The sequence below is a fragment of the Desmodus rotundus genome, chromosome 1 (assembly GCF_022682495.2).
Source record: "Desmodus rotundus isolate HL8 chromosome 1, HLdesRot8A.1, whole genome shotgun sequence".
NCBI classification, from domain to species: domain Eukaryota; kingdom Metazoa; phylum Chordata; class Mammalia; order Chiroptera; family Phyllostomidae; genus Desmodus; species Desmodus rotundus.
The window spans coordinates 110,111,456-110,367,743 of NC_071387.1; the positions used below are offsets into that span (position 1 = coordinate 110,111,456).

Genomic DNA, 256,288 nt, shown 5'->3' on the forward strand with positions numbered 1-256,288 from the left:
TGACAGCTTGGAAAGGGTGCCGAGTTTGGGTTTGTAACTTCGTGGCTATCAAACTGCTGTAGAAAGGAGAGGACGCAGAACGGGAAATGTTAAAAGGCTCCTAATTAGGGAAAGTGTCTTACCAATTTGAATTCGCGCAACACCGCAGTTTCCAGACTCCAATCGGAGTTGTGAGAGCTCAGATTCCTCCCACCACAGAAAAGATGCAGACCCTCCCACACAGCCCTTTGCCACAGGGCTGGACTCCTGCACTGGGATGTGACTCACGGAAGCAGGGAAAACAAGCTCTGGAGACTTACAGAGCTTTTCAGAGGTGATCTTTAGAGAAATGATACCTGTGTAGAGACTGAATATGTCATTCACTTTTTAAAAAGAAAGGGGAAAAAATCAGAATCCTATGAAAATGTCTTTAATTTTCACCTTCTGGAAATACATTTTTCATTTTCATTTCCATGATACAAAAATGTAGTATCTCTAACAATGATGTATATGACACAACTCTACTGAAGCAGATCCACGAAATTCTGTCGCTGTTGTGACCTGCTTAAACAAAGGGCTAGCGCATGTAGCTTTAGGTCATGATTTCACACACGCGCACATACACGCACACAGGCCACCTTGCTCCCAGACAGCCACAGAGACCACCACGCTAACACACTGACGAGTGAACACAGCGTACATGTAAAAACGGAAATTAACTTTTTTACTTGTCCTGGAGCAAGAAACTCACATCTTAGGAAAAATAACTCTAAATAAATATGCCCCAAGGCCAAGGCATATGGTAAGCTCCTTTATCGGTAGGGATTTTCCTACTGGAAAAATAAGCTTGAAGGCTTCATATTTTCAGGCAGCTAAGGTGGGAAGCAGAGAGACATAACCAATTTCTCCACTAGGAGACGGCAACTATGGGCTGCGGCTGCCCTGGAATCTGAGCATGAGGAGATGAAACCTCTTGAAGCAGGAAGGAGTTCAAGCCCAAACTCATGATCACAGCACCCAAGAATGTCAGCTCTTTTTGCATATTTCATAGCCGAACCCCCCCCATCCCCCCCGCCCCCAAATCAGGTGGATTCCTAAACACACTAATTCATGACAGGAAGGGTTCACATGAGCAAAAAATAACTGGTTAATCATGGACACCTTCATGACAGCTTTTAGAATTGTGCTGAGTGTCAGCAGACAGTTTACATTAAAAAGGAAAGAAGAAAACCACAGCCACAAAAATAAAAGCTAAGTTTTTTTCAGGAGACACACTTGTTTTCAAACCCCTCCCATAAAACACATTAAATACAGTATGGCTTCCAAACGTGCCGGCTGGGGTCTTTCTCAGCAACAGCACCCGTGATTTGTTTCATTCCGGTCTTGGTCACCACGTGTCAGGAACTTCAAAGAGCTTGGCAGAGCTGTCCGAGATGCTTCCTAGTGGGAAAGGGCAACACAAGATGAGCAAAGAGGGAGAGCAGCACCTGGAGGAGAACGGAATGACCAGCTCAGGGCAGGACAGCAGCACAGCCATAACAGGAAAAAGTCCACAGACAGGTCTTGTCCATGGAGGGTCTTGTCCATGGAGTGCAGTGTCCAGCAAGCAGAGTGACACCAGAGACACATCGCAGGTAGGACTGATGAGGTGCCTCCCTCCCGCCTTGGCTGCCTCTGTTTGTTTTACTGGCATTAACATGCGTGCAGATGCTTACCATACTTTCTGGTGGCACACACACACGCCAAATTCTTTGCTGGCCACCATGCCAGGCACTTGCTCTTCAGAAAGGTCCCACACAATGGTATAAATATCTACATTTCACAGATGCAAGAAGTTCAGAGAGGCTACACGAGCACCAATGTGCACGCTGAGTGAACAGGAACTAAGTAGGAAAAGGTGTGTTCATACGGAAAGTGTAGCAGACTGGGCACTCCGGCACTGCCGGTGTCATGCCTTATTTAAGCCATAACTGAAGGGCTGGCAGGAAAAATGGGCAGAGCCAACCCCAGCTGCTAACACTCCAAGATTTCAAAAGGAAAGAGGTCTTTGATGATGCCTAGCATGGAGAGTAACTCTTAAAAAGAGATGGGACTCAGTGTCCCCAAAGAAAGAAACTGCTCAGCTGAGACTGACCACTGTCAATGACAGGAATGCCTAAAGGTAACAGGATCTAAACACCTAAAATAACACCGGAATTTCAGCTAAAAAGAGAAGTCTCACTTCTGATCACTTATTGAGAGAAAATCCAGAGACACAGGATGAGCAGACCGGGAGAGGGGCACTTTGCAGTTTCCATCATTGCTGACCATGCAAGTCTTGGGACCTCGATAAAGACTGCAGGACTTCTCCTGGGAAGTGAAGATGGACTGGAGGCGAGCCATGTGAAAGAGAGTCACACGATATAGTAATAAAAGGAGTACAGACTGGAAAACAAAACAAAGCACCAACACTCCCCTTCCCAGAACCACTAAATACAGCGGATGGTCCATGATAAGAATAACCAGCCTGACCTTCTGGCTCACACATTCAAGCAGTACCTATTGGAAGGGAAGAAAATAAACCGCTGATAAGGGCATTTTTGTAATTCACATATCAAAGGAATAGCAGCCCCTTGGCCATTATAAAGGTAAAGGCCACAAAGCCAAATATGGGGAACTAAAATAAAGTAGCCAAGAGGGGAAAAAAGATAAACGGCTAAAGCAACTGCACTGCCATTAGATGGAGGGGAGTGTGTGTTAATTGGAGGGGAATACAGGCACGCCACCATATACACAGGAAGTGACTCTGCGAAGAGCGAGTGAGAAATAATGGAAAAAGCTTTGGACTTGGGCGTGTCTGGCGTGACCATTTCGTTGCCAAGGTGCCTTTGGACAACTCTCATAGCCTCATCTATAAGGTGGACTAGCTACTACTTTATGTCACATGGGACTTCTGAGATACAGTAAAGTCACTGGCACAGAGCAAGTTCTTCATGCACATTAGGTCCCTTCTCCTTATCAATAAGGTGGCCTAACATTGAACACGGTGTTCCACAGGAAGCCGACAACCTGCACTCAAAGAAATGCCAATTTTCACTGCCTATAACATGCAGCTGCTGAGCAAGAATGCACATAGGGGAACCGGAACTTCAGGAGCCCTCTAAAGGACACCCAGACAAGAGGGGAGCTGGAGGCCACTGGCAGTGTTCTTCCCAGCACTTCCCACAAAGGGAACCCTGTACACTGCCCAAGCACCAGTCTCAAAGCGAGTGGATAAGGAGCAATGGTTTACAGTGAACTCATTTGCACAGCCCTGTTTTACTACAGTGCAAAATATTATTCAGGAACATTTTTTCTTTTTAAAAAGATTGTATGTTTATTTATTTACTTTTAGGGAGAGGGGGAGGGAGAAAGAGAGGGGGAGAAACATCAATGTGTGGTTGCCTCTCACGTGGCCCCCAGCTGGGGACCTGGCCCACAACCCAGGCATGTGCCCTGACTAGGAATTGAACAGGTGACCCTTTGGTTCACAGCCCATGATCAATCCACTGAGCTACACCAACCTGACCACATTTTTTCTTTTTAAAATAGATACTTAAGGACATCTACCTCTGGCTATGATGGACCCCAATCCATACCTTGCATCACATACAAAGATTAACTCACAATGGATCGTACACCTAAATGTAAAACCTGAAACCATAAAACGTCTAGAAGAAAACATAGGAGAAAATCTTTGCAATCTTGAGTCCGACAAAGATTTCTTAAATATGACACCAAAGGCATAATACATGAAAAATATTGATAAATTGGGTTCCATTAAACTTCTACTACTTGAAAAATACTGCTAAGAGATTGAAAAGATGGGTATTAGACTTATTGGGGTGATCACTTTGTAAGTTATACAAATGTCTAATGACTATGTTGTATACCTGAAACCAATATAATATTGTGTCAGCTTTAACTGGAAAAAAATTTTTAAATGTGGAATAAAAGAACTCTGTAAAGTACACAGAAGACATGGTGGGGGGGAGAATGAAAAGAAAAGCAAAGTTTGGAATATTTTGTAAAACATCCAAAAGAGCTTGTATCCAAAATATATAAAGAACTCTAAAAACTCAAGAAGAAATCAAACAACCCAGTGCGGGGAAATGGGCGAAGGAAATGAATAGACGTTTCACTAAAGGAGGGATGTGGATGGCAAATAATCACATAAAGAGATACTTAACATCAATTAGACATTAGGGAAAGTCAAATCAAAGCAACATTGAGATACCAGAACGTACCCATTAGAATTGCTAGAAAGGACAATACCAATACTTGTCAATGCTCAGAGCTACTGGAACCCTCCTTCCCTGCTGGTAGGAATGCAAATGGTGCAGCTACTTTGGAAAACAGTACACGAGTTTCTTATGAAGGTAAAAATACACTTGCCGCATGACCCAGCAATTCCACTCCTAGGTATTCACTCAAAAGAAATGAAAATTTAGTTCATTCAAAAGCCTATACCTAAATGTTTACAGCAGCTTGATTCTTAGTAGCTGAAAACTGGTAACAATCTAAATGCCAACTGGCAATATGGATAAATAATCAGCAATATGTCCATAATGCAGAATATTATTGGAAGCAGTAAGATGGAATGAACCACAAATACATACAACAACATAAATGAATCTCAAATTCATTATACTAAATGAAGGACTCAAAGGTTACCTACTGTATGATTCCATTTATATGATATTCTGAAAAAACATCATATAAAGTGATAAGAAAGCTTATCAGTGGTTGCCAGGATCTAGGGGTGGGGGTAGAAACTGACTACAAAGGAGTATGAGAGAGTCTTCTGGAATGATGGAACTGGTCTATATCTCAATTACAGTCCTTGTTAAGTGAGTTTTCAAAAAGCATCAAATTGTACATCTAAAAGTGATGACTTCTATTGTACAAAAATTGTACCTTAACAAAGCTGACCTGCAAAAGGTATTAGGAATGTTATTTTAAAAATCCAACAAAATCTGCCCTGGCCGGTGGCTCCATTGGTTGGAGCGTTGTCCTGTGCACGGAAACGGCTGTGGGTTCAATACCCAGTCAGGGTGCATACGGGAGGCAACTAATAGATGTTTCTCTCTCTCTCTCTCTCAAGTCAATTAAAAAAACATATCCTTGGGTGATTGAAATTGTTTTTTTAAATCCAACAAAATTTTAATGTAAAACATTATGCTGATAGTTAAAATTATTTAGCCAAGAGCCCTAGCCAGGTGGCTCAGTTGGTTGGAGTGTCATCCCATACACCAAAAGGTTGCAGGTTCGATCCCTGGTCAGGGTGCATGCTGGTGGGGGAGAGGGTGGGGAGCCAACTGATGTTTCTCTCTCTCCCCCTTCCTCTCTCTCTCTCAAATCAATAAACATAATCCTTGGGTGAGGGTTTTTATAAAAATTATTTGGCCAAGAGTTTTTTGGGGTTTTTTAATGGACAAAAACAGGGTACTAAACTACATAGAGCATGATGCCAGCAATGTATAAAAACGACAGGCAGAGTAAAACACATTAACAGAGTAGCAAGTAACTTCCTATTTTTCTTCACTTTACAGATTTTCATAGTGAACACATTATTTTTATGAACCAAAACAACAAAAGAAATTAAAAAGTGGTCAACACAGGAGGTGATTGCTTCCTCTTATCTTTCCACCAACTACAGCGGAGAAGAAGGAACTCTAAAAGGTAAGACATCTCTTCCCTCAGGTGAATCCAAAACAGAATCTAAAAACTACACAGTACATTGGAAACACGCTATGTGGTATCATTTTTCCAGAGTGGAAATCTGCATTCAGAAGGATCCCTCGGGGTGCCATGTGAACTTTTTAACTAGGAAAGGCTCCAAAGGGCCTGGTGACAGGGTGGTTTCCCACGCCCAGCAGGCAGAGCTGCCCCTGGATGGCTTATAGGGGCCCCAGAGGGTTGCCAGGAGGGCTCGAATGTGCTGAGCAAGCTGCCCCACAGCACAGCACAGCACAGCACAGCACAGCACAGCACACACCCCGTTTGCCACATTTAGTCTGGAAACCACATTTTAACTGAGTAATTACAAAGCTCCTTGGGAGGTCACTGGACTTTCCCAGCCAGATAGCTCCGATGACCAACAGCAACAACTGTGGATCTGGTTTCTGACTCTGAGGAGACCTGTAATAGCATGAGGAGGTTGCTGCTCTAAGTAGATTCTAAATTTTTATAATGATTAGTCAAGACTCCGATACAACTCACAGTTCTTGGCAAACAATTAAAGGTCTAATGTGTTGTGTTTTAAATGCAAGGGGGAGGAAGACTTGGAGCAATGTCTCTATTATATAACAAGATACTCAACAGGAACAGTCAATGTCTCTTGGTGTTCCTCCACGGCCGCTGTCTAACAAGGTGCCAATGGAACCTCCAGCCACTGGACTGTCCATCAGCATTCTGAGAGTAGCCAGTCTGCTCAGCGTCAGGCCACTCCTCTTGGCCCCGCAGGTGAGGCTGGGTTTCTCCAGGCCCTGGGGACACTATTCACTTAGTCATAAGAACAAGTGTGCTATGGAAGCCCACCTATTAAACACTGCCTGGGGAACACTTCCCAGAGACAGTTTATTCCAGCATAAATGGCATAGAAAATTGTATTCCTTTATGTGCCAACTGAGAATGTATCTTGAATTCCTCAGAGGAAAAGTAGACAGTACTACCAACCTACACTAATCATAATAAATAGAAAGGGGGGCGTATACATTTGCTTCTTGAAGACAGGATAGAAACAACAAAGCCTAAGAGAAAAATATTTACTAAGTGTATAATATGTACATAAAACAGGAGCTTCAAAGGAGAGTGGTCTCTTGGATTTTTATCACATGACTTCATCATTTGAAAGTCGAGGGTGGTAACTGTTTCTGATCCAGAACAGCTGCCAGAAACACTCACCTTTGTACATAAAGAGTCCTTTGCTTCCTCTAAACCTCACACATTGCAGAGTGTGCAACGTGCGGGCCCTGGACCAGACAGCACCCCACTCTACCCCCAGCTATATTTGACTTTGCCAGTTTATAACTCTTTGAGCCTTGGTTTCCTATAGAAATTGATTATGTATGCCTTATCGGGTTTTTATAAGGATTAAACAAGGTAACTAAGGACATTCTAGCACAATGTCTGGTATTATTATTTAAACTTAAATGGTAATTTGGGTCATTTTGTTATCTAGAAAGGGATCTAATACCCAACTCTTCAGGTACCCTAGATATTTAAATGTATAACTAAGAAAAATGGTACTATTTTGTGTGGGGTTTACTGAGCCTCCTCTGTCCCAGGATTGTCACGGTATATGACATTCTGTCGTTTTCCTTTTCGCTACTTCCTCCTTGGAAAAGAGAAAATTCCCTAGAGATGAAGCACCACCTTTTATGTTTTTTCATGCCTTCACTGACAGTGCTGGGCACCCAACACACCTCTGTGAATCCCTGAGTACCTGTCAAGATACTCTCCCCAGTAGAAGAGCCCAGACTTGACACCTTAACCTGTCTCCGTAAGACAGACTGTCCATGCCATACCAAATACTCCAACACAGTTGCAGCCAACACCCAGACTAGGCCCTCGCAGCTCCTGGAGCATGAGAGTGGATGGAACACAGACCCTTCACGGGGGCTGGCCTTTGTACCCTCAGTATTACAGGACTTTATTAAAGTAACTGGGCAGTCAAAGTTGACTGTTTCAAAGCTCCAGTACCTGATCACTTGACCTACATCCTGCTAATACTATTAGGACTCAACACAACAAACCAACTGAAAAGGGTCCATCACTTCTGCCTGGGCACTGCTGGAAGGTCTTACTCGGGGAGCGGTGCTCCAAAAGAAAGCTCAATTCTCTCAAGTTCTCTAGTTCAATTAAAAGTTGTCAAGATGTTTCTCTCCTTTTTAGCAGCACTGACAATGAAGTACAAAATCTATCATTTTTTTTAGCTCACATCTTGTAGCAGTGACAGCTTTACTGTCAATGGGAGAGGGGGAAAAAACCTATTTTAATGATGGTATTATAAATTCAAAACCCCAAATAACTCATATAAAGTTTTCACTTAAAATGATGGAAGTTATAAAAGGAGCTAATCTATTAATGCAGTCTATTATTAGGTATTTTAATTTTAATACCTTTAAGATATGCTGAGATAGAAGGAAAAAACTCAAATCTTGTCCCTGACTAGTAACAGATAAGCTGAAAAATTCAAAAGAGAATGAGATATGAAGGAAAGAATGCTCAGGGTGATCTCTAAAAGTTATACTAACATTTAATATTTAACATGTGAGCAGGTAGAATTGGCAGGGGTAACAAGGTGTCACAGATGAAGACTCGGTATGTTACAGATTAAAAACTTCTCCAATACTTATTTTAAGGAAAGAAAGGGAGGCAAGTAAAAGGAGATCTACCGAGTCAAAGAGACAGCTCAAATATACAATCCAGGTTTCAAATAACAGTTTAAAGTTTTCATTTAAGTTAGGTCTGAGCATACTGTACAAAAAGCTTACGTGACATTTTGCTGCTTTTTTGATTTCATTATCAATGAGATGCAGAAAACTCCCTACAGTTATACTGGACCACATGCAAAAAAAAGGAATTAACTGAAACACAAGTTCCTAGCTTGGGTATGAGTCAAGTCCCACTGCTTTACTACCTTCAACTTGATCACTGGTTCCGCTGAGCATGGCAACTGTCATGATGTAAGAGGTACAGGGAAGGAACAATGGCGGCTAGGTTGGTGCCTCTCTTATCCAGAGCAGATAATACATAACTGTGCTTATAAGCACCGGCTTTCTTATAGGACAGAATCAAGGGCTCCAGGACCTTGGGCAAGTCAGATAATCCTTCAGGTCTCTGTTTTATTAATTGTAAATGGGCCCATGGTGACTACTTCAGATATCCAAATGAAAGAATTTCTGACTTCTGGCCAAGATGGAGGTATAGGTAGATACACCATGCCTCCTCGCACAACCAAGTGAAGGACAACAAAAAATTTAAAAACAAAAAACAACCAGAACTTCCAGAAAATCAAACTGTATAGAAGTCCGACAACCAAGGAGTTAAAGAAGAAACATTCATCCAGACCGGTAGGAGGGGCGGAGATGGGCAGCTGGGGTGGAGAGGACTCATGGCAAGTGGGCTGCTGGTGAACCGGGAGAGGTGGTGGCTGGCGGAGAGGGCGGTCCCACATTTGCATGTGGATAAATTGGGAGGAACAACTGGGGAGCAAGATAGACCACGCAGCCCAGGGTTCTAGTGCAGGGAAAATAAAGCCTCAAAACCTCTGACTAAAAAACCTGTGGGGGTTACAGCAGAAGAAGAAACTCCCAGCCTCACAGGAGAGTTCATTGGGAGAGACCCGCAGGGTCCTAGAATATACACAAATCCACCCACCCAGAAATCAGCACCAGAAGGGCCTAATTTGCTTGTGGGTAGTGGAGGAAGTGACTGAAAGTCTGCCAGAGAGCTGAGCAAGTGGCATTGCTCCCTCTCAGACCCACCCCCCCATACAGCACCACAACGCAGCCCTGTGGGTTGCCCTGCCCTGATGAATACCTAAGGCTCCGCCCCTTACCACATAACAGGCCTACACAGACAAAACAATATACCTCAAATGAAAGAAGAGATCAAAGCTCCAGAAAAAAATACAACTAAGAGACGAAGAGATAGCCAACCTATCTGATGCACAGTTCAAAACACCAGTAATCAGGATGCTCACAAAAATGGTTGAGTATGGTTGCAAAATAGAGGGAAAAGTGAAAGCTATGAAAAGTGAATTAAAGGAAAATGCACAGGGAACCAACAGTGATGGGAAGAAAACTGGGACTCAGATCATCAGTTTGGAGCAGAAGGAAGAAATAAACATTCAACTGGAACAGAATGAAGAAACCAAGAATTTGAAAAAATGAGGAGAAGCTTAGGAACCTCTGGGACAACTTTAAACATTTCAATGTACAGATCATAGGGGTGCCAGAAGAAGAGGAAGAGCAAGAAGTTGAACACTTATTTGAAAAAATAATGGAGAACTTCCCTAATCTGGCAAAGGAAATAGACTTCCAGGAAATCCAGGAAGCTCAGAGAACCCCAACGAAGTTGGACTCAAAGAAGCACACACCAAAGCACATCATAATTACACTACCCAGGATGAACGATAAAGAGAGAATCTTAAAAGTCAAGAGAAAAGGAAACAGTCACCTACAAAGCAGTTCCCATAAGACTATCAGCTGATTTTTCAAAAGAAACTTTACAAGCAAGAAGGAGTTGGAAAGAAGTATTCCAGGTCATGAAAGGCAAGAACCTACATCCAAGATTACTCTATCTAGCAAAGCTATCATTTAGAATGGAAGAGCAGATAAAGTGCTTCCCAGATAAGGTCAAGTTAAAGGAGTTCATCATCACCAAGACTTTATTATATGAAATGGTAAAGTGATTTACCTAAGGAAAAGAAGATCAAAAACTATGAACAGTAAAATGACAACAAACACAACTATTAACAACTGAATCTAAAAAACAAAAAAAAGCAAAAACAAACTAAGCAAACAACTAGAACAGGAACAGAATCACAGAAATGGAGATCACATGGAGGGTTTTCAGCAGGGAGGGGGAGAATGGGGAAAAGGGAATGGGGAATAAGAAGCATAAATGGTAGGTACAAAATAGACAGGGGGAGGTTAAGAATAGTATAGGAAATGGAGAAGCCAAAGAACTTATATGTAGGACCCATGGACATGAACTAAGGGGGGGTGAAAGGCGGAGGGGAATAAAGGGGTGAAAATGGAACAAGTGTAACAGCATAATCAATAAAATACATTTAAAAAAGAATTTCTGTTAAGCATTAGATATCCATGCAGACCCGTGGCGAACAGTCAGCAGCCGTCATTACTGTCACCTTGACTGCTGCCTCACCAGGTTATGGCCGCATGTGACAGGCATGCCCCTCCCTCCCTTGCTCTCCAGCCCTGTATAGAGCCTGGTACGAAGGGCTGGGTTAGGCCATGGACCTTCTAGAGCATAAATGGGTGACAGAGAGGACGTGTGTTTCGGCTTCAGGTGGGCTGGGCTCACCTCTGGGTCTGCTGCTTACTAGTAGCTACATGGACCTGCATGTGTTTCTCCACCTCCCTGAGCCCAGATACCTGAATCACTAAAACAAGGGCAGTAATTCCCTACATCTGGGCTGTTGTGAGAATGAAGTTAAATAAGGAGAGAAAAAGACTCCTATGACAGCATCCAGCACATAGTAAGCTCTCAACATGTGCTAATTTCCTGTTTCCTTTGCTCCTTATATAATTCTGCTTATGAGAGAAATCCAGGCTGCCTGGGTTTTGGGGGGAACAGTGAAAACTGCTCCTGAAAATAGCATGTGTAGGAGTAGGCCTCTGTGCAAACTTAAATGTACATTTAAAATACAGAGGCTACTTTAAACACATCAGCAAACCCTCTAAACCATGGAGAAGGCAGAGAAGGTACCAAATGGACTAACCATCGAGCCCCCACCACCATCCCACCCTAATTCCCCTTCTCTGTTGAGAGCCATGGCTTTAAGGGGTTCCTCAAATTACTTAAACTGGTCCTAACAACATCTGGTCCTGTGGAACAAGATATGGGCCTTGCCACCAACGGAAGCCCTGCTGTAATTTCTCCCACAAAATATGAGTTTCTGGAGCACTGAAGAGTGCACAACTCTAGAACTTTAGAAAGAGCCGATACAAACCTGCTGGAGAATGGTCCTTCTTCATTCTTTTAAATTTCTTAGTCTTTTTCCTTCTCTCCAAGGGAGATTCTGCACAGGACTCTGTCTGCTTGAGTTCAAGGTCAGATATCTCTTCCGATACTCTGGCCTCCGAGCCAGTGTCTGCTTGATTGGGACTCAGACTTCTCTTTCTTACTGTGCTGGCAGCTGTAAGACTGAAATGCAAACAGTGAAACAACATGAAAGGTGTTCACAGTAACAGGAAGACCAGCTTACAAAAATATTTTAATATTGTTAATCCATTAACACTTAACTAGCAATAAAAAATATGGCAGTTGCTGCCTCTATGTGCAAGTTAAGACCTTATTATGAACTGAAGTCTAAAAGTTTACCCATGACAAGCTTATTCAGAAGAAGGTTCTGCATTATGCTTGTGTAGAGCTATATACAAATCTAAGCTGTTTTTAGTGCTTAAAGAACAAATGTTTAAAGAAAATCCCTGGTCTCTATTTTAGCAGAGCTACCGTAAGAAAACAATGGTCTTGATGACATTACATCAGAAGCTGGCACTGTTACCTTCATGACTACCTCACGGCCACACAGCAGGACATGAGGAGCCCCGACTCGGTTCTCACGCTGCTCATGCACCGAACACTCGTCCAGGGTGTACCCTGCCTTCCTCATTCTCTCCTATTCCGCAAGGTGTTAAATGTATCATCAAACCTGGCTTCGTTTTTAAAGCTTTACAGGATTTGACATGTTGAATTAAATCAGATTATATGTCCCAATTTTTCCTGAATAAAATATGTTCCCTGAAATATAAACTTATAAAAAGAGATCACATGACCAGTATGAATCCTGTCTCTTCTAAATGGGTCTTACAAATAGAGTTTTTATTACAGCCCCCCAGTTACAAAAAGCTTAAAAAAAATCAACTCATTCCACTTTCAACATTCTTCTACCTAAGCCTTCCCTAGGAAATGAATATTTTTCAATGTGACATGTAAAAAAAAACAAAACCAAAAATCTCTGGTTACTAAATTATGTAGTATTCTGGTCAAGACTGTATAACCTGAATGTAATCATGAAGAAATATCACCCAAACCCAAATGAAAATATCTTACTGAAAAAAAGTGTGTGGCAGGACTGGTGTTCTTCAAAAACCCCATAAAGAAGACTAAAGAGACATGAAAGCTACATGGAACATATTATAGCGACTGAATCTTATCCTGGAGGTGGAAAAGCTATAAAGATAATATTAGATCAAATAATACAACAGATATGAACAGTAGATTAAATATTAGATCAATGTTAAATTGCCAAGGTTGATAACTGTACTGTAGTTATATTACAGAATATCCTTATTTAGAATATTTGGGGATTAAGGACCATGACGTATTAAACTTCTTCTCAAAATGGTTTGGAAAAAAGTAATAGTGTTGGTGGAGGGGTGGGCGTGGGCAGGGAGGAGGAGAGAGAAAAGTGAAAGGGAGGGAGAGAACGCAATACAGAGTGGGTGCACAGAGTAAGCCTCCACTTAACGATGTCTATAGGTTCTATGACTTTAAGCAAACTGACTTTAAGTATGCATTACACTTAATGAATCCAATTTTACCATAGGCTAACCGATATAAACAGAAGTTAAGTTCCTATGGCCTCTCATCAACGTTATAATGAAACAACATTGAAAGAAATGATGAGGACCTGCTATATACAGATAGAGAGAGGGAGGGGGAAAGAAGGAAGAAAGCTTGTGTATAGAAAGCAGAAAACAAATGGAGCAAAATGTTAACAACAGGTGAACCTGGACAAAGTGTGTGTGTGAGTGTATGCTGTCTTTATAATATTGTTAGATAGGACAAGGGTCTCAAGGTCTGGGCAGTTCTAAATGTTATTCTTGCTAAATGTTAAAATGTAGCACAGTATTTTGCAGCTGCAGCAATAAATAGGATGAACTTCAGAGGAACTCAGCCAGGTAAGTGTAGTAAACTGAAAGGAAGAACTGACCAAATAGTGTATATAGATACTTCCTTCAAAGCCTTCTTTCAAAGACCCAGGGCCTTTAATATGAACCCCTCATTCCTTTACTTGCTGTAAGTAAATAAAACCACCTTGTGACAACCACATCTCGAATACAGCACCCAAAGCAGTGAACTCCTTGAGCTCAGTAACAATATTTGCGTGACTTTTTTGAAATTTGAAATTATTTTCAAATTAAAAGTAAAAAGACTTTATTGAGAAACATGATGTATAACAAATAAGGAAAAGTAAATTTCATTGAATATGTTCTGATACCTACTATGACACCATCTAGGACTGAAGTGTGTGTGTTTATACATAACTAATAAATATATTGTCAACCTATTAAAACAAGGAAGAGAATGCATTGACCATTATAACTGAATGCCTATCCAGCCACCCTGGCTCACACCCTTGAAGCCAGCCACCTGTCCCTGAGTCCTACTCCTTCAGAGAAATGCACCCCTCATTGATCAGTATTCTACCAACTTAGCAAGTGTGTCCCCTGGGCCGCCTCCAACAGCCTCCAGTCCTGCCCATTTTATTTCTATCTACCACCAGTCCAGCTCTTTCCTCACCCACTGTTACTGTGGGCCCTCCCTATCATGCCCCAGCCTCAAAACAGGATCCTAATTGGCTCATCTCTCCCTCTCCTCTTCTTTCCAGTCTCCCTTCCCTTAAAAGCCATTCCTTCCAATGTTGCCAAACTTCTTCCAAAGCAGAAATTTCATCAAGATGTTCCTAGCTCAAAAACTTCTATGGCTCTCCACCACAAAACTAAATTTAAACTGCCTGGCATACCATCCAGGAGTCGCTGTCCTCTGGGTCTCAACCTGCTTTTCTAGCCTTATCTTCCGCCAGGCAGTCGAGTCGAAAAGAAAGTATGCATTACACTTAATGAATCCCATTACATGTGCTTTCGCATATATCCTCCATCCCTTCAGAGAGCTTATCAGTCTCCATACACCCTGTATCCCCCATTTCAATGTTGCTGTTTGTGCCAGGACCCTACTGCTCATTCTTCCTGCTCAAATACCACTAGCCTTGAGAATGCTCCCCAGCTCCTCTGCCTGGTGTTCCTCTCCTTTCCTGCTCCCCGTAACACTTGGTTTGTCTGTCTCAGGGGGCATTTTAGTCATCCATCATTATTTATAATAAATAAAAATGGGGAACAGTGCAGGTGTCCAACAGGAGAATGGATAGACAAACTGTGGTACATAGATACAACAAAATACAAGGCAGCAATAGCAGTAAGAACTACTGATATTTGTAAAAACATAGATGAATCTCAAAAACATTCTAAGTGAATAAAGCCTTAATGGAAAAGAGTGTGTATTTCATAGTTCATTTATATGAAATTCCAGAAATGCTTAAACTAATGTATGGGAAAAATCTCGGAAGACTGACGGGGTCGGGGAGGGGCATTAAATAGAGCTTGACTGAGGGAACACAAGGGACCATTTTCCGAGGTCATGTTAATGTTATTTCTTTATAGGAGTATGCTTTTGTCAAATGTTAGGTGGATATGCTCTAAACATGGGATTCTTTAATTTTAGCATTAATTGTCAAATAATGACTCTATAGGCAATTGCTGGAACACAGCGTTTTTATCTTAGCCATAGGTTACTGTGGTATTTTTGCCCAGCAAGGCCCATGAATCTGTAAGTTTCCTCTACACAAACATCTGGAGAGTCTACAATGCTTTAGAGACTATGCTACAATACAATCTTGCCTCTGGAAGGGTCTTGTTTATATATACCTTTTAAGATTACAAAGCATTTTCATAAACATTTTCTGTTATTTTGGAATGTATTTCTTAGTTCCTAATCTATAGTTTGTACTCTCAAATAAGAATCCTTTCTAGGAAACGCTATTATTTATGGGACATCCTGCCTGAGAAAGCCTTCAGATGTGTCTGAAATGAATACATTTCATGTTTGCATACGTGGACAATGGAAAAGATACCCACTAAAAAGGGCCACTGGTGGCTAACTGGGATCAAATTTAAAAAAACAAAGCCTAGCAGCTATTTCTGCACAGAGGCCTTTCACGCAAAATGCACTTCACTGAAAAGCCTGTAGTGAACTGCCGGCCCGCACTGTGTTTCTGCCATCTGAGCCAGCCCTTATAAATGAGTTCCTGGAATCCTATTTCAACCAACAGGACTGAGGCTTTCCCCACCAATCAAAACAACACGGCTGTATCTCCATCAACATCTTCACTGACCAACAAATTCTGACCAATCAGGAAAGTATCTTTTTGGACCAATCAAACTGCCAAGATTTCAAGTCCTCATCTGTATAAGGACAGACCAATCAGTGCCCAAGGGGACAGGCGACTTCTGTCTGTATAATCCACCTACCTCCCCTCTGGCTCTGAAAGTCCACTTTCCCTTTCCACTGACGACTGTTTCCCCACAGCTGTGCTGTTTGAGCTGTTTCGCACTGAATAAAGTTTCCTTTTTCACTGCACCCCAAATTGGGGATTCCTGTTTTGTTGAATTGGCACCAGTGGCCATGGGTTAACAATATGTATTTATATATGTATGTACTATGCACACCAACATAAAATCTCAACTATCATTCTCTAATAAAAAGAAAAGCTGTATTATATCGTATATAGCTTAAGTGTTTTACATCAAAAAGTTTTTATTAGCCCTGGCTGGTGTGGCTCAGTGGACTAAGTGCCGGCCTAAGAACCAAAGGGTCGCTGGTTCGATTCCCAGACAGGGCACATGCCTGTGTTGCAGGACAGGCCCCCCATATGGGGCACATGAGAGGCAACCACATATTGATGCTTCTCTCCTTCTCTTTCTCCCTTCCTTACCCTCTCTCTAAAAATAACTAAATAAAATCTTTTAAAAATAGTTTTTGTTATACATTGAAAACCAGATATATGAAGTGCTACTACCTTTAAAGCTTTAAATATTTTTTTTTTATCCTCACCCAAGAACATTTTTTCATTGCTTTTAGAGACAAAAGAAGGGGGAGAGGGAGGGAGACACATTGATGTGAGAAAGAAACATCGATTGGCTACCTTTTCATACATGTCCCAACTGCAGAACAAACCCACATCCTGGACATGTGCTGTCCATGGAATCAGATCCATGACCCTTCAGTCTACAGGGCAATGCTCCAACCAACTGAGCAACACCGGTCAGGGCTAAAATTTTACCGTATTTTGCAGTGTACAATGTGCTCCCACATATAATGTGCACCCACGTATTTGACCCAAACTTTTCAGGAAGAAAATCTTTCATTTTAGTTTTTTAACTCAATTTTTTATTTATATTTAGATACTTGTTTTTTATATTATAAAGGAATTTTGGCATTTCTTTTTTTAACATATTACGGTACAATAAATTTTACGTAGCAAATAATTACAAAACCAGAGTTACACTTCCAATGTATAATGTGCATCCTTATTTTTCCCACAAAAATTTGGGCAGAAAGTACGCATTATACATGGCACAACATTTATACACTTTAAAGATACAGTTGTCTATGGGGGTGTCTATGTATTATGTATGGACATTCTCTCTCTTGTGCATGAGAGAGAGAGAGAGAGAGGATACTCCTATATGGATTGATTTCAAAGGTCAAAAGTCAAAATGAGATCAGGCAAAACCAACCTCCCATTAGTCTTGAGCTCATTTTGTATGCAAAATTATAATGCATGAAGTAAGCCATTTTATTAGGAATATGAAGAACACATTTAAATCTACTGAAGTGGTGACTAATTAAAAAATAAAATGTGTCAGACACAATTTGGTATGTCAAAACTGAACATTAAACCTTGATTAGTATTTATACAGGGAATGCAAATGATAAGCCATCCTGGTTATAATGAGAATTTGGTCAAACTTAGAATTTTGCTGTAAGATATTATTAACAAAGCAGAAACTACATACAACTTCTGCAAAACTCGCCATTAACTTCTTCCTTTTAGTAGAAAAACTGTGCTAATAGAAAGGTCACATTCACAGTCTCCTTCTGTAAACCACAAAAATATGGCTGCTCCATGAAACTTCTCCCCTCTATTTTAAATTAGAGTATTATTTGCAAGCAATGAAGTTCACATATTTTAAGTGTACAGTTTGGTTAATCTGAGGAATTGTACATAACCATGTTATGCACTACAACAATCAAGACACAGAACAGTTCTCTTTCTCTAAAAAGATTCCTGGGGGCCCTGGCTGGATGGATCAGTTGGCTGGAGTATCATCCCATGCACCAAAAGGATGAGGGTTCAATTCCCAGGCAGGTCACATGGTTTAATTGCTGGTTGGGGCACATATGGGAGGCATGAAAACATTTCCTTGGGTGAGGATTAAAAAAAAAGTATTAAAAGAAGATTCCTTGCGCTACTTTGTGCTCAATCCTTTTCCTAGCAAGTATAAAGCTGCTTGAGATCCCTATCATTCTGCTTTTTCTAGGAGTTCATATGAATGAAATCATACAGACTTAGCCTTTCGTGTTTGACTCTCACTTAGCATAATACTCTGAGAACTAGCCACTAGCTAGAAGTATTAGTATTTCATTTCTTTGATTACCAAGTAGTAGTATTCTTTCATAGTATACCTATACCACAATTCACTTACCAGCTGATGGACATTTAGTCTCCTTCCAATTTTTTGCTATTAAAAGTAGTAATACTATGAACTTTCATGAAAAACCTTTTCTGAGTTGTTTTTTAAACCATGGAAAAATACACAAAACATAAAATTTATTATCTGAACCATTTTTAAGTGTAGAGTTAAGCGCTATTAAATACATTTATATTGTTGTGGAACCATGACCACCATCCACCTCTAGAACTCTTTTCATCTTGCAAAACTTAAACTCTATGGGCATCAAAATATAACTCCTCATTCCCCTCCCTCAACTCTGGCAACCACCATTCTACTTTCTGTCTCTATGGTTCTGACTATTCTAGGCATCTCATATAAATGGAATCATACAGTATGTCTTTTTTGACTGATTTATTTCCTTAACATAATGTCAAGCAAGGTTCATCCATGTTTCATGTGTCAGATTTTCCTTCCTTTTTAGGGCTGAATAATATTCCACTGTATGGATACACCACATTTTGCTGATACATTCATCCATCTGTCAATGTACATGGGTTGCTTCCACATTTTAGCTACTATGAATAATGCTATGAGCATGAATGTACAAATACCTATGGGGAGAAAGAAATTTTCTACACTTCTAGGTTCTTCCAGCTAGTCTAATAATGTGTTGACAAGAGACAGATCAACAGGAAAAAAATAAGCAAATGTACATATGGGAACCCCACAAACGAGAGTCAGAGACCCCACATACATGAGAGGTTCACATACCTCTCATGAAGTACATATAGCATGAAGTGAAGTTTCTCCTTTGCTGTCTTCTGAAAGTTTTATAATCTTAGCTTTTACATTTAGGTTTTTGATCCAGTTTAGGTTAATTTTTATATACAGTGTTAGGCAAGGGTCTGACTTCATTCTTTTGCATGTGGGTATCCAGATAATCCAATTTATTGAAATGACTGTCCTTTCCCCATTGAATGGTCTTGGCACCTTGTTAAAAATCTTCTGACCACATATGTAGATTTATTTCTCTCAATTCTAGTCCATTGGTCCACATTATGTGTTTGGATTACCACAGCTTTGTAGTAAGTTTTGAAATCAGAAAGTGCTAGTCCCCTCAACTGTGTCTTTTCAAAGTTGTTTGGGCTATTTGGGGTCCCTTGAGATTCCATGTTAATTTTAGGATGGATTTTTGTACTTCTGTAAAAAACGTCATTGGGATTTTGATAGAAATTACACAGACTGCTGATCACTTTGGCCAATACTGACATCTTAATATTGTCTCAAATTCATGAACATGAAATTTCTTTTCATTTAAGTCTCTTATTTCTTTCAGCAATGCTTTGTATATGGTAGAAGAGAGCCATTTCTCTCTTTTTTCTTCTTCTTACAAGGGTGTGAATCCCATGATGAGGCCCCCATCATCACGACCTCATCTAACTCTACTTCTCAAAGGCCCTATCTCCTAATATTATCACATTGGGGGTTAAGACTTCAACGTATGAATTTGAGGGGAGAGGAAGAGAGGCAGTTCAGTGCACAACATAAGGTCACTAAGATTTTCCCCCTATCTTTTCTTCTACAAGCATTACAGTTTTAATTCTCACATTTAGGTTTACAAGTCATTTGAAGTTTGCTAAGAGTGGAAGTTCATTTTTTGCATACCATTATCCAATTGTTTTAGCACTATTTGTTAACAAAACTAACCCATGCCTACTGGATCGCCGGCACCATTGTCAGAAAATTTTAATTTTCCAAAGTCCCAATAGTTATTAATCTTCAGGATATGAGAATAAGAAATGCAAATTCCCAACCCATAAATTATTCTGTATATTTTAATAGTACTTTATTAAGTCTTTTAAAATAATAATGGACCCTGGCTGGTGTGGCTCAGTGGATTGAGTGCTACCAGCCTGCGAATCAAAGGGTCCCCAGTTTGGTTCCCAGTCTGGGGCACATGGCTGGGTTTCGCGCCAGGTCCCCAGTAGGGGGCACACAAGAGGCAACCACACATGGGTTTTTCTCTCCCTCTCTTCTCTCTCCCTTTCCCTCTCTAAAAATAAATGAATAAAATCTTTCAAAATAAATAAAATAAATAATAATGGGTTATCATAAAACAGTGAATCACTTTTCTGTGTTAGGGTTATACTAAAATTTTCAGAGGGTAGTTTGGTAAAACAAGATATAATAATAAATGCATGGGTTATCATTATGAACCAATATACTGTGACAAAATTATATACTTCAATAAATAATCTCTACCTGATATAGGCATTTAGTAATAGGAAAATTAAAAGACTAAAACATTAGCCCAAAGGGATGCCCAATTAATATCATTTAAACACTGAAAGATGCCACAAATACTTACTATTTAAAAGTTATTGTTAAATGAGATTTTAAAACACACAAACATTAATTGCTAACATTTGTCCTATGAAAAATATTCCAGGTGTAGAAGTTTCTTTCATGTTGTGCTGATTTTGTTCAAATTGTTCTACGTATGTCCAAAGCTAATACAAACTGGGTATTAGTCTACATATTGTTTCATATAAACTCATTTCCTGTTTTTAGAAATGAAAATATTTTGTCTGCTTACCTTGATTTTGGTTTTGTTGTTAAAATTGATACTGCTTGCCCTAATTCAGATTTTAGATCAGCTGATTTCACACTGGAGTATTCCACAATGATATTTACAACTGGTCTTTGCGTTTCTTCTGCAAACACGTTTACAAAGAACAGTTGCTTACAGCAAATATTTAAACACTGAAACACAATTGGATTCTACTGAAAGATAACATAACATTCCAATATCCTAGCAAGGCAAAGAGAATCATGTTTCAAAATTGCCAATTTATGGACAGCATGAAAAACTTAATATTTCTTGAAACAACATTGCAGAATTTTTTTTGAATAGAATTTTGAAAACAGTATTTTAATAAAATAAGAGTTTAGTCAATCATTTTACAATTTTTTAACTTTAATCTTTATTGTATTTTTCTCCATTATCATCCAGTCCCCTTATACCTGCTTCCCCCCAGCAATCACCACACTGTTGTCCATGTCCATGAGTCCTTCTTCCTTTCTGCTCAATCCCTTCACCCCCTAACTCTCCCCAGCCAGCTGTCATCCTGCTCTCCATCTATGAAGACTCAAGATTTATTCAAATATACTAATGTGTATATATTCATTAATATATTTTTATTAGTAAGAATGACTCACTGTTAACAGATAGGGCCACAAACACACACTTATAACACAGCAACAGTGGCAAGTAAGAATGACTAACTAACTAAATCATGGCTCCTTCTCTTCTACATGCTCTTGTCCTGGTTTCAGAAATGTTACCTTAACCTTTGATATTGACTCCACTCTGGTTTTCAATTTCATGTCAGTAGATTCATTTGAATTAGTAATGCATATGTTGATGGCTGAACTTTAATTCCCAGATTTTTTCCCTTTATCCTAATTTCTCAAATGATTATTCCCATGATTTGGAGTAACATACCAATGTCCCTGAAAATTCCAGGAAAGAATTCCTGCCTGAAAACGCTATTGGAAATCAACTGACCACATGTTTGGTTTTATTTCTGGACTATTTTGTTTCGTTATCTATTTGCCTTTCTTTATGGCCACACCACACTGTCTTTATTCCTGTAGCTTTAGAGTAAGTCTTAAAGATACAGTTATATCCTTTAGTTGGCTGGGAGGTTCATGCTGCTGGATAACATAATAGCAGCCTTTCATTTTAAAGGGCTGCCCAGTTAAAAAAATTCTCTCCTTTGAGACTTGTATAGGACCATTTGAAGCTGAACATGTGTTTTCATTCCCATTTTATAGACAAGAACGTTCATCCTCAGACAAGTGACTTCCCCTGGGTCATGTAGCTGGTTAAGTAAATCTGAGATCATCCTCCAAGTCCAGGGCTCTTTGCAGAGCTTCCCTCCCACCTCCATCTTCCCAGAAAGGGAGCCCCTCAGAAAGGCTTTCCCTGACCTCTGAGGAGCCCAAGCAGCCCCTCCCTGTAGCATTCATCCTCTGTTTTTTGTTTCCCTCCTACTACTCATCTCCACCAGTTCTTTTTTAATTCTCTTCCTCTGCCACTAGAATGTTAAATTCTGGAAGAGCAGGATCTCACATTCCTTTTTGACCACAGGGTTCTCAGCACCTGGCACATGGCCTTACACAGTACATCCTCTGCAATCAAGGTTTATTGAAGGGATGACATAAGTGAATACTTCCCCCACAAAGCAACAGGGCAAGTGACAAACACCAAATTGCTTATTTTGGTCTTTAATTATATATAATATTAACATGGTTTACATTTTAGTATCTAGTCAACTTCCCCAGTCTGTCTGGATAATACCACATTCCCTACCAGAGGTAACTAAGGGAAAGAGGGAATGTCCCACTGTGCAAACTAACTCACAAAGTAAAATGAACTGGAAAAATCTGGGGAAGTGGGAGCTAGAAAATGCATTTTCATTGTTTTCACAAACTCTCATTCTGAATTCAAATTCCACGAGCATGACTGCTTCTGTGTTTTTGGGCCTGATCTGAGTGAATGAGTTGAGAATATTGGATAGCCTATGCCTTAGAGATTGCTGATAACAATGATTCTTATCTCTAATAAGAAATTTGATTTCAAAGAGCAAAATAAACATTAAGTAAGCTATGTCTGTTTGAGAGCTATTCAGTAATAAAGAACATCTTTTGGGGAATGGGAGTACATGGTGTCAGGGGCAGAATTTTATATATGTGAGTATGTGCTCCATCCTAGGTATAAAGTTGATTTGCAAATATGAGATTGGCCTAAATGAGAGAAACACTGGTTCTGGGTTACAAAGAATCAATGGCATTCAATTAGAAACACTTTTTATAAAAACTTGGTTTGAATATACTAAATAATCCCCTATTGCTAACTCCTTTTAATCAACATAAAAAAGATTGATAACAAACATGACAGAAATTAATACTAATTCCTAAATAAAGAACTTATACTCAATATATAATTAATTGGAGATGAATATAGAACATCTGAAGTTTTCAGAAGCTAGGATAAATTTTATTTTGCACCAAAATTTACCCTTGATTCTTCTGAAAGCATTTGCTAACAAAACCAGTAATCTAATCAAAGTTATAGGAGGAAAATAGATATCAACTCCCTCCCATACCAAAAGTCCAACTACTTCAGAAAAATAAATTTCTTTAAAATTTTTTCCAGAAAATTAAACATAACCAATTGAACACATATTTGTCTGTAGAGAGATATAAATATCTTCACAAAATCACAGAGAACAGAAGAGGCAGCATCAGAGAATGGGATGTTAGCTCACTTTGGAGATGACAAGTAGGGAGAAGACAGCCAAAGAACTTTGCATAGAGGAAGCAGAAATCTAAATGCTGTGTAAAAGGCTGAAAAGAACAAGTACCAGATTCCTGAAACAAGCAGATAGTAAGGACTGGCGCTATATCAACAGGGAGAAAGGCTGGACTGAGATCCCGACCTCATCCCTGGGAAACCAGGGCACTGGCATTCCTCCAGGCCAACAGGAGTTAGGCACCAGGTCTAGTACTGGACACTGGGAGTGAGTGGGCAACAAGAACTAGTGGGGAAAGCAGCATCCCTCACATACTGAGAAGTGAGGCCTCCAGCTTTCTTCTGCCAATCAGGACCCAAAGCACCAGCAGCTGTCAGGCTTATCTCCCTCAAGTTGCAAATCACAAAATTTATCTATAAGAAATAGGAATCCTTACAGCCATTATCACACTTAATACTGAATACTTTTCTCCTAAAATCACAAACAAGACACAGATGTTGATTCTCACTACATGTTTTCAACACTGTTCTAGAGGCCATAACCAATGCAATAAGGCAAGAGAAAGAAATAAAATTCATATGGTCCTTTGGACCGGGAGAAATACAATTACCTTTATTTGCAATGTGTTTGTCTAAACAGAAAATACCAACTAGTGTACAAAAAGTTATTAGAACTAATAAAAGAATTTAGTACGATACAAGGATATAAGGTCAAAATATACAAATCAGTTGTATTTCTTTATATTACCAATGAACAACTGAAAACTGAATTTAAAAATATATGACTTACAAAAATCTCCCATCACCAGAGCAAGTTCAGCCACTAGGCTCCTTAAGCACAGTTCCAGGAACATATGAAACACTTAAAAATGTTATTGGTTCAAAAAAATGTTATTGGTTTCAAAATACAGAAAAATGTGAAAAATATTTATATAGAATTAGATGTTTATAAAACAAAAATATGACTTACAATAGCATCAAAAAGCAAAATACTTAGGGACAACTCTAATAAAGTGTATATAAAAATTTATACGTTGAAAACTACAATGTATCGATGACAGAAATCAAAGAAAACCTAAATAAGTAAAAAGATATACCATGGTAATGGACTGGAAGAAGCAAGATATTTAAGATGTTAATTCTTCCTGAAATATCTATAGATTCAACATAATCTCAATCAAAGTCCTAGTAAGCTTTTTGTAGAAATAACAAACTGACTCTAAACTTTTTGTAGAAAAATGAAGGACTTAGAATAAATATATTTTTAAAAAAGATGAATAAGATGAAGGATTTACTATCTGATTTCAAGACTTATTATAAATATAACAATCTGGACAGTGGGATACTGGTGAAAGAATAGACAATTAGATCAATGGAACAGAATAGAGTCCAGAAATTCTACACACACACATCCAATTGGTTTTTGACAAAGGAGTCAAGATAATTCGGCAGAGAAAAGAAGAGTCTTCAAATAATGGTGCTCAACAAATGGACAGCTACATGCAAAAAATGAACTTGTACCCATGCCTCACACTGTATATAAAAATCAATTCAAAATAGATCAAATACCTAAACATAAAACAAAAAACTATACACCTTACAGAAAAAAAAGAGAAAATCTTTGTGACTCTAGTTCAGGCAACAATTTCTTATAGATCACAAAAAGCATAGGCCATAAAGAAAAGCATAAGCCTCAGAGAAAAGATGTAATTACAAAGTCAGCTTCTCACCTCATCACTCCACAGAGATGAACCATCAAGATCTGCCTCCACATCCAGAGTTCTCACACCTTTTTAGTTCATTCTTAAATAATACACAGCCAAACACAGCCAAATATTTGAAGAAAGCCTTCCACATGAGAGACAAAATCCGAAACAGACCAATATACAGACAGAAAAAAACTCTGAAGAAACAGAAACAATGTACCGAATGAAAAAAAAACTTAAAAAGTTACAGGCGTCCCTGCTTTGCACATATTACAGGACTGCAAAAATGACTGGGCAACCTCCATATTTGCAGGTCAATGGATAGACAGAAAAATCAAGCAGTAGCAATAAGTATATTACTACTTGGAAAAATAGGTAAATATCAAAAGGAAGTTGAAAGTGACTGACTCTGAGGGACAAGTTGGGAGTAGAAGGGGACTGCTGCTTTTCGTTATAAATGTTTTTATATTATTTAGCCTTTAAAAACGATAATCACGTATTTCATTAGAAATATTTTCAAAGAAAAAAATACCAAGAACTTCAGTAATATCCACTGCTAACATATGAAAAGCAACCATACCAATAAATCATTACTTGACTGGTTGTGCTAAACACTCACCCCTTGTTATTAATTGGCTCTGTGACCTTAAGTGAGACACAGCTTCTCAGACCATCCAGTTCTCCTATGTAAGGTCACAAAGGGTGGACTGAGTCCCTCCAAGACCCTTCCAGCAAGTATATGGTTTTATCAGTTAACATTTTTGCTCACACAATTATAGGTGCTACCATTCTTTAAAAGAATAAATCTGCATTTCTTGAACAATGTCTTTAGTTTCACTTCCATTCATCTGAATTAGTGTGGTATTATTATATTCCAAGATTAGCATTTGCAAGTAGAAATGACACATAATTATTTAAACAACAACAAAATTTATATTATTACTATCTTAATCCTACATGTTTTTGAAGACATCTCATCTCTTCGGAAATTGCCATTTTTGGTTGTTGCTATTTTTCTTATAAACCCACTAAACATAACCTGAGAAGGGAAAAAAAAAACATAATGTCAACTGATCAGGCTCAAAGTTGGAAGTAAACTACTGTTTCACAAGTGATGTCAAAGGAAGGAGGTAGGTGGGGTTTTCATACACATGGAAGGTACCAACTCTTCCCCTCTGCTTGGGCACTCACCTTTATATGATGCCCACTGTAGTGAAATAATTTTAGCTAGTAAAGAGAAAGAAACTGGGGGGTGAAAGAAGAGGATAAAAAGAAAGCTATCGACCTTATGGAGAATGCTACTCTAAATTCTAATAGTTTAATTATATTCATTAATTTAGCCATCCTAAATCATACATTTAGTCAAATTAATGATGAGATGACATCATTAGCACTAACAATTTGACTTGTTGAATCAACAGGGTTAAGATGGCTTTACCAGAAGAGAACAAGGCTCTCCCTGATAGGCTGCTCATGAAATAAATGAAGAATGTCATTTCAGCTTCTTCAGAACAGAGGACCACCTACCACAAGATGTTCTCTTACGAAGAAACTCCACACTTCTTATATCCTGGTTGGAGGAGATCCTTGCGGGAATTATTTGTGATTATAGCAAACTAGAAACTAATACTTTCCAAGAATTTAGAATCATTAATTTAAGGTGATAAACTAATGTACCTCCTGGTCCTTCCCAGGAATTTCCCAATTCTTCATATTAAATAGATGATAGCAGATATAATACTCAGAAAATAGTGGTCTGAATACTGATTTCCATAGTATCATATGGGATTCATTTGCTTTTAAAGTTATTTTCCCTTAAAAAAATGTGGTACGGCATGCGTGAAGTCTTCAGCTGAGATATTTGAAGGCATCCACCATCAACCTACTCCCACCTTCACATGGCTCTTTCAGTCTAAACAGAAGGTAAGACAGTAAGATAGGGTAGATACTGGTGTGATTATGAAGAGAATGTCATTCCTTTCTGTCTTACCTTTAGCAAAGCAATTAAAAGTATTCCTGGCATGACCCAATAGTGTTCAAAAGGAAAAAGCAGTCTGCATGGCATTCTCCAGTAACAAACTGAAAAGGAAGGTCCATTCCTGGTGTACTATGGGTTCTCTTGTTCATTCATTCGTTTGCATCTTTTTTGAAGTGAACACAAGGCATCATTTGTTAGGTGCTGGAATACTAAGACAAATAACAATAATCCTCAACTTTATTCCAGGTGGCATGGAAGACACTCAGATATTTCTGGTAGTGGAGAGGGATTGATCACATATGGGTATCTGAGGGAGCAGGCATTCTGGAAAGACCATGAATGGGATGTGGAGTGAGAGAGATGAGGGCTTGATTCTGAGTTCTGTCATTTATTGGTGTTGTGACTCAGGGTAAGTTCCTTTACTTCTGTGAGTCTCAGTCTCAATTATAAAGTAGGTTATTGTGAGGATCAAATAAGAAAATACAAAACAGAAATGTTATAGTGCTTGACATGTGGTAAACAGTAAATGCCAGTGCCTTCTCGGTTTCTTCTCTATTCTATGTCGGGCAAAGGGGGAAGGTCCATGTTTTTAGAGATGATGTTGATGGGTTTTCAGAGGCAGGGTCCAAATCTTTGAAAAGCATCAGGAAACGAGGAGAGAAAGAGAGAAGAAAGAGTGGAAAGAAGATGTAAACAACATGAGGAGGTGGTACAGCATGGTCCTGGTGGCTGGGAGGGTTAAATATTCCAGCAGCCTCTCCAGTGGGTAGGCTAATTCGTGGGTGTCCAGAACCACCCCAAATGCCCTACTCTGTTGGAAATGTATACAAGGTTACTAGAAGACACAGTTCCATTTTTTCCCAACATTTTATTATGAGAACTTCAAAAATACAGAAAAGTATGAAGAACTGTACAATAAACATCAATTTAGCCATTACTTAAGATTCTGTAATTAGTTCTATTTTGGGAATAGAGATTTGAAAACATACAACATATTTTAGCTCTTTTTCATTTGGAAAAAAGGGGTATAAAAGGGAGAAGCTCTAGAATGTTCCCTTGTGGTAAGCATTTGACTTCTGCTCTCCCAGCAATGCAGTTGAATGAAATGAAATCTTTGCTTCAGAGATTCTTGAATGGACAAAAGGAAGCACCTAAAATCTGTAGACAGAATTTAAACATGGAGCCACCTATCAGCACAATGACAAACTTCTGTACTGGGCCATAGTAGTCATTCATCCTTATACCCGACCTCCCCCAAGTAAACACAAACATGCTGTAGCTTCTGCTGCCTTATAACGTACTGAGTGGGGTATAAGCGTCAAAAAAGGACTGCCAGAAAAATGCTAAGGATTTCTATACCTGGCAATTAAAATACAGGGTTTACACATTTCATACTTTATTTCAGCTAAAAGTACTACAAACAATACAGGAATAATTTTAACTGCACATGATCTGGGCAACTCAAATAGGAAATTTGTTTTGTGTTTGGTTAATAGATATGGAAAAGATAGCATTTCACTTCCCTATCACCTACGTGTGTTGAGGGCAATTTCAATTGTTAGCCCCATTTAAAAAAATTATACTGTTATATGAAGATAAGTATAAACAACAAAACGCATTATTAGAATCACAGATGGTAATTACTTTTAATTATGGTTATTCAAATAAATAACATGAAGATATGGAAAGAAAACACTACTTTTCAAATATTACTGCTATTATGGAACATGAAAGTATTGCAAAACATCAAAAGTCAGATTAAACTGAGCTTTCAATTATTTAAAATAAAATCTTGAGCTGACATACTGCTTTAAAGTGGGAGTGAAAGCAGGTTTTCTATGCCAAATTCTAAATTTCTACATACAGAAACTTTTAAGTGGAAATGATGAATTTTCTTGGAGATGAGGACTAATTCCTTTCCTATTTTTAAGTTTAATGAAAGCTAAGTCATTACTAAAATTTTCTAAATTTTAATAAAATAATTATGGATTTTTAAAGGTCAACTATAGAAATCTTAGAGATTGAACTCTTTTTTAAAAATACATATAATTTCAAATAAATATAATTGTTCTGTTTGCACAGCTGTGCTTTTGTCCGTTTCTGTAGCGCTGACACTTCATACTCTAGATCTCTTAAAGCAGACCTTCATCTAAGAATTAATTGGTGTGGCTGCCAGACATGCTATATCCCATACAGTAAGTGAGGGGGGAAAAAGGCCAGATTTTAAGCATTTCCAATCACTTTATCTACCTTTCATATTTTACCTGCAGAATTTTTACATCCATGGAAGTATTTTAATAAAGGATAAAACAGATAAGTAATAACTAAAAATTATAAATTCACCAACTATTTTTCTTAGTAATTTGTAATTTCCTGCTGAAATTTTAAAATAATTCTAGGTCAACATCCTCCTCATTCCCAATAACCATAAGAAAGGCTTCAAATGAACTCCTATAAAACACTGCATTCTAGATTGCCCTAATTTTGTAAAAAATGTAATGTGGGGAAATACACATAACATAAAATTTACCTTCTTAACCATTTTTAAGTGTACAGTTCAGTAGTGTTATGTGACCAATCTGCAGTGCAGAACTCTTCATCTTACAAAACAGAAACTCTACACCTATTAAATACTAACTCCCATCCCTCTCCATGTGCCCTCCCCAACCCCAGCTGAAGGCAGACACCATTCCACTTTCTGTCTCTGTGAATTTGACTATACTAGGTACCTCAGTCATAACAACAGAATCATACAGTATTTGTCTTTTTGTGACTAGCTTATTTCACTTAGCATTATATCCTCAAGGTTCATCCATGTTGTAGCATGTCAAAATTTCCTTCCTTTCTTAAGTTGAATAATATTCTACACCCGTGAATATTCAACCTCTTTTATCTCATGGCACACATAAACTAGTTACTAAAATTCTGCAGCACACCGAAAAGCACCTGTGACACACTGGTTGAAAATTACTGTTCTATACCACATTTTGTTTATCTAAGTTGTCTGCATTTTTAAAAATATTATTCTCAGGAATATAGCAGAAATATCTTCTTTGAAAAAACTAGGTGTCCTGACCTATTGGTCAAGAGAAGTCAAAGGAAGTAGACGAGTTAGTTCATCAGTTCACTTTCCCTGACACTGGCCAGGCAGACCGGACAATATTTAGAAGGGGTATTTGTTAGAGTTGTTTCTACATCTCAACTTTAAAAATCTCCCAGGCTTTATGCCTTAGGAACATTCCATGGTAAAACCAATTTGCCTGATACTTTAAAATTCTGTGTTTTACACTAATCAGACACTATTTTTATGTTGACTGTTTATTTGAATGTCTTAAATACTGCCTTCAGGACAGACCGGCCTTTCTTTCAATTGTCAGATGTTAAGGTGGAAAGGAGCTGAATAAGGGAAGACTGAATGGATGGCCATGGTTTTTTTTTTTTAAATCAGTCAGAACGGATTTCAAAGGTTTCTACTACCTTTCTAGTCTGAAATTAACAAAGTCCTTAAAATACGATTAGGGCTAGGAAAAATCAGCAAAGAGGAGAAGGTAGGGGACCAGCAGGAAAGACCTGTGTCACCAGTCCTATGATCAGGAACAAGCCACTTCCTTTTGAGTTTTTTAGAAAATTTTATTTAAAACAGTGTAATAGGACTAACAATGCTACGTTAGTCCCCTTAGATTTCTTCCTCAGTCCCCTGTGAGGATAGAGAACCATTATCCTTCTCATAATGGCATTTCATAATCTTAACATGGTTCCTACTGCCCCTTGCCTCCAGCTACTATTCCAGACTGAACGGACTCAGTATGTCCCCTTCCTTTCACCACCAAGTCATTTTCCTCTGGACTTGCTGTGTTTCCTCTATTGAAAAGCAACTGATCAGCCCTGGCTGATGTGGCTCAGTGGATTGAGTGCCAACCTGTGAACCAAAGGGTAGCTGGTTCCATTCCCAGCCCGGGCACATGCCTGGGTTGTGGGCCAGGTCCCCGGTGGGGGGCATGTGAGAGGCAACCACACATTGATGTTTCTCTTCTCTTTCTCCCTCCTTTCCCCTCTCTCTAAAAATAAAGAAATAAAATCTTTTTTTTTTTTTTTAAAGCAACCAATCAATCCATCAAAGACCAAGACTGGATTCTAAGGGGGTAACCACTGATGAGCACACTAGAAGGATGACACTTCAATATTTTTTACATTGGCTTATATATCCCAGGGTCATTTCTGTCTATTTTTTAAAAAAACTAATAGTTTTACATTGATAATCCGTGGGACTAGATGTCTAAATCCTTTCCCCAAAGAAGTAAGGTTGAAATTCAGTTTTAAACTTAGGGCTTCTTCAGTTTGGTGTGTGTGTGTGAAACACAATTTATTAAAATGAGAGAGCATCTCTCTCAAATATGCACACTCACAGATGTATATGTGCCATGTTCCTAAGAGGCAACTTAATACACTGGATTATGGATCCACGACACCTGTAAGTTAGAATCATGTGTAACTTTAGCTAAATTATTCAGCTTCCCTGAGACTCAATTTTCTCATATATAAATCAGGAACATCACTAAGGGTTACATTGAGTTATTACACAGATCTTTTAAAAATGATGTAAAGCACCTAGCACAGTGCCTGGAATGCCTGGAATGAAGAGTTTGCTTAGTGAATATGAGCATTCTCTCTTGTTTTTCTTATTTATCTGTAGGTATTCCAAAAGCATGCTGTGAGTCAGTGAGCTTTACACTTTATACTGATGGGTCAGAGAACGAGATAAGAAAAGGTGAAAGAAGGTGATTCAACTGAACTAGAGCACTGGTCACGAACTGATCTTTCACAAAGCATCTGCCTTTACAATATTCATGAATTTCACTCCAAGGTGGATCATTTAAACTAGGATTAAACACCCAGGTAAGGAGGCTGAAGAACACTAAAGCCATTTGCAATGGAAAGAACACATTTTAACAGAAGCAGAATAAGAGGGACTCCCAAGATATACGGTAAATTAAAAAAGGAAGGTAGAGAAAAGTATGTGTGGTCCATTACCACTACCTAAGAAAAAGTAGCGAGTATATACATGTAGTTGTTTACATATTTGTAAAAATGGAAAGATAGACTAAAAACTAGCAACACTGGTCACCGCAAGGGAGGGAGAAAAGAGTTGGAGAGCAGGGAGACAAGCTTGGTACAATAGATTTCACTGTGGAACCATATAAATGTTTTACATAATTATAGAGCAAAATTGAATTTTTAAAAGTAATCTGCAAAAATAAAAATAAAGCAAACCTAAATGTTTACTAAGTTGGTAGCTTAACCACACAAAGAATAATTAATTACTTCAACTGACTTTAAGATAAGGTAATTTGATTGCTAAACTCTGGCCACATATACTGTAGGGAGAAAAACTGCTACAATACATAAAATTATTTTCAACAATTATATTACTAGTAATGACACTAATATAGTTATTCTGAAACTAATATAAGGGTGGGGCAAAAGTAGATTTACTGTTGTATGTGAAACAGTTTATTCTTATATTATTACTTATTAAATATTGTATTATTTTCCATGTTCACAACTGTAAACCTACTTTTGCCCCACCCTGTACATAGTAGGATAAAGCAAATACATTAATTTACTCTCATTAGAAATCAGAATTTTCAGCAAAGAAAACAGGGAAACAAAATTTTTAAAATGTTAGGTAAGTCCTACACTCTAACTGGAATTTGAAATATCAGTAAAAACTTATTTGAAAAAAAAAAAGGAACACAGAAAAGACTGCTAGCTCTTTACAGTTAAAAAGACTAAAACAACAAAGAAGCCAGTATCAATCAACATCCTTAGAGCCCAGATTATGGTACTTTTTTTTTAAAGTATATTTTATTGAGCCCTGGCAGGTGTGGCTCAGTGGACTGAGCAAAGGCCTGCGAACCAAAGGGTTGCTAGTTCAATTCCCAGTCAGGGCACACGCCTGGGTTGCAGGCCAGGTCCCCAGTAGGGGGTGCGTGAGAGGCAACCACACACTGATGTTTCTCTCCCTCTCTTTCTCCTTCCTGTCCCCTCTAAAAATAAATAAATATTTGTTAAAAGTATATTTTGACTATGCTATTACAGTTGTCCCATTTTTTCTCCCCTTTATACCCCTCTACCCTGCACCCCCCTCCCTCTAGCATTCCTCCACCTTTAGTTCATGACCAAAGAACATATAAGTACTTCGGCTTCTCCATTTTCTATACTATTCTTAACCTCCCCCTGTCTATTTTGTACCTACCATTTATGCTTCTTATTCCCTGTACCTTTTCTCCCATTCTCCCCCCTTCCCCTCCCCACTGATAACCCTCCATGTGATCTCCATTTCTGTGATTCTGTTCCTGTTCTAGTTGTTTGCCTAGTTTGTCTTTGTTTTTTCCTTAGGTTCGTTTGTTGATAGTTGTGAGTTTGTTGTCCATTTACTGTTCATAGTTTTGATCTTCTTTTTCTTAGATAAGCCCCTTTAACATTTCATATAATAAGGGCTTGGTGATGATGAACTCCTTTAGCTTTACCTTATCTGAGAATCACTTTATCTGCCCTTCCGTTCTAAATGATAGCTTTGCTAGATACAGTAATCTTGGATGTAGGTCCTTGCCTTTCATGACTTTGAATACTTCTTTCCAGCCTCTTCTTCCCTGCAAGGTTTCTTTTGAGAAATCAGCTGATAGTCTTGGGGGAACTCCTTTATAGGTAACTGTCTCCTTTTCTCTTGGCTTTTAAAATTTTCTCCTTATCTTTCATCCTGGGTAGTGTAATTATGATGTGTCTTGGTATGTTCCTCCTTGGGTCCAACTTCTTTGGGACTCTCTGAGCTTCCTGGACTTGCATGTCTATTTCCTTCACCAGATTGGCGAAGTTTTCCTTCACTATTCTCTCAAATAAGTTTTCAATGCTTGCTCTTCCTATTCTCCTTCTGGTATCCCTAGGATTCAGATGCTGGAATGTTTAACGTTGTCCTGAAGGTTCCTAAGCCTCTCCTCATTTTTTTGGTTGCTTGTTTCTTCATTCTGTTCCAGTTGAAGGTTTACATCTTCTCTCTGGTCTAAAGCATTGATTTGAGTCCTGGTTTTCTTCCCTTCCCTGATGGTTTCCTGTATATTTTTCTTTATTTCACTTTGTATAGCCCTTCACTTCTTCCTTTATTTTGCACCTGTACTCAATCATTTCTGTGAGCATCCTGATTACCAGTATTTTAAATTCTGCATCTGATAGGTTGGCTATCTCCTTGTCACTTAATTATTTTTCTGGAGTTTTGATCTGTTCTTTCATTTGGGCTGTATTTCTTTGTCTCGGTGCACCTGTTACGTTGTAAGGGGCAGAGCCTTAGGTATTCACCAGAGTGGGGCAACTCACTTCACTGTGATGTAGGGGTCAGAGAGGGAACAATGCCACTTGCTTGGCTCTAGCCCCGCTTTCAAGAGACTGGCAGTTTCTCCTGCCACCACAACCACCACACGTTTTTACAGCCAGAGGTTCTAAGGCCTTATGTTGCCCTCGCTGGAAACCTGGGTTGCGTGGTCTGTCTCACTCCCCAGTTGTTCCTTTCAGTTTATCCACATGCTAATAAGAGGCTTTCCTGGTGGGCCAACTGCTGCAGCCACCACCTTGCCATGTGTCCTCTCTGCCCAGACTGCCTGTCTTGGCTCCTCCTATCAGTCTGGATGAATGTTCCTTCTTTAACTCCTTGGTTGTCGGACTTCCATACAGTTCAATTTTCTGAAGTTGTGGTTGCTTTTTGTTTTTAAATTGGTTGTTGTCCTTCTTTTGGTTGTGCAAGGAAGCAAAGTGTAATCTACCTATGCCTCCATCTTGGCTGGAACTCCACATATGGTTTCTAAATACCTTTTCTCATCAAAAGGAACAGGGCTGCTGGAGAAATAGTGATTCTAAATATGCAAGTGGGGACCCCCCAAACCCTGGCATTTATTTATAAAAAACTGTATATTTATTCTTATCTGTTTAAATTTTGGTCACTTTCCATTTGTACTTTCCAAAAGTACTCTCCATTTGATGCAATATACCTACCAAGATGTTTTTCTCCCAATGCTCAAAATAGTTTTTAAAATAGCGGATTTTGATGCCTTTTAAAAAGTGCTTCTGCCATTTTTTGTTTCACCTCTTCTACATCAGCAAAATGTTTCCCTTTGAGGACTTTTTTCATCAGAGGCAACAAAAAGAGAGTCCCTCGGGGTGAGATCAGGTGAATAGGGAGGGTGAGTCACAGGGGTCATGCCGTTTTTGGTCAAAAACTGCTAAACATTCAGTGTGGTGTGTGCAGGTGCACTCGTAAATCCCCCAATATGAAATGGGCAAATGCATTGAAAGAGTCCCCAAAAATATTAACCGAAGCCCAATGCTGCCTCTCACAACAATGCCAGATGGTACACTGATATAGATGGGCTCACCTAGAGTGGGAAGCCTGTACTACAAGGGGCCCATCCTCCTGGTTAATTCTAATTTTTTGGAGGGTCCCCCCTCATAAGGTAGGAAATGTATAAGAGTCTGGAATATCTTCTTAAATATACCAGAAGTCAAAGAAGCTATTAAAGACCACTGGGATGGGCCTGGCTGGAGTGACTCAGTGGACTGAGTGCCGGCCCATGAACCAAAGGGTTGTTGGTTCGACTCCCAATCAGCACATACCTGGGTTGGGGGCTAGGTTCCCAAGTGGGAGGTGCATGAGAGGCAACCACACACTAATGTTTCTCTCCCTCTCTTTTTCTCTCCTTTCCCCTTCTCTCTAAAAATAAGTAAATAAAATCTTAAAAAAAAAAAAAAAGATACTGGAATGGTATCAGGATTCTCAAGGGGCAACTCAAAATGGTTCCCATTGGTCATAAACAAGATAATTAGAGCATTAAAAAGAATAGCAACTATAATATATGAAAATATATAAAATATATTAAAAAACATGATTAAAAATAAATAAAATAAACCTGACTGCTTACCCTTGGAAGGTACTAGCATGGAAACCAATGCATTTACTCTGAAAACTGGCTTTTAAAGGGTGTATTAGGGCCCTGACTGATGTGGCACAGTTGGGTGGGTGTCATCCTGTGAAGTGAAAGGTCAATTCCTAGTCAGGGCACATGCCTGGGTTTCAGGTTTGGTCCCTGATCACAGTGCATCTGAGAGGCAACTGATTGATGTTTCTCTCCCATTCTCTCTCTCTCCTTTCCCCTCTCTCAAAAAAAGTAATTTTTTTTTAAAGAGGTGTGTTAGAGGTAGAGATTAAAGAATTTATTCTGCTTTTTCTAGATGAACTATAGTGTAGCACCAGATAACCAAATAGATAATGAGAAGAAATTTTATATTTTAAATAAAAGCATTGGAGATTATAAGAAGGAAAAAACTTTAATATTTTCATTTTGCAACTCTTAATGAAATAATGAATCTAGCACTGATCATTAATGGCTACTAAAACCATCTGGTGAAATCTGATAGGGAACTTCATATTGGATGGACCAGAACAGCAACATTTTCAACCCACTTGATCAATCTTATCACAAGAAGAGAGACAAGTAGACAATTTATGCCACACCATGTGATACAATAAGAAAACACATAAAACCTTCTGTGAAATATTCTCTTTAAAAAAATTATTAATTTTAGAGGGGGGGGGAGAGGGGAGAGAGAAAAAGAGAGAGAGAGAAACATCAATTTGCTGTTCCACTTATTCATGCATTCATTGGTTGATTCTTGTGTATGCCCTGACCAGGGACTGAACCCGCAACCCTGGCATATAGGGATGACACTCTAACCAACTGAGCTTACCGTCCAGGGCCTGAAATATTCTTGTCATTAGTATAGTCCTGAATCAAGTTTATAGATCTATCAACCAGTTAATTACAAACACAGCGGTCAGGGAACATGTTAAACAACCTTAAAAGAATGTTCCAGAACATGGGAAATTCTACAGAGGAAACAACTTGGTTTCTGAAATATACTGCAGAGGTCTGTGGGGGTAGGGGTGGGGAAAAGAATCCAAAGAGAGAGGGAACTCATAGACTAAGAAGAGATATGAGACGTCAATTAAATATAATATGTGAACTTGTTTGCCAACTAGAAGTCAAAATTTAAAAAAATTTGTGAGCAGGAAATCTGAACACTGGATCTCTTAAGAAATTATTAATTTTTTATGGTAGAAGTGTTAGAGCTTTGTTTAAAATTGGCTGCTCATCTTTTGGATACATATATATAGACTATGGTTGAAATGATATGCTGTCTATGATTCGTTTCAAAATTATCTGAAGGGGGGGTACTAATGAAATAAAACTGTGACTTGTGACAGCTAGATGGGAGTTTTGTTATATTCTCTACTTTTGTACACTTTCACAATTTTTCCTGTAATGAAAAGTTTTGGTATTCTTTTAAATAGAAATTCAAAAGGCCTCTCTTCTGCTTCCTAGGATATCACTTTTAAATGAAAAGATACAAGCTCTTAGACATTTTCTCAGGTGTGTGGTGATTACAGTCCAGACAACAGTCCCCTATATGGCATGTGCCTAGATGCAATCAACCTGTTTGAGTCCTTTCTTGCCTTGACGACAGGGCTATCCCAGACCTGGAAAAGAACATGGCTCTTTAGATCACCCTGGTGTCAAATCCAACTCTTGGTCAGGAACTGTTTTATAGTCCTGAGCCTCTATGAAATGGGGATAACTTTACCTCCCCCTCATCTGGTCCAGGAGCTTAGGAAACTGACACTTGAGTATTTATTAGTTTATTAATTCACCCAACATCTGAGTACGTACATGGGATCAGACTCTAGGTTAGGTGCTAGAGATATAAAGACATGGAAAACATGGCACCTGCCTTGAAGTGAAACAGGAAAGTAAATCAATGACTATAGTGCTAATGTATTTAAAGGTCTAGAAGTATACGATATGTTTGGATCTAGAATTCTATATTCAGTAACATTATCAATTAGGAAGGTGAAATAGAGGCATTAAAAAAAAGAAAAAATACACCACTCAGAAAAGAAAATGACTTCTCTCAAAAAAAGTCTCACAAAAAAAGGCTGAGAAATTTGGAAGATTCGCCTTTGGATGGCAAAGTTTTGATGACATAGAAATACATTTTCTTCTCTGTAGGCCCCACCTATGCACCCTTTTTTTTTTAGTATATTATTGTATACTAATATACTAACTGTGTATTACACAATCATAATAATATACATGCTATATACATGCTGCCATCTCTTAGAATCAACCTCTCCAGAAAGCACAGCAACAAAGATACAAAAAAAGTAGTAAGCAGTATAAATAACCTAACTAACCAAAGTGAGAAGGGGACAGAGAGAGGTGGAAGGTACTACACGTGCTTAATTTTTCATCTTTTATAGAAGTGATCAAGATATATGGGTCAAAGTCGGTGAGACATTATTTAAAGGTAGAGTGAACCACCAAAAGAAATTAATAAAGTAGCTGTAACTGGCAAGAAAAACTGAGAATGCGGAACGAAGATTTCCCCCTCTTCATTTTATGTTCTCTTATACCATGCAAAGGTTTTTTAAAATGTGTGCATTTATCACTTTAATGGTTTAAAGTGTCTTGGGAAACACTTTGCCTGCTAAAATATAGGTAACCCACAAGCTCTACATTGAATTTGCTAACTCTGCCCAAATACAAGAAAGATCCTGAGGTCAGAAGACTAGATAACTTTTACAGTCCTTTCTAGAAGCTAAGGGTCTATCCAAAGGAATATGCAAATTGTAGTTGTCATTCAGTTAAGATAAAGACATAGATGGAAAGTCTGTTCCTAAGCTATGAAGCCAACAAGAATGAAACAACAGAAAATTTCCCCAGAAAAAGGCAGCTGAGAACCAGAAACAGAAAAGCAGTTAAAGCTGAATGGAGATTTCTGCAATGGAGCCAAAAGTAAGAAAGAAGAAACAAGAGATGGCAAACACAGAGTTTCAGAGTATACTTCTTACTGTCAAGAGGTAGCTGCCCCACCAGGATGAGGGGCTGGTTGCTCAGGCTGTAAAAATGCATTCATGGTTTGGGGGGCCTCGGGGGGAGTGGGGTGGGTCTCTGAATGTGTGAGGTAAACACTCTCAATACCTGAAACAGTTAAGCAATTAATGTATAAATCAAGGACCAACACACAGAGGACAAAAAGGGCTCAATACAAGTTTTTTCTACCACAGGCTAGTGGTTTCTAACCATGTTTTGAAGTCATGGGGAGAAGGAGCATCTAAGAAATTCTAGTATACACATAGTAGGTAGGAATTAAAAGGCTGTCTGTACCCACTGAAAGTGACAATAATTTTTTCTTACTTGATGTGCTGACTTTATTATTTAGTGTAGTTTTTAAAAAAAATTTTCTTGAAGTTTTCCAAAGGTAAACACTGAAAACAACTAACCATTTTTTAAAAAATCCCTAGTGGGTATATTTGAAGATTTTATTTACTTATTTTTAGAGAGAGGGGAAGGGAGGGAGAAGGTGAGGGAAAGAGACATTGATGCGTGAGAGCTACATCAACTGGCTGATGTGTGAGATACATTGACTGGTTGCCTCTCTAACCAAACTGGGGACCTGGCCTGCAACCCAGGCATGTGCCCTGGCCTTGAATTGAACCGGCAATGATTTGGTTCGCTCACTGGTGCTCAAGCCACTGAGCCACACTAGCCAGGGCTATATGGTATATAGTATTAAAAAGCTTTAAATGCTTTTTATTAGAAAAGAAGAAGTGTAATAAAATCAATGAGTTAAGTTCCCATATTAAAAAGCTAGACAAAGAATAACAAACCCAAAATAAGCAAAATAAATAATAAGAGTATAAATAAATGAAAAAATAAGACACAAAAAAAATAGGCAAGAAACAATAAAATTTGTTCTTTGAAAGAATTAATTGATAATCACCCAGCTAGGAAAAAATAAATGAAACACAAATTACAAATATCAGGAATTTTTAAAGGGACATAGTTTTAGATCCTACAGATACTGAAATTATAATAAGGGAATATTCTGAGCTAATAATTTTATGCTAATGAATTTGACAACTTAAATTAAATGAAATATTCCTTGAAAAAGACAAATTCCTAAAAGTCATACAAAAAGAAAGACAACATCTAAACAGCCCATATCTACGAAAGAAACTGAGTTCATAATGAACAACCATTCCACAGAGAAACTATGTCCAGACGCCTTCACTGGTAAACTCTACCAAAAATTTAAGAAAAAACCCTATATACATTGTTTCAGAAAATAGCAGAAGAAAAACTTCCTAACTAGTTTTTATGAAGTCAGCATAATCCTGATACAAAAACTTCACAGAAATATAAAATTACAATCTAATATTGCTCATAAATAAAGACATAAAAATACTTAATAAAATATTAGCAAATCAAATCTGGAAACATGTAAGAAGGATAACACATCATGACCAAGTGGATTTCTTCCAGGAATGCAAATTTGATTGAGCATTTAAAACCAATCAATGTAATTCAAAATAATGACAAAGTAAAGGACAAAAACCATATGATAATTTTAAAAGATATAAAAAGAGCCTCTGAAAATATTCAACATCCATTCATGATACAAACTCTTAGCAAACTAGAAATAGAAGAGAATTTCCTCAGCCTAAACAAGAACTTGAATGGACAACCCTAAAATCATTACTTCACAGGGAAACACTGAACTTCCTCTCTGATACTGGAGACAGGGCAGGGATATCCCCTCTTTCCATTTCTATTTAACAACAGACCAGAGGTGCTAGTCAGCGCAATAAGGCAAGAAAAAGAAATAAGAGACATAAGTATTGGAAAAATAAAACTTTTGTTACTAGCACACCAAGATGATTGAGTACATTAAAGCCCTGTGGAATATTAAAAAAAAACAACCAACAACTATCAGAATATTCAAATTTTAAAAGGTTGCAGGATACAATATCAATATACAACAATTAATTATATTCTATATAGAAGCAGCAAACAATTTGAAAATGAGGGAATTATTTAAAGAAACTTCCGTTTATAATAGCATCAACAATATAAAATATTTAGAAGAATATTAATGTGACATTTAAGACCTCTACAGCAAAACCTACAAAACAAGTCTAGTGGAGAAACAGACAAGATGATCCTAAAATTTATTTGGAATACAAAGAATCTAGAGGAGCCAGAACAATCTGAAAAAGAAAAACAATGTTGGAGGGTTTATGTTACCTAATTTTAAGTCTTACAATTAAGTCACAGAAATAAGAAAGCATTGTACTGTCATAATAGACATAAAAATGAATGAAATAGAGGAGTTCAGAAACAGACCTAGATACACAGTCAATTTATTTTAGACAACAGTGCCAAGTTAATCCAATAAGAAAAGAAAAATCTTCTGAACAAATACTGCTAGAACTGGGCATCTATATATAGAAAATTAACACTGGCTTCAATGTCATTCCACATACAAAATTAATTTGACATAGAGCATAAGGTAAATATAAAAGCTGAAACTATAATCCTTCTAGAATAATACAGATAAGAAAATCATTGCAACCTTGGAGTATACAAAGTGGGACAGGACATCATCAAATTATAAATATTTGCTCATCAAAAGGCACTGCTAATAAAATGAACTGGCAACACAAACTCAAAAAAATATATTTGCAACACATATATCTGACAAAAGATGTGTATCCAGAATACATAAAAGAGCTTTTCAGTAAAAACAGTAAAATGACGAACAACCCAATTAGAAAATGGGGAAGAGACTTAGATATCCACCTCAGGAGAAGATAACTGAAAGCCCAATAAGCACCCAAGCAGGTGATTGACATCATTAGTCACGGGGGAAATATAAATTAAAACTGTAAGGCAATACCATCTTATATCCTCTAGATTGGCTAGAATAAAAAACACTAACAGCACTGAATGTGGGCAAGGATATGGAGCAACTGCAACTTTCACACAGTACTGGTGGAGTATAAAATGGTACATCCAGTTTGGAGAACTGTTTGGTTGTTCTTATAAAGTTTAACATACACCTAACCTAAGAACCAACATCCCTAGTCGTAGGTATTTACTTAAGAGAGGTGAAAACATATGCCCATAGATGTTTTTTAATGAAATGATCACAGCAGCCTTATTTATAATACTCCCAAACTGGAACTAACCCAAATGTCCACCAACAGAACAGGTAAATGTATATTCCTATAGTGAAATACTATTAAACAATAAAAAATAGTGAACTGCTGATGCACAGAATATCAGGGATGAATTTCAAAAACATTTTAAGCAAATGAAGCCAAACACAATACCACATGATTCCACTTTTTACAAATTCCAAGAATAAAAATTTACCTATAGCAGCGATTTTCAACTGATGTACCACAAGCTTTTTTAAAACATGTAATACCTGACTACTTAGTCAGGGTCACTGACCTCTTGTCCCTTTGATTATCAAATAAAATAATGACAACAGCCAACACAACAACAGCCATCCAGTGTGAATGAATCAAACTATACCTATTTTTTTGTCAGATTGGCAAAAAATATATTTATTGGTGTGATGCAGAATTTTAGCAATTAGTTTATGTGTGCCATGAGATGAAAAAGGTTGAAAATCGCTGATCTATAGTGACAGAAATTAGAAGCAGTCGCTTAGGGCAGCGGGCTGCTTAAAAGGGGAGTACAAGGAAACTTTTGAGGGAGATAAAAACATTCTATATCTTTCTTAGGGTGGTAGTTAAATGGATATATATAACTGTAAAACTCTTTGCACTAAACATTTTAAATCTGTACATTTTATTGTATGTTATTTATACCTCAATTTTTAAAATCCCTATAAAACCATTTAAAAAGTATGAAGAGCAATACAAAACATTAACTGTGACTGCTTCTGGATAGTGGGATTCCAGCTAACTTTTTCTTCTGCTAATTCACACCTTTATAAACTTCACAATTTTCTACAATGAACTTCTCCCACCCTTGTTCTCTAATCCTATGTTTTGTAGTTTCATGAATATGCCAAAATGTTACCAGTATTTAAATTCTGACCCTGGCTAGTGTGGAACAGTGGACTGTGTGCCAGCCTGCGAATCAAGGGGTTGTTAGTTCAATTCCCAATGCCTGCGTTGTGGGCCAGGTCCCTGGTAGGGGGCATGCAAGAGACAACTACACATTGATGTTTCTCTCCCTCTCTTCTCTCTCTTTCCTTCTCTAAAAATAAATTTAAAAAAAACTTAAAGAAATAAATTCTGAAAGTAGGATTATGAAAATCATTAAGGGAGGTATTTGTCAAGTTCTCTTTCTTTATTAGGTATGTGGTGCAGATCCCTATGCAGGACCTGAAAGGAATTCAGAAGCTCAGGCAGAGGCAACGTGGCAGGCTGAGAAGAGAAAGGGATCAGAATTCAACCCTGAACCTGGCTCTCTCACCAAAACTGATGGGCAGTCATGAAGCCTCTGTTTTCTCACCTGTAAAATGGGAATAAGATGTATCCTGTCTGCCTCAGGAGGGCTTTGTGAGTGTTAAGTGAACCAGCTGTGGTTGCTAAAGCACAGAAGGAATTAAGGTAGTAGTAACTTCTGATATTATGGGAAAAGTTTTTAAAAAGCCTTTCTCAAAAGTCAAATTTATTACTTACAATCCTGTAGGAAGCAACAAGAACAGATATTGCTAGAACAACTCTGCCCTTTTAAATCAATAGCCAAGGATTCTTACCTATTGGTGCGGTAATAGTGATTCTGCAGAGCACAGGATATGCACTGATTGTTTAACCGCTTTCTCTCAACCTCCTTCCAACTATCTTCTGGCCACTTTCTCTTGATCTGCTTCTCCTCGTGTTTTTTCCCCACATATTCAGCATACGTCTGAATCCGATAGCTTTCTGCGTATTTGCTGGTATTGACAGCTACAAGGAAAAGAAAAAATCCTTATGAAAGAGTCTGACCTAGCCCCAGAGATGGCGCTAAGGTAGTCAAAGGAGCTCAGCGTTCAGGTTTGAGCTCACACACAGGTTCTGCCACTAGAAGCCAGGTGGCCTTGGCAATGCTCCATAGACCCTCCAAGTCTGAGTTCCTCATCTGGAGAAAAGAGAGAGTCACTGCTCCCCAGTCTCCTCATAGTGTGAAAGTGCTCTGAAAACTGTAAAGAACTGTCATGCAGTTAAGTAAAATAATTTTTTAAATATTTGCAGGTACCATTACTGCTTGAAAATTGTTCATTTTCAGAATAAGAAAATGAAAACAACAATGAATCAAAACCACTAAGGGAAAACTGTAAATACTCATTTATTTTGTTAAAAATAAAAATGGCAATAAAAGCAATCTTCACTGTCAAATGCTGAAGGTCTACCTGTGTCCAGTGTTTTGCATATATGATGTCTAATCTTCACAATACACTTGCAAGGGAGGAACTGTTTTTGCTGATGAGAAAGCAGGGGCACTAAAGTCAGGTGACTTACCATAGACCTCACCATAAGGAAGTGGTAGTGATGGGATGCAAAACCAGGCTGTGACCCTAAGGCCAGGGGCTGCTCTGCACCTTACTTTAGACTCTGCAAATTCAAGAGATCCCCGTAATACCTAAGACATGCCTCTTCTCCTTCCACTTTTAAAGACTGCTAATTCTCTGTAATGTGTCTCTGGCTAGCAGGAGAACTTGAAAGCTGGATGGAGCTTATTCCCTCCATGGTGTTAATGCTTGACTAAGGCCAGGTCGGTTTTGTTGCAATCCCTTGCTGCCTCCTCCTCAGAGGCTGTGGGATGGAAAATGCTGGGAGCGTGGGAGTGAGGACCCATGGAAGGCCTACTGGTGGATGGGCGCCCGTTTCCTGGTTCTGGTTCATGCAATATGAGCATATACTCTCCTAGCCCCATTATCACTGCCAACAGTTATTACCACACTGGTAGTGAGACAGTAAGAGTCTGGTCATGCTGACTTGGTACCTGGCCAGCTTCAAAAGCACAATGACACTTGACACAGAATCTATAGGCCCACTCCTAGCAAAGTTCTTGGTACAGAATAGTTCTCAATAAATATTATGTGAATGGGTGCAGGCAGAATGCAGCAAATGATGATAAGCCTGCAGTCTTCGAGAACATCAGAACTGGACAAGGGACTCCAGTTATATTAGGCCCCTTACATCAGAGGGAAAAACAACAGTGTGAGAGGCAGATGCTCCACAGAGCCAACACCTGATACTTAATCTTCACTCCAAGTGGACCAGATTTGCTTAAAACTTGTCAGCACAACAGTGGATTACAGAATGTGGTGTGCTAAATGTTTAGTTACTTAAAAGAGCAAAATAAAACTACAGAAAAAGAAAAAAAGACCCAATTTTTTAAAAACCCACAAATTTTACTAAGAAGTTTGCCATACATTTCAAACATTCACTTGAGTTAAAGAGAAACAAAAACAAAAGAAAAAAAAGCATGAGAGTATTAAGGAACTTTCGTATTATATGGTCTCCCATACCAGGGTAAGTTATTGGTATGTGAGCTCTGACTCACTCACAAGCAGATAAACAGAGGCATCAAGTTCTGGAGACGTTCTACTGACCAAAGTCACTCACGTCAGAGAACCACAGAAGCAGGATCCTTTCTTGAAAACCTTATTCCTGAGACAGTTATTTTTTCTGCTTTCAGTGGGCCACATTTCTGACTTCTCCCCTCATTTATCTAAACACCTAACAATTTCCATAGTAACAAACATTATCCATCTATCCTTCCATCCACTAACTGCTCACTCAGTGTCTGCCCAGGGACAACACTAGGTATTTGGTAAAACAAGACAGTCTCCACCCTCTTAAGCTCACCCTATCGCACGCAAGCTTTATGTAGAGTTGATTTCCCTGTATGCTTTAGACTGCCTACAAAAACAGGATAACCTACCAACATGATACAAAATGAGAACCCATGGATTCTATCATCATTATTCCATACTGACTTTTGGTAAATGAGCACTTCCTGGAGTTTCCTCTTTAAGTTTCATTTCTTTACCGGGCAGGTTCATTCTGCAAGCATGCTTAAAAGGCATGACATCTGCAATAACCCCTCTCCCAAATCTAATTTGGACTATCAAATAAAAGAGTAGGCCTGAGTCAATATTCCCCACAAAAACAAAGGTGATATAACTGGATCACAAAGGAGCCAAGATGATCTATTTAAGTGTCCAATTGTTTCCAATAATTCCACTCTCAGTCCCATGAACAAATGTTACAAACAACTCCCTAACCAAGGAGGGGGAATTTATTTGAGCACATTTAGAATTAGGATCCCTTTAAAGGGGAAACAAATAACAATCCACTTTTCACTGCTGGCCTTCACATGGCAATAATTTACCAGCATTCCTTCAAGTCCCAGCAGCTTTGCAGCTCTCCGCCTTTAATCTAGAAGCCAAGCTCTGGCTCAAAGCCAACCCTCTAATGGATGAATCAGCAAAATGAATTGGCTGTCAGCTGTGTCCTCCAGTGATTCTAGCTCGCCTGTCAGAAGCAGCATGTAGTTGGCTGCTTGGCAACACTAACCTTTTCCAAAATTGTCAGGGAAATGATTCAAGGCCATCTTTTGGTTGTGACACTTGGTTAGGTCACTAGGGAACCAAACACACTGAGAGTCCTCCCTTTTTCCTTGTAGGTGAATGAGAGCAGTTCCTCCCACACAATAGTCTCATCCACTCATGGCTTCACTGTGCTGGGTCCGCTGTCTCTAGACACTCTGCACACATTATAGCACTTAATCTTCACAACAACTGCATAAGGAAGGGGAAGTTCCAGTCATCAAACAGATAAAGGGACAGAGCACCAGGGAAGCTAAGCAACTTGCCTAAGGTCTTGTAGGAGCACAATAAAGCTGGTTTGGAAACAAGATGGGTTTTTCTCTTTTTTAATGTAACACTGCCACATGTCTGTCATATATTTGTGTGTATTTATGTTTTTATTTAGATGCACAATTATCTCATGAAATGATTCCTTTACTAGGAGTTTTTAAAAACTGCTTAAAATGTTTAGGTTTTTTTTTCTAAAAATTAATAAGCACTTTCCATTACTGTCAAGCTAAGTTTCTCCAACTAAGTTGATAGATACCTTACGTTTAAGGGCAAAAAGACTTAACATAAGGGTACAGATTCCTTCCTAAATCAATCTATAGATTTAATGCAATTGCAGTAAAAAAAAAATCCAACATTTTAATAGGACATTGAAAAAAGTTAAATGAAATTAAAAACAAATCTGAACAAAAACCAGAGCAGCGGTAGCCAGGGACAGAGTGGGGAGGTCAACTACAAAGGAGATGAGGCAATTTGGGGGTGATGGAACTGCCCTATACATTGAATGTGGTGGAGATCACATTTGTTGAAACATAGAACTGTTCAACAAATACAGTAATTTTACTGTATATAAATTATACCTCAGTTAGAATTGGAAAGGTTGGTTCCAAAATTTAAATGAAAAAACAAATGAGCCCACAATAGCCCAGATATTTCTTAAGAAGAAAAGGGGGTGGAGGGACTTACCTGGGTAGCCGAATAAGCTTAAGGTAAAGTGCAAGTAATTAATACAGTGTGGTATGGTGCAAAGACAAACAAACTGATCAGTGGTACAAAGGAACCTAGAAACAGACTTACGCATCTGTCAAAGTTTGATTTTCGACAGAGACATCCTAACAAAGTGTGTGGAAAAGGAAAAGTTGGAAAAATTGTTTATCCATAGGAAAAAATGAAATTGAATTCTTACACCCTGCCAAAAAATCAACTCCAGATGGGTGAAGAACTTAAATGTCAAAAATAAACTTTGAAAACTTGAAAAGAAAATATAAGTAAATATCTTTCTGAACTTGAAGTAGGAAAGAATTTATGAAGATACAAAAAGTGTTAAGCATAAAAAAGATCAATAACTTTGGCTATGTTAATAGAAAAGCTTTTGTCATCAGAAGACACTCTGAAGAGAATGAAGACAATCTACAAACTGGGAGAAGTTCTGTGTAATACATGCAACTGATGGAGAATGGGCACCAGAATACATGAGAACACATACAAATCAGTCAGCAAACACCCACAGAAAAATGGGCAAAAGACAGGAAAAGTATGCCTAGTCATTCCACAGAACAAGCAGCATGTAACGACAATAATTATATAAAGAGCTGCTCAACGTCAGGCAATAAGGTAACATTTTGTAGATCTGTAGAGGAAGAGGTGGGGGGGCAAGAATCATGCTGTTGGGGAGAAAGAAAGAATTAATAAACAAAAAACTAAAAAAATGATCCACACAACTTTCAGGAAAGTGGCTGCCCCTGGTGGGGAATGAGGAGGGTGGGATGGGGGAGGAACAACAGGTAGGTGTAATTTATTAGCAATATTTTAGATTTTTGGTTGAGTGGTGGTTTCATAGATGTTCATTACATTTTAGCCAAACCAATTGTTTAGGTTTTCTGTTGTCTTCCTGTCCAGCTACCATTTCCAATACATACTGCCAAAGTACGAAGGTCTGTAAGACCAGGTTACAGTTAACTTTGGTTTGTGTGTCTTCTGTGATAAGGAGATGCCCCTGAATGGCCTAGGTAGTGCAAATGAGCACTGACACTGACCTGCCAGTCTTCTCAAACCTTTCCCAGGACATCAGTACAGCCTGTTATCAGATGATAAGATCACTTTATTGTAGCAACTGCTGGAAGGGGTGTGAGGGAGCATTTAGGAAATTGAAGGACACACCATTATTAGTCCTGCATTTTTTTACCATGGCTATCCTCAGCCAATATCATGTTCTCAATTTTGAAGGGAATTACCTATATTCTTATTAATCCAATGTTTACAAGAAAGAGAAATATTTATTAAATACTTACATTGCAAGGCACAGAAAATCGTGTAAGCATTATCCTGATTTTATATTAATAGATAAGGAAACTGAGGCTCAGAAGGAGTGACTAGCCCAAGGTCCCAAAGATTACAAGTGTTTAGGCTGGGATGCAAACCAAAGCCTACATTCTTCTCATGATACCACGTGCACTGGAAGGGGCCCAGATCGTGCCATTTGAAGTTAACACTGGCATACACACTTGGGTGCAAGATGGTCAGAGCCTGTCCATCTCTCCACACAACAGTAATAAAAGGACTCTGTGTGATACCTGGTATATTAACCCACCACCAGCAGTGACATATGCCAGAGCAGCTTTGCAGACCCAAAACCTACTCCCTGTATGTCAACATGGGTTTTCACACTCAAAGGTGCCTGCTTCAGACCCCCATGAAGCTGGCCTCCTCACTTCTCCGACAGCCTCTGGCCCGGCCCTGCACTACCACACTGCCATTCTAGGTTTCCACCCCATGCCAGCTGATACCAAATGTTCTGTGTTTGCTTATTTATTTAACTGTGAACATAATGGATAAAAATGTTTTCTTATGTTCCATATAATTTTGATTTTCAACAGAGGGACCACTTTTCTACTTTTATCAAATAGGAAATGGAGGAGCAAACTTTAAATCTTTAAAGAAAGGAGCTAAGACAAAACAAAACAAAACCATGCAACCTTTGTGCTCATTTTGAACATTTTCCTATGTTCAAAAACCTGATCCGGGATGTATTTCCCCTCAACCCATCAAAGGGTCTCAGCAGACACTGAAGTGCAGACAGGAATGTGGTCTAATGAGCATGATGAAATACAGCAATTTCCAGTGTGCCAATAAGCAAAAATGGGCAGGCCAGCCAGAATAAAAGACCCTCTGTTTTACCCTCTGCAGGTCCATCCTTTCCCTGCTGACAACATCCACTCTCTTCTGGAGAAGCCTTAAGAGTCTTCAAGATAAAGTCCCAACCTGCAGGTGCACCATGCAGCGCCCTCAGTCACCACTAGCCCTGCGTGTCTCTCTCACCTCAGCTCTTACTCTTTCCCCACATTTACCCAACAGGGCCAGATGCCCTTTCAGGAAGGGGACCGCACTTTATTCACCTTTGTAGTGCCTGGGCTCTATCACGGTACACTGGTGGGAACTTAATCCAAGATTATAGAAGGAAAGGAGGGAAAAACACAGGTTTTGTATCTGTTGGCAGCCTGGTCCTACTCAAGAGAAAAAAGCCAGGATACATACGCACAAAATTTTCAGTTAAATATCCCACGGTGAAGCCTGGATCTAGTGGATGAAGAGCCCTGGACTTGGAACAAGAGGAGGTGTCTCTGACGCTGAAGAGCCAGTTCCCTTGCACAGTAATAGTCCCTACACAGTAATGAGACCAATGGACTTGTCTCAGGCACAAGGTGAGGACCACAGCATGTGATTCCTTGTCCTTGCTATTCCTTCATACAGTGGGTACTTCTCCAACAAATGGTAATTTTTTTTCTTTTTTAAGTACTGAGCCTGAATGAGTGAAAACTAATGCAACAAGATTCAAGCTCTGTAAGGGGGATAGATGGAAACAATGAAGTAAGAGGCAGAGGAGACTTGATCCGTTCGTCCCTGCTTTTCCAACGTCTCCACCATAGCGCCTGATTCTGAGGGGGCACCCCGAAAAAGAAATGAATAAAGGGAAAGGAAGCAGTCTCAGGCACCCATGCTTTCAAAGATGTGAAGTGCAGAGCATGATGGCAAGAGCAGATAAGTGTTTACAGACACCTTCCACATACCCCACTTCACTGGTTTCTTACCACGGTGAAGGTGGGTGTTACTGACAAGGCTGCAAGAAAACTCAGCTGGCACCCAGAGAGATGTGGCAGAGAAGGGGAGAGTGTAATCCTAGTTCTGTCACCTACAAGTCACGCCTGTGACTCTGTGATCTCTCCACATCATGTCCCTCAACTAAAGAAAGGAAGGCACTCATTTTGGTCACTGTCCCACACCTCATTTCACCTCACAGTTCTCTAACTAAGGCCAAAGAAGTGGCAAAGAAAACACTCTTTATAAACTGGATGGACAAAGGCTGATATATAGATATAGTGACATTTACATGAAGCCTATAATATAAAAAAAGAGAGGTAACAAAGTCAGGTGGGAAAACCACAGGTTCAGAGGCCACAAAGGCCTGGGTTCAAATCCTGCCCAAATCTTAACTTGCCTGAGGCAAATCATCTGCGTGCTTGGGCTTCTGTTTCTTTATCCATAAAATGATCTTGTTCACCTATCCGATAAGACTATTAGGCAGAGAAGTGAGTATGTACACAAAGCTTCTAGCGTGAGGCCTAGCACATAGCAGGTGCCTAATTAATGAGGCTACTGCTGTTAAATTACAAAACATTCTTCTAACAAAAAGAACTATGCACAAGCCAATATAAGATGTTCTACAGGAACACAAATCCAGTGAGCTATAACGCATCACACCTTGGGGTGCTAGAAGTGAGGAGGCCTGACATACTTGAGTCTGCAACAGCTCGTGGAATACAACTATCATTTAGAATAAAGATGCAATCTAGCAAACTCTCTCCTATGCAAAAATGTGGAAAGAACATGGAAAATATAGAAACCAATATATCAACCACACTCAGCAAGTATAAAATCAGAACCTGAACTAAAATTTTTGAAAACTGTACTGAGATCAAAATTAATCAATTAATTTCCACTAAGTCTACTGGCAACACAACAGTCTCCTTTTAAAATAGTCACCACCATTCATTTATTTAACAAACACTAGTCCTAGGTACTGTGCTGGGTATAGGGGTATGGCAGAAGGGAAGAGACATTCCCTACCCTGAAGAAGCCCACATCCAGAGGCAGAGGAAAGGAAAGGAACAGACTGGCAAGGGAATACCAAGTAGGCAAGAATAAGGTGAGAAACAACAATTTCTAGCATGAAGAAGGCTGGAGAGAAGAAGAGACAATAAATACGAACTATTAAGTGTGACGGAAGAGGCTGGTATTTAAGTTCTAAATTCCCACAGCCTACCAAAACTGCCTTAGCATTGAATGAATGCTGTCATTGAGGAACATTGCCTCCATTAACCAGACTCGTGGTGATGTTTTTTCATGGTTACTAGCTGAAAGCCAATTAAAAACAAATGAAGCTGCCATTCATTGAATATTTACTATATATCAAGAACTATGCTAAACTGCTAAACAAATGTAGTTAGTTCTCACTTGTTCATCTATCCATCCGTTTATTAATAGACACTGATGTATTAAATTTTCATTTGTTCACTTATTAATCTATTCATTCATTCATGAACAAACAAACGATCTGCTAAGACTAGGCAACTGGGGCTGTGAGGGTGAGTCAGAGACACAGTCCTTGTGTTCCGCAGGGAGAGAGAGACAGCGCACTGAGCTCCGCATGTGTGCTGAGCATTAGAAAAGGAGAAGCGCTCTGGGGTTTCTAGTGGGTAGCTGATCAAGCCTAGGACACAGGGACCATTTCCCCAAAGAAATGACATTCGTGTCTTTGCTGAGACTTGCAGGTTGGGAGAGTAGACAGTGTTAAAATTATTGAGAGTTGGGATTCATGAGGTAGGCAAAAGGAACATGATATGATTGATCTCTGAGTGAGGAAGCACAGTCTTGATTGAGGAACTGCAAAAAGACCTTAATGGTGGAGCCCTAAAGAGGGAGCGAGCGGAGAGGAGCTCACGGTGAAGCTAGAGCGATAGACACAGCACAGAGGGTCTTTGGCCATGCCAAGTGCAGCAGGAGCCCCCACAGGAGGAGATGTGATCTGATGTTCGCTTCTACAAGATCACTGTGGGTGGGGTGGGGAGCAAGGACAAGAATTGGAATGGAGAAAGCACAGAGTAAGAAAAGAATTCCTAACGGAAGCAGGAACACGGACATTGAATCATCACGTAGATGGGGAAGAGCAGGCGTGGGGGCCTGGGAAGCTGCAGGCTGAAAAGGAGAGGGACTAGCTAGATAGAGAGGGCAGTGCTAGGGAGCTCAAGAAGGAAGAACGTCAATGGACTTAGTGACTGGGTAAGAGGAAAGGGTCTGGTGGAGCTATAGTACAGAGGACACTGGGGCTCAGTGCTGTGCAGGGAGCTTACACAGCAGGCTGAGAGTAAGAGGAAACCACAGCAACGGGGATGCATGCAGATCACTTGAATTTGTGAAAGGAGAAAAACAATCAGAAGCCAAGACGAATTGGGATCTCAGGAGTTCTTCTGAAAAGATGGAAGGGATCCAGGTTTTCGTGCAGTTGGAAAAAAGTCACTGGGTAAGCCCAGAGGTGAGGAATAGATATCGCAAGGCCACAGGGAGTAAATGTGTGGGATCCACTTGTGAGAGAAGGGAGGAGTAGGTGCAGAGCTTTGAGAATCTGTGGGTAGGAAGCTGTGCCTGGAAGTTGGCTGTTTCCTGAGTGGAGGGGTAGGTCTTCCTGAGCTCCAGGGCTGGAGATTAGAGAAGAGAGAAAAGCCTATGGGCTAGTTACTGTGATGACCCTGCCAGAGAGAGTGGCCTTCTTTGCAGAGAGTTATCAGTCTGTCCTTTTCTTCTCAGATCAACCACTCGAGGTGGGCAGTAGCTCCACTTTTACAGATATGAAAATAGGCTGAGAGGTTGCGTACCTGTGGAGGGACAAAGTAACTAATTGGCAGAGCTGAATTTGAGTCCAGATCTCCCTGACTACGGTTTTGATAACTATTTTAACCTACCCCTCAATGCTGTCAACGGAGCAGCTGCTCTAAACCCAAGTCAAACAAAATGTTTTAACAAGTGGTGAAATAGCTCCTTAAAAGATGGGGTAGTGATGTGCAGAAAGTAAGAAGAAACTTTATGATGGACTCACAGAGGAGCAGATGGAGTTCCAAAAAAGTTTAGAATTGAGAGTTGAGAGAGAAAGAGAGAACCTTCTTCTTCTTTTTTTTAAAGATGAAACATACAACTTAAAATAGGAGTTGGAAAGCAATTCCATACTTAACAGTCTTGACGAACTTGACAGACAGCTGAAAGACCTAAGCAATTTACAACATTCTTCACACTTCACGGGAGAAAATTAAGATTGATGTCTCAACTACACAGGAATAGTTTAAAGTAAAAATCAAAGATCTCCTAGACTGTACAAAATGGCAGATCCTAAAAGTCCAGAACACTGAATAATATCTTCTCTAGGGAAGTACAAGTTTTTTAGACTACTTAATAACAGTATCTTTAAGGCTTATGTACATATCACAAAGGAGTACAAATAAATAATAATCATGGTTTACAAAGAAGTTACCATGCACCAGATGTTATATTGGCTCTAATCCTAATATATTACCCTATATTCTCTAATGTCCTAATATGTTAATCTCAACATATTTTCTTTAATCTCTAACCTTACCTATACAAAACAGCCCTGTTTTGAGTATGAATTTGAACAGATAGAGCCCCAGACAGGTAAGTCACTTGCCTGCTGTTACCGTGTTTGATGGTGGTAAAGGGCCAAATTTAACCCATCGCTGACACAACTTACTCCCCACCCCACATGATTGTCTTTTACACTCAAATGGCAGCATAGTGTGCAGTAGGTTTTAAATTGCAACAGTATCACCAAATAATACCTACCTTTACTACACCCAACCCACTCTGATGTTTTCTATTCTGTTTCTTTCTCCTTTCTTTTTTTAAACTGGTGTCAACCAGCACTGATTTCCTGACCCACTAATGGGCCCTGACCCAAAGTCTGAAACACACCACAGCTCACTGACACCCCCTTTCAAAATGGCATTTCTAGGCCACAATGTGCTTTGTGTTCCAAAAGGTTAATCAACAAAAGAACTTTTAGGATACAATCTATTCACCAACCAGAGCTCACATGTAACTGAACTGCTGGCTAGAGATAGTAGCTGGGTCTATAGTTAGAATTAAGTAGGTTCTTTAATCTGGACTAGTTCTTGTAACAATGCTTTGGATGCCAGACACAAATGCACACCAGATATACATGTATACCACATACACCAATACTTTTTGACTACTTAACCCTGACAGTTTATGGAGCTGTTTATGAAGCATTTAATCTGCCACAATATTAATGCTGTTGTAGTAAGACATAACTGAATCATCACTTCTCCATTTCCCATAACCAGGCCTGCAAAAAGCCTGACAGGGCAGCACATTTTCAGACTGAAAAGGTTTCAGTAGTTGAGAAGCTTGAAGTCTGTTTATAAGCCAACCAGAAATAGGAGATGCTGTGCTGAAGTATTTACACTTTCATTAAATGTCTCACTGTGGATGTTTTGATGTGGTTTTCATTTGATCAAAGAGTTTATTTACAGCTCCTGACTCAGCTTATTCATTAACCAGCTGAAACCCCTGAGGAAAGGAAGGGACCTGGAGAGAAAATGAGAAGGAGAGGCCCTTATCAGTGAGGCAGGGCTGAGCTATCTCACCTTCAAGATGAGTCATTACCCCTGGGAAGGAGGGTATCAGTCACCAAAAAACGACCTCTCCCAACCTAGCAAGGCAGGAGTCACAGAAATCATGTGTAAATTCCATGTAAATGGGACAACTCAGCCTGTGCGTTCCTTTAACTATTGCTTGTCACACCATGAGTCTGGAACCAGTCAGTGCTCTCACGAAGGCACCATGGTGTTACCCTATGAACAAGAGCCCTCTTCCTAGCCCTGCCTTTCATCTCTTCCCTACTCCTCACCCCTGCAATCCATCTCCAGATGTGGAACATTCTGAATCTACATCAAATGTCGACACACCTTTTCAGTGTCTCTAGGACACTGCACATATGACCCGTCACCACCAAAAAGGTTTGGAAAAATACTGACACAACCTTATTTAATACTTAGGCCAGCTGTCTCCATGCCTTCATGATGCCCTCATGGGCGCTGTGCCTGCCTTTCATAGAGAGTAAATAGGTTAATAACAAAAGGAACGAAATCTGCTTTTCAGACTATAGGTTGCCTTGGGACAACGAAATGTATTTGTTATAATTGGCAATGTTTGACTTTAGAAAAGAAGTATACAGAAAATCACACACCTTTTCAAAGGGAAATAAAGAACAACAGTTAGTCTTATTTTCCACATCCATTTACTCTTTGCCTTTGCTGAGACGATGTGTCCAACAACTGATTTATTTCACTGATGGGTTCCATCTGTAGACTGCACACTAAAACCCTAAGGATTATCAAACGTCGCAAAAGGAGAGCACAAAACTGAACAAGAATTATTTTTTATTTGAAAGTCTCATCTTGGCATTTAACACAGCCATTCTACTTGCACTATCTTTCTCCTTTTAAACTACCAAATCACATCCCTGTAGACTTCATGATTTTAGGAAAACTGTATCACCTCTTTATTTTCTTCACCTGTTATGGGAGGCCGCTGCTACAGAGAGTGTTCAGGTCTGACATGGGCACTCTAACGTGTCAAAGCAGCTTAAGCAAGTGCAGCGACATTTCTCTAGAGTCAAACACATGTACACACACACACAGAGGAACTGAAGAAGGAAAGAAGAAAAAGGGAGAGAGGAAAAGCAGGACAGGGAGAGGAAGGGGGCATGGAGAAGCATGCCAGCGTGAGAGTCAGGGAAAGCAGTTTTTCCCATTTGATGAGTAAGTGCTTCTAGAAAGTGGCAACTCCCCAAATTCAGAGAACTAACACGTTCTTCACCATTCATGCGCATTTAATGAACCTGTGAAATTTTTTGCCAGCAGAATAAGGAAAAAAAATTTTTAGTGATGCTGACATTGTCTAGCTTTCCTATTTCAAGTTGTTAATATCTCTAAGATGTTATAGTCATCTTGTTTTCTACACCATAAGATAAAAATAATGTAGATCTTTCTGCCTATTTGTACAATGCAAGATCAACTGGTTAGATAAAAAAGTCAAGTCTTATATTTGAAAACATTTACATGAAATTAATACAATGGAAAGTATTGTAAAATTGCTACATAAAAAATTTTGGAATAGTTTATAACATTTTACTTTAAAATTCACAATGGTGCAAGGGTTTTCCACAATCTTGATGTACTCAACGCAGATTAGGAAATTGAAAAACAACTTTGAAAGTCATGTATCTATACAGTGGTACACAGAATGCTCATAAACGAAGCATTTGTGGATTTAAAAATGTACTCTCGGACTTCCGGCCAAGATGGAGGCATAGATAGACACACTGTGCCTCCTTGCACACCCAAAAGAAGGGCAACAACAATTTAAAAACAAAAAACAACCAGAACCGACAGAAAATCGAACTGTATGGAAGTCCAACAACCAAGGAGATAAAGAAGAAACATTCATCCAGACTGGTAAGAGGGGCGGAGATGGGCAGACAGGTGGAGAGGACTCCCAGCAAGGCAGGGGCTGGCGGACCCAGCGAGGTGGCGGATTGTGGAGCGGGGTGGGCAAAGCTACAGCTGGCCAGCGAGGCAGCAGCCGGTGGACCAGCGGCGACAGACCGTGCAACCCAGAGTTCCAGCGTGGGGAAATAAAGCCTCAAATCACTGATTGAAAACACCTGTGGGAGTTGAGGCGGCAGCAGGAGAAACTCCCAGCCTCACAGGAGAGTTCGTTGGAGAGACCCACAGGGTCCTAGAACGTACACAAACCCACCCACTCGGGAATCAGCACTAAAGGGGCCTAATTTTGATTGTGGGTAGCAGAGGGAGTGACTAAAAACCGGCAGAGAGCAGAGCAAGCGCCATTGCCCCCTCTCAGCCCCTCCCCCACATACAGTGTCACAGTGTAGCCACAAGCGGTACCCCACCCTGGTGAATACCTAAGGCTCCTCCCCCCCTTTACATAACAGGCACCCTAAGACCCCCCCCCCAAAAAAAGGCCCAAATGAAAGAACAGATCAAAGCTCCAGGAAAAATACAACTAAGCAATGAAGAGATAGCCAACTTATCAGATGCACAGTTCAAAACACTGGTATTCAGGATGCTCACAGAATTGGTTGAATTTGATCACAAATTAGATGAAAAACAGAAGGCTATGCTAAGAGAAACAATGGAAAATGTATAGGGAACCAATAGTGATGAGAAGGAAACTGGAACTCAGATCAATGGTGTGGACCAGAAGGAAGAAACAAACATCCAACCAGAACAGAATGAGCAAACAAGAATTCAAAAAAATGAGGAGAGGCTTAGGAACCTCCAGGACATCTTGAAACGTTCCAACAACAGAATTATAGGGGTACAAGAAGGAGAAGAGGAAGAGCAAAAAATTGAAACTTATTTGAACAAATAATGAAGGAGAACTTCCCCAATCTGGCAAAGGAAATAGACTTCCAGGAAGTCCAGGAAGCTCAGAGAGTCCCAAAGAAGCTGGACCCAAGGAGCAAAACACCAAGGCACATCATAATTACATTACCCAAGATGAAAGATAAGGAGAGAATCTTAGAAGCAGCAAGAGAAAAGGAGACAGTTACCTACAAAGGAGTTCCCATAAGACTGTCAGCTGCTTTCTCAAAAGAGACCTTACAGGCAAGAAGGGGCTGGCAAGAAGTATTCCAAGTCATGAAAGGCCAGGACCTACATCCAAGATTACTCTATCCAGCAAGGTTTTCATTTAGAATGGAAGGGCAGATAAAATGCTTCTCAGATAAGGTAAAGTTAAAGGAGTTCATCATCACCAAGCCCTTATTATATGAAATGTTAAAGGGATTTATCTAAGAAAAAGAAGATAAAAAATATGAACAGTAAGATGACAGCAAGTGCACAGTTATTAACAACCACACCTAAAACAAAAAACAAAAGCAAACTAAGCAAACAACTAGAACAGGTACAGAACCACAGAAATGGAGATCACATGGAGAGTTATCAACAGGGGAGTGGGAGGGGGAGGGAGGGGGAAAAGGTACAGAGAATAAGTAGCATAAATGGTAGGTGGAAAATAGACAGGGGGAGGGTAAGAATAGTATAGGAAATGTAGAAGCCAAAGAACTTATATGTATGACCCATGGACATGAACTATAGGGGGAGGGAATGTAGGAGGGAGGTGGTGGGCAGGATGGAGTGGAGTGAAGGGTGGGAAATGGGACAACTGTAATAGCATAATCAATAAAATATATTAAAAAATAAAAATAAATGTACTCTCTCCCTTTATTTTTCCCTAAAAATGTTATCATCGTTTAAATTATAACCCAAGGTCCCACATCGAATGCCTCTAACATAAGTAAAGTCTCATTTTAGAGCATGTAAAATCAAGTGTGTTTGTCTAATGAATGAATTTACTTACCCTGACTTTGCATGTTATTATGCTATGATTTTAATGAAAAAAAATCTGAGAATGTCACAGCAACTTCCCCAGGTCCCAGGTGTAAAGCCCCACAAACCACGTTTTTCCAGTGAACTCACAGACAGTGTTCCCATGCCCTGTGCCAGGTTAGGGCAACAGTCAGAGGTCTTCACCAACAGGAAAAGAACAAGCCAGGCTTGCTTCAAAACTCACAACTGGATCCTTCTGTCAAGACCAAATCAATGGCAAGGAAGTGCATGCTATAGACTCTGCTGCTACATAACAGACTCTGAAAAAATCCCCAGGCTTGAATCACAAATGAAATAATTTTGACTAATAAAAAAAGAATATATTTTTAGTAACTAATACCCATCTTGTTTTGGGACCCAAGTGTCCAGCCTCTACCTTTAAGTAATATACAAATGAGAACAGAAGAGATAGCAAATGTTAAAATGCAGGCAGAGGCATGAAAAGTCAAGTCACCCAGCCAGTGGAACCAAGTTTATCTCCTACCCCACCCTGTGTGGTCAGCCAAGAGCTGATAGAGGGCCTTTTGGTAAAGTATGTAGAAAAAAGCCCCAGGACTCTCAGGTTGCCAGGCAACACGCCACAATTTTATTAAAGGAGTAGCAGCGAGAATCCTGGCTGGCTGCAATTCTGTGTCACATGTTTTCTCCCAGGCTCACAGCTGGTCGCCTACCCTTGCACAGCCTCTCCCCGCTAATATGCTCCTGGGGGACTGCATGAAGAAGCAGCTACCTGAAAGTAGCCTGAAAATCAAGAACAAGGAGCAATACACAAGCCAACTGGGGCTTGTTCTTTTTCCAACTCAAGCCAGAGGGCAGACGGAATTCGTGGCTGTGGGAGGAAGGGAGGGAGGGAGGGGGGAGGGGGGAAGGAAGGGAGGAAGGAAGGAAATTAGTTTTGACTACTTCATGATTTAAATAAGCATTGATTTAAAGGATTTAAATAAACATTGTATGAGCAGAATGGCACAGCAGGATGAGTGCCCTCAGGGGTGAGGCAGTTCTTTCTGCCCTGGATCTACCACTTCAGCTCTCTGGCCAACTGCTTTCTTATCCTTAAGCTGAGGTGCTTTCCGCAGCTGATTTCAGAGAAAGCACCAAGCACTATGGAGGAGCAACAGAGTTGGGCAGAGGGGTGGGGAGACTAAAGGAGAAAACTGTTTATTCAAAATTACCCTTGAAAATTCCCTTTCGAGGCACCTCCAACACGTCCCTCCAGTGTTGGAACATACTGCTGTTTCTTCTCTTTCACACCAGAGGAAGAAGAGCATGTTACTGAACACAAATGCATGTGAGAACACAGTTTCCCACCAGTGGGGTACTCGGTACATGCAGAAGGAGATCACTTGGACATCTTCTTTCACTGAGTGAAGTAACAAGCAAAACCAGTCCACTAAAAAAATAATTTTCCAAAATGAGTAAATTTGAATTCACACTTTGAATCAAACTTTTATGATGCAACTCTAGTTGGAACCTAGTGAATACTGGGGGAAGGGGCAAAAGCAGGCTTACAGTTGTGAGTATATGAAACAGAGTTTATTCTTGCATTATTACTTATTAATTATTATATTACTTATTTCTATTACAACTGTAAACCTACTACTGCCCACCCCTTTATATAATCTGCCTTTGTGCCTGTCCTCTGATCACACATACCCAAGCTGGGTCTTTGAAGACAAAGAATGTATATTAGTCCATTTTATATCACCAGTGATATTTCCCCAAGAGAGAATATGTAACAGCTATTTCTCTCTGCTTCCGAACAGCCCTGTGCTTGCAATTACTACAAGCCACTGAGTAACTATGGCTTAACTTCCTGGAGCATAGATTTTTACTGGCCATAAGGGAGGAAAAGTTAAATAATTAATCTGGTAATTTAAAACATTTTAATATTAAAATAAAATGGATGTATTATTGAAAATTTTTTAAATTTGCAAGAGTGGTTTAAAAGACAGCAGAGAAATTCCAACCCTTACTCCCCTCCTTTGTCTCTCTCCCCAGTGCCCACGCCCACGCCCACCCCCCTTGAGCATTCCTATCTGCTCTCCTTTGGTGTTAGGATGCTTAGTGAAAGTTTAGGAATAACCTCCTCCCCCGGACACAAACAAACCTCCTGATGTTCAAGAGCAGGGAAAGAGCTAAATAATTATGCTATCCCTATTCATTAAAAATTACATTTTTCATGGGATAAGTATAATATACCTCCCACAGAGGCCCTTAGTAATACATATTAGCTGAATGAATGATCAAGTCTCCTTCCTGATAAAGTGAGAACATCGGAAGAAACCCCCACCTTCTCTTCCTGACAGCAAAGTGGTGTAATGTCCACATAGACTAGTTTACACAAGATCAATTGTACTCTAGATTCACAAATGACACAGAGCTGTTAGCAGCTCTTTAGGATTGGAGGCAATCCTAGAGAGAGCTGACTGGTGTGAGAAAGAGGTAATGCAGTACCTACTTTTCCAGCAAAGGTAATGGACAGTAGAAAATATGGACATATCATGTGTAAGTGAGCAAAGATGAGGGCAGCCTAAGCTGGGCACGTGTGGTCTCACAGTTAAATAAATCTGTCTGGAAGGAGTTATAGCCTGCATACCTGTAGACACAATGGGAAGGTAAGAATCCTGTCCTTTAAGCTCACATCCTGGCCCTCATTCACTTGACAAGTATGTCTTGTCCTAGTTGAAGTGGTCCCCTTGCATTCGTCAGTCAGCTTACCTACTAAAAAAGTCTGGACCAGGGACTGCGTAAATTTTGAGCACCAGAGCCAGTTGAACTAGAGCTGCAGTTATTGGTTCCCGAGATTACACGCCATGTAGTCCACACTGCCAATGCCATAGGCTCTGCTAGCCTCACTGTAAAGAGGAGAAACCTGAAATCTGTTGAAAGATTTGCCCAAAGTCTTGTAGCTGGTAGAAGGAGAGTAGCTGGTATTTGAACTCAAAGCATTTCAGTCCCTCTAGCCACCTAAGAAAATCATGTCAAGGCCACTACCATGCACTGGCCACCTACTCTGGTACCTATTCTCCGAAGCAGGGAACACAGGGCCCTGGTGTCAGTTCTTTCTGTCTGCCTTCGTCAGCAGACAGGTCTACTGCCTGCCAATGAATGTTCTACATACATGAGAAGGGGCTTAGGCATGCTCATATCCTTTGACCTAGTCATTTATTTTAGGAAAACAGTCTATGAACCCAATCTGAAATGAGGACTAATTTTTAGTGCACAAGATTTTTGAAGATCAAAAATACATACACATATACATACATACACACATATACATTTGAAAAACCACAAACAAACATCCTAAATGTTTAAGAGCACGGGGGGGATAGCTAAATAATTATGCTATTCATATTCGTTAAAAATTATGCTTTTCAATGGGATAACAACCAAACAATAAATAATCAATAAATTCTCTGGGTGGTGATTTGGACAAAAGTAACCTGACTGCCTAACTCACCTGTTACACCATTGATTAATTCAACAAGTCACCTACTGTGATCACCTACTATGTGTATCAGGTACTATTTTAGGCACTGAAAATATGTTCAGACTAAAAATCTTTGTCCTCCACAGGGGTGGTGGAATGGGCAGACATCTGTCATAGTGTCACCAATAAAATAAATAAGTAAATAAATAAATAAATCTTTGTCCTTCTAGATGGTGGTTATATGGGTGTGTTCATTTTGAATAATTCATTAAGCAATACATTTATAATACCTGCACCATCCTATATGGACATTAAACCTCAACTTAAAAGTTAAAAAAAAAAAAAGCTTGACTTCATGGAGTTTACATTCCAATAGTGGAATACAGACACTACATAAAAAAAGTAAAATACATTGTGTACATATAGTGCTATAGAGAAAAAGAAAAGCAGGGAGTGCTGAGATGGGAGTTACAATTTCAACTGAAGTGGGCAGGGAGAGCCTACTGACAGTGTTGCCAAATACAAACAAAGGACTCCTAGTAAAGGGGAATTTCAGACAAGCAAGAAATTTTTAGTGTACGCATATTTCATACAATATTGGGAACCTATAATTGCATAAAGTATAAAAGGATAAATTCATAGTTGTTACTATGGAACAATGTAACATTTTGATGTAGGTAAATAGACTCTATTTAAAGAAGTGCAAAATAAGTGGAGACAGATAGTTGCATAATACAAAGCCCAGAATGATCTCTCATGCTTCAGTTTCTTCTGCAAAATGAAGGGGTGAAATGGTACCTAGGTTTGGTATGAAGATTTCAGAACAGCATCTAATATCTAATGACTAACAGCTCACTAAATGTAACAATGAATAATAATCATAAGAGTGTACTTACCAATCAATTAAGAAAAGCATGTAATTCATAAGATACAATTAAACTTCAAAATAATTCTAGTGCCTGCTTTAACCACATACAAACTGAAATTTGAAAGACATCCTTGCACAAGTACTACCCATAGAGTACTAATTTATTACAGAAGGGGAAAGCTGCAGTGGTGAAATCTGAGGCCACCATTTAACTAAATCAGCACACGAAACACCTGTAGCAATGGAACAAACTGACATCACAGGCCTCTGGACAGAATACACTGAGAACACATCACCTACGTAGTACTCCTGCCACAAATGTTTAATCTGAATCTTATCATGAGACAGACAAATCCAAGTTGAAAGACACTGCAAAACAACTGGTCTCAACTCTTCAAACGATGTCAAAGTTATGAAAAACAAACACAGACTGGGGAACTATCCCAGATTAAAGAAGACTAAAGAGCTACAATGACTAAATGCAATATGTGATTTTGACTGGATCTTGGATCACAAAATAAAAATAAAAAACTGTAAGAGATATTATTGGGACATTTGGGGAAATTGGATTACAGCCTGAATATTAGACCGTATCAATATCACAAATTTCCTAAAATAAAAATATATATAAACATTCATATGCCACGTGTGTGTATGTGCAGAGCAAAGGGGAGATAAAGCAAATATGACAAAATGTTGCCATCTTATCAACAGGTTTGAAAGTTTTCAAAATAAAAAGTTGGGAAAAATAGCAAAAATAAAACAAAATGCATGAAGTCCAATTGCAAAAAGAAAAAAATACATTCTCAGTAATCAAACAACTGCTAATAAGAATGGTTTTAAAAAGAAAAATACCTAACATTGGATGGATTATAAATTGATTATCACATGTATACAGGGCAATCTGGCAATAGATGAGAAATTTTTATTTTTAAACTTCTTTTAATCAATTCTCTGAATCTACTGTGTAATTAACAGAGATCAAGTAAAATTCCAGAGACATAATTTTGCACTTGGAGTTCCTTGTGTCACACAAAATTCTTGTGCCCCGAGATGTTTGAGAGTATTATTTACAGCATTAAAGATAAAAGAAAACACCCTAAAAAATCTGTAAGACTGCTTTTGAGTAAATTATGGTACATTGACTTGATGGCTTATTTAACTAATGCAGCCAGTTAAAATGTTTTCATAGTTTAAATAACAAGAAAATTTCTCACACCTGTTAATGAGAAAAGCAAAACCTGAAGTGCTATATATATTATAATTATACCCACATAAAGAGGCAAAAGACAGGAAGAAAATATACCAGAATGTTACCATGAATATTTCTAAGTGATTATTTTTTATTCCATTGGAGTGTTGTGTGTTTGAGTGTGTTCCTCCTCAATTTTCTGTAATGAGCATGTAATTTGTTCTGTTTTTTGAAATGCTTTTTAAAAATAAAAGACAAAAAACTGGCATTTTTAGACTCAGAATATAGTGAATTTTTTTGTTATTGTAGTTAACCAATGAAGATGATCTGAAAGCCAAGTGCAGGGAACACAGGTTCATATTCCCACAGTACTGTCCTCTGTAATAACTAGAAGAGAGTAGCATTTAAAAGGAAAGTTTGCTGACTGTGGTATAGCAAAGTTTTTAAAAATTAGAGGAAGACTGAGTTATGAATACATTTATGGCTTAATAATAATCCACAACCTTCGAACCAACTTGAATATGTTTACACATATTATTATTAATACACCAAAATGTTATACTCAAAAGGATTGATTCAATGCCAGCAAGGACCAAATAAATTTTCTTGGAAAAGGAGCAATCTCAATTTTTTGCTTAATTAACTTGTTGTCTGGCTATAGCTAAACCTCAAAAATCCTAACCTAGACAGAACAAAATTCCACAATTCATTTTATTTATAGCTATGAGATTAAGAAATCAGTGTTATCACAAACTGAATGAAAATCCTTAATGTCTTTTCTGACATATGCAATTAATATCTTAAGCCAACAACTGCTAATGTTTGATAGAATTTTAAAGTTATTCTTGGAAGTAAATCCAAATCTATTGGTCTGAAAATAACAATCAGAAGGCAAAACTTTAAAAAGGTGAATTTTCTAAAACATAAGCTAAATTGTAAATAAACAGAATTTTTCTATTATGCAAATAATTATGTAAATTTATCCTGAGAAATAGAATAATTATGTAAAATTATCCTGAGAAATAAAATAAACCACTTGGGGGTTTTTGCCTGCTAAGACTCACTTCTCCAGAAAGCCAACTCCACTAAGAAAGGAACATTTCCTACAAAGCTACAAGCTGCCAAAGATGTAAACGGTGTGTCAACCTGTTTGACTTTACTGATCTACCCCGGATATGGTGTCAGGCAAGGACACCGTGGCAGGGACAGGCACTCTGCACTTTGGGAATATCATCATTCAGCTGGCCCTGCTCACAAGAAAGAACAAACTTACTGAATTGAGGGTGGAAAGAAGGGGAAGAAAATGCTTTATTCAACAAATGTGATTTTACTGTATGATTATTTAGGAACTTTTGCTTTGGCTATAAATAAAGAAACTATTTTTAATTGTTGTCACAAATGGTAAAGCAGTGCAATTACCAGTCCATTTTCTTCTTAAAAGGGATATTTGGGGGATAAAAATTTTACACCCTAAACCCCACCCATCCCACAAGAGATATATTAAATGGATATCAAACTATAAACTCTTATCATCATTACTACGATTTAAAACCCACAAAGATGAAGCTCTAACACTTGGTCAAATATCACCAATATGTAAGAGCACCTGAAAGAATTTTTATTTGTAATATTAACTCTAATACCTAGTGTTATGGCAAAATGTATTGAAACAAATTATAGAGATCTTTTTTAATAGCTAGAGTGGGAATAAAAAGCCTACAGAAGCGACTGTTTCAGGTAGAAACCTGCTTCATATGAACAAGTGCATTTTCCAATCCTTGGGGAGCCTTATACATATTTTTCTATTCTTTAAGGAATAAACATTTTATCATAAAATTTCGTTAGTAAAGGAGGAATATGGTTAAGTGTTCTTGTTCCTTCTGGTCCCTAAGAAATGGATTGCACAATTCACTAGAGTTAAGATATACAACTTATCATGCTAACATATTCCTAATAGTTTTTCAGGGGAGAGTTCTAAATCCTCACCTAGAACCAACCAACAAACAATAAACTTCCCAACAAAAAAATGGCAAACACAACTGCTGGAAACACTCGTATTCAGAAGATTCCCAGAGTGTTGCTACAGGCACATTTCAAGAATCTCTGCAGCCCCAGACTCTTTCCCCGGAGGACAGAACACACGGTAGAGGGTTGGGGGAATAGGTTCACTGTTAGGAAAAGGAAAACATCAGGGCTATTTCCACAGCATGCGGTAATGAGTTTCAAACCAAACAAATTTCAACAAAAAACTGCAGAGTAAAACAAACTGCTCTCCTAAAGCTGTAAACTGCCATACAGGGCAATTCTTTTATCAATACATATACAATAGCCAACTTAATCAGTACCATATTTTTCTATCATTTTCACAACTTCTAGAAAAAATATAAATGCTAGGAGAGCTATTTACTTAGGCATAGTTAAGTGCCTATATAGAACCACAAATCATGCAGGCATTTATAAAAACTCATTTTTTAAAAAATCAGAAGGAAGAAAGATTAACCTGTATGGTTTGAAGAAGAGGAGGAAGACTGTCAGGTCCTTCAGAGCAAAACAAACAAAAATCCTGCTTAGTTAAAAGGACAAATAAAAACCCCAAATCTTAAACTGGACTTAGTTTCTTAATCTATCATTCTGCCTTTTCAAAGACCACACCAGATCGCTGCATTTTAAGCCCAGGTCTCCAATGACAACCGCAGGAGCACAGACCAGCACACCATCCTGTGACGTGGTGTTTGGACTTTGCTGTGTAGACAGTGTTTATTATCTGGCCAAGCTTGCCTTTCTGTTACGCAAAACCAAGACAAGAGAAGAAAAGAAATCTATACAGATTGCAGAAAATGTAGAAAAGAAGTGAGCCATGGAGGACAAAAAAATATTCACCAATGTCAAAAGTCGTGAATGCCACCCAACCTGGGGTTGCTCAATAAAGGTCACTTCTAAACCATTTCCCCTTTTACAAAGTCCCAAGAAGCCACAAAAATTAAGATCACAAGTTCTTACTCTTTAATCTATTCTTCTAATCTTCTTGCTTATCTCTAATCTATACAAGTATTTCCTTTAAATAGTATATTAGTCTTCCCTTATTTAAAAAACATTAAACAAAATTACAAATTCACTGCTGGCTCAAACCCTAAAGCCCAAAGCTTGCTTATCACCAATGAGTTGACACAGGGTGATGAGTCCAAGGTTCTATTATCTTTTAAAGGTCAAGGATGAGATAACTTGGCCTGTTCTAGGGACACAGTCTATATCCCAGCACCCTTAACACACTGCTCAGAAATACATGCTGTTGTTCACAAAAGAGAGGGAAAGAGAATCTGGACATATTAACACAAATCTATTCCAACTGCTAGGAAAACCCCAAGCCACAACCTATTTGATGGTTCATTAAAAAAAAGTTTTGTTTACTTGGAAAGCATTCAAACAGTACACAAATTCCAACACTACTCAGAGAGGGCATCTAATAATACATCACACAAAACATAAGCTTGAATTAATGCACTAAAATCATGACAAAAATATGAGACTGAGATATCTTTGGCTCTCCTCTCCCTCCTGAATGATTAAGTTGAACAGATTGAAGTTGAGATCCATGTACCTAAATGGTTAGATGCATCAAAAAAGTAATTCTGAATAACCTTTAGGGTCTAAAAAGAAGTGATTTTCTTTTCTCACTCTAGAAGACGTAAGTTAAAAAGCCATTGATTATATATAAAACCCAGTAAGACAAATTATTTTATCTTCTGTTCAGTGGATAAGAGCTACCACTTGGTTGAGAAATTCCTAAGTGCCAGGTCCACGTTAAGTGTTGTACTAATAATCACCTCATTCACCCTGGGAGGCCAATGACAAAGAAACTACTGCTAGTGGGGCCTCTGTAAGGAAGAGGCTCATGGACTTGCTACAGATGGATGGGCATAGTACTATCTCAGCTTTGTTTTGAAACCTAGGCCCAGAAAGCCTGGATATGTAACCGGCAAACATCACACAGCTCCTAAGACCAGGCCCCAGAAATCAAAGTGAGGCCTATGGAACTCCAAAAAGGCCTGCTCTGTCCACTCTGCAGTAGCCTCTGATACTTTTTAAAATTCATACACAACTATAAAACTTGACCTTTCCAAGTGAAACTAGCAATAAAACTGGTCATCTTTTACATGTTAAAAGTTTTTTTCTTTCTTTTAAAAAATGTTACAATGAAAATAAATGCTTCTCTTCCTGGAGCACTTTAAAAATATTTTCAGAACACCAGCAAATAAAGTATACTATTACAAACAAAAATATTACAGCACTGTGATCTTGTTAATATATAACACAAATATGAAGTATTTATTACACACTATTATATTCATTTTATCTGAGGTCTCTAAAAATTGCTACAAGGGAACCATTGGTAGGCCATGAGAAATGGATTCCATCAGTACTCACTATAGTTCTGTGCTTGCATGTCTTGTTAAATTCTGTATTTATCATACATATTATAATTTGCTATGCTATGTGAGTTGTGACCCAACCTATGTGGCTGTGACTGGCACTACTTTTTAGATAATTCAGTAAGAGCAAAATGTGTAACTTGGCCTAAAAGCTCTGCCTGACATGGCTGGACATGGCTGGCCCTGCCTGGCTTCCCCACTCTCCTCTCTCCCTTAGAGCACTGGCCTTCTTCCAATCTGTTCAACTGAACTTGTCAGTCTTGCTCCCTCTTGCCACTGAGCCTTTGAAAAAGGTACTCCATCTTTCTGCAAAACTTCCCACATTGCCACAAAGCTCACACTTACAATTCTTTCACTTCTTAGCTCAAAACTCTTTCACAGAGACACCTACCCTGACTACCCTAGACAAGCTGTTTCCCCTGTTGCGCCTTCTCATACAGCACCTCCCACACTTTGACTAATTTCTGTCTCTCCCACTGGACTACAAACTCCCTGAGGGCAAGGCTCCTGTTGCTCAACACTGTATCCTCAGCACCTAGCTCAGAGCCCAGCACATACACATTGACTCAACAAACCACTGTGCATCTACTGCATGTCAGGAACTGTTCTAGGCACCAGGGAGACATCCTGAACCTTAGATTCTAATAAGGGAAACAGACATGGGAGTAAGGATATGAAAATGGAAAAAGAATCAAACATTTACAGTGCTTTTGAGAACAATAAGGCAAGAGTGAGGATGGGGAGGAAAGAATTGCGTTTTTGTTTGGTGGTGGTGGTGGTGGTGATGGACTTTAATATATTTTTTTAATTTTTAATTTAAAAAATGTTTTTTTTTACTGAATTTATTGGGGTGAAATTGTTTAATTAAATTATATGGGTTTCAGGTGTACAACCATTATATAGGTTTCAGTGTGTTCACCACCCAAAGTCAAGTCTCTTCCCAACACCATTTATCCCCTGACCCCTGTTTATTGCTGGTAATCACCATACTGTTGTCTTTCTGCATGAGGGTTGTTTTTTTTCCCCGTTTCGCTTAATCCCTTTACCTTTTTCACTCAGTACCCCCAACTATTATGGGTCTATTTGTTTGTTAGTTTATTTTGTTCATTATGTTCATGAAATTCCACAATGAGTGAAATCGTATTTATCTTTCTCTGACTGGCTATTTCACTTAGCATAATGCTCTCCAGGTCCATTGATGCTGTCACCGAGGGTAAGATTTCCTTCTTTTTTACAGCCAAATGGTATTCCCATGTGTAAGCTTACCACAGCTTTTTTATCCACTCATCTACTGATGGATACTTGGGCTGCTTCCAAATCTTAGCTATTGTAAATAAAGCTGCAATGATCATAGGGGTGCAGATATTCTCTCAAATTACTCTTAAATGAAGTGGTATACCAGACAAAGAAATTTTGAACAAAGATGGGACAGAGGTGAGGTACAGGAGTGTAACTCACCAAATATTTGGGGAATGATGATTCCAAGTGGAGGAAGTAGCCAGAGGAAAGCCCTGCAAAGGGAGGGTGCGTGGAACAAGCAGTTCCCACATAGTGGGCACTCAATAATGATGTTTTGAATAGATGAGATGGCACAGAAAAGCTACATAATAAGATCAAGCTGCTAATTATCACAGATGCCAAGGTGAAGCTAAGTGTTCTTCACATAATTTCTCTGTTGGTAATAATACACCATGTGGTCCATGGAACAAAAATCTTTACATATGCCCCAAATCAACACTTACCTGTTCCTCATTGTTCCCCCCCAGCCCTAACCAAAATTGCCCTGGTCATTGTGCTTGTCAAATTCCAAAATATATACTTGTTCCTGTCCCTCAATGTTCAGCCATAAGCATTTCATACATAGCTTGAACCTATATATCTGAAGATGCTAAATTCCTTTTTAAAACATTGTCACCAACATAAACATAAAATGGCTTTACCCACCTCAGGTATGTTTCACTGCAGTTAAATCACTGAGACTGACAACTGAGTTCAAATATATGTACATGAAAATATTTTATTGCCAATTTAATGTCTTTTCAAAGGTTTTAATAGTAAAAAGAAAATATAGCCAAAATGAGAAACAGAAGAGGATTTTTTCCCACCCCCATAGGAAGGTATTATAAAGAAGCAGCAGAAAAATTACCTGCATGGCCAATGAAAGCATGCCACGAAGACATGCCTACAATAAAGATGAAAACAGCATTTTACATTTTGAAATTAACTAGAAGAATTTAAGGGAATAGTATAATATATGAGAAAAAATCAGAATTAGAAGAACTCAGAAACAGTACTAAACAGTATGTATTTTTTTACATTATGTATTTATGTACATTATGTATTTTACTAAAAAAATTAGGTAACAGTACTAAAAAAAATACATTAGAACTAAAGAAAAAAAATTAGGTATCAAAGAAAGCATGTTACAAATGAAGACCAAATTAGAAAGTACATAAGAATAAATAAATGTAGTATGCCTTAAGACACAGAGAAGATAAAAAGGAAAATTTTAGAGCCAAAAGAAATAGATTAAATAAATGATTAGAAAGTGATACAGAAGATAGGCAAAGAAGATTCAAATAGATAAAATAGAAGTTCTCAGAGACAAAAACAAAAGCAATGAAATAGAACAGTGATGAAAATTATAATACAAGACACCTTTGCTGAAATAACCAACGAAAGAAAAAAGAAAAAAGACTTGATATTGTACACTGAAAAAACATACCATAAACCTAGGAAAACTGGCCCAGAACCATTAGCCTGAAGATATATTCTACTAAAGCTAGTGTATTTTAAAGCAAAAAATCTTTTCTTGATTGTTGTCGCACCAATAGGAGGTTTTATTGAGAAATGAACTTTTAAACAACACCTAGGAAAAAACAACTTTGGTATCTCAAATCAGAGCATTGCAATGGTTGAATAAGCTGTACTTAGACTAGCTCTTACTTGATTCATGAGTCTCTTCTACAACATTCCCAAGAAGTGGTCGTTTAAACTTTTGTTTGAATATCTCCAGTTATAGGAAAACATTACTTATAATAGCAGCATATTCCATTGCTGGGCAGCCATAACTGTTAAACAGTTCTTAATATTGAGCAAAAGGCTGTCTTCTTATGCGTTCTAATTTCCTGTGTGGAGGCAAAGAATGAATCTGGAATTTCGTCCATTTAGCAGCCTTTTGATTATCTACAAACATTTGGTACGGGCTCCTTGGATCGACTTTTCTTCAGGTGGTACACCTCAGTTCCTTCAAACACTTCTCATATTTCTTTAACTTAAGCTAAAGACACAATCCAACAACTGTAATTGAATAACAATTAAAAAAAAGAAAAATAAATGTTTAAAAGTTCAAAAAATAAATAAATAAAAAGAAGTAACTTAAAAAAAAAAAAAAAGACACAATCCAGGCAACTTTGCATGGTGAGCCTGACCTTGATGCTGGCAAGTCAGGCAGCTTTGGGCTAAAATTCTGGCTGTGCCACTTCTGGCCCTTTGTCTGGCCTTTGGTGAGTTTCTGAGTCTCAGTTTGCTCCTTTGTAAAACAGTGATAATCATGACTTATATAATTTCAGTGAGATGATATATGTAATGTGTATACAAAATACCTGGCACCGAATGCATATAAAGAAAAATAACGTCCAAAAGATTACTGGAGGAGAAAAAAAAATCAGATTTCCCTAACACTATGAGAGAGGCACTTCAAGTGAGAAGAAAATGGAACAGCTTATTGAAAATACGCAAAGAGGGCTTCTCAACTAAGGATTCCATACTGACTTCTGGCCAAGATGGAGGCAGAGGTAAACACATGTTGCCTCCTAGTGCAACCACAGAAAGAATTACAACTGGACCTCAAAACAAAAAATACCCAGAACCATCAGAAAATCGAGCAGTACGGAAGTCCCACAACCAAGGAGTTAGAGAAGCCGCATTCATCCAGACAAGCAGGAGAGGCAGAGACATGGGGACAGGCAGTGGTGGAATGGGCAGTTACACATTCAAGTGTGGTTGATAAAAATCCTTGGGAGTGAGTGATCCCAGCCCCAGGACAGAACGCAGAGCCCAGGATTCCCAGCACCAGGAAGATAAATCTCTATAACTTCTGGCTGGGGCAGTGGGAGAAACTGCCAGATTTTCAGGAGACTTTGCTTAAAGGGCCCACACGGACCTAGAAAATATACAGACCCAGCTCCTCTGGGATTCAGCACCAGGGCAACAGCTAGAAGGGCACCAGTCACATACAGGGAGTAAGTGAAGTGACTGGGAACAGGGTGAGTGCCAGGGAAACCTCCAGAAGCTAGGCAGTGCCATTGTCCCCTATCTGAGCTCCCCCAACCCCACCCCGGCCACACATAGAACTAAGAGCAGTGAAGTGGGTTGCCCCACCCTGGCCAGTACCTAAAGCTCCACGTCATACATTTATAGGTGCCTTTCTACAGTAGGCCATGCTTCTAAGACATGGAGTCAAAGCAGCTCTACACAATATATAGAAACAAACACAGGGAGGCTGCCAAATTGAGGAGACAAAGAAATACAGCCCAAATGAATGAACAGACCAAAGCTCCAGAAACAACACAACTAATCAATGAAGAGATAGCCAACCTATCAGATGCAGAGTTCAAAACACTGGTAATCCGAATGCTCACAGAATTGATTGAGTATGGGCGCCAAATAGAGGAAAAAGTGAAGGCTATGAAAAGTGAAACAAAGAAAAATTTACAGGGAACCAACAGTGACAGGAAGGAAGCTGGGACTCAAATCAACTACTTGCAGCAGAAGGAAGAAATAAACATTTAACCAGAACAGAATGATGAAACAATAATTCAAAAAAAATGAGGAGAGGTTTAGGAACCTCCAGGACATCTTTAAACGTTCCAATATTGGAATCATAGGGATGCCAGAAGGAGAAGAAGAAGAGCAAGAAATTGCAAACTTATTAGAAAACACGATACAGGAGAATTTCCCAAATCCGGCAAAGGAAATAGACTTCCAGGAAGTCCAGAAAGCTCAGAGAGTCCCAAAGAAGTTGGACCCAAGGAAGCACACACCAAGGTACATCACTATTACATTACCCAAGACTAAAGATAAGGAAAAAATCTTGAAAACAGCAAGAGAAAAGGAGACAGTTACCTACAAAGGAGTTCCCATAAGACTTCAGCTGATTTCTCAAAAGAGACCTTACAGGCAAGAAGGGGCCAGGACAAAGTATTACAAGTCATGAAAGGCAAGGACCTACATCCAAGATTACTCTATCCAGCAAAGCTATCATTTAGAATGGAAGGGCAGATGAAGTGCTTCCCAGATAAGGTAAAGCTAAAGGAGTTCATCATCACCAAGTCCTTATTATATGAATGTTAAAGGGACTTATCTAAGAAAAAGAAGATCAAAAACATGAACAGAAAATGACAACAAACTCACAACTATTAACAACCAAACCTAAAAAAAAAAAAGCCAAAAAAAACCCGAACTAAGCAAATAACTAGAACAGGAACAGATTCACAGAAATGGAAATCACATGGAGGGTTATCAGCGGGGAGCAGTGGGGGAGAGAATGGGGGAGAGAAAGTCCTTCCCAGACACAAGGTTAAGCTAATGGAGTTCATCATCACCAAGCCATTATTACCTGAAATGTTAAAGGGATTTATTTAAGAAAGAGAAGAAGATCAAAACTATGAACATTAAAATGGCAACAAATTCACAGCTATCAACAAATGAATCTAAAAAAACAAACTAAGCGAACAAGCAGAACAAACAGAATCACAGATATGGAGGTCATTTGGAGGGTTATCAGCTGGGAGGGGGGAGGGACGGAAGAGGTGAAAACGTGCAGGGATTAAAAAGCATAATTGGTAGGTACAAAATAGACAGGGGGATGTTAAGAATAGTAAATGGAGAAGCCAAAGAACTTATATGTACAACCCATGGACATGAACTAAATGGGGTGGACTGCTGGAGGGAATGGAGAGTATTGGGCAGAGGGAGGCAAAGAGGGGGAAATCGAACTACTGTAATACCATAATCAATTAAATATATTTTAAAAATAAAAATGGAATACACAAGGAAAGGATATTTCAACCAATGTTCTTTTACATAACAATATATATCTAGCTAAATTGACTTTCAAGTATAAAGGCTATAGAAAACTAAAATGTAACAATTCCAGGTGCATTTTCCCATACTTCCTACAAAATGTACTAGAGAATAAGCTTTGGACAACCAAACTAACTGAAGAAACATCATGATAGGTACTGAGAGTGGGCATTATATGCATATGAATTTACCTCTAAAACACACACTAAACGATGGTTATTGGAAATAAAGTAAGGTGTTTGGCTCTGATAATGTAGAGACGGTAGAGTTACTTAAAAAAGAAAAGGAGAATGGGAGGGTATACAAGAGGAGGAGAATAATAATGCTGCCTTCCTTATCATTAGTAACGATGAGTAAAAGTATTTCTTCAAGTAAGATGCAGAGGAGATGGGAGGCAGGGGAACTAAGATTATTAGCTAATTTTAGTAGGGAACCAATAGACAATTACTAAATATAGGTAAGATTAAACATTATATAATGTTAGTTGTGGTAGACTATAAAATGGCCAAAAATTTTTCCTTCTTTCTATGCACAACCTTTGCAATGCAACTCTTCCACTCTCCCCATCAAAAAGTGCACTGTATTTACTGCTCCCCTTGAATCTAAGGTTGGCATGTGACCTGCTTTGGCCAAAACATAATGCTAACAGAGGGAATTAATGGACAATGAAAAAAGTGGGTTATTAACTAAAGTGTTACATAATGGCATTAGAATATAGTAGCCCTTAGAACAATAATGTAAGTTGCTCTTTAAAATATCCCACAAAACAATAAACAAAAACAAAATCATACTAAGTAATGGGGGGAGAGAATAAATAAAACAAACCATACAGAGAAAGATTATTCACCTAAAAGACTCATGTACATACATATGTAATATAAAACAATGACAGAACTGAGGACAGATGTATCGGTTATATGAATAAATTTAAATGGGCTCAAATTCACCTAATAAAAGAAAATTTCAGACTGGCTAGCAAAGCAGAACCCAACATTATGCTATACTACTGATAGGGAACTTAAGAGTTGGAAAATTTTAGTTTAAGGTAAATACTTATAAGCCTAGCAAGTAATGTATATGTTAAAGCTTTTGTTTCAGAAAGTACAGGTATGGCCCATCCTGGCCCCTGGGAAAACAGCCAATCTCCTGGGGCACTGCTAAAGATTACCGCCTGGGGACACGTGAATGCATTGAGACCACTGTGTTTCAGGGAGGGGCACAGGACAACCTGCCCCTGGAAACAGCTAACCGCCCAGGACAGGAATGTTGCAGTTTCTTCTACCTAGCCCTCCCTGAATTTCAAAAACCCTCACAGTACCTTGTTTATTCCCTGCTATAAAAACCTTGGCCTGGGAACAAAAGACAAGATGGTCTATTAGGGTATGAACCGGCCATCTTCTCAGATAGCCGGCCATCTGAATAAAGTGCCCATAAAGATTCAATCACTATCATTGTTTATTTGGTTTGGTAGTGACAGGCAGCCCGAACTCCGGTGTCTTTTCCAGTTTCACTACTATTGTGGTACTACTGAGAAGTAATCTGGATCTCGTGAAATTAAAAAACAAAGTGAAATGGCATGGATGGAACTGGAGAGCATTATGCTAAGTGAAATAAGCCAGGAGGTGAGGGACAAATACCATATGGTCTCACCTTTAACTGGAACATAATCAACAAAAGAAAAAAGCAAACAAAATATAACCAGAGACATTGAAATTAAGAACATTGTAACAATAGCCACAGGGGAGTGGGGAGGGGATAGTGGGGACAGGGGTCTATAGGAGCTACTATAAAGGACATAAGGACAAAATCAAGGGGGAGGGTAGAGGTAGGGGAGGGAGGTGGGACTGGCTGGGGTGAGGTGGAGGGAAGGAGAGAAAATGCAGACAATTGTAACTGAATAAAAATAAATAAATAAATTTAAAAAATAAAAATTTAAATTAAAAAATTAAAAAAACAAAGTGAAAAAAGTAAATATGGTAGATTATAATTTATCTAAGAAATAAAAAATATATGTACACATATCAGTTTATATTAAGAAAAAGAAGCAATGGAGGGATAGAGCACAAATTTTTAATTGTTCCTTAAAAGGGAAGGGAGAGAACAGGGTAGAGGAGATGGGGATAAAATCCAGACTTTTCTAAATATAGTATACCTTGTTTTTTAACTTTGGAACCATGACCAAGTGTTAACTAATGACAAAACAATTATAATTTTAAAAGCAATCCCTAAGAACTGAAAATCAAAGAAAACAAACCTAAATGTAGCCAGCTGGGGTATAAACCCACAGAGAGGGAACTAATTGAAAAGGCTTTATAAAACAGCAATCAGAACGTATGTCCCTCAAGAGGGATACACTTAAACAAACAAAAAAAACCTGCAAAAAGTCTTACATTGTTCTCAATTATCATATTGGTGGCGACTGCATTGGTTTCATTATTCTGAGACAGCTAGATGCATATCATGGGATAAAGCAAATGAATAACTATATATTCGATTTCTACCATTCCTGGTATCGTTAAGAACCAGGATTCCTGGTATGAGAGAAAGAAGATACTTGTATAGTGTATGTAAGATAGAAGAGGTTAAGTAGAAACTGTAGCCCTGATATTGAATCAGAAATACCAGTTTGAATACATGATGTATTTTTATCTGAAAGGAAGAAGGGAGAGAGGGGGAGGGGTAGAAAAAGAAAATTTTCTTAGCTCTGTCTGCTGTAAAGGCTCAGAAACAAAGACCAACCCAGTACACTGCCACTCCAGCACCCAGGCTGTGGTCTTGAAATACCACTTTCCATGAAAAGTAACCAGAGCTCCTTGGATAAGTGCTGATTTGGGGTCTGGGGCAGAACATATATAAGATGAGCCTGGAACATCCTGTCCTATCACAGGGGAAGTCAAAAGAATCGAGCAACAAAGAGAGGCTGGGACAACTGGATCATTAGTAAGAGTCAAAACTGCAACTATGAATTCATAATGATCCTAAAACAAAATAACTGGTCCCTACTGAAGAATTCTAGTAAGTCAACTCACTTTTTAAAAAAGCAGTAAGTGAAGGGAAAGAATCAAATCTATATTCTGTTCTTTCTATAACAATTGCAAACCCCAGATAAGCGAGTTTTTCTTTATAGATGTATTTCAACAAATGAAAGAAAAAGGGATGTTAGAATTACAATGCCACAATATTGCAACCTCTAATGAAATAATGGATATAGATTAAACAGGAGGAAGGGAGAATATATGAAACAACCCAAGGGGACTAAAACCAGTAAAATCAGGGCTGCAGGAAACTCTACAGGACAAATGACCCTGTTTCTTCCACAAATGAAAGAAAGAGTGGAAGACCTATAGAATAAGAGACATATTAGACATTTCAATAATCACAATATGTGGTAGTCCTTACATGGATCTTTGACTCAAAACAGAAAAATAAAAACTCGCAACCCTTGAGATAACTGGAAATTTTAATAGTAAGTGAATATTTGATGATGATAATAAAGACTTATTTTTAAAGAACAAGAATTATGTTGTTGCTTTGTTTTAAAAAAAAATCTGTCTTTGAGAGAGACACACTGAAATATTTACCAATGAGTATTATGTGGTATCTAGAATACGCTTCAAAATAAAACAAAAAGGGATAGAGTGTGAGTTGGTAGAGATCAAACAGGATTGGCCATGATAATGGTTGAATGGGGACGGGGTGAGTACACAGAGGATTCCTTATATTCTTCTGTCCTCTGGGGTATCTAAAAAGTTTTCCGTAATAAAAAATTCAACCAAACCAACAACCAAGCCAAAGGGGACTTTCCCCTTTCCTTGCCCACATCACTCCAAGTTTTCTACAGTTCAAGACTCACCATCATATTCACCTCTCTGGTGACTATGCCACAATGTGTTACCTACCCTTTGGTATTCTAATCCAATTCCCCAAATAACTTATCTAAGGTAAAAGATCTGTCAGAACCTCATTTTTACTTTCACTGCTTTTTCAACTCTACCAAACTGCTCTAACACCACACTCTGGCAAACCTAAATATTTGTGTTTCTTTTTCATATGAAAAACAGAGTAAAATAGGGCATGTAACATACAGTAGACTAATCTTTAATTCTTCCCACAGAATAATTAAAATGAGGCCTAAGACATCTCGACCAGAATTTGGCTCCCTTGTAAGGATTAGGAGTTCAAGTAAAAAATGGAGTGAACATATCCCCAAACCGTTCTCTGAAAGCGAACCAGGGCTGCCAAAAAACTCAGCAACTGCAGGTCCTGTCCCCACAGTCCTCCAGCATGGCACATGTCCAACACATAGTAAAGTCTGGGCAGAGTCCCCTGTCAGTAAATGAGTACACAAAACCAGTGAACATCACTTCACACTAAAAAACAAATTGTGCTGTTTTCCATTTGGAATATTCGTTAAATATTACAAAGGAGTAAGTCAAAGGTAAAAGTGGTCCAGCAGGTACAAACCAGAAAAGTCCTACACCAACAGTCCAGAAAAATCTTTAACCACAGACATCAAGAAACAGATAGTACTGGGTGCAGGTGAGGAGGAGGACTGAGCTAATGTAGAAACACAGAGCCTCCTTCCACTGTTTTTTTAACGAATAGCTGAGCTTAAAGGAAGGAAAAAGAACTCCTCAGGTGTCAGAAATAAGAGAGAACTTAAAGGCAGGCATTCAGAGCAAGAGAGGGCTGGGACAGCCGAAGGGAAGAGGGTGTTATAAGACCCGAGTGTAGGCCCCAACATCCAGAAGCCACACAGAGACCCAGACATAGTTTCAGGCCTGTGGGAGGGAGGAACTGAACATGAGTATAAAACTGGACACATACCAGAGTTACTCTATCAGAGAGGACTAAATTAAGAATTCATAGCCCTGGCTGTTGTGGCTCAGTGGATTGAACACTGGCTTGCAGACTGAAAGGTCACTGGTTCGATTTCCAGTCAGGATTGGGAATTGAACATGCCTGGATTGCAGGCTAGGTCCCCAGATGGAGCATGCAAGAGAATCAATTGATGCTTCTCTTGCACATCAATGTTCCTCTCCCTCTCTCTCTCCCTCCTTTCCCCCCTCTCTAAAAATAAATAAATAAAATATTTTTTAAAAAATTAAAAACTCATAAACAGGTCCTGAGACTTGGCAACACCATGTGTACCTGCAGAAGCACTTAGGTGAGAAGAGTATGTAAGAGAAATCACATCTCACACCTGCTCCACAAGTGGGTGTTAAGAAAAAAAAAATAAGCATGGTAAATTAACCAAATTCACCATTTCAAAGACAGAGGTTCTCAGACTAAAGAAAAGCAAACTGGAATCTTTATGCTATTCACAGACACATCTAAAGCAACTAGAAAGGTTGAAAGTAAAAGGATGAAAACAGTTATTTGAGATAACTACTAACCAAAAAAGGAAAAACTTGATATAATTTATATCAAAGAAAGCTGAGTTCAGAACATAAAAACAAAATAGTAAACTAATTAGAACAATAGCATTAATTAAACTATCCAAAGCAAAAGCCGACAGAATTACAAGGAAAAGCCAACAATTTCAAAACCAATGGAGGAGTTTAAAAAATATATATTCCAATTATAAACTTATAAATCAACCAAACAAATATAATTAGTAAATAAAGATTAACAAACTGGACCTAAAGATTGATCTACTGGACATGTGGAACCCTATACCACTTCACAATTAAAAAATTATATTCATATTTTCCTTCCAAATACACTCAGAATATTTTAAAAAACCGACTAGGTCATAAAGCAAGACTCAATGAACACCATAGTGGGGACCAGGGTGTAAATTAGAACAATCTCCACTTTCTGCCCCATTTCTCTGATCACAGACAGAGAAGTCAATCCTCCCACTAACCTAAAGAGAGTATTGTATTTATCCAGAGAGAGAACTGATGTAGGAAAAGCTAAACAGTTATACGGAACAAGGAATGATTATGACACTTACTGTCACCGAGTAGCTAACTAATCCCATGAAAAAAACACAAAACCTCTTTACACTGTGTCACATCACCCTGGAGTGATGCAAAGATTGGGGAGTAAAAGGAGTAAGTCATTTATGGGAGAGGGAAAACTAGAAATAACCTAAGTAGTTCGTTTTCACAGGCTGATAACCTGTGCATTTTATTAAAATTCTATTTTTTTCTTAGCCTAAGACACTTAAAACCTTTCGTTAGCTGCTGTTTTACCTAATTATAAATTCTTTGTTTTGCTTTTCCCTATCAGTAAGCTCTCCAAGAAGAGTTAAGGCCTGAAAGCAAACAGTATATTATCATCCCTTGGTCCATCACTGGCAGTTTGGATAATCAAGATGCATTACCAGGTATACTTTCCTGTCCAAACATGAATTATGAAAAAAGATCTTTACTCCTAAGGGCAGCTCCTAAGGGTAGTGTTGTTCACTACAGCTGCTAAACTGCAGCATTAAGAGTATTCGATTTATCAAGATAAGAAGACAAAGATCAACCTCTCATATAATCACTTTTTATAATGCTTGCAAGCATTTAAAAGCGGGGAAGAACTATGAGGGGCAAGTTCCCTTTACTCAAATTAGAAATCTAATGATAATTTAGAGGAAAGTCTTTAAATTTACTTAAAACACTTTATTGAAAACATTTGATCTTCACTTATATGTAATTTCCCAAACATTATTCAGTTAAAATGTCTCAGTCTGTAAATGTTTCTGCAATATTAAAACTGAGTATCAACTGCTTGTAAAAATTTCTCCAAGGAGTTAACATCAACAAAACATAGCCCTCGGTGCCATTCAGACCCTGCCCTGTGGTTTTTCTGTGGATCTTTCCTCATTCAGATAGATACATTAAATCTTTCTATTACCAGATATCATGGCAGTATTTTACACACACACACATACACACACAGAGACAGATCTAAAATGAAACTTTTACTTCATTTGTACATCAAAATAAATCTCCCCTTTAAATATAATAGCACAATATCTGTAATGGGAAGGAAGATCTAATTTCATGAGAAAGGAGAAAAAGAAAAATTTAAACAATGATGGATTTTTAAACTAGTCTGTGATATTTTCCAGAACAAATAGTACTAATAAAAAAAACTGGGGTTAAATAATGTATTTCCTTGTTTCTGCTTATCTGAAGTTATCCAGAATATTTAGATAATTATGGAATTTCAGTTTGAAGATGTCTGAGAAAAACCTCCAGATTAAGTTCCTATGCCACTCTTACTAAATGTCACTCTCTACAGATGAGGAAGTAAGCACACCAAATGGTAAAGGCTGTTCTCTGCCAAGAAATAAAACAGATGACTCCTCCCATCTGAAAGATAAGGATATGTCTGGGAAACGCAGGAAGCCTGGTTAAAAGTTGTCCAAGACTTGTCAGTTTCAGTCAGTACTTAACACTGATTCAGTCTCGTCAATGCAGCGGTCACCACAGGGACAACCTCTCTGAGACAGGAAGGTGGGGCACCCAATCATTCTCAGACTGAGTGAGGTAGGGTGCACAAACACCCCATTCCAATGACAGTCAATGTGGCTGTGACTGTGGAATAAGCTTCCAAGTGGATGAGTGAAGGCAGTGACATGCCAGCTGTGGGATCTGTTGGAGCACAGCACAGTCCCCATTCACATGGCCACCATAGTCATTGCAGCCTCTCTTCATTATCACCCACATGCCAAATGACAGGTCAGAGCTGGCCAGTGAATCCAAGACTTTGATTAGCTCAAGCCACCTAAAAGCAACACTATCCTTAACTGTAAACTCCACTAGGAAAAGGTGATACTGTGTTATATGCACAGAGGTGAAAAGAAAGATTGCATAATGGGACATGGAGTATTCTCACTTTAATTTCAACCAAATTTGCTACATGTTACTTTTTCCAAATACCTGCCAAAAGAATTAAGTGACTCTTCCACTGCTTTTAATCCTTTCCCATCTCAGGCTCCTTCTTTTCTAAAGGGGCCAATGTGCTAGTTAAAACATGGCTGAAGCGAAGAGGCTGGCAAGGTAATCCACACATCCCTGATTTTCTCACCACAAAATGGAAAAGTTAAGGTGGAAATCCACAATAAGAGGATTCATCAGCAGAAATATGATATCAAGAAAAATAAAAAATAAAGATATCACCTTCAATTAAAGTCAAATTCAACAGTTGTAAGAATTCTAGGTACAGAAGACATGTTTAACATACAACGTAACTTAACCTTAATCCTTCAGCTATACAACTATGATAAGAAAAAATTACCAAAACCACAATAAACTGAGGATATGGCTCATTGTCCTCATCACACCAAATGAAGATCCTAAGTCTCCATCCACCTAATCACCCAGCACTTGGAGTCATCTCAGGGGGGGCCAGTTAGCATCTGAGCAGCCTGCTAGGCCAGAAGAGGCTGTCACCCTGCAACGAGCCCATTTTATAGTAGTGTTTCTATTAGGCGCAACTCTCCTGAACTCAGCGATAGGGACCTCTCCATAGAAAACAAAAAGTAAGCGGCTCAGAAAATCTTTTCCCTAAGGTCTCTGGGTCAAATACCCTGGAGGAGAAAGGAACAAAGAGCCAAGTCTCAAATCTCATTATTCCTGGTAGTTATGGTCTATCAAGTGTCCACAAACACTGAGCCATTCATTGCTTCTAGGGGAAAACCAAGGTTAGGTTCCTACAAGCCCTTCGACACAATATTTTTGTAAACCATCAATACATACTCTTGCTTTATGTGTGCTTCTGGTTAAAGATACCTTATTTAATATACATTGCTGACTCACTAATACTGAACTCACCAACAGCAGCCCTATGACCCTCCCTGAATGAAGCTTATATAACACTAATATTTTCTCTGTAAGTCATATCATGGTCTTCTTTTGCTTTGACACTATACTTGGGGGCCATGTTTAACAGCAAAATCACCAAGAAAATGCACAAAAATGTGGAAAACGCAGCACTAAAGACTGTGAAAAGAACACTTGTTTACAGCATGACAGCTGCAACAAGCAGGCCAAGTGTCGCCTTGTTCCCACCTCAGCTGGGGAACCTGTGCACTGGGAGACTCAAAAATGCCACCATTCTTCACAAATCCACGAATGACTGCAACAGCTCCATAAGTAGTGATTTTGAGGTTACAAAAAATTTTAATGAGTAGGTGAGTACACAAACACAGAATCTATGCATAATAAGATCTGACTGTACTTTCAAGACCATTCCCAAACCAGCTTCCTACCCTGAGTCTGAGAATAAACCCATAGATATATCTTACTGCAATCTTACAAACTTCTCTGCATCTGGAGAACCCTTCTGTTATTTAAGAACCTACTCAAAAGCTAACCTCTGTATCAGAAAGTTGCTCCAGTAACTCCTTGAGTAGGCTCTGTGGGAGACCCCTGACCACAATGATAAGAGATCAATTAGAATGGCAGCCAGCTGTAGGAAGCCATGGGAAAGAAAAGACAACAACTAAGAATCACTGAGGCAATAATTTTGGTCTTTTGTTCACAAGGTACAAGAGAAGATTTTAACTGCAGGTCACTTACAACAACAAACGTGGCCCCACCTGAGGGACATGTCATTCTGAAAGCTGAGCAAATACTGAGAGCTTTATACTTAGTCTCCATGATGCAGCAATGCATACTTTCTGTAAAATCATTTTGGTAATATAATGTCTAGGTTTCTGGATGTGGGTGAGATGGGGCAGAAGTGAACATTTACTGAGCGGCTAGTGCCTGGCACTGTGTTGAGAACATTACCTTTATTACCCAGATCAATTCATCCCAGGCCTGAGAAGTAGAATTTCTCACCTTCATTTCACAGCTGAAGGCTCAAAGAGGTTAAGTCAAGCACTCAAGGTCACTCAACCAATTTTACTCCAAGTCCATCATACCATCTGGGTTTCTTTCCAGCGGTAAAATAAATGAAGAGATTGCTTGGGTATTTCAACTACTGAAGTATTCAGTTAAGCATTGAAATAAGTATAGTATTTCTTATAAACTTAATGCATGACTTTTCCTCTAGGTATTCAGATCTTTCTCAAAAGGAGAAAAAATGTTTTCTCTGCCTAAGGAAACTTCTCTCATCCATCTCCAAACCAAATCAGAAAAGTCTGCACACAGATCAAACAGCACCTAGCAGCCATCTTCCTCCCCTGCCTCCTGTAACAGTGTCACTTTACCCTGAGTGCAAAGGTTGCGCTGGGAAAACACCTAACCAAGGCCCCTGTGCCTGGTTTCTCTAGTCCCTTACTTTGTAAGTTTGACACTATGAAAGTTCCATATTGCCCCTCTGATCCCATTCTGCATGAGGTGGTACACTGTAAACACCGCATGCTAAATGTGTCCACTTGATTTAGCATGAATAAACATTTAGATGACAAGTTTTATTAGAAGGAATAGTGGATTGGTCTCCAGCACAACAGCACCATCTTCTGGTTGGTGAAATGGAATTAAGACAGAAAGTCACATCTGGAGTTAAAAAGCACTTCAACAGTTCATAACCCAGAACGGTACCAAACTAGGAAATTAGTTACCACAAACTCTGAACAATGTCAGTATTAAGTAAACACCCTTACAGACCAATTATGGACTAGAAAAAAAATTAAGGGTAGGTCACTACTGGTCATCATTCCACTTTTGCAAAAACTATAGCCTCTCACCTCTCCTATTCTGCAGAACCCATTATGCCTTACGAAAGAAATTTCTTATCCTGTAATCAGAGTCACATCCATCCCTACCTGGGTGAACAAAAAGGCTCTCTACTGCTCACACACAAAGTCGAAATTTGATGCGGACAGTGATTGCTATCAAGGCCCTCAGAGTCTGGATTCTTCCCCATATCTCCCACTAGTACTGGATAGCAGTTAGGGAGCATCATCCTCTCTTACAGATCCTAACAAATTGATGAACAGATAGAAGAGCTAATGATGTCTTCGCATCACCTTTATGTTCCTCCAAAGTACAGGCCTCAGGTAGATTGTGTTGAAACAGACCTTGGGCCTGAGGTTCAAATGGTATTTTCTACTTAGCTGCTGCCACCATCTAATGAAATCCAGACCAAGAGACCTAACAGCTGCAAGGAGACTCTAAACTATTTCCAAATCTCAGCTGCCAGAACAGTCCCCAGCAGCTGGTTTCCAGGCCTGCATTCTTCAATGCAGTGGCCTTACCCACTGGTCAGAAAGGCCCTTGGATGTCAGCCTCTTCCTGATTTTACTCATCAGATATGCCATTTGTCCTTTCATGAGGAGGACCAAGCAAGGGGGATAGAGTGGGGTCAGACACTTTAACCACAATATTCTTTTCTCGGTGAGAACCAAGATGTCTCCTCCTGGCCAATGGAGATGTAAGGGTGAAGAAACAAGCATTCTTCCTAGATGCTGTCCATGTGAATCCCCAGCCCCAGAATGGTCTAGAGAGAGGAAGCACCTGAGGATCAAGATCTTAGGGCTACTTTTGATTCCTCCCCTACCACAGTGCTTTGCACACAGAAAAGTCTCCTAAACCATCTGAGTGCAAACTTTTTTGACCATGACCTACATCAATACATTCTTATTACAATCCAGTACACATACATGTATTATCTGCATGTACAGATTTGTACCTGAACAAAAGTTACATTTAAAAAAAAAGAAAACACCTCTCTACCTTTATTATATGGCATTCACTCTGAACTTTTCTATCTTTTATAAAAATGCTGGTCACCCTCACTAAAACAATTTCACAACCCACAGAGAGAGTGTGACCCACAGTCTGACAAACACTGTTGTAAACATCCACTTTCATTCCAATCTCTGCTTGCTGGCACGATCCTCTCTATTCTCTGCTCGCCCAAATCAGCCCTCCATCAAGGGCCAAATCAAGGTCTCTCCTCAAAGCCATTACCAATTTGTGGCCAGCATGTCCCAAACACCAAGGATGTAAAAATGACTACGACCAGTCCCTACTTTGAGAAGCCAAGTCTGCTGGGTGGGACAGATTAACGTTTTATGATACGTTTTAGCACAGTCATCTCCTCTTTCTCTGATCACAAAAATATATGCCATCTGTACTCATCTGTTCATTTATCCGTGCATTCATTTGTTCATTCACTTACTCCCCACCTTGACTTGTTCCAGTACCATTTATGTAAACAACATTTAAATGTTTATCAAAAAATTAATCCACCAAATAGACTTTCTTGATCATCTTCTTCTTCTTTTTTACAGTATTGTTTGTCAAGGGATAATTTTCATGACCTCTAAATTAGGAACTAAAGTGCACTGTCACTGACTCTTGGTAGCCTACGGCCCATTTATTATTCTGTGCAGCATTTATATGTATGGCAGGTTCCCAGATAAATTCAATCTGGCCTCAGTCTCTTAGAGAAGACTATGAACTAGAGACTAAATGCAAAGGCCAACCTTCTAGATATTTAAAAATAAATGGAACCTGCTTGAATATTTTGACTCTGCTACAATGCCACCATACACTCATGGACAAGTGCCATTGAGCAGACCACTTCTGACAATAAGCAGGCTTTCCCATAGCAGCTCCCTGTTTGGTTGGCAAGTTTGGCACTCAATACATGGAAATTCTCTTAAGAGCCCCAAACTTTTAAAAGAAACAAACTTAGGCAATATTTTATTTTAAAATTTAATTTTTAAAAATACCCCAAATCAACACTGTAGCAAGGTCTGTACAAAGGATACAATTCCAACTCCTATTTTTAATGCATAAATTCCATATCTGCACCTTCTAACTTCCCCCCAGCCACTCCACCACATGTACCCCCTGTTCCAGTCACACCAAAGGAACGTGCTAGTTCCACTCTTTGCCAAAGCTTTCTCAGCCTTCCTCTACTAGGCTAAGTCCAACTCATTATTTGAGGCATCACCTAACTCCAGGAAGCCTTCCCTGCTACCCTTTACGGCATCTCCGTACCAGTCTGAGCTGGTCCTCCCTCCCCTAGCATATGCTGATGCGCTAGTCCTCCGGCTGCATTGCTAGACCATGAATTCCTTGAGTGCAGAGACTATTACTTCAACTCTACTCCCCATCAAATTTAGTCCCTCAATTCTTCAACAGGAGATAGGCAAATGTTTATACAAAGGATAACACTGCAGTTTCAAATGAAAACCATCTTTTAAAAAGCCTTGCAAATACCTTCATAGTTACTCTCTGCTGTTACTATTAAAAAAAAACAAACCTGAATGTAAAAACATAAGGTATATAGTGTGAAGTCAATAAGGAATAAAAGGCTTACAGTTCATCTGAAAATATAATTACAAAATTCCACACTTAAATATGATCCTATCCATGCTATCAGGTGATTCAAACTTATTTGGGGAATTAACAATTACTAAAATCAGTAGATATCTAAAAGTAGTACTTTTCTTGCTACATAATATGCTAAAATAATTTATTTCACTTCTCTTTAAATTGTCTATATAACAACAATAAAGGATTTGAGGTGGGGGGAATCTGTTTCAAAGTTTTATTTGAATGTGTGGGTGACTTTACCATGTTCCTTTTCCCAATACTGTAGCAATCTGTTCCTCGGCCTTTGACACTATTTGAAAAAGGGTGTCTATGAAGTTCCCCACATTGCTACAATTCACATGCAGAAAGGATAAAACGGCATTCCCACTAGTTGGACAGTATAACTACCCTGGCTGGTGTGGATCAGTGGATTAAGTGAACCAAAGGGTTGCCGGTTGGATTCCTAGTCGAGGGCACATGCCTGGGTTGTGGGCCAGGTCCCCAGAAGGCAACACAACAGGCACAAAAGACAACCACACATTGATGTTTCTCTCCCTCTCTTTCTCCTTCCCTTCCCCTCTCAGAAAATAAATAAATAAAATCTTTTTTAAAAAAAGCTTTATTACTAAACAATTATTTTAAGCTATACTTGCTTTTTATAATCAGACAACTTAAAAAATACTCATTAATACCCAGATATATTAACATGGGATATAAAACTCAAGGTAAAACCTGGTCTGAAGTGCTAGGACCACCACCACCATCGATTATACGTCACTTCATGCTCCAGTGGTCTAGCATTTTCTGGAACTTTTGCTAAACGTAAGGAAGTGACATTCACCCTAATACTGAAGTGATGTTTGGACTTTTTTCCAGGATAAATGAGAAGAGATAGGTTGCAAAAATACTCAACAGCAGAAATATCATAAACATCCCATCAAAAATGTTTCATATTCATTTTTTCAGAGTAGCAGAATTTTTTTAATTTACTTTATTTTTATTTTAGAGAGATGGGAAGGGAGGGAGAAAGAGAGAGGGAGAGAAACATCAATGTGAGGAAGAAACATCAACTGGTTGCCTCCTGCAAGCACCGTGACCAAGGATGGAGCTGGGAACCCAGGCATTTGCCCTGACCAGGAATTAAATAGGTGACCTTTCGGTTTGCAGAACAATGCCTAGCAACCTGAGCCATACCAGCCAGGGCCAGAATAGCAGATTTAACTCCAAAGATGAAGAAGGAAAAATCAAAGAAATGAATTCCATAAATATGATTAGAAAAAGGAATTCCATAAATGTGATGATTAGAAAAAGGATACAGTTATAAAATAACTATAGTCAGCTATATGAAAAGACTACTCTGCCAGCTAAGAAATTCAAAAGCCAGATGTTTCCCTTTGCTGTGTGCCTGTGCATATAAAAAAGCAAGGATTACTTTTTCACTCTTAAATTTAAATATTTTAGTACCTGTTCACAATGGGGAAAAAGATCAGAAAACAGAAAAAAATTAAAATCTACCTCTTTTTCTCTCACCCCAAGAGATTCATTGGTAACATTTTTAGTAACACAATATTCTAAATTAACCACTTAAGTGCCCCCAAATCACTTCACATTTATTTCCAATTTGCTAAAAACAAATTTATTTGATCTTCAAAAATAGTAATGTTTAGTCAGCAAAAATCACATATGAGAAAACAATGTATAGATGTAAAGAGTAATACAGTTAACCTACTTAATCAATTAGTTCATTACTTTGGCTAACAAAACAGTAAAAATGACATCTGAAGCCTCAGGAATAATAGACACACAGTGTTAATGCTGAATTCTCAAACTCAGTCTCTCAGTGGCCTGAGAACAACCAGGAATTAATATCACTGCTTTAAATTTCCGATTACCACTCTCACCCTAAAATCTTTATTGAGAGCTGACTATGTCAGTGGTACTAAACCAGACACATGTACCTGCTTTCAAAAGTATTCTGTATAACCTTTAAAAAGTATGCAAGATAAAAACAAGAACAACAATTAAGCACACAACTAAATTCGCAGATACATAAAACTACCTGTGCAAATGAAGAGACACACTATATGCCTGGTCTTAAAGACTGAGTATGTCTAAATAAAGCTGTCAAGGGAATTAATCTGTTAAAATGTCAGTCAAAAATCCCAAAGGGCTTTTCAAGTGACACTAATAAAATGATTCTAAAGCTCAATCAGAAGAATAAATAAAAGCTTGAGAAAAATGAGTTGAGTCCTAAAAATGGTTTAAATTAAGTGTCCAAAAAGGAATTGGTTAAATAAATGGTAACACACTCATGTGATGAAATGCTGTTCAGCTAAACACACACGAAAGAAATGTACAGGAAGAGTGTATTACATAAATAAAGTACTGTTAGGTTAGAAAAACAAACTGTAAAATGATATGCATAGGATATTATTGATGAAGTACATACTTAAATATTATGTACAACTAAAAGGTAAATCAAATATTATTGCAATTATCTTTACTAACAAAGAGAGAGGACTAGACAATGTTTCATTTTTTCTTTGCAGCTTAAAATTATTCTAGTAACAAAAATAAATGATTGTTTAATATAAGAGAAAAAATGAGTTCTCTTTAGATTTTTTTAAAGATCATTATGGACCTAGTAATTTCACTTCTTTAGAATTTATTTTTAGAAATAATCAGATACAAAGACTAAGATACAAAAACACTCATTAAAGAATTAATTTCAAATAGTAAATATCTGGATATAACTTAAACATCCAAAAGAGATATAGTTATATATGCTATGTGCATGTGTATAATATAATATAATGCATTCACTTAAAGAAAACATGTTTAGAGAAATTTGTAATGGGAAATGCTCATGGCATTATATTAACTAAGTATCTACAAAAACATACTTAAAGTCAGACCCCAACTTATATTTAAAATGTTATGAAAATACCCCTAGCCAGTGTGGCTCAGGTGGTTGGAGCATCATGCCACAGACCAAGGAGTCACAGGTTCAATTCCTGGTCAAAGCACAGCCATAGGTTACATGTTCAGTCCTAGGTCAGGGTGCAAACGAGAGGCAACGGATTGATGTTTCTTTCTCACATCGATGTTTCTCTCCCCTCCCTTTCCTTCCCTTCCCCTCTCTCTAAGCACTTCCTCAGGTGAGGATTAAAAAAAATGTTATGAAATACCTCCTAAACAAAGTAAAACTGAAAGGAAATACTAATCAAAATATTACTAGTGTTCATGTCTAGGTTGCAAGATCATGGGTGAATTGTTTTCTTACTTGTATTTTCAAATATTTTTCACATTTTTAACAGTTTATTTCTAAAATTGGGGACAGGACAGTGCAACAAAGTATTTTTTTTTTTTTACAAATGATGCTACAACTAAATTTGATAGACTTACTGAGTATCCTGATAATACATCACAAAGCAAACATTCTTACATCAGGTAAAATGGCCCCTAAAACACAAAAATCAAACCCAATGCTTTGGGCTAGAAACAATTTAACAGAACATGAAAATTCAGCCTCTAGAGCACAAACACTACATTTCTTTCTCCAGGTTACGTTCTGTCACAGGACTCATGTTCTCACTGTTGCATTAACACTGGAAATTAAAATAAGAACTTGGGCCTTGGCTGGTGTGGCTCAGTGGATTGAGCACCGGCCTGCAAACCAGAGGGTCACTGGTTTGATTTCCACTCAGGGCACATGCCTGGGTTGTGGGCCAGGTCCCCAGTATGGGCCACACAAGAGGCAACCACATATTGATAATGTTTCTCTACCTCTCTTTCTCCCTCCCTTCAACTATAAAATCTTAAAAAAAAAAAAAACTTGGGATGCCTTATTTGTGGTCGGAAAGTTTTTTATCCTATTTTCATACCAGCTAATGCACTAAAAATATATATATATATATATATATGTATACATATATATGTACATACATATACACACCCATATTTTATATATACATATAAAAATGCCCTGAATATGTATACATATATATTTTACATATACATAGTATGTATATATAAATATATATGCATGTATATTTTTTACATATACATAAATATGTGTGTGTGTATACACACACACTAATTAGGTAGAGTGCTTATTGTTACACTCTTAAATAAATCTGCCTGATAGAGATTTCATAAGAGAGATGTATAAATTGCTAATTCTCAAGATTAAATGCCTAGGGAAATTAAGAAAACATGAAGATTCTTAATAAACATTATTTAAAATTTCCACTGTGCTTTTCATAGATTGAGTGAGAGGGAAAAAAAAAAACCAATCAGTTGCTCTCAAAAGTTTTCAAATCAGAAAATATCTAAACAAAACATATAGATATTCACTCTTTTCACTAATAAAGATTTTTATCAAATTTGATGTACTCAGTAAGCTACTAATGTAAAAATCTTGCTTAAATATAAGAAATACATGATTTCCAGGATCCAGTATTTGTGGCATAAAAATAGTATCATTTAAACCACAAGATAAGTAAGTTATCAGACCCTTCCCTCTAAAACAAGCTTATTTTAAAAAGTCATGTCATAGTTAAGCTCATTTGTCTATACTGCTATACTTACATTTCAAGATAACTATTAAAAACCTAAATAGAGTTTAATACTAAGAAAATTAACATGCAAAGAAAAAAATCAACCTTTCCACTGATAACAGCTAATATAATAAACTTTGTGGGGGGGAAATGAAAGAAAACAAAACCATAATCATCTGAGGTTCTCTGGAAGACGAACAGAAATAGTTTTTGGAGAGGAGTCAAAATTTGGAGGAAGCAAACTGGCAGAGAGTGAATTTCCTGATGTGTGTGCGTGTGTGTGTCTCAGAGAGAGGGGTGGGGGGAAAAGGAGGAGAGAGAGAGGGAGAAAGTGCCCTAAAGGGAAACTGTAGTTAAAGGAGCATAGGCCAACTAAAACTGATAGAAAATCCTGCTTTCTTGTAGGAAAACCAGAGAAAGAAGCATGGGGCAACCAGTGGCAATAGAGAATAAGGGAGGAATCCTGGAAGAGAGGAAATCGGAAAATAAGAACCCCAAATTTGGTGTATAAACTCAGCCAAGATCCCTGGCTGACCCTTACCATGCATGTGCAGACTAAAAGCAGTGGAGGCTAAGATCTCAGCCACTGCCTACCATAAGCATGAAAGAGTTGTAGTTTGAATTTACCTAAGTTAATTGTCTGCTAAAACTAAAACAAAAATATCAACACCCTTGTGAGGAATATAAGTGATTTCAGAGTCTATATAAAAGAACATTCACAATGTCTGTGGAAAAATCCCAAATTACTCAACATATGAATAGATAAAAAATGTGACCCATTCTTAAGGAAAAGCTTATCAATAGGCATCAACACCTAGATAACACAGATGTTAGAATTATTAGATAAAGTCCTTAAATAAGCTATTCCACTTTGCCAAATGAGGTAAAGGAACAGTATTCGAAATACAAGATAGGATATTTCAACAGAGAAACAGAAAGATTTTAAAAGCTGAATGAAAATACAGAACTGAAAAATAAAATATATGAAATTAGAAATTCACTGGGTGGGCTTAATAATGATTACAGAGGAAACATTCAATGAGCCTAGAGATCAACAGAAATTATCCAATCTGAAGAACAATAAAGAAAGGTAGAAAAAAATGAACAGAGCATCAGGAACCAATGCAACAATATCAAAATGGTTCCTATATATAGATCATTATAATCCCAGAAGGAGAATTAAGAGAATATAGAACAGAAAAAGTATTCAAATAATATCTAAAACTTCCCAAATCTGGTGGAAGACATACGTTTACATAGTCAAGAAGCTTAGTCAACCCCAGTAGGATAATCCATGCCTAAGTACATCAATGTCAAACTGCTAAAAAAAACAATGGTAAAGAGAAAATCTTGAAAATAGCCAGAGAAAAGCAACCCACTACATGTAAAGGGCAACAATGATTCAAATGACTGTAGACTTCTCATTAGAAACCATTGAAGCCAAAAGACAGAACATCTTTAAAATGCTGAAAGAAAATCCCAGAATTTTACATCCAGCTAAAATATGCTATAAAAATGAAGGCAAAATAAAGACATTTTAAGGTAATAGAAAATTAATAGAATCACTAGTGTGATAAGAAATACTGAAGGATGTTCTTCAGGCTTAAGTGAAGTGATACCCAAAGAAAATCTGGATCTTCAGGAATGATGACATTTGAAGCGGTAAATATCTGGGTAAATAAAAAAGAATTCATCCTCTTAAATACAGGATCTAAATTTCTTAAAATACATATGACTGCTTAAAGCAAAATTACGCCATCAATTATGGGATTTATTATGAATACAGATGTAACACATATGCCAGCTATAGCATGAAAGACAAGGGGATTGGAGTAAATGGACCTATATGGATATAAGGTTTCTATATTCTACGTTAAGTGGTACAGTATGAACTCTAAGCAGACTGTGAAAACTTATGGACACGTTCAAATTTCTAAAGCAACCACTAAAAAATAATGCGAAGAGGTAGCACTAAAAAGTCAATAGACAAAATGAAAAGTTGTTTAATAATTCAAAAGAAGACAGGAAAGGGGGAAACAAAGGAACAAATGGAGGTATTGGGGACCACTTTGCATGGTATCAGAGACTGCAGCCGTGCACAAGCAAGGCCTTGAAAGAGGCCTGTAAGTCTCCACCAGAACGCCAGGAATGCAGATGGCAGGCATGACCCAATACTAATACCACCAAGGGTTCCTGTCAGAAATCGGGCCTGAAGAATACATTGTACCCTTTGAAGCTTGTTTTGCTTTGTATGGCTATGCTGATATAAATTGGATGTTTAAGTTCAAGGCATTAAGGAGTCAACTCCTTATCTCATAAAACATGTCTTAAAGACCATCTGGCATCAACATGTCTAACAGACCCTGACCTGAGACAGATCTCTGTGTTCCTTCAATTGTTATCTATAGATAATACCTGCTTTCTGTAACTATAGTCTTTTGACATTGATTGATGAGCTATGCGTGCATGCTGTATACCCTTATACATACCAATTCCAATAAAAGCCTTTTCGGAGAAGGGCTTGGGGCATTCTCCACTAGAGGGAATCACCACCCCCGTGTCCGGGAGGACTCATTTCATCCGAGACCGGGAGAACTTTAGTGGGACAGGGTTCCCCGCACAGAGGGAACAAACAAAAAACAAGTTTAAAAATGACAGGCCTAATCATATAAATAATTATATTAAATGTCAATGGACTAAGTATCCAATTAAAATCAGTTATCAGGATGGATAAAAAAGCAAGACCCCACTACATGCTATCTACAACTATATGCTATATACATACATAGGTTGACAGTAAATGGAAGGAAGAAGATATAACAGCCAAACACAAAAAACACAAGAAGAATAGATCAACTATTTTAATATCAGGTAAAGTAGTCTTAAAAATAATAGCATTATAGCCCTGGTTGGGTGGCTCAGTTGGCTGGAACGTCATCTTGTACACCAAAAGGTTGTAGGTTTGATCCCCGACTGGGACATGTATGGAGGCAACCAATCGATGTTTCTCTCCAACACCGATGTTTCTCTCCCCTCCTCTCCCTCTAAAAATCAATAAATGTACCCTTGGGTAAGGATTAAATAATAATAATAATAATAATAGCATTATGAAAGATAAAAAAGAATATTTCATAATAATAAAGGAGTCCATTTATCAGAAAGGCAAAACAATTATAAATGTGTATGTACCTAATTACAGAGCCTCAAAATATGACACGCTAATTGACAAAATTAAAGGGGAAAATAGACAAAATCATACCAGATTTTAACATCCCCTGTCAAAAAATGATAGAACTACTAAATAAAACATCAGTAAAGAAGTGAATATCTGAACAACAAAGATATTATACACCAAATCATATAACATATACCAAAGCATATATGGAATTTCCATTTTTTTCAAGTGTATGTAGTACGTTTAGCAATATAGACCTTATGCCAGGCTATAAAGCAAGTATTAGTAAATGTTAAAGGACCGAAATCATACTGAAATCTATCATCACAATGGAATTAAATCAGAAATTAGTAAAAATAGAGATCTAGGAAAGATCTAAGTACTTGGAAATTAAATAACACATGTCTAAATAATCCAAGGTCAAAGGAGAAATTAGAAATTTTAATTTCAACTTAATGAAAATGAAAATATTACATGTAATTTGTGGGATGCACCTAAAGCAGTGCTTAGTGGATATTTATAGCTTTAAATGCTTTTATTAAAATAGAAAAGTCATACTCAATGACTTGGAGAGAGTCTAAGATGTATACACACTGTTGACTGGGTTTGAGGCCTTGTGTGCCCACAGAGGAGATGAAAAATTCCAGCCGAAAGTAAAAACTGGGGCAAACTTGTAAATTGCTCGAATGTTGAGTGTGTTCCCCAACGCAGCTGGTAAGGGTGGAAGCCTTACTGGCTCAAGGAGTTTAAGCACAACAGCTGATCAATCATTGGCTGACTACCAAGCTATACTGACTGACCAACCAAGGGGCAACCTCTAGGAGGCCAAGCTTTAAGCCTTTTAGAAGAATTTAAAAAAATCAATCACATAAGGATGTACATTAATGAGCTAGAGAAAAAAAGACAAAGTAAACCCAAAGCAAGTAAAAGGAAAAAAGGAAAAAATGCGGAAACGAACAAAATAGATAATACAGCAAATACAGAAAAACAAAATAAACCAAAAGCTGTGTTTTTTAAAAGATCAATAAAATCAGTAACTCATAGGTAGAGTAATCCAGTAAAAATGAGAACAAGAATCACCAATATCATGAATGAAAAGAGTGGTCACCACAGATTCTGCAAACATTAAAGGTAACAAAAGGTACAGGTGAAGTTTAAAATTACAAGCAGCCTTTTAGCAAAACATTGCTGAATAATCACCTCGAAAGAGTCATATCCACAATTCTAACATTTATCTGTTCAATACAATAAAAAGCTGTGCTTTTAAAAAAGTCTGATTTAATATAAGCACATTCATACTTTGGAATGAAGTGAAGCCAAGATTCCTCACAGCCCCACCACCCCAATCCCAACAAATCATCCTGAACAAACTCTTAAGGCTCCATACCAGGAATTTGTATAACTAGCTGAATTTGGGCTGGCTTTACAAGTACTGTAATTGTTTCTAACTCTTCTGAAGTATCTTTATCTGAAGCATGGTGTGCTCTAATCTCCAGCTTTCAAAATAAACAAAAAGGCTACTTTTCTCAAACTATTAACTATAAAATCATAGGAAGACAGAAAATGTCTTATAACATATTTAAAGAAACTCAAAACAATGTCTAAATACTGAAAGTATGACTAGAAATTTCAACTACTTTTGAAATATTGTTGAGCTCTTTTTCCTTGTAACAAAACTTAAGTATGAATGTGCTTCATATGTGACCATTAAAGATTTCTTATTTAACCGCTTTGAGAAAAAAATACCTTAAAAATAAAAATCTCAGATGCTGAGGACAAGTGATCTTCTCCATAGTATCAAGTCCTACACTGGCCACCTGAAGAGTGAGCAGGGAAGAAGGCTGAATGTGTGGCTTGTATGGGCTACCACTATCCGAACACCTCAAAGCCACCAGGGACCCTCACCTTCACAGCAGCAGCAGAGAAAAAACTCAAGACACATAGCGCTCAATAGAGAGTTTTAATACTTAGTAAAGTCTCCTAGAAAAAAGAACTCTGGATATTCAAGGTGTTGAAAGTAATTTTTTTAAAAATCTTGATTAGACTTAATATCAAAAGAGAGTATCAGTTAAAAAGCAACTCCTTAAATGTAAATCAAAAATAGTCTGTAGCTGGGCCAAAGAAGCCATTACAAGCTGCTATATAAAGAGGCATGTAATGATTTTTTCCAATGTTACATTATTGATCTAACAGGACCTCCGTTTCCGCAGAAATGAGTAATTTAAGGTAACATTAATAGGATTTGCGGCACGTTAGAATTATCGCTATAAAGAACAAATTTTACATTGTCTTTCAATGAAACATCTGCATAATTTTAGAAATCACAGCGTAAGACCAGAGACAGTAGGTATATCCATCGTGCGCAAAAAGACATTTCTAAGTTGTAATACTTCAACATCATTTATTCAGCTAAATAAATATTTAACACACACTTACTAATGTCAGACAATACTACCCTAAGCACTGAAAACACAATGGTGAAGAAGAAATATGGTCTCTGTTCTCAAAGAGTTCACAGTCTGTCAGGGAGGACAAACAAGGTGTGTCAATAAAGGATGCCAAGCTAGCACAGAAAACGGGGTACATTCCCCGACAAATGGAGCCAGGGAAGACATCCGGAGAAGTGGACATTCAAGCTGAGATGAGGAGGGAAATAGGACACAGCCAGGCTCTAAACGGACTTGGGTGATGGTCGAGTCAAAGATGGCTTCTGCCAAAGAACACTATGATCACAGGCACAGCACGTGCAAGCGGCCAGGTATTTATGTTAAGAGTTGTCTTTTGATAAGAAGAGAGATGACAGTGGAGAATTAGACTTTACTAGTAAAACTGCACATATCAAAAGGCAACAGGCATCTACTTCTTAATCTGTGAGGAAAAGGGTAAAAGGATCACAATGTCATCTTTGCCTATTCCACATATTAGCCATTCAAACACACAGGCACTAGAAAAGGATTCAATGGTGAATAAGGTGGACTCAATGTTACCCTCAGGGAAGCAACACACATAGGCAAACAATCAAATAACAGTGCCTCTGTGTCTACCTGATTCTGAAATCACTGCATAAAATACTGAGCTTAAAAGGTGCTGTTTGAACAATCTTTCAATAAAAAATAATGGAGAAATTATTACTGGACATCAAGTACGGTATAACACCCCATATACATAAATAAGAATTATGCTTGTATTTTCCAGTAAATACTACTAACTAGTGTTTTATAGATGTCAGAGCACTTTTACACACTCTCATTTTTACTGTTCACAGCAAGGGAGGCCAAGTAGTTACTTTAATAATTACCTACCATTTGTCAAGCACTGCTTGTAGAGGGGCAGCCACTTTGGTGGGAACTTAATATTCATGATCTCACTTCACAGAGTAATTATCAGCACCTCCATCTCTCAAACAAGGAACCTGTGGCTTACAGAATTTACATAACTTGCCCAAAGAGACATGGCTGACAAGTGGCGGAGACAAAGTTAGTCTCCATGTCAGTATGACTTCAAAGACTAGGCACTTCCTTCCACCCACTGCACTGCTTCAGTGTTAGGTACCTGAGTGTGAACAGTGAGGGAGCTGACACTGAGCAGAGGAGGTGTGACTAGACTTTGGGTCTGGAGTTCTTGTTCAATCTTCTTTCAGCCACAGTGAAGTCTCACTACAGTGTGGATCTCAGAGTCCCTGGCCCCTACTTGAATTTATCTTTAGCTCTCTAGTAATTCAACCCCTTTGGATTCTATCTAAACTGTCTTTCAAAGGCTTGTGGGGGAATGGATCACAGAAATCAGCAAATACTAAAACATTTAACAAGCAACATTACTCACAGCCTGCATCTAACACTATTCTGGGTGTGTCATGTGCTCTCTTGAAGTACATTTCACACCGAAATCTACAATTAATAACCAAAATAAAAGTCCAAAGCTATGTCAAGCTTTATGTACATAAACTCACATAATCCTTACAATAACCCTAAGAAGTCCATATTATCATCCTCAATCTATGGAGGGAAGCAGAAGCTTATCAAGTTTAAATAACTTGCTCAAGGTCACACAACTGTAGGTAGTACAGCAAAATATGACTCCAGAGCCTAAGGTTATCATTTCTGTAATAGCCTATATGCCTGCGATGGCCATGTAATTTAAAATACCCAAATACTCTGATCTGAATTTGTATGTTTGTAGAAGTTTTCATATATAAGTACTCTTATAGTTACATTATCAGAATTGTTAGTTTTAGCATATGGCACTTCGTTAAATAAAAAGAAAAAATTAATTAGATATACCACTTAAAAATTTCATACCATTTACATTATTAAGCACCAGGAAACTTAAAACTTACTTATTTGAATAAGGAGATTAACACTACATATTTTCTTCAGGATTTTTTTCTATAACTTTTCACCCTAAGAAAATGGAATGTTTTGTGGTGGTTAGTATCAAAACTATTTAGGGTTCAACTAGAGATGTGATACTCCATCTTTTTAGGATCCTGTTTTAAAAGCAAACAACATATCTTTCAGCATATTTGTTTGTAAAACAAGTATTTGATACAAATTTCATGGAATGAACAAATCACCAAAATTTATAAATACATGGGAAAACTACACAGATGAAAGTCCAATACTGGTATCACTTTTTGGTGTCCCCCATTCTTTTCAATTTGCTACCTCTAATCCTAAAAGTAAATCTGCAACTCATATTAGCAAAAATGCAATGGGAAGGGAATAGAATGGAGGTAAGTAAAAAATATATATTATGTAGTATATCTAATCAATCAATAAATTTGTCTTATTTTCTCATCTAAACAAGACTTACTAATTATTTCCTTTATTTTACAGACAATCTCAAAACAAACCAGGCAGCAATGCTTGTGAATCAGTTGTCTGAACCCACAATGTTTAGACTGGGGATGGGGCGCAAGCTCTTACTTTGATTAATACACAAAACAATGTCCAAAACACTTACCAATTTGTACTTGCTCAGGCTGGCTAAGAGAAACAAATGCTGATGTATCATCAATCCAAGATATCTGAATGTTACCTGTAATATTGAATTAAATGTAAGGTGAACACTTGACCATGAGAAGCAGATTTCATTTACATCTGTTATGTTTCAGTATACATGTTAATTTAGAGAAAGATGAGGTGCTGGTTTAAAATATAATCAGAATTTATCATTTTGATATTAATAAGTTGATACATTTATTATATCAATCCTATAAAAAGCTAAATCATAAATCTACCACAGCAGTTAAACAAAAGACAAATCAGGAAAAAAAAAGAGCTTTAAAAATTTCTTTTAAAACCAAAACATGATTTACATGTTTTACATGTAAATCATGTTTTGGTTTTAAAAGAAATGCCAGCACTGGAAACTTTGTTGGTATCAAGATCACTAACAAAATTCAGAGACTACATAAATTCAAAATCTTAACAATTTCGTTTTAGAGACACAAACTTTGAAAATTACAAATGGGAAAAATGAAATAAATCAATGTAGCAAGAAATAAGAAAAATTCAGTGTTGATTTCAAGGCCAGGTAAAGAAACCAGGTGGCAGAATGGAAAAGGAAAAGGTGTCAGAGAGAAAACCAACACAGATTAATGGGGGTCGGGGGACAGACCAAACAGGGGCAGGAAGCAGTACAGTGGAACAAAACGATTTTCAGAGAAACAAATCTCAAAAAAGGCTAACAGTAAACAGAATGGAATATGGGACAGTGCTGAGGAGAAGGAAGGAGAAGTGGGGTGGGAAGTTGGAGAAAACTGAAGGGAAAACAAGAGATTTAATTATTCTGCTACCATGCTTCTTGAAAAAAATGCAGAAAACTGAAATTTTTTTAAAAGGGTAAACACACAGGAATTTAGCAATGAGAAAATGTTTTAATTCCAACTATAATTTTCCAAGGCAAGGAAACTGCTTTGTTTTACTGTCACAGGAGAAAAACTCTCACTTCCTGATGTGCAAATAAGTGCCAAAATGATTTTCTCAATTAGAAAGTCACTTACTATTATTTTGTTACCTCTCTACCCTATAGGTTGTCTTTGAGATAAATAATAATATTTATTAAGTAGTTACTATATGCCACATACTATTCTAAATGCCTTCCATGAATTAGCTCATTTTAATCTTTGTGAAATGTCTAAGAAATGGGTGGTATTATTATGATCATCATCAGCTCCAGGAGGAAACAAAGATACAGACGGGTCACTCATCCAATCTCACACAGTAATTTTCTCTAATATAAATGAAAAAAAATTCTACTCAGAGCATCCTACTTACTTTAGCCAATTAAAGTTTGACTCTACAGGGACAAGAACTTGAAAATATAAGATGAAAAACAACATAAAAAACTTTCAAAAGAAATGCGCTGTGAAATCAACTGCATTTCTACAGCTGTGTTTAAGTTTAAAAACAAGACTAGAATTTCAGAAGACATTTAGACTATCTGTAAAGATTAGAGTAACATTCTAGAAATATACCTGCTTTCACTTGCTTTTCTAAAATTTATGTGGGTAAAGTTTTTTACTTAAAAAGCTAATATATGCTTACTTTAGAAAATACAGAAAGCATAAAGAGGAAGAAAAAATCTTGTCTAAAACATTCACTGATAGTAGTATGATGCTTCCTTTCAATCTGGTTTCTATACAAAGTTTTTTAAAAAATAATTTTAATTACACAGGAATCCTTCTTTGTATTCACTTTTTATGCTAAACAATACAAACACTGTATCATTTCCGAATAAACTCTTCAAATATTTTTAAGTGGCTACATACTAGTCTATTGAGAAAACAGATGAACACTTACTAAACATTCTTATTATTGGACATTTAGATTTTTGCTGCCTTTACTTTATCCAAGAATATCCACAGAAACAGCCTAAATACTTCATTAGTTAAACAGGCATTGCTGAAGACTTAACAATCAGAACAGTCTTTATAAACTCTAATCAGACTGTTTAATTTAACCTAATCACCTGACCTAATAAAAAGGGAAAAAAAGCTGTCCTACCTCACACATATCACATATCATGGTCCTCTCCAGTATCTGTGTTCATCTGCTTTGATTATCCAATGTCAAGCAATGACCAACAGGCTGCCCTTAATCTTAAAAATAATTTATCCTCAGCATAGACTTATTTTCCATGGTCAGCAGTAAGGGAAGCCATAGTAATCGTATCTTGCTTTCCATGGATTAATAATAGCACTCTATTGTGTGTTGCTATTAAAAGCTCCTCAGATCATATTAGCACAAAAAGAGCAGTATGCCAAACTACCAAAAATTCCATAAGTGAGATTAAAACCTTGCAAATTAATAATCTTTCATGCCCCTGAATCTATCTATTTACCTCTGATTATCTAGACCAAAAGAAGAGCAAAGTCTTAGAAGTTCATTTGTACTTGTGATGAACTTACCAAAGGCACTGAAAAGCTGGTAAAGGTCACTGGTTTTCCACTCTTTGGGGAATGTCACATGGAGAACGTGATCACGTTTAGGCTGCACTGTAAGACAAATTTTTGCTGAAAGTTTGATAGCTGAAATGTGAACAAAATACCAGCAGTTCCTTAAGTCCAAGCTAACTTGGGGAATCATAAATGCCTCCTGATTACCACATGCCTAAAAGCATTCTTAGGAATGGCAGGACTCGGCCAACTTTGCCTAGATATCAGGCTCTGATACTTTATATAGAACCCACAACAATTTGAACACTAGCAAATCTATGCAGAAACATTTTTGCTCATGAAGTTGCTGTGAGAATTATTTAAAGGAAAAAAAAATAGCCGTTCTGTTTGAGAAATTTCATTAAACATTTCACTTTCTCTTTTAATCTAAGTTTTCCATGTTTATTTAGCTAAAAAAAAAAAAAAGCGCTGTCCAAATTAAATGGACTAATTGTGTTTAACTAAAGGCAATTCTAAGTCATAATCTTGTGTTCTAATATCAGACCCACTCTGAGCAAGAAACCTAACCACTCTAGCCACTCATGGCTTTATGAAGGGGGACCCCCAAAAAACACCTGAATTTATTAAAAATTGTGCATTTCTTCTTATATGTTTAAATTTCAGTCACCTTCAAAGTACTGTCCACTTGATGCAATATACCTATCAAGACTTTTTTTCAACTGCTCAAAACAGTTTTTGAAATCGTCAATTTTGATGCCTTTAATACTTCTGCCATTTTCTTTTTTCACCTCCTCCACATCAGCAAAACCTTCCTTTTTGAGGACTTTTTTCATCCAGGGAAACAAAAAAAAGTCACTTGGGGTGACACTGGGTGAACAGGGAGGATGGAGCATAGGGGTCATGCTGTTTTGGGTCAAAATCTGCTGAACACTCAGCACAGTAGGGGCAGGTGGGCTCATAAATCACCCATGATGAAATGGGCAAACACTAAAGAGTCTTCAAAAAAAGTCACTGAAGCCGAATGTAGCCTCTCCCAACACCACCAGCTGGTACACTGATGCAGATGGGTACCTAGACCTCTCACCTAGTGGGGGAAACCTCTAATATAAGAGGCCCACCCTCCGGAAGATAATTCTGGGTTTTTTGGGTCCCCCCTTATAAATTGGGAATGAAAATATTTACCTTGCAGAATCGTTGTGAGAATGACAGATTAAAATGTAAATCTAATAAGGAGTGCAACACAGTATGTCCTCAGATCAATATCATTACAATAACTTTCATCAAGTATTGTTCACCCACTTCTATATCCCTGTAGTATACATTAAGACAAACATACCAAGGCTTGGAAAAGAAGAATGGGGATGTGGATAAAGTACAGAATAATTAGAAGATGAAGAAATCACTTCCCAAATAGATTAGCCTTCCAAGGTTTTCAAAAACAACAATAAAAAAAATCACATACTAAACTTAAATATACAATACTCTAATAATTGGAAAATAGGAACTTACTGAAATAGCTAACATATCTTAAAATCTATTATACACATACATTTGTAAGAAATTATAAATTTAGAGTTCTAAGTGAAAAGAAATTATGGAGGTATGTTTTTTAAAATTCAACTCATGCATAAACTGGAAAATGTAAGAGATGAGTTAATTGAGCCTCAAGGGTACCATTAACTTAAGCATACTATTCATATCAACCACAAAATCACTGCCTATTTTTAAGTGAATAAAGCTCTTTCTTCAGTCATACTTTCCTGTTACCCCTTCCAGACCACAGACTTAAATGTGTAGATGTGGAAGAAAATAAAATTTCACTTACAGTCTGGTCCTTCCAAGTTTAGATAAGGAATATCCATGACTCTCATAAGAAATAACCTACCAAAAAAAGAAAAAAAGAAAGAAAAATAGGTAATGAACTAATTTCTACTGAAAAGACAGGCATCTATTAAATTTTTTAGAAGCTCTTTAGTCAAATTACTCTATCTTAAAAATTATTTTAAAAGCTCTTAAGATTCATTCCAAAGATTTTTCTTGGGCTTTATAATGTATCAAAAAAGAACCTGGGGTATCCCCAACACCTATAACAGTTCCTGGTATTCAGTAGCTGCTAAGTAAATATTAGCTAAATCAATGAAATTAGTAATCAAGGAGTCAAAGGAAGTCCTCTGTAGACCTGCCTTGTCAGTCCAGAGACACCGAGGAAAACAAATATGGTAGAGTGCTAAACATTTTCCCAACCTAGGAACAATTGTTCCCTAAATTGTAGAGGTTACCCCTATAATTGGTGTTTTCTGAGTTGAGAATAACGGCAGAGATGTCTTTTTTAGAGAAAACCATCACACTGATACAAACCATGGCAGTCATTTTATGTATAACCTCCAAAAGAGATACAAAGACATCTGAAAAAGGGTGCTTGAAAATTACAAGTCTCTACAGGAACTACTATAAAGGACACATGGACAAAACCAAGGGGGAGGGTGGAGGTGAGAGAGGGAGGTGGGTTCAGCTGGGGTGGGGTGGAGGGATGGGGAGAAAAGGCATACAACTGTAATTGAATAACAATAAAAATTAAAAAAAAAAAGAAAGAAAATTACAAGTCTCTATAATGCCATTCAATTTTCTCTTATTTGCAAGATTATGGACAAAACATCAGGCATTCTGTTGTTTGTGAGATGATTTTAATGAGTTGTATTTAGATAATGATATATGATACACTTCTGGTTGAGAGTGCATTATACAGCAAATTAAAAAGGCAATCCAAATGCCCAAAAAGCAATTAGTTTGGCTTTACTGACCCACAATTAAGGCATTTTTTTACGAGACATTCAAAAGCCAAGCAGGACATGATACAGTTTACAAATGGAACCATCAGCCTGAACAACACTTTCATTAAAAGTAGAAAAAAGAAGGCATGGTATTCTATGGTTTGAAACTTGTGGCCAAGCCTACAATTTAATAAACCAAATTCTATGGCTAAGAAACCAAATTTATTTTTAGTTCACTAATTTAGGCTAAAGAGTACCATTCTGGTTCTGGTAGCTATTTTTCACCCAATTTAATCAGTACTACCTGCAATGCCAGTAGACAATAAAACATATAAAGCACCTAACACACAGGGATTCTCCTGGCAGTAGCTATTCTTACTATTGCCAACCAGAACCTGTAAAGATGTTCCTGGGTTAGAAAGCTCAGTATTTTTATGTTTCGTATAATTTTAAATTCTCCACTTAGTAATTTTAGCAATGGTCTCCAAATACTAAAAATCAAATAAAAAATAATTTTTAAGTTAGCACAACATATCAAGGACCATAAAAATAATTTAAATTTTTTACCCTAATTTCGACAGGAGAATAAAGTTGAATCGACAAGATGTTTATGGCTATACTGCCAGGTACACCAATAATCAAAATCAACCTCAAGATTTAATAATATGTGGGGTGGTTAAATTATAGTTCATCATTTCAACAGAACATTAAACAATCAAAATAAATTCAAAATAACTTCTGAGAACTTCACAACATGAAGAAATTGATACAATTTTAAATTTTAAACAAAGCACAGAAGTTTATACTATAATTACAGCTTTGTAAAATATTTGTCATTAAACCAAGAATAAAAAATATCCCCACACCAAGAAAAAAAGCCAATGGTTTTGTGAAACTAAACTTTGTTTTTCAAAATCCTTTTACTATGATTTTTAAACTTAAAAAAAAACATAAAGGCTACCAGAACTGAGAAACCCAAAGGAAATAATGACTTTCTTAGAGAAAGCCCACCTGCAAATGCCAACTGAATCAACCTTATATATCCTGTGTACCATCTCACCTGTTGTGGGGGAGAGGAATATAAAACAAAATCACAAGTTGTGAGTCTATAATTGCTCTGTTTCTTATTCAAATATTGTTTTACTTATAAAATCATGGGACCTCAATTACGAGTTTAGGAGCCCTATTGTCCTATCAATACAAATAAGGCACTTAAGAAGAAAAAGGACACTCCTCAATTTTTCTCACCATAAAAATGTTTAAATTTTTTTTGAAAGATATCTTTTGTGAGAAAAAATAAACAATGGGACTACATGAAACTAGAAAGTTTTTGCACAACACAGGAAACCATCAACAAAACAAAAAGACAAGCCAATGAATGGAAGAACATATACACAAATGATACAACTGGTAATGGGTTAATATCCAAAATTAGTAAGAATTCATACAACTCAACACCAAAATAACAAACAATTCAATTAAAAGTGGGCAGAGGACCTGAACAGACATTTCTCCAAAGAAGATAAAGAGATGTTCAATAGGCATACAAAAAGAAGCTCAATGTCACTAATCATCAGAGAAATGCAAATTAAAACCACAGTAACCTGTCAGAGTGACTATCATCAATAAACCAACAAATACCAAGTGTTGGCGAGAATGTAAAGTGAAGGAAACCTCATGCACTCGTGGTGCAATTGCAAATTAGTGCAGCCACTATGGAAAACAGTATGGAGCTTCCTCAAAATATTAAAGAGAACTAGGCTATGACCCAGCAATTCCACTTCTGGGTATGCAACATGGGGCAAAAGTAGGTTTACAGTTGTAGGTACATGAAACACACAATTTATTCCCACATTATTATTAATTATTGTATTATCTTCCATATAAACAACTGTAAATCTACTTCTGCCTCATTCTGTATATCTGAAGAAATCCAAAACACTAATTGGAAAAGACAAAGCACCCCTATGTTTTGCAGCATTATTTACAGGGTCCAGCTGAAGTAATGCCTGCTTGAATGTGGTTATTAGGGTAATAATATGGGTGTAATAATTTATAATTTTAATTTGAACCTTTCACCTAAGACGTCATATGGTGTGCTCGAGTGTGATATTGTTATGTTACAGGATTACATGCTTATTATTTTGTAATAAAAGATTCTGTAATTAAAAGGGGATATTATCTGTGCTGGACCCTGCACAATAGCCAAGATATGGAAGCAACCCAAGCGCCCATCAATAAACAAGAAAATGCTGGATAAATATACAATGGCATATCACTCCGCCATAAAAAAAGAATGAAATCTTAATCATTTGGGACAATATGGATGGACCTAGGGGATATTATACAATGTGAAATAAGTCAGAGAAAGACAAATACCATATGATTTCACTTATTACTTCAGATATGTGGAATCTAAAGAACAAAATAAACAAAACAGAAATAGACTCACGGATACAGAGTTGCCATATGGGAAGCAGGATAGGAGACTGGGTGGAAAGGTGAAGGGATTAGGAAGTACGAGGAGGTAGTTAGACAATAGTCACGGGGATCTAAAGGACAGCATAGGGAGTACATGGTAATAGCTTATGTATAATGCCAGGTGGGTATTAGAATTATCAAGGGGATCACTTTGTAAATTATATAATTGTCCCACCACTATGAGGTACACTGAAACTAATATAAAATAATACTGAATGTCAACTGTAATTGAAACATTTACGAAAAGAAAAGAGGACTGACTGGTGTGGTTCCGTTGGTTGGGCATCGGTCCCTAGACAGGGCACATGTGAAAGGCAACTGATCAATGTTTCTCTCCCTCTCTTTCTCCCTCCCTTCCCCTCTCTCTAAAAATAAGTAAATGCAACCTTTAAAAAAAAAGAAAGGTATCTTTTGACAAGCAGTATATGGGCTATTTGTTCCCTAAAATTTCATGTGAATTTTAACTATCATCTCTGTTTAAAATAAGAAAATTGATCCTCAGCTAAAACATGCAAACAATTTTTTTTTAAGTTAGTTAATCCTCTACTATTTTGGTTGCTTACTTGATACTTTTTACCTAAATGGAAACCCCTTTCAAATGAATTATTAATAGCATTTCTCAGTCTTCCCCTAGGCCTCTACCTTCATGTCTGGGCTTCACAGAGAACTAAATAGCCCCAAACCCTGGAAGAACACGAAAACCAACTCTGTGTGACTTGGCAGACTGTGCCTCTGGAAAGAGGCATGCAATTGGGAGACAGACTCTAAAACTGTAGCTGAGCGTCTGTGGAACTGAACCAAAGTACACTCTCCAATGGCCTTCCACCCCTTTACACAGGTACTGCTCTGGAAATATGTGTCCTTTTGAAGTAAAATTAAAACATTTCGTTGTATGCATGCCTCGTACAAACTAGCTGTCAAAAGGCCTACACTGACTCCCTGAATGATTTGATAAAATAACTTCACATATGGATCACTGGACTAGACAGTTTTCACTTTAACATGTGAGGAAATGCACCGGGGGAGCAGAAAGGATGTCCCTTCACTGTGAATTGTATTGAAGAACAATTTTTCCCAGAAGGCCTTTCATTGGGAGATATCAAAAAGACATTCAGACCAACACTTGCATGGAACATGTTTTCTATTTTAGTAAAGATTTAAGATGGCTGTAATTGGGTAAAGACACTCAAGACTGTGCGGGAGTCTTGCCACATTCCTGCAAGCTTTCTGATGAAATGTTATTTTAGCACTTTTTTCCTAAAGTACTGACACTAACTCTGTTGGAAGACTAAAATTAAAATTCCCATTTGATACAACAGCCAAATTTATGCCAGGATTTTATCCTAATAAACTGCGTAACTCAAGTTTTTTTTTAATGTTCTATGATTATACAACTAGTGATGCTGCTCATCTCAGCTTTCCAACAAGTTTGGAAAGATCCAAGGGTAAAGCACAGTGCGCAACGCCTTTATCTCCAGAGTCACCTCTGCTGCCCATATGCTGTGTGGCACTCACAGAAAGCCATCTACTAACATTCTTTTCTGACCAGGGAAGTATGACACTGTGACCTACACTGTGTAAGAAAGCTTGCTACTCACAAAAGAATTTCGTTTCAGATATAAAACTTCTTAGGAGCCTTGAGCCCTCATCCAAATGTGGTTCTTCAGACAAGCAACAGGGACATCACTAGGGAACTGGATAGAAAGGCAAATTCCGAGGCCACACCTAACCCTATTGCCTCAAACTATGAGGATTGAGAATCACTGAGTTAACAAGAGTATGTTCAGGGTTGTGTGGTTAATTGCCATTGATGATGAATAATTAATCAGCTGGATAATAATGACTTGGGTCAACTTCTCCAAAAAAAGTTATAGTGTTAACGGTTTGTTTATATCAAATGATTTTGGCTTAGAAAAATAAAAACCTATTAAAACAAATACCAAGGACTACCTCAAAATCCAGGACGCAATAACACAAGTCCTCTACCACTCCCTAAAACCAGGAGGTCAACTATAACAAGCCACTAGTTTCTATGCAAGAGGTAAATTAGGGGTAATTATTGCTCTGGAGCTATTTTTCCCATTTTTAAAAAGAAAGAAAAAAGGATTACTTATACTGTTCTCTTGGCAACTCATTAGCAGAAGTCTAATCTGTCTCTGTGAAATTGGCTACAAACGAACACATCCAGCATCACAAATTGAACTGGAGCCACTAATGCAGCACCGAAGACTGGCAGACAAAGGATCAGACACCTCTAACTTTATAAAAAAAAACCCAACCTTACCAACTAATGTCAGACACAGATTCTGGCAATCACGAAACATATTAGGTTGCTTTAAGAAGTACACTCTGATGACACAGTAGCTTATCTGAACCACTGCTAGTTGTCCAGTGAATAAAATCAGATTGCAAAAACAATGCCAGTATTAACCCATTTTATGCAGCTGAGCTCAAGAAAACAAAAAGGACAAAAATGATCATCAAAAAATGTGTGCAAGAATCCCAGAAGGTGATTCAGGAATACTCTGCCCAAGAGGCTCAGGTCTTGGGGAACTGAAAAGATCATCAAAGTTCTTTAAAATTCTGCATGACCAAATCTATGAAAGAAATCAATTATTCTATTCAGAAATGAAAGAAAATATTTAATTTTGCCCCTGCAGAAGCATGCTTTCCAATGCTATGTGGAAGAGGTACCCCTCTCACATTTGGCTTTTAACCTGAGGGTTGTCCAAAGCCTCCATGTGAAATGGTGAGCTGGAGTCCTGGCAGGGGCATCTAGGGACAAGTCAGGTTTTAGTCTTGAATCACTATCCAACGCCCTAGTATTTTAAAGTGAAGTGAGAGAGCTCGGGATACAAGATCTCAGAAACATTTTTTTGTAATGCTTTAGGACTGATTAAATTACAGCTTTGTGGGATACACACAGCCTAGATACAAGAAATGAGTTTGCTATCTGCGAATGAGCTTTGGATAGATTGAATTTTCAAGGCAATGAGAATAGGCAGTGAAGTTATCTATGTTGCCACAGATCAAAAGGACAAACTTCTCATGACTACAGTGCAGGAACAGCTTCAACCTGGGTATCAGGCTTTCCTGTCACACTTGTCCCCACACACCATGATCACCATCAGGAAAAGTAGCAAATAGATGCTTCTCAGGGTTGAGTGAGAATAGAGGCTTATTTTATGTAATGTCAGATTTGTACACATACACACAAGCCTGAATGATCTAGAAGGATTCCTAATGTTATGGCACATCTTAATTAAGAAGAACAGTGTTTATTCTGGTCTCTTTCTTTAGCAAAAAAAAAAAAAAAGAAACCGCAAGGCCTCAAACTCTTCATTCTACCTCTTAGAAACTCAGTATTTCATTCAATAAGTAAAACTTCGCATTTGTTCATCTGCTTTGTTCAAGACTATACTTCTTAAAATGCTTTTACCCAAAAAAAAATTTCCAAGGAAAATTGTACTTCTCTCGTCACACTAAAGACTGGGATACAAAAATGTTGAATGAAATCTAATCTCAACACAATTGGAGCAGTGAATTAATTTGTATCTTACCCTAAGTCCCAAGCCTTCCAAAGGAAAATTGAAACCTTTAATGACTACCAGCTCCGCTATACTTGCAAATGGGCTTGGTATCTCCTTCAGAGCACAGCGGTCACAGCACTTCATAGGAGGAAACTTGTATGCAAGGGCTCATCATTATACATATTTATGTGCTATGAAAAACTAATTTTATCATTCAGGGTAGGAAGCATGCAGACATCTCTCACAAAATGAGCTCATTTATTTTGCTCACTAAAGCTCTTGTGTAAAATCAGAGGGCAACCACTGGCTAGCAGGGACTTACTGTGCCATCAGTTATTTTAAATTCACTCGGCGGGGGATGGGGATACAATTTTCTATCTAGTCACTTGATGTTTTGACAAATAAGAGCATTACCTGACATTTGTTACGAAGCCAACTCATGTCCTTTCTTAAACAGAGATACACCACTAAAAACAAGGGAGGAAGGGGGAGGAAGGGGGGGGAGAAAAAACCAGCAGCTCACTTGACCAGTCTCCACCAAATGAACCACATCAAATCAAAGTTAAATTAAGCGTAATACAGAGGCAACTTCTGCAGGGCCTGTAACACAACAATTTGTAAAATGTCAGCACAAACCAGCCACATACAATCCAGTGGTCAAAGTCAACAACTTTTAGAATCATTGCTCAGACTGAGAAAAAAATAAATCTTTCTAAGATACCAGTGTTATCTGTTAAGAAAATGTGCAACTATAGAATTGTCCCTTTTAGAGACTGTATACTGTGGAATAAATTCTAAAGAGTGGAAGAGGTTCAATGGAGAAGACATATAGCAGCTAGTGTACACTTCTAACCCTTGAATCATATAAACACATAAATTAAATGTTAAATAGTCTTGGACAAGATGGAGGCATAGGTGAACACAGCTTGCCTCCTCACACAACCACATCAAAATTACAACTAGGATACAAAACAAGTTTCACCCAGAATTGTCAGAATACAGAGGTATGTGGAAATCTGACAACCAAGGACTAAAGAAGCCACATTCATCCAGACAGGCAGGAGGGGTAGAGGGGTAGAAATGCAAAGGGGAGGGGAGAGGTGCAAAGACAGGGAGAGACACGGAATGAGCAGTCCTACACCCACATGTGGTGGATAAAAATGGGGGGGTGAGATACCTCAGGAGCATGGGATCCCAGCCCCATACCAGACTACCCAGCTCTGAGTTCCAGTGCCAGGAAGATAAGTCCCCATAACTTCTGGCTGTAAAAACCAGTGGGGAATAAGACAGTGGAAGAAACTGGGATTCTCAGGAGCCTCCTCTTAAAGGGCCAGCAACAGATTTACGTAAATTCACTCCTTCTGAGCTTCAGCACCAGGTCAACAGCTGGAAGGGCACCAGTGGCATACGCGGAGAAACTGAAGTGACAGGCATCAGGATGAGTGCTGGGAGACAGCCTCCTCCTAGACAAAGTGCCAGAGGCTAGGCAGTGGCACTGTCCCTTTTCTGAGTCCTCCTGCACATAGAGCCACAGACTGGCGATTCAGGTTACCCTGCCCTGGCGATTACCTGAGGCTCTGCCCCATCCAACTTACCCATGTGCTTTTCTACAATAGGACATGCTACTAAGACAGGGAGTCAAAGCAGCTCTATCTAACACACAGAAACAAACACAGGGAAGCTGCAAAATGAGGAGACAAAGAAACATGGCCCAAATGAAAGAACAGAACAAAACTCCAAAAAAAGAACTAAATGAAAAAGAGATAAGCAATCAATCAGATGCAGAGTTAAAAACACTGGTTATTAGGACACTCAAGGAACTCACTGGATATCTGAACAGTGTAAAAAAGACTCAGGCAGAAATAGGGTTACACTAAGTGAAATAAAGAAAAATTGAGAGAAAGGGGATGAAGCCAAGAATCAAATCAATGATTTGGAACATAAGGAATGGGAAAACATTGAATCAGAAAAGCAAGAAGAAAATTCCCCTAATTTGGTGAAGGAAATAAACATACAAGTTCAGGAAACACAGGGAGTCCCATACGAGATGGACCCAAAGAGGGCCATACCAAGACACACCATAATTAAAAAGCCAAAGGTTAAAGATACAGAAAGAATCTCTTTAAAAGCAGCAAGAGAAAAGCAGAGAGTTTTCTACAAAGGAGTTCCCATCAGACTCTCAGCTGATTTCTCAAAAGAAACTTTGCAGGCAAGAAGGGACGGGCAAGAAGTATGCAAAGTGATAAAAAGCAAGGACCTACAACCTAGATCACTCTATGTAGCAAAGCTATCATTTACAGTGGAAGGGCAGATAAATTGCTTCCCAGACACAAGGTTAAGCTAAAGGAGTTCATCACCACCAAGTCATTATTACATGAAACATTCAAGGGACTTATTTAAGAAAAAGATCAAAACTAAGAACGTTAAAATGGCGACAAATTCACAACTATCAACAACTGAATCTAAAAAACAAACTCAGCAAACAAGCAGAACAGAAACAGAATCACAGATATGGAGATCACGTGGAGGGTTATCAGTTAGGAGGGGGAAGGGAAAGAATGGGGTTTAAAGGTGCAAGGAGTAAGCAGTATAAATTGGTAGGCACAAAAGAGACAGGGGGATGTTAAGAATAATATAAGAAATGGAAAAGCCAAAGAACTTACATGCATAAGCCCATGGACATGAACTAAATGGGGGGGACTGCTGTAAGGAATGGGGGGGTACCAGGTGAAGGGGATCAAAGGGGGAAAGACTGAGACAACTATAACAGCATAACCAATAAAAAATATATTAAAAAGTAGTCTTGGAAATAACTATTGCCTACTGGCTCCAGTCAGTGCCAAAGCATGGGAATACCTAAGAATGCTGACTTTACTACTAACTTGCCTACAGTAGGCTGAATGGTGGCCTCCAAAAAGATATGTCCAGATTCTAAACCTATGAATGGTGCCTTACTGGAAAAAGGGTCTTAGTAGATGTAACTAATAATTCAGAGTCTTCAGCCCTAGCCAGTGTGCCCCAGTTGGTTGGAGCATCATTCCATAAACCGAAAGGTCACGGGTTTGATTCCTGGTCAGGGCACATGCCTGAGTTGTGAGTTCGGTCCTGGTTGGGACACATACGAGAAGCAACCAATCGATGTTCCTCTCTCACATGGATGTTTCTCTTCCTCTCTTTCTGCCTCCCTTTTCCCCCCTCTCTAAAAATAAATAAATAAACATATCCTCAGGTGAGGACAAAAAAAAAGTTAAGAGTCTTCACATGAGAACAGTATCTTACACTATCCAACTAGGCCCTAACTAGGTACCATCACAAGTGTCCTTATGAGAAAAAGAAAGAGGGTGACAGCACAAGTGACGAAGAGGAGGCACTGTGACCATGGAGGGAGAGATTGGCATGATGTGGCCGCAAGGCAAGGAATGTCAACAGTCACCAGAAACTGGAGGAGGCAAGACACAGATTTTTCCCCCTGGGAAGAGCACAGTCCTACCTATACTTGATTTCAAATTTCTGGACTCTAGAACTAAAAAAGAATGTATTTTTGTTGTTTTGAGCCACCAACCTTCTAGTGATTTGTTACATTAGTCATAGGAAACTAATACCCCACTATGGAGGAGGCAAGCCTTTAAATATATACCCCGCGGTTGATATTTTTTACCTAAACAAATTACCTGTTTATCATAATAATAAACAAGTTATTAAACCAGAGTATACTATAAAGTAACCACAGCAAATACAAGGCTAAAAGAGCTTAGCATGTGGCTAGCCCCTGTAGACCCACAGGGTTAGCATGCCAAGTAGAAGTTTGTGAGATGGGTGCCCTCTAAGGTTTCTTTAAAAAGAAGCCTTTCCATAAAGCCACAGAGGCAGCTTACCTGATAAATATGGAAATCAAGATTGCAAGGTAGAAATTAGGTAAGTTAATATCAGCTTAAAGCAAGCATCCCCTTTTCCTTAAGTCATGGAAACAAGCACTAGTTCCCAGTCCTAAAAAACAGACAAAAGGCTTTAGAGTACCTACCTAGACTCACATATCTTTTACCTTTATGCAAATCAGTGTACTAAAGAACTTTCAGTGTGATCAAACCAAGCCAATTCTGGAGAGCATTTCTACCCTAGTAGTAATCTGGGGGTCCCAAGGTTAAATGAACATGACCTGGGGCAAAATAAAGGGCTTTGATTAAGGTGCGTGAGGATAACATACATTTTGTGTACTAGGGAAAAATACATCTGTAAACTAGGAAGAAACTGGCTTCAAGCCTTCTGGAATTTAGGAGGCTGCTCCACGCATTTTTAACGACGAGGTTTTACTCCCCGTGGTACCTGATTCCAAAATTTGCGCAATCTGGAAAACGGTGAAAATGGACTGTTTTTATTGACAGGCTTATTCCTTTATAGGCTCTTTATAATTAAAAAGCAATGTCCACAATCACACCATAGTCCACTTCTAATCAGGTGAAGATAAGTGATGAGCTATGCTCCCTATGTTCCCTTTCCCTGATTCAATATCCATTTTTGGTAGAAGCTAGAAGGCAGAGGACACCACTGCTTTACTCAAGCCCCATTAATATAAAAGTCAAGGATAACTACCAACAAATTCTTGGGAAAGGTACCCGTTGGACTGGAAGGGTCCCACATTCACCAATGCTACTACTTGTTTCCATCCTGCCTCCCCTGACCTCCTCGGTCCTGGCATCAGCAGCGGCTCCTGGGGAAAGAGATGTGCAGGGCACAGCTGCTCCTGGTGGCAAATGGAAGGGGCTGTCAGAGGCTTCACAAATGACACAGCCTCACCACCATCATAAAACTCAACACACACACTTGAGACCAACAAACAGGGCAGACAGTCTCCTGATTCACAATTCACAACCCAACCTCACAGGAAGACCTGCTTTTTTGCTTGTCTTAACCCTAACCTGAGGATATGTTTACTGACTTTAGAGGGAGAAGAAAGGAGAGAGAGGGAGAAACATCCATGTGAGAGAAAACACTGATCAGCTGCCTCCCTTGCATGCCCCAATGAATCGAACATGCACTCTAGGCATGTGCCCTGACCAGGAACTGAGCCAAAACATTTTCCTTTTTTTTGGTATACAGGACAACACTGGAACCAAGTGACCCACCCAGCCAGGGCAAGACCTGTTTGATAAAGATACTAAGACAGCCCTGGCCGGTGTGGCTCAGTTGGTCCCATAGACTGAAGGGTCACAGGTTCAATTCCCAATCAGGGCACATACCCAGACTGTGGAATCAATCCCTGGTGGGGGTGCATCTGAGAAGGGAACCAATCAATGTTTCTCTCTCTCCCCCTTCCTCACACTCTAAAAAGCAATGAAAAAATATCCTAGGGTGAGAATAAAAAAGAAAAAAGAAAATGATACATGCCATGGCTAGTGTGGCTCAGTGGACTGAGTGTTAGCCCGCAAACCAAAGGGTCGCCAGTGTGATTCCCAATCACAGCATATGCCTGGGTTGCAGGCCAGATCCCCAGTAGGGGGCAAATGAGAGGCAACCACACATTGGATGTTTCTCTTCCTCTCTTACTCCCTCCTTTCCCCCCTCTCTAAAAATAAATAAATAAAATCTTTAAAAAATAAGGTACAAAGACAGTTACACAGTGTTTTCTTAAGAGGACTTCTAGGTTGCTGCGTTCTCTAGAAAAGATTTTATTGGCACCATGGACTTCTGCCCCTATTCTTACCAATACAGAGAGACTGCCACCCAAGGATACTCAGCCAAGTACACACAGCTCCACTCTGTTTATCTACCACTGCTGCCAAAACCGGGAAAAACTAGATTCAAGTTATTTTCTTGAAAGTTCACTGGGGTGAAAGCCACAGTACCAGCTACACTCTGTACCCCTACTACATGCCACACACTGCGAAGCAGCCTTATCAGTGATGCTACTCCACAACCTCAGAGCAACCCTGCAAGGTGAACATTTATTATCTCCATTTCTCAGATGTGGAAACCCAGCCTCAGAAAGGATAAATGTCCTGCCCAAGTGGTGGGATATGAACCAAACTGGCCCACTCTGAGGCCTCTGCTCTTTTCATCCTGCCCCCGCTGCCTAGCTCATGAGCAAACCTCAGTGGAGGAAGCTGCACTTCACATCCACATATCTCAAGGCTGATGTGCCCAAGAAGTGATCTAAACATGAGATAGCAATACAGATTAAAAAGAAAAATGCTCCAGGTATTTGCAATATATCAGTTAAGTTTAATAGATTAAATTCTCACTGAAGCAATGAGTTGTTCAGAGAGAAACAGCTCACAGGACAGCAATACTTATATAAGACAAAATAAACTTCAAAACAAAGCCCATAACAAAAGATAATTATATAATGTACAAGGGATCAATCCAACAGGATATAACCCTTGTAAACATATATGCACCCAACATAAAAGCACCTAAACATATAAAGCAAGCCTTGATGAACATAAAGGGAAAGACCAATAGTAATACAATCACAGCAGGGGATTTTTAACACCCCATTGACATCAACAGACATATCTTCCAGACCAGAAAATCAACAAGGAAACAGCAGCTGTAAATGAAACACTAGACCAAAGAGATTTAATTGATATTTTCAGAGATTTCACCCCAAAGCAGCAGAATATACATTCTTTTAAAGTGAACATAGAACATTCCCTAGGATAGAACACATTAGGACACAAAACAAGTCTTAATAAATTCAAGAAGACTTAAATCATATCAAGCATTTTCTCCAACCACAATGGTATGAAACTAGAAATCAGTTACAAAAAGAAAGACCTGAAAAACACACAAATACATAGAGGCTAAATAACATGTTACTAAATAAATGGGTCAACAATGAGATCAAGTAAGAAATCAAAGTTACCTGGAAACATGCTTAGGCTGGTGTGGCTCAGTAGACTGCATGACAGCCTGTGAACCAAAAGGTCACTGGTTCGATTCCCAGTCAGGGCACATGCCTGGGTTGCAGGTCAGGTACCCAGTTGGGGGTGTGTGAGAAGCAACCGTCCATGTACACCTCCCGTAAATCAATGTTTCTCTCCTTCTCTTTATCCCTCCCTCACCCTCTCTCTACAGATAAATAAAATCTAAAAAAATGAATAAATAAAAGTGGTACATTTCATTAAAAAAAAGGAAGAAATCAAGTTACCTAGAAACAAAGGGCAATGAACACACAATAACCCAAAATCTATGAGACACAGCAAAAGAATCCTAAGAAGGTAATTCATAGAAATACAGGCCTAGGTCAAGATACAAGAAGAATAAATTAATAATCTAACCTAGCACCTGAAAGAACTAGAAAAAGAACAAATCCCAAAGTAAGAAGAAGGAAAGAAACAAAAACTGGAGCAGTAATAATTGACATAGATACAAAAAAAAATTAATAAAACCAAGAGCTGGTTCTTTGAAAGGACAAACAAGATTGAAAAAACTTTAACCAGACTCATAAAGAAAAAGAAAGAGGACCTAAATAAAAAATACAAGAAATGAAAGAAAAGCACCAGCTGACACCACAGAAATAAAAGGATTTTAAGAAAATACTACCCACAACTATATGCCAAAAAAATTGGACAATCTGGATGAAATGGTTAAATTCCTAGAAATACACAATCTTCCAAACCTGAATCAGAAAGTATCAAAAAATCTGACTAGACCAATTACAACTAATGCAACTGAAGCAGTAAACAAAACACTCCTAACAAAAGTCCTGGGCCAAATGGCTTCACAAGTGAATTTTACCAAACATTCAAAGAAGAACTAGCACCTCTCCTCAAACTATTCCAAAAAAATTCAAGAGGATGGAAAACTCCCAAGCTCATTTTACAAGGCCAGAATTATCCTAATTCCAAAACCAGATAAAGACTACAAAGAAAGAAAATTATAGGCCAATATCCCTGAAGAACAGAGATGCAAAAAACCTCAACCAAATGTTAGCAAATCGGATCCAACAATACATTACAAAGACCATGTACCATGATCAAGTGGGATTTATTCCAGGATGCAAGATTGATACAATAACTGCAAATCAAAAAATGTGATACACCACCCGAACAAAATGAAGGATAAAAACTACATCATGAGAACCAAGATGGCGGCGTAGGTAGACACACTGCGCCTCCTCGCACAACCAGAACTGACAGAAAATCCAACGACAAGGAAGTCCGACACCAAGTAGATAAAAAATAAACATTCATCCAGACCGGTAGGAGGGGCGGAGACTGGCACCGGGGTGGAGAGGACTCGCGTTGCCGTGGCGGGACCGAGACTGGAGGAGTGTGGGACAAACGGGACAGGCAGTCCGAGCACTAGCAGACCCTGCGGCCCCACATTCGCGCAGATAAACCAAGAGGGCCAGACGCAGAGTGGCGGAGAACAGGGCAGGCAGAGCGGCGGGTAGCACCCCACTGCCCCACATTCGCGCACAGATAAACCGGACAAACGGCAGGGAGTGAAGCAGACCGCGCAACCCAGGGCTCCAGTGCGGGGAAATAAAGCCTCAAACCTCTGACTGAAAACACCCGTGGGGGTTGGGGCGTCAGCAGGAGAGACTCCCAGCCTCACAGGAGAGGTCGTTGGAGAGACCCACAGGGGCCTAGAGTGTGCACAGGCCCACTTACTCGGGAACCACCACCAGAGGGGCCCAGTTTGATTGTGGGTAGCGCAGTGAAAGACTGAAATCCGGTGGAGAGGGGAGCGGGTACCATAGCTCCCTCTCGGCCCCTCCCCCACGTACAACCTCACAGCCCAGTGACCAGCGTTACCCGCCCCAGGGAACATCTAAGGCTCCACCCCTTTAAGTAACAGATGCGCCAAGACCAAAAAAAAAAAAAAAAAAAAAAAGAATGGCCCAAATGACAGAACACTTCAAAGCTCCAGAAAAAATACAACTAAGCGACGAAGAGATAGCCAACCTATAGGATGCAAAGTTCAAAACACTGGTTATTAAGACGCTCACAGAATTGGTTGAATTTGTTCGAAAACTAGATGAAAAAATGAAGCCTATGCTAAGAGAAACAAAGGAAAATGTACAGGGAACCAATAGTGATGAGAAGGAAACTGGGACTCAAATCTATGGTGTGGACCAGAAGGAAGAAAGAAACATCCAACCAGAAAACAATGAAGAAACAAGAATTCGGAAAAATGAGAGGCTTAGGAACCTCCAGGACATCTTGAAATGTTCCAACATCCGAATTATAGGGGTGCCAGAAGGAGAAGAGGAAGAACAAAAAATTGAAAACTTATTTGAACAAATAATGAAGGAGAACTTCCCCAGTCTGGCAAAGGAAATAGACTTCCAGGAAGTCCAGGAAGCTCAGAGAGTCCCAAAGAAGCTGGACCCAAGGAGCAAAACACCAAGGCACATCATAATTACATTACCCAAGATGAAAGAGAAGGAGAGAATCTTAGAAGCAGCAAGAGAAAAGGAGACAGTTACCTACAAAGGGGTTCCCATAAGACTGTCAGCTGATTTCTCCAAAGAGACCTTACAGGCAAGAAGGGACTGGCAAGAAGTATTCCAAGTCATGAAAGGCAAGGACCTACATCCAAGATTACTGTATCTAGCAAAGCTATCATTTAGAATGGAAGGGAAGATAAAGTGCTTCTCAGATAAGGTCAAGTTAAAGAAGTTCATCATCACCAAGCACTTATTATATGAAATGTTAAAGGGACTTATCTAAGAAAAAGAAGATACAAAATAGGAACAGTAAAAATGACAGCAAACTCACACTTATTAACAACCACACTTAAAAACAAAAGCAAACAACTTGAACAGAAACAGAACCACAGAAATGGAGATCACATGGAGGGTTATCAATAGGGGATGGGGAGGGGGGGAGAGGGGAGAAAGGTACAGAGAATAAATAGCATAAATGATAGGTGGAAAACAGACAGGGGGAGGGTAAGAATAGTGTAGGAAATGTAGAAGCCAAAGAACTTATAAGTATGACCCATGGACACGAACTATAGGGGGGGGAATGTGGGAGGGAGGGGGTGGGCAGGATGGAGTGGAGGGGGGGAAATGGGACAACTGTAATAGCATGATCAATAAATATATTAAAAAAAAAGCTCACAAAGACAATAGTATGGTGATTACCAGGGGGATAGGGGGTGGAGGCAGGTAGAAGAGGGTAAAGGGGAGAGAAATGGTAATAGGAGACTTGACCTGGGTGGTAAACACACAATACAGTATACAGACAATGTATTATGGAATTGTACACTTGAAACCTATATAACTTTATTACATTAACCTATGTGATGCCAATTAATTCAATATATATTTTTTTAAAAACAAAGAATGAAAGAAATATCTTCCAAAAGGACAAATTTATAGAAACAGTAAAGTATATATCAGAGGTTGCCAGGGGCTCAGGTGAGGGAGAAAATGGGGAGTTACTACTTGATGGTTATGGAGTTTCTGTTTGGGTTGAGGAAAAAATGCTGGGAATAGTGGCTGTAAAACATTGTGAGTGTAATTAATGCCAATAAATTGTATATTTAAAAATCATTTAGGCAAATTATGTTACATATATTTTACCAAAATTAAAAAAAATTAATAATATTGTCATAACTGGTATGGCTCAGGTGGTTGGGCATCATCCCTCAAAGCAAAATGTCATTGGTTCATCATCCCCAATCAGGGTATAAGCCTGGGCTGTAGGTTCAGTCCCTGGTTGGGGCAAGAGGCAACCAATGTTTCCCTCTCGTGGTAATGTTTCTCTTACTCTCTTTCTCCCTCCCTTTTTTCCTCTCTCTAAAAATAAACAAATAAAATCTTTAAAAAAAATTAATACTATATACCAAAAATCACAGTATACTTTAAGTGGGTGAATTGTATGGTATGTGAATTTATAGCCCAATAAAGTGATTAAAAATAAAAAAGCAGCAGCTCCCAGAAAGTCACTTAGTAAATGCTATCTCCTTACTCCTTTCTCAATAAAAATCTAAAACTGAAAATGCCACACAGCACAAAGACTGAGAAATAATCGTACTCCTCAAAGGGGGAAAAACAACAGACAAAAAAACATAACACATTCGAATCTTCTCCCTGAACACCATTTAATTACAAGCGGATTTTTCTGATCAAGGCTTGTAACTGACTACAAAACCTGCCTTATAGGGTATGTCCAGTACAAAAGGTACAATTATCAGCTATCTTCAGTGAAAGCAAAAAGCTCTACCACTTGCTTCCAGCATCTGGTCTGAGAGGCACATCTTCCAAGTATAAATATCTTCCCAGCAGTGGCAGCAGTGACAATGCATTTTACATACATTCCCCCATGCCACCCTCACAACAGCCCTATCAAATGGGCACTAATATCCTTAATTACATATGAGGAAGCTGAGGCGCAGAGAGGGTAAGTAATGTGCCCAAGATTGCACAGGTATAAGGAGTGGAGCTGGGATTCAAATCCAGGCACCTGACCCCAGGGACCACCAGTGACCCCAACTCCTTCCCTCCTATCACTCCTTCCCTCATCTCCTCAGCTGCAGCTCAGAAACAACATATGTGTGTGTTCTACACTACACAATATTCTGAAATAAAGCAATTCTACTAAATAAACTGACCAAATAGTTGTTATATTTTAAATGCAAGTGGAAACCAATTATGTAAAGTGTTGTGACACTCATGGCTATGCCTTATCAATAGCTCTTACAAATGTTAATAGCTCTTGCTTATATCGGGAATTTGGAAGTTCGATGGGATGGGAGGGAGGGTTACTCTAACACTTAAAACAATACAGCTGTCCTGACTGGTGTGGCTCAGTGGACTGAGTGCTGGCCTACAAACCAAGGGGTCACCAGTTCAATTCCCAGCCAGGGCACATGCCTGGGTTGTGGGCCAGGTCTCCCGTTGGGAGCACACAAGAGGCAACCACACATTGATGTTTCTCTACCTCTTTTTCTCCCTCCCTTCCTCTCTGTCTATAAATAAATCTTTTTTAAAAAAACCCAATTCATATCTCAGTAAAGACACATTTAGTTCATTACCCAGAATGCTAAAAACCAACAGCAAACACCGGAAATAAGAACACATTTGCCTTGTCCTCTCGTTATCCCAGCACCTTCTGCTCCTCTGAGGAGAAGCAGGTAGGACAAGAGAAGGTCCAGTAAGAGCCACCTCACAGATGATCAGGTACCACCCTCCTCAAAGACAAGCAGTCTGTACTTCCAGACATGTGGCCAACTGACAACCTGCTACCAACCTGTCATGTGACCTGGCATACCATGCAGTGAAGCATGTGATAGTAAATGGGGCTAGTAAGAGTTGCTCTGTCCATTATTAGTGAAAGAGTTGCAGGAGGTGCAGTTGGCCTTCTGCAGATTCAACCAACTGCAAATAGAATGCAAAATAGAATGCAAATAGAAGTGGTACATTGTTGCTGATATGTACTATGTGGTCAGGCCTACTATACAGAGTTTTTCTTGTCATTATTCCCTAAACAATACAGTATAGCAATTATTTGCATAGTACTTTCATTGTACTAGATATCATAGGTAATCTAGAGATGACCTAAAGTGTTCGGGAGAATGTGTGTAGGTTATACGCAAATACTATACCATTTTTATATGAGGGACTTGAGCATTCATGGATTTTGGTATCTGCAGGGGGTCCTAGAACCAATAACCCTTGGATACAGAGGAACAACTATACAGCCCTGATATTCAGTATTTTCTTCCTATAATCCTTCTTCTTAAAATCTCTCTCGTGTTAAATATGAAGCACATGCACATTACAAAAACAACTTGCTGCCAGCACGTGATTGCTTTCCATTGAGAAAAAGGGGAGAAGCACTGGTGTGCTTTATCTTGGTCACCATAATGGTTCCTCTTCTCTCTATACTTATGACACTTACATATAGTTATACCAGCTTCCATAAATTGTTGTATTCATTTGACCAACAAAACTTCTAAAATGCTCCAAATTAAAGCACCCTTGCTTCCAGTAAGTACCAATCCGGGTCACTTCATCATCTGTTTTTTTCATAAGCCAACACTAAAAGGTAGATATAAGCAAAAGTGAATACTTCACATCTGCTGCCACTGTATTACCATTTTGTATGCACCTGATAACAAATTTTCTTCTGTATCATCACTGAACTAAAAACATCAAATACATTCTGTAACCACATTACTTTTTTGAAACTCCTAGCCCATTAAATTCTATTATATTTCAAGACAAGAAAACAATATATACCAGACACCTACTAAGTGCTAAGAACTATCAAAGTCCTTTGGCATTGCACACTATCTTTATAACCTCCGTGGGAGGTTAAGCAGTGCTATCCCCATTTCACAAAGAAGGAAGCAATTTATCCAAGAGCCTATCACTCCTTCCCTCATCTCAGCTGCAGCTCAGAAACAACATATGGCAGAATCACTCCCCGAAGACCTCGTTTCCTACAGGAATCCTGTTCAGACTTAGAACAAGGTGACCATCCTATATGTACAGTAATTTGCAGGCAATTCTTTCCTTTTAATTCTATTATATAGAGAGAATAGCCAAAATTAGAGACTTAGTCATTTACTTTCTAGGAACTGAGGTAAATGAAAAACAACCTTCCCAAAAAAACCTTCATAAAAGGTTATCCATAAGAGAGTTCAAGGTGTCTTGCAGAAAAAAGCAGATGTCTGTTAATAAAACATAAGGCAAAACTCGGAGTTTGTGCTTTCTATGGTGCAATAAAAAGTAAAAGCAGACAGTATTTTTAGCTTTTCCCAGCCTAAAAGGATTAACTGAAGGATCTTCTCTAAGTCTGGTTTTTCATGCATTGATGAATACTGACCAAGGTTATTAAAAAAATGTAAATCATTTCCTGACCAGAGAGCACACAACACAAACGAAGAGCACATTCCACACAGCCTGTCATTAGCAGTGGTCTGATCCTGATTTCCATCACTCAACTCTCTTCTGACTTTCATTTTGATTTCAACAAAGTAAAGAGAAATATGGGAGGCACCCAGGCTATAAAACAGAAAAAATGGCACCATGCAAAACTGTCATGGAACATTCTTGTAGACAAATATGGCTTAGGACGCACCTTATATTACATTCAGTTTCTTCATACTGCACAAATACCAGTTGTCCAGAGATCTTCTCAATAGTTGACTCTATAAAGCTCCCCAAAATATACCTAATGCAGTCAAATGCTAATATAAGATACATGGAAATAGGTAGTTACTTCCCCTAGAGTTTTACTTTTTAAACATAAGTCTGGTGACAGCAAAACAAAATATTCGTTGCAGATGTGAGCAGTTTGATGTCCTTCCAAACTGATGTTAGGACTATGCATATTTAGTTGAGGTACATTGAGAAAAGCCTGGTGCCAAAATATATAAATCCTCAGACAAATTAACATATATTTCTAAAATCAATCACTTGAGATAATGTTTATGGCAATTGTTAAATGTTTTTATTTAAGGTTAATCTTGAAAAAATGTCATAAATCAAACCTGCATGTAAGTAAGAATGAGGTCAGTATTAACACAGAATGATGTCAAAAGCAGCAACTGTTTTTCCCACTTTCTATAGGAGCTAAGAATGGATGACTGTACTTGACCAAGTTATTCCAATACAGAATAATAAAAGCCATTCTTATTTTACATTTCACATTCTTCTGGAGTTATTCTTCCTTCATACATGAGGAAAAATAAGAGCAAAAAAATCAAATTAGGCAAGAATTTTCAGTGCGTTGTCACAAGAGGATTCCTGTTTCAACTATTTTTGGTAAGTATCTAGGTTTCAGAAAAACAAATTTGAATGGTCACATGTCCCAATTTAAAATGAAGCTATGTGTTTAGCATCCAATTCTTCTGAGTGACAGTCTTGATGATTATTAGTAATATTAAATTGATCTAGAAATACATAAAGCCTCAGTTAAGCTTTCTAATCAAAGCTTATTTTGAGTGCTCTTCATGTTGGTCACATAGATTACTGATAAAACAGGAGCTTCTTGTATCTAACGGTTTGTACTGATCACCTGATTTTATAAGAAGTTGGTTTCATGGAGAAAAGGATCACTGTTTTGCATATTTTCAAATAAGTAAACATCTTCCAGTTGAAAAATATTGTTGAACTATGAACTTGACTTCATGCACATAAAAATGTAAGGAATAACCACGATCCAAACAACATTTAGTGTCATCTCTAGGTTCCATGGTCTATGACCTAAGCTGCCCTTCCGAAGATTTACAAACTAAGCACTGGCCCCAAAATAAGCGTTAAGAGCTATGAAAATCCTGCTGTATCTGTTTAGCAAGATTTGGATACATGGCAATGACTCAACTACAAGCAGAATTAATTTCCCATATAGAAAAATTCAACTTTAGTTTCTAATAAATACTACATGGTTCCAGTCCACCCTGAAAGACATCTGAAAAAATCAAACACATTTACTTCTGAACTTCCATAGAAAAGAACAAAGATTAAAAAAATAAGCCACAGCATGATAAAATTTCCTGAGACTACAAATTCTAAACCTGTCTCAGTGGCACGGTGGGTGCAAGGGGCCGCCACCCGTACCACTTGGCTGGCCACAGGCAGATTAAGAGACTTCCAGCCAAGATGGAGGCATAGGTATACACACTTTGCCTCCACACACAACTACAACAAAAATTACAACTAAACTACATTACAAACATCATCCAGATTCATCAGTAAATTGAGCTATATGGAAGTCCAACAACCAAGGACTTAAAGAAGCCACATTCATTTCTACAACAGGCCACGCTACTAAGACAGGTCAAAGCAGCTCTACCTAATACATAGAAACAAACACAGGGAGGCTGCCAAATTGAGGAGACAAAGAAATATGGACTAAATGAAAGAATAGAACAAAGCTCAAGGAAAAGAACTAAATGAAATGGAGATAAGCAACCAGGCAGAGGAGGGCAATGGGGGAAAATTTAGGACAACTGTAATAGCAAATCAATAAGATATATTTTAAAAATAAATAAACCTGACACAATCCAGATGTTTAGAATTACTGTCTGTCTCTGCAGCATGTCACCCAAACACAAGCACAGTGATACCAGTATTTATACAGACATCCCAAGGAGAGACAGTATTCTTACTCAGTAAAGTACTAACAGAATTGTAAACTGCTGCACAGAATGTAAGGAAATGATGTAACCAACCCAACACCAAAATAATTCTTTCTGCCAGTGGTGGTGATCACTGTGAGCTTCCTTGTTCTCTCTGGCTCAGCCAGAATCTCCGGGAACCAACCCTGCTAAGAGAGCAGGAGTAAAGATGAAGGTTCTGGGCTCTGGCACAGAGCCAAACTGCAGCCTGCTTGAGGGGTACATCCATAACTTTAGCCTCAACTGTGCCAAGAAAGCACAAACCACACTTTGAAGTAATAGTCTTGAGATTCTTTGAAAATGTTCTAAACTTAGACTTTTCCCTAACTCACACTGACTTCTTCCAACAATAAAGGTACATGAGCAAGCTTGTACTTCACTAGATCTATTCAGATGGGGGCTCGCGATGCAATGATAACCAAAGCTCCACAGATTATCTTAAAAGCCATTTGTATAACCACCATCTTCTCAGAAACTATATTTAATTAGATAACAATACAAGTATAAAAATAATCTCACATGTAAAGTTTGCTAGGCGTAAGTAAGGTCTAACCATGAGTACACACCCACACAATCTCTCTTACAGGCAATTAAAATGCAAATCATCAGTTCTTTGTCTTAGAAGTAATGCACTATCATTGGCAGTGTTTTCTTTCCTTCTTTTTTTTTTGTAATAGATTTAATAAATTATTTCCCAGTCAATTTCGATTTTCAAAAAATATCTCAGTCACTAGAGATGACAATTATTTCATCTAAAAATGCACTGTATCTCCCAGTCATCCTTAATTGACATTCCAGACACCAGGCTATTCCACAGTGAGAGAACATGGGCCTTGGGGCCCACCGATTACTTACTTGTTAATAAAAGGTTCAATGAGTTTTGATCTGGCAGACACATGAATTTTTGGAGGACTAAGAAATGAACCTAATTAAAAAAAAAAAAAGCAGATTATTATATACAGCCAAGTAGACAAAGCCTAAAAGTTCAGGAAAAAATATATTTAAGTCAACAGTATGGGTCAGCAAGAATAAAAAGTACTCACATGGGCTAGCTACCATCCAAACAATACAAGTCAATGGTTCCTCCCTCTGTACTCTCCATGCCCTCCACTCCAATCCCCTCCAGCTCCAACCTCTCCCACTTCCAAATGGGTGAGTGGAACACAGGGAAATAGTAGATGCGGTAAGATCCCCTCTAAACCATTATGTTTGACAGACACATATACAGTGAGTACCTAGGTAGTTTGTCATGGAGATGAAACACAATCCTGTGATATAAGCATCATAGCCTGCCTCATGGAGCTGTTCAGAAGCTGTGTCATAACTTGGAAAACCTTCTGCACTTTCTAAAAGAGAAAAAAGAAAAAAAAGTTTTACTAAGGACATCATAAATCATGAAGACAGGTAAGTAGTGCCCTACCAAATCCAAATTGTATTTGGTATGTGCTACAGAAATATCCTAAATAAGCATTTTAAAATGTATTCTTTAAAATTTTCATTTTGTTAATTATATTTTATTGATTATGCTATTACAGTTATCCCAATTATTCCCTCTTTACCCCCCTCCGCCCAGCACCCCCCATTCACTAGGCAATTCTCACACCATTGTTCATGTCCATGAGTCATATACATAAGTTCTTTGGCTACTTTATTTCCTATACTGTACTTTACATCCCCATGGCTATTCCATAACTACCTATTGTACTTCTTAATCCCCTCACCTCTTCACCCATTCCCCCACAACACCCTCCCATCTGGCAACCATCAAAATGCTCTCCATATCCATGATTTTGTCTCTGTTCTTCTGGTTTGCTTAAGTTTTTTTAGATTCCATTGTTAATAGATATGTATTTATTGCCATTTAATTGGTCAGAGTTTTGATCTTCATCTTTTTCTTAAATAAGTCCCTTTAATACTTCATTTAATAAGAGTTTGGTGATGATGAACTCCTTGAGATTTTTCTTGTCTGGGAAGCTCTTTATCTGCCCTTCAATTCTAAATGATAGCTTTTCTGGGTAGAGCAATCTTGACTGTAGGTCCCTGCTTTTCACCACTTTGCATATTTCTTGTGAATCATTTCTAGCCTGGCAAAGTTTCTTCAGAGAAATCAGCTGACAGTCATATGTGAACTCCCCTGTAGATAATTAACTGCTTGTTTCTTGCTGCATTTAAAAATCTCTCTTTACCTTTAACCTTTGGCATTTTAATTATGAGGTCTATTGGAGTGGGGCTCTTTGCATCCATCTTGTTTGGGACTCTCTGTGCTTCCTGGACTTGCATGTCTATTTCCTTCACCAAATCAGAGAAGTTTTCTTTCATTATTTTTTCAAATATATTTCCAATTTCTTGCTTTCTATTCTACTTCTGGCACCCATATGATGCGAATGTTGGAACACTTGAAGTTGTCCCAGAGGTTGCTTATACTATCCTCATTTTCTTCTTCTTGTTGTCTGATAGGTCGTTTTTTAGTTCCTTATGTTCCAAATCATTGATTTGACTTGGCTTCATCTATTCTACTGTTGTTTCCCTGTAAATTGTTCTTCGTTTCAATTAGTGTATCCTTCATTTATGACAAGATCTTTTTTATGTTGTTGAGGTCCTCACTAAGTTCTTTGAGCATGCTTATGACCAGTGTTTTGAACTCTGTATCTTACAGACTGCTTACCTTCATTTTGTCTACTTCTTTTTCTGAAGTTTTGATCTGTTCTTTCATCTGGGCCATTTTTCTTTATCTCCCTCATTTTGGCAGCCTCCCTGTGTTTGTTTCTTTGTATTAGGGTAGAGCTGCTGTGACTCCTTGTCTTGACAGCGTGGCCTAATGTAGTAGGTGTACTATAGGGTCCGGTGGCACAGCCTCAGCTATCACCCAAGCTGGGTACTCAAGGTGCACCCTTTGTGTGGACTGAGTACACTCTCCTCTTGCAGTTGAGCCTTGACTGCTGTTGGCAGGTCAATGGGAGGAATTTACCCAGGCCTTTAGCTGCAAGGACTGGCTATGACCACTGACCACCAACCTCTGCCCCCTGCTATGCTTTACATCCCTGGGACTATTTTGTAACTACCAATTTGTACTTCTTAATCCCTTCACCTTTTTCACCCAGTACCCCAACACTCCACCCATCTGGTAACATCTGAGAAGAGTGACCTACTTGCTTTTAAGTAAACTTTCTACCAGATACCAGAACATTATTATATGGAGTGTTGGGGGACTGGGTGGAAATAGTATGGAAATAGTATGATAAAACTATAACTCATAATTATTTACTAGAACCATTTAGGAAACAAGTATCAAAAAGGTTGCAACGGCCCTGGCCAGTGTGGCCCAAATGGTTGGGCATCATCTCACACAGTAAAAGGTCACAGTTCAAATCTTGGTTGGGTTGTAGCACATGCCTAGGTTGTAGGTTCAGTTCCCCAGTTGGAGAGCATACAAGAGGCAACCAACCAATGTTTCTCTCTTGCAGTGATGTTTCTTGCCCTTCCTTTTTCCCTCCCTTCCCCTCTGTCTAAAAATAAATAAAATCTTTTTAAAGATCTGGGGTTCATAATAAAAGAAAAGAAAAAAGGTTGCAAAAGAAAGTGTTGCAAAAGTGTGAAGGGAAATTATCAATGAAAAGGCTGTAACTGTTTTTACATCAATACAATGATGTAGCAAGAATTATTTAACCTCCATAAGTATTAAATATTAAGACTTTAAGCTTAAAAAACAAAATCTTAACATGACAGCCAACTAAGTAATCGCCTCTACCACCAGTTGAAACACATATTTCAAAAATCAATTAATTCCATTATATTGTTATAGAAAACGTCAGGTTTTCTTCCCCCAACCTACCCCTTTTGTGTCCTTTTTTTGGACTATTACCCAGAAAGGGAAGTAAGTAACTATAATATTGACTACTTCAGTACCTACATTGTATATATCTAAACCCTTAGTCCTATTACCAATGTCTTCAGAATTCTGCAGGCTACATACAGCCAATGGAAGGCTAATTGAAGTATCAGTAGCACAGTTAGGCAAACAGGAACCAAGGAAATAACACCTGGATGGTTCACCAAATACCTGGGTAGCTGCCATGGCCAGACATAGCAAAACACATCTCCATGCCAAGAAACATTCCTCCTCTCTTCTTCTAGATTCCCTCACTGCTGCTATTCCACTCCAAAGCCACCTCTGAAAGAGGAAGGGGTGGAGAGGACTCTCCTTTCTCATCTGTAACCCTTGGGCTTTTCTGAGACAAAAGTCTATTTTCATTCTAGCCCTGGCAATTAATCACCAACTCTTTGTCTCTGCTTAAACAACACACCATAGAAAGAACATATCAAGTTTTGGGAGAATACTAAGAATTAGGAAATAAAAGCCCTGAAGGTTTAATTGCTAAACTTCTCAATGAACAGGCTACCCAATTCTATGCACATAAAATAAATGTAAGATTAGAAGACCACTTTTATTCAGAAAACATAAATTCAACACAGGGCATAAGCAAGTTAATTTAGCCAAAATCTATAAATGTGCAATGTAGTTTGTAGACCAGTTTCACTTTTCTTCTGTAAAATACATCGAAACCTAATTATCACAAAGAGTTTGAGACTTTCATTTTATATTTTGTATTCTTACCAACTTTAGGAGGGTTGAAAGGTGTCTCTTTTAATCGCTTTTCCAATTCCGCAAGGGATGTGTTGTTAATGATATCCTGCAAACCAGTAAGCAGAGAATTACAAGCCTTCATCATCTCAGTGCAATATATGTTAAAGAGATACTGCCCCCTTGTGTTCTTTAAGGAAACACAGGAGTCATCATTTGGTCAACGTGAAAGAGAAGCAGCAAGTTTAATTTTCACCATGTAGAGGGTTTAGCCATATGAAAGAAGATTTGTACAAATGTGCTAAATGTCTACAGACCTTGGGCCAAAAAGCTGTACTTGTTCTTATACTGTGGTGACATTCATTTCACTCAGCTGTATATATAAAGTCACTTCACAAAGTAGCATATGACTATACCTTTACCTGAATTTTCTTGATTGAAAAATATACAAAGAAGAAAAAAAAAAGAAATATGTGCATGCATAACCTATTCAAAAATACATTATATATTTTAATGTTAAAACTTACATTTAGAAAGAATGAAGGGAAAAAGAAATAATTCTACCATCCAAAGACAACCACTATTCACATTTCGATTTACATATTTCTAGTCTTTTTCCAATTTCCTTTTTTTTCTTTCTTGTTCTTCTCTTTTTTCTTTTTTTGGATGGGTTTGAAAATTACATTTAAACAGACCAGAATTCCAAAGCTTTTCGTAGCAATTCTGAAAATTTCAAATATAGCTTAGTATTAATAGTTCAAATTTTTAAAATACCTTAAAAGGTTGTGTGCTGGCCATCAATTTAGTATCCAAGAGTCTAAAAACAAAAGAATTTTTAATAAGGTAAACAAAATGTATATCCATGTTCGAAATATATTTTACTCAAATGAATTGCCTATTGTCTTAAAAGTGGACAGGAGAATGAAACACATTAGCCATTGTAAGCCTGGCACTAGCATCCCTGGTTAGACTGGGAACTTGGTCCCCTCAACCAGCAACTTCATCAAGAGGCTGTGGGAGAGTGCCCTACGCAGAGCATAAGTTTGGGATCTGCTTGTACCCTACAACGATGTGGGCTGCAGCAATCTCAAGGGGAAGCCAAACATCCTCACGTGTCTTTTGCTGCAGGTCTAACACTGCCAAGCCATTACCATCTACCACCACTACCCAGGTTTGTACACTATAAACTCCTGGAGGGTCAAAATCTACATTTGATAGGATTTCTTACCACTGTGTTTTAGATTGGAATACTAAAAGAGAGACACTAATGTGAAAACTGTTTCTTTGCACATAAATGTAAAAACTAGATAACAGGACAAACATATCCTGGCTATCAGGTCAAATGCTCCACTGCCATGCCTGTCCCTCTTCAAACAGGCCCTCAAATGCAAAGGCTTGCTCGGTAAGCTCCACATGGCTGATGTGTGATCTATTAGTCATGTGGCATGTGACATATCAGAACTAACATGCAGTATTAACTGTGGAAAACATTAATGGGTACAGGTACTGACAACATTGAGGAAAAAACCTCTAGCTAGACAGATCTGGAGTGATTACAGAATACTCTCAACTGGACATTTCAACAATATTCAACCACATATTTTTTCAATTTTCAGCTGAATACTCTCAACTTCCCACTTCACTATGACATGGTACATCCAACATAAAGGAAAGACAAGAGCCAACTCAAGAAAACTTCATTAGTTCTTTAGAAATTAAGATGTGGGATGAGAAAAAAGGAGTTGCTATTTTCACTCTCAGTTCAAATTCTGATGTTAATGAGTAACGAAACCAATTACCAATTACAAAAGCAAACCATCACAAACTTGAAGCTACTAAATCATTTCCCAACTTAAATGAACTGGATTGTAATCATGATCTAATAATGGCTTCAATAAATTACCTTATACCTATTTGGATTATGTATGCCATAATGACTATTTTAAATGAAAGACAAACCCGAAATGAAGCTTACCTGGGAAAAACACATGTTGTCATCTCCTTAAATTCATTTAAGTCCTAAAAATCAAGAGAATAACTTGTGACAATTTTACTAAGACACTCACAGTACTAAAAACGTACATAAATATTTCTAGCTCCATAGGTGTCTTCTCAAACTATTATACCTCACACAGGCCCTTTAAAGCTAACTGCCAGACTTGTTTCTAGTTAGTACCTTTTTTAAAACCTTCACAATTTCCTCACTGATTGGAAATCACATGACCTGATATAAAACCTCTGCATAACCAAAACAGACAAACATAAGTACTTTATGACTGAAATAGGAGGGGAAAAAAGGTTTTTATTGTATGTAGAAAACTTTCAGTAATAGCTCCATTACACAAATTCATCACTATAGTGGGACTAGGAAAATTATTTAAATAAATGGTTCATACAGGAAATGGATACTGTAAACTAGATCGTACTTTTATTGGGAACATCTTCGAAATGTTGTTAGTTAAAACGACCACTAAAAAACACACTTTCCAATATACACACGATTCCTGTTTTGACTATTTAGAAAATTGCTAAAGTGGCACTAATAGCAGGCACCTAAATTAGACAATTCATTTCCCAAATTTACTTTGATCAGGAAGTCTAAAGCTGAAATGAAATTGCTCTAACTTGAATGAACTCATTTACATACATAATTGCCACATTAGACTAATAGTCATATTCCTGACCCTTTGTAACTACACTTCTCTTCAGCGTTATTCATGCTTCATAAAAAACTGCCATTTCCAGTTAGCTCTTCAAGCCTGTAAATACAGACTGTATTTAGCTGCTTTGCAAAATTTATCAGCTTTTCAATGTCTATCATTAAATTAATGAACAATACATGAACAAGTTGTTTCACTGCTAATTCAAACAAAAATTCAGTAAGGACTGTTTGTAATCTCTCAATACTACAACAAAGCTTCACAAGCAAGAAAAAATTAGACTTATGGCTACTTCAGGGCCAGCAGCAGCAGAGTTCTAGACCAGTGCCTTCTAAAAAACAGGTCATGTGGAAGTACCATGAAGATTCTTAAGAAGAGACTCTCCCTTACAAAGTAGCTCCAAAATAGGGATTCTTTAGTATACTTTTAAATGCATATTCTGGCATCAGACTTTGTAAAAAGTTATACCATTTTACATAGGTTTTCTCATTTACATCATTGCTTCCAAAATTAGATGAAAGAAAACCATTTTCTCCCTCTGACAATGATAGAACACAAAGAAGTTAAGTAATTTATGCAGGTTTATTACTCAGTAATAAAGCAAGGGCTAAAACCACTTATCCTAATCCACCTCCTACTCTGCAACAAACCAAGTGCTATTTCTACTAGAATGTGATTCAAAACTAGTTTTATTCAAGGTAACATCATTAAGTGTTTACCTACGAAGTGCTATATTCGGCATTTAAACAGACAATAACAAGATTATGTTCCTTATCCAAGGGGCTAATCACTAGAAGGAGAAGGGGGGTAAGCTGTAAAGACAAAATTCATGCACCGTAACAGGTACACAGTTGTGTGGGAGATCAGAAAAAGAAAAGACCACCTCTTGGGCAAGGCAGCAGGCAGGGAAAACTGCCTGGAGGAGGCACAAACTGGACATTAGTAAAATAGGTAAAGTTGTACACAGCAAGCATTTACAAAGGCCTGAGAAAATTCAAGTTGGAAGAAATTATATTCCAAAACCACAGACATACAAAAACGCAAAGCACTTCCCAGGGCACAAATAAGCCAGTCTGACTGGGAATAAAGAGAGTAACAAGCGGCCACACTACACGAGAAGGTTGGGCCAGATCATAGAAAACTTGACGTGCCAAGTTAAATGTATGCAAAATCAACTCTGTAGATGTAGGATTAGTTCAGAATTTTGAACAGGGTCAGTGGTGTGAACAGTCATACATCAGAAGATTCTAAAACTGTCACAGTAGGAAGATAGTCATTTGTTAAATCAATATTCAATGCCTCTTATGTGCCAAACTCTGCTTGGTGCCCAGAACACCTAGAAACACACTTCTCTCTTTCCTTACTGATAACTTCATTGCTGTAAAGATCCAAGAGTCATGGGAAAAGCTATTTTGGCATGTTCAGCCAATAAGAAGTAGTTAATCTGAGATAAACATTAGATCTTGTTTTTTTAAAGACTTTATTTGTTTTTAGACAGACAGGAAGGGAGGGAGAAAGAGAGCAAGAGAAACACCAATGTGTGGTTGCCTCTCGTGCACTCCCTACTGGGGACCAGGCCCACAATCCAGGCATGTGCCCTGACTGGGAATCGAAATGGCAACCCGTTGGTTAGCAGGCCGGCACTCAATCCACTAAGCCACACCAGCCAGGGCTGCTAAACATTAGATCTTTAGATTTATACAAAGCAAATTCACACCAATCATGTTTGTCTTGAGACCTACAAGTATGAAACCTTTGAATCCCAGAGGATGATACAGTTGTCATAAAAAGCAGTGACAACCTTAAGGTTGCAGAAAAAGGACAAGGGGAGCAACAGAGCTGCTGTATTCACGGTTGGGCTGTGTTGGACTTTTCCAAAGGATAATAATCAAGATGCTGATGGGACAATGTTCCCTGAGGAATGGAAAGTAACTGAGGCTTTGCATATGTATGAATGAGACTAAACTCCAAAGCAGGTATCTTTCAATCCAGAAGGAATAAAAGATTAATCTAGTGGCAATTTAAAGCAGGGGTTGGAAAACTATGAACTACAAGCCCAATCTGGCCTATCAACTATTTTTTAAATAAAGTTTCATTAGAACAAAGCCACACCTCTTTTCCTTCTGCATTCTATGGCAGTTTTCAGGCCACATAGCAGTAGTGGTTGAGAGTTATAACAGAGGCAGCACAGCCAGAAAACCCAAAATATTTATTTTAACATTTGGCCCTTATAGAAAAAGTTTGCCCACCTATGATTTTAAAGGATGGGCTGACGGTTAAAGTGAGACAGGGAATCCTGCCTGAAGTTTGCTAAACTACAGATGAAAAACAGCTCACCTGCAACTGACACAAAAAGAAGCTAAATGTAACAGACAGCATGGAGACAAAATTGTCAGGATTTTGTAACTGACCAGATCTGGAGGAAGGAGGAAGAGTCAAAACCTACGTAAAAAATAGTCTTGGTGATGGGTATCATTTATGGTAAAGGAATCAGTAGAAGAAAAAGGTTTAGAGGCAATAATGAGGAAAGAAAGGTAGTGTAAGTTACAGATATCCTTTGTAACATGTCAATTTTAAATACTACTTAATTTGAAGGCTCTTCAGGTGGAGACACTTGCAGTCCAGCATGAACTGTGTGCCCAGGTCTGAAACTAATGCTAGTGTCTTTAGCTGAAGTCATGAAAGTGAGTGAGACCATAAACAGAAAAAAACACGGAGAGAAAATAAAGGAAATAGGAAGACAAGTGAGGTGAGGCCATGTTCAGTCAGGGAACAGAGAGGAAGAGACAGAAGAGAAGCTCTTTCCCTGTTGAGCCCAAGAAGCTCATGGTTTCATGCAAGGAGACAACTTGGCTCCAAGAGTGAAAATACACCCAGGTCAACAAAGAATCTAAGGGAAGCAGCCTAGCAAGAGGTAATCCAGAACTTTGCAGGAGCTGATCCAGTTCAGCTGACCTACATACAGCACCACTTGCCTTCAATGGCCTTGCTATGTCTAATGTTCATAGTAGCAAACTAGACAACCGCACCTGTGGCTGAGGAACCCCTACCAGAACTAACGGAGCAAATCAATGACATTAAGATGAAACAAATGTTTAGCCTTGCTCTGATAATGGCAGATAACTGAAGATCCCTTAAAATGGCCCATATGTACATCCCTTCAAAAGTGTATAACCAAGTGCATGAGATTCTCTCTCTGGGAACATGCTGCATACAAGGAAACAACACTCAAGTAGAAAATGCTTCCTCAGTAATAAAGAACCTTGAATTTTCAACACAGGCTGACAAGTGACTTACCTCAGGGAGGGGGCAGCAGAACTGATGAACTGTGTGCATAACATCCAAGAGCATATTGTGTCCAATAACAAGCTTTCCCTAAAGAAAGTCAAAGTTAGGAAAAAGACTGTCAGGTACCAAATTGTATTAGTGGGGTTTGAGAGTGAAAATCCATGAGGATTTTCTACTAAACTTACTTTACCACATTAAAAAATATTATAAATATATGCAAAGAAGCAAATTAGGGTTGGCTTCATTCTTTTTCAATTTTTGGCGTATTAAATACAGAATGCAAAATAAAAGCTCCACATGATTTTGATTTAATTGATCTTTTTCTTTGATTTTTAATCTTTCCACTGACAAGAATCAGGAATAGTAAATTTTGATGGAAGAACTCAAGTTTAAAAGGTAAAATCTAAAAATGCCAAGCTCCCAGCACTATTGAATAATTTGTGAACAAATCCAAATATCCAATTTAGGGCTGCATTCATAACAATGCTAAAAGATAAAAATAACTTTATACTAAACAGAATGGATTTTCATTTCCTTCATTATCTATGTCAAAAGTCATGGGGCATGTTCTTAAATACCATTTCCAATAAAATCATTGCTTTTCAATCAACTGAAGTACAATATGTGTGCAATAAATTTACTCCATTTTGATAAAAAAATTAAACTACCAAAATGAAACATCAACTTCGATTCAGCTAGCCAGGTGGCACCATTTCTAACATAAAGCATCTGCAGTGGAGCTTTTTACTATGACCCAATGGACCTTCAAAGTGACAGTCCTTTACTCATAGGGCTAAACGTAATCCTTTGAAGTAAGTAATTTTATATAAAATTTCCCAAATCTAACACACAAGCTGTCCTTTTGGCTCAGTGTTTGTGTTCATTCTGAATACCTACTCAATGCTAAAAGATCAAGTACTGATTGATACCATAGAAAAGATGTGGAGGAAACCCAAAATGGAATTCAGACACTAATAGAACCTACCCATATTATAAATGGATACCATAAGCACAATGAAAAAAGCTGGTACGAAAACAGTATCATGACTACACGTTGTCAAGCTAAAGACAAAAAGACCTCCACATGAGTGCTGTAGCCCAGTCAGTGAACACACTTCTCACAAGGTATGGTAGTAATTCGGAAACACTTTATGTGCATACCAGATTTAAACAAACATATATAATGCAAATAAGTACTGGATTTCCCACTGTTGACAAATAAGAAAAGAAGCGTAGGTTAAAAATAAACGCTGTAGTGTCGAGTTGGAATCTGAGGTATCAGCACAAAGGCACGGTCTTATATGTACAACAGGCAGATACATGTACCATTCTCAGCTCTACCCAGTGAGGGGTCCTAGAAGTAGTAAAACCACTGTAGTAACCTAGTGATAAGTCCTGGTTTCTAAACACCATTCTCCGATAAAAGGAACCAAGGCTCCTTGGAGAAGTCGCCAAATTCAGAGCTGAGCCAGGGAAAATACAAGATGAGTCTAGAACATCTTGTGATACCAGAAAGTAATTAAATGCTCAAAAAATGATAGGGGTTCTTCAAAGGACACAGGAGCCAACCTGACAAAACTCTCATAGTCAAAGGGGGTACAAGTAGAGCAACAAAATAAACAATAAAAATACATTATAATCTGTAGGATAAATGTATTTCCCTGAGTCCATACTCATAAACACTTTTTAAATGATTAAAAAAAACAGGGGAGGAGAGCTCTTCCTTATAAAAGAATTCCAAGAACAAGTGCAGAAAGAGGGAAATACAAACTCGCCATTACAACATCAGAGTAATAATGGCTGCAGCTAAGATCCACTGATAGATGCTGTACTAGTGGACAAAAGTTCCAGAAAAAAGAGATTTTCATAGTCTTAAGTATTTACACCAAGATGTTTATTAACCATAAAGGCAAAAGTAGTAACTTCACAGTGTACTACTCACCTAGCAGACAGCACCCTACACAAGTGATCAAGGTCAACATTATGAACCATCATTTCTGTGGTATTCTTGCATAAACTGTATTTCCTCAGTCCAATCACAAGAAAAGATCAGACAAATCCAAACTGAGGGACATTTGACAAAATGCAGTCAATACCGTTTTAAAATACCAAGCTTATAAAAGACAAAGAAAGACTGTTACAGACTGCAGAAGACTAAGAAGAAATAATAAGTAAATGTAACATGGGGTCCTAGATAAAATTGTGAACAGAAAAGGTACTTAGTGGAAAAACTGGTGAAATTCAAATAAAATCTACAGTTCAGTTCACAACATTATGCCAATGTTACTTTCCTGGTTCTGATAACTGTGTGATTGTATAAGTTGTTGACATTGGGGGTAGCTAGGTAAGAACTACAGGAAAACTACTATTTTTGCAACTTGGCTGTGAGTAAAAAATTAGTAAAAATACAAAGTTTTTAAAACTATAAAAAAACACAGATTTACTACTAAGAGCAGCAGGAAAAGAATTTGGTGTGACATAAATATTTAAAGTAACTACTGTTCACAAGCTTTATAAAGCTTAACTTAAAATGTTAGCATTTTTAAGGTATGTGACTTTTAAATTTTAAACATCTGCATCACTAATAAATAGGGTTTTTCATAATATGGTTTATGATGTAAACTACAAAAGGTCAGGAACATACTATGAATTATTCTGTAGAAGACAAAAACGAGGAAAACAAGCACAGCAAGTTAAAGTATCTGAATTTGTACAAGGTAAGCAAATGTCCCAGCTAACTAAACTATCATGATAGCTACAAGACAGCTCAAAGCCAAATGACATCCCACATCTCTGTATTTTAGGGTTCACCTCAGTCAAGCCAACTATTTCTCTGAAGTCTTTGGCTAACTGTGTATAATGGAGGCAAACATGACCAGAGACTCTGCTTTTCTAGATACCTGTGATCTTAGCCACTTGTGAAGAGACTCACATTTTTGTTTCTCTCCAGGCTCATCCAACTCACTATTCCATTCCAATTATCTTGCTTACTTCAGAGAAGGAGCTCCTGGTGAGCCAGCCCTCTCCTTTTACAAGGCTCACTAACTTCTGTTTATCCCCAGTTGAAGACAGTGGTATGCCACCTGTTTTGACAAGTCTACACCTGGTGGTGAGAAAGCCACAGAACTCTCAGAGGGTCTCTACAGCCTTAAAGCTTCCCTGATGCAAAGCTCAGCATCTAAAGGACAAAAAAAAGACCTTCTCCAGGAAAACGATTCCTTCTCCCAAGGCCAACTCAAGGAAAGAAATGCAATCTAGCATCCAAGCAAGTAACCTGACTTGGATGTGTAATTCCCAAAACCACCAGCACCATGATCCAATTTATCTACCCAAGACCTGGCTGCCTCTTTCCCAACAGGACTTAGAACACAAGAAAAAATGTCTACCATTATATATCACAGAACCCTCTAGCACATTTACACAGTGGTAAACACATTTTTTAAACACCAAATATTAATAAGGCTACCAGATATAAAATTCTACTACAGTTATGCAGAAGAATTCAACACAGGCAACTACCTTTATCCTCTAGATTCTTCTTTTTTTTTTTAAGATTTTATTTATTTAATTTTAGAGAGGGGAAGGGAGGGAGAGACAGAGGGAGAGAAACATCGATGTGTGAGAGATATCTGTTGCCTCTCACATTCCCCCAACTGGGGACCTGGCCTGCAACCCAGGCATGTGCCCTGACTGGGAATTGAACCAGAGACCTTTCAGTTTGCAGGCCGGCACTCAATTCACTGAGCCACACCTCTAGACAGGGCCTGTAGATACTTCTAATTAAGGAAAAAAACACTGTCAAACACCAGATTGTCACTACTCATATTCCTTACTTTCTTATCCTACTTTTCATTGGTTTTGAAAATAATAAATACTAGTTTCATGTAGTTGAATAAGGACTTCATAGTATAATAATCCTATGCATTTTACAGGAAAAGTTTTCTGAAAAAAATCACTTGAATAAAAAAAAAAGAAGGTGACAAAATCAACAAGCCTTTAAGTAGGCTCATCAAGAAAAAAAGAGAGAGGATCCAAATAAACACAATTAGAAATGAAAGAAGAGAGATTACAACTGATACCACAGAAATACAAAGGATTGTAAGAAATTACTACGAAGAACTGTATGCCAAGATATTTGAAAACCTAGGTGAAATGGACACATTTCTAGAAAAATATAATCTTCCAAAACTGAATGAAGAAGAAGCAGAAAACCCGAACAGACCAATAACAGCAGACAAAATTGAAGTAGTCATCAAAAAACTCCCAACACAAAAAAGCCGTGGACCAGATGGTTTTACAGGAGAATTCTACAAAGCATTTAAGGAAGAGCTAACCCTTATCCTTCACAGACTATTCGAAAAAATCCAAAATGATGGAAGATCCCCAAACTCTTTTTATGAAGCCAGCATCATCCTAATCCTAAAACCAGATAAACACACAATGAAGAAAGAAAACTTCAGGCCAATACCGCTGATGAACATAGACGCAAAAATTCTCAACAAAATATTGGCAAACCGCATCCAGCAATACATTAAAAAGATCATACACCATGACCAAGTGGGATTCATCCCAGGGATGCAAGGATGGTACAATATTCGCAAATCAATAAACATAATACATCACATCAATAACTGCAAAGACAAAAATCACATGATCATATCAATAGATGCGGAAAAAGCATTTGATAAGATACAGCACCGATTTCTGATAAAAACACTCAGCAAAGTGGGAATAGAGGGAGCATTCCTCAACATAATAAAGGCCATATATGAGAGACCTACAGCCAACATCATACTCAATGGACAAAAACTTAGAGCTTTCCCACTAAGATCAGGAACAAGACAAGGATGCCCTCTCTCACCACTCCTATTCAACACAGTATTGGAAGTCCTAGCCACAGCAATCAGACAAGAAAAAGAAATAAAAGGCATCCAAATTGGAAAGGAGGAAATGAAACTGTCACTGTTTGCAGATGACGTGATAGTGTACATGGAAAATCCTGTAGACTCCACTGAAAAACTACTCGACCTAATAAATGAATTTGGCAAAACAGCTGGATACAAAGTCAATACTCAGAAATATCAAAGGCATTCCTGTATACCAACAACAAAACAGCAAACAGAAATCAGGAAAAAAATCCCATTTGATATAGCAACAAGAAAAATCAAGTACCTAGGAATAAACCTAACCAAGGAGCTAAAAGACCTGTACTCAGAAAACTACACAACACTGAAGAAAGAAATTAAGGAAGACGCAAACAAATGGAAGCATGTACCATGCTCATGGACTGGAAGAATTAACATCATCAAAATGGCCATACTACCCAAAGCGATATATAGATTCAATGCAATCCCTATTAAAGTACCCATGACATATTTTACAGATATAGAACAAACATTTCAGAAATTCATATGGAACCATAAACAACCCCGAATAGTTGCAGCAATTTTGAAAAAGAAGAACAAAGCAGGAGGGATCACAATACCTGATATCAAACTGTATTACAAGGCCACTGTCATCAAAACAGCCTGGTACTGGCATAAAAACAGGCACATAGACCAATGGAACAGAACAGAGAGCCCAGAAATTAACCCAAGTCTTTACAGTCAATTAATATTTGACAAAGGAGGCAGGAGCATAAAATGGAGCAAAAATTGCCTCTTCAACAAATGGTGTTGGGAGATCTGGACAGCTACATGCATAAAAAATGAAACTCGATCACCAACTTATACCATACACAAAAATAAATTCAAGGTGGATAGAAGACTTAAATATAAGTCATAACACCATAAAAGTCCTAGAGGAGAACATAGGCAGGAAAATCTCAGACATTCCATGCGGCAACATCCTCACAGACCCGTCCCCTGAAGCAAGGGACACAAAGGAAGAATAAACAAATGGGACCTCATCAAAATAAAAAGCTTCTGCATGGCTAAAGAAAACAGCATTAAAATAAAAAGAGAACCAACAGTATGGGAAAACATTTGCCAATGGTACCTCAGACAAGGGCCTGATCTCCAAAATATATAAAGAACTCACACGACTCCACTCCAGGAAGACAAACCCAATTTAAAAAATGGACAAAGGACTTGAACAGACACTTCTCCAGGGAAGACATACAGAGGGCCCAGAGACATATGAAAAGATGCTCAGCATCACTAGCCATCAGAGAGATACAAATTAAAACCACAATGAGGTACCATCTCATACCAGTCAGAGTGGCCAACATAAACAAATCAACAAACAAATGTTGGAGAGGATGTGGAGAAAAGGGAACCCTAGTGCACTATTGGTGGGAATGCAGACTGATGAGGCCACTGTGGAAAACAGTATGGAATTTCCTCAGAAAACTAAAAATGGAACTGTCCTTTGACCCAGCAATTCCGCTGCTGGGATTATACCCTAAGAACCCTGAAACACCAATCCAAAAGAACCTATGCACCCCAATGTTCATAGCAGCACAATTTACAATAGTCAAGTACTGGAAGCAACCTAAGTGCCCATCAGCAAATGAGTGGATCAAAAAACTATGGTATATTTACACAATGGAATTTTACGCAGTAGAGAGAAAGAAGGAGCTTATACCCTTTGCAACAGCATGGATGGAACTGGAGAGCATTATGTTAAGTGAAATAAGCCAGGCGGTGAGGGACAAATCCCATATGATCTCACCTTTAACTGGAACATAATCAACAGAAGAAAAAAGGAAACAAAATATAACCAGAGACATTGAAGTTAAGAACAATCTAACAATGGGCAGGGGGGAGTGGGGAGGGGACAGTGAGGAGAGGGGATTACAGGAACTACTATAAAGGACACATGGACAAAATCAAGGGGGAGGGTGGAGGTGCAGGAGGAAGGTGGGTTCGGCTACGGTGGGGTGGAGGGATGGGGAGAAAAGGCATACAACTGTAACTGAATAACAATAAAAATTTTTTTAAAAATGGTGACAGAAATTATTGTATCACACCAAGCGTGTCATAACAATAATCTACCTTTATGAAGTTCTACCTTCTTCCTCCATACCAGGTAAATATTCTAAATGTAACCAAATGATTAATTTGCAATGATAACTAGGCGCTTCACCTTAATACTATTTTCTGCTATATAGTTGAAAACAAAAAGTCTGGTTCACTTACCGAATTAGCAATGGCATGAATGACTCTAGAAAATCCCACAGCATCATTCAGTTCTTCCTAATTTAAAAAAAGGCAAACCAAAACAATTATTCATGTACATATATTCCTATAGTTGAATGGGTTAAAATGTAGTCAAAAAAAAAAAAGCACTGAAATTTCATAGTGAGCTTTAGTTTCACATGCTTTACACCTATCATCCCAAACAACTACATCTGAAATGATTTATGATACTCCCTTTTTCTGTTTTAGAGTGGAATGAGCACGTGGCAAATTATTCATTAGTTACCAAAATTACAGTACCGTCACTTCGCATCACTTGAAATTTCAGTCTATCAAGCCATCTTAAAAATGCACTTTTAAAAGCTGCCATCTGCTGGCCAGATTCTACACTGCATTAAATTCTTACGAAACTCAACCAGCAGTTACCTGGTCAAAAACCGCATTCCCATTAATTCTTGATATTTTTCATGTCAAAAGCATTTTTATAGTACAACACTCTGAGACTCACCACCACTCAGTTTCTTCTTTCCTACTTCCTTTCTAACGGAGTTGAAAAAGGCTCAATTTCTCTCCTACATTGAAACCGCTTCCTTACTTGAAGCTCCATGCAACTACTTACTGTCCCTTCTCCTTATCTCTTAGCAGCTAAATTACTTAAAAGATTTCTCTCCACTAACTAGCTCCAGTTTAACTCCCAGGTACTTGCAGCCTTCTGCCCTGTAGTGTCACCCTCACTGAAATTACTCACCTCTTTAAACTACTCCCAGGTTAACTATTATTAGTAAGGATGTGGAAAAATTTGAATATATGTGACTTGTTGGTAGGAATGTAAAGTGGTACAGTCACTATTTGATCCAGCAATTCTACTTCTGGGTATATTTCCAAAAGAACTAAAAGAAATGACTCAAAGAGATACTTGTACACCTATGTTTTTAGTAACATTATTCACAAGAACAAAAAGGTTGAAGTGACCCAAGTGTCCACTGACAGATGAATGGATAAAGAAAATGTGGTATACCCATACATTGGGATGTTATTTTGCCTTAAAAAGAAAGGAAATTCTGACACACACTATAATATGGATGAACCTTGAGGGCTTGATGCTAAGTGAAATAAGGCAGTAACAAGAAACCAAATACTGCATGATTCCACTTACGTGAGGTCCGGTCAAATTCAGAGACAGAAAGTAGAAGAGCGATTACCTGCAGCTAGGGGGAGGGGGCAGTAGGGAGTTGTTTAATGGCTAAAGTTTCAGTTTTCCAGGATGAAAAAGTTTTGGAGATGGATGGTGTTGATGGTTGTACAACAATCTGGATGTACTTAACACTTAGGAAACTATACACTTAAAACAGTTAAGATAGTAAATTTTGTGTTATGTGTATTTTACAATTAAAATTTTAAAAGTATTTTTAAAAAAAAGAAAACTCTCAACACTAAACCCAATGGCCACATCTCAGTCTTTACCCTTTCTCTGGAGTATCGGACACTGCTGACATCCCCGTCTTCGAACACTCTCTTCCCTCGGCTACTGTGTCACAATAATCTCCTGACACATTTTTCTACTTCTGCCTATCATTTAACTGCTGGTAGTCTTCAGAACCCTAAGTCCTTTTCTCATTCCTCATGCACACTGTAGGTGCTCTAATCCAGTCCCGACCTCCCTGCCAAGACAACCAAGTCTAGCCCTCACCTTTCTCCTGTGCTCCAGAATGACAACTCTACCTACAGGACACCTACTGTTAGATGTCCCAAAGACATCAAAAACTTCATTGGATTAGAAACAGAACACAACCTCTTTTACACTGTAGGGGGAAAGCTCCACCATGGTGCCCTGGTGACCCTGCACATATCCAATTAGGCCTAGAAGATGCACAGGCAAAGGATTGAGCTGTAGTTAACCTGCATCTTGGTGACACACCCCAGGAGAGGATGGGAGGCAGAGGATTGTAAAGAGCTGCTAATATGCCACTTCCCAACCACCTCCCTCTCTCTCCCTACAGGCTGTCATGAGATAGTTTCTCACTGCCTCCCAGGTTTTGATAAGTGGGGCTTTCTGCCTCACCACCCTCCCACCCTTGTCAGAAGAGAGCTGCAGCATATAAAAGCATTTAGCAGCAGTCTAGAATTGGCTCCCCAATAATGAGGTATCCACAACTCACAACACAGTCATCTGGCTCCTTTTATTCTAGTGTTGTCATTTTGGTATGTGGGAACAAGAACCTCGTGCAGCTGGTACCTTTGGCTGATCTTCCTCCTCTATGTAACAAACTGTCTAAATCTAACAATGGCTTGTTGTGCCTTTACTGGTTTCAATCAGTCAGATGAGGCCCTGCCTTATTATATCTGAGCTGGACATCCACCCATACGCAAACCCCAATCCACCTGGGCCCCCACCCCCAACCAAAATCACTCCATATAAGTGAACTGACATCAGTCTACCTAGTTGCTCAAATTTCAAGCTTGAGAATCTTCCTTCTTCTCTCTTCCTCTTTCACCATCCACATCCAATCACAAATTCCAATAATTCTGCCCTCTAAGTACCTCCATATTTCACCTAGACTGCTACTAACTATCCTATTCCATGTCACTGATATTTCTTAGCTATGTTACTCCACAGCTTAATTGGTCTCCCCGCCTCCAGTCTTTCTCAAATCCATTCTCCAGATAACAACCAAAAGGATGTGCCAACATGTCCATGTCACCCTAATCTGCCAAGTTTTTACCATAAAACAGTCAGAGCACCAGGGAGTCTCTTCTAGTGGCTAAGATGGCGGCAGGGGAGGCTCTTACACTGAGCACACAGAAAGCTAGAAATGTCAGTGAATAGGGCCTGAGCACGCAAAAAGCTAGCAAGATCATCAGATTTTTGAAAAGCCCTCCTCCCACCCTCCTATACCTGATTGGACTGGGGAAGGCAGGCACAAGCGCCATGTAAGTAAAAATGGCGCAGGAGGAGGTCCTCCACCATCAGCCTAGCTGAGGGGAAAAAAAGGGATGGTTGGAAGGTAGATCCACTGAAAGCATGCAAAAGTCTGCGAAGTTGGTTGGTCATTTTGAGAATGCACCTGGTCCAACCCAAGCTAATATATTCCCAGAGGAACAAAGCAGCTCTCTCTTGCCAACCTGATGATGCTCTCAACCATGTGTTCATCCCTGCGCTGTCAGAGCACACGACCATGTGGCCCTAGCAACATTTTCCACACACAGGCTCCAGGAGGGAGCCTGAAATGGACAGCAGCAGGGAACAAGCTAAGCCACCAGACATGGACTAAAACCACTTAGCAGCCACCTACAGACTCCAAAGGACTATGCTTTTAAATGAAGCAGGGACATTGGCAGAGAGTGGAACCTGAGCTGGCTGAGGCCTATTAGCAGGGCCTTGCCAGAAATGGACAGCCAGATTCCTTATGACTACCCAGTGGTTTTCCTGCCTATGAGAATTCCCCAACATGGATTCCTTCTCATGAGGTAGGAACTATCTGCACTCTTAAATACTGGATTTTTCTCCATGGGCATGAGATGATACATGAAACGTAGCACAGCAGGGTTAGAAAGCTCAACTGAGAATCAATCTTATCCTTTGTTATAGCCAAGAGACCCAGAAGTTAGATTCTGAGCCACTGGGGCCTTTGGAAACTTCTTATAGAATCCTCCTGCCGGAGTCCACTCATATCACAGAATTCTGGAAATTGAGAGCCTCAGTTTCCATTCTGCCAAGAGGGTATACCACCCAGACTACAATGAGTTGACCCAGTTTCTGCCCCAAATTATCACACTGAAGAAGCCCCCTGAAGCTCAGTTAGGATTTAATATCTGAGGAGGAAAGACTACCTAGCTAGGCATCTTCATCTCCAAGATGATCTCTGCCTCTTATGCACTTCAGGAAGGGGACCAAGTCCTAGTTGTAAATGATTTGGATTTATAAGATACTGAGCATAGCAAGGCTGTAGAGATCCTGAAGACAGTCCATGAAATCAGCAAACATGTCCGCTTCTTACCCTGTAATTATCATCGCCCGAAAGAGAGGACTGTGAGAGTAGGAACCCACAGCCCTCCACATGGAATCTTCTAGGGCAAGCTGGCCAGGCCTCAGGGAAGCCACATACACTCTTACACAGTCTCATAAATTTTGGGAGACTCTGGTGGGACCCTGTTTTTCTTCCTCTACCTCCTATTATCTTCTCAAAAAAATAAAACACAATGCTTAAGAAAAATAAATAAAATAAAATGTAGCAGGAACTTTGGACACTGGCTTTTGTCTTGGCCTTGCTGAAGATGGTTGGACTTTTTCCATGGCAGAAAGAGGAGGCAGTCCTTGAGATGGGAGTCCGCCATTCTCCCAGACTATGTAGCACCAGAATAAAACCTCTCTCCTTCTGCACCAGCACCAGCCTCTCAAGTTTGGTTTTTGTGGCAACAGGCAGCTGAACCTCTGTTTTTGTTCGGTTACCAAATCATATGTTCTAAACTTAAGAAAACTAGTAATTTGCTTGAAGTCAGACATAACAATATTAGTTAACAGGCAATGAAGATCAGTGGCACATAATCTGAATGATAATCAAGGATACTTTTTTCAAGACTGTTTCATATATAGGAAGCTTGATCAACCATGTCAGACTTACTTTGTTGTCTATGTCTAATACTTAACCTTACATTCCCCTTGTTCTACTCTAGATTTTCCTACCGATTCAATTTTACGATGGTAGAAAACTAATCATTAAATTGAATTCAACATACCATATACAAATATAGAGAAAGGTACTATGTTGCCATTTCTTACCCAAAGGAAATAAACATAACTCAATTACCTGTTCTTTAGCATGTTTCTGCTGCTCTCTTCTTTTACGTTCTTCTTCATCTACTTTACTGATAACTATGTATCGCTCTTTCTAAAAGACATAAAGCCAACATAAAACTTTCTGGAAGCAACTTGATCCAAAAAATTGAGAATTCTGCTACCATTAGAAGTTATCGTTTTTATCACCTCATAGTCTTTCATGGGCTAAACACAATGAAAAGATTTTGAAAAGCCACCAAAAGTTGAACTGATGCATTACAAACCAAAATTCTGCCTGTTTCCATGACACTTTCCCATGGTTTATTAATCCAACCCAACAGATGCCAGTTAAAAGTACCAACAGACTGTGAAAATAAGACACTTTCCCACAGTGAACACTAGGCAATTACACTGCATCTGAATGTGAGTTTCTAAGCAAATGGCTTTAAAATAAAATTCTACATCTTATTTCATTAATGTAACCAAAAAATCCTGGATTTTCTGGTATTTGTCAGATAATTAGTGCCTTCTTCCTCATATACTGCATTTTTTATCAATTAAACCATAAAACCTATGTTAAAGTTTGAGATTTCTTTTCTATCAAGATTGGTTTTTAATTCACTTTACCTCATATAGTTTTACATCTAAAGCAACAACTAAATTCTAAATCCTAAAATTTTGCAAAAGGAACTCACCATCAGCCCACCATTATCCATCTTGGCTCTATCAGGGCACCTTGGGAATGTGTAACAATACCGGTACAGACATTTACACCCTAAATTCTTTTTTTTTAAGATGTATTTTTTTTAGATTTATTTATTTATTTTTAGAGGAGAATGGAGGGAAAAGAGAGCGAGAGAAACATCAATGTGAAAGAGATACATCAAAAGATTGCCTCTCTCACACCAACTGGGTACTGGGGACCCGGCCCGCAACCCAGGCATGCGCCCTGACTGGGAATCAAACTGGCCAGCCAGGGCATACCCTAAATTCTAAAATTTAATTTTGTTTGCCTACATAATGGAAGCCATTTTTTCATGCATATCATGACAACTTTCTGCTGTAATTAGAACATGTACCAACATTTGCATGCTTTCAAGTTTACAAAGCCTGTTTACTTTTATTTACCTACTGGATGACCATAAAAAAGCTATGAGATTGGTACAGATCATAATTATCATGTGCACTCCCAACACACAAATGAGCGAAATTAGGCTTAGAGAGATTATATGACCTGCCCAAGGTCACCCAGCTCATAAACAGCAGGGCCAAGAAGTGAACTCTGACTTTCAACACATCAATGAAACGCGCCATGTGTTTGTTAGCCCTGGATAACACTTGAGGTTACCTTTTCGGTTTCTAAAGTCTCAACGTGAATGCCTTTGGGATATCTGAAGAAAAGGAAGAAAACATGACATTAGTAGATGAGACAATGACAACTAAAACCTTATGTATTTTAAAAGCAACTATAAAGCTGCAAATTAAATGGATTTTTGTTAAATATGAAATAAGTATTATGATGAAGACTTTATAGTAAGCCTATTCCACAATATTTCAGCTGCTAAATGATTCCCTATATTTGCTCTTAAACACACAGGTATGTATCTGATTTCAAAATAATTTTTTTTAGGACTTAGCCATTTTCTGAAATGTCTTGCATCACATTATACAGACAGCTCATTACCATACAGTCAAATCTTTCTTCCAAATGTTTACTTCCTAACTAATTATAAATATAAAGGTTTTTATATTGTATGGACACACACATGGGAGATCTGAAATGGTTAACTCTGCAATTTGGCATGGTGGTTTGTAACAGCCAAGAAGAGTGATCTGGAAGCCACATGGAATAAGTTGCAAGGATAATATAAAAAAGAAAAAAGGAGCTGGTCAAAGGACAATGGCCCTTTTCCTGTAATGTTCAAAGTAAATTTCCAGTGAACATGTCATTGACAGATTCTAATGCAAGAACAAGAATCCCAAACAAAGTCAAATGCAAACATCAAATTGTCTAATACTGATGTTCCATTTGGGGGTTAGAGATCCACTTGAAAACAGAATGAAACCAATGGAAACGAAATTTTAGATAATATTTCAGGGGATTCACAGACCTCCTAAAACCCACCCATGGTCTCACCCCAGATTTAGAAAAGGAATTCAGCTATTTCCTAGGTCTTAAAACCAAATCTTTATTGTATATTTTCAAAGGGCAAAAACACTACACACCCAGAACTTAACAAAGCCAAAGTGTAATTAAAAGAAAGTCTAAAGGCTTTAAAGCATCAATTAAAAAGCAATAACAAACAAAAGAAGTGGATATTCAACTTAAGAAAATATGGGGAAACAAAATAAAGCACCACACAACAATGTGGGATGGTCACCATGACTGGTGTAGGTCAGTGGGTTGGGTATCATCCCACAAACCAAAAGGTCATCAGTTCGATTCTCAGTCAGGGCACATGCCTGGGTTGCAGACCAGGTCCCCAGCTGGGAGCATGCAAGAAACAACCGATCAATGTTTCTGTCACATACGGGGGTTTCTCTCCCTGTCTTTCTCCCTTCCCCTCTCTCTAAAAAAATTAAATCTCTAAAAAAAAAAAAAAAAAGAATGTGGAATGTCAAATCACCAAGTACAGCAGAATTCTATTAAAAACATGGGAACTAAAATATTATCTTTAGTTTTTAAGTCCTGGGTTCCTCACAGAGCTCTTACATATAATATAAACACTTACTTCCAGCTCAAAGTCTGATAAATTAGTTTTCTTTGGAACCTATAAAAACAAAAGAAAAGGTATTCATCTTGGCTCATTAAAAGAAAATCTTAACTGATCAAGCACTGGTTGGGAAAGACATTTAATTTTTAAAACAGATTTCAATAAAAGTGACAGACAATATGCAAACAAAACTGGGCAGGATGTTTGTAGTGTGAAGATTCCTCACTATTTGTCTTCATCAAAAAGTTCACTATTATTATTATACTACCTTTATAGAAGGGGCCAAGTTCCCATCTAATCAAAGTATTACTTCCTGTGGCTTCTAAAGAATGTTTAAGGTAGACAGATACACTAAAACACAATTTTGTGAAGCTAGTCACAACGTAAAAAGAAGTAAGATGTTTTTCACCACAAAGAAAAATTAAAAGGATAGAAGTACCCTGAGGGTAAATTCTTCTCTTCTGAAGTGTTTATGCATTAAGTTCTCCTTGAGGCTAAAATAATTATGCCACTCTTGAGCATAAACTTTAAGCCAAAGTTGCACAACAGCTGTCTCCCCTCCAGAATAGGACAAAGCACTCATTCAGTGTCTCAATACACCATCATCTGCACTATATTAATGTTAAAGTTAGTGCTTAAATCTTGGGAGCATGCCTGCAATAAAAAGACTATTTATGAAGGTGTTTTTAAAAGATCAAATATAGCACATGCCAGAAATCATCTACCTTTCCCCCAAAAGATGTGAAAAGATTCAGGGCAACTGACCCCGTACATGGCTCTAGATCCAAGTTCTTATTTTCTTCACTTTGTAATAAATCTTCTATTTTCTCTCTAAGGAATTAAAATAAAAATATAAGTCTCAATATTTTTAAGGAACAAAGTCATCAACCAACAAAACGATCATACGCAAAAGCTACCTAAAGCAAAAACATATGCTCTGGCTGGGTAACTCCGTGAGAGCATCATCCTGATATGCCAAGGTTGTGGGTTTGATCCCCAGTCAGGGCACATACAAGACTCAACCAATGAATGCATTAGTAAGAACAACGAATCAATATTACTCTCTCTCTAAAATCAATTTTTAAAAAAGAATACATGACAATGTAATTTTAACAAATCATATAACTTTTTACTGTAATCAGGCTTAAAGAAAAAGAATATATTTTGCCATTTTTTTAATTGTTGTTATTAACTAGTGACAACTGAGTAATTTAAATTTTTACTTTTCTAGTAAAGCAGTTTACTGGTTAGTAAACTAAACAAGTCTAGACATTTCTTCAATGGCACATTGGCTTGTCAGAAACCTCACTGAGAAAAAGACATGGCCCTGTTGCAAGCACCTGCATGGACCTGATTCATTCCTCTGCCTTCAGAGGAACTAGACAGTGGCTGACAGGCCTTTACACAAGGTCTTTCCAGCGACATGCGACAAGTCTAAGTATAGTACACAGAATCCTATTACAATGTGCCATTGTCCCACGAATTCAGATATGCCAATCACAACATCACACCTCTCTGAGTGTCCTGTGTGCGTGCAGCACAGGTTCAAGATACAGATGTCAGTCTTGCCCCAATACACATACATGACGCACATTTGGTTCCAGCTTAGAACTTACACCACTTGGTCAATAAATTTTTTCTGATCCTCAGGAACCGTCACAGGACATTTTGATGTGTTAGGAGACACATACGATAGAGCTCCTGCACCGTTGGACTGCAAACGTTTTTCATCATACTGCTCTCGTAACTGTCTTTCTTCTTCCTGATTTAAATATGGAATTCCTAAACACAGTTTTAAAAAGAATGGATTAGTAGAAATAACTGTTTAGCATAAAAATTGTTTAACAAACAAAAGAGTCTAAAATACATAGGAAAAGCTTACCATATTTAAATATAGCTCAAAAAAATCAACAGAAAAAGCAAGTAATTTTGAAATATGTTTGTCTATTCATGCACTCCATTTATTCATTCTTCTTTCAACAAAATTTTATTTGGCACTTACGCTGTTTCAGGAACTGTATTAGACTCTGGGGGATCTAACAGTGAGCAAAGTAGATGCATCCTGCTCTGTAGTGAAGGGAATCACTTAGCCAGGACAATCACACAAAGCCACTGTAAGTGAAGATCCAAAGGATAAGAATGAATAAGACAGGCAAAGAACTGGGGCAAGAGTATTTCCAGCAGAAGAGTAAGTATAAACGTACTGAGAATGGAAATGGCTTGGACTTTTCCAAAAACAGTAAGGAAGCTGGTGTGGCCAGAACAAAATGAACAGGGAGATGGCCAGGGTAGAAACAGGATGGAACAAGATTACACAGGCCCTTATAGGCCAGAGTAAAAATTTATTATATTCTAAGAGCAATGGAATGCCACTAGAGGATTTCAAGCAAGATAATTACATTACCTGCTTCATGTTTTTAAAAGAACACTTTGACTCCTGTGAGAGTTTAAGTAAGGAAGTCGGAGCTACAAGCAAGTGTCCACTGTAATCATCCAGGCAGAAGATGATCGCCTACTATCAGAGGACAGTAAACTTTTTCTTAAAGCGACAAATAATAAATGTTTTAGGCTTGTTGAGACATAAGCCTAACATATAGGCATGGGGGTCTCTGTTACAACTACTCAGCTCTGCTCTTGTGGCATAAAAGAAGTAATACACAATGAGTAGATGAGTGAGCGTGACTATGTCCCAATAAAACTTTATTTACAAGATGGACAGTGGGCCATAGTTTGTACCCTGGCTTAGACTATAAAGATAGGGAGAATGGTTTTTAAAGGTAGGAGAGACAGAACCTATTGATATACTGCAAGTGAAGAATAAAGGGAAAAGCAAAACAAAAAATGATGCTATTAAGTTTAAGCAATTGGGAAGATGATAGGGCCACTTAACAAGGTAGTTTGAAAAGCAGGCAAAGAATAGGTTTGGGGCTCCAAGGATGAAAATCAAAAGCTACCTGCTGGATATATGAAATCATCTAAGGGTATAAATAAATTTAAAATTTATGTAAGTCTATAGCACAGGAGAAAAGAGTTGAGAAAGAAATTTAGGCAACATCAGGATATGTGTGGTCTTAAAAGCCGTAGGACAACAATGAACTCTGTAGAAACAATGATGGAATTAGGGCCAAGGGGCTGGTCCAGGCCACTAAGAGGAGACTAAGAAGCAAGGGCTGTACTTGCCAACCATCATGCCGAGATATAGGATGTTATTTCCACTGCTACAACAGAGTTTATTAAAAACCATGATATAGATTCCAGTCAAGATGTCAGCATAGGTAAACATGGCTTGCCTCCTTGTACAACTACATCAAAATTACAATTAAAATATACAACAAGCATCACTCAGAACCATCAGAAATCTAGTTGAGTTGAAGTCAGACAACTATGGAATTAAAGAAACCATATCCATACAGACTGGTAGGAGGGGCAGAGATGTAGAATGGGCTGATGCCACGTCCACGTGTGGTGGATAAAAATTCGGAAGAGATATCTTGGGAGCGAGGAGTCCCAGCCTACTCTACACCCTCTAGCCCAGGGTTCCAGTGCAAGGAAGATAAGTTCTCGTATCTTCTGGCTACAAAATCAGTAGAGATCGAGTCAGGGGAAGAAACTTCAGGAGTCCCAAGCAGTTCTTCTTACAGAATCCACACATGGACCTACTCAGACTCACTTTCTCTGAGCTTCAACACCAGAGTAACAGCTTGAAAAGCACCAGTGGCAAACAGGGAGAAAATGAAGTGTCTGGCATCAAGGTAAGAATTGGGGGACAGCTTTCTTCCAGACAGAAAGGCCAGCAGAGGTCCCTCCCCACACAGAGTCACAGAGCTGGCAGGCTGGTGCCATATCTGAAACCCCATCAACCAGGCTAACACCATTTGCACTGCCCTGGAGATCCCCTGAGACTCCATCCCATCCAATCTATGGGCCCAACCAAGTTGCTTTTCCATATGAATAGCTGGTCTTAGCACATGCTTCACAACTTCCTAAATCCTCTCAAACAAGCAACAGCCAGCCTCAATTGGCACCCAGCCCCTGTACCTCTTGGTAGGTAGTCCCAGGTCCAGCACTAGCAGCAGACAGTCCAGATTCACAGCTTGGCTTTGCCTGGGAATCTCCAGGCCCAGCACAAGTGGGAGCCATCTCAGACTGCTTCATAGCTCAGACAGGAAAACCCAGGCAGACAACATTTGAGGGCTAACCATAGCCTGCACCACCCAGGAAACCCCGAGCCTGTGCACCCAGTGGACAGTTACAGACCATGTCAAAACAACTCCACTGCCCTGACACAGCTGATTCTCCACAGAGGGCAGAGGGTGGTGGTCAGTGGTCACAACCAGTCCTTGCAGCTGACTGGTCTGGGTAAAGCCCTCCCATTGACCTGCCAACAGCAATCAAGGCTCAACTATAAGGGGGAGGTGTACGCAGCCCATACAAAGGGTGCACCTCGGAGTACCGAGCTTCAATGATAGGGGAGACTGTGCCACCAGACTCCACAGGACACCTACTACATTAGGCCACACTACCAAGACAGGGAGTCATAGCAGCTCTTCCTAATACATAGAAACAAACACAGGGAGGCTGCCAAACTGAGGAGACAAAGAATCACAGCCCAAATGAAATGACAGAGCAAAACTTTAGAAAAAGAATCTTAAAGAAGGTAGATAAGCAGTCTATCAGATGCAGAGTTTAAAACACTGGTTATTAGGATGCTCAAGGAGCTTAGTGAGGACTTCAGCAGCATAAGAAAGATCCAGTCAGAAACGAAGGATTCACTAATTGAAATAAAGAACAATTTACAGGGAAACAACAGCAGAGTAGATGAAGTCAAGAATCAAATGTTCTTTATTTCAAAGATTTGGAACATAACAAAGAAAAAAACAACCAATCAGAACAACGAGAAGAAAAAAATAATCAAAAAAACGAGGATAGTATAAGTAGCCTCTGGGGCAACTTCAAGCATTACAACATTTGCATCATAGAGGTGCCAGAAGAAGAGAAAAAGCAAGAAATTGGAAATCTATTTTTAAAAAATAATGAAAGAAAACTTCCTTGATTTGGTGAAGGAAATAGACATACAAGTTCAGGAAGCACAGAGAGTCCCAAACAAGATGGATGCAAAGAGGCCCACTCCAAGACACACCATAATTAAAATGCCGAAGGTTAAAGATAAAGAGAGAATCTTAAAAGCAGCAAGAGAAAAGCAGATTAGCTACCTTCAAGGGAATTCCCATCAGACTCTCTGCTGATTTCTCAAAAGCAACTTTGTAGGCTATAAGGGATTGGCAAGAAATATTCAAAGTCATGAAAAGCAGGGACCTACAGCCAAGATTACTGTATCCAGCAAAGCTATCACTTAGAATCAAAGGGCAGCTAAAGAGTTTCCTAGATAACGTAAAACTAAAGGAGTTCATCATCACCAAGCCATTATTACAGGAAATGTTAAAGGGACTTATTTAAGAAAAAGAAGATCTAAACTATGAATAATAAAATGGCAATAAATATGTATCTATCAACAATTGAGTCTAAAAAACAAACTAAGCAAACAAGAACAGAGACAGAATCATGGATATGGAGAGTATTTCAATGGTTGCCAGATGGGTGGGAGTTGTGGGTGTATTGGTGAAGAGGTGAGGGGATTAGAAGTACAAATAGGTAGTTACAGAATAGCCATGGGGATGTAAACTACAGTATAGGAAATGAAGTAGCCAAAAAGCCTATATGCATGACCCATGGACATGAACAACAGTGTGGAGACTGCTTGAGGTAGTATTGGTGCTGGGTGGAGGGGGCTGAATAGGGAAAAACTGGGACAACTGTAATAGCATAATCAATAAAATATAACACAAAAAAACAAAACAACAACAAAATTTAAAAAGTATGATGGAATTAGAAAACCACCTCTGTCACCAGATACTACTGAGGTGATTGCCTACATTCATTATGGAAGAAACTAACTTTCAGTTCAAAGTTAGGGAAAATAGAAACAGGAACGATCCAGTAAAGAAGGGAAAATAATTCAGAAGAGAGAAGGGAAAACTGGTGGAGCCAATGCTTGACAAGGAGACAGGGACTAGCCGTTGACAGGCACAGGGACTCCTCTACACTGCATGAACAGAAGTAAGAAGGCCGGGTCAGACGTGGATCTGGCAGTAAGAACATGCATGCAGCAGCTCTTCTCCGCTTTTTTCTATTTTCATGGAGAGACATGGTCATCAGGTGGGGTGGGAAGTTTGGAAAAAGATACAGTAAAAAAACAGACATTTTAGAGCTGGAAAGGAAATTTCTAACTCAGAAAAAGTATGATTTTTGAGCATGACTAATCATTTGAAGCTTGTGGTCATGAGTTTAAAGTAACAAATTAGCTCAGGTGTGGCATGTTTTCCAGTATTCAGATGCTCAGAAGCAAAGCAGGTGGGTGGCACAGTCCCAACCAATGTTAGGACTGTGCTAGGCAAGTGCAATGGTGGGAGAGAGGAGCAAGGGAAGGGAGGCAGGATGTGATGGACCACATGGATAAGGAGAAAAGTCAAGACAGGAGGATAGAAGGACACTTACAGTGAAAAAGCGATGGAGGTCAACAGATTGCTGAAATGAGGCACTGGAGTAAGTGAATGAGAAGGACAGGAGGTAGCGCTCTCAAAGAGAAATGCTTGAAGTGGGTGATAAGACCCACGATACTACCAAGGAAGCAAATGGGTAAAGGAAGGTAGAAACAAGGACTGCTGTCCATCTCATTAAGAAACAGACCAGACAGAGCATTTGCTGCTCATCCTTGTGGATACAGAAGACACCAAGAATGAGGACAGAAGCAGCAGTGGAGAGAAAGACAATGAGCCAAAGCCAAGGCTGTCCTTTTGTTGAACACCATGCCCATGAAATCAGCACAAAGAGGGGTGGCAGAGCTGGGTGACAGTCCTGAGAACTGTAGCTCCTAAGAGGGAATTCAGGTGGTTTGAAAGTGGCATGGGCAAACAAGGATACCTACCACTGTCTGGCTGGAGATACAAAAAGAGGGTGGGGGAGGGAGGGGGGATACCACCTGTGTTTGACAGGCTGTAGGGAAAATGGTAACAAGGAGTCATCTGGTTCCCTTTTAAGAAAGGAAGTCACAGCCACTTCCGACAACATTACCAGGAGAAAAGGTCTGGCATTTACAGAGCGTGACTGGAAAGATTTGATAAGGAAAAGAAGTGAAGGTCTAAATCAGATTTAGAATATCAACAACAGCATGAATATAAGAGTCCTGGTCATAATAGATGGCCTGGGAGTCCTGATTCATCTGTGACTAAAATACTCCAAGGTCTGACTATAAAACAATGAGACAAGGCACACCCTAAATTAACTGTTTCTCTCCCTTCATGAAAATAAAACCATCAGGATGGAAACTATACTACGTTGATATGAGTCTGGTTAAAGTAATTCCTTCAAAAGATTTTTGTGCTTATTCCAATAAGTGCTCTAACTACATTTAGAACTTGTACTTTTTAATGGCTTTCAGAGTCAAGTATAAGCCAAAAGGGAAAAAACATGTTATACAGCCAAATTGTGTTACCCAGTTGGTTCATTCACTCACTGCATTAAGCAGTTTGGGCTCCAAAACTTTTTGTACATTCAAAACACAAAATCATCAATAGAAAGTATGAGGCAGCACCACTGAAGCAATTAAGTAACAACATGGCTTTGGTCCTAAAGGCCTCCCAGGAAAGTCACACTGAGGGGAAATGAATTTATTTGAAGTCCACTTTCTAGTTCTATTGTTGAAAAAAATCTTTTTCATTACCTTACACAATAAATCTGTATTCACCATGGAAAAGAGTATAATTTAGGAGAATAATTAAATTAAGAGTAGTTATTAACCTTAGAGCAACAGGTGCTTAATAAAGATGGTAAAAACCAGAGGTTTTCCAAACACTGTTCAGGAAACAAATGAATGGAGCAAGGAAAACCACTCTGGTGTGCTCTAACGTCAAACACGCACTCATCAGATACTCGATGGTCACCACCCGCTGGAAGAGAGGAATCAGGCGATGCACCAAGGGCACAGGATGAGACACAGTCCCTTGTTCAGGGTGCTCAGCAGCCTCGCACACCAGCAAGTTAGCCATCATGACTGTACAGACTGTGAGGACTTTTTCTCCCATGAGAAACAAAGAAACCACCTACAATTATAAAACAAGCACCAACAGGAAAAGGAAGTTTTTCATTACAGGACTATGAGAATACACTACTTTTTAAAGTACAATGTCATACCATTTATCTCACTGAAAAAAACAGAGAAGCATTCCGCACAGGTGTTAGGTGAGAATATCACATAGAATACACTACAAATAACATGTTATCCTATATTATAACTATGTTTAAGTAGTTAACTCAGAGAATAAATGATAAGTAAACACCAATCATAAAATCAGGAGTTTGAGAGGCCTCATCAAAGCTAAATGAAGTAGGATCTACTCTCCTGTTCAATTCATGGTTGACTAGGTTAGGGGAAGAAAAAGGCACAATAGTTTTTTAAAACCGTAAGGCTGCATGTGATGTACTAAAAATCTGAGGTTCTCTCTCAGAGAACAAGCACAAAAAGATAATTCTCAACCGAATCCACATTTACAAGTTCTAAAGATAATCATACATAATCTTACCATTGCGAAAAACTTTATTAAAATCAAATCCCTGGCTTGCTAGAAAGTCAATGCTTGAGCTCTGAAACAAAATAACACAGAACATACATTTCAGTGATGGTAGTGGCAGGCGTGTAAACAGAAGCAGAGAAGTAACTCACGTGAGCAAATACAGGCAACCAGAAAAAGAACCAACATGCCAAAGATGAGAAGACAAGGGATTCTACTCCCAGCCTGCCAAACAATCCATTCATTTACTTAAATTACCTGGGCTGGGCTCCTTTATCCTTCGTTTCACAATATATAAGAAAACTTAACTTGGTGAATATACATTCTCTCAACAGGCGGAAATCTCCTATCACTGTACTGACTAAATGACTATAAATAGAAGTAAAATGTATTTGCATTATCTCACCCAGGTTCAAGTTTAGGGTAGCTCACTCACATCAGTATCCACTTCAATTTATAAAACATCACTATTCACGGCAAATTAGATCTTAACTGGATGTTCTTTACATTCAAGATCAAAATAGACAAAAGTTCCCAGTAATAAGACTTAGTAAGCAAACAGCTCAAACCTAGAGTGAGTCAAAATATGTAAGTAAATTTAAATAAAAACATCAAGTAAATAAATTACACAATGTACACAAAAATGGCAAAATCACAAAGTCCTTACTCAAACTGATTGAAGAGTGGAAAACATTAGCTACTCTAATTTTACTCTAATTTTAAGTCTGAACATAAAAGGGCAAAGCATTTGAATCATTTTAATCTGACCTCTCACAGAACTACCTTTCCTGAGCTGTACTTTGACATTATACCATTAGTCTAGATTGAGGGGCACAGTACTGTCCCATTAAACTCATAACAGCATTCACGTGAGAGAGAGAATTAAAGACAAGGTCTACATTAATGATTTCTTTGTGATAATGGACGGGGAAATGTTCTGAGGTCTCTAGTCTGAGCAAAGCTGAACTTCTCCTGAGCCCTGGTTTGTTTTGATCCTATGGCCACAGATTGCGTGTTTCCCCCTTTTCTTAGCTGGCAGAAGGCTGAAGAGCAAAGAGTGGAGACTTGCTTTGACACAAACTCTGTGTTCTAATCATACTACAGTAATCACATCTGCATTTTACTTTTCTTCCAATTTTTTCATTTATTTTTTGTAATCTTCCAATAAAACCTTATGTATCTTATTAGCCCACACAAATTCTTTTTCAAATATGGTGGAATATAAAAAGACACTCATACACACACTCACTCAGGTACATTTACATCATTTTCCATCATGGCCAGGTTTTCTATAGTTTTAAAATAAGCAACCTTTCTCCTGACACCTTCCCTTTTTATCCTGTTCTGAATCAAGACCCAATGTCTTCTGACTTGGGCCACAAGCCTCCTTGGTTTGTGTAGTCTTGTAATTCTGCCCACCTACATACTCCATCACTGACAGAGGCACTGAAAGATGTACTATGAAAAGGTGTTCTTGGCCCTCCTGTAACTAGATTCCAAAACATCCTAACTTCCTCCTCTTTAAAAATCCGGAGTCAAAGATTCATCTATTCCATTTCTGAAGCTATGTATTTTCCAGTCAAACTTAGGTTGCACATGTAACCTAAGTAATGTAAATGTGCCTAATGCCACTGACCTTAAAACCACTAAAAACAGTAAATTTTATGTTATGTAATTTGACCATAATTTTTTAAAATCCTTTGAATCAACAAAATCTATTTGTGGTTTACTATCCACTACCTTTGATTTGTGCTAAATGTACCATTTTCAGGATTCAAGAGATGAACGCAGCTATTTGGGAAGACAATTCCACTGCTAGAAAATCTGTCCTATAAAAATACTCCTATATATGCGCAAAAGTAAACTGCACATAGATTTGACTATAGCACTGTTTAAATTGGAAACCATTGGAAAGCTTCTAAATTCCAATTCAGTAAGTTTATATATATTTGTACTATGGAAATAAAGATGTGTTGAGTGAAAAATGCAATTTATATAAAATATGAATATTAGGATTCTGTGTATATTAAAGAAAAAGCTAAAATTCTGTATATGTATATAGACATATGGATGGAGATAGATATATATATATATATATATATCCATATGTCTACATGCATATAAAAATCTAGAAAAAGAAGTGAAATGGGAAGGAAGAGGTTTAGAGAAGAGAGCGTTATAAAAAAACTCATTTTACTCTATAAAGAGCAACAATGTTTCATTTTTCACTGTGTATTGTCTTCCATTAATTCAACTACAGATGTTCAGCCAGAAAAAAGGAGAAGAAAAAGAGGAGATGAAAACAATGTAACTACCTTGCTATTCTGCCTGTCATTCCACAGGATGGGCGCATTCACGGGGAGTGTGTTTGGTTCCCAGTCTGCCCATCCCTCCATATCCTGCCTAGTGTGTGTGTCTCACTGTGAGCACAGACACTTGCTTTTCAAAAAGCACATTAGGTTGCTTTATCCCCACCCCCATATCCATCTACTTGAAGGGTGATAAGAGCCTTTGAAGAGTGATTTTTGACTAGACGTGATTTTCACCCTACTTGTTGACTCTAGATCCTAACTCCCTTTTATACGATGTGACTATGCTGCAGTCATAGGATTTTAAACAAAACAAAAACCACCTTAGATGGAGGAAAAAAGAAAGGAAATTCAACGGCACTATCATTTACCTTATCCATAAAAATCACAAGTTTACACGCTGAGTCTAAACCTTTTCTCTGTCTTTGCTTTTCCTGACTAGAGAATTACAGCCTTTTTACCCCTCCTCACATTTTAAATATTAGTCTCTGGCTTGTCTTCAAGTCTGTATCTTTTTCTTCTTTAGGGAATGGATGGCAACTAGAACTGTATGAAGTATTCCAGGTGTAGCCACAACATGGCTGAGTTCAATGGATAGAGTTCCTTCAAACTGTTTCCAATGTATTTCCTAGAATAACCTTATTTGTGTTAAACTTTTAGAACAGAGAATCATCCCTAACGTGCCTCAATGCCACTGCTTTTTTTTAGTTCAATTTTTTTTTTAAATTCATACTGAAGTGAGATCATATAGTACTTGTCTTTCTCTACAGGACTTATTTCACCTACCAGTGTTTAAGTGAACAGTGTATAGAAATGCACTGATGTGTGGATATTGGTTTTGATTCCTGCTAATTTACTAGATCTGATTACTATTAAGAGTTTGTTGGTAGAATCTTTAAGGTGTTTTTTTTTTAACCTCTGGCTAAAGCCATGGAACCCACTTTAAATAACTGTCTTCTGCTGGTACTGCTGGAAAACTGGAGCCACACAAATTTCTAAACTGAGCCTATTTTTCTCTCAGTGAAGAATCTACAAATACTGTTTACTTAAGTATCCTACCTTTTTCTCTCAGTGAAGAATCTACAAATACTGTTTACTTAAGTATCCTATACCAAGGGGACTGTTAAATAGCTGGTAACTAATTGCAGGGTAAAGAAAATATCAACTATGGTTTATTTGCTAATTTAAGAAAACAGGTTACAAAACCAAAATTACCTTCACCTTTTCTCTTCAGGCCCAAGCATAACTGAGATTCTCTCTCAATTTCATTTGCCAATATCTGCCTTATTACAGAAAAAATCTGACATGACTCAGTCACTCAAAAGTCTACCCTTCAGGATTTCTTAACTGCATTCCTACTTACATGCAGGAGAAAGGAAAGTCAGGAAGACTCAAATGAACAAATGTTGCTACTGGGAGAGAAGCTAGGGCACAAGACTATAAAGAGTGGAAAAGATTAACACTCATCTTTAATCATATATATATCCACACTAAAATACTTATTCACATTCTCTTTATCCATTATAAGATTATGAAGAGCAAAGAAAAAGGAAATTTATATTTACTGAGTATGTACCAGGTCAGCTACAACAACCCTAAAGGGGATGTTATAAGGGAGAATATCCCGTATGCTTACCTTGGCTCACGAAGTAAGCCCTCTTCTCCTCTGGAGGGAAGTCTCTTTCCACCCTCCCTTTACTAATTGATAAGGTTGGGAAAAGGAACTAAGGGTATGTAGTTTAGCTCCTTCTGGGTTCTCTCTTTTTAGACAGGATACACATATACTCTGCTCTTCCAGAAAATAAAGCTCTACCCTTGGAGGTAGGTGCATAAAGAATGAGATGGGAGGAAGCCTGCAGGTCCTGAGCTGCAAGTTCAATTCAGGTGCAAGATATTAAAATGCCAAATAGAGCTGCATTACAAAGCCAAGTTCTCAAAGCCATTCTGTGGCTATACCTGGAACACTCCACACAGTTCTCAAAGTTTTACTAATAATAAAGCTAATGTTCTGATTTCTGCCTGCCACTTGATTCCTTAATTCATTCCAAAGTAAAGCGGGAGATAGCAGTGTAATTAATTTACAACCCTAAAACCGAAGGTCAGAAAGGTGAAATGACTTGCCCAAAGCCCAAAGTTAGTGGCAGAACCAAATTTTAAAGAGAATTCTGATTCCACATATCCACACTGACTCATCAGCAAGTCACAACTGAAAAAAAACAAAACAAAACAAAATTCAATTATGCTACTAACCTGACAAACAAATTTGACATCTGGGGAGGATCTATTGAAGGGTTTCGGGAAAACATAGAAGTTAAATGACTTTATTATATACCTGGAAAAATAAGATAAAAGGAGATTTAGGGGGTTACATTATACCATTACAAAAGAATTCCCACCACTCGTTAAAACAACCTACTTTGAATTTATGTAGTCATACTTAAAAGTGCAAAGGCCAAACTGAAACAGCAAAAAGTCCATGGAATGCTGGAAAAGGGAAATAAAACATCCGTCAAAACAATGCCATATATTCTATCAAGCAATGCTATTCTCAATTAGGTGGGCTTTCTAATTACTCAATTTGACTTTGGCAGAATACTTCCAATTAGAACAGATTACAGATTATGTATTAGAAGCGTTATTAATTTATATACATTTCTTAATGTTTTTCCCAATTAAGCACCTATCCACCATCCAGAGCATCATAATATTAGGCCTATTGCCAAATGATCAAAATAACCGTATCATATTTCCTACACATCAAATTTACAATGAAAATACTAAACCTTCCCCAAAAATGTTTTCCAGCAATTATTTTTGCTGTTGTTTTAAATAACACTAAAATATTGTTTCGTAGCTGGGGTTGAGAAGTCAGTGTGCTAGTTTAATGATTATATTTCTCTATAATTCAACGTAAGGATGACCAACATGGGGGAAAAAAGATTTTCTAGCACATCCACTTACCTTTTTAAGCTTCTGATACCTTTCTTCTGGAGTGTCAAAACCATTTGTTAATGCGGTGACTGAGGGCCCATCACTGATTCCTAAATTTTAAGAAGTTAACGTGTTAGTAAATGCTAATGTAAAAATGTCATTTTTAATGTAAAAAAACTATTCCATGCCTCTATAATTTTATACTCTCATGAATTACAAAGTGCTCCTTACTTCACTTTTTCAAAATTAGCATTCATTTCACTGGTCACAAGCTAAACTCTATAATAACGAATTTAGAAATGTGAATGTTTCAATTCGAGATTAGGCAGTTCCAGTGTCTAAAGCAGGTTTCAAAACACAGTAATGATTAAAGAAAACAATCTGTATGATTAAGTTCTGTTGCTTTCAAAATTTAATGCACAATCTGGTATCAGCAAATTCTGAAGTATATTATTGTTAGAGTCTCAGTGTTGGCCAACAGTTTGGAGTAACATCTACCTAAACAACAAAGGTATTTTCAAGGTCAAGAGAAAATGATTTCTGGTGAAAACTCTTAGCTTCCCACAGAATTGACTGCAACTACAAAAGGCATGTATAATTAAAACCAAGGAATCCCAGCATGGATTCCTTTAGAAAGAGCTGACGAGTTTTTTAAATATGTAAAATCAGATAGGGAAAGTGGATGCCTTATACCAAAGATAGTCTACTGTTCATACTGACTTCAACAATTTAAAAATTAGTCTTTGATCCAAAGGAAAAAAATCCTTGCAATTGTGTGGGAGAAGTACTACACGCACATACACACCCATGCCAAGGCAGGCAATGAACACTTCCACAAGTGCATAAAGCCCGACCCTGAAGTCAGTCACAAAGGGCAAATACTGTATGACTCCGCTTACGGAAATGCCTAGAACAGTCAAGTTCACAGAAACAGAAACAGTGGGTGCCAGAGGCAGGGGGAGAAGGGAGGAATTGGAAGTTGTTTTTCAATGGATAGTTTTCCATTTGGGAAGATGAAGAAGTTCATGAGATGGATACACAACAATGTGAATGTATTTTATGACAGTTAACTGTAAAACTAGTTTAAAATGGTCAACTTTATATTTTACCACACACCCGCCCCCAAAATCCCTGAGCCTAAACGTCAAGCTCTCTACCACCCATCTGTCAAAATGTTTTAAGCAGCATCAAAACCGTATTGTCTCTACAACCCTCGGAGCACCAATAATCACAATCCTACTTCCTTGCTTTTGAAACATTTAACAGGAAATGCTGAGACTCGTGGAACTTGCCCAAGGATATAAACAGGGAAAAAGGGCCAGCCAGCAAAAGTCAGGGGCAGGGTGTCAGGAGTCGTCCTAGCTACGCAATGCAAGGTGCTAGGCTCGAGCTCGCAAGCGAGGGATACCTGAAAACTCCCCATCGATGGCAAGGAAGTCCGCTTCCTCTATGGCCTGGTACACTTTATGAAGATTACTCTTAAAATCTGCGGAGAAACCGAGAAGCTCAGAACCGGTGGCCTGGTTGCCTGCCCACAAGCGCTTAAGGGGAGAGGGAAGGAGGGCGGAGGAATTCCAAAGGCCTGGGGCCGGAGCACAAGTCCTGGAGGGACGCAAGAAACGGACAGCGTCAAGTCTCCGAAGGATGCATGGGCCGAAAGGGAACAAGGACTGAGGGTGTACGGATCACGAAGAAGCAAGGCCCGAAGGGGTGCCGGGGCAGGAGAACTAGGCCTCGAGGGGCCCACGGCCCAGAGGACAACCCCCAAGAGGCACACAGGATTAGCGGGGGGCAAACTCCTGACAGGCTGCCTCAGCCTCAGGCCCATCAAGCAGATCGGCCGACTGTTGTAAGGGCCTAGCAGACCGAGTGAGGGGAACCGCCAGGACGAGGAGAGGTGCACGCCTGACACGCACTGCTCCTGATTATCTCCATTCTGTAGGGAGGCCGGAACCCCGGCTCCGGCCGGGCCGAACCACGCTGTTCTACTCGCAGAGTTCCGCGGCGACGGCACCGGCAGAGAAGGCAGCAGTGGCAGAGACCCGGGCAGCAAGTTCCGGAAACAGCGCGCGCCGGCGCACGTCACGTGCTCATTCGTCACGGCGGGGGCGGGGTCAGAGCTGTGCCACTCCTCAGTCCTTCCAGGGACAGAGGAGGGGTGTGGCTATACCTCCTCCTGGAAGTCTCCGTGGCGTGTTTTAAGTTGTGAGACCGGGTCGCAGGGCGTTCACTATAGAAGTAGGCATGTCCTGACATCCAGTCAATGAAACAAATATCTCCTGGGTTCCTATTGTGTGCCAGGCACTCTAAAAGGAGTGGGGACATAGAAATGAACAGAAAAGACAAGGTCTCTGCAGCATTGGAGTTTAACTTGGGGGAACAAGGGAAAGTTAAGCAGGAATCAAACCTACCCTTGGAAGCACATTAATCTATCTCTTTAAGATAAAGAGCAAGATGCTGCAATAATAATAATGGGAGGGAGGGTTACGAGCTGAGACCTAATCTACCACACTAGCCCTGGCAGTGGAGAGGAAAGCAGATGAGATATTGACTAAAGTAATTTGGGGGGTTGCGGCTGATCCCCAGAGCCTGCAACAGTACTGACACATAGTAGAAGCTCAATAAACATAGGCAGCGTGAATAAATTCACCTTGGTCTTTCACAAAAGTTAACTAGGAAATTGGTTAACTGTGCCATTTATTAGGTCTAGGACTTACTCAACCTCAACCTCAATTTCCTCATCCACTAAATAGGGTTAAGGATCAGTGGTGATAATGTATGTGAATTGTAAAGCACTGTATTAGTAAATGTAAGGTATGATTATAGTACTGACTTGCTGACACATTTCCCTGCATTCACATTCTTAGGTTTGAAAGAATACTGAGTACAAGCTACTTGTGCTTTTTGAAAATATAACCATTGTTATTGTCATCCCCCCTCACCCCGAAATATTAAATACTCTAAAGAACAAATAAGAGTCTGGTCGTATTTTCCCCACAAAGTCCTGTTATATAGGACAAGGGTCTCAAGGTCTGAGCCATTCTTACTACATGCTATTCTTGCTAAATGTTAAAATGTATTTTGCAGACCAGTTGTAAACAGGATGAGCTTGGCAGGAACCTAATGTGTAAGTGTAGCCAACCGCAAAGAAGAAAGCAACATGTAATTGACCAAATAGTGAATATAAGCAATGGCTAAGCCTCCCTTCCTGGAGACAGAGCTTTGGATATTAATCCCCTGTTTCCTTTTCTTGCTACAAAAATATAAATCATCCTTGGGACAACCACATCTCATTCTTGAATAGAACACCCCAACCAGTGAACCCCTTGAGTTTGGTAACAGTCCCACAACAAAGCCTTTTTCCTTGCCTCAGTCAATGGAAATTTATATGCAGGTAATTATTCCCACTATTCCTAATGTGAGGAGCAGAGAGTGAATGTGAATTCTAGTGTTCAACTGGAATAGTGACGGAAAAAAACCAATATGACAAGTAGTCAAACCTCAAATTTGAAATGTCTCTGCCTTCTTGTTTCAGCTTAAAAACCAAATTGAAAGTACTAGCCCTACGGCCACTTTAAGTTAAATTTAAGTAATTTAAATCAAATAAGTATCAAAGTTTACAACAGAGATATAGTAATCAAAACACTGTGTTTTTTTTTTAAATAAAACTGGCATAAAGAAAGACAGGAACTAACAAAATAGAGAGCCCCAAAATAAACCCTGGCATATATGGTCAAATGATTTGCTACAAGGATGTCAAGATCATTCAATGGAGAAAGGATACTCTCTCTTTTTTTTCTTATTGTTCACACTATTACAGATATCCCATTTATCCCCAGTTTGCCTCCCACGACCCAGCCCCTATTTCCTCAACCTCCACCCCCTGCCTTCACCTCATTGTTGTCCCTGACCATGAGCTATATATATATGCATATATGGTCTTTGCCTAATTTGGGGGAAAGGGCACTCTTTTCAATAATGGTGCTGGGAAAGCTAAACATCCACATGCAAAAGAATGAAGCTGGACCCTTACTTAACACAACATAAAAAATAACTCAAAATAGACTAAATATCTAAATGTAAAAGATAAAACTGTAAGACTCTTAGAAGAAACAAAGGAAAAAAATCTCCATAATGTTGGGTCCGGCAATGATTTTCTGACTATGACACAAAAAGCACAGGAAACAAAAGAAAAATAGATAATTTGAACTACATCAAAAATAAAAACACTTGTGTATCTAAGGACACTATTCATGAGATGAAATGGCAACAATGAAATTGGAGAAAATATTTGTAAATCACATGTCTAATAAAGGGCTAATACCCATAAAATGTAAAGAATTCTTATAACTCGACAACTCAAAAACAAGCAATCCAATTTTAAAAATGGACAAAGTATTTGAATTGCCTTGATTGATGTGGCTCAGTTGGTTGGGCATTGTCCCACAGAACCAAAAGTCCCCAGTTTCATTCCCGGTTAGGAAGCGAGACTGGGTGGTGGGTTCAGTCCCAGGGCACGTACAAGAAGCAACGGATCGATGTTTCTCTAGCTCATCAATGTTTCTCTCCCGCTCTTTCTCCCTCCCTTCTCCTCTCTCTAAAAATAAATAAGTAATCTTTTTAAAAAAACTTAAATGGACAAAGGACTTGAACAAATAGTTCTCAAAGAAAGTATGCAAATGACCAAGAAGCACAAGAAAAGATGCTCAACATCACTAATGCAAATCAAAACCACACTGAGATGCCATTTCACACCCATTGGATGAAAAGTTAGAACTTTGTACACAGCTGGTAGAAGTATAAAACAGTGCAGCCACTATAGATAACAATATAGTGAGTCTTAATTTTTTTTTTAATTCTCACCCAAGGATATACTTATTGAGACTGAGAGAGAAATATCAATTGGTTGCCTCCTATACACGCTCCAACCAGGGATCTGACCCACAACCTAGGTATGTGCCCTGACTAGGGCCCAAACTTGCAACCTTTTGATTTAGGAGATGACACTCCAACCGAGCAACCCAGGCAGGGCACAGTATGGTAGCTCTTTAAAAATTAAAAATAGAATTACAGGAGGCAGCAATTCCACTTTTGAACATGCAGCCAACACAAGTGAAAACATAAGTTTCAACAGGTATTTGTACACTCATTTATTAGCAGCATATTCACAATAACCAAAAGGTGGAAATAACCAGAGTGTCCATCAACAGATGAATAAACAAAATGTGATATATACATACAGTGGAAAATTATTCAGCCTTAAAAAAGAAGGAAATTCTGGTATGTGCTACAACCTATATGAACCTTGAGGACATTACGCTAAGTGAAATAAGCCAGTCACAACAAAATATTGTACTATTCCAATTATGTGTGGTACCTAGAGTAGTCAGATTTATAGACAGAAAGAGGAATGAGGGGTACCAGAGGCTGGGGGAAGGGACCATGAGGAGGTGTTAAATGGACATGGAATTTCAGCTGGGGAGGATAAAAGGAAGTCCTGAAAATGTATGGTAATGATGATTGCACAACAGTGTGGGTATACCTAATGCAACTTAACTGCTCACGTAAAATCGTTAAAACGGTAACTTTTATGTTGTCTTTTAACACACAATGCTGATACCTATTACCGGATTATCCTCCAGAAAAATGAGTTCACACACTCTCGGCACTAATACAAGTCATTACCAATCTTCTTACTCTTTAGTAATTTGATAGGTAGAAAAGATCACCCAAATGATAAACTTAACGATTTCCAAACTAGCGATTTAAAACATTAAAAAACGTGGTGAGGTCATTTTAATTCCTATTCTAAATGGTACTTTAGCCATGGTCCTGATTTTCTGCGTAAAAACGTGAAGGCAAAAGAAAACTATGGAAGTACAGTGCGGACTTGTAATATTGTTTTAATTTCTGGGCAAAATTCCTCAGAAACAGCTGCCTGAGAGTAGCAGACACATACACCTGACTCAAGCTCACGATGTTAGTTACGCTCCGGCCTCTAGCGGTCCCTGAAGAGGAAGGGGCGGGACCGACCGTAGTACGCATGCGTCAAACTCCTAGGCCGGGGAGTGGCCGCTCTAGGCAGCAGGGAGGTCGCGGGGTTGAGGGGGCTGGGAAACAGTGCGACCTCTCATCTATGGTCGGGAGGCCCGGGCACGCTCCTAGGCAGTCTTAGGTTACTTCCGGAAGTGAAGCTGCCAACTCCTCTGCTTCCGCAGGGTCCAGGCTGGGGGCGACGGCCGGTTGAGCCTCGGGATGAGCGCAGTGGTAAGCAGCGCCGCGGCGGATGGTAGAGAGTGGGCGACCCGGGCTAGATGTCAGGGCGGGATGTGGAGGACGGGCGTGGGGTTAGAGGTCCGAGGAGGCACGCGGGGCTCTCCTAAGCAGTTGCATCCTGGGCTCGAGGCTTGGACCCCAACTTGGCCAACTTCCCCGTCTCTCCCGAGAAGCCCACGTCGGCACGGCGGGTCTCTGGGCCTCGCCTGTTTCCCCTCCAGAGTCAGCCTCTCTCCAGAATCTCCCCGGGGCGAGAAGGAGGGGTCGTCGTTTCCACACACCTGGTGAGGAGACGACCGAGCGCCTGACCCGGAGGACCACCTGCTGCAGACTACGACAATATCTACAGAATCGATTAGGCTCCTGATGCCAGGCTGGGCTTCAGGTCTGACTGGCGAGGCACTACATGCCACACAAGACGAAACGATTACTCCCCTTTTAAAATAGGGTAACGGGCCCTGGTTGGGTGGCTCAGTTGGTTGGAGAGTATCGTCCCGCACACCAAAAGGTTGTGGGTTCCGTCCCTGGTCATGGCGCATGAGAGGCAACCCATCGATATTTCTTTCTCTTTCTCCCTCTCTCTCTCTCTTTAACAAATACATTCTCAAAAAAAAAAAAAAAAAAGGGTAACGAAGGCGAAAGTGAAACCGCACACTCACAGTGGGATTAGGCTGGAACCAGTTCTGTGATTCCAAGCTTACGGGCAAAAATCTGAGCTTGTGCAAAAGGAAGTTTTTTTTAGGAAAAAAACAGAAAGTGAAATTCAGTCTGTGGGTCTAACTGGTAATCTTTGGCAGGGCAAGAGGCAGCCCTATCAGTGCCCAAGAGGGCTGCCCTCCTACTTTGGTGGAGAGGATAAAGTGAGAGCCCAGAAGCAGTTGTGCCCTCAAGTGTCGCTGTTGAGCCCTCCCCGCCGAAGCCCATTGGTTGGTTCATTGAGGGTGGCCTTCATGTCACGCTGTGAAAGACCAATGCGAAGGAGGTTTACTCTCCCCTCCACCCTCAGGCACACCCCACACACAGCCTGTGCTGACTGCACGTGCTAAATAGTTCGGTTTGTTTTTGTTATGGCTGTTTTGTAAACAGCTAACCTGGGTATACCATGTGCTCTATGGTGCTGGCAGTACTTAGATCGCTGGCACTCAGTAAACACAACTATTAATAATTACTTTAATAATACCAGCATACAGTAGGCTTTTTGAGTAGCCATGGATAGAAGTTATCACTTAAACCTCATTCACAGCAGATATTACTTTCCTGAACTTATAAATGGGAAATAAGAGGCACAGGGAGAATAAGTGGGACTTGCTGTGGAACCCAAGTCTCATTTCCATGACCATACTGACTATACCAGCTTCTCCAGGGAAATTATAGTCTATGAAATGGCAAAACATGCACAAATAAAGATTAAGCTAGTGCACAGAGGCAGGAAGGATTAATTTGAGTATGTGGGCAGTTAGTCATTAAAGACATTCACATGGAAGTTAATTTGGGTCTTGTCAGCTGGACACTTTTGACCCAGAGACGGTATGGAACTGTGTTATGGATGGAGGGAACAGTATGATATGCAAAGATGAGCAAGGAGCAGTAATTAATATATGGGGCTAGAGTGTGAATAGGTGAATAGTAGGGGATAATCACAGTAATAGTAATAGTTACTATTAATAGTAATAGTAGATAATAGTAATAGTTAACACTTAAATTGCACTTAATATGTCTCAGGCACTATTCTGAGGGCTTTGCACAGGTAAATTTATCTAATCTACAACCCAGTCAGGAAAATACTATGAACATCTCCATTTTACCAATGAGGAAACTGAGGAATGGAATTTAGGTGACTTGCTTGAGGTCACACAACTAATAATTGGTGGAGCTTGGGTCTGAACTCAAGTCATTCTGGCTGCAGAATTTGTACTCTTTAAAAGTTGTGTTGACTGTGAGCAGGCTGTACAGATTCTTGTTTGTTTTTAAGAATTTACTCATTTATTTTTAGGGAGAGGGAAGGGAGGGCAGCAGAGAGGGAGAGAAACATCGATGTGTGACAGAGACATGGATGGGTTGCCTCTGGCACACCCCCAGCCAGGGACCTCCTCCATAACCCAGGCATGTGACTTGACCAGGAATCGAACCACCAAACTTTCGCTTTGCTGGAGGACACCCAACCCACTGAGCCAAGCTGATCAGGGCCATAAAGATTGTTAAAGGACAAGCTTCTAACTGTGGGTTTTAATTTCTTTTTTCTTTTGAAAATTTTTATTCAAATACCATTCTGATCACTCATGGTCCAAGAACATTCAAGTAATAAACCAGAAAGAAACAGATGTGAAAGATGGATCTTCAAACATTATAGCCAGTGACACCACGCTTGCCTATGATCTCGCCGATGTCAAACCACACCCACACCTTAGTGGCCACCAAAGCATTCAGCAGAGTTTCCTTAACTGTGAACTGTCGGAAGCTACCAGTTTGAGCACTACTGACTAATTTTTGCAAGCTCTGAATACTTGTTGGGATCTCAGCAGGGGTAGGAGGAATCAGCTCAACTTTGGTATAGTGCCAGAGTGTGGGCAGTCCCGGCATGGAGTAAGTCACCACAGCATTTACCAGTGCTGGGGCCTTCTCTGTGAGGTTACAGACAAAATGGGCCACGGGTTTAGGATGGAAATTCTGCTTTAGGATGGAAATTCTGCGGCCCAAACGGCTAGATGAATGTCTGTGGGTGTTAATTTCTCATAATTGGAAAGGTTCTGAGAGAAGGAAGGGCTTGATCAGAATTGTGTTCTAGGGGGATGGTTAGGGGTGGTGAGGGGAAGGACTGAAGAGAAGAGCAGTGGAGATTAGAAATGTTATTGAAACTTTATTTTGTTTACACCTTCCCCATTCCTTGTCCGAAACATATTTAGGGCATATAAGTGTTTATTTGTACAGGCATGCTTCAGAGATACTGCAGGTTTGGTTTTGGTTCTAGGCCACAGCAATAAAATAGCACAATAAAACGAGTTGTAATCTTTTTGCTGGTGGAGGGTCTTGCCTTTAATTTGTAAAAAACGCAACACATGTGAAGTGCATTAAATTGAAGTACAATAAAACGAGATCTGCCTGTATGGAACAGCTGTCTAGTTCCCAAAATTTTGTGTGTATAAGAATCTCATGCACAGGGGCTGGTTTGTTTAACACGTGCATTCGTGGGCCTCTCTCCCAGATTACCATTTTGATACCCTGTTTCCCAGATATCGCCAAACTTTCCAGGTGATTCTGATGGACGTTCTAAGAAACTACAGAGTCAAATTTTTGTTGATTTCATTTTCATCTACAAATCTGTAAAGCCCAGCTTTGTGCCAGCAAATCTCAGGTGTGGTGATGGAATTCTATGGGTTGGTTTCTGACCTCAGGGAGCTCAGAATTTGGTTGGGGAGACAAAGACTACTCAAACATTATGCAAAAGGCGTAAGAGCAAGCTAAACTGAAAAGGATACCTCATTTTATAATATGTGAATCATAACAGAGTGGTTTAAAAGCAACACTTAAGGCGTGGTTTACTGGTACGTACCAGTAGTTTTTGGATCACTTTCTGAGTTATTGGTTATCTACAGCACTGAATACAGGATAGGTTATTAAATTAATGCCACGTAACAGAAATGACAGAGGACAGTCTCTAGAGAGAGCCAGGACAGCCTTCTCACTGTGCTCTCTTGCCCAACACCACTCACACACAGTAAATCACAGGCCCTCAAAGATCAGGCAGCAAATCACCAGGCCTCAGAGTTCAGGCAGCAAATCACTGGCCCCAAAGTTAAGGCAGCAAGTCAGTATTCAGTGAGCTGGCTACCTTTGCCCTAGTGATTTCTGACCTAATCCAGAAAGAAAATCCGTCTCTTGGGACTTGGAGAAACACAAGGTTTTGTACGGTAAGAGCCTGGCAATGCTTCTCGTATTAGTGGAGGCCAGTTTTTGCCACCTGCAAGAAATGCACTTAGTGGTCTCTTTCAGTGCTGTTTCTGACCTTGCCTTGCTTGTATTTGGGCACATTTTAAAAAATTTCATAGTCACAATAGCATGGTCACCCTTTGAACATTTAATAATGTCTGTAGTATTCTGCCAGTGTTTATTTTTTAAGTATATTTTATTGATTATGCTATTACAGTTGTCCCACTTTTTTCTCCCCTTTATCCCCTTCTGCCCTGCACCCCACCTCCCTCCCACATTCCCCTTCCTTAGTTTATGTCCATGGGTCGTACATATAAGTTCTTTGGCTTCTCCATTTCCTATACTGTTCTTTACATCCCCCTGTCTATTTTGTGCCTACCATTTATGCTTCTTATTCCCTGTACTTTTTCCCCCATTCTCCTCCTGCCCCCTCCCTGCTAATAACCCTCCATGTGATCTCCATTTCTGTGATTCTGTTTCCGTTCTAGTTGTTCCCTTAGTTTTTGTTTTGTTTTGTTTTTAGATTTTATTTGTTCATTTTTAGACAGAGGGGAAGAGAAGGAGAGACGGAGAGAAACAACAGTGTGTGGTTGCTTCCCATGCACCCCCTACTGGGGACCTGGCCTGCAACCCAGGCATGTGCCCTGACTGGGAATCCAACTGGTGACCCTCTTGTTCGCAGCTGACACCCAATCCACTGAGCTACCACCAGTCAGGGCTGCTTAGTTTGTTTTGTTTTGTTTTTTAGGTTCAGTTCTTGATAGTTGTGAGTTTGTTGTCATTTTACTGCTCATAGTTTTGATCCTTTTTTTAGGTAAGTCCCTTTAACATTTCATATAATAAGGACTTGGTATTGGTGAACTCCTTTAACTTGACCTTATCTGGGAATAACTTTGTCTGCCCTTCCATTCTAAATGATAACTTTTCAGGATAGAGTAATCTTGGATGTAGGTCCTTTCCTTTCATGACTTTGAATACTTCTTTCCAGCCCTTTTCTTTCCTGTAAGGTTTCTTTTGAGAAATCAGCTGATAGTCTTCTGGGAACTCCTTTGTAGGTAACTGTCTCCTTTCCTCTTGCTGCTTTTAGGATTCTCTCCTTATCTTTAATCCTGGGTAGTGTAATTAAGATGTGCCTTGGTGTGTTCCTCCTTGTGTCCAACTTCTTTGGGACTTTTTGAGCTTCCTGGACTTGGATGTCTATTTCCTTTGCCAGATTGGGGAAGGTTTCTTTTATTGTTTTTTGAAATAAGTTTTCAATTTCTTGCTCTTCCTCTTCTCCTTCTGGCATCCCTATGATTCGGATGTTGGAATGTTTAAAGTTGTCCCAGAGGTTCCTAAGCCTCTCCTCATTTTTTTGAATTCTTGTTTCTTCATTCTCTTCTGGTTGAATGTTTATTTCTTTCTTCTGGTCCAAAGTGTTGATTTGGCTCCCAGTTTCCTTCTCTTCCCTGTTGGTTCCCTGTATATTTTTCTTTATTTCACTTTGTATAGCCTTCACTTCTTCCTTTATTTTGTGGCCATACTCAGTCATTTCTGTGAGCATTGTGATTACCAGTGTTTTAAACTCTGCCTCTGATAGGTTGGCTATCTCCTCATCAGTTTTTTTTTTTCCCCGAACTTTTGATCTGTTCTTTCATTTGAGCCATATTTCTCTGATTCGGTGTACCTGTTACATTGTAAGGGACAGAGCCTTAGTTATTCACTAGGGCGGGGCAACCTACTTCGATGTGTTGTGATGCAGTATGGACAAATGTTTCTTCCTTAATTCTTTGGTTATCAGACTTCCATACAGTACGATTTTCTGGAAGTTGTCTTTTTTTTTTTTTTTTTTTTAATTGGTTGTTGTCCTCCTTTTGGTTGCGCAAGGAAGCATAGCTTATCTACCTATTTCTCCATCTTGGCCGTAAGTTCTGCCAGTGTTTATAGTTGTGTCCCCAGAGGTGGACTTGGGTGCCAGAAATGGGGTGCTGCCAACCACCCTCACCCCTATTTCTATTGTGAATGTGTTTGCTTATTTATCTCGTGGAACCACATACCCACCTTAAAAGTCACACATGGGAATTCATGCTCCAAAACACAGTGTTGTTAGATTCTAGTTTGTTTTCTTTAATTTGGATTTCTCAGCTTTGCAGCAGCAGCTCTGTGATATGGCCTAAATGATACAGGAACAAGTCTGTCCTTTGAACTGATAGCTGTTGTTGATTACATTGTCAGGATAATATAGTGTTGTAAGGATAGGCTTTAAGCCAGACCAGGATTTGGGTCTTCATTTTCTCATCTTAAAATGGAGATGATAGGAGTAATTATCTCATGGGATTGTTATGCCTTTCGCACTATAAGGGCTCGGAAATATTAGCAATTGTCATTATTCTCTGGAGTCAGGTGGTATGTAATGAGAAGAAATAGTCTAGTTAAAGGCCCATATAAAGCCAAAATCTTTTTATTGCAGTGAACATATTTGCTAAGAAATGATTGAGATCTTAATTTTCAGGCTGGAATTTCTCTAAATTTGCCTTTCAAGGGATTTTTCCTAAAAGGTTTGTACTAGTCACAAGTGTCCTGTTGAATGAAGAGGGATAACCATAATTATATACTACTGAACAAAGCGGTTTGAAGATTATGATCTCTGTGTGAGAGTTAACAGTCATTGCATACTGAGAACTTTATAAGATAAGATATAAAAATTCTCGACTTAAATTCAGAATTAAACTGTGATAAACTCAATAAAAATGATTGTATTAATTGACTTTCTTAAATGTTAGTTGAATGACTAAAGAATCAAACGGGTAACAGCATAGGAACCATGAAATAGTAGTCCTTTGGAAGAATCCATAGATAAGTACTTGACCAGGTCAAACAACTCTGATTCTAAGCAAGTCAAGTTCATTCCAGGTTCTTTAGTTACACAGAATTAATTATTGGGAGATTGTATCCCAGCCCCTCACCCCCCCTTTGTTTCTTAGATTTTTTTCAGATAACTGTATGTTTCAGTTAGGTATTTCTTTGGAAGACCATAGAAAAGGTTATGGTGATAGATATCTCGGAATTGCCGAAGTCATTGGAGACTGTGATAATTGTTTCTTATTAGTTGAGCCAACAGACCAAACCCACGAACATTTCAGAGACGGTTAACATTACAGTTTGTTCATATATGTATATTCTTGCCATATTTCACATATCAATACTTTCTAAGATTCTATGCCACTTCTTGACACTGAAATTTTAGAAATGATATGTTCATCAAGAAACATCTCTCTCTGGGTGTTTTAAAAGTCACATCAGTGAGCTGTTAGAACAGGTTGTTGATTAAATGGCATGGGCACAAGAATAACTTTAGGGATTCCTCACTTGTGTGGGTTAGGAAGTGTCACCCAGCTGGAGCGGGATATGGAAGAAGGGACCACAGTTACTAAACACTTCTAAATGCCAGAGCTAACATGTGTCCTCTTAATGCTTATGACAGCCCTGTGAGGTGGGCAGTAGTAACCCCTTCCTTGCATATGCTGGTGTGAGACTTGGAAAGATTGAGTTATTTCTCCGTGATCTATTGGCTCCGAAATAGTGGAACTAACTCAGAACCTGTCTTCAGATTTTAAAACTGAGGTATATTATACTGTCTCTCAGAATCAAAAAGTAAATAATAACAAAAAATTAAAATAAGTGTCTTTAAGGCCTTGTACAAAATATTTGATTCATAGAAGGACCCACAAAAACTTACTCCATTCATTTTGCCTTAGGTCTCTGGGCATATGATGACTATAAAGCCTACTTAAAAATTTTAGATTTAATCCCTGCCTTCAGGTTCATCCAGAGCTTTTCGCACACAATCTGCTGAGCTGGGTTATGTAGCCTCAGAGTCTAAAGCAGAATAGAAGCAGTAATTTAAAAAATCGCTGAAGACCTAATAGGCCGTCACTTTCTTGGCAATGGTAAATAACAACCTGACAGCAAATCAAGAGACAGGAAGACTGCCCTGGCCGGGTGGCTCAGTTGGTTGGAACATTGTCCAGTACACCAAAGGGTTGTGGTTCCATCCCCAAGCAGGAAGCAACCTTTGATGTCTGTCTGTCTGTCTATCTGTCTCTCTCTCTCTGCCCTCCTCTGCCCCCCTTTCCTCTCTTTTTCCCCTTCTTCCTGCACCCCTCAGTCACTCCCTTCCTCCTTTCCTCTCTCCCTGAAATCAATAAGCATATCCTCAGGTAAGGATTGAGAAGAGAGAGAGACAGACAGGAAGACTATAAGCTTACCAACCTAAAGCCAGTTAATCTAGAAACAAACACTGATCAATAGACTGAAGGCATCACCTTACGGGACAGAGCATGGAAATTCAGTTATCTTCAGGGGTCAGGCAAGTGACAGAAATGAGGAAAACAGGTGGGTAAGGCCTGAGGCAAACTGAAGCCCCACTTGCCCTGTCTGAAGGGGCCAGCAGTTTTACTCAGCTTGAGATGATTCTTGTCATGCAAAATGAGAGCCCTGTGTTGCCAGACTTTTTGAGTTTTTTCAAAAGAAGCCAGGAATCTGGATTTTTATGTGAAGTCTGATTTTTAAAAATACTGGCACGCAATTCAAGAGAGAGAGGAGGAGGAAAAAGAGGGGGGAGAGAAAGAGAAAGATCCTGTGAGAGAAAGCCTGCTTACAGGCCAGATGTTGCCACAGTGAAGTGGTGGCTGCCAGTGCTGTGACCGTTCCAGGTCAGGGAGGGTGGATGCTTACAAGCATTATGCTGCATCACTGCAGACAGGCTCACCTGGATTCCTTGTAACTTCTCTAGGAAGCAAAGGGGTGTAGTAGATTAAGAAAGCCTTCATCCTAGAGGATAAATAGGAGTTGTTAACCTTTTCTAGGTCTTGGTCCCCTTTGAGAGCCTAATAAAAACTACAGATTTCCTTAGGAAACATCATATTACATGCTCAAAAGCAGAAACTCAAGCTTGGCTTGTAATTTCAGAATATGCATAGACCTACTGAAGCACCTTTATAGACACCAGTAGAAGACTGAACTTTTTGTCAGAAACCGCCGCTCTTCAGAGTGACTCTGTCTCCAGAAGTTTTGCTCTGCTATTCAATCAGAGTTCAGCCTATTGGTTTAAACTTGCTTCTGCAGATTGGTAGACTTTTCCAAACTCAGGCATTCTTTCCATTAGTTTTGAACTTGGTAATTAACACTTATAATGATGAAACATAAACCAAAGTGTATACATTTGAATGGGGCACTGGGGAGTGGGAATGGAATGACTCTTTTTGCCCCCAATCCTAACCATGTCCCCCAGTCTTCCCTTTTGCCTTCGGGACAAGGGGGAAAGGCCAGGAGGCTACAGGGATATCCTGACACACACTTAACTTGTGAAGGAGCTCAGAAAGAGCCAGGAACCTCGCAGCTTCAGTCTGCTGATGAGTGTGCCTAGAACAGCTGTACGCATCCTCAGGCACCTGGGCCTTCTCCTCAAAGAGGCCTTTAATCATTGCCAGTGTAGGAGAGAGTGTTTGCCCAAGTCAGAACACCACAACTGGGAACCCAAGTGTCTAATTTTACTACTAACGATGCACTTTCGTCCTTTAAAAGGACTGGTTTGTTTGTTTTAATGGAAACAATCCAAATACAGATGGAAATAGCAGAAGAGATCAACTGAATTTGGTTAAGATGTATATTCTTCCCATTGGCTTTCACTTGCTGAATCTAGGGTAAAATGCAACTAGCCAAATTCCCCAAATGTAATCAAAGTCCATGCAGTTTGTTTAGTTTGTTAAAGGCAATTACAAAGCAGAGTTAGTAGCTACCTCAGCTTTTCAAAATACGAATTATAAAAAACACTTTTGATGTCAGTGGGTGATTTGTTTTTTTCATGAAAAACAAACTTTCAGATCTGGTAAGCTAGGAACTACTAGTGTATTCTAGTTTTAAAAGGCTAATATGTGAGAAATTAATGTACGACACCATTTCTCTGCAAATGACTGAAATCCATACACTTGCCCTCATTCTTAACTCCCAACTTCAGTTTGTGCCTCCATTTGATCCCTGGGCAGTTGTACATCACCTCAAACTCAACTTTTCTAAAATTCAACTCACCTTTCCAAGATTGGCCCCACTTGTCTATGCCGACCCATTTCTATTAGATGTACTGTTCTTCCCCAGTTCTGGAACCTAGCCAGCATCTTAGATATTTTTCTCTAGCCACCAAAGCCCATAAATTATTTTTTAATATTTTTTGGCTAGATTGATCTCTTTTCCACCTTTCATTTCTGTGCTGTTTTCATTTTTGTCACCTTAGATTCAGGAGTGATAACAGTTCACTTGTAATTTGTCCCAGCCTAGTCTTAGCCCTCCTTCCTGATGAGGGTATCATCCTAAAGCACAGCTGTGCTGATCTCATTGCCTCTGAAACCTTCATGTGCTCCCAGTGGCCCACCTGTCATTACCCAGGCACGTAAGGCCCTGTATCAGACCAGTATCTCCTGTATCACTGAGAGCAGCGCCAGGTCAGGACCATCTTTTCCGCCCAGCCCTCACTGGCAGACACTGAATCCATATGCGGTCATTAATGTACCTCAAGGGTCTGCCCCGTGTCCCAGCTCATAGGGGAGGTCAGCAGGTAGCAGTGTTTTGGTTATTTCCTAGGGTAATACTGCCTGCGTGGAAGTTGTTTAATGACCATGGGCCAAGTAAAGGAGCCATTCAAAATGATTTCTTTTTCCAAAAACCTATGTATAAGATCTCTCACTTCCTTAGTAATTTGAAGGCTATCCAAAGTAAAGCACTTAGAATTTTTTTTAAAATGTTCCTAAATATGTAAATAATGAGCAAATACGGTTTTCAGAAATAACTTAGAATTTGTCATTATTACTTAGACTCTTTTTTTCTTCCAAAACACCAGTTTCTAATGGGTCTATACAAAAGGTCGTTCCCCTCTTTACTACCATCTATTGTGAGTAACTGTATTACCGTACTTTAAATATACCATATATTTAAATTAACACTAAGTTTTAAATTTAGTTCTGTTTATTCTCTAAGTTGAAAATCTACCACTGGTGTTAGGCCAAAAGAAATACAATATATTTTTTATAACAATTGTAATAATGTCATACATTTGCCTTAAGAATGACTTTGTAAGTACAGAAAACCAAAACTAGTAAAACAATCACGACCTTCCCCACCCAACACATCCACTACTAATGTTTCATTGTGTTCTCTTCTAGTCTTTGTATAGCGTTATCATGCTCTATGTAAAAATTTTCACCCTATAAAATTCTCTTATCACTGCACTTGAAAACCAGGTAAATTGCCATATGCCAGGCTCTGTATAAGGCACTTTATTTGCATTCTCTACTTCATTCTAAAAACCTCCCAATGGCCCTGGATGGGTGGGTAATTTGGCTGGAGCATTGTCGCCTGCACCAAGGGCTTCCAAGTTCAAGTCCCAGTCAGGGCATGTACCTAGGTTGTGGATTTGATCCTCAGTTGGGGCACATATGGGAGGCAACCAATTGATGTTTCTCCCTCACGTTGATGTTTCTCTCCCACTCTCACTAAAATCAATAAACATATCCTCTGGTGAGGATTAAAAAAAAAAAAAAACTAAACTAAAAACCCTTCCATGGACACCCAAAAAGAATATAATATTGAATGTCAACTATAATTGAAAAATAACTTATTTAAAGAAGATTAATTCAGTGATACAAATGACCTATATTTGAGACTTAATATGGACTCTTCTGCTCTTCAAATACTCATAAAAATTCTTAGAATCTTAAAAAAAATCACTCAGTGGAGTAAATACTATTACCACCCCCAAAATACATGAGAAAGCTGAGACTCCAAGAGGTCCAGACCCCCCAGCTGGTAAAGGACAGAGGTGGGGTAAGAACCCAGGCAGCCCAGCCCAGGGACCTGTGTTATTAACCACTGTGCCTGCAAAGCATAAACTGAACTCTTCTCTGTGACCAGCGTGGGAGATGGAGAGTGATTTACTTTTTTTCCTTTACAATAGCAACATTGAGAAACTCACCCACTAGTGCCTACATTATGATAATACCAGAAGTAGTATAAATAATCATTTCCTTTTAAATATATTGTATTGATAATGCTATTACAGCTGTCCCATTTTTTTCTCCCCTTTATTCCCCTCACCCCCCCACCAGCATTCCCCCCCTTAGGTCATGTCCACAGGTCATACATATAAGTAATTTGGCGTCTCCATTTCCTATACTGTTCTTAACCTCCCCCTGTGTATTTTCTACCTACCATTTATGCATCTTATTCCCTGTACCTTTTCGCCCATTCTCCCCCCTCCCTCTCCCCACTGATAACCCTCCATGGGATCTCCATTTCTGTGATCCTGTTCCTGTTCTAGTTGTGTGCTTTGTTTGTTTGTTTAGGTTTGGTTGTTGACAGTTGTGAGTTTATTGTCATTTTACTGTTCATAGTTTTTGATCATCTTCTTTTTCTTAGATAAGTCCCTTTAACATTTCATATAATAAGGGCTTGGTGATGATGAACTCCTTTAACTTGACTTTATCTGAGAAGCACTTTATCTGCCCTTCCATTCTAAATGATAGCTTTGCTGGATAGAGTAATCTTAGATGTGGGTCCTTGCCTTTCATGATTTCGAATACTTCTTTCAGCCCCTTCCTGCCTATAAGGTCTCTTGACAAATCAGCTGATAGTCTAATGGGAACTCCTTTGTAAGTAACTGTCTCCTTTTCTCTTGCTGCTTTTAAGATTCTCTCTTTATCTTTAAACTTTGGTATTTTAATTATGAAATGTCTTGGTGTGTTCCTTCTTGGGACCAACTTCTTTGAGACTCTGGGCTCCCTGGACTTTCATGTCTAGTTCCTTCACCAGATTGGGAAAGTTTTCCTTCACTCTTTTCTCAAATAACTTTTCAATGCTTGCTCTTCCTCTTGTCCTTCTGGCACCCCTATGATTCAGATGCTGGAATGTTTAATGTTGTCCCAGAGGTTCCTAAGCCTCTCCTCATTTTTTGAATTCTTGTTTTTTCATTCTGTTCTGGGTGGATGTTCAGTTCTTCCTCTGCTCCAAATCATTGATTTGAGTCCCGGTTTCTTTCCCTTCACTGTTGGTTCCCTGTATATTTCTCTTTATTTCACTTTTCATAGCCTTCACTTTTTCCTCTCTTTTGCAACCATACTCAACCATTTCTGTGAGCATCCTTATTACCGATGTTTTGAAGTGTGCATCTGATAGGTTGGCTATCTCTTCACCACTTAGTTCTATTTTTGGAGCTTTAATCTATCTTTCATTTGGGCCATATTTTTTTTGTCTCGAGGCACTTACTACGTAGTAAGAGACAGAGCCTTAGGTATTAACCAGGGCAGGGCAACCCACAAGTCGCTGTTTTGTTGCACTGTATGTGGGGGAGGAGTCCTAGAGGGAGCAATGCCCTCCTCCGCTCACCACAGACTTTCAAGTCACTTCTCCTGCTACCCACAAGCAAATTGGGCCCTTCTGGTGCTGGTTCCCAGGTGAGTGGGTTTGTGTACATTCTAGGACCCTGTGGGTCTCTCCAATGAACTCTCCTGTGAGGCTGGGAGTTTCTCCCGCTGCTGCAACTTGAGGCTTTCTTTTCCCACACTGTGGTCTTTCTCACTACCCAGTTGTTCCTCCCAGTTTATCTGCATGTAAATGTGGGACACCCCAGACACCCCCCCCACCAGTCCTCTAGGCGCCTCCTTGCCGTGCGTCTTCTCTGCCCCAGATGCCTGTCTCTGCCCCTCCTACCAGTCTGAATGAGTGTTTCTTCTTTAACTCCTTGGTTATTGGACTTTCACACAATTTGATTTTCTGGCAGCTCTGGTTATTATTTTTTTCATTTTATTTTTAAAGATTTTATTTATTTATTTTTAGAGTTGAAGGGAAGGAGAAAGAGGGGGAGTGAAACATCAATGTGTATGTTGGTTGCCTCTCCTGCACCCCCTACTGAGGACATGGCCTGCAACCCAGGCATGTGCCCTGACTTGGAATCAAACCGGCAATGCTTTGGTTTTCAGGGCCACACTCAATCCACTGAGCTACACCATCCAGGGCTATTTTTTTGTTTTTAAATTTGTTGTTGTCCTTCTTTTGGTTATGCAAGGAGGCAAAGTGTATCTACCTATACCTCCATCTTGGCTGAAGTCCATTAATCATTTCTGTAGCCCCTGCTTATACCACACACCATCCTAGCCACTTCACTTTCCCCGTCTCTAATCCTCAAAGGAAGTCTTGAGAGTTTTTGTAGTGCTATCACCATTTTGCCATTGAGAGAAAGGCTCAGAGAGCTTGAGTAACTTATGCACAGTCACAGAGCTAGTGAACAGGAGAGTTGAGATTCTGACTCAGTGGTATTCTCCATTATACTACATCCTCAAAAAAAGTGTCCTGAGACCCAGATGAGAATGAGAAGATGGCAAATGGCAAATGGTCCTTTGCCATTTGCATATGAGAGACATTAGCATGTTTCCCTGGCACCAGATTGGCCTGATCCAGAGAGCATCATCTGCATGTTTGGGTTGATTTGGGGGTAAAGGTAATAATGAGCCATGCAGGTTGACCTGACACTGGGCACCTCAAAAACAAGGCTTGACTCACTTGTTGGAACTGCTCTTGTGGGAGCCTCTGAAATGACATGTTTATAAAACAAATAATTACCTAATAGAAAAGGAAGATTTGTTTGGGCACAATATGTTGTTTACATGAAATACATTTGTTTTTGCCAACTCCAGACATTTTATTGGACCAAGAACCTGGTTTATTTAAAGTCAGACACGCTGAAAGGATTTTAATTGAGAAATCGGGGCTAGAGAAATTACATTTTCAAAAGAAGTCAGTCAAAGAGTAGAATCTAGAAATCTCTACACCACCTCCCAAGTCTGTTGAAATTTCCACTACATTATGTTGCTTTACCTAATTTTCAAAAGTAAGACAAATAGGCCAGAAAGATATTCGATGATGTCTATCTGCTTTTTGGAATGTAAATTTTTAGAAATCAAATTTGCCACATTTTTTTAAAAATCAGCTTTAATTGAACGGCAGTAACCTCAAATACTTAACTATTTGTCCTATTTCTGTTGCTATCTCTCTTTTTCTAGATTTAATGATGCTTTGCAGCAGTTTTCTAAGGCTGAAATTTTCTGTGCCTGTGGATCCCAGAATTTGCTAAGAGATGGAGGAGTCTCAGCAAAATGAGCTGAACACGATGACCCTGGAGAAAGATGACCCTCTCAAGAGCACCAGCCCTCAGATTTCTGTTAGTGAATTTTCTTGCCACTGCTGTTACGACATCCTGATTAACCCCACCACCTTGAACTGTGGGCATAGCTTCTGCCGGCACTGCCTGGCTTTATGGTGGGCCTCTTCAAAGAAAACAGAGTGTCCAGAATGCAGAGAAAAATGGGAAGGTTTCCCCAAAGTCAATATTCTCCTCAGGTAGGCTCCGTCCATAATGGTAGCACATACAGCTTGTTCGATGTGGTTTGTCTTAATGGTGCAGCCATGTTTGAAAAGGCCAGAGGCACAGAGCTGACCTCCACCGTGGTCATTCTGGATCTGCTGGATGTGAATCAGGGAGCTCAAGGACCTGAAAATCCAGACTCCCTTCCTCATAGGTGACTGTGATTTGTTTATTATTTATTATCAATAAATGAAAAATTCTAGTTATCAGACCACTGTTTGTAATCCTTTGTTATATAATACTTTTTAATTGATTTGTATTCACTGAGAACACCCGAGGTCTAATGGGAAAAATGGGATAAGTATACAATTCTGAATAACTGGTTTGATGCTGATTTTCAGTCTTTGACTAAACTCTGTACCAGCTCTTACATTAATTGAGGAAGGCGCTCATGTATAGCATCACGCAGCAAATGGCAAGACCTTTCAGTTAGCGGTTATTCCATTCATAATATTCGTAATGTTGAAAGTTCTTTGGGGATATTGCTTATTGTGAGATCTTTGAGGCTAAATTCCTTGTCTTTTCTTCTGTCATCTTCTTGATATCAACAGAATACCAAAAGTTCCATGAAAACATTAACACAACAGTCTCATTTTCACAGGAGATGTATTTACAAACACTTTGCTCTTATCTGGCAGCCTTGTTTCACCCAAAGGTTAATCTTAAGTTGAAGGAGGGTTCTGCGATTGTGCGTAATTGAAAATGAAAAGAACCCTACAGTATGACCTGAGGGTTGGTCTTTTCACTTACTACTGAACTTCACTTTTGTCCTTTTTTACGAATGAATTTTTAGTAACTGAAACAATATGTATATATATTCGTTTATGTTTAAAAATATATTAGAGCATTTCTGATAAAGCTAGAGATCCTTTTGACCCCTCCCCCAACATATATATAGTCCTCCCTTCCTTTTTCCCAGAGTAACTTGTTATGACTTAGTTGTGATTTCTTTCAGATCTTTAAAAATATTTTTATTTACATATGTGCCAATAGGAAATGCAAATGTTTTCTCACATCAGCAGTATTCTATCTGTATAGTTCTAAAGTTCACTGTTTTCACTCATTGTCTTAAATTTACCCATCTTAATAAACAATGATATCCAATAAGTCCATTTTTAAAACTACGTAGTGTTCCGTTGTATGATATACCGTGTTTTACTTAACTGTTTTCCTAACAGTGGACATGTAGGTCATTTCTGATTTATTGCTGTTTCCAAAGTACTAGAGTACTTGCATATTATTAAATGTTCACAGTTTTGTTTTGGCTTTTAAACATTATAAGTGTATTTAATAAAACATCTCTCTTGTGATTTGTTTTCTGTTCTCTATAGGGATGCCATTGAAAAATTATTTCCTGATGCCATTAGAATGCGATTTGAAGACATTCAGCAGAATAATGACATAGTCCAGAGTCTTGCAGCCTTTCAGAAATATGGGAATGATCAGATTCCTTTAGCTCCTAACACAGGCCGAGTGAATCAGCAGAGAGGAGGGGGATTCTTTTCAGGAGTGCTCACAGCTTTGACCGGAGTGGCAGTAAGTTTATCACTTTTTCTCTGTCCCCCACCCTCCCACGGTTTCTATTGAAATCAGTTCTGTTCAAATAACCTAAATGATTGATGACATCGCTGCATGTGGTAATTTAGTGCATACATTGAAATCTGCTGGGTTGTATGATTCTTTGGGGATGTTGCTTACTCAAAGTAGACAACATAATTGTCAGGGCCCAGTGAATGTTACTTTATCTCATTTCATCTTCCTCATAGCCTGTGCAGTAGGGACCATTATTATTCCCATTTCAGAGATGAGGAAATAGGTGATAGAACTGGAATTTGAGATAATGTCTGCCTTGATGATAGTCTTGAGCACACCATTTAACTAGCTTTCAATGTAAATAAAGACTATTTCCTTTTTTTAAAGTTCCATGCAAAAGAAATCTAAATGTTGTACATTCTTTAGTAGAAAAGATACATGAGTTATGTTGGCCAGGTTGATGGGGTCATGGGTGCAGTGTGCCCAGGTGCCCTGTGACGAGTCCTGCTCCTGTCTCTGTTCCCTCACACCCCAACGATCATCAGACAGACGAGCCTGCCGAGAGTTGTGCCACCCCGTTCTCTAGCAGTGGCGCTGCCCTGCTTCTGTGTACAGGCTTGGCATCACTCCCTTTGAGCTTAGCCTCTTCCCTTCCCTGCCTCACATTCACATATTTGGAAACTGGCATCTCTGACTTTTCTGTGTCTGAAGATCCCTGTCGTTTCTCCTCAGGTGGTCCTGCTTGTGTATCACTGGAGCAGCAGGGAATCTGAGCATGACCTCCTGGTCCACAAGGCTGTGGCCAAGTGGACAGCAGAAGAAGTTGTCCTCTGGCTGGAGCAATTGGGCCCTTGGGCCTCTCTCTACAGAGACAGGTTTTTATCTGAAAGAGTAAATGGAAGGTGAGGAGCAAAACCTTTGACAGACACGTCACTGACATTTTTTTAAATAGCTTTATTGAGATATTATTTACATAGCGGAATATTCACCATTTAAAGTGTACAATTAGTGGTTTTTAATATATTCACAGGTATGTACTGACATTACCACAATCGAGTTTTAGAACATTTTCATCACCCCCAGATGAAACTCTTACCCTTTAGCAGTCCATCCTTGTTGCATTCCATCCTTTCCCCTCCCTCTGCCCCATGTACCACCATTCTACTTTCTGTCTCTGTGGGTTTGCCTGTTCAGAGCATTTCATTAATGGTAGGTATCATTCAACATGAGGCCTTTTGTCTGGCCTTTTTACTTAGCCTCATGTTTTTAGGGTTCATGCAAGTTGCACCATGTGTCAGCGCTTTATTTTTATGGCTGAATAATATTCCATCTTGTGGCCATACCACAGTTTATTTATCCATTCTTCAGTTGGTAGGCATTTGGGTTGGTTCCAGGCTGGAGCTATGGTGAACAATGCTGCAGGGATCATTTGTATACAAGTTTTTGTGTGGACATATATTTCAGCACTCTCTTGGTGTGGAATTGCTGGGTCATATGGTAACTCTATGTTTAACTTTTTGAGGAACTGTCAAACTGTTTTCCAAAGTGGCTGTACCATTTTATGTCACTCAAATTTTAATTTGTTGCTTTCTTATAAAACTAGTATATATTTATTAATTCTTTAAAAATAACAACACAGAACTAAAGGATATTGGATGAAATACCTTAGACTCCTACTCTTCCGAGAAAACCACTGTTATCATCTGCTGGAGTCTATTCAATTGATCTCTACCAAACCGTATTTGTATTGTTTCCTTTTCCTGGTCTAGGCAGCGTCATACAACGTTGCAGAAAGTGCTTGGAGGAACTCATTAATATAAGGAACTCGCCAATCTCTGGTCTCTAAGGAGGCCTGCTTCTGCCTGTTCTAAAGCACTGTGCATCCTTATTGGGGCTCCTCCTTCCCTTGGAGGGACCGTGTAGGGATGTTACTTAGAACACCACACAGCTCTGAGAGTAGCGGCTGTCTAAGCTGCTTGTTTCAGACTTGAAGTCCACTCACTGTCCCACCTCCCCCAGTCACTTTTCCCCCCTGTACTGAACTTCCACTGTTTGATTGTCCTTTGTGGAAACTAGAGTGCTTCCACTGTAATTGTCTGGGGTTTTTTTGTTTGTTTCGTTTTTAAAAAATTATTGTGTTCCCTCCCACAGCCCAAAACTCTGGTTTTAAAAAAAATTCTGTACCTAGATAATAAAAGATATCTTTGTGTAACTGTCATTCTTCTGGAGGATAGATTCATAAAACTGGAATTGCTGGGTCACAGGGAGTAAGTAAACCTTTACCAGCTAAGTACATATGACCAAGTCATCCACAACAGGACGTCAGTGCGCATCCCTCCAACAGTGATTATACTGGTCTCATCGGCCAGTGCACAGGGGTGCTTCTAATGATGAATCACTGCAGGTGGATTTGTGTTTTCTCTCTTGGTTTTTAAGGTTATTTTTTAAATTGATTTTTAGGGAGAAAAACATCGATTTATTGTTCTACTTATTTATGCACTCATTGGTGATGCCCTGACTGGGGATTCAACTGCAACACTGGTGTATTGGGGTGATGCTCTAACCACCTGAGCTACCCGGCCAGAGGCAGATTTGTCTTTTCTGATGAAAGAGAACAGAAAAGAGATCTACAATTATTTTTATTAAATAATTACCCCAAAGCAACTGCTACTAATGTCATAATGGCTTTCTTTCCAGTGTTTTTCCTGTACACACCACACACACACACTTTAAAAAACAGAAATGTGTTGAGGGGTGGGGGGTATAAGGGGACTAAAAAGTAATGTAAAAAAAATTACAATAAGGATTAAATTTTTTTAACAAAACAGAAATGTGTTCTGGGCTGGTGTGGCTCAGTGGATGGAGTACCTGCCTGTGAACCGAAGTGTTGCCAGTTTGATTCCCAGTCAGGGCATGTGCCTGGGTTTCAGGGCAGGTCCCCAGTAGGAGGCGTGCAAGAGGCAACCACACATTGATGTTTCTCTCCCTCTCTTTCTCCCTCCCCTCCTGTCTCTAAAAATAAAATCTTAAAAAAAAAAATGTGTGAGAGGTCAGAGTGCATAGCTGAAAGATCAAAGGCTAGGAGCACAGTAGCCCTGCTATTCCTTGAGTAGGTCACTTTATTTCTCTGAGCCAGTTTTCTCATCCACAAAACTGGCATAAGGTCACCTACCCTACAGAATTGTTAAATAGGTCAGTGATGATTTATGGAAGTATTTTCAGATAGTCAGTGGCAAATTGTAAGCAGTTGTTTGCTATTATGAATAGTATTTCAGCCCAGGCCTGCATGGCTCAGTTGGCTGGATATTATCCTACAGGGCAAAAGGTCACCACTTTGGTTCCTGGTCGGGGCATATGCCTGGGTTGTGGGCTAAGTCCCTGATTGGGGCATGTGTGAGAGACAACCAATGTTTCTTTCATACATGAATGTTTCTGTCCCTCTCTTTCTCCACTTCTCCTCCCTCTAAAAAATTTTTTAAAACCTTAAAAAAATCATATTTCATATTATATAGTAAGTGTCTTACCTTACCTCGAGGCTGAAGTATTTGTGTTGATAAAATGGAACTCTGTGGAAAGTTTGCTTCCAGTCCATAACCTCAGAAGAATTCTATTCCCTTCCCACCACAGATTGCTTTTAACTTTGACAGAGGAGGAATTTTCAAGGGCGCCGTATACCATAGAAAACAGCAGCCACAGAAGAGCCATCCTCATGGAACTAGAGCGCGTCAAAGCCCTAGGCGTGAAGCCCCCCCAAAATCTCTGGGAATATAAGGTGAACTCTTTATTTTTTTTTAATTGAAAAAAGTATGGAGAACAACATAACAATCACCTGCACGCCCACTGCTTAAGGAAACGTCACAGCCATGATTGAAGCCCTGCCTCCCCACCCTCCCCATAGGTCCCACACTCCTACAGCCGGCTGCACCTCTTTTCTGGGCATGTTTTCCTGCTTGTATTATGTGTCTGCAAGTACTAGGGGCATTTTCCTGGAGGTTTTCAACCTTAATGTACGAGGCATGAACTGAGCCTGTGCTTCTGCCAGTAGTGTCTGTCTCTGTGGCTCTCGCTCACTCGTATCCTCTTGCGTGCAGTCTTCCCCTGCACAACTAGGTGACAGTTCACGCATTTTCCTGTTGATGAATACTGAGAGCGTTTCTGTCTCTGCTCTTAGAAACTGCTGCCGTGGGCATTTTTTGGAAGTTCTTACGCCCATATACAAGAGTTTCTTTATGGCATACTGAGGGAAAAGGTTACTAGGTCATAAGTAATACACATCTTCACTAGATGTTGGTAACTTACTCTTCAGTACAGCTGCACCAACGGGTTCTCCTTCACAGAGAGGATTTTGCAAATACTGTACTATAAAACAAATACTCTTATTTTTAACTTTGTTGTAGAGTATCTGGAATATTCTGACTGAGACTCTTAAAAAAGACATCATGGAGAAAAATAAAATATATATAAATAACCAGTAAGTTTATGGGGAGGAAAATGCTCACTCGTAATAAAGAAGTGTAAAAATAACCAGAAGGCATTTTTTTTTTTACTTTTGTCAAGGATGAAAACAATAATATAAAGGGAAAGGCACAAAATATTTAGAATCTTTTTTTCATTTAACATATTAGCATTATCCAAAACTTTTTATATTCATTTTTCAGTGGTTAAATATCTACTATAACATCATTACTTAAGTTGCGGATTTTACTTTTTCTCTATCATACACAATGCAACGCCAAACATTTTGTGCATAAAGCCTTCTGCACTTCAGATTATATATTTTTAAGACTGATACATTTTGAGAAATTGTTCTCCAGAAAGGTTGTGTTCTATAAGCAGTGCTTCAAAGTACTCTTCCCATCACTCCTTCTCTCCCCAGCCGTGGAGAGATCGGAACTTTATATAATGTAGCCTCAGGATTGACCACTTAGCCTCTTGTCGCCATTCATTCATTCCTTGTTTATGCAAACCACACAACCAAAGGCTGATGGCAGAGGGTGTGAGGTTGCAGGTGTAACGTGGGTGGGAGCTGGCCACCATGGTGGTAACATGGCCTTGAGTTCATCTCATCTTCTGCAGGCTGTGAACCCAGGCAGGTCCCTGTTCCTGCTGTACGCCCTCAAGAGTTCCCCCAGACTCGGTCTGCTGTACCTCTACCTGTTTGACTACACAGACACCTTCCTACCCTTCATCCACACCATCTGCCCTCTGCAGGAAGACAACTCGGGGGAAGACATCATCACCAAGCTCCTGGTAGGTCTGTAAAGTGCCTTGAATGAAATTACGCTACCATTTCTCAGTGTGGTATGGAACTAGAGACATGGCTGTGGCCTGTCATAGAAAAGCAAACAGCCAGCTTTCATTTGGATTTTGCAAGGAGAGCCCCTATGAAAGAAAAGAAGGGACTTCTCCACTCCCAGAGGCCTGTTTTGTTTCCAGCATTGCATAGCAATAGGTGCTGCCCTCTGGACTTGAAATATTTAGAGGGGGGAAAAACAGCATTGCTTCTGTTATAAAAGAAGATAGGACAGGTCCCGATTGTCCGAGAGTTAGATTTATGAGTCTGCCAGCTTGGTAATCTGTCTCTCAATAGAATCCCCAAAGGATGATTTCTTGCCTTACCACAAGGCAGGGGTAGTGTCTGTCCTGTTGACCTCAGAACAGTAAGCCATTGTCCAAGTCATTGATGGGGGTCCTCACATCACCTAAGATGGTTACTCACCATGGCTCTTGTTTCTTCAGTTTGACCCGTGGATCTTCAGAATTATTGGTGGATCCCATTGACTCAAGTTGATTTCTGCATCTAGTTGGGCATTTGAGGGTACATCGCCCTCTGCATTGCTGCTCTTGGGGCAGTCCCTCTGGTCTGTTTATTTCAAAAAGTCACATAGATACAGGAATTGTCATATATGACCCATACCTATAAATGTTGAAATAGAATTCCTAAATCTTCAAACAACCTTTTTTAGACATTTCAGTCAAGTACCTATCTGACTTCAGCCTTGGATGTAGTTTAAAGCCTGGTGATTAGCCCGTTTGTACAGTGTTCCTCTCATCACCCACTTCCCAGCTGTCACCTGCCCTTGCTGGACTGGGAGCACAGACCCACCTGACCTTCCCATTTTAACAAGCCCCAACACCCCTGCCAGCTCATCAGGCTGCCCTGTTTCTTGGAATACTCGGTATCTGCTATGTTGTACACAGTCTTGCTGAGCTTCCATTAGCTTCTGGATGCCAGAGTTGTTTAAGTACTTTTGTTAATAATTTTTTCACAGAAATTATTTTTTCAAGGTTTCTGTTTAATTTTTCCATGACCTGTTATCATTCTACCACAGCTTAGTTGTTGAATTTAGGAAACTGAGCTACACAAAGAATTTTTTAAACTGGTCAATTTCAGTTCATTTCAACCCTATTTTTTATGACTCATGCTTAGATTTTTAGTTCAGAACTTCCACAATTATGTAACAAGATTCTCAGTTCACCCTCTTTGGTTACATTTCGCCAATGTAAGATTATTGCAAGGTGAGTTGGTGGATAGAAATTTCATTTTAGATTCTTTGCAGGGGGTTGTTTTAATAAATGTAAAACTCACCGGGATAACTACAATACTATATTTCGTGTAAAATTCGTCCTCATAATTTGTGTGTCCATTTTTTATTTGTTTGTTTGTTATTTTTTAAGGATCTTAGAGAGCCTACCTGGAAGCAGTGGAGAGAATTCCTTGTCAAATACTCCTTCCTTCCATACCAGCTGATTGCTGAATTTGCTTGGGATTGGCTGGAAGTCCATTATTGGACGTCACGATTTCTCATTGTCAATGCCATGTTACTCTCAGTTCTGGAATTATTCTCCTTTTGGAGGATCTGGTCAAGAAGTGAGCTGAAGTAAGTATGTTTTTATGTTGGAGATGGTTGGAGCAACAGGGACTAGAAAAGATGTCTTTGAAGTATTACTCAGACATGAAGACTCCTTGTCCTCTGGTTTAGAAACACCTACTTAAGCAGCAAATAGAAAAAATTGCCTTGTGTTTGTGGGGCGGGGAGGTTTTCACAGTGCTCATTATTAAAGTGTTTCTCCATGTATCTTATCCCTACATAATCTACCATGTAATCCCTGGGGGTGGAGGGTGTGCCTGAAGAATTTCAATAATTTGGGGATAAACAAGTGAGAAATGAGGGTACTTTATGGAAAACAATTCTGTAGGCACAAGTTCTAATCCTGCTCTGCCACCAACTGGAAGAGTAACAGTTTCTCTGAATGTGTAAAATGAGAATTGGACTACACAGCCATGAAGTTAGGATGCTTGGTTGCAAGTGACAGAAACCAACCTAAATTGGTTTTCCTAAAAACAAAAATGCTCAGTTAAGGCGTCATGTGTTGCTGGACCCAGAGACCCACAAGCTATGTTAGGACTAACTCTTTGTCTCCCTCCTGCAGCTCTGCTCTCTGCTGTGTTGTTCAGCTTCAGGCAGTTCTCTTCATGGGTGGGCCCTCGGTCACTCCAGGCAAAGGTCCCAGCAACTTAGCTACACTTGTGAAAGGAGAGCACATCTTTTCCTATACTACTTACTAAAGTCTCAAGCTCACATGCCTTTGCTCTGATTGGCCCAGCCTGAGTCACATGCTCACCTGAACCCATCACTTGGTGCAGGGATATGCTAATTGAATTTACTGGAATGACCCTCTTCTCAGCTCTTTAGTTCAGGCTCAAGACGTGCACTCATCCCCCAACCAGGGGCCAACTCCAGCCGAGCTCAGGCCACGTGGAAAAGAAGAGGGGAAAGAGGCACCCCAAAGGAAAACTCAGAAAGCATTTTCAGAAGACAGGGGATGGCTGCTTGGCATGCAAAAGTAACACATCACCTCACCAGTATCCTTGAAGCCTGAATCATCCTGTAATTCAAAGGGTTCTTGACTTTGTCAATCAAGAGCAGCCTTAAAGTAGTTCTGAGAACCTGACAAGAATCTCCCTCATTTATTTCAATTCAGTGAACTATTTTTTTTTTTAATTCTTCATGCACAGTTAATTGAGCCCCTATTGTGCCCCTGGCTCACTTCTGGGCACTGCAGATCTTTTGATAAAAAAGACAGACCGTCTGTACTCTGAAGGCCTACGGCCTTGCAGAGAAAATATTTATGTTAAATATACACAAATGTGACACAGCGATGACGCAGGTGGGGTTGGGGCTGTAATGGGGATGCCTCACCTGGTGTGGGCAGAGCCCTGAGGTAGCACCGTGTAGGCTGCATCCTGGGAGTGGAAGATGGATTGGTCAGGCAAAGGCACGTCTCAGGGACAGAAAACAAGGTCTTTGCAGCATAGGCGACCTGGGAAACGGCCCGGGGCCGAGCACTTTGGTGCCATCATTAGGATCACCCTCACTAGGCCACCTCTCAGATGCTTCTCTTCTTCTTTCAGGACTGTGCCTCAGAGGATGTGGAGCCATTTTTGGAAAGTCTCAACACAGGGGCTTTTTGTGGCCATGTTCTGGCCCCTCATTCCTCAGTTTGTTTGCAACTGTTTATTTTACTGGGCCCTGTACTTTAACCCAATTATTAACATTGATCTTGTGGTCAAGGAAGTCCGACGGCTGGAAACCCAAGTGTTGTGAGTGGCACTGCTCATGCTCTGAGGGACTCTCGCGGCCTCCCTGGTGGCTGAGCTTTGATGCTTAACTGAAGGGGCAGTGGGGTGAGAACTGACTTCCTGTTTCCTTTCCCCGGTAAACAAGGTGCTGCTTTCTCTGTCAAAGACTAACCAGGTCCTCTCTCCCTCTGCCCCTGCCATTGTGGCAGCAGGGACTAACGTCCCAGAACTGGGTCGACAAAGCAGCAGCACCTCGCCGCCATGCTCACAGGAACTTAAGGAGGCCCGGTCCACGACAGCCTGCGAGGACCCAGGGTTCTCAGAAGATGTGGTGTGGGCACCACCAGAAGGCTGCCACATCAGCAATCCTGCGTGCCCTCACTCAGTGACTAACAGAAGCTGCCAGGGTAGGTTGGAGTCCTGAGACTGAGCCCAACCAGGCTTGTTGGAGCCAGGCCTGTCCTCTTAAGTCTAGTTTAGAAAAATGAGAGATTTTGTCATAGGCATAGATAGTTGCACATAAAAAATACAGAGGAAAACCCAAAATCCAATAGACAATTCTATCTTATTGAAAATGAGTTGGAGGGAAGTTGAAGAGTTAACCCTTTAAAGGATTTGGTTTGAGACTAGAATGATGATTGGACTTAACCTGTTTCCAACTTTTGGTCATTGAAAGTTTGGATCCCTTTCTCTAGGCGGGAGGGGGATTGATTGGGATGTCAGGATATTAATGGAGAATAATTCACACCAGGCTGAGCTGCCTTGGTGCTACTTAAAATTGTTTTTTTTTGGGGGGGCGGGGGTGTTGCTTTGTTTGTTTTTAAGAATTTAATCTGTAAAATCCAGGATAGTCCTTTTGTTCAATGAAACATTTTATACATTGACCTCACACTGTATAATTTTTATCTTCTCGTTCTGATGTATAAAACAGCAAGTATAATTACACGAAATGCTGTAATTGTAAATGTGAATGAGATGAACTATGCCTCCTCCTTCCTTCTCGTTTGAAAGCAGCAGGTGTGAAATGTGATCCATCTGAAGATGGTCATGCAGAGATAAGCTTGCATCCAAAGTGTTTTTTTGTGACTCCATGAACCATTCATTAATCCTTTGTATCTTTGAAGATGTCACTCAAACTTTGCATCTGAAAGTTTGAAGAAAGTACTTGAAATAAAAATAAAGATCTTTAATAAAGACAAAACCTCTAGAGAAAAATGTTTAGAAAGCACGATGAAAATCAGAATTGCTCAATACAGACTCCTAGTCCTGCTCAAGTCCCCCTGCCTCCCTGCCTGATGGGAGCACTGAACCAAGGAGCCACCCTAAGGTATCTGAAGTGAAAGGAAAGAGACTGTTTTTCTTCCTCAGTTATTTGCTCTCCAGCCCTAGGGCTGCCTGACTACCTGCCAGAGACACCGCACTACAGGTTTGGGGACACTGCAGTATCCACATACCCCTGGTCTCCTACCTCGTGGAGTTACTGTTCCCCTTTCCAGATAAAGAGATGGAGGCTGAGCGGCACTGGTGGAGCTGGGCCCAGGCTGGACCGCAGGTTGCCAGACTCACAGGCCAATGTCCCCCACCCCCTCCCCACATCCTGCTGCAAAGATGAGTGATACACACATCTGCTCAGGAGAGGAGAGCAAAGGAGACCCAGCCTGGATGGGCTGAGCTGGACTTTCACTCTACTGCCAGGAGGGACAGGCACCTCACTTTCCTGGGACCGTCAATCACAGCAGGCTTCATGCATCAAAGGGGGGAGTCTTCAAAATATTCAGACCCTTTGATGGAAGAATTCCATTTCTGCAAATCTGGGTTAAGGAATAATGAAAAGGAGCAGTAGGGAATGGCAAAGATTTATTCAGAAGCATCACCAACACATGAATAATTTATAAAAATGGGAAATACCACTAATATCCTAAAGTTAGCAATTTATAAAATAGTATTTAATGTAGCTATTTAAAATGGAGCTTTCAAGGGCTTTTTAATAACATGGAGAAAAGCTTATGAAAACTGTAAAAATGAGAGTCGCTCAACTATATTTTTAAAAATAGAATATGCCCTGATTGGTGTGGCTCGTTGGGGTGTCATCTTGCAAAGGGAAAGGTCACCGGTTCAATTCCCAGTCAGGGCACATGCCTGGAGTGAGGCTAGTCCCTAGTTGGGGGCGTGTGTGAGAGGAAACCAATTGGAAACATTGCTGTTTCTCTCCCTTCCCCTCTCTAAAAGTGAATAAAATCTTTTAAAAAATTAAAATTACAGAAAAGAATAATGAACAGCACCCTAAGAAGCTAAAAGTGGTTATTTTGGATTGTTGGAATTGGAGTAGTGTTTTTTTCTCCTTTTTATTTCTCTGTATTTGCCATTTTTTTAAAGCAGTGAGTGTAATACTTTTGTAATCAGGAAAAAATTTTTAACTATTAAAGGTGGAGTAGGATGGGGAAGAATACTTTTTTTTTTTTTAAGAATACTCTTTCTTGAGCTAACAACTGCTAGACTTGAACTTCACAAGGGTGTCATGTGGTTGTCTTGTTTATTGCCTCAACCCAGTGCCTAGAACAAGGCCAGGCACTTAGCAGGTGTTTGTTCACCAAGGGTAGGTTAGAAGACAAGCTCAGCCTTTTCATACAGGTTGAACCTCAAAAATGGTACCAAACCCAATACAGTCATAAACACAGTTATGGTTTTATAAATAGACATGGGATTTTGACCTTAATCAAACTGGAAACCAAACTGGCTCCAGCCCCAAGTTCCGGGATGGAGAGGGAAAGCAAATATAGGTTGCAGCTTTAACACTTTAATTCAGTTCCCTCGTGCAAAGAACTGAATATGGCTATTGATTAGTGAAAAGGAGTTTTATTTTCTTGTGCAAAAGAACATTTCAAGTCAAGCTAGTCAGTCACACTTGAGCGGGCCCTGCCTACAGAAGAATCGTGGAAAGAAGAGGTACTTTAAATTGTACTCGGTTTGGGCTAAGCAGTAAGCAATCTCCTGGTCACACTTGCATAAGAGTTCTTGGCATTTGTCCTCTGTTGGTTCTGAAAGAAATGGGAAAACTGAGATTAGAGCAGAGACTTGCAGGTAAACACGAGGGAAGCCAGCAACACTGTTGGCAGGAAGGGTCACACATTGCATCTGTGTGACGTTTGACAGTTCACCAGTGATCATCGTCCTGGCAACTCCAGGAGCAAGGTGATGTTGGCCCCATTTTGCAGAGAAGGAAATTGAAATTGTCAGAGACGTAGCATAGTCCAAAGTCCACATGAACTTTTGGCTTCTCTCTTGCATCAATACTATACTATTTCATTTGAGGATCCATTTAGATAAGCAGTAGGGAACCATCCAGGCCTTTTTTAGGAATGCCTGCTCTGCTACTTTAAGCTGTGTGATCTTGCCTAAATGACTCAAATCTTCATTTAAAATGGGGCTTATTTTATAAATATATAAATTATTTACTTTGCGGGGTTCTTGGGAAGCCTCTGTAAAGTGCCCAGAGGCTTGTAAAGCATTCGGTCAGTGTTGGCTCCCCCTGTATTTCTCTGCCTTCTTTCTCCAAGTCTCTTTCAGGTGCTTCTTCGAGAATAAGAGTTTGTTATAGACAACAACCACATATCCACCTCTCCTCTCCATCCTGGCTGAGCCTGCCTTCCACAGAGGGGCAAAGGTTGCCATCCAAAGATACCTTCAATAAGTCTCCGTCTGCATCCCTACATTTTTTAATTGAGGAAAAGTTCCCGTAACAAAATTTACCATTTTACTAAATTCATGATGTTGAGTAATCATCACCTCTCTCTGATCCTACTAGAACATTTCTGTCACCCCAACAGAGACCTGTGTACGTCAAGGTGTCACTCCCCATTAACCCTCTCCTGAGGCCCTGTCAACGTTGATTTGTTTTTTGTCCTTGTTGATGTTCTGGATATTTCATATACTTGGGATCCTACAGTATGTGGCCTTTTGTGTCTGTCTCCTTTCACTTAGTATCACGTTTTCAAGGTTCACCCATGTTGTAGCAGGTTTGCCTGCTTTATTTTCCAACACAGCAGTTATAAAAGCACTTGGTGCAGACACAACTTCCCACTCTCCTCATCTCAGACTTCTGTGTTACCTAAAACATAGCATGGAAGCTGGCACAGAGTAGATTCTCAATAATATTTATTGGGAGAATACAGAAAAGCCTCTCATACAAACACAGAATCTCAGTTTTATTATTCCCATTTTACAGATGTGTAAAGTGAGGCTCAGAGGGATTCAGTAACTTGTCCAAGGCCACAGAGCTGGGAAGGGGTGGACCAAGGACTCCAGCCCAGGGTCTTCTGACCCAATGCCTGAACCTCCCTTGTGTTCCCATCCTCCTCTCTGAGCAAGAAAGATTCTTCCAAAAGCAACACTTGGTCTCACTGCTCCATAGCCTCAGGGACCCAACAGCATCGTGTTATTCAAGAATAATAAAAACTTAAAAGGAAAAATAGCTCCCAAGGGTTAAGTTTAAAATAAAGGCCTGCCAGTAAATATTATTATAGGCTTAAAATTTTTTAAATATATTTAAGTCAAGCCCATAAATGGAAAATGGGCCACACCTGTAATTAAGTAAACAACTATGTTCAGAATATCTCCAAAGAGAATAAGAGAATATTTTTAGCCAAAAATGCATAATAGATATTTTGGTTCTCTTCATTTGGTTCAGGGAGGGCAGTTCTGTAAACAGGCACAGACTCCACCAATAAATATTTTACAAACACCGTTTTCACACGGCTAGGGTAAGCAGAACATGCAAGTTGAAGGGAAGAAGGGAGAGATCTTTTAACAGATTCCAATTCACGGCCCATTTCATCCCTCTCTCCCCACTCTGGAAGGGGGCAGTTAGGGGACAAGGAATGTGCCCGGCAGCAATCACATCACCACCGTGTTAGGCAAGTCACTGCTTTCCCTGGGCTTCAGTTTCCCCAACTCTAAATGAGAGGGCTGGACAAGATGATGTCTGGGGTGCTTTTAGTCCTAAACGTTAATATTATGTCTCAGTATTAATTCAGCTTCACTCTTATGCCAGCTCCTAAGTCATACTAAGGAGATATGGCTGAGAATCTGTGCATATCTGAGAACATCCTTCTCATGATTCATGATTGCCTCCTTTCCTCCAGAATGGACCAAGTTGCAGAAGATAGGGTTTTAGAGGACAGTTACACCAGAGCCTCAGTTCTCTCTGATGGGAGGTAGTGGGGTTAGAGAGAGTTTTGGATCAGGATGAGGAAGGGAGGAGAAGAGATGGGAGAGAATAATAACCCCTGTCCAATCTGTTTATCACATTATAAACCCTTTTTTTCATCTCTGAAACACCCATCTTCAAGGTAAGGAAACCGAGGACCAAGGTAAGGAAACCAAGGACCAGAAATGTCATCCATCTGGGGCCAAGAGATTTTCAACAAGAGAAAGAGGAGTTTCTCCAACAAATAGTGCTGGGACAACTGGATATCCACATGCAAAAGAATGAAGTTGGACCCCTACCACACATGCACAACAGTTAACTCAACCCTGGCTGGGTGGCTCAGTTGGTTTGAGCATCGTCCCAATATGCATGGATGCAGGTTCAGTCTCTGGGCAGGGCACATACAAGAAGCAACCAATGAATGCATAAATCGGGACCAACACAGCAATGATTCTCTCTCTCTCTAAAAATCAATTTTAAAAAGATTTTAAGAATCTGAAAGCCCTGGTTGGCATGGCTCAGTTTTTGTGGGGTGGGTGTCATCCTGCAATGCAGAACGTTGCCAGTTTGACCGCCGGTCCGGCACATGCCTGGGTTGCAGGTTCAGTCAATCACAGGCAACCAATCAATGTTCCTCTCTCACATCGATGCTTCTCTCCCTCTCTTTCTGCCTCCCTTCCCCTCTCTCTAAATAAAATAAACTCAAAGTGGATCAATGACCTAGACATAAGAATTCAAATGATAAAATTATTGGAAGGAAACGGGGGTAAATCTTCATGACCTTGGATCTAGCAATGCCTTCTTAGGACATCACAGACATGATTAAGAAAAGACAAGACAAAATAGAAAAATTGGGCTTTATCAAAATTACAACTTTTATACATAAAAAAACATTAAAAAAATATTTGTAAATCACATATCTGATAAGGGTGCAGTAACCAGACTATATAAAAACTCTTATAACTCAACAACAAAAATGACAAATAACCCAATTTAAAAATGAGCAAAAGACTTGAACAGACATTTCTCCAAAGATATAAAAATGGCCAAAAACACAGGAAAAGATGCTCAATGTCATTAGGGAAAAGCAAATCAAAACCACAGTGAGAGATACTAATCACACCCACTAATAAGATACCACCTGTCAGAAGGTCATCTGGCCATCTGTCATCCATCTACGTTTTTATTTTATTTTGTTTTGATGCAGATCAAAGTAATTTGCAGAGATTATATGAGGCTGTATATTCCTTTTCTTTTTAACTTTCAATTCACAATTAACTCACGAAGACATTCTCTTTGTAAAATTTGGAAACATTACAAAGAACATAAAATCGCCTTCTACCGTCACTCCTTCAACCCAATTCTGTCCCTAGGGATGACCACAGCCATCCTCAGTTTGAAGTGTATCTTTGCGTTTTTCTGACCTCTGCGTGCGTCTGTCTACATGTAGCCGTGGAAAGTAGTATGGTACTATTTACAAGCTTTTTTTGTTGTTTAACATGATAGTGCTTTATTGAACATGTTATTCTGCAGTTTGCTTTTCCATTCAACATCTTTCCTTGTCCTTTATTACCTTATCCTTTCCTCAGGCTGCAGAGTCTTCCATCGTGAGGATACATCACGGATTTATATACCCACGCCCATCTGATGGACAGTTAGGTTGTTTATATCTGGTGTCATTTCTTTTTCAGTTTTTGTCCAAACAGCAAAAAAATAGGTTTCTTTGTTTATTTAAGTGCTTAGTATTAAAGGTAACATATTAGACAAATCCAAAGAGTGGCCTATGGAGAGTTGGAAGCAGTGTTAAGTTATTACAACCGGGATGCCCCAGGGACTCTCGGGGAGGCCACTGTGGGTGTTGCAGGGACTCACCACACTCTATGCGCTGATCCACGCATTTCCACAAGTAGGGCTCCAGCTTGGCCTGGCAGCCAGCCTCCTGCCGGGCACGATAGTAGCAGCAGTCGTGACGATGACAGCACCTGTGGAGGGCAGACAAGCAGACCAGCAGGTAGGGAGGGGCAGGGCTGCTCTCCTGGCCACCTTCCCAGGCCAGGGCTATGGGTGAGCATCTTCTGGTCCAAACTTTGCCCTGAGAACCCTATCCTGGGAAATAATTCTGCTGACCCCGGTGTGTCCTGCACTGCCTCCATCCCAGCCATGCTCGAGCCTGGCCCCTGCCTGGGCCCTGCCTGCTTCACTCTCTGAATCTGAGCTCCGGCAGAACTTGTCTCCTCTCTGCTACTAGAGTGAAGCTGCCTCCTGTCTACGCCCTCTGCCGGGGACAACTTCATACCCACTCTTCCTCTTTTAGTTCCAGCCTAAGCCCTAGTTCCCATTCCCAGAATGTCATCAGGCTCCCTACCTCCCAGCCTCTAAAGGTGTCCTTGTTACACCCTTTCATAAAACCAGGTTTCTTCCCTTCAGGGCAGGTTCATAATGAGACTCTCTTTAGCAAGAAGATTAACTTCTGTCCTTCTCATGACCAGAGCTCTAAGATATGGGGCCATTTTTGGCTGGCTCCTCACAGTGTCCCCAGCAGCCAATCTGGCCTAGGGCCTGCTACATGATAGGATCTCAATAATAATTATTATTATCATTAATATTATTTGCTGATGATAATAATAACTATTATTATTATTATTTACTGTTGAAAGATTCTTTGAGAAACATCCACAAATGTCCCAGATCTTGCCCATTATTCATTCATTCGCTGGCATTACCTCCATCCAGCCACCAGCCCTGCTCTGTGTTGAGACCTCAGCTGTGTCTGGCAGGGACAGGTCAGCCAGATTCTGCTATGCCCCCAAAGAGCCCCCAGTCTGGTGGGGGAGGCAAACAAGCTACCAGTTGCTCATGCATAGTGAGAAGTGCTGGGATGTGTGGTAAGGAGAGGGGATTCTGGAAACCAGAGGTGGTGCTATGACCAGCCGGGCTTCAGGAAAGCCTTCCCAGAGGGGCTAATGCTTGACCTGCATGAAAGATACAGGACCTAGATAACCAGAGTGTGGGAGCACGTGGCCAGCAGGAGCCCTGAAGGTACAAGGCTATGAGTAAAGACTTGTGAATGACAATCACATCCTCCAAGCTGGGAAAGACATAATTCTGCCCTCTGCTATCTACCAGCTGTGTGGAAATGGGTGAGTGGCTGTGCCTCTCTGAGTATCAGGTCCTCATCCATGAAACAGGTTAGCCATTGTGCTTGTTTCCAAGGACAGCCATGAGGGTAAAGGAGAAGTAGTCATGGAAAGATATAAGCTCACAGCCACGCACAGAACAGGTACTTCTCACATGGTAGCAGAGTGCACTGATTAGGGCCATGAACCCAGCAAGACTGCTGAGGTTCAAATCCCACCCCTTACTCTCTGTGCAGTCCAGACAAGTTACTTAATCTCCCCCTGTGCCTCAGTTTTCTCATCTTTGTAATGGGATTGTTGTGAGGATTGAAAAGGTGTTCTCAGAACAGGTCCTGGTGCACTTGAAGTCTGATCAACTTTGTTATTTTTTTTTTTAGCCAAAGTAATCATCCTATAGCCAGAATGAAGAGGGCAGCTGGCACCAAGGTTTGGCCTTATTGGCACGTTACCCAGGAGGCCCTCTGCCTACAAGGTAGTACCATGTGCTATTATTTCCTCACAGGCCTTAAACACGCCAGAGGGTGGGAAACCTTTTAGCCTGGCCCAAGCATGAACTCACCAGTCAATGGCATCCAGGGGCTGGCCGTGGCCACCCAGGCCACAATAGCAGCCATAGCTAACATAGGCCAGGGGCGTGCGGGAGCCAACACAGTTTATGGTTTCTGCCAGTTCTATCAGTCCACGTCGGTGCACATGTGACTTCAAGAAGGCTGGAGAGAAACAAAGGTTAGAGGCTGAAGGTCAGGTCTGCCTTGGCCCTGGGCCCTCGGGAAGGTCACTGGCCTGAGAAGAGCCTAGATGACTGCCTGGGTTTGAATTCTGCTCCTGCTACTTCCAAGCTATGTGACCTTGGACAACTTATTCAAGGTCTCTGTGCCTTGTTTTCCGCATCTATAAAATAGGGGGACAAGTGTATCTCACTTGATAGAATAAAATTCGACCATACATGTAAAGCACCTGGCACATAACAAGCTCTAACTATTATCACCAATACCCTCGAGGCAGCCGTGAAAGAGAAAACAAGACAGAGCCACAGCATCTGAAAGATCCCACCACTGGGCCTGTGCATAGGCTGGCCCCTCTTCCTGGAACATCCTGATTCCCAATCTTCTGCCCTTGTCAATTCTAGACACAGTCAGAGTCCAACTTGGGCATCAAATGTCTGTCCAGTTGCCTGTGATGAGTACGGGACATCAGAGATGAGCTAAACAGGGTCCTGGCCACCAAGGAGGGCTCCCCTGTGGGGGCTTCCCTGTCCCTGGTTCTTCCTCGCTCCCCCCCTGCCCCACTCCAACCACCTCTTCTGTCAAGTCTCTGGTTCGGGGACCTCTCAATCTCCTCTTGTTTCATTGCCCAGGCCCAGCATGTCCTCCCACACAGGGAGGCCCTGTGGCCTGAGCCCACTCATGGCTCTGACACAGAGCAGTGCACAGGAGGTGCACCTGAAAACCCTGCCTTTCACAGGTGAGAAAGAGGAGGCGTGGCCAGCAAGGATGAGCCCCACAGTTGCACACCAACAAGACCCTGGCTGACTAGGGGCTCCAACCAAGGCTTCTGACTCCCAATCCAGCGTTCATCCCTCCCTGCCCAGGAACATCTGGGGCAGGAGGTCTTCCAGGGTGGCAGAGCTGAGGGGCACTGAGCAGGCAGAGGCCACTCCTCAAAGCCAGGCATCTCCAAACCCACTATAACCTGGCATCAGAGAATCCCGGAGCGACTTCTCCTTCTGGTGAAGGCAATGAGGCTATTCTCTCTGGCATGTGGTCAAAAACAAGTCAGGGCAATAACAGGCGATGCAGTCCCTTGAACCTCACCCTGCACCAGGCATCATCTGTGGTCAGTGGCATAGCCTCCTTGTCTTGTGGGCAGCAGTCATCCCATTTACAGATGGGGACAGTGGGACTGAGAGAGGAGAAAGGACCCTTCCCCCATCATGGGGCTGGTGAGCCTCAGAGCAGAAGCCCACACCCAGGCCTGCCTGGCTCCTGGGAGTCCTCTCTCCACTGCTCTGGGGCTGCCAGTACAGAGATTTATGCATTGTGTTTGGCCATCGTGTCTCTTTTGTGTCTCTTTATCTGGAACAAGTTTTTATGACACTGACTTTTTTAAAGAATACTGACCAAACTTAAGTCCAATTTTGTTTTTTCTCAGTGGAGAAACTAGCATATTCATGTGGGGGAATAGAGAGGAGTTAAATATAAAACAAAATGTAAAAAAACGAGTTTAAACGCTTCACCTTCCTTTCTGGATGACCAGTCCTTGCTCTCCCAGGACTTGCCGAGTGCTGCTCCCAGCTGCCCACACCTCTGCCTGAAAGCTCCCGTGGCTCCCACCACCCTCCAGGTAAAGCTCCAGGGCCTCAGTGCAGCCCAGAGGCCTGGCAGGGGCCCATCCCTCCCTCCTCTCCAGTGTCCTCTCTCAATGCCCACCACACGGACTCTGCTCGTCATTTCCTGTTCCTCTAGTTAAATTTCCCGTCACGTATGTCCTGTGCTGCAAATGCCCTTACACCATCCTCACTCAGCTCACCTGCTAGAACCTGCCTCCCCTCAGGTGACCACAGGGGCCTTTGTCACACTGTGCTGCTATCTGCTTCCGGGAGTGACCTTCTAGCCTGGGAGCTCTTAGAGGAGAGATGTCTGCCATAGGCAGCTTCAGCTCCCCTGGCACACAGTGGGTTTCCAGGGAAGGTCCCTTGACTTCTGGATCCACCAAGCCCCAGGTCAAGCATACCTGACAGGACTGCAGTCTCAATCCTATACCGCACAGCTGTCCCCAGAGGTCCCTCACTGTGACCTAACTATGCTCTGGCATCTCAGTGTCCTGGGTACAGCCCTATGGGGAACCCAAGCATGGGGCAGACGCCCAGCAGTGGGTTTGGAACCAAGGAAAACACTCCCTCCGGGCCAGTGTAGGTGGGGCAGGTCACTCTGGGGTCTGTTTGCTCTGTCTGCCCACGGCAGCCTCTCTGGGAGTGACGTGGCTGTCCAGGCTTCCTATCTTCCAGGGCCTGAGGGTGTGTGTGTGTGTTTTCCTTGGGGTATCTTTGCTTATGTCTGTGTGTGAGTCTGTCCCTGAGCCTTACACCTAAGTGTCCAGGTTAGGCTGGGGGTGTGTATGTATATGATGTGGTGTCTATATATTTCCCTGTGAGGGTGTGTATCTGTACACCCCAGAAATGGGCAGTCACTGAGGGGATCTCTCCAGGGATGGGTGAGAAGGTAGCCTTATGGCCTTCCCTAACCCCAGGTAGGGCTGGGTCTCTTCTTCCCCTGCTCCTCCTGGCCTCTGATGTCCCCCTGGTAGTCCTACCTCCGGTGCCCCAGGGACAGGTGGAGTGAACAATCAGTTCACTGGACCCCAGGCCAGGTAAATGGGGAGGGTCTGGTCCGTGAAGCGGGATACAGTGATTGGAGGGGATGTTTGAAGAGGACATTGATCTTCCCTGAGCCCCCCAAGGAAGGACTGGGCTAGACTTGGGTTCCTGGGAGGAGTGAATGAGTGGAAGCTCTTGGGGAGGGCTAGGGGACAGGGTTCTTAGAAACCTGGTAAGAAACGTGTCAATGAGTCAGAGGAAGGAGGGCCCGGGCTGCAGAGCTCCTAGGACCTTGGAAAGCGCTGGTAAGTTGGAGTCCTTGCAGAGGGGTGGGGAGCAGGAATCCTGGGCCAGGAGAGAGGGCTGAAGGAATCCTTGGTCCTCCGAGGGGCCCATTCCTCACTCACCTGCACGGGGCAGGAGTCCGGGTACCAGTAGCAGCAGCAGCGGCAGCATTATTGGCTGGCACAGGGGTAGCTGACCCACAGGATGGTGGCAGGTGTGGGACGATCTGGCGGGCCAGTGTAGTCACCAAGCCCGATCTGGCAGGCCACTGTAGTCACCAAGCCCCGGCCGAACCCCCTCCCCCACGCCCCGCCCATTCCCGCCCATGCCCTCACCTTGCCTCAGGGCCCGGCGGAGCCCGGCAAGGTCAGGCCCCCGGGACGCCAATGAAAGGAATGGGCACGTGAGGCCGAGAGGGAGAATCCGGCCCAGAAAGTCTCGGATGAGGTTTTGGAGGAATTCCGGAGGAAAGGAGTTTAGAACAAGTGAAGTCACAGAGTAAATTCGCAAAAAGTGTGCTGTGTTAATAGCATCACCTGCAGCCCTCTCCCAGCGCTCACCTGGCCTCCAAAAGGAGAAGACGCGGAGGAGGGGGAAATACTGAAGTTATTTTAAACACTTTAAAGGCAGGAAACTTGGCGCTCCTGATACCTCTAGAAACCAGCTCTTTGCACCAGCCCCCACCACCGCTACAGTCGGGAAACTGAGGGGGTCAAAGGTTTGCCCGAGGTCACACAGTGGGTTCTGGTAAAAGACAGAGCTGAAATAGTGTGGAGGGGAGCGAGCCCCGCACCCCTCACCCTTTCTACCTCAGGCTTCTCATCTGGGCAGGGGTAATAAGGCCTCCTCCAAAGGACATGGGAGGCGGAGAAGACAGACACAGTTGTTGCTCAGCCTTGAAAGGAGCTGAGAGCTGTGGCACGCATCTGTTCCCCTTTGTCCCTACCCGATGTCATCAGTTTCTGCTGATTTCCAGCCATAACTGCTTCTGAGAGTGGAACCCTCGACCCCTCCCATCTCCATGGCCAAGCTCTAGTAAAAGTAATGGCCACTAATGATGGTCATGTCTCACCAGCTGTAATGCGCTAAGGGCACCAGGCGCATGTTCTCATGACCCCTGGCGTCCCCATGAACTCAGACCCCTGGTGGCCCCATTTCACTGGAATAAAACAGGCTCAGAAAAGTTAAGAATCAAGAATTGTGGGTGTCCAGATTCAAATTCATTGCTATATGGTTCCAAACCTCCATCTGCCTCCCGCTACGACAACCTGAGGCATCAGACCACTCCTCTGCCTCTCTCTGAGTCACTGCCTCCCCACTGGATTGAGCCCCTCAAGGCCAGGCCTGGCTCTCTCCTCTCGAAGCCCTGGCGTGTGCGTGCTTGGCACACAACAGGTGTTAAGTTAGGGTTTCAGACTCTCCAAAACATGGGGTTAAAAAACATTTTCTTTCTTCTGAGTCTCCCATGGGTAACGGGGGATAAAATAACCCACAAAAATTTATGGAGAAAGACTTTTGCTTTCAAGGAATTTCACAATCAATGTGCCCAGAGAAACATTTATTTATACCAATAAGTCCACTATAATTAAAAAGTTAGGAAATCTGTTCTCAGTACTAAAACTTTTGCACTAAAAACTCTACTACTTTAATGGTTAGCCTCAATCGTCTGCAACACTCATTCATACAGAATAATTTGTTCCTAATTATGTTCGATAACGGGCACTGGGCCCATCACCAAATATACTAATGTCCCACACTCTATCAAAATTGACATATTAAAAACATAAATTGTAAGTCATGTCTTAAAGAGCCTCAGTTGAAAGTGCTGAGAGATGAGGGGATATGACAGAATGCGAATAGGATCAGAAATTGGCTCACTTCCTAAGGGTGAGTTACACACGTCAATGACCTGTGCCCTGGTGGTGGGCTCAGTTTAGCCACATCTTCGGGTTTCATCCTAATCTATTGACAAAAGTTTGCTACAAATGTTTGGTGAGTAAAAGGATTTCTTCTTCTTTGTGGCAGAAGTGGGCACCCTTCTGTGACTGCAAGGAAAAATAACCACACACACCAGGGAACGTGTGATCTGGGGGTTCCTCCAGCTCATGAGACCACACAGAAGAGAATGGTGAATTCTGGTACAGACCAGCACACCCTCTGACCAAGTGACCTGTTTCTGGAAATGGCTCTAAAAATTAAAATACTCAGACAAGATTTATCTACAAAATTGATCCTTAGCAAAGAGCAAAAACAAGTGAGAAGAAATCTCAATATCCAACAGGATAGTTAAATTATAAGATTTTTCCATATGACAGAATATGCATTCATTCTAATACGGTGTTTTTGAAGAATATTTAATGGCCATTTAAAAATACTTTAAAAAGTAGAAACTTACCATATAATTACAGACCATACAACTGAAAGGGAGATGTACATAAGTATATCTACAAACACATACTGACTATAACATATAAATGGGGCTCTCTGGAGGGAGCAGGAGGGAGAGGAAAGAAGAAAGATAGGAAAAATGAATGAAATATATTAAAATGTAATACCAGTTATCTTCTGGTGGTGGAATTGCATGAATTTTTATCTTTGTCTCTTTATCCAAATTTCCATTAAAACCTTAACTTTTGTGATTCAGAAAAATTTAAACCAAAACTAGACTTACAAACTTTAATTCAATAAAGCACACCTGACTGGTGTGGCCCAGTTGGTTGGGCATCATCCCATGAAGCCAAAGGTTACTGGTTCGATTTCCGGTCACAGCATATGCCTGGTTGCAGGCTGGCCCCTGGAGACAACTGTTAGATGTTTCTTTCTCACATCAATATTTCTTCCCTCTTTTTCTCCCTCCCTTCCCCTCTCTCTAAAAACAAATAAATAAAATCCTTTAAAAAATAAAGCTTCTCTATTGAAAAAAGTTATCTTGATATTATTCTAAAAAACAGACAAAAGTATAAAGATACCGATATTTATCAGTTTTTGGTTTCTGTTTTGTGATTTAAAAAAAAAACTTTGTATTCCTGCAGTTAACACAGGTTGTGGGGAAGGGGAAGAGGGTGTTGTTTAGTAAGTACGGAGTAAATACATATGCATTTACCTTTTGACCAGCAATAGAGTTTTAAGAACCTCTGACGAACACATACTGGCAAAAATATGACATGGCATATGCTCGAGGCTATTCATTTTAACACCTATTACAGTAAAGTAATGGAAACAACAGAAATGCTATCCACAGGGGAATGGTGCAGCCCTGCAATTTTAATGACTTTTCATCAGAAATAGTACTGTTTTTGAAAAATACATGTTTATTGATTTTAGAGAAAGGGGGAGGGAGAAACATCGATGTGTGAGAGAAACATCAATTGGTTGTCTCCTATACGCACCCTGACCCAGGATCAAATCTGTAACCTAGGTATGTGCCCTGATTGGGATTTGAACCCCCAGTCTTTTGGTGTACAGGACAATGCTCCAACCAAGTGAGCCACAACAGCCAAGGCAGAAACAGTACAGTTTTAATGAGGAAGAATTCTGCATATAGCTATGAGTGATCTCCAGAACATATTGTCAAGTAAAAAAAAGCAGGGTGTAAAATAGTATGTACACTAGGCCCTGTTTTGTTTTCAAAAGGGGGGAGTATATAAATGCATATACATATAACTTGTTCTATGTGTAAAAGTAACATTGGAAGATAAACCAAAAACTAATTAAAATGATTACCTAGGTTACCTATAGGGAATAACAGAATAGACTGAGGAAAGGGTAGAAGGTAGACTTCTCTTTGTGTATTTTATTGTATTAGTTTTGACTGTAGATTCATGTAAAAGTTTTACATAATTTGGAAAGTAAGTTAAAAGGATAATATCCCTAAAAATAAAACCAAACAAACAAATGAATCTATCTATGTAAGTAGTAGGTAGATAACAACAAGAAGAATTATTTTAAAAGGTTTGAATATATAGTATTTTGACTGTACATCCTAAAGACAAAACACCTGCACCAAACAATCCTAAATTGTGTTCACAAGCATATCGATGGTGGTAATGGTATACAAATTTTCAAATAAAGTGAATATAGCAAACTAGGAATAGAGAAAACTTCCTCATCTTGATGAAGAATATCTACAAAAAATTTACAATTAACAACACAGTTAATGGTGAGAAACTAGAAGCTTTCCTGCTAAGACCAGGAATGAAGCAAGGATGGCCTTTCTCACCATCCCTTTTCAACATGATGCTGGAAGTCCTAGTTAATTGCTATAGGTGGAATGTTTGCACCCTCTCATATTCATATGTGGAAACCTAACCCCCAAGGTGATGGGATCTGGAGGTGGGGCCTTTGGGAGGTGATATGTCATGAGGGTGGAGCTGTCATAAAAGAAATTAGTGCCCTTATAAAAGACCCCAGAGAGCTCCCTCACCCTTTCCCTCCATGTAAGGACACAAAGAGGAGATGGCCATCTACGAACCAAGGAGTAAGCCTCACCAGATAAAAAATTTGCTGGAACCTTGATCTTAGACTTCCCGGCCTCCAGAACTGTGAGAAACAAATTTCTGTTGTTTATAAACTAACCACTCTATGGTAATTTTGTTATTGCAGCCCAAAGGACTAAGACACTAATGCAATATGACAATAAGAGGAAATAACAAGCATATTGATTGCAAAGGAAGAAATAAAGTTGTCTTTGCTTACATATGACATGACTGTCTGTGAAGAAAATCCTGGAACTAATAAGCAGTTATAGCAAGGTTGAAGGATACAAGGTTAATATACAAAAGTCAATTGCTTTCCTGTATACCAATGATGAACAAATGGAATCTGAAATTAAAAACACAGTATCACCCTGGCTGGTGTGGCTCAGTTGGGTGTCGTCCTGCAAAGTGAAAAGTTGCTAGTTTGATTCCCATTCAGGGCACATGCCTGAGTTGCAGGTTTGGTCCCCGGTCAAGGTGCCTGAGAGAGAAAACAGATCAGTGTTTCTCTCACATCAATGTTTCTCTTCCTCTCTTTCTCCCTCCCTTCCCTTCTCTCAAAAAATAAATAAATAAAATCTTTAAAAAAGTCACAATACTATTTACATTAGAACTCCCAAAATGAAATACTTAGGTATAAGTCGTGCAAACTACAGGATCTGTATAAGGATCTGTATAGAAAACTACAAAAATTGATTAATGAATCCAAGAGGTACTAAATAAATGGAGAGTTATCCCATGTTCATGGATATGAAGGCTCAAAATTACCAAGATGGCAGTTCTTCTCATTTTTCTTTAATCCTCACCTGCAAACATTTTTCCAGTGTTTTTAGAGAGAAAGGGAGAGAAAGAAAAATCAATGTGAGAGAGAAAAATCGATTGGCTGCCTCCCTTATGCTTCTGGACCCGGGATAAAACTCATAACGTAGGTATGTGCTCTGACCAGGAATCAAACCCTCCACCTTCCGGTTTCAGGACAACACTCCAACCAACTGAGCCACACTGGCCAGGGCAGTTCTTCCCACTTCCCAATTTGATATATAGATTCAACGCAATCCCAATCAAAATCCCAGCAAGTTCTTTTTTGGATATTGACAAAAAAGTTTACTTAGTGCTAAAGTTTACATAGAGAGGCAAAAAAGCCTAAATAGCCAACACCAATATTGCGGGAGAAGAACAAAGTTAGAGAACTGACACTATTAACTGTAAGACTTACTCTAAAGCTGCAGTAATCAAGGCACTGAGCTGCTGGCGAAAGGATGGTCACATAGACCAACAGAACAAAATCGAGAGCCGAGAAATAGACCCACACAATTTCAGTCAATGGATCCTTGGCAAACAAACAAATGCAATACAATGGAACAAGGTCTTTTCAACAAGTGATACGGGAACAATTGGACACGCACATGGAAAAAAAATGAATCTAGATAGACTTTACACCCTTCACACACACACAAAATGAAATGAGTCAGAGACCTAAACGTAAAATAAAAAACTATAAAACTCCTAGAATATAACATCTGGAGAAAACCTAGATGACTTTTGATATGGTGATGACTTTTTTAGATAAAACATGATCCATGAATAAAATAATTGATAAATTGGACTTCATTAAAATTTAAAACTTTTATGTGAAAGACACTGTCAAGAGAATGAGAAAACAAGCCACAGACGTGGGAAATATATTTGCAAAATATACATCTGATAAAGTACTGTTACACAAAATGAATCAAGAACAATAAGAAAACAAACAACCCAATTAAAAAAAATAGACAAAAGGACTTTACAAACACCTCACCGATGGCAAAAAAGATATACAGATGGCAAAGAAGCACATGAAAAAATGCTCCTTCTCATATGTCATCAGGGAAATGCAAATTAAAGCAACAATGTGATACCACTACACACCTATTAGAATACCAAAATCTAGAACCCCGATGACACTAAATGCTGGTGAGGATGTGTGGTGACAGGGATTCTCATACACTGCTGGCAGGGGCGCAAAATGGTAGAGCATCTCTGACAGTTTGGTGATTTCTTACAAAACAAAACATACCTTTACCATATGATCTGGCAATTGCTCTCCTTGGTGTTTACCCAAAGGAGTTGAAAGCATTTGTGCACACAAAAACCTGCATACAATCTTTACAACAGCTTTAATCATAACTGCCAAAATTTGGAAGCAACTGAAATTTCCTTCAGTATGAATGGACAAACAAACCGTGGTACATCCAGACAAGAGAGTATTATTTGGTGCTAAAATGAAATGAGCTATCAAGCCATGAAAGAACATAGAGGAACCATAGATGCATATTACTAAGTGAAAGAAGTCAATCTACATACTATATGATTACAACAATATGATATTCTGGAAAAGGGAAAATGAAGGAAATGACAAAATGATCCATGGTTGTGGAGAGTGAGAGATGAGTAGGCAGAGCACAGAGAACATTTAGGGCAATGAAAATACTCTAGATGACATTAAAGTGAGAGAGATATGTCACTAGACTTTTGTCTAAACCCATAGAATGCACAAAACCAAGAGTAAGCCGTAAGGCAAACAGTGGGCTTTGAGTGATTATGATGAATGGATACTGGTTCATCCTTGGTAAAAAAATGTACCATTCTGGTGAGTGATGTTGGTAATGGGAGAGACAGGGGCAGGGAGTATATAGGAAATCTATGTACCTCCCTCTCAGTCTTGTTGTAAACCTAAAACTGCTTTCAAAAACTAAAGTCTTTTTTAAAAATTCCACTTCAGCCCTAGCTGGTGTGGCTCAGTGGACTGAGTTCTGGCTTGCAACCAAAGGGTCACTGGTTCGATTCCCAGTCAGGGCACATGCCTGGGTTACGGGTCCAGGTCCCCACATACTGATGTTCCTCTCCCTCCCTTTCTCCCTCCCTTCCCCTCTGTCTAAAAATAAAATAAATAAAATCTAAAAAAAATAATATAAATTCCACTTCAGTTTAAAACTCCACTCTCATAAAGGATGTAAGGTTCTTCTTTCTACCCATTTTGCAGGTCACACCTGAAGTGGAGTGGGTGGGACATCGTCTATTTCTTCCTTCCCTCTGCTTCCCTTTTTCTAAGCCAGTGGCCTTCATGGAGAGGTGCATTAACCACAGGGAATAAACAAAGTGCATCGGGATGTGGGAGAAAAGACTAAAGCTTCTACTGACATTTGTTTTTATCTAAAAAGAAAAAACAAGTTAAGCTTTCTGATAACGTAATGTAGACTGATGAGTGATGTCACGCACACATATTCTATGAGTCACGTCATCACAGAGCTACGTGAACAGAAGAGTGAAGTACCACAACACAAAGGGGTTAGAAGTGGCCTCCTCTCATTTTTCACTTTCAGTATTTTCTGTGTATTCCAATGTCCAGTTATTGGATTTACAAATTATATTATACTCCTAAATAAACTAACCTTCAGAAAACAGGCAGAAACAAGAAAAAGACAGAGCTGATGCTTCTTTGACTCTCACAGGGAGCTTTGGTCCAGCTATAATTGAGATCAAAATAACAATCCTCCACCCCTCACCTATCAGCACCTTCCCCCACAGAAGTTCTCCAGTGAGAGGTGGAAACTAATCAGAATAGACACACATCAGGAGTGTACTAACCCCCTATTTCTCTACAAATTTTTCAAATAGGAAATACTTTTATTTTATTTATTTATTTATTTTTAATCAGCTGCAAACCTCCTTTTGCATTTGGTTTTACCATCACTGAAATGGGAGTACTTTCTCTAAACTCAAACTGTTCTGAATTACTCAGAATTCAAATTCATAAGTAAATAATGTTACTCATGATACCATTCTGCCAAGCACAAACATTGCGTACATTTACTGTATTTTTTTTCACACTGCATTTTCAGTGAACATAATGTTTTCTTTTTTCTTTCAACTTAGTCATCTTTTTTCAAATTTTTCTTTATGAAATTATTTTCATAAAGAAAAAAGGCATTTATTCTAAAAAAGACACATTTATCTTGTTCTTACAGGTCTAAAATTAAAAGCTACGTAGGGGAGATTGCCAAGTTAAGAAGTAAGAATACGTAGGCCCAGTTAAATATGAATTACAGATAAACAATTAATTTGTTTAGTATAAGCATGTCTTAGGCAAGGCTTGGACAGAATCATACTAAAACTTATTCAGTGTTTATTTAGATCCATATTTTACTAGGCACCCTGTATCTAATCTGGCAGCTCTAAGTGCGAAGTAGCACTATGATAGTTCAAGAGTCCCCGAATTTCAGGTGGCATTAAAGTGCTTATTAAAACACTGATTGCTGGGCCCCTGTCTCCCAGTTCAATAGGTCTCAGTGGGGCTTGATAATTTACATCTCTAACAAGTTCTCAAGTGATGCAGTGCTGCTGGGTGAGGACTGTATGTGGAGAACCAGTGCAATAGCTTAGAAGTAGCCTTCATTTACAAGTCACACCTGCATCAAAATAGCGCCATGTGAAACCAAATGAGGGGGCAGTCACAGTTGCTAATTGAAACAAAGGGTAAAATAAAGTTATGTATCATTTTCCCATTTTTACATAATCGCCTTCAAATTACTTAGTTCACAGTCATAGTTTTGGGCCCTGGATGAGTTTTAGAATAACCTGGGAGCTTTTAGGTTCTACTGATACAGGTCCTCACCCCAAGAGATTCTTATTCAGATGCTTTAGAGCAGGGCAGAGGCATCTGTATTTTTTCTAATTTAAAAATATTTATTAATTTTAAAGTAGCCATAATAAACCTATTACATGTTAACATGAATGACATATTTTCATGAAAAGTAACTATTTTCCAGGACAAAAAGGATGTAGTGAAAAGGTAGCACTGTTTTACATTTTTACAAATCTCTTTAAGAGGCATCTTTGTTTTAAAAGCTCTTTTGGTGGCGGATTCTTCTGGACAACAGGTTGGGAACCACTGCCCTGTAGTAACAAGTACTGCTCACAGCCCCTATTAACGAGATCCTTCACTACCAAAACCACAGGCTTAACCAGGGGAAAAACAAATCTGAGTTGTAAAGGTGGGTTCCTCTAAAAATCTGTTATTGTAATTAATGACAATCAATCCCACATATTCAAAAAGGTGAGAAGTAGAGAAAAGGTGGGTGTTTCATTTCTTCAGATGTTATCTCTGAAGGTTAGAAGATAACTTGTTTCTTTTTAAAAAAATTTTTATTGTTACTCTATTACAGATGTCCCAATTTTCCTTCTTCAGCCCTCCTCCAATGAGTTCCCAAGTCAACCCCCACACTATTGTCCATGTCCATGGGTCATTCATACATGCTCTTTAACTAGTCCTTTCCCCTTCTTTCCAGAATTATCCCCTTCTCCCCTCTCCTCTGACTGCTATCAGTCTGTTCCATGTTTCCATGCGTCTGGTTCTATTTAGCTCATTAGTTTATTTTGTTCATTATATCCTCTTATAAATGAGATCATATGGTATGTCTCTTTTACTGAGTGGCTTATTTCACTTAGTGTAATACTCTCCAGTTTCAATCATGCTGTCACAAAGGGTAGGAGTTCCTTCTTTCTGCTGTGTAGTATTCCGTTGTGTAAATGTACCAGTTTTTTGATCCACTCATTTACTGATGGGCACTTAGGCTGTTTCCAGCACTTGGCTATTGTAAATAGCACTGCTATGAACATTGGGGTGCATAAGTTCTTTTGAATTGGTGATTCAGGATCTTTAGGGTATATTCCCAGTAGTGGAATTGTTGGGTCAAAAGGTGGTTCCATTTTGAGTTTTTTGAGGAAATTCCATACTGTTTTCCACAGTGGCTGCACCAGTCTGCATTCCCACCAACAGTGAGTGCACTAGGGTTCCCTTTTCTCCGCATCCTCACCAGCACTCGTTATTTATTGATTTATTGATGATAGCCATTCTGACAGGTGTGAGGTGGTACCTCACTGTGGTTTCAACTTGCATCTCTAATGGCTAGTGATGCTGAGCATCCTTTCATGTGTCTATGGGCCCTCTGTATGACCTCCTGGGAGAAGTGTCTGTTCAGGTCCTTTGCCCATTTTTAATTGGATTGTTTGTCTTCCTGATGTTGAGTTGTATGAGTTCTCTGTATATTTTAGAGATTAAACCTTATCTGATAGATGATTGGCAAATATGTTCTCCCATATGGTCTATTCCCTTTTTGTTTTGATAATGGTTTCTTTAGCTGTGCAGAAGCTTTTTTAGCCCTGTCTGGTGTGGCTGTCGATTGAGTGCTGGACTGCAAACCAAAAGGTTGCTGGTTTGATTCTAGATAGGGCACATGCCTGGGTTGTGGGCTGGGTTCCCAGTTGGGGGCGTGTAAGAGGCAACTGATTGATATTTCTCTCACACATCGATGCTTCTCTCCCTCATTTTCTCTCCCCTTCCCTTCCTTCTGAAAATAAATAAAATCTTTTTAAAAATATATTTTTAATTTTATATAGCCCCATTTGTTTATTTTTTCCTTTATTTACCTTGCCTTAGGAGATATATTGGCAACATATTGCTAAGTGGGATACCTGAAATTTTCCTACCTATGTTTTCCTCTAGGACTTTTATGGTGTCATGATTTAAGTATTTTGTCCATTTTGAGTTTATTTTGGTGTATGGTGTAAGTTGGTGGTCTAGTTTCTTTGCATATACCAGTCCAGTTCCCCCAACACCATTTATTGAAGAGGCTATTTTTACTCCACTGTATGCTCATGCCCCCTTTGTCAAATATTAACTGCCTGCAGAGCTTCTGGGCTAAATGCAGAGCTAATTGAATGCATTTACTTCTGGGCTCTCTAGTCTGTTCCATTGATCTGTGTGTCAGCCAGTACCAGACTGTTCTGATTACAGTGCACTTGTGGTATACTTTGATATCAGGTATTGTGATTCCTCCTACTTTGTTCTTTTTTCTCAAGATTGCTAATGCTATTCAGGGTCTTTTTTGATTTCATATAAAATTTTAAACTATTTGTTCTAGATCTGTGAAATACGCCATTGGTATTTTAATAGGAACTGCATTGAATCTATAGACTGCTTTGGGTAATCTATATTTTAATGATGTTAATTCGTCCAATTCATGAACACCGTATATGCTTCCATTTATTGTATCTTCCTTAATTTCTTTCTTCAGCGTTCTATAGTTTTCCAAGTACAGGTCTTTTACCTCCTTGGTTAAATTTATTCCTAGGTACTTTATTTTTCTTGTTGCTATAGTAAATGGGATTTTTCCCTAGTTTCTCTTCTTTGTTTCTTTTGTTTGTTTGTTTTCTTATAATTTTAATTTTTTATTGTTATTCAATTACAGTTGTGTGCCTTTTCTCCCCATCCCTCCACCCCACCCCAGCCAAACCCCCTCCCTCCCCCATCTCCACCCTCCCTCTTCTTTGTTTCTTAAAGTGTCTTCTAATTTGTTGCCTGAGAGCCACTATTTATATAAGTAAATGGAGTAAAAGTTCATATAAAATACTTCAGAAGTTTTTTATTTTTCTCTTGAAACTAAGGCCTCCTTTATGTGAACTTAAAATTCCTTTAAAAAGTTCCTTCTTCTTATCAAGCATTGTAATGATTGTTAGTCCTCAAGATATTCATTAACTTTAAATGTATTAGAAAAATATAGTATCTTAACTGGTCAGAATGCTTTTAGAATTTTTTGAAATGATATCTGAATTTAGCTTCTATCACTATTTGTATGACACAGAAGGTACCAGAGATTTTTAAAATATGTATGTTCTGAATTTATCAAAAAGGAAAGATATCCCAAGTGCACTATTTCTGAGCCCTCCCGATATGAGGAGATCGTGGGGGAGGGAGAAACTTTCCTCTACCTTACAGGTTCTTTGTGCTGGTCTAATAATTAAATCTACATAAGAAAGATGAACAAGAGAAAAATAACCAAATTTAATTACATGCATACATGTGGGCACACATCAGTCAGAAACCCCCACATACATGAGAGGTTCAGAGACAAAAAAAAAAAAAAGAAAATGAGGCATATATATAAAACCATTTGAGCTAAGGATGAGGTAAGGTGACTTGGGACTTCAGAGGGGAGGAAGGTCCATCACAAGATGACAATAAGATCAGATATTCAGTAATTAGTTGGTCCCGCCCCATTGTTGGGCCATAAAAAAGTTATTTCTGGTGATAACTCTTACAGGAAAGGCCCCTAATTTAAATTCTCCTAGGTAGTTAAGGGGAAGGCGGAGTTTCTCTTGAGCCTGCAGGGTCTCCGTGGCCTTTAGCTCAAAATAATCTACATAGCACAGGAGTGACTTGTTCTGAAGCTGTATAAGGCTGCAGGTTGTCACTACAACAAAGCTAACAGGAAGATGTGCTTCACCAGGACCACCAGAGAGATCTCTCCTGATTTTAAGGCAGTTTCTTGGAATTGTTTTAAGTATCAACAACACATAGCCATTGGTGCTTTAATTTTTTAAAACCTCACCCGAGGATATGTTTGTTGATTTTACAAAGAGAGGAAAGGGTGGGGAAGTGGGGGAGAAACATCTATGTCAGAAACATCCATTGGTTGCCTCCCTTACGCCACCCCCTCCACTCTGCACCAGGGATGGGATCAAACTACAGGGCAACACACCAATCAACGAAGCTACCAAGTCAGGGCTGGTGCTTTGATTTTATTTGGAAATGAGGGTACTTCCAAAAAGTAGCAAATTTTTCTGAACTCTTCCTACTTACAAGTTCCTAAAAAGATAGTAAAACTCATGTTTTTTTGAGTGCCTCTACAATTGTCATTGTTGTGAACATTTTGTCATGCATGTTTTCCTTTATTATTCTTTTACTTACTCTCTATTTTCAAGTTTTCTTTCATAAAACTTTTTAATAAAAATCAACAATTATTTCCTAAAAGTACACATTCTTGTCTTAATAAATAGCTAAAAGTAAGCATTTTGTTGGGAGATTTGAACTATGAGGGAGTTTATAATTATCCTTCTCTTAGATAGTATTTTTCAATTCTAGCAAATTAGGAGCAGGTCAAACCAAATGAGAAGGGGCTATAAATACTAACTGAAAAACAATCAGTTAAGTGTATATATCTTCTTACATTACAAATATTTATTTTCAAGTTACTTACTTAATACCTTATTAGTACTTGTTTACAGATTTTGAAAGTAATTTTTAAAACAAGTTTGCAGATGTGCAACTAACACCATGCACTCAAGTAGTACAAATATTATCTGGGGGGCAATAATGGGCTCCCCTGGGAAATGCCTGTGGTATTAGCTTCTCCTTATAACAGAAAGAAAAAAGGTGTTATTCTTTCTCTGGTGACTTTGGGGTTTTTTGTTTGTTTGAAGAATATCTGTTTATGAAACTGTTTCTTTATCTTTGCTTGAAAACCTCTTTTTGTCCCAGGTAAATAAACTTGGAGTTTTTTAAAAAATGATTACTAATCATTGTTCTGGAAGTATGTTCTTTTCTGAAAGTTTGTACGGTATTCTTGAAAATGCAGCTTATTTTACTTATCTCTTTCTCAGCTTAATCTGTAGAGTAATGCCTGTTATCCTCAGAAAATGTTTGCCGATTTCCCAATCTGTTTTAAATATTTTATTTGACCAGAATGCTCCTCATCGTTTAAAATGGCTTTATTAGAATGCTGTAACAATTTAATAAATACAAAATTCAAAGTAACATAAGAGAAATAGTTGTTGAGCATTGTGATGTGCTGGGTAATGTAACCCGCATAAGGTAAACACTACTGTTAGCATCTCCCCTGTACAGAGCGAGAGATGTGAGCTGTGTGATTAAGCAATGTGTTCAAGGTAACATAGTTAGAAAGTGGCAGAGGCAGGACCTGAACCCAGTGCAGCCTCAGTGCCCATGCTCTTTGTCACTCTCCTCTGGTACAGATCTGCCCGATTCCAAAGTTCTTTCACTACAACAAACTGGGGTTTACACCTGAATTATAGAATCTTTCATATTTTCCTTAATTTATGCCAGAGGAAACTGTTGGTCCACCAGATAGGAAAGCTTGCTCTGCTTTCTACTAAGACGTTTGGTGTCAAAGAATGATCGTATTGAGTAGTGCTGAGCCTATGGAAAACATCTGAATTAAACTTGGAAGATGTGTTCCCAAGGGCATGAGTTCTGAACGATCTTAAAAGGTCTTTGGTGGAAAGTGGTTCAATGGCCAGGTGATTTGGGGGAACACTAGGTTTCACATGCAAAAGTCTTCATTGCAAAATTTTCCAGAGCTTGCAGAGAGCTGAGTAGTTAGCATTTCCCAAACTTTCTATTTGTGAAGAAGCAGTTCCTTGGAGATAAGCATTTTGTGGAGCACCGATGAGGAAATATCTGAAATGCCGGCAACAGCTAAGTTAGAAGTAACTGAGAGCTTCCTCATCGATTGTGGAAAACTTACATGTCTGAAAGGTACTATGGAGCTTCAGGTTTGTGCCTGTCTTTCTGCCTCCCACACCCTACTTCCCAACCTTTATCATTGTTTCCAGCCAACAATTGTACATAGAATTTAAATGAGTGATATTTTTCTCATATAATCATAGGACTTCAACCCTGTTAGCCAAAAAAATTTTTAATTTTCTTTCTGGTAGTAACTACGCTCAATTTATTTCAGAATCACTCTGTTGAACAAGTATCTGCGTAGCCACTATGTGACAGGCACCACAGCTGCAACAAACAATAGAGATGGTTTCTGTTTTCTTGGAGTAGAGCCAGATGACCAGAGGTGAGTATACCTTTAGTCTTCCTAGGTAGGGAGAAATTTAGTAGAGAATAATAGCCAGCATGGCCCATTGCCTTACAGAAGACCTGGGGGTTAAACAACAAGGCAGTGGGCCCCTAAGTCCTGTGCTTCACTCTTTCATTGCTCTCTGCATATTCTTCCAGAATGATCTTGCCTATTCCATAGCCTCAACTACTTTCTGTATGCTGGCAGCCGTTTCTTTTTTTTCTTTTTTCTTTCTTTCTTCTCTTTCGCTTTCTTTCTTTCTTCTTTCCTTCTTCCTTCCTTTCTTCTCTTTCTTTTTCTTTCTCTTTCTTTCCTCCCTTCCCTTCCCTCTCTCCTCTCCCTCTCCTCTCCTTTCCTCCTTCCTCTTTCTTTTTTCTTTCCTTCCTTCCTTTCTCTTTCCTTTCTTTTTCTTCTTTCTTTCTTTCTTTCTCTTTCTTTCTTTCTTCCTTTTCTTTCTTTCTTTCTTTCCTTTCTTTCTCTTTCCTCCTTCCCTTCCCTTCTCTTCCCTTCCCTTCCCTCTCTCCTCTCCTCTCCCTCTCCTCTCCTTTCCTCCTTCCTCTTTCTTTTTTCTTTCTTTCTTTCTTTCTTTTTCTTTCTCTCTCTCTCTTTCCTCCCTCCCTCCCTCTCTCTTTCTTTCTTTCATCTAGACTTTTTAAAAATTACTTTTGTTTAAACAATTGCCAAGGCTGGAATCAAAGATAAATAGAAGACACAACAGTTTTGCTCTGGTTTTGTGTTATTCAAATTGTGATGGTGGTTTTAGTATTTTGTTTGTTTGTTTTTACAAATACAAATTAAACATGAAAAAAACCTCTACTTCAAAAAAACCCCCTAACAATTCAAGAAAAGCATATCAGTTGCATTCTAGATATTTAAAACCTATCTCAATTTAAATTTCAAGGTAAAAACAGTAGATTTTAGAATTGTTTTGTGGTCTATATCAAAAGAAAAGAACCTTCACTAACATATTTCATTCAGTTTTTAACCATAACAGCAAGAATCAAAATTGTCAATTTTTCCAATGGCAGTTTCTCCACACCAGAAGGTAGTCATGTCTCTCCAAAGAAGAAACAATTTGGGTTTTCCTGCTTTCAAAATATTATCAAATCTTGTATTCCTCCAAAGCTTTGATACAAGTAGAAAATAAGAAATATCCCAATGAATAAAACATACCAAATGTCAGTAATAAGCAAGACACATTACTTTGGGGAAATGGCTGTTTAAAAAAAATCCAGTCTATATATGCAAAGTAAAGCAATGAAATTCCAGGTTTTTTTTTTATTCTTTTAAAATCCATTTTTCCTAAAATATCATTCCACAAGATTGGAAGTGAAGGACTAAAAGGTGAGTAGAGGGGAAGAAAGGGGAGGGAACACACACCATTAACACAAAAAATAAAATTGTACAAACTTTAGCAGTTTATAAGAGACTGGGGTCATACTGCAAGATACCAAAGGGTGATTGATGAAATTCACCATTCTGCAGGAGCGGGAGTTTGTACTGCCACATGAAGATCAGTGAAGAGCAATTCACTGCCTTGGAGCAATTCCCCTTCCCACCCCAAATCCTGGTTTCTGCACCATGCCTCCACAGGGAGGGCCTCTCATTCCACCAGCCAGGCCACCTGGAGGGTGTCCGGGTCCTCGAAGGCAGTTATCTCTCTGGTCCCCTTCCCAGGCAGCTCCAGTCTTCTTCTCTTCCGTATTCACACAGACCTCACCTCTGAACGTGATAGGCCTGTTGCTAAGGACATTTTGAACAGGCTCAGAATCATCAAGCACAATGAGACCAAAATTGGATAATTTCCCACCACTGTTAATGCACAGCTCCACCACATTCCCATAATTTTGAAAGAAATATTTAGGGGTGGGGGGTGAGGGAAATGCACACTACTGTACTTGAACAACAATAAAATAAAATAAATACAATACAATACTAAAATAAATAAAATAAAACAAAAAGAAATATTTGAACTCTGTCTTATCCACCTCATGAGGCAGATTGCCAATGAAGAGTAGTTGGTGACTATCTGGATGACTCGCAGTTCTTCAGGGTTCAACATCACCCTGCTCACCAGTCTCACAGATTGGTCTAGGTCCCCTCTGGGGAGAAATATTTATTCACTGTTCTTGAACTCTTTGATCCCTCTGAGACCTGTACAGTGGAATCTGAAATTCAGGCTTAGGCTCTGGGTGAGGCCGGGAAGCTGGTACTTTAACAACACGAGGTAGTATCCCAGTATTTGGAAGAGCTCCACTGAGTGGAAGGTTCTTACTGGTCCCAGATGCCCAGGTAAATGTCCTCAAGTCTCCCTGCACCATCTGAGCTGTGTCTGTAGGTGCTAGAGAAGAACTCTTCTGAGCATCCTCAGGAGCAGTTTCTTCCAATACAGACTCACGCTTTTCCTTTTGGATTTCAGATACTGGTTCTAGCTCTGGGTCTAGTTCAGGACCAGGCTCTGGTTCAGCAACAGGTTTCTCTACATGTTCTTCCAAGTCATTGCTGACAGTCTGATCATAGAAAGTTCCAGAATCACCACCTCAGGTGTCTGCTTTCATCAGGTTCCTCTACTTCTTCCTCAGATTCCTCCTGATGCTCAGTGACAAAACCACCACAGACCTCATCCTGGTATCTGAAGGTATCATTGTGAATGTACAACTTATTTGCAACAAGCCCTTAGGAGCAAGGACAAATGCCTGCATGAATTTTCTCAAAGCTTGGTTGTTATTAGAGAACAACCCCATTACCTGGACCACCACACCATCATTCAGAGTGGCATGAGCATCAACATGGCGAATCTTAGTGTGGCAATTGGTGAAGTTCCATGACATCACTTTCCTATGGATTTCTTTCTGTCCATAGACCACATCTGCTGGCTATCCACTTGAATCCATCCCCCATGGACATAAGAAGAGTTCTTTCCATAAAATCTGTGTAGCATGCCTGGGACCTGGTTCAGCAGTGTGTAATACTGTCTGGCAAATTCCCACCTGGCCAGCAGGGGACTAGGCTTCTCCAAAACCATTGCTTTGGTCAATTCAACCTGTGCAGCTGAGCGGGAGAGGAACGAACTTTGCTCCACAGCTCGGGGAAAGGAAAAAGCCCTCATGCAACTGCATCCCCACCAGCCCTTTCATCTGTCTCAAGTTGGAGACGTTGTCCACTAGACCCATCCACCTAGATCTGTATAAGCATTTTAGTCCTGACATGTCTACAACTGAATTCTTCCTCCTAGAAACCATTGCCCCCGTGTACCCAATCTTAGAAAATGTAGCTATGATAAAACCAGTCATCCAAGCCAGCTGACCCCAATACCCATATACCATGAGTCATAAAGGCCTATTCATTTGTCTTCAACAGCACTTTTCTCAGTTTCTATTAATACTGCCTTTGTTGAGGCCCATGCATCTCCCTTCTGGACTCATTAATAGCTCCCTCACACACATCATTCTCAAGACTAAGTGAGTGCTAATTCTTAAATGTGAAGTGTAAATGTTACTTTTTAGAGCACTATGCTAATGTATAGTAATTTATCCATTCATCCACTGATGGACAGTTAGGATGTTTCCACATCTTGGCTATTATAAAAAATGCTGCAGTAATCATGGGGGTTCATATATCTCTTCAAATTAGCTTTTTTGTTTCCTTTGGATAAATACTCTTAAGTGCAATTGCTGGGTCATATGGTAGTTCTACTTAAAATTTTTTTATCTAATAGTTTTAGAGACAGGAAGAGTAAGGAGAGAGGGGGGAGAGAGAGGGGGAGAGGGGGAAGAGAGAGAGAGAGAGAGAGATTTCTTTGTTGTTCCACTTATTTATGCATTCATTGGTTGTTTCTTGTATGTGCCCTGACCGAAGATCAAACCCACAACCTTGGTGTACCCAGACAATGCTCTAACCAACTGAGCTAGCTGGTCATGTTTCTTTTTATAGAAGTAGAAAATGACTTGCCATGTAGTGAAAATGATGTTTCAGAAAGATGTACAAATCATATTTTTGTTTCAGGTAACCTGTAGCGTAACTCAGTAAAATGGGGTATGTCCTAGTTTTAAAATAAGTTAACTGGGATTTGTCCAATAAACTTCATGGCCTACAGCCATAAAGCAGCTAGACATTTTCTTTTCTTGAGGATATCTCATGGAAGAGATCCTAGATTACCCTAGAACATTATCTTCTTTATAATATCTCCATGAAACTAGACAGGGCAGAAGACTAGTTTGACCAGTCTTGCTCATTATCAGTACAAATGAACATTACATTGAAAACAACGTCCTTTCAAAATGAGTTCTTTAGTCAGTCTTTAAATGGCATTTGCAATTGTTTCTCTCTTGTTCCTGCCATCAGCAAAAATCCACCATGTCTGGGAGACCATGTGTCCTTAATTAAAGTACCAGGTCACAGAGATTCAGCATGTAGGAAATTTCTCAATTTAGCATCATGAACTTATCATTCTCCTTATATTAGGATATTGCTGTGCACTATTGGAATGGCTTTGTCAACTGATGAGTGGATACCTTTTATCCTTGGGCTAATTCTTCTCTGTGTACTGACATTCAACGTATGAACACTATAGTGCAACAATGGAGAAGGTGAGTCAAAGGCAAGAGAAGCATTACGGTGCCTGCCTGCAAAAAGAACCTCCAACCTAACCTCGGCTGCAACAGCCACAATGAGCCTGTTACACATTTTTGGGTGCAGAGCTGAGCCTCAAATGTATTTTAATTTTATTTTCTCTTCTTAAACCCAAAACATTAGTCTTTAAGCTATAGCAACAAAGATTTTGCTTCTATTCAGTTTATTTCCATTTTCAGAAAAAAATTTTTATATTGTGTTTGGAGCAGAGGGAAAATTCTTTATCTTAGTAATTCTAAGTTCTCTCCAAATGTTAGTAAGTAGCACAATATGTGTGGTTGCCTCTTGTGCTCCCCCCTACTGGGGACCTGGCCTGCAACCCAGGTGTGTGCCCTAGACTGGGAATTGAACCGGTGACTCTTTCATGGGCTGGCACTCAACCACTGAGCCACACCAGCTAGGGTAGTAAGTAGCACAATAAAGTAACCAACAGAAGAAGCAGGTGTAGGGCGAATTTCTTTAGAGCCAATGTACAAACCTTTCCTGAGTTCTAGAGTCAGTGCCCTCTAGAATAAAGAACAGCAAAATTCCTACTCCCATGTAACTTTATACCAACCCATCGGTTAAAAAAAAAGTCCAAGTACGACCGACTGGGCTATTACAGCCTTTGCTTCTAGAGCACAAATTAGGTGGCCCCCAGAAAACATAAACTAAATCAGTACAATAATCCCTGTTTATTAAACAGAAACTACTTGGGAAGGGTGAGCATGTCTTTTGTCTGTTCTCAGGATTTTATTGCCTATAAGTATGCTAAAGCTTTTTTTCCCCTCAGGATATATTCCCCTCCCTCACAGTCTGCCCCTATAAAGAAGAGATCAATAGAGCCAAGACCCAGATGCTCCTCAGGGTTCCATAAGCCCAACAAATAAGTACATTTGAAAAGGATACATATTTAATTCCACTATTTGCATCATCCCATGTCCAAACATTTATTTTATTATTTTTTTTTATTGAGAGACTGTATGCCAAGTTCTATGCTAGGCTGTAAGAATATCAAGATAAGGCATAGTTCCTGCCCTCAACATATATGTACCCTGCAGTGTAAAGACAAATAACTAAATAAGTAAAATAAAGATTCAATTTTTAAATCTGGACAGTCATTCTACTCTTCTAAACTATTAATTGGCCTTTGAGGAATGTGAAGCCATGGTTTTCAGCTTTGGTTACACATTAGATTCACCTAAATATTAACCCCCCCCCACAAAACCTGATGCCCTACCCAAGACCAGTTAAATAAACTCTCTGGGGTTGCATTCCAGGCATTAGTATTCGTTATATATTCTCCAAGTGATTGTAGTGTGTAGGCAGAACTAATAATCACTGGCTTAAAGTATGTCATATCATTTAGTCGTAGTATTTTAGCAGTAGGTAAAACAAAAGGGAGACCAACGGCTCCCAACTAAAAGGCACTATCAGTGTAAAATAAATCTATTTCCAAAACTTAAGCACAGGTACTATCATGGGCAGTTAACAAATAATTGCTCTATTTCCTCGGTTCATAAATTCTTTCTTAAAAATACATATATACATACATTCCTTCTTGGCCAATAAGTGAATAATTAAATTATTGGCTTAATTAAGAAAGAAACTGCCCTGGTTGGGTAGCTCAGTTGGTTAGAGCATTGTCCTGACGTGCCAAGGTTGCAGGTTGCATCCCCTGTCAGGGCACATACAAGAATCAACCAATGGATGCATAAAAACCTAGAACAAATCAATGTCTCTCTAAAAAAATCAATAAATTAAAAATATATATATAAATGAAAAAACTAATCTGAAGTGTGAAAGTAGCTTCCTCTAAGAAAGTATGTTGTTATAATTGTCCAATCAAGACCCTACCTCATAAAAAAGAACTGACATGCCATGGCTTTTTATAAACTTTATTTTTTCATTTATTGATTTGAGACAGACAGACAGATAGGTATAGATTTGTTTTTCTACTTATTTATGCATTTATTGGTTGATATTTGCATGTGCCCTGAGGATCAAACCCTCAACCTTGGCATATGGGGACGGCACTCTAACCAACTGAGCTACCCGGCCGGGGCATTGTGGCTTTTTAACAATCCACTGCTGGTTGTGCTGTTTGACTTGAAAGGCTTTGATCTGTGTTCTTGTATAAGAACTACTTTTTGCTATCAGATAAGTAAAGCAAGCATTTTTTTCATAAAAAAACTTAAAAAATACTCAAAAATATCATGTGACTAAAAAACATTGAAAAACAGAAGTATAATTTCTTCTAAGCCTAGTTCAACTTGAAGAATTTGAAATCTTCTCACATATCATTTAAATTTTATCAGTCTTTCATAAAACTTCTGATGGGGTATTCTTTAACATTTTAAACCTTAAAAATTGTGCTTGTACCCCTGGCTGGTGTGGCTCAGTGGATTCAGCACCAGCCTGCAAACCAAAGGATCTCAGGTTCAATTCCCAGTCAGGGCACATGCCTGGGTTGCAGGCCAGGTCCCCAGTTGGGGGGTGTGGGATAGGCAACCACACATTGATGTTTCCCTCCCTTTCTTTTTCCCTCCCTTCCTCTCTCTCTAAAAATAAATAAATAAAATCTTTTAAAAAATGTTTTGCTTATATCAGTCAAGATAACTTGAATTTTCTTCTCACATCTGATGACAGAATTTAATTCTATTAGTTAAAGGACATAGTGATTAGTTTTTGTAATAGCTATTTTAAAATTTGTTTCAGGATCCTTCAGCAGGAATGCAATGGTGAATAAGATAGATGTTGGTCTCCAACTTCACAGAGGCTTCAAGCCTGTGATTTAAGGGACACACTGTATACCTTCAGACTACGAAAGCTGCTGGGCTAGAGAGACCTCAGGACAGTTTGTTTGTATGTATGTATGTATGTATGTATGTATGTATGTGTGTATGTATTTACTTATTGAACCTGCAGGCTGTGATCCATTAATAGAAGCTCCTCAGACTTCCCTTGTCAATTCGACTTTCTTAAACACTTTTTTGGGGGGTCAGGCACTAATTCTCTACCCTACTACTGCTGTCTCAGTCTTCCTCTTAATACCCCTCTCCTAAAATACTACATGAATCTTAATTAACTGGTATCTCTGGTGACAGTCTTGCTATCTTCAGTCTACTTTTCCCACTTTCTAACAAGGCACTATCTGAAACACTACATTTGATCATTATTCCCTGGCTTAGGGCTTTTCTGTGGTTTTCTCTTACTCACAAAGTCTAACCTATACATGATATCATAAACCCCTTGACCATCAAACCCCTTCTAGCTTCATTTCACCACTTGTGTGTCTCTACCCTACTTTTCCCCAAATCCACAGACACCTACATCAACTAAACCGATCCACTGGCAGTTCTCTTAATTACCAGTGTTTTTATTCTTCCTTGCCCACACAACTGTACTACCTTGCTGAAGGACCCATTACCCATGCAGGCCCTCCTTTCCCTCATGCTTACAATTTAGAGCCTCACTTTGTTTATCGCTGGTTTGCCCCATTATCCCTTGTGTGTACCTCTATTCCAGCAGCTAAAACACAAATTTGGTATCTTGTGTCTCTCTCGATCTTAAGCTGTAAGCCATTTCTAAGCACTCTGCTCAAGCATTTGCAGCTTCAGCACATGGTAAGCCTTGAAGCCCTATCTCTTGACTTCCGGTCCACTATGCTATTCTACATTACGCACCAATTTGCAACCTAGTGGCTATAGGACCTTGAATAAGTTGGTCTCCGTTTCTCATTTTCTTCAATTATAAAACACAGATAATAATAAAACCTATTTCATAGGACTGCTGTAAGAATTAAATGACAATTCAAATAAAGAGGTTACCATAGTATCTACACACGGAAAGCACTCAAGTGAAGCTGTTCCTATTATCAGAAACCTTTTAGTGATACAAGAAAATGTATCTTACTGTATAAAAAGCTTATGAAGACTTCTAAGAACTACAAAGATTTTATGAAGAATCAGAAAGACAAATTGAGTTTTTAAAAAGATGATACAATCTTGGCAGAGAGCCCTGTACTGGGGACACCTTTCACTAATGAGAACTTGATCATAAAACAAATGAAAAATGTGACTGTACCACACCTAAACTAAAAATGAACAGAGAAAGGAACATTCTGGAGAAGAGAACACACAGTTTTTCTTTGGGACAATTAACTCTTTTCTTGAAGAAGGTGGAAGAAGTAAAAGAAAATGTGGTTGTTCCATTCCATAAAAGATGACCAGTAGTGAGTCTTCCATTTACAGAGTTCTTCCACTGAGCCCCAAAGGTTGAAGAATTGTAATTTTCCGGGCCTATACGAGAACCCCATAATTTTTAGGCTCTAAAATTACTAAGATTTCCTGCCACTGTTAACTAGTCCTACTGTTGTTTTGTTTAAATAACAGCATGTTTGTCACAGAAAAGTAAATAATACAAACTAATATGTACTTCCTTTAAACTGCCTTTTTAATACAGTCTGGTGTTAAAAAAAAAAAACACCTAAAGTATAATTATCTATTGTATGTTATTAAATGGGTTTTTTGGTCTGTGTCCTGCAATGGTTCTATTATAATTTGGTCACCCTAGACTAGGGATAGATTCAGAATTTAGAAAATCTATTTCACATGATGGCCGAACATTTTCAAAAACAAGTTTTATTAAAAAAACATTCTAATGGCAAATTGATTCATTTTTTACTTGCTCTCTTATTCCAAGTAATCTTTGTCTTTATTTTGTTTTCATATGTATTGGGGGGGAGCAGTAATTCAAAAGACTTAAATATTTACAAGTAAAACAAAATATTTAAAGATGGGAAGAATGTCCCTGGCTGGGTAGCTCTGTTGGTGTGAGCACTGTCCCATGCAAGAAAAGTTGCAGGTTCAATCCCCAGTCAGGGCACAAACCTAGGCTGAGGGTTCAATCCCCTGTTGGGGCATGTATGAGAGGCAGTCAATGTTTTTCCCTCACATCAATGTTTCTTTTTCATTCTCTCTCTCTAAAATCAATAGGCATATCCTCAGGTGAGAATTAAATTAAAAAATTTGGAAGAATGTAAACAATTTATGAACATAAAGAATCAATATTTCAAGGAGAACCAAGATGGCGGCGTAGGTAGACACACTGCGCCTCCTCGCACAACCAGAACTGACAGAGAATCGAACAGCAAGGGGGACCGACACCAAGGAAATAGAAAATAAACATTCATCCAGACTGGTAGGAGGGGCGGAGACGGGCACCGGGGTGGAGAGGACTCGCGTGGCTGTGGCGGGACTGAGACTGGTGGAGTGTGAGACAAATGGCGCAGGCAGTCCGAGCACTAGCAGACCCTGCGGCCCCACATTCGTGCAGATAAACCCAGAGGGCCAGACTCAGAGTGGCGGAGAGTGGGGCAGGCAGAGTGGCGGGTAGCACCCTGCGGCACCATATTCACCCACAGATAAACCGGACGAACGGCAGCCTGAGCAACCCAGGGCTCCAGCTCAACCCAGGGCTCCAGCTCGGGGGAAATAAAGCCTCAAACCTCTGATTGAAGGCGCCCCTGGGGGTTGGGGCGGCAGCAGGAGAGACTCCCAGCCTCACAGGAGAGGTTGTTGGAGACACCCACAGGGGCCTAGAGTGTGCACAGGCCCACTTACTCGGGAACCAGCACCAGAGGGGCCCAGTTTGATTGTGGGTATCGGAGTGAAAGATTGAAATCCGGAGGAGAGTGAGGCGGGCGCCATTGCTCCCACTCGGCCCCTCCCCCACGTACAGCTTCACAGCGCAGCGACCAGCGTTATCCCGCCCCGGTGAACACTTAAGGCTCTGCCCCTTAAAGTAACAGAAGTGCCAAGACACACACACACACACACACAAAAGGCCCAAATGACAGAACACTTCAAAGCTCCAGAAAAAATACAACTAAGCAACGAAGAGATAGCCAACCTATCGGATGCACAGTTCAAAGCACTGGTTATCAATATGCTCACAGACTTGGTTGAATCTGTTCGAAAAACAGATGAAAAAATGAAGCCTATGCTAAGAGAAACAAAGGAAAATGTACAGGGAACCAATAGTGATGAGAAGGAAACTGGGACTCAAATCAATGGTGTGGACCAGAAGGAAGAAAGAAACATCCAACCAGAAAAGAATGAAGAAACAAGAACTTGGAAAAATGAGAGGCTTAGGAACCTCCAGGACACCTTGAAACATTCCAACATCCGAATTATAGGGGTGCCAGAAGGAGAAGAGGAAGAACAAAAAATCGAAAACTTATTTGAAACAAATAATGAAGGAGAACTTCCCTAATATGGCAAAGGAAATAGACTTCCGGGAAGTCCAGGAAGCTCAGAGAGTCCCAAAGAAGCTGGACCCAAGGAGGAACACAACAAGGCACATCATAATTACATTACCCAAGATTAAATGCAAGGACTTATATCCAAGATTACTGTATCCAGCAAAGCTATCACTTAGAATGGAAGGGAAGATAAAGTGCTTCTCAGATAAGGTCAAGTTAAAGAAGCTCATCATCACCAAGCCCTTATTATATGAAATGTTAAAGGGAGTTACCTAAGAAAAAGAAGATCAAAAATAGGAACAGTAAAAATGACAGCAAACTCACAGTTATTGACGACCACACATAAAACAAAAACGAGAGCAAACTAGGCAAACAACTAGAACATGAGGGTTGTCAATAAGGGAGTGGGAGGGGGAGAGGGGGGTAAAGGTACAGAGAATAAGTAGCATAGATGATAGGTGGAAAATAGACAGGGGGAGGGTAAAAATAGTGTAGGAAATGTAGAAGCCGAAGAATTTATAAGTATGACCCATGGACATGAATTATAGGGGGGGAATGTGGGAGGGAGGGGGGTGGGCAGGACGGAGTGGAGTGGGGGGGGGAATGGGACAACTGTAATAGCATAATCAATAAATATATTTAAAAAAAACAAAAGAAAAACCAAACAAACAAACAAAAAAAGAATCAATATTTCATCATAATGTTTTCTAAAACATAAGGGTTTAAAAATACTCAAACTGATAGTTTCCTAGGTGATGCTTAGCAGATAGTAATAAAATCAGAGGGTAAAAAGGCAGAATATTTTGCCAGTGATTTTAGATGTTGTTTCATGCAAAAAAAAAGACATACCTCTTAAAGCATTGGAAGCCTAAACCCTAGAATCTTTCCAGATTTGGAAGAATTCATAGCTTTTAATAATGTCGATGTAGCTAATGATAGGGATCTGTGCCTTATTTGTGTAATAGAATTTAAAAGGAATTTATAATTCTAGTAGGAAATCTCATTAGACATGAAATACTGTTACAAATACAAGAAGAAAAACATTCTTTCTTGCTTTGATTGTAAATGATACAATCCATCATATACAAATGTGTACGTTCACATTTAGAGTACTGTCATGCCAATAGAAGAAAAATGTATTGACTTTATGGAGTGAAAAAATTTCCATATGAATAAGCTTAGGAAATTAACTGGAAAAAAGATGATACTGACATACAGATGCTTATGGCCAGAAAAATAATAATGGCGCAATTATGGCAGCTATATACAAGGGTAGAAGCCATCATCTCCTCCCCACAAACAATTATCCCACATTTGTGCATTGCTCTGCTGTTAATTTTATATGCAAAACTTGTCTATAAATTAAAATATATAACCACTTAAAATATTTTATGGGCTTAAATAATTTTTTTGCAAATTCAATGATCAGATGGGCTATCCTCGTATCTGTTCTAAAGACATTATAAGACACATAAGAATATATAATGGATACCAAGATCAGATGCTATCAAGGCATTTCCTAGACAAATTAACATTCACCCAATACTAATATATTTTGGGTTGGACAAAAAGTTCATTTAGTTTTTTCCATACGATGGCTCTAGTGGTGCTTATTTGTCTTTCACTTCATTCCAAACAATTTTGTTAGATTGTGTTGTGACAGCTGTCATATCAGTGTGGGTTTTTAAAAAAATTCTCACAATTTGTGAATTTTTGTGCAGCCATTTTAATATTGAAGATGGAAGAAAATTCACATTTTTGGCATATTATGCTTTATTATTTCAAGAAAGGTAAAAGTGCAACTGAAATGCAAACCTTTTGTGCAGTGTGTGGAGAAGGTGCTGAGACTGATTGAACGTGTCAAAATTGGTTGGGGATGTTACTTGGTACAACTGACATTTTGGCCAAATAATTCTTTGCTGTAGGGCTGTCTTATGCATTGGAAGATGTTTAACAGCACCTCTGGTCTCTACCCACTAGAAGCCAATAGCTGCAGAGCCAACATACTCAAAATATCTAAGTCAGTAAAGTTATTGGTGAAAATGAAAAATGTATCTTTTATTTTATTGAAAAAGCAAAATGGACTTTTTGGCCAACCCAATATAATATCGCATGAGGCAACACACTATGACAAAATCACAACAAGCATCTTGGTGTAAACAGACCACACATTTCACGCAACTTACCAGTGTGGGAAGATATTTTGAATTAAGTGTTAAAAGATTAAAAAATCCTCCAGTGAGAAAACTTGACAATATAGAAATGTTCATGTTTATTTGAAGGCCCATCCCCTTGATTATAGCAAAGGAAAGTAACTTTGCAAGTAACTTGTTGCATGTAAAACTTCACCAGCCCTGGCTGGTGTGGTTCAGTGGATTGAGCACCAGCCTGCAAACCAAAGAATCACCAGTTGGATTCCCAGTCAGGTCACATGCCTGAGTTGCAGGCCAGGTATCCAGTTGGGCACATACCAGAGGCAACCACACATTGATTCCTCTCCCTTTCTCCCTCCCTTCCCCTCTCTCTAAAAATAAATAAATATTAAAAAAAAACTTCACCAAAACATGAATATACTCTCTGAATTAGGAAATAAATTTAAAAAGTAAAGAAATGGAATGTATGAATCACTGGATTAAATTATCAGTTATTATGAGAAATATGCATACTTAAAAATATTAGGATATTATAGACATTCTTGTTTCACCTTTGAAATGGAGATGTAAAAAATTAAACTGTCTTCAGATTTTAATTGGTCAAAAATTATTTTCAATGGATATTTCTGATTTATAACAAGCAACCACTGATTTAGTTCTCAAATATTCTGACAATTTAAGTCTGAAGTTTCATCTTTAATTATCTTAAGCAGCCTGCAATATCAACAATTCATATTTTAAAAGCCACCATCATGGTTTGATCTTCTAAAATTTGTTCACAAATTTTACTTAATGTAATCTTATCTAAATTTGGAAATGGCCTTCATGTATTTTTTAATACTACCAGTCACAACGTTAGGGTCCTATGAAAGATGCGTTTCAGTAAGTGTAAAGCAATTACAAATTAAATTGTAAAACATGGCAATTCTCTCCATTGAAAACAAGATATACTAAGAAGGATATTATAAAAATATTGTCGATGTTTGCCTCCATAAACACCACGAATGTAAATTTGCAATAAATTCTGCTATTGGTATAAATATTACATTTAAACTTAAAGTGAGTTCTAATACACCTATTTTTCAATTTTCCAACATTTTTCAACTACTTTAACATAGTAGAAAAACTAACGATTAAAAACTAGTAAGAGTGTGAATTTACTGATAGTACATTTATTTTCTCTTTCACCTCTGGGTCCCATGTGACTTGGCTGGGCACTAGCTATGTTCCCCACTTACTTCCCTAGAAAGTCTCAATACTTTGTCTATTTGTTTTCTTTTCTTTCTGTTTTTAAGATTTCATTTATTTTTAGGGAGAGGGGAAGGTAGGGAGAAAGAGAGGGAGAGAAACAACAATGTGTGAGAGGTGTTGCACACCCCCAACCGGGGACCTGGCCCACAGTCCAGGCATGTGTCCTGAACTGGAATCAAAGCAGCGACGTACTGATTTGCAGGATGAAGCCCAACCCACTGAGCCCCATCAGTCAGGGCTCTGTATTTGTTTTCTGACTGAATGTGTTTTCCTTTCTGTAAATTTGGATTTTCCTCCAGAAACAATCCTGAGTCTGTAAAAAATATTATGGCATGATAACATTTGGAGTCATCAGTTCGCTCAATAAATGGATATTTTGTAAATAAATCTTCTAAAATATTATAAGAGAAAGGAAAGAATAAAACCCATGGGAACACTCCAGACAATGAAAGGTTCAGTGATGGCATATTTCTCTACAAGTTTGTTTCTAGAGAAGGTTCAGCAAAGCAGTCAGGACTACAAAGAGAGTTAACTCACTATTGAGAGTATACCAAGTTAGTCCCCAAATCAATAGGCAAATCCTTCAAGAGGTATATCCTGATAAAGGTAACACAAAGATTTCATGCTACCTTTCAAGCACACAGAACTACTAATGCTTAATCAATGATAAATTGTGTTCTCTCCCTCTCTTTTGTCTTGGTATAAAGGGGTCTTTGGTTGGAAGGATTGTTTTATTTCTCCAACACAATGATGGAATTTCTTAACAAAGAAAGCAAGCCCCTATGCTGGAGATACAGTGCAAAGGTGTGTGTTTTATTATATTAAATGTATATGCATTTTCTATTCTACTCCATAATATCCCCATGCTTAATGTACAAAAACATAGTAAAATATAAATATTAAGAAAATAAAAAGAAATATCTCATATGAAAATTTCTCAAATTTCTAATCATTAAGAAACTGAGGTTCCTGGAAGACGTACCATGTTTAAATACACTAAAGCGTTGTGTAGACCGGCACATTAACATTCCTGAGTAGCTTATACGGAATAAACTTATAGCATGGGCACTTAGGCCCCAATTCCCACTTTTTCATTTTAGAATCTATTCCATAATATGTTTGTTTTTGCAATATTAATGTTTTAAAGTACTTACTATTAAGGAAAATTGACATAGTAGGAAGATGGACCACAATTTATCTTGTGACATCAGGTACCCCTTAGCATGTTTCAAAGGTACCCAGGTTCAGAAGTAGTCTTACTGATTGGTTCAAAAAGGTCATAAAACATTGCTTCCTAAACTTCTATAAGCACCTATAAAAACAAGTAAGGGACTTTGTAATGTATTTTAAAAGACAAAGGATAACCCTGGCTGGCGTGGCCCAGCGGATTGAGTACTGGCCTGTGAACCAAAGGGTCGCCAGCGCAATCCCCAGTCAGGGCACACGCCTGGGTTGCAGGCTGGGTCTCCACTTGGGGACCCCGAGAGGCAACCACACATGGATGTTTCTCTCCCTCTTTCCTTCTCTCTTCCCCTCTCTCTAAAAAATAAGTCTTTTTAAATATCTTTTAAAAAAAGCAAAGGCAATTACTGAGTGTTTGGAAGTATAGAGGAACTCTGTATAATATCTTTACAACTTTCCTGTAAATCTGTCCATTCTAATATTTAAAAAGATTTTTTAAAAATTCCATCTTTAGAATTGAGGGCCTATGACTTTTCATTAATATTATAACCTGAATGAAAGCAGGTAAATCCTGCGCCCTACTCTAATTTGAAATGCTCATTTTTAAGCTATTGCAGTTTTTATGCTCCAGTCAGCTTTTCTGTTTTTTTTTTTTACACAGTTTCCCTATTTTACTGTCAGAAATAGTGAGAAAATCAATCGTTTAAGTATATCCAACGATCTGGCCAGACAGGTCAACAAACGTGGTAAAAATAAAAGGGAAGAAATTGGAGAGGGCTGGTAAACCTCCAAGAACTCACCTCTAGGTCTGCAATAGTCCAGTCACTACCGGGCAAATACACAGAACTGGAATTAATACCTTCTAACAACAGACCCTAACCTAGCCACTTCTTCACAAAAATAAAGGAAAACTATTAAGTCCTCAGAAGAGCAAGCTGTACTCGCTGACCAGGGGGCGCTACTAGAGGAGGGTCCTTGCCATTTGCTGTTCTTCAAGATCTCTCACTGGTTTTGGGAGGCCGGGTGTGGGCGGAGGAAAGTTGACAATTCAGAAACCAAGGTACTCAAGAGTCAAATTCTCGAAGCCCAACGCCAGACACCCGAGCTCGGTGCACGCGGCGAAAACGCGAGCGCACTGAAAGGAGAAACTGCGCCTGCGGAGCAGGCGGCGGCGCGGGCGGGGGGCCGTACCTCGCGGCGGTGCCGCTTCTGGGCGGCACCCTGTTTCCTTCCGGCGGGCGAAAGGCCGCCTGGTCTTCCCCTTCTCTGGCCCCGCCCCCTAGGAGGCTCACCCGCGCCGTTGCCACGGGGATTCAATGGCCACGTTCCGCTCTCCGCTGCGCGTTGCAACCAATAACCTCTGCGGACCTGGTGCCAGCGACAGTGGGAGGTCATGGAGGTCTCAACGAACTCCGTCGTGGAGACCAGGAAGCGGACCGGCCTGGGCCGTTGCCGGCATTTCTTTTGGCTGGGCGTGGTCTTCGACACGGTGGGCGCGATGGTGCTGTTCACTGGGGTTTTCACCGACCTGCTCTTCTACGACCTGCTCCTCTACCTGGGTTCCATCATCATCTTCTTCAGCCTCCTCTGGTGGGTCTTCTGGTACACAGGCAACATCGAATTGACTCCTGACAAGGCCTAGAAAAGCCTCTACTGCGTGCCCTCCGCCACCGTGGTGAACGCGCTAAACCAGACTGGCAGCCCCAGCTTCACTTTCACCATCCGCACCTTTTCCACCACCTGGGGGCAGCTCCGGCCCGGGCGGCGCCTCAGGAGGCACCTCCAAAGGACCCCTTCTCTTCTGAGTATGACCCGCACAGGCCAAGAAGAAAAACAGCTACCAAAGGAGGACCAGGACAAAGGCGGAATGAGAAATGTCAAGGAGAGTGGCGATGCCGAAGGCTTTGGCAGAGAGAATCTGGGCCTGGAACCGGAAGCTGCCAAAAGTTCAGAAGGAGTTTGTGCCCCAGGCCCTGATGGTGGTCCTCTGGGCCCCGAGACTGGACGACCAGTGACCCACTTGATGCAGCTAGAGTTCACTCCATCCCCCCTGGACCGGCCTCTGCCTCCCACCATTCTCGCCTCTAAGAGCCTGCCTGTGGTCCCCTTGTCCTCTACCAGTCAGCCTCCAGCTCTTCTTTATTCTAAGAGCCTACTTATAGTTTCGTTGGCCTCTATGAGCCAGCCTCCGGTCACTCTTGCCTCTACAAGCCTGCCTGCTGTCCCCTTGTCCTTTACAGGGCAGCCTCTGGACACCTTGGCCTCTGAGATCCAGACTGCAGCCCCCATGGCATCTCAGATCCACCCCTTGGTGTCTGTGGCTGCACAGAGCCATCTCCAGGTCCCTGTAGCCTCAGAGAGCCATTTCCAGAATCTCTCCCGCCTCTCAAACTCAGCCTCCAGCTGTTCAGGCTGCCCAAGCCCAGGCTCTAGCTACCCAGATCTCCCTGATCCAGCTTCTGCCAGCCCCATTTTTTCAGAACCAATCTGTGGACCCGCAGGTCACTCTGGCTGTCCAGGACACCCTGCATGACACCCAGCAGGCACCCAAGAGCAGTGCTTTAGTTCAAGAGATTGCTCTCAGCCAGTCTTCACATGCCCAAGAGCCCCCAGCTGGCCAGGAGCTAAGTCAGGAAGTCCCTGACACTGTGTCCCAGCTTCCCACATCCTTGGCTCTAGCTACTGAGGCCCAGCAGTCATTGCCCATGAAAGTGCGCCCCGCCCCATGGCTGAGAACGGTCCCCTTCCTTAGTACAGAACCAGATGCTCAGGCCTCTGCCAAGTAACTGTCTTGGGGGGAATCTTCACCTACATTATTTCTTGATCATTTCCAGGTATATGTTCTAGCCATTTCCTTACCTCCTTCTGTTCAACAAAATTAAGTTAGTGGAGGTGAAGTAGCTTTTTCCCTCAGGGATTAGATTTTTGGAACTTTGGTAGGTTTTTGAAACCTAGTTCCCTGAGATACAAGGTTTTACCTAATCTACAAGATACTAGTGCAATCACTTTATTTTATTTCAGCCCAGTTAGGAGAGAGTGGAATTACATTTCTTCTTGGAGTTCTAAGGTATGAGAAGGGGGACTGCAGTGTTTTCGAAACAAGATGATTTTAGGTGGTACATGGACACAGCATTAAATAGCAATGAGCCCTCCTGTGGGAAAGTTATTCTCTTTTCAATTCATTCTCAGTCTTTGTGATTGATTATGTAAAAGAGAATGTCCTTAGTTTGGGGGTTAGTGATCTCTAATACCTCTGTTTTGGTAGGCAACAAGTGCCCCTGTCCCCAGCTAGGATTTGATACCATTTGTGTTAGCAGTCATTTCATGGATAAAAAGTGTTGCTTTTTACTTACCTTACGCCAAGCAACACTGGTTTTTCTGTTTATGATATCTTGGTTGCTTTTTGAAAAACATTTATTTAAGAAAAAGAACACTTTACATGAGTCAACTTAAAGGTAAAAGTTACTGTATAATTGAATCAAAACAATTTTGAAGTTTGGACATTTTCTTATTTGTACTAAATCACATGTGCTTCCTACTAATCACAAGACACTTTGTGCTAACCTGTTTAATGGGCTTTATGGTTAAGGCTATTGAAGATGAATTCTGCTTAACTTTCCAACTCCTTGACAATAAGAAAGGTAGAAAAGACCATGCGGCTGTCAAAATTGGAGACCCTGCTTCTCGGTGAGTTAAGTGCTGTCATAATAGTATATATTGTTGAGTATCAGATTCCTGGTCTTTCTAATTTTGTTCTCTAAGTTACTTGCTCTTTGAGGGATGGGGGGAAGGATATGGGGCAGAGCAATACTTTGGAGATTGTTAATGCTCTTCATTGCTCAAAAATACTAAGGAGGTGTTCATCTTTATTTCATATGGGTTTCATATTGGTTGTTTTCATTTTCAGTATGGAATACAACTGAATATAAAGTGGAAGTCAAACTCTTAATTTCCTTACAGTTTTCATCAATTCTCCTTTAAGAGACTATAGATACACTCTCTGTAGGTATGTGTGTATGTATGTACGTATATACACACACAGACATACATATATATATATCACAAAAATAATCTATATGGGCAAAGCATTTTGATGCCTTTGGCTTTGGACACTTTGGACACTGGGACTCTGAAATGAAATGAAATACACTCAGTGATTTGTTTATTTATTTATTTTTAACAGTACAGAGATTTTTTTTTTTTACACTTACCATGTCATGAATTCATAGTGAATGGGTTCCAGCAGCTCAGGCTCCTTCCCATTCCTTCTTACAAAGTATCCTCTGGATGGAGCAAGCTGGCGCCTCAGTTGAACCCAGATATTTTTCTCTTTGGCTTCCTTCTTTTTCTGATCATTTCCTTCACACATTTCAGGAAGTTGTCTTACCTCTTAGAGTGCTTGATATGCTTAATATGTACATTAATTCTCTTGGCAAGTCTTTCCCTTAACTTGTTTACAACAATGCCTACTGTATGCTTAGTGACATGGTAGCCTCTTCTAGTTTTGTCCTAGTAACATTTGTAGGGCATTCCTTTTTGGACAGTGCCCTGTTCCCTTGATGTCTACAATATCACCTTTCTTGAAGATTCTGATGTATGTGGCCAAAGGATCAACTCTGTATTCTAAAGGGCCTAGAGAATGCATAGCAGGTGTCTCTTGTCTTTCCCTTTGTGTTAGTCATTTTGGCTACTTAGTGGAAGGTGGCAGTTCTGCCTGAAAGGAAGGTGGTAGTTTATTTCTATTAAAAAAAAAAAAAAGACAAAAGGAACAAAACACTAGCCAGCCAAAATAAATCCAGAAGGAAAGGATTTAGTATTAGTGAATGAGATTATTAATTTGTTCCCATTAATTCTATTCTTTCAGGTGAAATATATGATTGAAATAATTAGAATGCTGATTTTGCCATCAGAAAGCTTATAGACTTAGTTCTTTAACTCAAAGGAATGGCTTTTTAAAAAAAATTTTACTTTTTTAGAGAGAAGGGAGGGAGGGAGAAAGAGGGAGAGAAACAGCAATGTGCAACAAATGAATGGCTCTAAAGAGGAGACACTTTTAGACAAAAAGGAGAAGGAGGAGGCTGATGCCTGCCTAATTCTTAGTGGAAGAATTGTTTTTGATAGGAAGAGCCATGCAATGCCTTTTAAATAATTAATTCATTGACCAGACATTTACTGAATGGCTAGCAACTGCCAGGCATTACATTAGGCACTGGGGATTCAGAGCTAAATGAGATGTCCCTGCTCTCCAAGAGCTGTTTATCAAGGGAAAGAGACCTAGGGATAACTGGTACAGTGTAGTGTAACACGTCTAGTCAAAGTTCTTTCAGAATATGGGTGTGTGATGGGTGAGAGATTTTTGAGTTGGATCCTAAAGTAGTTGTTCACTGGATGAAGAAGATGGGAAGAACATTCCATGCAAAGGGAAAAGCATCAACAGAAAGGCACAGACGTGTAATAGTCCATGGCTTGTTGGGGACACATTTGGGAAAAGATAGCCTAATGCTATGGGCAAGAGTGCTTGAGACTCAGAGGTTAGAGAGAGAGAGTCAGAAAGGGCAAAGGGTACCAACTGAGACCAACCTTTGAAGGCTTTTTTAAGCAGGGTATTTTGTGTTCTTAATTCCACTTGTGGGCTCTGTTATGAAGTACATAATGACAATAGGCCAATAATTAGAGAATAATTGCCAAGGTCTCTCCCAGTTCTAAGCTGAAAACAGACCTTTTAGATGTTAACAACAGTTTTTAAACTAAGTGTAGGCTCCATGGGTATTCATCTGGGAAAACACTTTCAGGTGTTGTTTATTTACTTGTACAGAACTTTATTTGCTGCAAAGATGACATCAGGTAGAGTAAACATCAAATGTTATGAAATATTTCTCTATATGATTATAAGATAAATATTTACCTAAAACAGAGGTTTAGGCCCCCTTAGACTTACCCAGTAGGAAACGCTTCAGCCCTGGGTCAAATGGAGAGCAGACCTGCTGTTATGGCATAAACCCTGTGGCTAGAGGGTGTTCTGAAATGGTATCACAACATTGCGGGATTCAGTAAACTGAGGGTAATGCGAAAAGATACAATACCTGTGGACGATGATTAAAAGAAGCCATAAGAAGGCTTCCCGACAACCTGTATAACGACAGGGTGTTTCACATTGAGAGCATTGGACCTGTCCCTGAGGCAGCAGATTTTGCCTAAAGAGTAGTGAACAAAATATCCCACCTCGAACCGTATGTGAAAGAGGTTATTCAGGAAAGGAAAGGAAGAGAAGAATGGGCAAAGAAATAATCATGTAATCAAAATCTGTGGAAGCATCTGCCCTCAGTATTTTAATGATGTTGGTTAAAGCTGAAATGTACAATTTAGAATCATCTGGGCTGCAAATATATTGCTTAAATAAATGTCTATTATAACTTTAGAAAATAAATGAAACAGGCATTGACAAATTTTCTATTTAGGCCCAGATACTAAATATTTTAGGCTCTAAGGGTCAAAAAGCAAAATCAAGGATATTATATAGTTGCTTATATAACAAGAAAGAAAACTCCTGCTCCCCGATTTGCCCGGGGTGCAGTTACTTTGACTCCAGTTGCATCAGCTGAATCCATGCACCTGACCAAGAACAGCTGGCCTGAGGGAGAGGGAAGAGGGGCCTGGCCAGTTAGGCCTGCAGCCTACACAGTGTATTTCCCTCTGCCCCAGAGTGACACCCAGATCTGAGGGTGCTGTTCTCTCTTCTCAGAGAACCTGGCCATCTCATCTTGGTCTGCTGGCCTGAGGACAGGTGATTTGCAGAGTCTCTTGACTCCCAGATTGAGATTTCATTGTTTGGTGCCTGGCACTTGCCATCAGTGGAGCTTACAATGTGTAGGTGGTGATGCTCAGGCCCTGAGCAGTCTGCTGGCCAGACAGGTGGGCTCTTCGTGCTCTGGGAGTAGCAGGGGTGGAAGCTTATGCCCCAGCTTGGACTTTGAGGTTCAGGTTATAAGGTCTATGTTATAAGCTTTCCTTCCAAGTTAAAGTTATTAATGAGCCTTTTTCTTAAGCCCATTAATTGTAACTTGGGTTGTAATGCCCTAGGTTAGTCAGCGGGTTACTTTTCTCTATTTAACGTCTTTCTTTCAGAGAGAGAGAAATGAAAATCAACAACTCTAATTTTTTTGTTCCAGTCTATGTTTATAAGTGTCATCTCAAATAAAAATTGTTTTTTTTTCTTTCCAGAACTCACCAATGTTTCTACAGATTTAAGTGCCAACTTTATAAAAGCATGAATACTTATACTAGTCTCATTTTGTAAACCTCAGACCAGCAGACTTGCTGGACTGCCTTTGCCAAGTATACATGTTTCAGGGCTGGGGAGAGTGTTCCAGCTTCAGATAATAAAGTTATTTATTGCCAGAACTTTAAACCATAATAAATTATGCCATTCCAAATGAACTTTGTTATAAAATAAGTTGTTTTTTAAAATATACTTCTTCTGTGAAAGCATTCCAACATTCCAAATGCAAAATAATGTCTCACATACTCTGGGAGATGTAAGTTAATACAATTCCTACAGAATGGACATTGAAAATTCAGCTGCTTAATTTTAAGGATACTTTGTGACCTCATTAGCTACCAGAAAGGTTAATACATCCCTGGCTGGTGTGGCTCCGTGGATTAAGCGCTGGCCTGTGAACTAAAGGGTCACAGGTTGGATTCCCAGTCAGGGCACATGCCTGGGTTGTAAGCCAGATCCCCAGTTGGGGGTGCACAAGGGACAAACACACACTGATGTTTCTCTCCCTCTCTTTCTTCATCCCTTCCCCCTCTCTAAAAATATATAAAATCTTTAAAAAAAAGAATTGTTTTTATAGGGTGGATAGATCTTCAAATTTTAATTTTTGGCTAGGTAATATGTTTCCATATTACAAAATTTTAGGAGCATAAATGGCACATACTTAAGTTTTATTACTGGCACAGGGCAACTGATAGACAAATAATGTTCTTAGTTTCTTATAAATCCTTTTATTATATATAATATATATTAATTATACATTATTAACTTTATATATAAAGTATTTACATGTTCATGTAAGTACTTTATATATAAGTATGTTTTTTACATACTGCTCAGCACCTTGCTTTTTTCATTTAACATGTTAAAGATCATATGAACACATCATATTACACTCAGTGGCTGCATCATAATTTAACTTGTTTCCTATTGATGGGCATTTTGGTTGTTTATAACGTAATAAATGTTTCTTTAATAAATGTTTTTAAGCAATAATAAATTTGGACCTAATGAATAGTTATGAACCAATCAGCTACTAATAATTGTCCATTGACTTTGAGAACCCCAAAGGTCGTTTAGTCCCTTCCCTCTCTCCTCTAACTAACAAACAAAAATCATAAGTGAATTACTTAAAATTGCATAGCTGGTTAGTGACCCTGAGTTTGCATCCTCTTTCCAATAAATCAGTATAATTATCATTTCACTGCATTGTAGATTGCCTTGTTAAAATAACATCATCTTAGAGGTTTGAATTTGAGCTCAGAAAAGATATGGAAGCATTTTACATTTCCCTTACTACCAGAAGATTTTAATTTTTTAAAGGTAGTACATGAACATAGTTTTTTTTTTTAAGTGAAATAGTGCTAAAGGCTATACAGTGAAAAGTAAGTCTTCCTCCAACCCCTAACCCCCCAGTCTTGCACAGCCCTTTCCACCACCCTTTCCCAATCGTTGTCAGTGTCTGATGTAGCTGTTGAGAGTGTGTGAAACCCAACATACATATATATGTGTGTGTGCTTTTTAAAGAAAATGTAAGTAGTAGGATACTGTACATCTTGTTCTGTACCTTTGCTTTCTTGCTCCTTTTTAAAGTTTCTCTAAAGTTGTTAATGTGCAGTTAAATCTGATTTTACAGATTTGTAAGCTCCTTAAAGGCTGGAATCATCTCTCTCTCTCTCTCTCTCTCTCTCTCTCTCTCTCTCTCTCTCTCTCTCTCTGGTTTCTCCGTCAGGAAATATAAAATACATTGAAGTAAGCCCTGGCTGGGTAGCTCAGTTAGAGCTGGTTAGAGCATCAACCTGACAAGCTAAGGTTGTGGGTTTGATCCCTTGTCAGGGCACATAGAAGAATCAAACAATAAGTGCATAAGTAAGTGAAACAACAAATCAATTATTCACTCTCCCCTATCCTCTCTCTCAAATCAACTTAAAAAATACACTGAAGTATTTTTGACTTAGCTTTAAAATAACAGTACTCAAAGAGTCTCATTTTCATATTTGGTCTTACTCAAGACTTCTAAAACTGAGTTACTAAAAAGTGATTACATTGATATATTTTTTAATTTAGCTCATAGTAAATGCTAGGCACTACAGGGAACACAAAAATGATTCTCTGCATAAGTCGTCCTTTCTGAGTTCAATTATGGATCGCATGTTGTACAACTAATGCTTCCAACACTACAGTTCACAAACGCAGTGTAAATTCCCCATAATCTTATGCTCACTCATAGCTTGACTTTGTGGGACAAAATGGCATGGGGGCCATTAGTCATGATTAACAAAGTGATGTAGTACTTTTGGAGAAGTAGAAATGGGCAGTAATTAAGGACTTATTTCAGCAGTAGTCTGGTTTGATCAGCCTGAGAAAAAATATTTTTCTGGTTCTGTTACAGAACAGACCGGAGAGGGCTGAATGATATAAAAGACCCCCCCCCTTTTTTCTCTGGGGGTTTCTCCCCCATACTAGGTTCGCTTTACCTGCTGCCAGAGGAAAGACAAGTCTCAATGCCAGAGATTGGTGAAAAGGAAAGGAATTATTATTTATTTAAAAGTTACACAGACTGAAGTTCTTTACCCCAAAACGCACACAGTCTTTCCTTCTCCCTCTGCCCAGTCTGGGGTACCCTATCTCAGGAAAGAAGTAGAAGTCCGTGATTCAGGCTCTCAGCACCATCCACGTGGCAAAAAGGGAGCATTTCCAAAGCTGTGTGGTCCTCACTCTGCCAAAACCGCATGGCCTCCGAAAGGATGCAAGGTCCCAAAAAGATACGCCAAATGGCTGCCGCACTTGGGTTTGAATCCCAGCGCCAATCTTGCTCTGCAGCCCCATTTCCGGCTCCTCCCACAATTGGGCACAGCTGCCAGCATTCCGGGCTGGTGTGGCCCTGTGGTGTGGAGCCAGTTATCTCCAAGCTCTTCTGGACCCCATTACAAATCCCTATTTGGGGCCCCCCTCTTGGCTGCACCCTGTTACAGTTCTTGTTTCTGAGTTGGGTAGAAATTGGTGAGCTGCTAGTTTAATCCTCTAAGCTGGGTCAAGGCATACTGCTCTAGAGTTTATTTATTCATTTATATTTTTATTCTCACCCAAGGAGATTTTTTCATTGCTTTGAGAGAGAGAGAGAAACATCAATTGGGTGCTTTCTTGTACACACCACATCAGGGATTGAACACACAATCTGGGTATGTGCCCTGACTGGGAATTGGAACCCGTGACCTCTTGGTCTACAGGAGGATGCTCTGACCAACTGAGCAACACTGGCCAGGGCACTGCTCTAGAGTTTAATGCTCTTCCTACTGTGCAATTCTTCCTCCTTAACATGCATTTATATCATACACTATGGATTCGCCATACTATTTTTAATGGATCATTCAACTAAATATAGTTTTAGGGTGTTCTTTATCCTCTGCTATAGAACTTAATTTTTAGTTAAATGATTTTATATGGACAGAACTTTCCAGTACCACTATCAGATTATACCATGGTGAATTTCTGTTAAATAATACTTCTAAAACTTAACATCCACTCAGTTTAGATTGCTGTATCTTTTTGTCTTGCTCTGCAAAAGGACTAATATAATTCGACTATAAAGAAGGACAAGGAATATTGGCCTTAAAAACGAATTCCCAATCATTTATTTAGTTTAAGATTCCCATTTAGGCTCTTTTCTCAACTGATCCTCTTCATCTCAGCCACCACCATCCCTTAGCCTCATCCCTTTACCCTTAGTGATTCTTAGATTTCAACTCAATTTATCACTTTATTAGGGAAACGTCCCTGAGCTCCCTGGAAGAGGTAACTTCTGCCCATTTTAGAACCACATAGCACCACATGTATTAAGGGCTTAATACATTTGTTAAATTCACATTTGATCAATGTCTGTTTCTCTCATTAGATGGTGAACTCCATGAGGGCAAGAATTGTTAGTATTACTTGCTGACCACATATCCCCAAATGCACAGCACAGGGCCTGGTACCTAGGTGCTCAATAGACATTTGTTGAATAGATTAATGTAGATGTGAACTACTAGATTGAAAGCCTGTAGGAACAGATAAAGTGGAGATTAGTTGGTCCTTAGAAACCAAAGCCAATTAGAAAGACACATAAAGCTAATTTCTGAAATTGTGCCAATAAAACAATAGGAAATATGTTACTGATTCACAACTTCAGTCAGATACAGTTGCTTTCTAAGAACTTGGGGGTGGGAGGAAAGTTAAGTTACTTTTATCTGTATCATCCTTCTGGTAAAAATTTGAAAAACATTCCAAATAGCATTAAACACCTCATTAAACATGAGGCTCTTGTATATGACCACCATTATTTTCCAGCAGAATAAAGTGGTAGGTGATTTTTTCTATGTTCCCCCAAGATTATTAAATGAAAAATTGAAATGTTATGACTGTTCGCAATATAATTTTGTGTAGTTTCATTTTTTGTTCTCTAATTGTTTCAAATGTTTTGTGTCTTTAATTGGACTAAAGGTTTACTAAGTCCATGTTTTATGCCAGTGGCTTTTAAATTGATCAATATTACCCCCCAGGGGCCATTTGGCATTTGGAGACATTTTTACTTGTCACAATTGGGAGGAGGGGAATGTTACTGTCATCTGCTGGGCAGAGGCCAGAGATGCTGCTAAACATTTTACAATACACAGGACACCCTCCTACCTTCAAAAAACATTATATGGCTCCAAAGGTCAATACTACCAAGGCAGAGAAACTCTGCGTTATACTGCTCTGTAATACTTGGAAGGTTCTAAATTAATGGTTTGTACAGACACACACACACACACACACACGATGTGTATATATACTTTAATGAGATCTTTCACCAATGAATGGAGTTTTTATAAAGATAGTTGACTCATAATCATTGACTCTTTGGAAAGAGAAGAGGAACAAATGGGATGTCTACTTTTGGTTTTACTATTTAGAAATTGTTGCTCTGGCTCCTCCTGTCATTTAAGTGCTTAAACCATTTGTTGAGCATTTATAGTGACCCTTCCTCATACAGTGAAGATTCATTGGAAGCCATTTGCTACAATATGACCTCATCTCTCTAGACTGCGTTAGAGAAGGGCACCTGATCCAAACTTGGACAATGAGAGATTCTTTTCTGATGCCTTAAAGTATCTTTGTGTCCTTAGATTCTCCTTAAGCTAGCTTGAAATGATTTCTGTTACTTTCAAGCCAAGAGGGTTTAACCAACAGAACTACTCTAGGGATGATTGTAAAATTTATCTCTGGGGTAAGGGTGCTCTTTTGAAAAAACAGTTTAATAGGTCCTCTGGGTATATGAAAGTAAAGCAAAAATTCATCCTGGAATGAAGCAGCTCAGAACAATTATGAACAGCTGTAATGCACAGTGAGGTAAAAAGGACTACAATGAGGGCAAGGCTTCATCTTTGTAGACAGCATGCTTGTTTGTTTTGTTGTTTTGGTTTTTGGAGTGTGTCTGGGGTCTTTATTTTCTTTGATTTGATCTGGAAGACAAGACTGATAAAGAAGGCTTTTTTCCTGGCAAGGTGAGTTGGCCCATGGAACTGGGTAACTGAGGAGAGGATCCCCAATGATGGGACATGACCAAAGATTTCCAACACTGAAGTATGCTATTTAGTTTTACGATTTTTCTCACAAATCAGACTTCCATTGATAACATTTTCAAACATGGCAACCTTGTCTTAAGCTTTGGAAAAATAAGGAAGGATCTGTGCTCAAGCTTAAGGAGAAGACACTACTAGAAGTATATAATGGCACAACTTCAGAAAGTTCTTTGACTGTTGTATCCTTCAAACCAACAATTCTACATAAAAACAATTCTTACACACAGGGTACAGAGTATACAAGTCATAGAAATTACATAATGAGTGTGGGGATGGAGAAAGGAAACACTCCAAATGCTGGTGATAGGAAAATGGATATATAAATCATGGTGTATTCATACAATACAACTACATACAACAGGGATGGAGTCTAGAAACAAATTGCAAATAAGCAGCAGTATAATATAGCAAGGAAATAACTATCAAGTTCAAAGACAAGGAAAAGTAGTGTATTATCTGAATATATATAGTAATTATATAAAGACAAGAAAATGATTTTTAAAAATCAGGATAGTGATTACTTTTGGAAGGAAGCAGAGAGAAGGTGAAATCTAAGAGGAGCCCACAGGAAGTTGCAATAATACAGGTTAATTTCTTTTTCATAAATTGGGTGGTACATTTATAGATACTCATTATGTTTTGTAATTTACATTAACATTCTTTTGTACATATCAAACTTTTAAAAAATGAAAGAATAGTTGTTAAATTGCTTTAACAGTACAGTTATGCTTCTGACAGTGCATGAGAATGTCAGTAGACTATGATTTAATTTTTTCCTTTGGGGGTGGAGAGGAAGAAATTCCCACTTAAACAGCTGTCTTGTAGTATCTTCTTGAGCTAGGGTGCAATTTCTGCTGCTCTTCAGTCATTGATGATTTCTGCCCAACATTCTGCAGGAACCCTAAAGCAGTCAGTGAAGGAAGCAACAGTGGGGCCATATGGAGAGAGCATTAAGACAGTTACTTATTTTAACATTATCTTATACTTAACAAGGTGCTGCAACTGATACAAGGTACTTTTGATGGGTTTCCAAAGGTTGCAACATTTTCCTTTAAAGACGGAGCGGAGGTCCTGTCCCTCTTTTCCTCTGCAGCCCAATCCTCCATACCTTGCCTCGTGCTGTTCTTTGTGCTTGTAAGGCCCTTTGCTACTTTGTTGGTCTGGCTCCTGTACCTCCTTTAACATTTTAAGTTAAAGGGCTTAACGCCCCATGGGAACTATCTCCTCTCGCGCTTTGATTTCTCATCCCAGTATCATCATACAGAGGTTTTTGGGTGAGTTGCTTGGGAAACCTGTTTCCGTGAGGATAAAATTATCCTTGAGGATAGTGCAGTGGATATAGAGCTCAGTTTCTTGGGGCAAGCTGTCTAGTTTGAATCCCCTGCCCACTTCATCTGTCTGAGGGTGTGAGTTAATGTACAGCGCAGCAGGTTCTTCAGTTTGACAAAGGCATGCTTTGACTCCGAAGAAGTTAATATTC

The 256,288-nt window shown here is 39.3% G+C and overlaps 4 protein-coding genes and 3 pseudogenes across 6 annotated transcripts; 3 read left to right on the top strand and 4 right to left on the bottom strand.

The window, feature by feature from the left end:
• Nucleotides 1–393: 393 nt before the first annotated feature.
• PARN (poly(A)-specific ribonuclease) lies at nt 394–169,661 on the bottom strand. Of its 2 annotated transcripts, XM_024571510.3 has the most exons (24): nt 169,505–169,661; nt 168,997–169,074; nt 167,619–167,698; nt 167,074–167,141; nt 166,908–166,989; nt 162,361–162,421; nt 155,338–155,503; nt 154,487–154,552; nt 153,740–153,778; nt 152,356–152,398; nt 151,039–151,119; nt 146,231–146,287; nt 139,101–139,178; nt 135,119–135,162; nt 133,918–133,960; nt 133,177–133,252; nt 129,797–129,907; nt 129,417–129,486; nt 105,525–105,580; nt 103,712–103,798; nt 101,263–101,337; nt 43,954–44,143; nt 11,702–11,895; nt 394–1,419 (listed from the first exon to the last, which is right to left on the bottom strand). In XM_024571510.3, exons 1-24 carry the CDS (start codon nt 169,521–169,523, stop codon nt 1,367–1,369), a joined length of 1,917 nt encoding a protein of 638 aa, XP_024427278.1. In that variant the 5' UTR covers nt 169,524–169,661; the 3' UTR covers nt 394–1,366. The 2 variants fall into 2 exon arrangements, with proteins under 2 accessions (XP_024427278.1, XP_024427279.1); XM_024571511.3 differs by lacking the exons at nt 394–1,419; nt 11,702–11,895 and adding an exon at nt 25,527–28,428.
• LOC112314904 (PDZ domain-containing protein 11-like) lies at nt 149,619–150,994 on the top strand (annotated as a pseudogene).
• A 3,980-nt stretch (nt 169,662–173,641) lies between the features above and the next one.
• On the top strand, nt 173,642–201,789 carry BFAR (bifunctional apoptosis regulator). 2 transcript variants are annotated; one of them, XM_024571585.3, is made up of 8 exons: nt 173,642–173,855; nt 188,879–189,215; nt 190,572–190,776; nt 191,506–191,675; nt 194,401–194,545; nt 195,850–196,023; nt 197,452–197,654; nt 199,190–201,785. In XM_024571585.3, exons 2-8 carry the CDS (start codon nt 188,953–188,955, stop codon nt 199,380–199,382), a joined length of 1,353 nt encoding a protein of 450 aa, XP_024427353.2. In that variant the 5' UTR covers nt 173,642–173,855; nt 188,879–188,952; the 3' UTR covers nt 199,383–201,785. The 2 variants fall into 2 exon arrangements, with proteins under 2 accessions (XP_024427353.2, XP_024427354.4); XM_024571586.4 differs by lacking the exons at nt 173,642–173,855; nt 188,879–189,215 and adding an exon at nt 189,222–189,394 and having other exon boundaries at nt 199,190–201,789.
• On the bottom strand, nt 176,202–183,256 carry LOC112314789 (ATP synthase subunit g, mitochondrial). The gene is made up of 3 exons (XM_053915599.1): nt 183,130–183,256; nt 182,432–182,561; nt 176,202–176,550 (listed from the first exon to the last, which is right to left on the bottom strand). Exons 1-3 carry the CDS (start codon nt 183,254–183,256, stop codon nt 176,202–176,204), a joined length of 606 nt encoding a protein of 201 aa, XP_053771574.1.
• A 189-nt stretch (nt 201,790–201,978) lies between the features above and the next one.
• Nucleotides 201,979–211,472, bottom strand: LOC112314788 (group 10 secretory phospholipase A2-like). The gene is made up of 4 exons (XM_024571322.3): nt 211,424–211,472; nt 208,260–208,410; nt 206,436–206,545; nt 201,979–202,395 (listed from the first exon to the last, which is right to left on the bottom strand). Exons 1-4 carry the CDS (start codon nt 211,470–211,472, stop codon nt 202,253–202,255), a joined length of 453 nt encoding a protein of 150 aa, XP_024427090.1. The 3' UTR covers nt 201,979–202,252.
• Nucleotides 211,473–227,749: 16,277 nt separating this feature from the next.
• On the bottom strand, nt 227,750–229,697 carry LOC112315049 (ras GTPase-activating protein-binding protein 1-like; annotated as a pseudogene).
• Nucleotides 229,698–245,609: 15,912 nt separating this feature from the next.
• Nucleotides 245,610–249,134, top strand: LOC128781485 (cytochrome b-c1 complex subunit 7-like; annotated as a pseudogene).
• The last annotated feature ends 7,154 nt before the right edge of the window (nt 249,135–256,288 follow it).

Excerpts from the sequence above, each read along its gene's own strand:
- PARN (XM_024571510.3), bottom strand. Across the intron at positions 135,163-139,100 it reads TCTGCTGCCCCCTCCCTGAG|GACTTAAATGAATTTAAGGA; the intron begins GTAAGTCACTTG and ends CTTGATTTTTAG. Across the intron at positions 11,896-43,953 it reads CACTATTACCGCACCAATAG|TCTTACAGCTGCCAGCACAG; the intron begins GTAAGAATCCTT and ends TTTGCATTTCAG.
- LOC112314789 (XM_053915599.1), bottom strand. The coding sequence starts at position 183,256 with ATGATTAAAGGCCTCTTTGAGGAGAAGGCCCAGGTGCCTGAGGATGCG. Across the intron at positions 182,562-183,129 it reads TGAGCTCCTTCACAAGTTAA|AGAAGTTACAAGGAATCCAG; the intron begins GTGTGTGTCAGG and ends TTTGCTTCCTAG. Across the intron at positions 176,551-182,431 it reads ACTGTGGCAACATCTGGCCT|AATTTCCATCCTAAAGCAGA; the intron begins GTAAGCAGGCTT and ends TTTGGGCCGCAG.
- BFAR (XM_024571585.3), top strand. The coding sequence starts at position 188,953 with ATGGAGGAGTCTCAGCAAAATGAGCTGAACACGATGACCCTGGAGAAA. Across the intron at positions 194,546-195,849 it reads AAAATCTCTGGGAATATAAG|GCTGTGAACCCAGGCAGGTC; the intron begins GTGAACTCTTTA and ends CATCTTCTGCAG. Across the intron at positions 197,655-199,189 it reads TGGTCAAGAAGTGAGCTGAA|GACTGTGCCTCAGAGGATGT; the intron begins GTAAGTATGTTT and ends TTCTTCTTTCAG.
- LOC112314788 (XM_024571322.3), bottom strand. The coding sequence starts at position 211,472 with ATGCTGCCGCTGCTGCTGCTACTGGTACCCGGACTCCTGCCCCGTGCA. Across the intron at positions 206,546-208,259 it reads CCCCTGGATGCCATTGACTG|GTGCTGTCATCGTCACGACT; the intron begins GTGAGTTCATGC and ends TGCCCTCCACAG. Across the intron at positions 202,396-206,435 it reads GGATCAGCGCATAGAGTGTG|AACCAACAGAGGACAAATGC; the intron begins GTGAGTCCCTGC and ends CATTTCTTTCAG.